Source organism: Battus philenor, unplaced genomic scaffold, assembly GCF_028537555.1.
Source record: "Battus philenor isolate CCGP_79_NKW_IND1 unplaced genomic scaffold, ilBatPhil1.0.hap1 SCAF_24, whole genome shotgun sequence".
Classification (NCBI taxonomy): domain Eukaryota; kingdom Metazoa; phylum Arthropoda; class Insecta; order Lepidoptera; family Papilionidae; genus Battus; species Battus philenor.
The window spans coordinates 8,127,176-8,415,533 of NW_027181687.1; the positions used below are offsets into that span (position 1 = coordinate 8,127,176).

The 288,358-nt window shown below is 33.5% G+C and overlaps 10 protein-coding genes and 1 non-coding gene across 13 annotated transcripts in view; 6 read left to right on the forward strand and 5 right to left on the reverse strand.

Moving 5' to 3' along the window:
- Nucleotides 1–23,587: 23,587 nt before the first annotated feature.
- LOC137924550 (uncharacterized) lies at nt 23,588–35,316 on the reverse strand. Its single transcript, XM_068767940.1, has 15 exons — nt 34,678–35,316; nt 34,182–34,329; nt 32,150–32,279; nt 31,557–31,732; nt 30,693–30,867; nt 29,354–29,491; nt 28,320–28,439; nt 27,728–27,859; nt 27,391–27,458; nt 26,384–26,563; nt 26,072–26,150; nt 25,418–25,513; nt 25,018–25,094; nt 24,547–24,628; nt 23,588–24,228 (listed from the first exon to the last, which is right to left on the reverse strand). Exons 1-15 carry the CDS (start codon nt 34,962–34,964, stop codon nt 23,711–23,713), a joined length of 2,406 nt encoding a protein of 801 aa, XP_068624041.1. The 5' UTR covers nt 34,965–35,316; the 3' UTR covers nt 23,588–23,710.
- Nucleotides 35,317–36,997: 1,681 nt separating this feature from the next.
- Nucleotides 36,998–45,006, forward strand: LOC137924459 (uncharacterized). The gene is made up of 2 exons (XM_068767845.1): nt 36,998–37,144; nt 39,852–45,006. Exon 2 carries the CDS (start codon nt 39,862–39,864, stop codon nt 43,426–43,428), a length of 3,567 nt encoding a protein of 1,188 aa, XP_068623946.1. The 5' UTR covers nt 36,998–37,144; nt 39,852–39,861; the 3' UTR covers nt 43,429–45,006.
- Nucleotides 45,007–54,422: 9,416 nt separating this feature from the next.
- On the reverse strand, nt 54,423–106,914 carry wwk (white walker). 2 transcript variants are annotated; one of them, XM_068767967.1, is made up of 24 exons: nt 106,580–106,914; nt 104,394–104,522; nt 83,411–83,540; nt 82,275–82,380; nt 80,681–80,819; nt 78,185–78,301; nt 76,339–76,445; nt 75,859–75,962; nt 75,704–75,785; nt 74,612–74,764; nt 73,215–73,332; nt 71,140–71,195; nt 69,588–69,662; nt 67,955–68,087; nt 66,797–66,972; nt 66,243–66,440; nt 64,360–64,491; nt 63,088–63,219; nt 62,700–62,839; nt 59,368–59,461; nt 58,630–58,758; nt 57,920–58,043; nt 55,791–55,933; nt 54,423–54,552 (listed from the first exon to the last, which is right to left on the reverse strand). In XM_068767967.1, the coding sequence occupies exons 1-24, from the start codon at nt 106,695–106,697 to the stop codon at nt 54,457–54,459; spliced, it is 2,931 nt and encodes a 976-aa protein (XP_068624068.1). In that variant the 5' UTR covers nt 106,698–106,914; the 3' UTR covers nt 54,423–54,456. The 2 variants fall into 2 exon arrangements, with proteins under 2 accessions (XP_068624068.1, XP_068624067.1); XM_068767966.1 differs by lacking the exons at nt 54,423–54,552; nt 55,791–55,933; nt 57,920–58,043; nt 58,630–58,758; nt 59,368–59,461 and adding an exon at nt 60,748–60,997.
- LOC137924573 (uncharacterized) lies at nt 93,506–94,852 on the reverse strand. The gene is made up of 2 exons (XM_068767968.1): nt 94,445–94,852; nt 93,506–93,594 (listed from the first exon to the last, which is right to left on the reverse strand). Exons 1-2 carry the CDS (start codon nt 94,686–94,688, stop codon nt 93,506–93,508), a joined length of 333 nt encoding a protein of 110 aa, XP_068624069.1. The 5' UTR covers nt 94,689–94,852.
- Nucleotides 106,915–107,509: 595 nt separating the features above from the next.
- Nucleotides 107,510–139,168, forward strand: LOC137924571 (uncharacterized). Of its 2 annotated transcripts, XM_068767965.1 has the most exons (13): nt 107,510–107,654; nt 111,227–111,363; nt 121,049–121,192; nt 125,282–125,374; nt 127,423–127,531; nt 128,214–128,327; nt 128,798–128,977; nt 129,859–129,954; nt 130,510–130,641; nt 131,521–131,596; nt 132,013–132,194; nt 133,082–133,248; nt 133,699–139,168. In XM_068767965.1, exons 2-12 carry the CDS (start codon nt 111,227–111,229, stop codon nt 133,220–133,222), a joined length of 1,404 nt encoding a protein of 467 aa, XP_068624066.1. In that variant the 5' UTR covers nt 107,510–107,654; the 3' UTR covers nt 133,223–133,248; nt 133,699–139,168. The 2 variants fall into 2 exon arrangements, with proteins under 2 accessions (XP_068624066.1, XP_068624065.1); XM_068767964.1 differs by having other exon boundaries at nt 133,082–139,168.
- A 7,794-nt stretch (nt 139,169–146,962) lies between these two features.
- Nucleotides 146,963–147,034, forward strand: TRNAP-CGG (transfer RNA proline (anticodon CGG)). The gene has a single exon. It is a non-coding gene; the product is annotated as a tRNA-Pro (tRNA).
- Nucleotides 147,035–149,923: 2,889 nt separating this feature from the next.
- Rcd6 (Reduction in Cnn dots 6) lies at nt 149,924–191,215 on the forward strand. The gene is made up of 7 exons (XM_068768074.1): nt 149,924–149,985; nt 181,001–181,519; nt 184,509–184,652; nt 186,037–186,132; nt 188,009–188,121; nt 188,696–188,808; nt 189,639–191,215. Exons 2-7 carry the CDS (start codon nt 181,394–181,396, stop codon nt 190,199–190,201), a joined length of 1,155 nt encoding a protein of 384 aa, XP_068624175.1. The 5' UTR covers nt 149,924–149,985; nt 181,001–181,393; the 3' UTR covers nt 190,202–191,215.
- A 1,742-nt stretch (nt 191,216–192,957) lies between these two features.
- cyst (rho guanine nucleotide exchange factor 18 cysts) lies at nt 192,958–253,801 on the forward strand. The gene is made up of 34 exons (XM_068768076.1): nt 192,958–193,192; nt 194,946–195,012; nt 216,597–216,706; nt 218,548–218,664; nt 219,386–219,506; nt 219,797–219,923; nt 220,726–220,831; nt 221,071–221,237; nt 222,550–222,693; nt 223,102–223,168; nt 224,044–224,149; nt 224,270–224,343; nt 225,332–225,417; nt 229,081–229,137; nt 230,213–230,353; nt 231,504–231,600; nt 231,840–232,053; nt 233,564–233,682; nt 234,033–234,167; nt 235,062–235,216; nt 236,433–236,565; nt 237,305–237,462; nt 238,206–238,327; nt 240,958–241,071; nt 241,757–241,866; nt 242,484–242,640; nt 243,436–243,661; nt 244,715–244,875; nt 245,656–245,763; nt 246,943–247,035; nt 247,665–247,795; nt 249,062–249,157; nt 252,073–252,164; nt 252,501–253,801. Exons 2-34 carry the CDS (start codon nt 194,967–194,969, stop codon nt 252,634–252,636), a joined length of 4,026 nt encoding a protein of 1,341 aa, XP_068624177.1. The 5' UTR covers nt 192,958–193,192; nt 194,946–194,966; the 3' UTR covers nt 252,637–253,801.
- A 7,982-nt stretch (nt 253,802–261,783) lies between these two features.
- Nucleotides 261,784–265,364, reverse strand: LOC137924458 (uncharacterized). Its single transcript, XM_068767844.1, has one exon. The coding sequence runs from the start codon at nt 265,203–265,205 to the stop codon at nt 263,709–263,711; it is 1,497 nt and encodes a 498-aa protein (XP_068623945.1). The 5' UTR covers nt 265,206–265,364; the 3' UTR covers nt 261,784–263,708.
- A 373-nt stretch (nt 265,365–265,737) lies between these two features.
- On the forward strand, nt 265,738–276,079 carry p47 (NSFL1 cofactor p47). Its single transcript, XM_068767953.1, has 9 exons — nt 265,738–265,941; nt 266,405–266,627; nt 268,338–268,443; nt 268,883–268,965; nt 270,270–270,322; nt 270,793–270,911; nt 271,952–272,083; nt 273,439–273,565; nt 274,478–276,079. Exons 1-9 carry the CDS (start codon nt 265,837–265,839, stop codon nt 274,691–274,693), a joined length of 1,164 nt encoding a protein of 387 aa, XP_068624054.1. The 5' UTR covers nt 265,738–265,836; the 3' UTR covers nt 274,694–276,079.
- A 26-nt stretch (nt 276,080–276,105) lies between these two features.
- Nucleotides 276,106–288,358, reverse strand: part of LOC137924563 (stabilizer of axonemal microtubules 2) — a 16,337-nt gene continuing 4,084 nt past the window's right edge. The window contains exons 4-13 of the mRNA XM_068767954.1: nt 287,572–287,758; nt 285,847–285,989; nt 284,874–284,965; nt 283,162–283,272; nt 282,268–282,364; nt 281,150–281,336; nt 280,011–280,103; nt 278,751–278,863; nt 277,939–278,032; nt 276,106–276,361 (exon numbers count right to left, since the gene is read on the reverse strand). Of these exons, the coding sequence (XP_068624055.1) occupies nt 276,279–276,361; nt 277,939–278,032; nt 278,751–278,863; nt 280,011–280,103; nt 281,150–281,336; nt 282,268–282,364; nt 283,162–283,272; nt 284,874–284,965; nt 285,847–285,989; nt 287,572–287,758 (1,200 nt within the window). The 3' untranslated portion in view covers nt 276,106–276,278. The remainder of the gene's footprint in view (nt 276,362–277,938; nt 278,033–278,750; nt 278,864–280,010; nt 280,104–281,149; nt 281,337–282,267; nt 282,365–283,161; nt 283,273–284,873; nt 284,966–285,846; nt 285,990–287,571; nt 287,759–288,358) is intronic.

Sequence of the window (288,358 nt, forward strand, 5' to 3'; positions counted from 1 at the left end):
ATAGTACCAAATAAACCACTCTCCCATCTTGGACTGTTAATTGCGTATCTCCTCATTACACTTAACTCCTCTTACAATACTTAAATAGGAGTACACGGTCTAAACAATCATTCATTACAGGTGTAAAAGCTCTGAAGGGGTGAATGTATATCTTATTTACTGTCAATCAATGTATGTCACATCCTAATCAAAATCAATGGTTTCGGAATAATAATGGTATAATATGGAAAAACGCTTTGAAAATTCGGAGTATTACATATTAAAAAAAAATTCCTATCTATGCATGAAAATTTTATACTGCCATAAGGTTATTAGCCCTGACCCATTCCAATAAATACAATAAGTTAATCTAACATGTTTTAGTGATTATATTTTATACAGAGTGATAAGAAATATGTGCCAGATGTTTAAAGATTTTTGCTGACTAATAAGGTATACTTTATTCAACAAAGAGCCTCAAACTTTTATACTTATAACCAATCACCCTGTATATATAAATTACACATATATGTGTGTGTGTGTATGGCGCAATATATTAAAAAGCTATTATCATTCCAAATTCCCGCTTATAGGTCTATATTCTTTTTGCTAATTTTGAAGCTTATTTTAACTATAAATTTTTAATTGACCTCATGGAAGTGGTGGAAGACGATAATAAAATATTCCGTTATAAATTGCAATAATAATCGACGGCGTCTAACAACACGTCTGCTATCAAATTAGTTGTTACTGGATACAACGAACTTTATCAAAGCAAGTCGCTCTTCCAGTTCGCATATTTGCATCACAGATGTCTAATTTAACTTTGTAATTCTGTTTCCCAGGTGGTATAAATTAATTCTGCGAAACTTTATCTTTGGTACACATTACTTTTCCTTAGCGATGACAGCCGGCGGTGGTGTTTTGTAAACCAATTTGTTTTTGTTTTTAGAAATCAGGGACAAAGTAAACATTCCCTGCTTTAAAACCCATCGCTTTTGATTGTAAGTACTCGTATAATATACACCACTTACACGGCGGCACATCGATTGTTTATTACTTTACAACTTCTACACCTATTTTAAATTAACGTGTACTATTTGATCACTGTGAAATATGTTACATTAATTTATTATTTATTTTGGAATGCTTCAGGTCTATAACTTCTGACAGTATAAAAACTGCAGGGTGTAATCAAAATTTTGAAAACACTTTTGTTTACCATATCATTAAGTGTGCATTAAGATTTTTTTATTTCTGAAACTATTACTACATTTTTTGTTATGGTACATTGATTAACTAATCACCATGTATGTATTAATTAAATTAAATTTCATCTTACAGTACATGAAATAAAAGCGCAAAAACTCTGCAACTGTATATAAAACTTATGATTTTGAAATTTTTTTTTTTGGATTTTTGAAGGTTCGAGTCTGCTCCATTTATTTCTTTTTGTCTATTGACAAATAAAATAGTTTAGTAGAAATCCAGATCTATATCTATTTTGTCGTGTTACAACCTACCTCAACTTTACTTAACAATTTCTCCCGTCATTAAAAAAAATCCCCTGTTTTCTTATCTTTTAGTACACGACTTAAGCTTTATAAACGCTTGCGATTTAGAAGATCCGTCGTAGAACTTAATCATAATCATCATCTTTTCAACCAAAAAACCTCCACTGCTGTAAAAAGGCTTCGTCCTTTGTTTTCTTATCCATCTTAAATTATTTTATAGAGTTCGTACAGAAATAGTAAACGTAAGAATTGAGAAGATGCATCCGAACTTGGAATTTATTCATTACTTCAAAGATATTGTAGGCGATCTGGATACACTTTTTAATTTAAATTTTGATATCGCAGTCAAGTTGAACAAAGTAAATACCTTGGTACATTTTAAGTTAAAATCATCATTATTTCAGCCGAAAGACAATCACTTTTGAACATAGGCATTTCCCATAGATCCCCAATAAGACCAGTTGAAAACGACTTGTATCCAATATTTTCCGACGACATTTAAAAGGTCATTTTTCTTTTATGGATGTACTTCCTTCGTTGCGCACATCGGTCCGGGGTCCGCTCTAGAACGATAAGGCCCCAGCGGCAATCTCTTCTGCGGACCTTCGTCTGGTATTGATTTTTAGTCCAGGATATGACATAAAGGTGATGTAACAATAAGCAGTGGTAACCCAGCGGTAGGCGACTGAGACTTGCAATCGTGGATCAGATCGATCCCCGGGGTACAATATTAAATAGTTCACACTTTGTGCATTAATTATATCGGATAACCACTGTTCAAAAACCAAGTTTCCAGAAGATGAGCTGCCGTCAACCCGCTTGCTATGCGTTTTGCTGAAATGACGATTACGTAACAAAGAAAAAGACATATCTGAAGTTTGGATTTTTTTTTTCTTCAAAGATATTTCGGGCTATCTCAATGAAATTTTAAACCATAGTTTTACTATAATATATAAATAGTTGATTTACTTTTAACGGTATACTGGTATCCTATTTCTTGCTCTCAAAGCTAATTTTCTGAATTAGTTCCATACATATGGCAACGCATGCAACAAGACTCCGTTGTTATACAAAGAATATTTTATACCACCGTCTCACCGATATCGACTTGATCTTTTTAAATTTCTTAAATAAGTTAGTATATATGTTTTCCGTTTTAACGAGTTGTAGTTTATTTTGATAACTGTGAACTTTAAAAATATTATTTGAACGTTTAAATAAAATCATCTATTCTGTCACCATGACCTGTTATTCCAAACATATGTAGCGTGTCTCTGAATTAGGTACGACGTCTCCAAATGAGCAACTTCTGAGGCGTCTGTTATGAATAATTCACTGCACTCCGTTGCCTTCAAAGAGAATGTTTCATACACGTGTGTGTGGGTTCCCTGACACATGCAATTTACATAAGATTTATACATATTCACAGATTTTCAATTAACATAAATTAAACGTTGATATGTAAATTCTCTCGCTTTTTATATATCAGTCATTAAACCTAGACCGTTAGTCTGATTAAAACGTAGCCTTTTCACATAGTTATAGCCATTCAATTATTTGCGTAATATTTAATGTCTTATAATTCTGTCAAAACTGTCACTCTCTTAAACGCACTAAACTTAAATATTATAATAACACAAATATGGATCTTGATAAATCAATTGCGAGTACATATATTTATAAATATATGTAAATATATTAAATAAGTACGTATATATATATTTCTTACACAAGTATAACCTAATGCCGTTTGTTTATTTTTTGGTACTTGCGAAAGTCTTTTATTGACGCTTAGCTCAGAGCTAGAAATTCTCTCAAGGCAAAATACCAGGCATATAAATTAATATTATCCATTTATTCATATTATATATACATGTATACGTATATATATAATATACATATATCTTTGAGCCGTAGGACGACCACTACTGGAAATAGGCCACTCCCTTTTCCAATATGATATTTTAATAAGTGTAAATTAAAAATATTTACGTGAACAAAAGAGGTAGTAATTGGACCCATCAAATCAACGATCCGTAGGAGAAATTTCACGGGGGAATTTTCACATCATATTTAATTATACCTCTCCAACCCTCCTCAAAGTCAAACATATTCGGAGCGGCGGGCTTAAAAACAACACCCGGGACCCGGTTATCTCGAACGATAACAACGCTTCCCTGATTGCGTTATCAATATATTATAGAACACCTCACATGTCCGTCATATACTTTGATGTGTAAAAACAACACTGAACAGCGTTTTATGATAATTTAAAAATTAACAGCCAGGGTAAAGAATCTGGTCGTTGAAGATGCGAAAGGTCTAATTCGAGGGAGGAGTGAGTATTAAAGTAGTTCAGAGTTTGTCGATCAGAGAGAGCGTTTTAAATAAATGTTTTTTTTTAAATGATGAGATAATTCTGTAGTGGCTATAAGTGCTATTTAATCTAAATGGTTGTATGACAAAGAAAAGATTTACTAACTACTTTTTTAATTTTACTAAGTGAATGAACAGCCTGCTTTTGCTACATTTAAAAAAATAATCTAATAACGTTTTTATGTAACCCATTACTAAACAGTGAATGATTTCATAGAAGATCGCACACCTTGGGAATAATGTGTTTCCCCTTCAGGCTATTGTAATGTTAATTAAATATACATATTCAGATTTTTTTAAAAATCTATGGTGTAACACATATAATCTCGCTGAAGCTTTCGCTTGTTCTTTTCAAGTCTGAAGCATTTATTATCCGAACATAAGATAAACAACTTGACGTCAATGTCAATAGTACGTAATTCATCGTATGTTGAATAAAGAATTTTAGAATTTTAATTTAAAGTTAACCCAATTCGTTTTTATAACATTGAAAAAATTCCAAAATTCGCGAGGTGAAAAATTAAAAGAGTAACTAAATTAACTGTGTAGTTACAAAAATGTCCAGCCAGGAAATAACGTAGACAACTCTCAACAACTTCTTAATTGGCAATTTTGTCTCTGCCGGATCCTTTAGTGCTATTTGATTCTACTTTTTGTTTTAATAATTAAATAATTACACGACGAAACGCTCGAGATTTTTAACGATGTCTTTTTTATGTCCATCAATGTACCTATCATCTATTAAAATATTTCTTCGTATACAATACGAGGAAATTTATGTCATAGAGGAAATTAGCAAACGTATTCCAGGACTTAATAAGAAACAACTGGCGATCATTTTAAAATACCCAAGTTAGTTAGATTCATGATCTTCATCAAGGTTTCAACCATAGGACGTCAGCTGTGGGACATAGGCGACCAATATAGATTAGTAGTGATAATTTATGGGTCAGATACGTGGCATCTAGCTTCGGACCTCGCTGGCAAGATCACAGTCGCTCAATGGGCTATAGACAGGGATTTCTATACGAGATTGAATCAGGAATAAGAAGATTTATAGACAATTCAAGTAGATTGATAAGCTGAAAGGAGGCACGCCATATAGCGCACCAGACAGATGGCCAGTGAGCCTCAATGTTCTGGCGTGTAGATCACAGACCGGCAGTTCTCTCCTTTAATCTTCATAGTTGTTTAGTATTTTCTCAATACTAATCCCTATTCGACGAGTGTAAAAATGAAACGCTCGACAAAGCTTGATCGGATATTATTTGCATATCATACAATTAGCGGCATATTTATAAACTAAAACGCAGAGAAATGAATCAGCGAATGGCACGTCATTTGTCATTTGTTGTGAATGATGTTGTACTGCTAGCGGGATTAGGCTTTAAACAACTTCATCAAAATTGAGCCCGTGGAAACAGTGGTCCACGGACTAAAATGAATGGCACGTGTCTGGCGTCTACGATTTCTGGTCGCGTCTGCACACGCAACAGTTGGTTATATTGTTAGCCGTTAAAGGCTGTCACAACGTCATTTAACTTAGTCCTTAACCTCCGGACCGGCAAGCTCAGCGTAAGACATCCTATCATAATGACAAGCGACCATGTGACCTTCGTAGAAAGATGCTAGATGTCGGAAATGTCTAGAAAATCTATAGAAGAGGCCCAGGTTCAACAGTGAACATCCTACGGCTGTTGATGCAGATGATTGATATATAATACCTCTATGAATATTGATTCTAAAGATAAAAATATATATTTTTTTTTACTAATAAATATAAAATTCGTTCTTTTTTTGTTTTATTACATATTTAATTTTGTCCTGCGAAAAAAGATACGTTTCAGTAACTATTGTATTATCTATCTATGTGATAATTACATTTCTTTATACTCTGGACTAGTTCTTTCACAACTATACAACAACAATCTTGTCAGTTTTATGTCAAAGGTATAGAGACATAATTTATGTCGACACATATTTTAAAGTGAATTAAAAAATATACAAATATTATAATTAAAATTCAATATGAACGAACAGCTATTGTTCGAATGCTGTATTATATTACTTGTCTTCGCTTCTGGTGTTTGGTTACTGTATAACTTTTATAGAATGAAAGTAAAACGACGTGAACAAACTTAAACGAAGGAAGTCTGTCGCTATTTTAACCTTTTAAAATTATGAAGCTATTGATGTGTGTAATTTAATTATATATAGTCTTTAACTTTACAATGTCTTTAATTAATAGTTTAACACTAGTTATACATAACCCAGCGGATTGGCACCTTAAAGTGACAGTGGGAAAGTCACATAGTGTGGAGAACAAAGGGTCACTGGGACCTTTAGGTTATAACAACGTTCCACGATAATGTATATAATCGACCTTGTTAATATCGTCGAAAAACACGGGATCCAGATCGTTTACAATTGGATGTCTATTAGAGAAGCCTGTGTACAGCAACGGATGGACTGCGGCTGATGTGATGAAAATGATTTTACACTGATAGGTCTGTTTATAATAGAATAACTTATTCGATACCGACGTTATAGTGAAGTTATTAGATTATTTTAATAGCCCAATGTCCCAAAGTGAACGCTAACCATAGATACAATAGTTCAAAAAATTTAAGCTGTAAAATGTAATTGCTGTAGGAAATGATTGATTTCGGCTGAGAAATAGATTAATCTAATTTTGAACAATACTAGATAACAGTACACAGGTCGTTCGTGTAAAAAATCAGTGTGGTTTTAGTGCAATACTCATTTTGTCAATAAAATATAATAAACTTTTTCCATTTAAATGTCTTAAAAAATTTTATCCGTTTTAATGTAATAAAATGAATTGAAAAACAACAAGTGAAAAATAAAAAAGAACAGACAATAACATGAAGAAACTATTTTGTAATAAATCAATTATCATTTTTTTAAACATCTCTATTGACTTTATGTAAAGTACGAGTATATCGCAGAGATTTCCACAAACTCGTAAAATAATCTGAGCATATAATAAAAAATCTCTATTGGTTATTATAGTCCAAGTACTTTTTGTTGTAATTAATGTATCTATAAATTCAACATATAATTTCTTGATCACAAAATCCTCACAACAATCCTCCTTGCACCGTAACTCGTTATTGCTGATAATCATGTGTCTCCACGGATCACATTCTCTTTCATCTATTTACATCAGTTGCTGTTTTTGTCCCATATATTATTAGCTCCTTCATCATCATCATATTAACCGATAGACGCCCACTGCAAGGCCTTGGTCTCCCCCAAAGACCGCCACTATCAGCCGTCTTGCGCTGTCTGCATTCAACAACCTACCCATACTGCATCTACGGACCTATGGTCGCAACTCAAGGACCTTTCGGGCCCAACGGCTATCATTTCCTCAAGTGATGTTCGTCGATCAATGTTTCAGGCGAGCAATTCTTCGAGCTACGTCAATGACCTCAGGATATACGGATCGCTTCATTTCTGATTTGAACTCGCAGCGAAGCTCCGAACATAGACCTCTCCGTTGCTCTTTTGTGACCTTATTAGCGTTCATATTAAGTACCTCTTCAGTATTAAAATAACCCACAAAAGTAATATACTATTTATATATATTATTTTTAGTCGAATTATACACAATTTTAAGGGTACACCTCTTCATGGGAAATCATTATTTTATTTAATAATAAAATCTGGGACCAATATTCAAAGTATTCTTTGGAGGCGACATTAACTGCCTCATACTAAACCGTACATGGCGCAACGTTTGAAGAATATGGTTATCGTCCATACTATACCCTGAAGGAGCAGTGAGCAATTGAAAAATCTCGTTTGTTGTAATATTTTCCATCATAATTGTTAATTACTTGTAATACATATCGTAATAGTTAATACCATCAGGAGACAACCAAATCGATTGATTAATTTTTTTTTGTAAAAAAAAATTGTGTTGAAAACGGTTAAAAATAAATTAAATTTGGAGTTCTGAATTAAAAAGCCAGATGTTTCCGTTCAAAGTTGCCAATATCAAAATCGTCAATTCTGTCGCCCTTCTGTCCTTTATATTGATCTAACAGAGACGACAGGCTTCTTTAAATTACCTACTTATTTTAGAAGCATTTTTACTACTCATTGTAGCCTAACATGTTTTAATTCTCTGGTTTATTCGTTATACTGTCAAATTTAATTGACGGGTCTCTCTCTAAGTTTCATGTAATCATACATCTAAAATATTTATTGAACGTAAATTCTAGAATTTTTTTTACTGCTAAGTGTATGCATTCTTTATAGATCAAGGGAATATGTTAGTGAATAAAAATAGTTAATAAAAAATGCATGAAAGCGCTTGCCGCAGAATTTTCACATTCGATGTCTAAAAGAGACTAAGAAGATGCTCACTCGAACGCTATCAAAATTGTATAAGTGTGCTGCGACCCGTTTATTTATTGAAGAACTTGCAACATTTATATAACTTTCAGGCCTCCGCCACCGCTGCAACTTAAACTTGTCCGAGCTCAACGTTTTCTTCGCTAAATTACTTGAGAAGTCAGTGGAGACCTCATTAAATGCCCTGCTGAGAAAACACTTCTTAAAGTATTTTATAATTTTTATATTTGAAGAATAATGTCTTTCCTTCTTTAGTCATAAAAATATAAAATGCAGCAAAGGATGTAATAAAATATCGTCGTTACTTTATACGTTATTTTATATTGCCTTGTTTGAAGATAAAAACCTCTACTTTTAGCACTTGAAAACAAATTATCTTAAGCAGCGGTAACTTCTTTCGTCATCATTTTAGTTGTAGAACGTCAACTGGTGGACATATACTTTCATCAAGATACAGATTGCGACCACCCAGGTAGTAATGCCCTCCCAGGGTCCTTTCGCCAGGGCACTTCTAGATCTTAGATTACATAGGCGGGCTACATGCCCCCTTATGTAATCTAAGATCTCGGCTACCTCCCGATCCAATAATTTTACAAGCTCTTGTTACTCACCGTAAAGAAGGAACGGAAAAAATTACAGATGTTTATTTTAATAAAAATATCTTATATTTAAACCAATAGGTATGAATTAGTTTACATAAATTGTACTGCAATATACCAACAAAAGGCAATAATTGAAAATACAATAACATAATAATTATTATTGTAGAACTAAAACGGAGCCAGAAAAAAAAACTGCATATCATACACGAATAATAATCATTCTAAACTTGATTACCACTTCACATTTTTCAATACAATTATTTGTTTAACTAATGTCGCGGTGATTTGGTCGTGGACTAGTATGTATTTCATGGTTAAGAATTATTAATAATATTTCTAAACCCTAAAGTAGCATCGTATTGGCAGAACATATTTTTTTACGATTTCTTAAACGCCCAGATTGTATCTTTGTTATATGTAAATTAAATAACAATTAAATTGTACATAAAATATGAAAATGATTTTTTGCTTTCAACTGATATTTAAAATGAAATGATATCTGACCCAAAAGAAATCTTACAAAATAGACCTTTTACAAGTAAAGAATGTGGAGAGAATTAATCAAGGTTAAAGAAACTGCAGAGAAATCGAAAGTAATAATTGGATTCCAGAAAACCGATCCCGTGGAACTCATTGTTAAGTTTTGGAGTTACAGAAACAAACTTTGTTCGGGCTTGTTTTCGCCCTGACTTTGGAATCTTTCTCTAACGCTTCTTGTATTAGTTAGCATTTGCTCTCGGCTTGGGTGATTCTATGGACAAAAACTTTTTTCACTATAAATCTATTTAAAACTAGATATTCAAAACATTTCAAGCAGACGAATATTCTTTTTAAAATCTTTTACGATGTTCTGTATTTAGTTAACCATAAATTTAAAAAAACATTGTTATTTTCAGAAACTAAACATTTTAAATAATGTTCGAACCAATTCGGTTTGTTATTTAAATATAATTAGAAATATTGCTAAATATCGTTTGTGCAACAGACGGCTGTTGGGGGAGTGAGTGTGTGTGTGTGTGTACAGACTAATTAAAACACAAGAAATTAACTAGAATTAAAGATTTTTAATTCGAATTTTGACTGATACATAAATATATGTACACACACACACACACACACATATATATATATATATATATATATATATATATATATATATATATATATATATATATATATATCGGTATCAGTCAACAAATAATGTATAGAAATAAAATATAAATACAACAAGTGTTTTACCAATCGCTAATGTTTGAAATTTGTGGAGGATATATATTTCCAGAATTGGACGTCCTCTGGTTGAAATGATGATAATTGAAAATAAAAGCAATTAAATATAAAAGCATCCAAGTTAAAAGAAGCAAAATAATTATATGATTTGATACCTTCCGTATCATTAAATAAGCAGATATGAAATATCGGTATGATGAATTTAAAGATGGAAAAATATTTATTTAATTTTAATTAATTATTATTTTAATTTTCTTTAAAAAAATAAGATAAGTGAACTATAATTAACAAATATACATGTTTTGATACGTAACACACCGTAATCGGAAAACAACAAAAGTGTCCGTCGTGACAGAAGTTAATCAATAACATCTGAAGGGAATTCGAATTACGGAATCGAGTGTTGAACGCATCATTTCACGTGAGACAAACAAAGAAAACACCGCGCCCCAATTAACGAAAATTCGCACCCATTCCGAAACAATTAAGGACGACAATTGTTTACATAAACCCTATCATTAGGGATGTCACAAGCGCAATAAATGTCCAATTTAACGTCGGTTAGCGTCACTAATCGCTTTATAATTACTTAATGTTTTTAATATTTACGTTTTTACCTTTAGAACGAACGCTTCTGAACGCTCTATAGGGTTTTTAATTAAAATTTCTTACAACAATTGCACAAAACTTTTAACAAAATCTTAACCATACATTTACCACCTGATAGGTCCAACTATAATAAAATTTAATTGTCCGAAGACTCTTCGAATCTCCACATTAACTTAAAGTCATCTCATTTAAAGTAAGGTTAAATAACTAAAGTGCCTTATAATCCGATAGCCACTATAAAACTCACTAACCCGAAACGTCCACTCTATTTGATGGAAAAGATAAAGATAAAATGTATTTATTTTAAACATTGCAACTTTTAACAGAACTCTTATTGTTTGTCAACTTATTATTTTTAATCTACTTTTTTTTACTCTACTCTTCTCCGCAAGGTGTTATAGTTGTGGAGAACAAGCAGGAATGAACTCCAGAACGTCTAATAGTTTAACAACAAAGATTTATACATATACTCTTTATCAGATATAGCGTAAATGAAATTAAAATAATCAAGCGACATCACTGCGAGGGATTATTGTCATTAAAATATTCGTTTATTGAATAATAAGTCTTTTCGGTCAATTTACTTTTAACAAGTGTTTTGAATTTTATAAATGGTAGTCCAATAAAGTTTTTCGGAATTTTATTAAAAATCTGGTCCCGTTTATTACAAATGAATTAGAGACTGCAGTCGAAACTTTGATACAGACAGTTTTTCGGTCGTTTTCGATTATTGTAAACATAACAAATATTATCATAAATATATTGTGAGGCCGTTGTAAACAAATTGTAAAGAATTGTAAACTAGAAAATATACGCATAATGAACAGTAGTGCATAGGAATAAGAATATGTCGATGATCGAAATGTAAAAGAGCAAGAGGTTAGTATTTTATTTAATGTTACACGTCATAATGCTCAAGTCTAAAGCACTTAAATTATCAGGATCGATAAAAATCCTAGATTTTATTCGTGAAAAAAGTATTAAATTGAGATTAAATATTTATATCTAATTATAATCGGAAATTCTTCAATAATACTATACATATATTAGAACAAGTTTTATATTTTAACAAGGTGGAAAAACTACCTTGTTAATGTCTTCAGAAGCCGTTGGATGCAGGCAACTATAAACAGATCCAATTGGAAATCTATGAAGGCCTAAATCCAGTTGTGGAAATCCTACAACTGATATAATAATAATGAAGACGATTTTATTGTACTTAACAATATAAATGATTGATTTTAATCCGGATCATACATTTAAATACAATTTTATGTTTATCTATATATGTATGTCGTATGCTTTCTTGTCGTAAAGCTATACCGATCTGTAATTTTTATCGCTACCTATCGGCACAAACTTGTAACTACTAATGAGTCTCAGTGCAGTAACTTGTAACCGATTTGTAGATCAGTCATCACGAACGAAATATTCACTAATATTCCCAATCATCCTGTATATAAAGCAACTGTTTACGTAATAAGGTCTAATCTTTTTACAAGGTATATTTATTTTCTAACATTTAATATAAAGTTAAAAGCAAAATGAATAAAAGGTACGATAAAAAAATGCGTGTTATATAACAGAAATGTTGTACGTATTTTGTAAACCTTGTTTATGTCTATTACTAAACCATGGTCATTAAGGTCAACAAAAAATACATTAATTCGTCCCTCGCTCACTAATCTTCGCTTATCTCTTTCCGCGCTAATTACTCACGACTTTTTATACTTGATGGTTTAGCTTTTAATAAACTGTTATTATTTTTTTTAAAAAAAATTGTTCAACCCTTTCTCTTGCTGCTGAAAAGCGACTGTTTCTTTTGACTTCGACAACTATCTGTCTCCATTCGTTGCGTTCCAGTATTAAATGTTCATTTTTTATTTATTTCGGCATGAAAAGTGTATAATTAAAGAAACTGGTTTTTGAGACCCTATAATTTCAAAACATTACAATCTTTCAAAAACTTAATTAGAGTTTTGTAATACTGGACCTAGCAGCGAAGTCATAATCAATTTTAAAAAAAATTAAATACGTGTATTTTAAATTAATTCACAAACAAATTTTAAAAGTGGAAAGTTACCTAATACTGCAGCGACTTTTTAATTTTAATTTATCTTATAATTTATAAATCTTAACGACAGGAACATGAATATATAATAGGCCGCGAAATAAATATTTATTAATAAATATTTTATTTCAAGGATACTCATCTGATGATTCGTTAAAATAGACGGGATAATTACCACAATAATGTAATCCTTATTCGTTAACTTATAAACACAGATTAAATATTAAAAAGTATAAAAACGGTAAATATTTAGTAAATCTACATTATGCTTGTGCATAAAACTAACGAAACAACTCTAATGAATTTAAAAGCCCGTATTTCACGATTTACGCAATGTACCCGAAACACTTTACGAGTAATTTCGGTGAATTCATAAAACGAGCGTTTATCTATGGGCGATTTAATAAGATATGCTTACATGTGCTACAATTTTATAAAAATAATTTGAAACACGCAAAATTGTAATGAGTACACATACAATCAAAAAAATTAGATTAAAAACGAACAATACTTGCTGCAATCATATTGCTCAATTTGTCATACTCAGAGTCTTAAAGATAATTCCGTGACAGTCAGATTCATAAAACAGGTTTTCTTTTCTTGATATTTTTTTTTCGTGTCTCTCAAGTGAGTGCCGTTGCTACGACTGTTACAGTCCAGTGATAGAATCTTATAAAAAATTAAGAAATTTAAATTTAATACCTAAGTTTCGAATTGCCCTATGAACTCTTAAGTATTTTGACAAGAGAAAATAGCGCTTTTAAAAAATAAGTTTATTTACGTTTTTTCACAACTTATAAAAGAATTATTATTATAAGCAATTACTTTTATGTACGTATTGACACCACATTAGTTATTAGGATTTAAAATGAAAATTATACAAAATATTAAAAAATCTCATAAATATTTTCAACTACAAGATCCATGTATATATGATCCAGATTTATTAACTTATTTAAACAACGTTTTTTGTTTGTAATAAGGACAGGTCATGAATATTTCGAATTATCAAAACTAATTCTTTGTAATTTGCCATAACTTTTTTTTATAAGTCTTTTACGTATATATTATACAGTATGAAAAAATTTGAAATCTTTTTACGTGTCTTATTAACTTATTTTAATTTGAATTGATAATAGACTATATTTCATAATTTGGCTAATGTATCTATTAACATTTTAAATAAATTAAAGAATTAAAAATATTTATGTGTATATATATATATATTTTACCACTGAACAAAAACATCTTTTTAAATTTCACATTTAATGGCCACACACCCGTATCGTAAGCTCAGTTCAAGTAACACATAACAGTAGACAGTGTTTACTTCAATTTGTTCTACAATTAAGCTGAAACATTGTTAATGTGGAAGTATAAAACTATTTGTTTAATAAAATCCACCACTACTCACATACGTCGTATTAGAATCTATTTTATATGTACATACCGATATTATTTAATATTTTTATATATAAATACTGATATTTACTCTGTATTTATTACGTATAACAATAACACATTAAAGAAATAGGTTTTTCTTATTTTACATGTAAAAAAATTACCATAAATCTCAATTTTGTTATTCCCTAAATAAACGTGGGGTTACCAAGTGTTTTTCGATTTTGTCACTTATATAAAAATATTGCTACTTATAGAGAAAGAAGCTTTCAGTTCTTGCCTTTAAATGTTAAATTTGGATTCGTTCTGGTCGAGAATTACAGATAAAGTTATTCTGAGTTTTCGAAGTAATGAGTTGAGGAAAAAGTTCCCTCGCATTTTATGAAGGTTCTGGGCAATTTTTTTCAAAAAAAAAAGTTTAATGTAGGTTTTTTTATAAAAAAAACAGCTATAGAGACTATTTTATTTATAGTACGTAAGTGCCATTTTGTTCGACTACTTTTTCATTTGGTGTGTAGTAACGTAATGCCGTTCCTACAGAAATCTTGGACTTCGTTTTGGTAATCCTCTATTAAAATTAACCTGGCTCTGCCTGAAGAATTCCGAAAGAATCTAAACAGGTGGCAAACTGCAATAGTTGGGATGACTTTCATCCTTTTTCGTCGTACTTGGTCAACTTTTTATCACCAGTTATCATTCAGTTCGGTTTCCTTACATCTTAATAAAGAACCACAAATTAGTACACGTTTCATTAGGTTTCTCTCAATGAGTTCGTGAGGTAGCCCAATATCGACCTTTTTTAAACCAGCTTTTTCAAATGGATCAAAACTATTTTCACTTCTTTAGGTCAGTAGTCTTTTGTGTGCTAACCTTGATCCATTTTTTTAAAAACTGGCGACCATTTTATCCGTAACAGGTCGGCCAAATCGAGGTGCATTTTTGATGTAAAAATTCCCGGGATTGAAAATATAACCAACTTTCATCATTATTTATTTTAAGACTCGTATTGCATTTCTCCTTTTTGAAAAAAAAAATCAAATACAAGATTGATTTAAACAAAATGTTAATGTGTTCTAAGGGTTATTACACTGCAATTGACTGTCTTGAAGATAGCACTTCTTAGTAGTCAGAATTGTAATGCATCGAATATTGAATGAGAAATTTTGAAATTTGAATTTGAATTATTTGCCTAATCACATTTTGTAAACTAAACCAACTAAAAGTATCAGATCAATGAAAAAAATTTCATGCTTTGAAAAAATATTTGTGAAAAATCTTTTGAATATCAAAGTTTTAGAAGACCAGTGTTCGGTTCTTTACAATTGTGACTTTCAAAAATCACCATTGAAACAGAAACATGCAGTTTGCTAATTCAGCTGAACAGAACACATTCGAATGTCATGTTAGAAAAAAAAGGTATCTCTATACATTATGTCAAGTTAAGACCCAAATAAGACCGTGTGCAGTACGTGATAAAGCATAAAATCGAAAGGCCTCTTCGGGTAAAGCTGATTCGGACTGCCTTTGCTAGAACAATTGACGCTTTAACAAACCTCTTTTAAAACCGTCTAACATTGTCTGACCATGCATTTTATGATTTTGTCTCTATTTTCAAAAAAGAAAAATTTAAGGATTTGTATTTAAATGCCATATCTATCATCAACAAAGAAAGAGATGAAGAATGTGATATTTCTTAACCTGATTTACACTGCTGCCCGAGTAGCATTTGCAAATTTCGCGGGTGAGAGGGGGCGGAACTCTCAGGGCCTAAAACCTCTTTTAAGATAGTAAAGCTCGATAGTCCATAGATCCCTACGTTAATCCAATTGAAAGTTGAGACGTTTCAACATTATTAAAATATAATATAAATAAAAAATCGTAAACTTTTAAATTCAATATTTTTTATACAATTTAAACACAAGTACATTATGTCTAAATATTTACAAAATCACAATATGCGATCTGAATACTTAACCTTTGTACAAATTAAATATTTACATTGTCATATTTCGTAACTACTTAATTATTAATTATTTTATACTTAATTGTAATATACATTCTCATATTTACAAATTCCAATCCACATAATTCACAAACTATACATCGATTGTAATACAAGTGATAGTTAAATCAGGGCATGTTTATTAATCATTACGTACAAGTTATACAAGAGATCCTCAAGCCCCCTAGTTGACCTTTAGGCCCTTGGACTGGGAGATCACTGACCTACACATTACCCATCGTGGTGTTTCAAATGTTCGTTGTTTTCGACATATAAATTTATAATAATTGTTTTATTTAAAAATTGGATGGATTGGCTTACAATACGTATAGTAATATTCTCTTCTCTCTTCAAGATATTTACATTTTGTCGTTACACATAACCCTGTATTCCTTGCGGTTAATAAACATGAGATATTTTAACCCGAGGGTTCTGCCCCACTGGATTAGGGTCCACAGTATCTAATTTTGGAGTATGCCGGAGTTACATCAATTAATTCCACCACCCCCCCTCCCCCTGCTCTTTCTATCACCACACAAGATATATAAATTCACGACATCCGTACACGGTTGAAATCCCTTCGACCCGCACTAAGCGTTTTACTACTAGAGTAGAACAACCTATCGACCTCGTCGTTTCCAGCCATTATAACTTAGGAGTCTTCAAGTTAAGAGTGAATAAGTTTCTTTAAGACCGTGTAGCATCGTAGCCCACGTCATCACTTAACATCAGGCTAGACAGTCAAATTATCTGCCAATAGTCGATAAAAGGTTGTATACTATTTTATAACAAACTACCAAACGACGCGGTAAATTTATCTATAACAAAAATCAGGTAATTTATTAAGCACATGCTCTAACAAAGGCATTTTACTCAATTTCCAAGTATATTCACGATAAAGACAGGGAAATAAATTGCTCTGTTAGAGGAACCGGAAAGTAATGTCGCTTTCTTAAGTTAAATTCACACGACTTCATTTTTAACGAGTTTTTATTTCTATTCAACAATATCTTCATTTTCGTTATCAACAACCTTTTGCAATTTAGTATACGAATTTTCAATACCGGAGCGGTAAAAATAAATGCGTTTTTCTGCAAAATATGCCGACAGAAACGATATTACTTTCCGGTCCCCCTAATATATTTGAGGCATAAAATTGTTAATACAATTATCAACGAAATTACTACACCGAGTAACCTTAATAATTCAATTCAGTAGGTGACGCGTTACGTACTAACGTAAACTTAATATTACGCTGACAATTATAAATGATTATAATGATACTATGTAACAAAGCTATTTCAACTTTTGACTAATTCAGCCGGTTGGAAGCGGTGGGACTTTTAAGGCTTTTCGCCTAAAACTTGTTCTAAGTAAGCTCGAACAAAGCTGGAGGGTTTCATTGGTAGTCCCGGCTCGGGCTGTCACATAGATTTTTAGCCGGTGTCTGGACGAAAAATGTCTCTAAAATAGAACCAAGTGACAAGCCTTTGACGCTTGGAAAAATAAGGAGTATTCATGGTAAGCAAATACTACACCGTAACTTTATTTTGTGTAATATATTGTTAGTTAAAATATGAGATTGCTTGTAAACAATTACTGTATTCACGTACCACTACTACCAGCACTTAATTTTACTCTTTTACACGTTAAACTTATAAATACCTCTTTAGGCAACATCTTTATGTTCTATAGCAAATTTAGTCAGTCACAATTACGTTTATTTAAATTGTAATATGTAAATAAGCGATGGTAGCTCAGCGGTAGAGGACTGAGACTTGAGATCGTCCGCCACGGGTTCAATTTCCGAGATACAGTCTTATGTAATTAACACTTGCATTAATTAGTAGTGCATTAATTAACATGATTGGTTATGGCTGTAAAAAAGTAAAACAAACAAGAGGTGAATTTATAGCTCATTTGTCAGCAAAAAGCTTGGACATATTTCCTCTGGAAGATGACATATTGATACATTTTATCTATTGAAATGCAGAAACAGTATACAATTATTAATTTTAATATTCATCCTACATCCTAATCTTTAAAACTGTTTTTTACTTTAGTCATTACGTTATTTATTATTTCTGAGACCATTGATTATTGGATGGGGTGTATCATACATAAATTGACTGCAAAGAAACTATACATTCACCCCTTTAAAGCTAAAGAGTATATTTATCTTATTTAACTCTTTATTGATCAGTGGTTGCCCAACGGTAGAGGACTAAGACTTGCGAAAGTAGGTCGCGAGTTCGATTCACGAGATACAACCTTATGTAATTCACACTTTGTGCATTTATTACATAGGATTGCCACTGCTCACAAACAAGTTTCCAGAGGATGAGCAGCATAATACCACACTGCAATCGCCAAACCACCCGCCAAGTGGCGATTATGGTGTACATATAGATACCTTTGAAGGCCTATGCCTTTCAGTGGGCGTCTATGGGCTGAAACTACGAGGACAGCGAAATTCTAGCAAATTAATTTGTGAAACTGCGATTTAGATGTAATGTCAAAATAAAAAAAAAACACTGAAAAATTAAAATCATAGTTTCGACTCTTGAACTATCACGTAAATGCATCAACTTGATACAGTAATCTTACTATAGAACCCCTGTATACACTACATTGTATATTTACAAATTTAGAAAAATATGTATTACATATACATAATTAAAGCTAAACTTTAACATTAATACTATCTTATAAAATTCTTGCGTCTTTTTTATCTAATCTCACTAAAACTAAAATTTCTTAAATCGAAATTCAAAATTTTTGTTTTTAATTTTCTATAAGTAGAAATGAACATATATGGCAGACAATAACGCTTTATATTGTTTACGTAAAGAAAATAAAATTTCATCAATCTATTACTTATCCCACAGTAATGTCTATTTTAATATAGAATCAATAATATTTACCTGCGTAATATTTACAATTTTAATTATATTCACTGGGACAAGTGCTAAAAAATCGTAATATTTAGTCACTAAATATTATAGAATTTTCCTTTCGTGACGTTTTATTTTATCAGTCTCTCCGTCATTATATTAAACTATTCATTATGGCCAAAAATTTAAAAAAAAACATAATCAAGACAAATAACTACCTAGAGTTTTATATGTTGGCATATTAAGGAAAGCACTTTCATATAACAAAAGTTCCCGAAGTTCCTAGATTGATGACTTTAATTTTTTTAATAAAATTGTTTATATATTGATCATCAATTCGGTCTTGGATATTACACAATACATTTTGCTATAGAAAAATGAGGTATAGACTTCGAAATCCTTAAACTACGACAATTTATACCCCCCCCCCCCCCCCCCCAAGAAGAGATTTTTCGAATGGGCGAGCAAGATAAATAACTATACCTGCTTGAACGAGTGAGAAGACAATTTATAACTGTTTGAACTGGTAGACTTAAAAAAAAATAACGTATTGAAGCCGCCTCCGTAATTACTTGGCTAAAAACATATATTCGATTATGCAATCTCTCCTCGTACGTGCGGTATATTTACTATAATACAATAAATAAAACTGCTGAATATTATTATATACTACGAACCAAATAATGGTCTTTATGTACTATGTAACTTAATAACTATGGACATTAATAAATGTAATTTTCAATACATTCCTTAATAATTCCTTCATAAGCATTCATATAATCAAAAAGCGCCCAATACGTGAAACACAAACAATATGCATGCTTTTACAACAGAACTCCTCGTGAGTATTAAACAATAAATAACTAGATAATAAAAACATTCAAGGAAATACTTTACGTATCTTTTATTTTTATATACAATCATTAACACTCAAACCTGTTTTTGTGCGGTGGATAGGAACCACATAAAAAATTGCTTTTTTTTGCATGAAAAACAGAAAAAAAACATATCACGAGTCTTAAAAAGAAACACATAATAAGAAATAACCGAAAAACTTACAAAATAACTAGGGTTTACTAAAAAGTATAACCATTATATAGTCTGACAATACGTGAACTTTGTACAAAATGGTTCAAAATCGCTTTCGACAGTTTAACATACTACTTCGGACTCGCTTAGTTGACTTTGTTTCAGATATCATGTAGTATTTGCGACGACAATCGTTTCACTGGACGCTTATTTGTCTCGGTCCCCTGATATACAGCATGCTTATTTTATATAACTTTGTTAATTATGTACCTATTTAATTAAAATTTCATACACTATACAAAACTATTGCATAAACTGTACAAAAACAGATTTGAGTCTCTGATTCGAAATTGAATTCATAAATTCTTGACTAGGTTTTCTAAAGGTAAATATATATATACATCTCTTAGGAAAAATTACAAAATCTTTCTCTGGTACGGTATTCGCCGGACAGAGTTATACCAGAAAATCCACAACTCACCTTATTAGTTAGTAAAGCGGTAAGAATGCGTTTACATGTGCCAATGTCTGGCTACATCCATGGTTTCCAAGACGCGGTTTCGTTCATTTGCTCTTTTGTCGATTGTACGTATTTACCATAGCACATGGTGTTTTTTGATTTATCATCCTTTCAGCGGAGAGAAGACCACTGCCGAACATAGGTCTTCCTAACAAATAATAAAAAAAACGGAAGCTGCCTGCATACAACACATTCTGAGTCTACCTTGTGGCCCACAACCTACGCTGCTCATGCCGTTCCGTGGTTTCCATTACACATCTCTAACGGCCAAGTGGCCAGTTGTTCTGCACGCTATGTTGCCTCATTGTGTTGGATACTTTCGATCTCGTACAGAAATGCTGAGCGTAGCCCTCTCTGTGGCTCGTTGAGCTTCCGTGACTTTGCACATTGGGCCAAAAGTGAGACAGCGTCTCTGTATCATAGTGCAGATTGGTTGTTGGCTTATATTTTGAAATAGATTTTTTTTTTTACCTTTGCCTTAAACTTGGTATGTATATGTATATGTATATATATATATATATATATATATATATATATATATATATCACTTCTATATATATATATATATATATATATTATATATATATATTATATATATTATATATATATATATATCACTTCTAGGACAGCAAGGGCAAATTTATATGAAAACCCAGAAATAAAGACATTGAGGTACCATTTTTCGTCATCCCGGAAAACGATAGGTCGTTTATACATATCTTTACGGGACGCTCCTTCTTCAAATTCTGCATGTCATGAAATTAAATGCACTATCTATCGCCATACGTGGATACAGAAATATGACGAAAAAAAATTAAATACGTTTCATCGACAAAAAAAAATTTAACCACCTGTGACCATATTTAAATCAATCAACAGTTTTACACTCTGGCATATTGTGCGTCAATTCTTTTCGAAAAACAAGTCTGGGAAAATATTATAAGCAGTCAACAAAATTATATTAATATCATAATACCCAGTAAAAAAATTGGCAGCCTATATTAAAATATGAACTGGAATGTCTTAGACAAGTGGTTCATCCACATTCTCTGAGAAATTTCTGGCGATTCAATTTCAGTAAGTTTAGACGGCGCCTTAGAACATTCCATAAATAAGCTCATACAACTAAAACTAAAAAACGAAGTAAGGCTGCAGTAAAATTAAAAACAAATCCCTTGTAAAATTATGTGTTTGAAAGAGAATTGATAAATATAATTAAAAATTATAAACAGGGATACGGGGCGTGCAAAATAGAGGTAAAACAGAAGAAAAAAGCTTTTCTGTGCCGGCAAAATTTTTTAAAACGGAAACTATGATAAAAGTTACCGACATAGCCTAAATTTAAGTGGCAAAGAACAAGCCACATGGCTAGCAGGACAGATGGGCGCTGAGACCTTAAGGGTCTGAAGTGGAAACCGTGGTTCAGCAGGCGTAGCCTAGTGGACACAAGTAAAACGTCAGCCTTGTGAAGGTCGTCGAAAGGGAGTATCCAGCCAGCTTTCAATAAGACATTGAAAATCAATACGTGAGACCTATATCCAATAGTGGGTGTCCTACAGCTGAAATGATAAATGATCATCTGAAAATTTATTATTAAAGTAAAAACCTAGAAACTGACCGAAATAGATAATAATTATTTTTTGGATTATTTAGAATGAAATATGGGATATTAACCTGCTTTTTATTTGAATTATTTAGGTCATTATTTTTTTCCTTAAATTCTTAAAAACAATCTTTAACAGGTATATTATTACATCCACACGTTTTATAGAGTTAGCCATGTAAACGCATCTTTACATTTCTTTACAATTGTTGACGCCCACCAATCTCGCATTCAATCATCTGTCCTTTTCTCTTACTTACAAAAGTACGGTTAAAAAAGCATGATGTCTCAGTCCGGCGAATACAGTATGGTTCATTCATCTTTACCCGCCCTTTCATTGTGGTAGCGTTTCAGATGCATTTTTTACATCTTACCATCGCAGTTATCGTCGCCAACTAGTGTCGTTACATTTTTTATCAATTTTTAAAACAGAAACTGATATTTTCTAATTGAAAATACACTGGAAACACGTAATTTTGGTTGAATTTTGAATAATGAAGTGTCATGTACATAAAAATATAATCTCATAATAAAATATTTTGTTTATTTCTTGAGCTAGCTCTAAATGCTAAAAACGATCCAATGACATTTAAGCCAATTATACTTTCAGTTGAAGGTTGAATTTAATTAAATATGAAAAGTATAAGTCACACAGAAGACAATGTACTAAAAGTTTTGATACATTAATTTATTTAGAAAAGGTTTTGCGTATTATAAAAACAAAACAACTAAATCCTTGTGAATTAAGGATAAAAAATCCACTTAATACTCCGAGTGATTAAAATTTGGTTAGTCGTGCTGACAATGGATGCGGTCTCTTAATGGCTCATTTTCATTGGTAGAGCTTGCATTCGGGGTTCGGGAAATATCATACGATCATAACCGAAATCATTTTAGTGCTACCGAAAGCGCTTTACCGCGCCTTAAGTATGCGCGCAACGAGACGGGAAATTTATCCGCCGTTCCATTTCGTTAGGTCACCGTCAACGCTCGCGGCAGCGCCGCCCACTCTTTTTACCTCGTTCGCCGCTCTATCTCGCAACGCTTTCCCAAGGTGCAGTACAGCCGTTCCGGTAGCACTATAGTTGAAAAAGGTATAACTCTTTTAATCCCGTATAACGTCAATTAGCGTCTAAACATATGTGAACTGAATCCTGGCGCTAATGCAAGCGGTTTAACACTAACTAATAAATTTCATTCATTGTTATGTCATAAATGAAGACTCAAAACAATGCGAGAATGAGCTAACGACCAATAAAAATGAGTCTTAAGTGCTTCTCACAACCCCGGCTCGTATGAATTAGCTATAACACAATCTAATCCTTCATAGGTTCATTCAATAAAATAAGTCCAGCCGTTAACTAATAAAAGATCTTGTTGTATTTATAATCATTGTCTCAATAAATCTTTTAATATATACCTAAAATTACATCACTGCAATACGTGCGGCAAATAATAATAAAAGGTCTTCATCACTGCCACACTATACACCACACGTCACCAAAATCTCTGTGGTCTCGGACCCGCCCACCTCGGAGGTGGTCTGGGGCCATTTCTGGGCCAGAATTGTTGCGGTATGAATGATGACCTGAAATTAGTCCTGGGGCCCCAGTTTCTCGGGAAGCGCGGGTTCATAAACGGCCTAGGATGGTGTTGCCATTCGTTACTTTTGAAGTCATACTCCGGAGGCGATGGGTTCCTCGTGGTTATACTGTTCTCCATACCCCGGGCTCTCAGGTCTTCTTCATACAGGCTCTCCTTTGACTCATCTCTTTCATTGAAGCCTACATTGAATGGTTTTAGGTTGGAAGACATAGTTTCGAATGCATTGTTCATAGGTGTTGATTTAGTCTGTTCCCTTATTTTATCAAGTGAATTATTTATTTGGATAAGATTCGCATTATTTTGTTCTTTGTGATTGGTTTTACCGTTGTCGCCCCCAACTAAAACCTTGTTGTTATTAAAACTTTGTCGTCTGCCATGATCCGTTGTCTGCTGACTGGTGAACAAAGTTTCTGGAATGCATTAAATTGATATATGTAAAAATACTTCAATAACATTGTTTAATGATTTTAAAATTTGGAAAAAAATTGCAAAAGAATTGTATTTCAAAAAGAGTCTTACTAAATTAAAAAAATAATTACAAGTAACATTGTTTGCAAGATTACACAACGATAACACCGCATTTTCCAATTAGAAATTGATCAAAATTCTCTTAACAACAATTGAATGTTGAATGATTCCATTACATTTAAGCAGTTGTCTAAAATCGAAATCTTTATGAGTCCAATTTTATGACACCGATATATAAAATTGAAAAAATGATATCTTACGATGATCTTCATCTTCAGACAGGTCCATATCAACACTTTCCACAATATCAGTAGGTATGTTTACAGGCGGCACTCTATAATCCTGGAACGTTTAAAAAGACATATATGGTTATCTAACTATACTGCATTTTTTGTTATTCAAGCATATATACCAGGGAATAATAACCCTTGTCGAACTTACGACTTGCATGTCATAAATCAAATGTTTGATCCCCCAAATAATGGAGGCCATTAATAATAAGGCAACAAAAATTTGAAATATTTTATTAATAACAAAACAAGTCGGTGGCACCTGATTGGCCTTGAAATGCACTATGTAAAAACACCCGAAATAGAAGATTTAGCAGACAAACATTGGCTCCTAAAAAATCACTCATTTTTCATTCAAATTTTATTTACTATTGAATGTATTCATTTATTAGTGACAAATCTGTATAAATCTATTTTTAAGTACCAAATGTATTGACTTACTTGATCTACTTTACTGGGATGAGATCTTTGCGAAGGCAACTGGTGTGTCAATGATATTAAATTTCTGTGGTCGACATCTGTAAACCAATTATTATAAAGTGTTATCATTGACAAGTAACAAGCTAGCAAGTTCTAGCGGTACAAAGTCTGCAAGACCACATAGTAAATAGTTTTTATATGCAGTAGTCGGAATTTTTAAATCGCTTTTTCTTACTATTTTATCACATTGTGGTATACCACATGATGGCATACCATGGTATGGTATGGTATACCATACATTAATTGACAACAAATGAGCCTTACATTCACCTCTTTAAACATCTAAATTAAATAATAATTTTATTAATTAATGAAATAAATATAAGAACACCTGGTTTTTTTAAATGATTTGTTGAGTTACCTTGATGTGAAGAAGGATGCCGTATAGACGATGTCGTAACCGGTGCAGTGATGTTAGTTAAGTTAGACAACAATCTGTGGTCAATGTCTTCTAAATCTGAAACAAGATTTAAACAGGAATACAATCGTTACGTCTTTATATATACCCAAATATTAAAAAAAAACGTTAATTATTTTAAATCCTTAATACCGACCACATCCAAAGTTCACAAAAAGTTTGAAGAACTAATATGTTGGTTTCACTTCACCTATCAACGATAGATTTTGCAGTTAGATCAAATCGCATTTTTGTCGAATTTTGGTAATATAATATAAATATACGTATCAACCGGAACTATCTAAACTTTGAAAGCGGTGTATGAGAAAAAAGTCTGGAAAACTGTTTTAGATCAAAAAGTGATAAAAATTTCGGCACATCATGACACAACATGGTTATATCAGATATATCTCTAATAGTCCTTCTCGCGGCCGTGGCAGGATTATTAATTGAAATTAAAGACTTTTTATAAATTTAATTAGTATGTTACACTTGCTGATCAGTGGTCTCCTATATAAAACCTTAAGGTCCCAACGACGACCTTAAACGCGCCATTGGTCATTATAGCATGGAATTTATTATACATTGCTAGCTTGTTATAATATATCTTATACTCACGACTTAATATTGGCAGAACTGGAGGCGGTGGTGGCGGCGGTAATACGCCTCTATGATCCACATCAGTAGCGGCCACTTCCTGCAACAAAAGTTAAGCCTGAACATTTCGATACAATCTTTGTTCGAGGGAGTTCAGTAAGTTGTATTTTTTTTCCAAAAACAACCAATTATTTTAGTCACAGTCATTTTAACGGTTGTTTTAAAGGAATCTAGATACAGCAATAAACAAAGTTTATTGAATATAACATTAAAAATTTAATTTCAATATCCACAGAGTTTTTTTTTTATGATACAAGCGTTATAGAAGTATACCTGAGTGTAAGAGTCAGATAGTGAGCTTATCATGGGTATAGTGGGCATGGAGGGCAGTGGGGTCATTGTGGGTGCTGCGAGCGAAGACAAGTTGGGCAAAGGCGGGGGCGGCAATGGCGCGGCCGGTGGGGACTCCGGCGTATCAGCAAACGAGCCGCGTGCCATTAGAGGACTCGTCCGCTGCAAAACATTTAAACTCAAATTAATAATTAATTAATATTGCAATGACAATTTTTTTCAGAATAGCACTTGTCAAACCATTTATTCACATTTAACTTTTAATTAAATTTCTGGTTTTAGCTACAACTTATTCTAATCTCATTTCGGTTTGACATTGATTAATGGGAAAGTCTATACAGTTAAAATAAGACTTTTCATACATAACAATTATGTATTACTATACGAATTGTAGTAGCGCTTGTAGAACAATAAATTATTAACCAGTGACGTGCCATTATGATTAGTGACGCAGATGAAAAATAAAAAAAAATACAAAGAAATTGTATAAATCGCTAAATATCTTTTAACATTTTTTTTTGGATTTGACTCTTACTGTTGCCCAAATAGCATTTGCAGTTTTCACGGGCATGAGGTGGCAGGACACAGAGTGCGCCTAGACTAAGATCTCTTTTAAAGTAGTAAAGCTCGAGGGCTCGAGCTCTAGGAAGCCTCGGCTGGGGCCGCTTCATGTTCAATTTTACCTGATTGGAAGTCCACCGAGCTCTTAGATTGCTTCGGTGAACATTTCATAGTGACTAAGCTCAGGGAACTCCACGAGGGGACCTCGGCGAGGACTGACACTCGTCGATAATACCCGCTTGGTATTCCAACACAATGGGCGTCCAGTGGGCCGAACGTCGGCTTGGCTGGTTGCTATTGCCTGGTTGATATAACTCTACTACCAATTCGAAAAACGTTACCGCTGGGAGAAGAGGCGGAAGATACTCCAGCAACGCTTCTATCTTGTATAATAATTATGCCTTACGTTTACATTCAGTATTACTCACAGGTATACTCCATGAACTATTATTCCACTGAGCACCACCCTCTGATATATATGGTTGATCTGGATCATCTGAAATAATACAGGAAATCATAAACTGTTTGTAAGTTACTTCATCTTTGGTTGTTATAGGCCATACATTTCCAAGTCATTAACTTAAAAAAATTCAAAACTCCTATGAGATGTAATTAATTATACTAATTTAAAATGGCTAATTAAAATGTTTTTTCATAAAAAATTTGGTATTTAAGTATATACTACACTATCTATAAAAATATATACAAAAGATATAAAAAATTGTCTAAGGTTTTCTTAAAATTGTATAAGAAAATAATACTTACCACTCAGAACTTCAATTGTATTGCTACCATAAAACGAAGTTGGTGGAGGTGGATTGCCGGTACTCTCTGGTGTGAGCAGGTCTAGTCCCGGTAAAGCTTCCTGTGGTTTCTGTGATATCGTTGCGCTGGTCACTAGAAATATTATATCATGTTAGTATAAAGTTTTAACACAGGAATGGTAGAAAAAACTACTTGAGTAAATAAAATATACTTTTCATATATGTGAAAACCACAAAGGTTTTTCATTAATCAAAAATACACATATTGCTAATAAACTAAATAAGTCTTTTATTGATTTTTTTGATCGAATCTCTAGTGATTATTCGTTCAAACGCTTGTGAAAAGTGTTCTAGAATTAATACATTAAAAATGTTATTGTAATATTAATGCTAGAATACTAGACATCAATCCTTCTTGTTTAGACATAATCATAAGGTTTATTTAGTATGCGGATTTTATGCGGATTAAAATTAAAAAAAAAACAAATTAGTTTAAATTGTTGCTAGTGAAAATTAAAAAAAAACTAAACTGTGTTCACATTTATGACAAGCCATTTATTGTAATGTAAAATATTTTATTGATCTTTTATTACCTGAATTATTGTCTGAAGCATTTACAGTACTCCCATTCGGAGCGAACGTTTTTAAAAAATCATTGATGTTAAAATCTGGCTTTTCGTCTGACCTGTTGTTTATTACTTCTATCTTATTTGCTGTAAAACAGATATAACATTAAGTACACTAAAACTTACACGCCGTACGTCAAATGTATTCAATATTATGTAGTAAAAAAATAGTGATACTTTAAATCAGTTCATTCATTATTTTTATTTTTCAATTCATTGTTTTTGAAAAAAAGAAGTTAGTTTAAAATAAAAGGAATAATTAACTGCTTTTGTGATGCATGTTTACCCAAAAAAATTTGAATTGATAATTGTATACACAAAATAAATTTACTCAAGTTTTCTTTTCGTTTTCGTGATATTACATTTTTAAAAAATTCAACTCCGATTCAAAACACCGATCAGTAATAACTAAATAGTCTGAAAGAATTACTCAGAAGTGTCTAAAATAAGTCAACAAATTTTAAAAAATTCACTTGTTTCTCTTAATGTAATAATATAATTTTATTTATTTATATTTATATTTATATTTATATATATATATATATATATAGACATTATATATATATATATATATATATATATATATATATATATATATATATATATATATATATATATATATATATATAATGTCTTCTAAAGTTAAATTCACGCCACTACATTTTAATCAAAATTTTAATAGAAATAATTTAACAACAATTTATTCACCTTCATTATCAACAACCTTTTGACATCTAGTATACAAATGTTCAATGCCATAGCAATAAAAATCTATCAGTTTTTCTGTAAAATATTTCGACTGAAACGCCATTACTCTCCGGTCACCCTAATAGCAGGTATAAATGCTTGTTTAAAATTATTGGTACACAGATGTTCCTCAGTAAAATCTCTTTCACTTTCATATAATTGCATTTGAAAAAGTGTTACATGAACTCTGTGCAACAAAACAACCAGTGGAATTTACTAACAAATAATTATAGAAGATATTCTTTGATACTCACTATTATTAAGCTCTGCTTCTGAATCGTTAAAAATCGACAAAGGATTTTCTGATGTGAGAAATGAAGACAAGCCCAGGTTATATAATGATCCATCAGCTGCCAATGATGTGTTAAATGTTTGGTCAATGTTGTATGATACTGAAAATAATGCAATAGTTAAAACTTGTAGGACATATGTCGTTAAGTAAAAGTTCGTTCGTCGTTTCTTATATATATATATATATATATACATATATATATACATATATATATATATACATATATATATATATACATATATATATACATATATATATATATACATATATATATATTGTTATATATATATTTATTTTGTTCCTATATCTGTATATTTTGCATAGTACAACTCTTGGGGGAGTAAGACCTCACAGGTCTGCATGTGGTAGGTACTGTGTGAGCGAAACAGCACTAGGGATTAATTTTGATGTACTATTGTTTGATTGGACAATCCCCATAAACTCAAAAGTTTTCAGGGATCTAAAATAATGCATCACACAGTATGTCCTATGAATCATCTTCAAGCCGAAATTATGATTTACCAAAATATAATGCCTAACTTTCGTCTTTAAAAAGTTAATGAATCCATTAAGGTTTTGTGTATATGTATATATAATATGACTGCTACTTCTCCTCAATTGTAAATCTAACATTTAAAGTATGTTATTAAATAAATCTTATGGCAGCATTTAAGTTTGTATTTGATAGTAGGTTGGAGAGTTGTTGTTAAGTATATATCATAATGCATAAACATTATTGAATTTCATAAAAAGGAAAAACTGTTAAGTTTGTGGCCGGCTTTTCAATTTCTTCTCAACAAATTATCACTCGGCGCCAGTGATAGCTATCTCATGGCCTCACTACTGACGTTTCTTATAATGTTAAAAATAATTGACAATTCAGTAGGGCTAGTAAAACTTAAATAAAAAAATATTTAAATAACAAATCACTTCTGTGGAGAGTCCACATGTTGATGAAATGTTTATGTTTTCAAGATGATATGGTTCTTATTTTATTTTTTAATTGTTATTAAGTTATGGCTGCTAATGTCGCAATTTACAACAATATAAAGCATGCTTACAGCACACTAATTTAGAAAGAGTTGCACCAACAAATTCGAAACATACATAAAATGCAAACAGTACAATCGCAAAATAAGGTAAGTAATGGTTAATTAAAAATTTCTCGCCACTACCTATCATATCACGTGCTTTAGGCTTGACGTTTATTTTTGGGAATTGTATGTCAGTTTAGGTGGTTTTGCAATAAAACAAACACAAGGCCGGTATGAGAAGCTGTTAATTGTAATTTAAGTACTCACTGTCGTCGTCAGTTGTGTCCGCATTATTGGGCAAATCCAAATCTTCGTCGGGACCAGGTGAGGGTACATCTTCATCCCTCTGAGGGGGTGATGGCGCTGGATCCGGTAGTGTTGGTATTAACTCATCCAATTTCCGTTTTAATGCACGAACTCTTGCACCGAAAGTTTTATATGCCTATAAAGTTTATTAGGGATTGATTAAGTATTCATTGATAGAAAATAGTTTAATTGTTGCCACTATAGTAAATAGTTATCTATATATGAAATTAATTAGATAACCCATGTTGAAAATAAACTTACAAAAATTTGTTTGTTGTAAGTTTATTTCATTTGATTTGTTAATGAATAATACTGTTTTATTTTACACAAAAAATCGGAAATAAATAATAGATATTGAACTTTATGTATTGCTAAAATTATGATAATAGTTAAGTATAAAATAAAATGTAATCAAACATGTATACTTTATAAATCACTTTTTCACAATATTGGACATACATAAAGACAGTACAATATCCAAAATTATTGCTCTAAATATATATATTTTAATGTATGTTTATTTTAAGTTGAAGTGGTTGCTTATTGATGAAAGTACTTCTGCATTGGAAAATTCAGAGAATGCCAGTGGGTGAGTGAGACAGATAATTATACCAAATCGAATGTATGAATGATACAACAATCTACATCTCATGGAGAACCACAAAAACTATTTTAGATGTTTATTTTTTATTCATTTTTTTTTCATATTATGTATTATTCATTAAAACAGCCTTTATAATTTCTTATTAAACAAAAGAACTTTTGATAAATAATTATTAATTATTCAGCATTTAGTGGCAGGGCAGTGTAAAAAAAACTACTTACATAAGCAACAACTTTAACTTCTCCTCTTTGTGTTGAGTAGTATTGATTGGCAGAAGCCAGCAAAGCCAAAAGAGCTTCCCGCGCAACAATCTCCCTTTGCAATGCTTGTGTGTATCTTTCTACACAAGCTATTCCTTCATTGAGCTCTTTCTCCACATCATCTTTATTACTCCTATCTGTAAAGTGATCATTTTTAATATTCTTTCGCATTAAACAATAAAGACAGCTGACAAGCTCACAGTCACTGAGGATCCACAGAGTGGGCAAAAATAGCAGTTGAGCACTGATCAAGTAATAAACAATAGTGGGTTTGCACTTCTGGGAAGACAGTTGAATAAGTTTTAAAACTCACAAATTGTTATTCATTTTAATACAAAATGAGGGTAATTTTTTTACCTTTATTGATATACTACCTTCAGACAATTTAATAATGTGTTGCTATTAAATTATTAAATATATAATAAGAAAATTAAAAAAGCCTCAGAGTTACTGTTTTTTTTTAAATCATCCACATATATGTTTAATGTAATTATGTTGTTTTATATGAAGACAATATAGTTAATACTTATGTACAATATATAACAAAAACATACCTTTAAGACTAGCCCGTAATGCATCAGCATCAGATAGCTGCAGGTGGCTCTCATGAATATATTTCAACCTTAAATCAGTATCTGCCTCTAATACTGTACACTGTTTTATTTTGTTTACTAGTTGTTGTGGCTAAAAGTTAGAAAAAGAATTTAGACATAATCCATTGCATGCGGGATGTAATGCATCAGTGATGTGATGATCAGTCTCTACACTCTAATAATAGCCAACTGTCCTGCATTTGAAGGACTTTGGTTTGAATATGAATGCCGGTTGGGAAGAAAAAATGAAGACAAGCATCACCTCTATAATAAAAGAAGAAAAATGCAGAATGACCTTCCTCAAATACTGCAGGAGGGTTATTGAAAAAGTAATTTTGAGAAATAAATGTTAGGATTAATATAGGGTCAGATAAGCAGATTTACATAAAGAATAAATATAAAGTATAATTGCAGGTATCAAAATAGAATAATAAAATAACAAGCAAAATAAAACAATGTATAGTGATAAATATAACATCTGTGGTAGAAATAAAACTTAAATTGTTACAGTAATAAAGACTGTGATAAACTGATAAAAATCCTGTACTGTGATAATTGAGGAGAGGATGAGAGGCAATGCAAAGGAAATTAAGGATAAATCAGAATGAAATATTTTGTAATACATGAATATGAAGATTGATAGAAGAGAAAGACAAGAAACAAGAAATGTAAAATAGTTATTAACACATTCTATGCTGAGAAAAAAAATGCAGTTTCCTGTCCAGGCCATGTCGGTCAATGCTGCTAATGTTATTCCCATAAATAATGCCTCAAATTGACTTTTGTTATAACCAAGTAACAAAACAAAAAAAAGAATCTAGTAAATTTTAAACAGGTTTATGACCTTTAAAAGGCCTAAAGAGAAACTTCGCTGACGGTCAGAACTGACCGCATTGGCAGAGAACGTGTTAAAGACAAAAAATACCTTTGCCCAAAAATAAGACAGGGTGTATGGGAGATCCTCAATAACAGGTGCCATATAAAAAAATTCTTAATAATAAAAGATGCACCATACTCTTAACCTTGCAATTTTTCTAGACATTACAAAGTGTAATGTCTGAAAGATCACAGTATAACACAAAATTGCTTATATGCTACTGCTAGGTGATAAATTCTGACCCAGCAATGGTTCCCTATCAGACTAACTTCTAACATAACAGTGATAAGGGTCATATTATTCAAGCAAATTCACGAAGCAGCAATCAGTGCGAAGTCACATAGACTAAAGGAATAGTGTCAAAAATAGAGAAGTACAATTTGAATAAATTTTGACTTAAATTAATTTTAAGTTGATAACTATTCTTTTAAAAAGAGGTGTTACCTTTAATTTTATAAGTAATTTCACTTCAAACAGAATAAATGACGGACTATATATACATAGATAGATATATGGGTCATAAAAATCTCAGGAGCCTGAAATTATCTTTGGGAAAAGCAGTAAATAAAATATACAATTGAATGTGGTTCATGCAGCAATGGGAGCATGGCTTCAAGGACCAAAGGATTGCATAAAAAATAGAGGTAGATATTTTAAATACATTTTGACTTAAATTAATTTAATAGTGATTGTGCTAGTAAAAAATTACTTTAGTTTTAGTTTTATGAGTAATTACACTTGTAATTGTATTCAGTGATTATGTAAATATAGGTAATTAAAAGCATTATAATAATTTAGGGAAACTAAAGGCATCTTTGAGAAAAGCATTGACTGAAATAGACATGAATATAATGTATACAGGGACATGTAGCCTTAGTCTAATAAAATTTACCTATCTTTACAGTAAATAAATGGGATTGGTTTTTTCAGAAGGCAGTATGTTGTTATGTTATTATTTCATTGGTTTAAGTCACAAAAATTAGGTCAACACTTGGTCTATCACCTAAACCATTTACTATACCACATTCAAGGTGACCAAGAATGAACCTCAGCTCTATCAATTGCTATTATCAATTTAATTATTTACTAGTTAAATTTGTCACTTTTTAGGCTTACTTGAAAATCCAATGGGTCATCATCAGTCTTCTTAGTAGCCCCAGCACTGAGCAAGCCAGTCAAATCTGATAAGAACTCATCATCATAAACTGATCTCTGCTCCCATATTTTGAAAATTCTCAGTATTTTTGGGCGGACTTTTTCATCTCTACAAATAATTATATTATATATTATAAACAATTTAAAATCCACATACCACAAAAATGTAAGTAGTTTTTTTGGTATAGTCAATGAAGAAAGGTGGAGGAATAACAGAAACTCTACTTGAGTCATTAAGTAATAAGAAAAATTACAAATTCAATTACATCCCACTCAAAATAAAACAACATTATTCAGGCTTTTAATACAAAATCCTTGGCAAAAACAAATGTCACCTTAGGACACTTAGCCGGTAGTGCATCTTTCTTTTTTTCTCTCCATTTAAGCATAGCTTTAAACTTACTAACAATGAATTACACTTGTTAACTATAACATCAAAACAATCAACACAACCTACCTGACCAATGGAGTAGCTTTTTGTAAATTTAATCCCCAACTTTCAACGAATTCGTAATTCTTTCTTTTGCTGTACTGAATTACATCATTGGCTAGGTAAAACAGAACCAGTCTTTGCTCTACCTTTACTCTTTTCAAAACATTCAACCAACTCGAAACTATCTTTTTATGATGATCTCGCTGCTTTAAACACCAAGAAGATAACGATTGAATACTCTCCTGAGTATCTTTTAATTGGGTAAGCCTCTTTTCAAACGTTAGCGTATTAAATTCTTCGGTCTCATCCATTTTAGTGGGAAAACTTCTATAAGTGCATTTCAAAGCTATTTAGTCAAATAACACAAACTCACATATACTATCACTTTTTAACAATGAAATATAACGTAACTGATACACTAAAACATAATTAACACCAATTTTATCGAAGAACTATTTCGTAAATAAATGTAGTCCCATACCGCTTTTTGTAATAAAACAAAATATGTTTTTATTTTAAACCTTTCGAATCTATCTAATAGAATATGTGATATTAAATCTAATTTACAATAACTGTAAATGCTATTCTCTGTTTAAATTTTCCTTTTACACTCGCACAAACTGTGTCTTGATAGAATAAGCTCAAAATTTCCTAATACAACAACCGCCATTTTCTCAAGTGAAACGAGGTGCTGTCAAACAGCGTTTAATGATTATTGCCAATACCAATTATAAATGTACATGAAAATAAAAACAAACAACATTTTATTTCTTAATTTTATGTTTAGCGCATTGTAACTAAAATTAATACAATTTCGGTTATTAAATAAGTTAGATTCTCAGTTTCAGATTTATATAAAATCATGTAACAAATTATCTTAAACTAAACTGTACATCAGTTTATGCATTGAACGCTGAATTTTTTATCTTGTTGTATATTTATTTGGATTTTCGAAAAAAAATATACATGTAAACTAATAAAGAAATAACAACATTATAACTTATTAAATTTCGTTCATTCTTAATACCACAATACAAGAACATATTTAATAATATTAAAACAAACTTTTAGATTGACAGCTATCTCTTTGCTATAATCGCTTAGATTCTTATTTTTTGCTTTTTCGCAGTTTTGTACCCCCTATATGAAACTTAGACTTATTTAAATTTAATTTTATTCATTTTGTTATTTAGCTAGTATATATAAATAAATTCTATCCGCCCATTATTTAAATTAAATAGTGTACTATGAAACGTGGTATGAAAATTTTATTTATAAAGATAATATATCCAAAAGAAGTTTTAAAATATCATGTCAATGCTCATATAAACTTTAATATACCTCGACGATTAGTACTACATTGTATTTGATGTATTTGAAAATGTGCTACTAGTCGATTTAGGCTTTGTGCAGCTTCATCGAAAATGAGTCCCTGGAAACAGGAGGTCCGCGGACTAAAAATTTATACTGTGTGATCCTGTCCCTGTTACATCGAAAATCAACGTACGCGCGAAGAGGGATTGTACCCATGTGTATGTATAGTACAGTGAATAAGGTGTAGTATAAGTTATTCGAAGTGAGGCTTACTTGGCGGTCAGGAGCGACACAGTCCTTGCCTGTCCGCCCACGCTTGAACACGGGCTAAGTTTACTTGTAAAAATCAGAGCGAATAATACTGTTTTCCGCAATTACTTTACAGCATTATAAAACATTCATTACTTGTTCGCCCATCTCTTTGTATAACTCTATATAGAAAATTTACTACTAATTTCATTGATTAGTGATAATAAGGTAAAGATGCGTTTTAATGGTGAAAAAATTTTAGTCTGCATGGTCAATTCACGTTTCCTTCATCTATGCTGGTTATTACTTATACATTAATTATTAAATCTATGACTGTTCTTCTTTAGCCTCCGACTTAACGTAATTTTCTTTGCATTGATTTCTATTTAATAACGAAGGCAGGCATGTCAAAAACCCTAATAAGTAATAGAATTTGAAGACAATTTTTAAAAAGGTCACATGAGGATCAATCTTTGAATAGTTTTCCAACTGTACATTACATTACTACAACTATCTGTTTCTTTTACTTGCTTGTAAAAGTGCTGTTGAAAGAGCACTATAGCGGTTAATAATTATGTATAATTTCTATAAATATATACAAAAAGTGATAAAACAATAATCTTCAATAATATTAATGTCAATTTATTTTAAAAATTAAACTCGCGTACTTAACAATAAAATAATTTATTGTTATGTTTACACAGATAATTTATATTTTTATTAATTCACAAAATCTAATTATATATTCTGTGCCAACTAGAATCTAATCCGCAAAGATCATTATTTAGTGTTAATAAATTTGGAATAAGTTATTGGTGTGTGCATTGTGAATATCGTGCTGTTACTCCCTACTGATAACCTTATCTTAAACATTTTAAAAATTTAGCTGGCATGGTCCTTTGGATAATGAACATACATTAAACATACGGTTCGTTACAATTTTTATCATACTGCTGCTTTATGTATATTTGTCTTAAATTTTTTTTAAATAATTTATCGTAGCATATTTTGTTTTTCTCTGTTTTTGGCTTAAATTTAACACAACGTTAAAATCCCTAATCTATCAGGTTTATTATACGGTAACGCCTTACTCATAAAGGTGTAAAAGAGATTCGGCGCATAAGCCTCTTGATGCGTCATGTCCATCATAATTCAAGTAGTTAATTTCGATACTTTAATAGGTAACAAGTTTTACATAATATAAAAATCACTACATATTACACGCTGGCATCCCCTACCGGCGCAGCGTAAAAAGATAGCACACGTTACTAGACGATTATCACCGCCTAGTGTCTGTTACAGGTGCCTCCACACTTTAGAGCCTTTCCCTGACAAGTAAATACAAGCACGTTAAAGAAATATTTAAAATCAATAACAATACTCCGACAGGTTCACGCTAGTAAAACATTGTTCTGGAGGAAAGACCACGATCTTGCTAGTGCAGCGTGAGATGTACACCCACGAGGTAGTTAGACAACCTTGTTTATGTAATTTTTGAGGCAGGTTGCGACGCAAACCGACGCAATGTTACGTGGTTGTGGAAACCAGCCCGTAGACACAAGACAAGATGAGGGTTGTCTGAGTCCGTTAGATGATGTCTAAGTCCAGCAGGATGTCTTACAGCAGGAATGAAAATGACACTGTTTGACTTTACCTAAGTTTTCCGTTAGCAAGCATAATCATTTTAAAGATATTTTATCATTTGAATATAAATGAAAACATCTTGTTTATTTCCTTAATAGATGTCACTAAATTAAATCTGATGTATAAATTTCAAGGTAAAAAATGAAATATTTTACATTAATTAAATTTTTATTGCAACACGCCAATTACTTCTGGCAGTACAGCCTGCAGGACTAGGTAGTAAACAATAAATAATTTCAATAATAGTTTTAATTCTAGTTTTGGGAATGCCTTTTCTTACTACATTTATTATTTCTGAAACTGCATAAATTGAAGTAGACGGCTTGTATTGGTTTTTAACAAATTTCATAAGCTAATCAATGGTTTCACCTTTGTTGTGCTCTTGCTTTTATCTGGGATTCTCTGTAGTGAAAAATAAAATCCTCATTATCATATCATCCAATAAATGCAAGGCATAGGCTTCACACAAAGATTGCCACAACGAGCAGTCTTGAGCTGCCAAATTAAATTCTAAGTATATGAATATTATGTATGGGACCTATTCCACTCTTATCCAACTTAAGCTTATTAACTTAAGTTATTATTTTTATCTAGCCAATTGTGTTATACTGTTACACTGCACTCAAGGTAAGTCTCACTCACCATAGGCTTGATGCCATAACTAGAGAGCTGACTGGTAACTTGATGCATGGTGTCATGGCTTACATTTTGTTCTTTCAACATAGGTTTTTATTCTCTGTTTATATAATACTATGAAGTGTGAAATAATATCCCTTCAAATGCAGACTTTCTTATCTGAAATTACTGGGCATCAGGAACTAGATTGCATTTTTCAGTCTCAGTTTGAACTTGACAGTTGTGTTATAGCTTTTTTTTTTATGATCCCCGCTATTGGGGGCCTCTCGTACCCCTATTTATGGTGGGATAGGGACTTTATTAGCATTTAATTTATTCACTTAATTATTTTATTTACATTCTCTTGTCTTTCAATCTGTTCTTTTATACCACAATTCTGCTTTCTTTCCCTTTTGCTCTGTTTTACCATTCTTCGTCCTCTTTTCATTTTACATTTTCTTAATTTCTAGTTTTGTTGTATCACATTTTTATCTTTATCTTTATCACAGTTTAATATTGTTTATTTTTACATATCTTTTTTGTTTTTGTTTGTTGATGCCTAACTTTTATTTTTTTCTATTGCATTATGTATAATTCTTTTGCAATAACTGTGTTATAGCTTTGGAGTTTAGAAATTTGCTCAATAGACTTATATATACTTCACACACACTTCTGACTTTTAATACTTGTCAAAAAAAAAGAGCCAGGCATACATCTTGGCAATTATTTCATAAAATATCATACAAAGCAAAATTACAAAGACTAAGAAATTATGACCATAAAGATGTCAAGGTGTCAATTACCAAATACATAATTATAAAAGTTTTTTATGTTACTATGTGTCTCTAATTGTTTTCCTTTGGCGGTAGATATTTTTAGATCTTAAGTTACTGGTTGGTTGGTGCACAAACATTGTCCAATGTAAAGGATTAATAGAATATATATGTAAACTATGTTTATACTTAAATTAAATATTTTAGAAATACAGGGTGATTGGAAATAGATGTCAATGGTATTAAGGGTTGAATGTTTAGCTCATTTGCTGTTAATTATTGTATGTTGTGTGGATACGGTGTACATTCATAAATATGTTTTTCAGAAATAATAAATAATGTAATGGATAATATAAAAGTAATTTCTAAATCTGGATTACTACATATTAAAATTAATTATTTTTTACCAAGTTATTTTCCTGTCACATTTAAATGAAAAAAAATAATATAATGTAACAAATTTCCAAGTGATCACTTTATTGAAAATTAATGTCAAAGTTGTTAAACATTTTTGCTGACAAATGTGCAAGGCATTCACCCTTTCATACCTTTTACTACCTCATTTCTGTAAAATCATATATTAACATATTTTTCTTCCTACAGATAAAAGAAAATGTTGGATTTAAAAGGCAACAGCTTGCCCAAAAGGCAAAGGGAGTTAAACAACAAGGTAAAAGAAGCAACTAAGAAGAAAGTTCCACTAGAAGCTGTTAAAGACAAACATGAAGCCACTGATGTTGACAAGCTGTTTAAAATAGATCTGGCTTCAAATTATAAAAATATTGGTTACATTATTGATGTTTTAAAATCGGGTGACAGTTTGCATATTTCCAGGGCACTTAAGTGTGAATGGATGTACAGTGATACATATTCAAATGTTATTGAACCAGATAACCTTCACCAAAAAATTTTCCCATACATGTCAATCAAAATGAAGAAAAAAATGCTGTCCTCTATAGCTATGCATTTAAAAACAGAAAAGCGAATTGTTGCTTTCTATGAATATTGCTGGAAGAAAAATTTATATAATAATGCTTATAAATTTCTTGTTCTCACAACAGAGGAGTTTAAGTTGGAAATCATAAAACAAAAAGTACCATTAAAATTCGTAAATGATGAATCTGATTCCTTTAAACATTTCTTTGGTGAATCTTTTGTCTTATTAGTAGCATATCTGGAAACAATACACAAATGGCTGGCAGAGTCGTTGTTGCTCAAATTTCGTCATTTTTATTCTGTCTCTGATATTACATATTTGAAATTGATAGAAAGATATGTGAATGTAGAACATAAATTGAATCCTGGGAGACTTGGATTTAGAATAACAAAAGACATCATGAAGAAACACAAGGATAGAGTTAGGTTCAACCCTCAATTATACCTGTATGTACTAAATTACAAAGCTATAGTTAAATGTAGCAGCATAGAAGATGCTAAAGTATTTGCAAGAGCCTTATTACCAAAAACTGCTTCACAATTTTGGCAAGAAAACTATCGACGCACTTATAAATATATCCTTGATGTTATACCAAAGCAAGAGTTGTTTGAATTTCTCAAAGAAATATTTCATGAATCCTATCCTTGCGAGCAGTTTGAAACAAGTCCTATTTTTTATCATTATCGCTACTATGACATGTTCACGGTAGAAGAAAGAGAAGCGTGGGCACTGGAAAACATTGAGAGTCAAAAGGAATATCTTGGACCCGGGCAAGATTTTAAGTGGTACCAGTTTGTGAATTTTGAAAGTGCTTTAGAAGGTATTAAGAAATATATAATGATTACCATTGACAAAGAAAAGAGAGGTGAAATGATCAACATTTTAGTTGGATCAGCTAGAACTCAACAAGATTTGAAAAATCTATTCCAATACTACTATGATAGACATGTGAACGAAAGTCCATCTAACAAGGAACAATTTATGAACACAGTCATTTTGAATCACAATGTATTTGAATTTGATGAGGAGTGTTGGAATGGATTTAATAAACTTCTCTATAGTATGCACATCTACAGTAACTCGGGTTTCTTTTTCATGACCGACTTCAGGTTAATTGTAGTAATTTATAACATAATCCATGGTAAAGAAATACCAGAACAATTTAAGGAAATCCTCTTTTCTGGATTCAATCACTTGTATACAGATAAACTAACAAAGGAGAAAAGTAAAATGCTTTATGATTACTTAATTAATTTATATGTCGAAAAAGTCCAAGAATACGAAGGCAAAAGTTATGAAGGCGATGTAGTAAAAAGTATTAGACAGTATATATCCTTGGTTTTAAGAGTAATGGAAATTTTTGAAAAGACAAAAGAAGAATGTCCTGATGTTATAATGAAGTACATTAAATTGGATTGGGATGAATTTAAAAATCATCATATACTGAAGGAAAAGAAAGAGGTCAAAGTTTTGGAGGAGTTTGACTTAATTCGATTGTTAAAAAAGGACTCCTCCCTGCTCAAGGACAAATTTCCAACTTTAAAGGAAACAATGAACAACAGTGTTTCATTTACTTTAAACCACTTGGTGAGAAAGTTGCGAATTTATTTTGCAACAGATGTAGCTAAGGAGTTTCTTACATTTTTCCTAAGTGTTTTGTGTGATCCTAGCAGTTGCCATTTAGCCATTAATACTTCTGTCTATGGTATTTTTCAATTAGCAGATGAAGAGTTTAAAACAGAATTTATGTTTAAATATTCACCCAGTGATTCGAAAATTGACCATGAAAAAGTTGGGCAAACTGTATTACGCATACAAGAAGCCATTTGTCGATTTTCATGCTACTCACGCCCACCGGTTCCACTTGCAAACACTCTTATCTTTTTAAAAGGTGACTATGTACATTACTGTCTCCCAATGTTCAATCATTATTTTGTGAACCTGCCAGACCCACTTGCTATAAAATTTGTCGAAGCTACTCTAAATGCGCCATTATCTGTACAGAAACATGGATTACGATTGGCTTTTAAATCTTATAATGCAGACGATTTGAAAAAACTTGTCTTGGCTATTTGGAAGAAGACGAAAAATATATCATTACGGTCAGTTTTATATAAAAATCTCTTTGAAAAGATAATAACTGAAGATGAAGTATCACAGATGCCACTATTTGAAGCATTGATGGTGTTCACATCGGAAATGCGTGAAGACGACGATAGAGACATTTATGATCTATTTTCATCGAGTAAATTGCCTACTAAATTCACAGGAGAATTGCTTAAGTGTGCTTGGACAACAGTAAGCAAGTATAAACAGAGAACAGCTAACATAGAGTTCCAAGCAAAGATTCTACGTGTGATAATATCAAAAATGAGAATAATGGATCGGAATTTTGTATTAGAAAATATTATTAACCCACACATTAATGAAATGTTAACTAACAGGCAAATTCGGCCAGCTTACGACAGCCGTGAAGTTAGTGAGAGGGTCAAAGCAAAATGGGCCTTGGTGGCAAACTACATAATTGTTGCCGAAAGTGAAGACGCAATTCGAAGGAGCGAAGAACTGGTGATATCTATTATTGAAAGTTGCATAGAAATGTGGGATGAGGTACATGATGAAATATACACAGTAAGGTTGTTCTGCAATAATTTCATAGCCAGCCTGAAGAAATACAGCAACAATTTTTTTAACAATTTTAAATCCATTAACTATATATTTGAAGCAGTATTGCGTATTATTTTAGACAAACTACCATTGCATGAAATGTATATGACAATTTGGGATCTGCGTCTATTGATTATAATGAGAAAAGTTTGTGGAAAATTGGAATGTAATGAGTCTGGTAAATTTGAAAACATCGAATATAAACCACTGTGTGATGAATATGCCAATGAGATTGGAAATCTAATCGTAGATTCAGTTATCAAAAGGCAATTCTATACAAGTTTTCTGAATAAGATAACTCAATTGACCCAAGACAACATTTCATTATTCTCCTCCGCTTTAAATAAGACAGAGGAGTCTGTTTGTGTAAGAATATGTAATACTCTTACACAGTTTAAGCTAACAGAAGTATATTTGTTGGCTTTGTCTATACTACCTTCCGACATTCCACTAAGGTACCAGGATAACTGTAGGGAAATATTAAAAAAGATTAAAAGTTTGGATAATAATGAAATACAAACCTTGATACACCATAAATATATACGTGGAGATTTCAAAAGACGAAAGTACATATAAATATTGAATAAATAACATTAACCGATAATCTTTATAGTAATTTTGGCCTAACAATATCTTCTAGATGTTTCTGCTGCTACTATGAGCCAATATTGGTTAACAACCAATGCTAAAATCCTAATGATGTTAGGTCGAAAATATTTACTATTACTATATTTGCTACTGTGTGCTTTAAATGTTGAATTGACATATATAACTAGAATAAGATATGTAATTGATATTTATTTTATAATGTGTAACATTTAAAGAGGAATATAAATGGAGTTTATTTTGCTAATACACCCAAATCTTTTTTTACATGGTAGATATATTGCTTAGAAAAGCGCACAAAAATAGTATTATAAAATACATGTGACGTTTGGTAAATTAGGCGATATGTTCAACAATTTAAAGAATAAACAAGATGTTAAAACTAGATAATTTTCCAAAAATCTGCGCAAAAGAAATGCTCATGAAACTCGTGTTATGTACGTGTTTATAAAACAAAAAGAAATAGTGCACGGTGAAAATTCTATCCATAAGTACAAAACCTATTAAAATCCAAATTGAAATTAGGACTAAAGATCAATTTTAAGACTATTCCACTACATGATAATCGTGAACGTTTATTAAGGACTGGACCAAAAATGCTACCATCAGAAGATACGTCTGATATGTCTAGCACAACTGTTAGATTAGGTTTTATTTGTTCTTATAAAGTCGCAAAGTTGTTACTAGTCGCTGTTTTTTCAGTTTTTCTAGTAGTTTACACGATTCTTGATATCTAGTTACACAAAACTAAAGATAACGTTTTAACGCATTCTCCTTTCATAATTAAATAATACTAAAGGGAATTGTTCTAGAAAAAAAATCGTATAAGAAGTGTATTTATTCTTTTTGATTAACCCGCATTATTTCAAAATCGTGTAAAGAAAGAGTTGGGTGTAGTTTACTAGTACACAGTACTTTGTGCCATAGGATCATAGTTCTTATATAAATCATCACCGGCCTCAAAAGTAGGAACTGGCTATACTAAATATTTTATATAAAAATACATCTAATAATATGTTATTTATGTCTAGTCAAATTAAAAGATATAATGTAAAAGCTCCTATTACCGCGGTATGAAAATTAATTTTAATTATGGTAACAGATTCAGATATTACAATTTCATTACTAGCTCCTGTTGGATCGTTATGAGATTATTTAACACAACTTATCAAATCTATTAATCATGCAGATTTCTCCTGCCGCGGTATCAAGTTTAAAATTATACTAACTTGTAGTAGAAAGTTAAAATTTAATTCTTGAACATTCTGCTTAGTATGTATTAAAATAACAGTAGATGAAGATATGAATAAATATGCTATTCTTTTAACCACAGTTGTAAATTGTTTACTTCAGTTTTATACATTCGTTTGCTATTATCCTTTACACATAAGTTATTATTTTAAATGTAAACATGTCGTTGGAATTATAAGTTTAATAACTAAAAATTAATGCATCGGTTTTGTTTTAGACTTTTTTACTTTTTATAATCTTAGTTAAGAGAATTATAGATTTTTGTAGCGGTATTTTCCAAATATCTATGTGATGTTGTTACAGATGTGTAGTGATGATATATGTTATAAATGGATGTTCAAAAAGTGTGTATTATTTATAACTTATTTCCATAGGATTTTTTTAATTTCAGATATATGTCTGCGATTTGATAGTACAGTTACAAATAATATCCAAAATCCACAATATTCTCGAAATAGAACAGAACACCCATTATTTTACATAATCCCGCAACTTCCTATGACCGATCGTCGCAACTGTACTTCCGGAAAGAGTCGAGATGGAGGATCGTAACGTACGGCGGATTTTCCGCATTTCCTCAAGCGACCATCAACAAAATCTGACATTTGCGAAATTCAAGATGGCGCCCGCGCCGCGGGTATCGACTTTTGCTCTATGCATTTTTTCTCAATATCGGTGTCGTTTTCGGGTAATCGCACGGTTTTGTCTGTCGTTTGATTATTTTCTTGTCTTAATCGACTCTGGCAGGTGTGTAGGGTTTTGGCATATTACCAGGTGCATGCAGAAAAACCTAGTTTTAGTATAAGACCTATATTTCTTAATGTTACAAGGTAAACGAGGTGATTGGTTATAGGTGAAAAAAATTGACAGGGTGACTTTTGTTTTTACACCGTATCCGAAAACAAGGTTTCAGAAATAATTGACGTAAAGATAACATAGTAAGGAAATCGTTTTCACAATTCGTATTAAATTTATTTGTTCATTGTCCCTGCAGACTGCACTCCCAGAAGGTATTATTCGCATTCCAATAGAAAAAATCATCAAAAATAAATATTTCATAGCCTTCACTTGATACAGGATATTTGGAAAAAGGTGTAAAAAATTAAATGTTTTTGTTCACAAATAAGCTATGCATTTATTCGTTTAATGATTTTATGCGTAACTATTCACCTCCTATTTATAAACTAAGGGTTTTTATATAAAATCTACTAAGGGGATTCATAAAAATAAAGGTCGACAGTCGTCGATAAATGCCAGACGCAGGCTTTTTCCAACTAGTTTTACTGAAAATTTATGATGGTCCCACTGCAAGGACGTTTTTTGAATTAAATAATGACAATGACAATGCGAAATCGCAGCGCAATAAGCTCATAAGAAGCCATAATAATAATATTTAAAAGAAAATATTGAGGGTAGAAATAAAACAATGTGTGTAATATCGCAAACTTAAAATTTTTATTCTACTTAAAAATGCAACATTTATTAATACTTCGTATAAAAAATAATTACGTAACAACAAATACGTGATTTGCTCAAACGTTCAGCTTGAACAGAGCACATGTGTACTATCCTTATAGAATACTTTTGTTCAGCAAATTAATAATGGTGCTATGTACGGCGAACATATACAGCACTCGCCAATCCTTAGCAAATAGAGTGACAATTAATTCACTGCAAATATAATACGTGAAACGGAAATGTTACTGAATAAATTATAAAGTATTATTTTTCTTACTTTAGTTAAAAAATTTCACTCCCAACAAAAACCTTGCGTGTTCTATAATTTATATTAATCACTATTTGCTGAAAATTAACAAAAAAAAAACAATGTCATTGTAGCTGCCACTTGAACCTCCATGTTTTATCGGTCGATTGCTAATCTGTCCCGACTGGTACCAGAATAACACTTGTTGACAGACAACTGCCTTAGAGCATCGGCTAAACTGCAATAGGGCGATAATTTATATATCGCGCGAATGCGAGAACTTTGAACGATATTCGAGGGAACTCGCGGGTAAACAAGCGGGCGATAAAACATGGAGGTACAAGTGGCAGCTACTTGTTCAAGAATAGCTTCATGTCCTCAAAATTGTAATTTTTCCAACACTGAACAAAATAACTTCACCGATTGATTAGATATCATCTATCGTGTATTAATAACAAATTGAGACAGTAAAACCTCTTCAGTGAGTTTTTTCGAACTTACAAATACAATCTGAATTTATATAGATCGATATACAAATCGGACATCAATGTAATAAAGTATCAAAAATAGTTACTAAAATAATAACAATCGTGTAAAGCTCTGCAATTTTAACCAACTATTTATATTCGAGTTACCTGTTGGACGTTTCCAAACATATTTAAAAGCTGTAAAGCGTTCATTGTTAAGCTAAATCATAATGTTTGTTGCTTTTTCGTTTTATGATTAGCTTGTTGAACATAAGCTAATAATTAACTTTAAGTAGCAGGTACATGTATATTTATAACAAATGGATAAAATAAATTTGCAACCTCACTATAGCCATACGTAATAGGGATAATCACGCATATTGCTATAGTGTAGATTTCATTACTGAGAGATTATATCAAAAAGAATAAGAGATAGAACCACACTTAGTTGATATTTCTTTAAAAATTTGGCTTCTTGTTTAAACCTATTTTAAAATTAAAACTATTATTTAAATAAAGGAAATGTTCGACTAAGTATTTACGTGGGTACTTTCATATTATATACCGATTGACTTTTGGCCTTTAAACAAAAAACCGTTGTGTTGTCGACACTTGATAAAAAATATTTACTTTTTAAACATTAATTCATAGTATTAATTTCAATCCTTGATTAATTAAATGATAATTAGATTAATGTAATAAATAAAGATTAGGATAATTGTTTTAACCAATACAAATACTTTTGGTTATATAGCTATTCGACATGCAACAAAACAACAAAGACATGACCGTCGCTAAGATATCAACTAAGGCGATGTCGACACTACCGATTTTGGTTGAAGTGGCCAAAAGTCTCTCGATCACAACTGTATAATCTAATGCTGAAAATATTCTTAAGGATCTATACTGCGCATTAACACAACTAATCTATTTCTCTCAACGATTTACTTTATCTTAATTTGTAACTCACTAATTTGCATAAAGCCTAATATCAAAAATAACCATCGAGTAATATTACTGGGACAACAGCCAAATAACTTATAAATAGCACTAGTTTAAATTGCCCGTTAGGGGTTACAAAAGTTGTAAAAATTTGATTCATAATAAAGTTATAACTAATCTCTATAAAATAAGCGAATACGACAAATTACAACATATTTACTTCTTTTTATTTTCCAACTGATAAAAGCCAACTGTAAGGTATAGGCCTCTTTAGGATCGCCACGATAACGACGATGACGACGACGGCGACTTTAACTATGTCGTTGGTCCACCTGGTAGAAGACCTACCTGCGCAGTGTCTGCCGGCTTATAATTGCCACTCGAGAACCTTTTGGCTCCAGCGGCCATCAGTTCAACGAGCGATGAACTTCGCCCACTGCGACTTCAGACGGGAAATTTTATCGAGCTACGTCGTTAACTTTGGTCCTTCTGCAGATCTTATCTTCTTATTTCTGATTCGATCTCGCAGAGAAACTCCGAGTATACCTTCCTCCATTGCTCTCTCGGTGACCACGCGTCTTTTCATCAAGCGTAAGCGACCACGTCTCAAATACAAATGTACTTATAAAATTTAAATTTAATCTCGATTAACCTTAATAATAATTAGTATTAAGAAAAGCAATCGGAAGGCATTTAACAATGTATTTAAAATTTTACCAATCGATCATAGTATAATACAGGAGTCGACAAACCTGTTATTCTAAAATCAAAATAAATATAAAATTGCCATACTTGAAACGAAGAATAAGCAATCGTATTGTTGAAGATCGATGTACTTTGTGTAACTCCTAAAGTATATTTGTAGTTGCCACATTTGAACCCACAAAACGTCGCCACAACGCCACACTCATACGATACTTCATATACCCTCCAAGATATTCCCGTAGGTGTATAAATAGCAACGTAATTTTATTTATATATTTTATTCAATAATAGTGGTCACGGATTTCTGTTTTTGTGAGCTTAATTCAGTTAAAGCTGCTTCGAAATGAAATGGCCAACAGCCTTGCGGTTTACTTCACAGCGGAGTTTCATTTAAGTTAGGATAGAGAACTCTCTCTATACCTAAACTCATTTATTCCGGAATACAAAAAAATTGTTTTAAAAAACCAGTTTTCTGATGTAAACTTGCTTTCGTAAAACTTATATAAAGATATTTATTCTAATGTAACTTTTTTTCGAAAAGTGAGGGTAGTTTAAGAATTGTTGAAGGTATATTTTTAGCCTGTTCTATTTCATAAGAACGACAAAGCCAAAAAGGTTAGAATATCAAGTTTGCCGACCGCCTGATATAATAACAATAAATCAGACACTATACTAAGTTAATTGAAGGATTACCTCATGACTAGTGTTTGGAAGATTCCTTGTATATAAGAAACTAACAGCATTTCGACTTGATGATTACGTATTACATAACAGTGTTATTCTATTTTTACTTCTATTTCTATTATAAACCTATAATTACTTTATGAATTAATTTCATTCATCTTTATTATAAATAGCTTATCAGAATTTTAGCAAATTCAAAGACCCGCATGTAAAATGACTAAACAACACACTTGTTAGTCGAGAAAACTTAAACATCTCTTATTAAGTATTTATTCGGTCCGTTTAAAAGTGCATTTGACAATCGCATCTTAGTCGCGATACTCTAGTGTACGTCCCAATTTGTAACTAAATGCTGTTTGAACCAAGGCGTTTACAGTTTAATCGAGGCTCAGATGTGAGTAATGAAGACGCTTAGGTTAGCTTCTTTGAAGGCCCCTAAGATGTTAGGGATCATTCATAAAATACGACTAATCTGATGTAGGGGGGTGGGGGTGGGGGAATACAGATCATAGATTGAGATTTTTTTTAAAAATTTAATTTCATAAAGTGTGTTAACGTGATGTTGTAACGAAGGGGAAAGTGGTTAAGGAAAGTAAAATATCAGGTAACGTATTTTACTTCGTTTTAGCGAACGTTTCATAAAGTCACTAGACGTAAGGGCCCTTCTGAGGGGTCCTCAACTTGGACTTTCAAACGCGTTAAGCATTCAGACCCCATGTGGCGGAAAAAGTTCCAATGTACGTACCTTAATTTCTACGTACGTTTGTATCATACCTATACGAGGAAATATGGAAAGACACTAGCCGTGATAGAAAGATTTAGACAGTGAAAGAAATGCAATAAACAATCAAATTACGTCAGAAGAACAAATATCGCATCTTTTTTTTAGTGAATGAAAGTCTTTGTTTATTGTATTGGCTTTACACAACAGTTTGCTATGTTGGCGCGCTGATGGGGTTGCGTTCAAAGTGTAAACTATGCTTAATGGCTAGGAAACCTCTGCTTTCAATGATTTCAGAAACAATTACTTGATGGTAATGTAGTAAGAAAAACTCTTTTAAGAAATCAGATTACCACATATTAAATTCAATTATTTTTTATTATCTGTCTCTGCACTTTGTGCTGCCTGTCGCATTACTATAGAAGAAATAAAATAAAAATTCATTGATTGAACATTCGATGTGTCTGACATGAAAAAGCCACCATAGAAATATCTCTATATTAAATGAACTGAAAAAGTTTTTATGTAGCTTCTTGTAATGAATGGTGAAATGTTTTAGTCCCATTATCCCTAGGGATAACACGAACTTGTAACACCTAATTATGACCGGCAGAGTGGAAGATAAGAAGGTCAAAGACCCAGGCGGTCAAACCAGGTATTCCAGAAACTAAAGTTCCAGATTGTTGCTGAAATACGTTGTAAACGGAACGCAAACACATTTAATACTGAGACAGAGACATAGAATATACTACAATTATCTTTACTAATTGTCTGCATTCATGAATATTTTGATATTGAACCTAAGGATTTACAAAGTATAGATCTGCAGCACGAATGTGAATAAAAAACCCAAATCTTCTTTTATAAGACAAAGACCGAATAAAGCTTAAATAAAGTTGTGTGACTCTTAGATTTATTTACCAAAGTCACACATAATGCTTTATTTTTCTTTATGTCAAATCACCGTTTGTAGCGATCTTTATAATTAGGAGGTTTAGTAAAGGTTCTTTTGAAAATGTTTGTTGAAAAGATATTATATGGAACATCGCTTATAAAAGAGGGCGTTATTATCGCAGAGACACTGACCAATGAATGCTGTGAGGTACGCGCATATGTATTGAGTTTGATCTAATAAATAAGAGTGTAAGATTTTCTCTAGTGATATTTGTAATATTTGTTGTTCTGATTACGTACCGCGAAGATTAGAAATAAGCGCACAAGAAAATTACAACAAAGCAATATTAAATTATTGTCACACAATTGCTTTTCACTTGACGACGAAGCAGAAATAATTAGTAATAGCTTACACATGACGAACTTTTAAAATACTTTCGTAACATTAAAACTTTTCAAAAAGCCAACGTCAAATGCTTGAATACTCTTCATACTCTTCAATATCACATAACACATTCACTTGACAAAACAAAGTTAAGATGGGAAAAGACATTGATATAACATTATTTAATTAAATGAATTGGTTTTACATTTAACATTTTAGTCAGAAGTTAACTCTTATAAGATAGCATGTACCATCGTAGACCTCGTCGTCGCTTAACATTAGGCAAACAGATCAAAAGAATTGTCTATCAACAAAAAAAAACTAAGAAAAACGAGCGAAACAAAAAGATCAGAATGTAAAAGAAATCAATATTAAGACACGTTTACATGTGAATGCGTTTTATCAGCGTGCAGACAAATTATATTTTTTTAAGCAAAAACATTATAAAAACATCATCTGTACCTTTTGCCTCGACAGACATAAAATAAATTTGGCGCCCATGCGAACGTATCCTTACTTGGTTAAAACTAAACAATGAGATATATTTCCAGTTTTCAGTAAACAGATGAAATATGATTAGTTAGTTTTTTTTAATTAATTAATAGTGCGTGTTTAGAATCTTCGCAGCCATGTATTTTAGGCTAAAGGATGCCATTATTACTAAGCGATTTTAGTTTAACACAATTTTATAAAGTCTTAAAAAAATCCTATTACAATGTAAAGGATTTTAAGCAATTATAAAGCCATGGAATAAAATGCTCTGCTATTCTAGTAAGAAAATAGCAAAAGCGATCACAAAAATCATTCTTGTGGCCTTTTTCATCAGGTTTTAGTTGAAAGATGCCATAATAGGAGTGCAACTTGATCATAATTTAAATCAAATTGGGTTTATTCTAGATTATTATTCTCATGACAAACAAGTGATTGTTATAAATTATCCAAGGTGGATAATGCAGTATTTGTTTTGGCACGCGATATTATATAAGAAAATAAAAACAATCAGTTACATAGCTAAAATTAAAAAATTAAGATGGGTATGTTTGATGTTGTTTGGTTTGAACACTGAAATACGTTTCTATGGTGTTCAAAATTAAAGGGCATATGAGCTAATGCAAAGACTAGGATTTTGTGTTTCAAAATCCCTGAAAACATACATTTTTTAACAGGTAAAACCTATTAATATTTTGTGATAAACTTCATATTTACTTTTTAAAAAGAAAATTTAAGTGCACGAACATTTCGTCGTACACAATTTTTTTATATTTAATTTCATGGTTACCTCTTTGTAAAATCGCATAATTGTTGAATAATGATTATGGTAGGGTAGACAAATATTTTTGAAACATCGGAGTAATAAGTCACTGACCTCACGCTTCTTTTTAAAATACTACATCGACTATTTTTAGTCTGTCATGTAATTAAAAATTTTGTTAGCAATGTCTAAATATCCATCTTTAAATACTAAATTATATTATTAAATGTTATAAATAGCCAGTAATTGCATGAATTTAATTTTAAAATTTGTATTAATTAAATCTTTCAGTATTCGCACAGTGACACAAATAAAATTTAAAGACACAAAATACTTGCACAATTAAATCAATAATTGCAATTAATAAATAATTGTTAATAAAACAAAGAAGAGTAAGGCTATTAAATAACATTTAATATCTAACAATGTTACTCAAATTATTACAAATACGACAGATTACATACTATTTTCAATCTAACCTAAATTTCCTAAGTCTATCGTTCCGTGTTGCTTATTAGAACATATTGTACTTTGGTAACAATGGATGTATATTTGCCTTGATTGTATATAACACCTTTAATTTTTTATTTATTATTAACGAAACATAAACTTATGGTGTAGTGCCATCAAAACCGGTGTACCGCTGTACATTAGATAAGCACCGGGAATCGGAGCAGGGGTCTAACCGCCAGATACTGTTATCAGGCAGGTTCTCTTATAGCTCGGTACAGCGTTTCCAGTAGCACTATAGTCAAAAAAATAGCAATACATTGCAATCTATATTTTATCTATAAAAAATATCAGGTCCCAAACTAATTTGTGCGCAATTAGTTTCTAGATTACTAATTTACTACACAGAATTATTATAGTCACGAATCGTGATATTCAGGTCCGTGTATACATTTAAAGCGTTGGCTTAGTATGGAGAGCACTTTTGTACCAAAAATCTAGATACAGGTGAGACTCTTAAAGACCTGTTTCATAGATAGTAACTCCGGTAATAGTTCTTATGTTAATTTGTCCATCAGTAAATTATTGAAGTCGCCACTCATAAATTTTCAAATATTTGAATCCATATTCAAATGAAGCAAAAAGGATGTCTTACTATGGAAAGTACTTCGGTATCAAAAATTTTGATTCAAGTGAGATGACCAAACACTGTTTCACAAGTACTTTCACAAAAAATAACTACTAATTTTAATTTGTCTTTACTCATATACTCGTAATAGTAAAACTTTGTAGTTGCCTTCTTGATTTTTCGGATAATCGAATCCATATTTCAATAAAGTTAAAATGGTGGCTTATAATAAAAAGAATGTTGGTATCGAAGATCCAGGCTTGTATGTTAATTTTTATGTATATCACTAACTGTTTCAAGCCACCTCCATAGTTTCTCAAAATAAAATAACTTTTTAAAATATGACTCTAATTAACTGATCTCTGGTAACGGAATTATAAAACTTTTAAACTAAATAAAATGACAATAACTGTATAATATACAATCAAAGCTTTTCTAATCCAGCATGGAACATATTTTATAAAAAATGTGAAATGGTTAAACAAGTGGATATCAGCATTTAATAATCCAATAAAATGGCTGAATAAATGTCTACATGCTTTCCCAGCTATAAACACAAAACAAAAAGATATAATTAAAAGCAAATGTTAAATTTAACAAACATGGTAATATTTTGGAACATTAAAAATTCTACTAAATTGGTAAGTTTTTTTTTCGGTAGCAATATTGTTTAACTCGAAAGAAAATACTTCATATAAAATATACGGGTCGAGCTGTATTAACCCTTTGCACTCCAATGTCGAGTGTCACTCGACACTGATTTTGTTCCACAAGCTCCACTGTCGAGCGATACTCGACATGGTGTAATACTATATAATAGTATAATCTTTTTGAAGAATGTTTTTGCATTTATAGCTGAGAGATGTTTACTGGCTAGATTTCATTAATTATTTAAATGGATTTATATAAAAATTTTACGTAATCTGTCGTGGTTTGACGTCCTCGACTTGTATGAGTTGTTCAATCGGTATTAATGATAGCTCGCCTCCTAACATTGGCGCTGGAGGAACCTGAAAAGGAATAACATTATTTATTACTTTTTTTAAAGGTAAATTATATATTTATAAATCACTATACAGGTGATTAGTGTAACAGCTAGAAAAGATAAAAATCTAAATAAAGTATTAAGATAAAGAAAAATCAAAGAACTATAAACTGTAATAAGAATAGTAGTAAAAATAAAAATAGTCTGATGCATTGTTACCGACAGACCTAGACTGTTATAATTGAGGAGATTTTAAAAGGAATCGTCAAAAAAGAAAAATTTAGAATGAACGAGAATGTTCGACAATGTGATTTCTGTTAGACGAGTGAATGAACGATTATGTGAAGACTGGAAGAAGAGACTGAAAATAAAAAGACACGTAAAAAAATTATTAAAATATGTAATAGTCCCTTTCCCTTATTAAACTAGAGGTGTACTAGTAGTCTCCAATAACGGGGACCATAAAAAACAGCTTTAAAAGAGTGAACGTATATTGATGTCAATTAATATATTCGGATAAAATATATTAAAATTTATAAATATAAAAATTTATTATTGTAATTAATTATCTGTACCTGGAGACTGAATTGCCAGCAGTAATCGGCCTTTCGCATTTCAATCCAAATTTTGTAACAATGATCACTGTACAGTGTGATTAAAAATAGGTGTAAAAGTTTTAAAGTGTTTTGCTGACAATGAGCTTTTTAGATTTATAACCAGTCACCTTGTTTGTTACAGGGATATATTTAGTAGTCGTACTAGACGGTATAATTGGAAATTAATGGGTAAGGCATATGTGGAAGTACAGCAGAAATGATACACAAGCCGACCTTGATTTCTGATGTGTCGGCTGTGAAATGTTATGTATGATGCTTGTCTTATTGTCGTCTTGGCTTTCAGACACTCAAGTACGTGTCTCGGTGTTATACTGCGACGTTTAAATGTACCAGGTGTGATTGTATTGTAGATGGCAGCACGTACAATAAGTGAGTTTGTGTGTTGGGCGGCATAGAAAGTACTAGATCGAACAAGTCGATGTACACGTATTGTGTACGTACCATGGCTCACCTGAGGCCTTCGCATGGACCTATTTTGTACGACTACGTGAGGACGGACCCGATTACAGCCTTATAGTGTCACTTTATATGACAGTTATTTATCTCCCGCTGTTTAGTAATAAGAGGCAGTCGCGCTTGAAAACCGTCTTGTTAAGATTGAGTTTGATCAATGAGTATGTTCATTATGAGTTTATAATATACGCACGTAGGTCTTATCGGGCGTGCGTGGTGAGTGTGACGGGGCACGGTCGCTAGCTGCTGCAGCTTCACGAGCTCTTCGCAGCCCCAGCGAGAACACAGCCACAGACCGCACTCGCTTCACAAGCGCTGCTCTCGCTCGCGAACGACCTGAAATCAACTTTATTGGTATAGCTCGCGGCAAACTAATACTTTGTAAAAGGTTGTCAAATATCTCCCTTCCGCCTTTTTGTCTTTTGAATTTCGCGGCTATGTACAAAGCGCTACAGAGCTCGTATCTGGCAATACTATACATAATATGAAAGGTCTTGACATAACCTACAAAACGACGATTTGCATGATTAGTTTGGATATTGCGTTCAATAGTTATAGACGTGTAAACATGGAGTTCACTAACGCCGAAATTCGCGCTATTTTTAAGTTTTCCTTCGTTAAAGGCAAATCCGCTAGAGAAACGTTCCGTGAGATTAATGGTGTTTTGGGGGATGGTACTCTATCACTTCGAACCGCGGAGGAAATGTTTCGACGATTCAGAGCCGGCGAAAACGACACCATGGATAAGCCAGCCGGCGGAAGACCTGTGACGACAAATACCGATCAAATCATGGACTACATCGAGTTAGACCGGCATGTGGCATCTCGTGACATCGCCCAGGAGATAGGAGTTAGTCACCAAACCATTTTAAACCATCTGCAGAAGGCTGGATACAAAAAAAAGCTTGATGTTTGGGTGCCGCATGATTTGACGCAAAAAAAACCTTCTGGACCGAATCAACGCCTGCGATATGCTGCTGAAACGGAACGAACTCGACCCATTCTTGAAGCGGATGGTGACTGGCGACGAAAAATGGATCATATACGACAATATCAAGCGAAAACGGTCGTGGTCGAAGGCCGGTGAATCGTCCCAAACAGTGGCCAAGCCGGGATTGACGGCCAGGAAGGTTTTGCTGTGTGTTTGGTGGGATCGGAAGGGAATCATCCACTATGAGCTGCTCCCATATGGCCAGACGCTTAATTCTACCATATACTGCAAACAACTGGACCGCTTGAAGCAGGCGATCGACCAGAAGCGTCCAGAATTGGCCAACAGGAAGGGTGTAGTGTTCCACCAGGACAACGCCAGACCACACACTTCGTTGATGACTCGTCAGAAGCTACGGGAGCTCGGATGGGAGGTTTAATCACATCCACCATATAGCCCGGACATAGCGCCAAGTGATTACCACCTGTTCCTGTCCATGGCGAACGCCCTTGGTGGTGTAAAGTTGAACTCAAAAGAGGTTTGTGAAAAGTGGCTGTCCGAGTTCTTCGCAAATAAGGAGGGGGGCTTCTACGAGGGAGGTATTATGAAGTTGCCCTCTAGATGGAAACAGATTATCGAACAAAACGGCGCATATTTGAACTAAATCCGATCACTGTAACACTTTTTATAAAGCATTGAATAAAGAGCAAAAAAGCGGAAGGGAGATATTTGACAACCTGTATATAATGAAATACTCGTAGATGACAGAGTAGAGAAATTCTTTATACTCGCTGAAAAAAAAACACTGTTGTGTGAAGTAAACATGGCTACTCCATAGGGAATCCATTGTATTAACAAAATTTCAAAGCTATTTGCGGAATAATATAAAGGAATCCGACAATAGTGCAGCGTATCGATTTAGTTTATTATTTTATTTACAATATCTTTAGAAGTGCTATAAACTTAATAGTATACTATAGGTATTATAATAATTGTTTTAGAAAACATCTTTATATTAAATTAAGGAATAGTACAATGAAATGGCGCGCTGTCTGTTGTGTTTTCCAAGGGGATGATGCAAAGACTTTCCAAAAAAACCTCTTCTCACTTCCAAAAAATCTTATAAGCGGGTCGCATGTCAAACAAAAATGGAGCGAACTGCGCTCAAAGTGTGTTGATCATGGCCCACGGCATAGTTATATTACAAATCTTTAAATGTGTTGTTAAGCGGTTAAACATTATAACATTTTCAGTCAAATATAACACAAATGAAAACAAGGTTATCAGGGATTTATATCATTTAAATATGAATCCACTTATTAATATGCCTTTATTGTCACTTGACAACAATAATCAAAGGAGTATTAGTATAAAATTGAATAATAACTCACTGCTTTTATCCTTCGGCTTGTCGTCTTCGCTGGAGGTGGCGCTAGCGTCGATAGAGGGCGTGACAGAGGGCACCGCGTTGAGGTCCGGCTCGGACCCACCGGCACTGACACTGCCCGACAGCTCCTGCGAGAAGAACACCTACATACGATGTTTTTCTTATATACTTTCAGTGTTTGTTAAGGTATATAAATAATCCATAAAAATAGAAGTCATTACTACACACTATATACACGCAGCGGATTTTTGAGCTTTTTGGTTTAAAAAGCCAGAAAAATTGAAAAGACTTATGCTAATTTATTACACATTATCACAGTTTCCTGTTTTTATTTTATTTACCTTTTTTTATTCTAGGTTCTTATTATTTCTCCCTAGTTCTTTTATTTTTGTTATGGTACATATATGTCCTGTTTATATAATTACTTACCCGACCTGTATCATTTTATTTCTCTACTCATATGATATACAAGATGATAGGTCAAAATATGGATTACTACATATAAAAAATAATTATTCTTTACTATCTATCCCTGCAGACTTAGTATTGTCAGAAGTTATTGATCTGTTGCATTCTAATATAGTTTCAGATTAAACACTTCATGCAAGGTAATTGGACAAATGAGTTGTACATAAATCAATTTACAGCTTTTACACCTATAACCAATCTTGTACATTAAATCAAGGCTACGCTTCTGCAATGTTTAAAAATTACCTGTAACGTAGGGTTCACAAGGGGCCTGTGTTGAGTAGGGTGCGGTATGCAATGCGCAGACCGGTGTAGTGGTTCATCCCTTAACCCGCGCACTCCCAGTAATGATAGCGGAGCTCCCGCCGTTCCATCCTACGCGAAGAAATATTTCAATTACAAATGATCTTTAGATGCTATATCTTGATAACTTTGAAAATTGATCATCATTTCAGCTAAAGCAATCACAGCTGGACAGGCGCCTCCTCAATTTCGGTGACTGGAAAGTAATGTCGCTGTCTTGTGTTGAATTCACACGACTATATTTTTAACAAGTTTTTATTTCTAATTAACTATGTATTAACCTATGTTATCAACAACCTTTTGCCATCTAGTACACAAATTTCAATGCCGGAGCGGTAAATATCAATCGGTTTTTCTGTAAAATATGTCGATAGAAACAACAATACTTTCCGGGCGCTCTAATATTTCTAAAAGAACCGGTTGAAAGTATCTCCCGTCTTCCGATGACTTTTACAATATCGTCTGTTTAATATTACCTTTAATATAATTAATTATAATTTTGAAATCAATGTAAAATATTACTGCAATGTGTGTTATATGCGTACTGTTACGTCACAGGGTGGAGCTAGAATTAAAATGCCACATGTAGATTGTAAAATTTAGGAGCCATTGGTGTTTGTATACACCAATAAACGATATATGTATATTTTTCTATCCTTAAGAAAATTTAAATTAACATACTTTACGTCTGATAGGCTTCGTTGGGCTTACATCTTGTAGCAGTTGCAACGAACCCGTCGTAACCGCCGGTTCCGTTATAGACGCTGCTTTCGGCCTGAAATTTTTTTCACACATAAGATTCTTATTCTAAATTCAAACACGCAGAATAAGGAGAGATGCATGACTAATGATTTATTTTAATACCACAGATTATAAATGAAATATTAAAGTGATTTCAATGTAATATTTATAATCTGTGAAATTATTATAAATGCATCACACACAAAGCTGATAGCCACATGAAGCGAAATGTAAACGAGTGCATTGTGATGTAACACATAGAATATATATTAATAATGGTGGATGAGGTGATTTTCAATATACAAATGATTAATAAAAAACTTATAAACGAAAAACAAAAATAAAGAGATTTCACAAAAACTATTTGAAAAATTCATTGTTTTGTCACATATAAAATATTCTTAAAACATAAAGATTGGATAATCGGATACATGATAGATTATACGTGTAAAAGCCTTAAAGGGGTTACTTTACAAAGACCTACGTAAAGTGATCACTGTGAAATATGTTACATTATTTATTTTTTTCTATTGGAATGTAACAGGTCAGTAACTTCTGGCATTAATTTTAATATGTAGTAACCCATATTTTAAAATCGCTTTTTCTTAATATATCATCATACCGTTACGTATTATCTCTAGAACAATTGATTTTTGTATGGAGTATACCGTACAATAATTTCTAGCAAATGTGCTATTATGTTCATTTACTTCAAAACTTTTATACCTATAACCAATCCTTGTAAATCTTAACTACATTTATTATGAAATTATGGAGAAAAAATTGACTATTTTTGAAGTTTAGTGCTCAAGCTCAAGTATATTAGTGATCAAGGTAACCCATTCGCATTTGTAAATTTTTGTTAGAAAAGTTCTTACCATGACAAGCAAACAGAACATTCATCATCATCATTTCAGTCGAAGGGCGTCCACTGCTGGACAAAGGCCTTCTCATACAATATCAATAGGAACGAGAGCAAGCGTTTTCGAACGACATTAAAACAAGGTTGTCTCTCCAACTTGTGGGTGGATGCCCTTCGCTGCGATTTAACAGAATATTTAACTCTACGTAAATATGCATCCAAATATCCAATCTCTAGTAATATAGAGATTACTAATAGCCAATATTAATCCATGAATTTGTGAAGTCTCAATTAGGATTAAATAAATAAAAAAAAATTACCTTAATACACAGTTGGTTTACATAGGCGGATCAATTTGACGCTACAATGAGGTTACAAAGTAAAAATAATAAATTTAAGTTATATATTTATTAATTAACAGCTTACTAATAGACAATTGACATAGAATGTGAAGACAGAAGTTTTATGTGGTTGTAAAACAACCATAATTATAGAATTTACATTAATGTTCTTTAGAAGTTATACACATTTAGAAGCAACGCTACAAATCGTATTAAAATTTGTGTAATTTATTAATAGCCATAAAAAATAAAAAAGGTGTCCATGGAAAAAGCATAAATGTTAATACTGACATATTGGAATATTGTATTAAATATATACTTCGTAACTACACACCCATCCAGGCATATTTAACTTGTGTCAAATTAACTGAAAACAGAAGAATGAAACAAATTTAAATTCTATTTTGTCAAAATGCGGCACACGATGACTATGAACATAACAATGATAAATAATTGAATCTGTCAAACATGATCGATTAAATGAAATATTTAAAAAAAATGTTATCTGTGCATCTAACAAGTGCAATGTGTGCATAGCAATGACACGAGACATTGCCAATTAGTTTACACATAAAATTTTTTTGCAATAATTAAGATTAAAAATAATGTATTGTCGGGAAATAATTTTTTTCGTGAAAAGTAAATATAGATTTGTAATAAAATTGACGCCATTTTGAAAAAGTGTACAAAGTAATTGCTATTATTCAAAATTAACAAACTTTTTATTACAAAAAACTTCGCCTTAAATACTAATGAATTTTTTGGAAATAATATAGCAAATATCGAAAACTAAAGTATATTAGTGTTAATTGAATTAAAAACGAACAATAAAGTGAATTATATCTTCTTAAATTAATGTGTAATATATATATATATATATATGTATATAAATATGTGTATATATATATATATATGTATATAAATATGTATATATATATATATATATATATATATATTTGTAAATATGTGGTGTCCTGTAGTATAAAAAATATCGCACCTATCATTTGCTAACGTTAGTAAACTAACGGACATTAACAATTTTGACAGATTCAATCATTCAGACTCAAGCACTGCACTTATCTAATATGTTGCACACTGAATTATTAACCTATCACAATTAATTGACAATAATACTATCGCGGCAGCATTTATCTGTGTGGATAAAGGCAGTGCTTTGTTTTTGTATGGTATTGTGTGTGTATTGCATGGTACTATGTATGAATCATCACTTGGAGTATATAGTATATATCAATTACAAAAAGCTTTCATGATATAAACGTGTCACTCATTTATTTGCCTAAAATTCTATATAGGGAAGTTACATTTAGAAAATTTTAAAGTTTATTCTTTACCATGTATAAATAAATACACATATCTTTAAAAACGACGACCAAGAGTTTTTTTTAGGACATTACAAATTTTTAGAAAATATTTCAATATACAAAGTGATTTTTATAGGTGTAAAACTTTAAAGGAATATAAAAAATATCTGACAGTAAATAGCTGCGAAACTTCTACACTTATTTCCAATCGCCCTGTATAAATCGATCATTATGAAATAAGTTACATTAATTTTTTTTTAAAGAGCGACTGGCAAATAACTTCTGTCAGTACCATGTCTACAGGGACAGCAATTATTTAATAGCAATCTCCATCCAAAGGTTGTCAGGTAGAGATTGGCTCGAGCGATAAGACAGCCTCTTGTACCTGTATATGATGTTTCTTTTTTTTAGTTCTTACCTATGGGGTACAAAAATACTTCCTCTACCTATGGTGTAAATAAATAATATTTAATTTTAATTTGTGATCTGAATTTTGAAAACGGCTTTTCTTACTATAATATCATTATGTAATTTATTATTTCTGAAACCATTGTTCTTTGAATAAGGGTATCATATATTAATTGTCAGCAAATAAGCTCAACACCAGTATTTTAAATATTTTACACATATAACCAATCATCTTGTATATGACGCATAAATGTATATTTAAAAATTGGCACACAAAAATGACAGCATGTGATAAGCAAAAATAAACCACAACGGTCTGAGTATAAGGTTTCATCTTACCTAAAGGGTGGTATTTCAGGTATTTTTCCAATGAACACTCGTTTCGGGGGCTTGTCGTTCTGTTTTGGGGTGGTGGGTGTTACAGTACGCGGCGTTGTGCGAGACGAGGGTCTGACGTCATCTTGACTTGTGCACTCCGACTGCAATTCAAAATATCTTTATTCAAATAGGCATTTCATCACGCATTGTTAAATCGTAATTTTTTAACATTATAAGTACGTTACTACCGGCTGATTAATACTGATTTGCTGAGAAGTAGATAAATGTTGCCAAAATCAGATTCCAAAAAAAAGCATACCGGATCGTATAATTCACTCGGCAAGGCCAGGACTCACAAACGGTTGTATCGCCACAGAAAGAACATAAGTAATATATATCATTTACGCACCAATAGAGGCGCATGAGCATTCTTAATTGCTTCTCTTCTCTGGAATTCCACCTTAGCCATCTCCGTCGCGAGCCAGCCTGGGATTTCGGGTATCGCGATTCGAAGTGCGAACACGATTACCAGAACCACATGCTATAAAATAAATATTAGGTTTGTAACAATTACAACGTACAAATCTAAATAAATTGAACATAAAAACAACAATAAATTATAGTGTTGTTCTTTACTTTAATATTTGGAAGATTTAGGGTAGCTCTCCCTTCTTGTCTACTACCTTCCTGTGTAGAAACGAACCCCGGAATAAATTATAGTACAATATAATAGTAAAATATTTATTTTAATCATTCCAATATTTTCTCTTTTTAATGTCTAATAACCGTGTCTAATAAACGTAAAGATCTACTTTAAAAAGGACCATGATGTTTTCCCGTGATCATAACAATGTCGCCGATCCATCTGTTGGTAGGCGCTACCCACGTTGCATCTATTGATTCGCGTTTGTCACTGTACAACTTTAAGGCACCAATGGCCGTCTATTGAGGTATATGCCCCGCCTAACTGCAATACAAATTCTCTTAGTATTAAAACCAAAGTTCTTCTGCGAATCTCATTTCTAATTTGATCTCGCAGCAAAGCTCCGAACTTTTCTCTATAATATCTAATAGATTCAGGCGTTATCTCGCGGAAGTCCATCTTAATTAAGAAAGGGACTAATATATAGCTACTTCCGGTATGCAGCAGTAGTGACCACCAGTGACTTGGTATTAGGCACTGGTCGGTGTAACATGTCCTGAGGATGCCCCGTGGGGGAGTAAACCACGTGTAGAGTAAATTAACGGCGCTAGTAGTGTTTTGCATTGTTTACCGCACGCGCATTTATCAGCGAGCTGGCGGGCGGTGCACTTCATTGCACAACTACTGCTGCATAGCGGAAGTAGCTATGTATTAGTCCCTTTCTTAGTTCTCTCTGTGATATCTATATGTCTAGAAATAATTGTTTGTGTCTAGTTTTTTTGTCTATATGGTCATCGTTATTGGGGACTTCTCGTTCTCGTATTTTTTTTTGGTCAGGGAATTATTTTACAATAATTTTTCCTATCACTTTTTTTTAAAATTGAATTCATTGGGTATTTCATCCGGCGGATATAACTCACTGTATCTATATTTAATTATTACTTATAGTATATATTAGGATTACATTATGTTGTACACTTAACATTTACAGATTGTTTTTTTTAGATCAGATTATAGATAAATCAAAATAGAGATTACCTCCAATGCAACAATCACCAATATGGTCTGCGCAGGCGTGGCGTCGGGTAACAGTCTGTGGACAGGCCCTGAAAGCCCTATGAGTGCGCAGTTCACCAACACTGCCACAGCTACCATTGCTTCCATTGCATGCTGAAAAATTAAAAAAAAATTCATACCTAGCCCTTTGAAAAAAAAAATCTTGCACGTTTTTATTTATCGCTCTTTTTCTAGAAAGCCTTAGTTAAGGATCGACGAGTTGCCTCCACTTTTCTTATGATAACCAGCTTATCAATACACTGTGGTTGCCTCTGAGCTATGTGGCCGAAGTAACCTAGAATTTGCTTATAGCAAATAGTGAAGAACTTTATATTTATACAAAGTTGATGAAAAATCGATCTGTTGATTCTGGCATCCTTCAGTATGAGTAGCATTCTTCGCTAACATTACATTTCAAAAGCAACGATTTTTCTTCGGTTTGTCGTAATAACATAATTTTGTGATAATTGTTGGTCTGTCGGTTGTACGTATATTACAACACGATTAAAGGAATTAATATGTACCTCTGTGTGAAAGCAAATGATGGTAAGTACTTTTTTAAATAAAGACTCAAAATATCTTGTTACATTACTCGACATTAGTCTTTAAGTCTTTAATTTTATTTATGATTTACATTTATTGGTATTATGTTATAATGTATGGAATTAATTATCGGGAGTGCAATGACTACAATATTTTAATTTTTTCTAAGTTTCTTTAACGCACCAAGTAAAGCAAAGAAGAACAAACAACATAAGAGCCGGAGATAGAGCACTGATAGATGTAGGTAGATTGATAATTTTTCTTCATGTAAATACACCCTCAGCCATTATTACTAATTAATGACAAAGTTGCGCATTAGCTCAAATTACTTCTGGCCAATACTGTGTAGTGCAGGGGTTTCCAAACTCTTTGATAGAGCGAGTCATTTTTTAAAATTTGAATTTTTTGCAAGTTGCAATTGAATACTCATTTAAAAAACGAAAAGAATGTTCTTTTTTTTACAAAAATCATATTCATTGAAATTATTTAAGCAAAAGGACCAAATATGTGTATTTAAATTAGATATAATGGCACACGTATATGACAGCACGTAACAATACTTAAGATGCCGGTTAATTAATTATGATCGATGTTTGTATTTCGCTAATATTGTGGTGGAATAATAATAATTATTATTCACACCAGTAATTTGTTTCGATTTCCTAGGCCGCTGCATTTGCTTACATAAGTAATATAAATTGAAATATTGGAATAAATTCGGCAATCAGTTGGAGCCAAAAATAATCGTTCAAAGAGCCCCATGTCGCTCGCGAGCCGCGGTTTGGCCACCCCTGGTGCAAAGCTAATGTAAAGTCTAAAGCCTTTTAAACGAACTTGTGATAAAATTTTGTCTCTTTTGTTGTTTAAATCCTTGAATTCTACGCACCGAAAAGCTCAGCGTACAACCTCCATTCACAGGATTGTTAGACGATCTTAACGTCGTCAGAAGCCGGAAAGGCCGCTTCCAATAGAACTGCCTATTCAGTAGGCTTATTGTCTATGAGTGAAATTCATCATCGTTCAACATCGAAGATGATTATAATGTCATTGTTTGCGTTTCGATTGGAAAGAAGTCAAGGTACTTCTTTTTGTTACTAAGCTCGACCTCTCAGATTGGTTGAGCAGATGTTCCGTGGTGTAACTGCCAAGATATCTTGGTTTGAATTATCACTTAATAGGCGAACCTTGACTTGAAGAGTTATTGTGGGTTAATATTTCTACCGCTTCAGAAAGCTGAGCTTCGTGTGTGCTCGGTAGTTCTGGCCGAAGACATCTTACATGAAGGCGTTGATGATGGTATTTAAATAATAATCTTTAGTTACCTGCCAACTGCCAACACTGCTAACCCGTTCACCAAAAGGTCTCTGAGCCACATGGCAGAGTTTGAAAGCATCCGCGCGGACTTCGGCCGCGTTGTTCAGCAGCGCACACAGCGCCGCGAGCGGGAACGCGGCAGAAAACAAAACCACATGCCCCAGCTGAGTCAACATCTCCAGGTACTCAGCAAAGGTGCCATCGTACTGCAAAGAGATAGTGCGCTATTATAATGTCTATCTTCAGTTTGTAGGAGCTATATAACATCATCGTGGGCGGCGTATCAAAAAGGGGAAATCCACAGAAATATAATTCCTTATATGTATGTTTCAAGTCATATACATATATACTGCATATATATATGACTTGAAATAAACACCTTTACTTCTGATTTCGAGTTGTTATTACTTCAAGATCTACCGGCCCTTGGAAGTATTAAACGTCGGAAATATGAGCGAAGCTCAAATGAAATACAGGGTGATTAGTTGTAGGCGTAAGACATAAGAACAGACTCTGATTAAACAAGTTGCAAAATATAAATATTAATAAAAATAAAAATTACTTTAAACAGCTGCGACTCCAATTCGGCCTGATGTATTACTTTCTGCCCTACCACCGGTTCAGAATCGCGCCTCTCCACGTCCTTCTCAGTTCCGCCATTCACCAGCGACTCGGGTGGATCACCACTTGAACTGGTTCTCTTTTCGAACATCTCAGTGATCTGCGTAGATGTGGGTACTGCAACATATAAAATTCTTTTGTATTCAGCGAACAAGATAAAACAAAGAATACTTATGTAATGTCTCAATCATTGTATTTTTGGGGTAAAGCAATTTACTCATAAATATTAACAGCTCCATGATGACAAAACACTGTCTGAAAAACTATACAATACCTAGGTTCGTTCCAAAACAACATTGCAGCTCTGGTTCTGTCTTGTTTCAGCGGGCTAATTTCCACAACCAAGTGATACTGTACTTTGCCTAGCAATCTTTTGATGATTTCTGGGAGGCACCTTAGTAAAACGAGGTAGGTGGCCCTCTAGGAAGCGACCCCTGAATATTGGAGTAGTATGTGAACAGCAGTTTCGGCTCACGTCGTTACATTATTCATTCTACCGGATTGAGAGGCTCCAAGCTTTTACTTGCTTAGGTGGACGCACCAAGGACTATCAAGTGCCAATCGAAGGGATTGATATGGACTCTAATTTGAATCGCGTTTATCGAGAGGGTGGAGGTGAAGCGTCAAGAGGGTGCTAAAACTAAACCTTGTCTTGATGTTACATTGTTCTTGGAATATTTACATCATACCATCAATAAGAATCATAAATTCTGAATACAACATTAGCTACAATATTGATTTTATTTGATTAGCTACAATTATAATTCAAAATACCTATCAAAATTTCAAACAATATTTCTGTGGTAGAAAAATTTTATGTATAAATTATAACAGCTGCTTCAAATGTTTACAAATACATTAAAAGGAGAAAAACTAATTCCGGAGTGCATAGGTAGAAGAGATCTGCAAAAGCATGTGTGGTAAGTTGTCTCTCTCGCACAAGCAGTACCTAATCGTTATCCGTCCCACTCGCCCATCTTAATTATTAAAGCGATTTCTATAAATACATTACTTTAGGGGTGCTTCACTTTTAGGTAAATGTTCAACGTTCGCTTATATTTAAACCATCTCTCCATAGCGTCAACTTTTTTATACTTACTTTTACTTGGACTTATCGCTCCAAACACGTCGACACATATCTTAGCCAGTCGTAAATTCTCAATAAGATATGGTAAGGCTGATTCTTTCAGATTACCGATTATTTGTCTCGTTATCAGCAACACAGCTAATTGCTAAAATTAATAATGAATAAATTTAAGCCAAAAATAAGTCCACTATTTTTTTTCTAAAACACTATGCTATATTTAATAGACACTTAAAAACGCTAATCCAACTGGGCTTTAAGGAACGGATGACAATAGACGGCGAAAAAATATTAAATTTTAAAGGTGTGTTTACATGACTCTTTTTTTTAAAGATTTGCATGCACAATTTAAGTATTACATTTATTTAATTCTTATTCTTTGTTGATTTCTTGGTAACCCTGTTCGGGGAATACAGTTCAAAATTAGGTTTTGTTTTGTGGTTTTATTTTAAGTAAAATTAAAAATCACCACTGCTGCATGCGATATTAGGTATGAGATGTCAGAACGCTGAAGAACCTTAGTATAAGTAAGAAAATGACTAATATATAGCTACTTCCCCCATGCAGCAGTAGTCAAACACCGAGTCACGAGTTGGCACTAATCGCTGTAACATTACTCCGGAGGATTCCCCGTGGAGGGGTGAAACACGTGTTGAGTGATTTACCCGTTGTAGTTGTATAATTCGCATTGTTTGCTGCATGCGCATTTATCAGCGGGCTGGTGGGCGGTAAACTTTATTGCACGACTACTGCTGCATGGCGGAAGTAGCTATATATTAGTCATTTTCTTACTTAGGAAGGACTTCCGTAAAGTAACGCCTGAAGCCATTAAATATTTGACATAAACCTCTTTACAGTATCAAGCTCAAGCAGAGTCGTTAAGTATTTTATACAGATACTCTATGGTGTGCCTATGCGCAATGGTGCCCGTGGCTTGGGTTTCGTGTTTACCTGATAGAAACTTTTACACAAACTGTACGCTATTAGCGGGTGGAAGAACACCTGGGCACATTCTGTTCCTCTTTCTATTGAACATTTTGGCTTAATGGATGGACTTAAGTGACCGGTTAAGCATCTATTTGTTCTTCAAATACATCGCTAATACAATAGCATCCCACATTCCGAGGACACCGATGTGATTCGAGGAAAAAAGATTAGTGAAGACAGTATCGTCTCATTAATCAATGACGATAAAGATAGGCCTGAATTTCTCAAATACTACAAGACTAAAAAAACTTGTTGATAACGAAGGTGAATATATTGTTGAATAGAAATAAAAACTTGTTAAAAATGTAATTGTGTCATTTTAAATTAAGAAAGCGGCATTACTTTTCGGTTCCCCTAATAATAAATTTAAAATCTTGCCGCGAATAAATGTGATAACGATTATAGAATAAGAAAATAAACGGCATATTAAAAATGTAAAGCCCTGTCCAAAACCAGAAAGGGATGTACGAGAGAAAAAAAAATAACAGCGACTGCATCACTGACGCCGTCAGAATTATAAACATATTAAATCACACTTGCGCATTTGAATTTAAAAAAAAAACTCAAATTATTTAACATTAGAAACTATTGTGGTCGTAGTGGCCAACAGTATGAAACGTTCTTACGTGAACGCTATAGATATAATACATATGATACGTACCTCTTTCAATTTATCCATATCCTGAAGATAAAACGCAATGTAGAACAAACTCATAAAGGAGTTGACAAATTGAAACTGAAACAGAAATTCAATTTACTCCACTTTACTGCCAATGTAAGCGTTTTACATCGAAAGCTAGTTCAGTCGTTTGTGTGAACGACAGTGTGATAATAATTACTATTTAAACATTAATTTTTTTTTCAAATTTAACGACACCCAAAAGAAGGTGCCAGTTATAAGCTAACATACTACTCATTTACTTTTTGAAATTATTCAATTACTTATTCTTCCTGATCTTAGTTAAACTATATAATACATAATATAGTTTAACGGTAGAGAGAGAGAGAGGGTTGTAGCCAAAGACATCTATGCAAACATTTTACGCTTTCATAACAAAGTGTTGCACGCGCTCAGATTTAGGTTTACATGACTTCAAACCATATATAAACTTTTTCGTTATCGATCTTCTTTTTATTTCTTGGTCTAGCCAAAAATCTACATCCAATTATCACCAAATAAGACAACTTCTCCAAAACACTCGTTTGAATACTGCGAACTTTCTACGTGACCTTGCTATCTCAGTCACAGAGTGCATTTCGGTCGATTTTTATAAATGATGATTTGCCTATAAAACCAAACATGGCTTCACTAAGAGGTACTGTAGAGGTTCCTTAACTTTTTACTCTCAAATATATGGAGTTTTGGTGCTTATTTTGGACTAATATGTAAAAGCTTATGGTAAAATTTTTGGGTCACAAACCTAATTTTACATATTATAAAATATTAACTACGTAAACACATTTACGTTCACACAAATTTCTGAACATTACTACATTTTTATTGTACACCATTAAAATGTCGTGTGATTGATGTTAGAATGTGATGAAAGTGTATGAGCTGTTTGTACGAAGATAACTAAAATACTTGATTTAAAATAGCGTTTTAAACTTAGATTCGAATTATATCACTTTCGGCTGACCGTTAAAATGAAGCTAATTTAAAAAAAGAATGTATAAAAGAATATATTAACTTACGGATTGTAGAAATGTTAGGAACTCAATAAACAAAGATCATATGTTATACCATATTTACCTAGTTATTTTATGGTTAAGAAATTGTAGAGACAAACTATTTTTGAACTTTCTCAAGCACATGCAGATCTACTTTCTCCACGACGCGTCTAACTCCGCAACCGTAGATTTAAAAAATATACAGTCTACATATTTTTTAAAATCCTATAAATGCAAACTTTTCAATCATGTTAACTTTTTTATATCATTGGTATATGAATTATTGAACCGTTTATATGAACAAAGAAGAACAGATAATAATAAATATACTTGAACAGCTCTTTTATTTAATACGTATGTGTGTTAATGACAAACCAAATTGAAAATTATCAATTAAATAAAGGCATGCTTTATAAAAATGTAAGAAACCATGCAAGTGCTGGATAATGCGGTGGGCGAACTGTATCTGTCAGTAAAGGTGTTAGGCTAGGCTATGGTAACGGTAAGCTAAGCGTGGTTCGGCGTCATCTGAAGATACAAACCAATGCTATTTTGACAATCAGATGATTCTCATACTTTGTCTCGAGCCGATAGTTCTCTGTAGGGTTTTATAAAGGTTATATTCATCGAAGGTTCATCGTTGTACGAATTGTTGTGGTTTTTGTCCGTATCCGTTTGGTAAGCAGTAAAGAGAAAATACATAGCGTCTATAGTACACTTGTCTACAGTTTAGTTTAAATGTACTACTCCTAATTCTAGGGAAATGAACTAGGTTTCTGTGCTAAAGGTCTTGTAGAGGAAGTATTAGACAAAAAAAATATCAAACCATGCATGCTGGTCTAATCGTAAAAATTTAGTTGTGTTATAAATCAATAGTAACCGTATAATTATCACATGTTATTTTAATTACAAAGACAGCTTTCTATTAATAAATACAACATTGATTTTCAGTTTAATAATACTTAATATTTCAGTCGTAGGACGCAGACTCTTAGGCCTCCCCCATAGTTTCCCAATGGAACCGATTGTAAACTATCTAACTATCTACTAATTGTTTAAAGACGTGTATTAAAGACTGCTTATTGTGAATTTAAAAAAAATAGTTAAAGGAAATATTTGAGATGATACCGACTATTTTTGTTGCCTTTAAAAGTATTACTTATATGTAAAGTGCAAGACTTTACATAGGACGGCCATCCACCAGTTTGACAGATGGATCTTCCAACAGATCCTATTTGGATACCTATAGGAGAGAGAGGTTTGTGCCTAGAGGTAGTCCTATGGCTGAAATAATGTTCATGAAAATATTTAAATGAATAACAAAAAAGCTGCCTTGTTTATAATTTGCTATTATTATATTACAAACCTTGACAAATGAAAACATCTTACAATGTTTGTACAAGTTAAGTTAGTCTTATTAATTAAGATAATTTATATTTTTTCTTAAAAGGCTACAATTGTGATTATAAATATAGGCCTAGCAACCACTACATAGTAAATTAAATATCTCAACTGGTAACATTAATACTGTAGTGCCAGTGTTTCATAGGTAGTGATTCTAAAAGAATTTATCGACTAACACTAATAATTTTAATAAATATTAAATATCAGAGATCGAATTCAATAATAAATACATATTAACCCCAAGTTTTCATCAAGAAGTTATGAATGCACAAAAAACAAAAAAAATTGACACTTGACATATGTCACTATATGTTCTTTCCGTTTCATAAGGAGAACATACAATTATTATATTAACAATGCCAGCATAATTAACGGTTTACATATATATAAATTAAGTAACTAGGTGCAATCTTTGCGGATAACTATACATGCTTTTGTGCAACACGGTAGTTTTGTGCAAGCAGGTATAGTTATCCATCTCACTCTCCCATTCTTATGCAAAACATGTTGCTTTTTAAAATTGCTTCCATAATAAGCCAGCATTTAAATTTTGGGTTAATAATTCATCATCTTTACAGCCGTAGCATGTCCACTGCCTGACACATGCTTCGCCCAAAGATTTCCCAAAAGACCGCTTGAAAGCGGCCTATATCCAAACAAAGTCGTCTATCTACTATTCGGCTGAAAGTCCCACGTTTCGCTTGCCAGTTCATGGTCTCTACTCCAGAACGTAATCTGCGCGCTATCGTCACTGTAATATACCTATCAGCTGGACAATGTCGATCAATTTTTTTCGTCTACGAATCTCCTCTTTTGTGATATGACCTCTTAGAAAAATCTTGAGTATACCCCTCAACATGACTCGTTGAGCGACTAGATGCGGGAGACATTGAATGTCCGATGCAAATGTATCTAATTCTTAAGGTTAGGAAATTATAGAGGCGGCTTTTGCAACTTATTATTATAAATTCTTACAAAAACAATTGTTTTTGTAATATTTGCATGTATAGATATCGATTTCACTCGCCCAGTTACAAAACGCTTCACAAAAGTGCCTTCCATATTTGCCAACACATCAACTTTGGGTTACTTAGCATCCAAATATCCGATCTCTGATTATGACCATACTAAATAAATTAAATTACGATAGATAATATCTAAATATGTATTCCTACGACATTATAATTATTAAAAATTACTTAATTATACGAACCTTTATCATTCAACCACCTGGCGATTCTTGCATAAACCTCTTCCTCCACCGCTATTATAATAGCTAACAGCGCGCGTGGAATCCAGCTGAAGTAGACTAAAGTATTTTCCCACCAGTCCTGTAAATAACAGACCTTATCATCATGTCTCGAATCATACTGACGTTTGTATCATTATAAGACAAACTCTGGCCTTTCGTTCCTCCTGGCACAGCCACATCTCTTCATTTCACTTGACCAAAGTTACCTAATATTAAAGCCCAATGACCGCATATTACCCCTTACCGTCTCAATGGTTCTCTGTCAAGCGACATGTTGACATGATTCAATCATGTTCAAACATATTTTATCATTTTCATTGTTTTACTCTCTTTACCGTTACAGTTAGTGTGTTTCTATGGGCTTAGTGTTGGCTTCTTGCATCTACGAATCAGTATCATCTTCTTTTTGACCTTTGGGGAAGTTCAAAGATAGCATCGATGACTGATCTTGTGCTGCCGGCATCCAGCGACTTCAATAGAGCTTAATTATGTCGTTATGTCACTTAATGAGAGCTCTACCCACGCTGTGGCTGCCGGCTTGTGGTCGCGATTAGAAAATCTTTTGGTCCCAACACCCATCGTTTGCACGAGCGATGAGTCCGCCCACTACAACTTCTGACGAGCAATTCTTCGAGCTAAGTCGGTGACCATGGCTCTTCTGCGGAACTCGTCATTTCTGATACGATCACGAGCGAAACTCCGTGTATAGCCCTCTGTATTGATCTAAGGTTGCTTTCATTCTATTTGTTTACTTTCTCAAAAACACCGATCGCGGCCTATGTTAGTCCACGGCGATATGATTTAGCAACATAACTTATGCAGAGTTGCTATAACATCTGTTTTACTTTTTTATTAGTACATTTTAGGGCATTTGCAAAGGATATTGGGTTGGATACCTATTGGAATTATTTTATTATTATGTGTGTACTTAGATCCGCCAATAATATTTTAGCCGCGAATATATGAATTGCGTCGCATTTTTCTCAATCTGCGAATAGTGAAAACGCGAATAAGGAGCTAATTAAATCCAAAATGCATATTAAAAAAAATTGACTAAAGAGGCATATTGCTATTGATGTAGCTTGATTATTTTGTTTTAATTTAAAGTATATCTAACCGAAAACAATATTTTTAAACTTTTGTATGAGTTTCTATGTAATTTCTCCACAGCTACAACACCTCGCGAAGCGGAATAGAGTCAAAAATAAAATAGAGTTATTGACTATATGTATATATGTTTGTGTAAATTGTACATTTCTATTAAAACAATAGAAAATATTTTAGTAATTGAACTTTTAAAAACTTGTACATAAAAACTTTTTAAATGTTTAGAGTCATCAGCTATAGTTTGTACGTACCTGTGCACGTAGTGATGCGAACGTAGCCACGGCGCCGAAGCTGAGGCACAGGAGCATTACGGGCAGCGACACGCAATGCCGCCACACACGCCGCCTCCAAGCAGCGTACTGCGGCTCCGGTCGTCCTGTCACCGTACTTATACCCATCTCACCCTGAAAGTTCCGAATTTGAAATCATTATTTTTATATATACATAATTTTTACAACAGCTCGTAGTTGCTTTATTCAAAATTTAATTGAAGTTCACCATTGCACCTAATTCTATCACCAATATGTATGTGTCACACAAGGGATCTCTACATAAAGTACCAATGCTTTGTAAGGGTCAGGGCGTATCACGTATATTCAGGTAAACACTTTTATTTTTATTTCGGTTTCGGGGGAGGATATCGGGATGATCGTGATTCCGGGGGGAGGATAGACTTGTACGGATTTATTAAGTTTTTACCCACTAAAACCAGCTTGGTGGTAAACGATTACTTCATATTGTCAATTTATAATTTTAAGTTTATAACAATGTATTTTAATATATAATAATAAATCTAATAAGCGTATGAAGCACAACATTCGCATTCTATCATGTTAAGACATAATGATGGAACTTTTAACAATTGACTGGACAAAATCGCCGTTTGCTATAATACCGCCATATTTATCTTTTTGCCTATTTAAATCGATTTCATTTCTTTTTTTATATAGATTTACATTGGAGGGTGAAACAATAAATATATAATAATAACGTTGCGGAATCATCGAAGCAGTAGAAAGATCAAATGTCATCTCTATACTCGTCCATGGCATATATCTTTTCTTAAAGTCGAAAAATATTTAATTTAACTATGTCGTTGGAATCTGTCCTAATTATATACTGTACTAAAGCAGTCCACGTCCTTTTTAAATAATAAACAAATAATTATTATGTTATAAAATTATTATATTATATTATAAAATCAAGAAAGATTTTTATAGGTAGTTAATAAAATCATAATGACTATTGTTTTTATTATTTATATAATTATGTATGTAACAAGATATACTTAAACAGATTTAAATACTGTAAATGTACCATATAAAACTAAAACATAACACTACCTGAAACAATGGCCGTGGTTCAATCAATAATTCGTCTCTTTGATCCAAAGTCCCCCATCTATACGCTAAGACGTTTGAATATCTGAAACATAAACAAACTTAAAACACGTTCCAAATATGTCTATTTGAAATTTTAGTACAAGCGCTCCTTTAACCTTTTCCATGTTTCCAAATATACGCACGCCCATAATACGTTAAACAGAGAAAACAGAACATATGCAATATCCTTCCAATTGTCGTTAGCTGTTCCCAACCAAATCTGTAAAAGAAAAGGCATATTAACACGTTTATGCAATTTTTAAGATTTTCTATACAGGCCGCGTGGGGCGTATACGACCCACACTTTAAAAATTAAAAAAGTCCTTTAAGACGTACACTTCACAATTTTTGCAATACTGAAAAGCTATTATTAGCGGTAAAACGTTATAAACTTTAATATGCATTACGTACATGAAGTTTTCTATATTGGACCCTACAATTCATTTGTTTAAGAATCCTTTGTTTTTCAATAAGAATTGCAAATGGCCTGAACGGAACCAGCAACGACGGTCGTATACGCCCGTCATGGCATGGGATATGTTAAGAATATCCGGCACTAGTGACATAAATGTTTAATATAAAAGTAATTAATTTACCCAAAACACGAAGCCAACAACCGCCGGCACTGTTAACGATCGCGTGTAATGTCCGAGCCAAGCGAAATACATCGCTATTTTCACACCAAAATATTCACTTATTTCATCTGAAATTTAAATGTGTTTTTAACATCAAAACTTTTATATAATCATTATATCAACCCACTCATTCTGGGGTTAATAGTCCTTAAATAAGAAATATTTGACAATTAGTGCGTTAATTTATATTGCAGTAAACAAAATCTTTTTACATTTCGGCTTTATCAAGTTAGCTAATTTCTTTGGACAATTTATACGAGTAGTATTACAACATGCAGTCTGATAATATTCAAAAAGCTTATATAGCTGACTAAAAAACAAACAATAGTACATCTTTGAAATGTGTTCCTTTTATATCTTGGATAAATTGCAAAATTACAGTATATCAACAAATTGTTTTATTCTTTATAGGCGGGTATTTGACCTCTCGTCTGATGTTAAGCTATGACGAGGTCTAGAATGGTATATGCTTGCCTAGAAGAAACCTATTCACTTTGGTCAAAAACAATGGCGACGTAAGGTTTTTGCAACCCTTGGCTGTTCACACTATAAAAGTATTAGGAAAACGCTTGCTGCGATTGCGATTTCGCGCTTGATGCGAAGAGATTTCTGAATTCACAGATCACACAGTCCCACTAAGATTACTTCGCCTGTTCTCAGGTTTCAGGTGTTTATTTCCTAAAGAGGTGATTCGCTCATACTGACCTTATACCTTATAATATAAAATGTAATGCGTCATATGTTAAATAAAGAATTTTTGAATTTGATGTGGCGCTGAAGGCGTTTTGACCAGGCATCTTTACAATTTTAAGAAAACTCCGCTCGGGTCGTTACATTATTAATGTCACCGTTTTGAATCTTTACTTTAGCTTAACAAAGGAGATTCTATAAAAGAAATCACTAAAGGCTTTCAAATAAATATCAGGGGCAATGTAGGTAGTTTCATTCATTTATGTCTACTGTAAAGCAAAGGCCTCTTCCAAAAGATATCTATGTGGAGATATACCATAATCGCCACGCTTGGTAAGAGGGTTGGCGATCACAGTGTGGTATTATGATACGCAGAGGATCCTGCTGTAAATTAATGCATAAAGTGTGTATTACATAAGATTGTATTCTGGAAATCGAACTCGTGATCTGCGATGGCAACTCTCCTTAACCGCTGGACCACCGATTGCTCGACGCAATATCCATTGTATAAATTTCGTCAATGTCAACTAACAATTTTGTGTTCATTTAACATGACAATGTATTACATATTTTATTTATGTAGCATTTGAATTATTATTTAAATTAAATTCAGTGGTAAATGCCAGAATTATATAATTTAAAATAATGGTAATATAGCTATAAAGCTATTTCGGTTTTGCACTGTAGTTGTCGCCAAATAAAACACTAGTTACGTTCTCCGGGACGTGATAATTAAGACGTTAGAATTTCAATAAACATAGCTCTTTGTTGGCGGAGTTAGCTTTCAGTGAACTCTTCAGTGAACGACCCTTGTCAAGTTAACAATCTCAACGAACTATGGAGAGGGCAAAGGTCGGGAATTATCTAGGAAACCGAATCAGGAATAAGGAAGACACAAGGACACAAGGTAGACTGACTACCTTTGTTAAGGTTATCAAGACTTTTCAGTCTTTTGGGAAAACTATGGAAGAAGCCTATGTCCAACAGTGGACATCTTTCAGATGAAATAATGAAAAAGGCAAGTACATCGAAGCACCTACGGCCCCTGCACATGAATCTTTTATTTTAAATACAGCTTGATTTTTACGTGAATTGGGACAGTGTGTCAAATGCTTACCTAGCGGCTGCGGTGTGAAAAGTGTTTTAACCCATTTCTTCCGTAAGCTCTCGAGTGCCACTCGGTCGTGTAGAGGAAACATGCTGGCAATCACGCCTCTGCTAACGCACGCCGGAACTGTACGTAAAGTTTGTATACCATTACATAACATTCAACATAATTTTACATAGCGACACTAGTGCAAAAGATATAATAGGCATAGTATTACTCAACTAACATTGTAATACTTTCGATAATGTATTTGTTAAATAACAATATTTTCTTTTCTTATATATTTAGATATTTATTTTATTCTTTTTATATTATTGGCGACTACGGCCAAAATACTCTACTGTTAAATTATTATTGCGCATTAGAATTCAAACGCCGATTTAGTTAATTCATTGAAAAAAGAAGAAGTAATACATTGAAATTGAAAGATTAATTACAGTATCCGAGAGATTTTCCTAAGCTTTGTTACAGTCTTATTAATACGACTAATAAATATCTTTACAAATCGCTCATATTTGGCAAGAATCCATCTTGTTCTTCACTCACAATTGAAAGAAACATTTAGCTTGGACGTTTACTTTACTAAAAGCTACAAACTTATACAATTTGTACATATAAAACAATGTATACCACGTATGATATGTCATTAATTATTTATATGATCAAGACGTCTCATGCAATAAGGATTTATGCTCATTGAAATAAAGATTAAGGCATATACACATGTCTCTAAAGTATGAATTCCAGTACAGCCGGCCTCCGTAAGACATATTACGAGTATGAAGATTGGTGAAGGAAGGTTTTTCTTATTCTTGTTGTTTCACTATCTTTGAAGCCCTTCGAACTAAAGCTCAGTTCTACGGCTGAAGTGTAAATATATCTTTCACTAAACGTGATATTTGAATGTGTAATGCTAAAAGAAAGGTTGAAACGAGAAGTAGAAGAACTAAAGTAAACGAAATAGCCCAGGTAATTAATAAGTTTAAGTGTTAGTGGCTAAGCCAAACGCACAAAAAAGGTCTCGGAGGCCTAAGGGACCTTAAGGTTCTGAAATGAAAACCATGGACTCTGCAGCGCAGAAATTTCATCCACGGAGTGGACAGATGACGTTGTTAGAGTCGTTGGAAGACGCTATATGCAGGCTGATTTCATGCGGACCTATTAGAAATTTAAGGGTAAAAAAGAATGTCTACCACTGGATGTCCTACAGCTAAAATTAAATAAAAAAGATACAAGCACACAAAAATACATAAAGTATATACAAAAGCGAGTGGTATTAGTCCCAAGCGTATATAAAAATAAAGAAGTTTTAATAAAGTTTTACTGTCAAGTGTTTTACGTGAAACTTTCTTAAGCAAATTTTTTAGAAAGCTTTTGCGATCTTGAGCTATTTACAATTTTATTATGTACTCCGAGAGGTTTATTCCGTGCGTGTCTCCCGAGTGTAATTTTCTTTAGAAGTTTTTTGTACAGGTATAATTTTTTACGTAGTGAAGAAAGAATTATTGATGAGATGAATAAAAATATTTGTAACGGAAAATTATTATAGAAAAATCGAACATTGAAACACCTGGAGACATGAAGTGGTAAATAAATAAGCTGTGCTATTTCGTTTTTCTTGCAGTCTCCGGGTTTTTTGACGTATAACCGTTGTACTGCGACTTGTCTAGGCGCATGGCGAGAATGGGTGGAACATCTGCCGCTTTGTTGCACCAGACTGCCGACAACTCATGCTCTTTTTTACTCGGCTCCAACCTATACACCTTTTCCTGAGGCGCGGCACAGCGGTCACGGTAGAATTTTAGTAGAAGTAATCTTAACAAAAATTCCCAGATCATATATTTCCTTCTTCTTTTTCTTTTCAGCCGATGGCTGCCCACTGTAAGGTATAGGCTTCCCCCCAAAAATTGCCACGTTGTCAGTTCCTGCGCTGCCCACATCTAGCGACTTCCCGCGACCTTAACTATGTCATTGGTCCCCCTAGTGGGGGGCCTACCCACGCCATCGGGCATCGGTTGCACGAGCGATGTGCCCCACCCACTTTTTTTCGAACTACGTCCAAGATCTTGATTCTTCTGCCGATTTCCTCATTTGTGATTCGGTCTCGCGGCGAAACCTCGTGACCACGTCTAGGATTTGTATATTATCACCGGCAACGTGCACATTGGTTAAACACCTTTGGCTTCAAACATATATTACCTTACTCGTGATAAATAGAGGAATCTAATTTGAAGGTATTTCTTTAATCTAAATAAAATTATTTTGCAGTCTTTACCTGTGCAAGTTAAGAAAGGAATGCCAGAAGAGGCTAATTTAACAGATATTAGAATGAGATAGAGCTCAATGCCATCCTCTAACAAGCTACGAGGCTTCCAGGCATGTTTTGATCTGATTACAGCCTGCTACAAATAACGCATCTTATTCTATAAACAACGGTTTTATTTTTGGATGGAAATCATTGCCTTAGAGAGATGTCAAAACTAGCTGTTTTGGTAATTTACTTACCTATACTCTGGCCAGGTCTTAAAGTGAGCGCTGGTTCCAGGGCATGTTCGTCTCCGGGTTCCGCTCTCGCAGACTCCAGCACATGTTTTACTAAAGCACCACGCTCTTGTGAATTTAGTAACTCCGAAGCCGAGGTTCCCTGTTGTAAAACCATAAATATATTTAATCCATAAATTCCATATGTATGTACCTACGCCACCATCATGATTATGTAAGTAAATTAAATTAATAATAACAGTAAAAATCCTAATAATTACATAATCAGTGCCACTAATAATTATCTTATTTTTTAAAGAAAGAAAGCTTTACATTGACAAAAAAACTGAGCAGTTACAAAATTACAAGAAGTACAAATAAAATCTCTAAATATTTAAAGGTGGACAAAAGTTTTGCAAGCAATAATAACTATAGGGAACCACTTTTTTTTTTATTTGACGACACAACAATTAGGTCTATATAGATAGGTCATCATTATATGTTGTTTATAATATAGAAATAAACTATTTTTATAATTGTTTCATTATCTACTTGAATATTTTTTTAGATCTTAAGTTTCAAAAAACTCTGAAAATAATATTGCGCACCTCACGTGTTCATAAATATATTTTTATCTTTGACTTTAATATACAACGAACTGTACGTTCTTGCTAATTGGTTATTTATACACAGTAAGCTTGGAGAAAGAAAACAATGGGATGTTTAAATAGAAATATATAAAACATAAAGGTATTGTGAGAACGGAGACGGCCATTGTCATTTGAAATAGATTTTAATAACAACTTTTTTTCGTACGAATATTTTGTCCATGCCGATTTTCATATCTCATAACTAAAAATTTTGCCGTCATTAAAAAGTCTTTTTCCGTTTTTTTTTAATATAAAATATTAACATCTTTTATTTGCAGTTTTTTGATCCGATGTTCGCTTAAAGCTCTGCGCTGTACCATGTACATTTTAATCAAAAACTTACAAAATAAAATATGTAGAGAATTTAAATGTATTCTATTTTGTTACAGATTTTATACAACTAACTTTTGTCAGAATTGTCCTATTAATCAAATTGAAATTAAGTCTAGCGACTTATATCTTTGCAGGCATTCAAAGTTACTTTAAAAATAAAGTTATAAAATTACTCAAAGGAGCATTAATTAAATTCACGTTAAAGATTTTATTAGAAAACACTTCTTTTAATAATTTTAAATCAACTGCATTATGTTTGTCCCTTTGCAAGCCTTTGTTGTCTAGAATTATAGCAACACATTCAGATTGCCATTATTTGTAGTCTGTTCGCCTTTCTAAAGTTAAATGTAAATCTATATTAAAATTTATTTATTTCACTATTACAAGAGTTATTCGCCAGTGTTTGGAGAACCCTTGTTTTAAATTTATAAAAAATAACTGTGTTAAAAGAAGCCATTCTGCCCTGTGCTTATACGTAGTAATCAATTTATGAGTAGTTTTTTAAAAATTTATGGTCAAGTGCAGTGAATAAAATCGTGAATACATGTGTTGTGTTTATGCATTAATGTAATTTAATTTATTTAGTAAAGTTTAAATAAATGAAACTTTAAACATATCAAGAAATAAATCTTTACCTTCTGAAAGCAATGCATATCTCGCACGGTAAACTCTTTGTAACCGCCTCCGAATTCAGGCTTCAATAATTTTGGAAGATGGACCTCTTCAGCTGTTTGCAGTAACCTATTGATTTAGTGAAAACAATTATAACATCGAGTTATAATATACTCTGATTTTAATAAAAATTGTGTATACATTTATTAGTACATAAGTGGTGAAAATTAATGAAAAAATCATATATTATCTTCTATGTAATCGCTTTAATAAACATGTGCCTGCAAAAGTTTAAAATATTTGACTAAAATGTGGTACAAGGAGAGAGTTTTAGATGGCATTCTAACGGTTGCTTCTCAAAATATTTTAATAACATATTCTTCACGTGCCACATTTTATATTCTGTATGAAAAATAGTAAAAAAAAAGAAACACAAAAAATGAAAATAAACTCGTAAAGCCTAAATTTCGTCTTAAAAAAGTTAACAAACTTCCACGGGTCTGAGTGTATGGATATATAATAAAATTCCACGAGATATCTTAGACCTCAATTTTCTTAGTTTTTAATCTAAAATTAAAAGTATATTGTTACTTAACTTATTTTAGCATTCAAGAGTTTTTAGTTGATCGTTATGTGTGGAACTTTGTTTATTAACTCATTTATGTTTAATATTATAATGTGCAAATGAAAATTGTTAAATTTAATTTAAAAAAACGACTTTTGAATTTTCCGGCCGATCTCTGTAGGTTAGCAGTCCGAGTTAAAATAATTGATGATTCAAAAGTACGTGTAAATGCCTACTTGAACATATCTTTATTTTTTCAAATAAATATTATTGATTTATTCGTATATCTGTCGGATTATTTACAGAAGAGGCCAGTTTTATTAAAAAAAAAAAAGAATAAAGTTGAACTCCTTTGTAATGGCGTCCTTTAACTTAGAACTCAAAGGATTTCAAACAATATTCAATTAAGGTAAGTCTACATATATATTACTTAACTGGTAAGCAAAAAGCAATACTTCGATTACATTCAGTATTACCCAGTATTTAGTACCCTTAGTAAAGTTTCAAGGGTTTCAAGATATTGTAATGTCAAAAGTATGTACTACAGCTGACATGTAATTAAAATAAAATGCCTACAGCCTTTGATATACTCACACATCATCGTCTGCGGTGATATAAAAAGCCGAGCACTGGGAAGAGGCATGCTGACGGACACATACTCGCAGCCTCGGGCGACTGCCGCGTAGCTTCTGGAGAAGCCACAGCAGCATGCTGTCTGGTAGCCCTGATAACAAGTAAACACAAAGGTCGAAATAAACCTTTAATTACCTATGATTGTACACATACACACAGTGTGATTGATTATAGGAGTAAAAGTTTTAAAGGGGTGAAATATATACTTCATTTTTCAGCAAAAAGCTTTGACGGTTATATACCTATTTCTAATTACCATTATAAACCATTGAATTTTTGAGTACATTAATTGAAAGTGAATGAATTAGACACCCACCCCTTTAAATATATCTATCTCTAAGCATCCCGTATAAGGCATCTATGTGTAATGATAATTCTGTAATAGCAACCGAAGAAGTAGTGTTCTAAGTTTCTTGGCAACCTGGACTGCTACCAAGTTTCAAAAAGGCCACGCCACCTTCGCGCGGATCCTTGAGAGAGTTAAGAGAAGAGTTAGGCAACTTACAAACCCCGTGAAATTAGTAATTTAACAACTCTAGCTGAGGTTCCTGAGGGAGCTCTCGAGCTTAGTCAGCGTAAAGAGGCCTAGGCTAGGTGGCTCGCTTCACTATGTCGCTACTATTTACCAGACACAAAGTCAAAGCCATTGAAAGTATAATTCTCTTCGAAAGCATTCCCGTAGTTTCGACAAGCGTCAAAAAATAGATGTGAGTCTGACATAACCATTTTTTTGGCACGGTACATATACTATATCCTATTTATGATTTCTCTAATGTAAAAAGAAAGCGTTTATTATATATAACACTTAACATAAAGATTACAACATGACATTGGAGTAATTTTAACAAATCCCATATTCATTCCGTCAATAGAGCTGTGTACAAAATGAATGCGATTTCGTTTTTGGGTCGCGGTTCCCAGCTGCGCCAGTTAGTTCATATTTATGAGGTTTACGTGCATTATAAAACTATAATCTTAATGAGAATAGATATTTCCCAAATAATATATCAAACGCGTGTTAAAAAGGTATATTAATTGTATAATATTACAATATAGAGAAACGGAAAAAAAGAAAACTAGGTTTTTGATCACGTTAGCATGAAGTCACAAATAACAAAATGGCCGTTGTCGGCCGTAAATTTATATATCCATTTTATTTATAATTACGCTACGTAATTCAAATATGATGTTGCCTCCTGTATCGATATAAACTATGTGAAAGTCTTTAGTGTTCTTTTTAAGTCGAAATAAATAGGTGAAAAATTTAAAATTAATTTAAACTAGGGGTAAGCATCCTTTTACTCAACAGGCCTATTAAAGTTTACAAATTGTTTGGTGGGCCGCACATAAAGTAACACTTATTAATAAGCTAAAAAACTATGTTTATAATAATTATAATAAACAAATGTAAAACTATGAAAAAGGTAAAGTTTTCATTTAGAACTTCAATGAGAAAAAAAATAGTAGAGTAGAATGAAAGAAACAGTACGACAGATAAGATAATACATGAAAGAGAAGAATGATAATAATCAAAAATATGAATAAATTACTAGAAATAAAAAGTCCCTGTCCCACACGAGATAAGGGAACGAGAGGTCTCCAACAGCGGGGACCATTAAAGAAAAAAAAAAATTGCGCAAACTCGCGTATGGTATGTTAGAACAAGTCGCTGTGTTAGTAACTCGTCACAAACTGTTTCGGTTTAGTATGTACTACCATTATAATTTAATTCCTTTTACAAAAACATAATAATGGGAGAAGAAATAAATAAATTTGAAATTCTTGGATAGCCGCACAAACATAGTAAAAGGACTGCAAGACCTAAACAACAGAAAATTTCAACTAAAATAAAAGTTAATAATTAAATTGTAAATGGTAATCATTCAGCATAAAGTTGTGAACATCTATGCGTTTAAAAAAATACGAAAAACACAAAAAAGTTTTACTTTATATATTTTACCTATACACAGTATACTATGTGTAACGCTATCATGCCGTCATAAAAATTAAAAACACAGGAAACCACGCCCCGTAGCACGTCAAATCACATGGAAACAATGATTGTTCGGTGCCAGGAGCATGAAGATTAGAATTTGCCTATTCAAGCATAACTCTTAAAACACGCGTGAGTATAAAATTACTCGTACAATTTCTATTTTTTTTAAATGTATCTCTTGTTATGGAAATTGTATAGATAACATGTATCCAAGATTCTGAAATATCTAATTAAAATACAGGAAAATCGAATTTGTGAAGAAATATTGGATAAAATTGTAAAATTTTTAAAAATGTTAATATTCCCGCATTCTGACTGTCGTTTTTTATATAATGAAAATGAATTATTATATCTTTATAAATATATTCACACAATTCACTTTGCTTTCTTACACGGATTATTTTTATAAGCATATATCGTATAATCAGTATTTTCAACTAGTAGGTACAACAGTTCAATTTATTAGAGGCTATTTTCACACAAGTAGGTATATATTCATCTCACTTGCCCATTCGCATCTCGAGATTTTATCGATACAAAAGCGTTTATTATACTAACATTTCAACTTTATTTAAATATTGTTTCGAATATCTTTTCTCTGCTTATTAATCTAATTGCAGTAGAAATGGGATAAATTTTAATTAGGAAATATTACTCTGTTAAATAGTTTCTTACTCGCTAAGTGCAAGTGGTGTATAAAAATATAAAAAACTTCTAGATACGAAACTAAAATCTTTACGAAGGAACAACCTGTCTATTTAGTAAAAAGTTATGTAGGGTTCATTTAAAAATATTTCGGTGAATTATTGCTGACCACTATTTTCACAATACTTTTTGTTTTAAATCATAATGCGCGTTAAAATTCAAAGTTGGAACGCCGATTTGAATTTGGAAGCAATCAGTCATGTGGTGGCCTGCCATTGTATTTAGGCTGATTTTGAGGAATAAATACACGCACGGGTGATAGCTTACCTCTGCCCGAAATACAGATGATCTCGCTACTATATTTATATATAAAAGGATTTGTTCGATTGTTAGAATAAAATAAGAGTAAAATGTTGAAACAGTTTCATTTCTGGTCACATTTACGTGCTTCGAGATTAGGGTTATGAAATATAACTACGCCGTAACTAAAAACAAACATGGCGAAATTTCCTCGATCACAGCTACTTCACGTGAAAAGTTTTCAAGTTGGCTAAGAACGGAAACCTTTGAAAGTGAAGTTACTAATTTGTTGAGAAATTACCACGAAATTAAATCGGTTAATTTACAAAGATTTTCTAATCATTTATAAATTAGAGAAGCCATAGATGTACCCGAAAGACATGATTCAACGTGAAATTTAATATGATTTAAGGCCGCATACTAATTTCGTTCATAAATATCAATAATATCGCATATATGTATATCTTTCAATTATAAATCCAAGTCATATCTGTCTTTTCATTTAAGATCAGCCTGACAGTTTTAAACGTGATTTTAGATAGACTTTGTATTTTTAAGGGGTTTAATGTTATTTATTCATAGCCCATAGAAACATTGTGCCGTTAAAGGGCTGTTCTTGGTAGGTGAAAAAAAAACATCTACTCGGCAACAGAAGAAAATACATATATATATTTAATTAAAATGGACAATAGGCAGAAGGGCGGGTCTGATTTTACAACGCAGCTCGGTACTCCCCTGATGGTGGTTGTAGCCAGCCGCACGATTTCCCGGGACCGGTCAGGCGGCAGCAAGTCGAGAGCAGGGAGCGCCGGTAGTTCACAGAATGTGTTGGTTCCGGTGCAAGGTAATATAAGTTCAACCTCAATGATAGTAGGTTATTTTTTTTATTAAACTCGCACTCCTTTGGTTTGCGAGGCGATATAAAGGTTGTTGCGTGAATTAAAAGTTGCTGCGAGAATGAAAAGAACCAAGACGTGAATTTATAGCGTAAATTCTAATTGGCCCCGGCGCGTGAGACGTCACGTAGCTGGTGAACGCAACCGACACAAAGAGTGTGCGTCGGTGCGTGAGACGTCACCTAGTTAGTGGACGCGAACAAAGCCAGGATCCTTCTCCCGGGCAATCGCACATTGGAATGTTATAAAAACAAAGATCTGTTGAACCAATAGCTCGCTTCTACGACCCTACGCTACTTGAGATGTACCGTTCCCCCCGCCAAGGGTTGAACAATTTTTTGCTGTATTGCGATTTATGAGACGCTTCTCGTGTTTATATTTTTTTGGTTAAAATTTTAACTAAGATTCATGGAACGTTAATTTGCAACGTTACAATATATGTCGCCACATCATATACAGGTTATAGCTGTAAAAGCTTTTAAGGGAGTGATTATACACCTCACTTGTCAGCAAAATTTCTTTACCACCAATTTATTTTCAATTACCTTTATAAAGTGATCTCTCTGAAATGTGATACATTAATTTATTTTTTCTCTTGGAATTTGAAAAGCCAATAACATATCAATATATATAAATACTGATGTGTGATATATAATATGATCATACATCTGAATTTTGAAAATGCTTTTTCTCAGTATATTATCATTACGGTATTTTTTCTGAAATCATTAATTTTCGGAGCTATGCATTCACCTTTTCAAAACCTTATAACCATACACCCTGTATTAAATGCAATTCATTACAATTTAAACATATTAATTACGTAGTTTTTTATGTCAACGGAGTATTTATAAATTAACTGCCCCGTCAGACTTTGTATTGCCGAAAGTTATTGACTTATCATAGGCTCTTCTAGTTTTACAGTGATCACTTGTGTACATCATAAGAAGAATAGAGTCCAATTTGATAGAAGGAAGAATCAAATAGATTTCCCCCATATTGGCGCCCTAAAACTATAAATTTCAAAGGTTTTGAGCGCGACTTGAACTGAAAAGAGTCCAGAACACGGACGAATCCTTTTTTATGAAAACATTCCCAAATATCCTTAACGCAGTACTTCAGTTATAGAAATTAATATCAATTAAAGAATCCTAAACACTGTGATAAGGTCGTCTTAATGAGTTTTCATTGAACAAATTTTAATTATTTTTTTTTGATACAGTTAAATACTAAATGAATATTTGAATTGTTATGCCTTATAGTACACGATATTGTTGGTTTGATTAGGATTATTTTAGATTTTATAAATAAAATGTGATGTTTAATTTAGCCTATGGTTAGAGCGTGAAAAGAAAAGCAGTATTTTGACTATTTTCATGTCATAACAAAAATATCCAAAATAAATTATCCGAACTGGTGGAGCCATTTTTGATCTTTGCGCATTGCGATTTATTTTTATTCATTTAGAATTTAATAAACAAAGATCTCAGAATTTTGATATTTATATAAATCTAAGACAGTTTGAATGATAATAAATTCGGGGAAGCAGATGCACGGTCCGTCCGCGCCCTACCCGCGGCCAGCGCTGCCGACTGGACCTCCCCGCTGACTTTTCGCCAGCCACCCGACCGTTCTTTCGCGCACCGTACCATACCGCAACTCCGCTCGCGCGAGTGGTGCGCACACAGCGGTTCGCCCGCAACATACCGACCGTCACGCAGTCGAATTGTCGCTCGGAGCGGAACACGCGTCTCGCGCAGCTTGACTCACCCTTCCGACCCCCGCGTGGGATCCCCGCATCGGACAGAGAGACGCCTTACTGTGGTGTAGCTAGTTCAACATCAACAGGGGCTAGCTCCGTTCTGAACACCGCTGTTCGGCACAGGGGTGCCTAGTTCGGTTTAGAAACCGATTTAGACTAATAAGTACCGTTCGCGCTCCACCCATCGGCTCCCGTGAGCAAGTTCGTTTACTTCCTGCCACCTGGTAGAAAGGTCGCGTGTGTTAGCTAGTGTGTTAGCTCCCGAACACCTGACACAGAGGCCCACCAGCATGCATCCTCTGCCAAACGGCAGGCCACCCCGCTAACTATCGGGGTTGCGCTAAGGCGCTCAAGCGGCAGCCGGTAGACCCACCCCGCTGCGCACGCTTCGCACAGGGACGTCCGGCCGCCCCCGTCAGAGACCCGAAGCCAACACCCCGCCCTCTTCCCCCTCTTCCGTCCGCCGCCGCGTGGGCCGAACCCCTCTACCTCGCATAGGTAGTGGCTTCCCCTCAGCCCGCGGTAGCGCCTCCAGCGCTCCCATTTAAGGCTGTCCCAAAACCACAGCCCAAACCAGCTGAATCCTCAGCAGGGCTCGCAGACTTCACGGAGGACTTAGCCTCCCTGACCGCGTTTCTGCGCGTTGACACGCGCGATATCCTAGCTCTACACCGGGTTTAGCCCGCGCTCCTTGGTAGTCACCCTACCATCGCCGGCGGCGAGCTAAGGGGACGGATTAAGCCCTTCGTTCTAACTGTCGTCTATTTCAACATTGACGGCTTCTCCGATAAAAAGGATAACAGGCTCATTTCCTGAGTGAGCATAACGTCGACGTTCTGCTCATCCAGAAATCCCACCTCAAGCCCTCCAATCGCGATCCCTAAATAGCTAATTACCACCTCGTCTGGAATGACAGACTTTTCAGGAAGGGAGGAGGCACTTTGGTTTATTTCAAAAGATCTTTGCACTGTTCCCTTCTTGATCCACCATCACTCACCAAGTTTGAAGTCTCAACCTGTAGAATGTCCCTCACCGGACACCCCCCACTAATACTCATATCTGCATACCTCCTTGGTAACAAAGAGATACTCCGTTCGGACATTAAGACGCTTACCTCCTTAGGTCCGGCAATCTTGATTGTTCATGACTTTAACAGCCAGCACGACAGCTGGAATCTCAGCTCTAACAAAGCAAACGGGTCTAAACTTTACAAAATAGCCGATAAACTAGATTTAGCCATAAGGGTTCCTGCATCACCCACTCGCTACCCCAACAACCTGCTCCCTCACAGGGCGTCAACTATTGACTTAGCCTTATTTAGCAACGTCACGTTGCAAATGAATAGCATCGAGTCGCTTCACGAATTCGACTTTGACCACCGTCCCGTCCTAATGCAACTGGGTCAAAGCGCTACAGAGGTTCTTATAACCAAAACTAGCGTTAACTGGCATGCCCTCGAGTCTAGATTCAAGGACATTAACTCCCCGCATCTCTCTAGCATTCCCGACAACTTCTACTCGCCTGAGGAAACCCACAGGCAATGAACTCACTTGCTAAACACGTTCACTCAGCCACTGAAGAATTTACCCGGAAGACAGTGAGTCAAGCGCAAGTTTGTCGACTTTCTCCCGGACTATATTCGGCGCCTGATTAAACAAAAAACGCTGCCATGAGGCTCTACGATAGGTATCGCACCAAGGAGACTAGACTGCGCCTTCGCAAACTTCAAAACTGGTCAAAGAACGGCTCAACTACCAGCATTCCGCTCCGTGAACTCAGTACCGACGAAGCTATAAAAGCCTTAGGGCTAACAGCACTAACATCATGAAAGAAAAAGCAATAAATTCGGCATTCTCAAGCACTCCCAAATTGAAACGTTATACTCGTCTCTAGTGACAACCCAAGCCGTCACTTCGTGAAGTGTCCTTAGGGGGCTGCTAGACATTAGAGTAAGTACGCGTACTTAAGGCTCGGTGACCTTTTTTGCCCGTCTGTAACCTTCAGTAATTACTTTAAAATCGCCGCGCAAATTCGTCGCCGATACAACTAGTTCGAAAATTTCTTAACTCGTAAGCTGTCTCGATTCGCTCGTTTGGCAATACAGCGAGCCACGAGCCGCCATATTGTCTAAAGATCCGAAGCGGCTGCATGTATAACTACATTAAGAACTTGTTTTATTTAGTGTACTTGATAAAATATTATTAGCGATTTAAGTTAATTCCTACCTTCTTATCTTTTATATTTCTGCGATGAGCTATGCTATATATGTTACAAAATGATTAGCATTTATATTTTTTCAGAGATCCTATATACAAGAAAGAAACGTTTATGGCTTATAATCAATAATTGCCAAAATTTTAAACTTTAATCGTGTGTATTTTTAAATTAAGAAAGGAAAGGAAAACCCAAAAATAACATGCGATACAAAAATAACATGTTTAATAATGGACACACTATTAAAGTTGAACAGATGAAGAAAAATTATAATTGTGATGTGGAAACACGTTTATTTAATTATTAAAACAATTTGTGCGCGGAAAATGAACAATTCGCTTACGCGCGGTTGCGCATCGAACCATGGCTAAAATCCGACTCTCTGGAACTCCAACGGCAGCGGACGCACGTGCTGCGCGTCTTGGCTACCTGCCAAGAGCAAGCAAGAGCGCGTATCGTGCACGCCGTGCGAGTGAGCGAGACGAGTGGGCGAGACAAACAAAAGGTTGAGCGTTGTGACGACGTCCGCGGGAACTTTCACATCTGGCGGCTTTTTTATATAACAATATTATTACATACTCCCCCTTTTGACCAGGACCAGTGACCTCACAACTGGTCAAACCGACACAAGCTTTCGCGGTCGGCCGCGAGGACGTTTTGGAGCCACAGGCTCAGGAATCTCAGTGCATTCACCCTCTCGCGAATGATAGCGTCTTAAGTCAGAGACATGATACTTCCCAATGGTAATGTCGGACTTATCAGGAAACGCTAACAGGTACGTAGTTGGGCTAACTTTCTTCTGAACGACGTAAGGCCCGTCTCGTTTAGGTACGAACTTCGCGCTGACTCCTTTTGCAGAGTTGCTGAGAACGTGCGTTTTCATCAATACGAGGTCGCCGACGTCGAGACTGTCACTTTTACGAATTTTATCTTTAACAGCTTTGCGGAGGTCTTGTTGGTGTTCAATACTTTCTTTGCTGGACTGGAGAGTATCTGCGAGTCTAAGCAGATAAGGTGTGATTTGCGGCACGTAGTTCTCCGCTTCGACAACTGCACGCAAGTCCGTCTGAGCTGCAATTGGTGAGCGAAGTTCGCGAGCAAAAGTCAGGTATGCAGGAGTCTGTTGGGTTGCTTTTGTCAACGATGTGTTTAAAGCGAAACGAATAAATGGCAGAGCTTCCGGCCATTTTTGATGGTGATTTTCCACGAGGATAGCCATTTGCACCTTAAGGTCCCTGTTCTTCCTCTCCACAGGATTCGCTTCTGGATGATACAGGGGCACCAGATTCTGCTTAACACCCAAAACAAACATAGCTTTCTGCATAACATCGGCGACGAATTGGACACCATTGTCAGAAATTAATCGCCTAGGAACACCAAAACGAAGGAAAACCTCCTCTATCAAGATCTTAGCACAAGCTTCAGCAGTAGCTTCAGTAAGCGCAAACAGCTCTACCCACTTACTGGCGGTGTCTTCGACAATAAAGACCCAACGTTCACCCTTGGGACCCTTAGGAAGTGGACCGAACAAATCTACTGCTACAACTTCGAAGCGCTGTGCGGGTACTGGAGTCTGCAACAAGCCTGAAGGCTTCTCATTCGAAGGCTTGTAACGCTGACATTCAGTACAAGACTTGAGATACTCCGCTACAAAACGACGCATTCCAGGAAAATAGAACCGCTGGGAAATACGATGCAAAGTCCTATCAACACCACCGTGACCAGCTGTTGCAGCGTCGTGACATTCAACCATAACTTGCTTCCGACGGTTGACTGGTACAACAAGCTGCGGTTCTTCCGTTTCTGCTTCTGTATATCGGTAAAGTATCCCCTTTGACATATGATAACCTCTATCTGTCCACCTACAAATCTCCACTTCTTCCTTTCCCTCCAGGCCCAGGATAATCTTCGCGATTTCAGGATCTGCGAGCTGATCTTCACGAAGAGCGGTTGCCTCCCATCGTGGCGTTTCAACCACCACCGTACAGACGCCACAAGCATCTCGAGCCTCCTCAACGCATGGCGGTCGACTGAGCGAATCTGCGATGACGTTTGCCTTTCCTGGGGTGTAGTCCACTTGGAGATCGAAAGACTGCAACTTCATAGCCCAACGGACCAATCTACCTGCAGGAGACTTCAAGGTTAGTAACCACTTCAGGGGCTGGTGGTCGCTGGCGACGCGCACGGGATGACCATCGATGTAGCCGCGAAACTTCTCGACTGCCCACACAACTGCAAGAGCTTCACGCTCGGTGGTTGAGTAGTTTCGTTCCGCCGAAGTCAGAAGGCGGCTGGCGTACGCGATCGGACGCTCCTCGCGCGGCGACTCCCCCTGCAAGAGAGCTGCACCTAAAGCATAGCTGCTCGAGTCAGTCCTAAGCACAAAGGAAGACTATAATCTGGCTGGATGAGGATTGGAGGAGAGGTAAGTGATTTCTTAAGTTCCAAGAACGCAGCGACTTGAGCTTCGCCCCACAACCAAGACTGATCTTTCTTCGTCAGCATAGTCAACGGTTGCGCAACCTTTGCGAAGTTCGGCACGAACTTTCGGAACCACGAGCACGTCTGTAAGAAGGATTTCAAGTGCTTCACATTCGTTGGCTCGTTCATATCGACGATGGCGCTGATTTTGTCAGGGTCCGGCGATAGCCCTTGAGACGAAATCACGTGACCTAGATACTTAACACTTTCTCTAGCAAACACGCATTTAGCTCGATTGGCGCACAGGCTGAAGACACGAAGGCGATCGAAAACAGCTCGAAGATCCTGTAGATGCTGAGCAAAGTTTTCAGAGATCACGATGAGGTCGTCTATGTAACCTAAAATAGTCACGCCTTTTAAAGCAGACCCTGAACGAAACCTGTCAATCAGACGCTGGAACGTCGCTGGAGCGTTGCGCAAGCCAAAAGGCATACGCCTGAATCTGAAAACGCCAAATGGTGACACGAAGGCGGTCTTGTCGCGATCCTCTTCCTTGACAGCAACCTGCCAGTAACCTGCCTTGAGGTCGATGGTGCTCATGAAACAACTTTTGCCAGTATACTGTAGTAGATCGTCGATCACCGGAAGCGGATAGGAGTCAACCTTCGTGACGGAATTCAATTTGCGATAATCCACACAAAATCTGTAGGACCCATCCTTTTTAGGTACCAACAGCGCTGGTGCTGCCCACGGAGACTCACACTCTTCGATGACACCCTCCGACAGCATCTTATTAATTTCAGCCTCCATAACTTCTTTTTTCGCAGGCGTCAGGCGGTACGGCGGGACGGCGATCGGCGGGTGGGTGCCGGTGTCAATGCGGTGTTCAGCGAACGACGTCGGTCCTCCCCCTTCTCGGAAAATGTCCTCGTATTCCTGCAATGTCTGCGCAAGGCTTGCTCTTTCAGGTGGTGACAGCATCATACCCTCGTCCGAACGCAACATGTCGGCAGAGGCGCACCCGATGAAGTTACGTGATTTCTCACAACGCAAGGGGTGAATGACCTGAGGTTGATTAGCTGTGAACCACGTTTCATTAAAAATATCAATAACCAAACCAGCTTTACGTATAAAATCAATGCCTAGCAATGTTTCATTGTTAACTGCATCTGGAAAAATAATAAATGTGATAGGTATTAATGCGCCCGCGAGCATCACCACAACGTCCACCAGTCTGACTGTCACGTCACGCACTACACCGTCAGCAAGTTTTACAGTCATGATGCTACTACGCATCGGCTGCCCTAACTTAAGCAACAAGGAGTACAGCGTGGATCCGGCAACGCTACGTTTAGCCGCCGTGTCTAATAGACCGGTACCGCGATAGCCAAAAATCTCTATGTCCAAAATTGGACGGCCTTTGGTACAAACATCGCGCGAGTTATCCACTGACCGCGCATCAGGTACATCATATACATTACAAACAGAATTTAAAAAAACAGTATTACAATCAAAAGAAACATGGGCTTGACATTGCGATGCCTCGGTTTTGGAATATAAATGCCTATTTGTTGACATAAAATCGCATGCAAAGAACGAATCCTTAGTGTCCGTATTTTTTGTATTACAGTTAACACAATTAGCACGAATAACACCTTTCATACCACAACCGTAACACGAAACTGTATGCGGATCACTTTTAGAATTAAGCCTTGAGCACTCATCGCGATTATGTCCACTCTTCTTGCAATAAACACAAAACCGATTCGGCGCATTCGCTGCGCTTACCACAGCAGGTACAGCGACGACGGCGGCGGCGGCGGCGGCGCGTGCCTTGCACGTTGCACGCGCGCGCGAGCCCGCACTCCCTGCTCGCTGATCGCTTTGTACACTTTCTCGTGTTAATTTGAAACGAGCCGTGCAACCGGCGAAGTTTCCCGACGGAGACGGATGAGCCGATGACGACGATGGCGATGGTGATGGCGAGGGCGCTCCTGTGGTGAAGGCCGGCGATCGCAGCAAAAGACTCTCGATTAGCTGGCGGTTTGACTCCGCTTGAGCCTTGGCGAACGCCGCCATGAACGACGATAGCTGCCCCTCGGTCATGAACCTGTCCGAGTCTTCATTCTCGACGTTGTTACGGACGCCTGTAGCCTTGCAACGCGGCATCGCAAACAACAGATGCAAACCACTGACGAAATTCACTCCGATAACGCACAATTGTTAAATTTTCGATAGGATTCTTCTACGACGCTAAGATGGCGAACGGTTGAGTACGCGATTTCGTCGATAATTAGCGCGTAGGCCACGGGTTGGGAGCCAGTGTGATGTGGAAACACGTTTATTTAATTATTAAAACAATTTGTGCGCGGAAAATGAACAATTCGCTTACGCGCGGTTGCGCATCGAACCATGGCTAAAATCCGACTCTCTGGAACTCCAACGGCAGCGGACGCACGTGCTGCGCGTCTTGGCTACCTGCCAAGAGCAAGCAAGAGCGCGTATCGTGCACGCCGTGCGAGTGAGCGAGACGAGTGGGCGAGACAAACAAAAGGTTGAGCGTTGTGACGACGTCCGCGGGAACTTTCACATCTGGCGGCTTTTTTATATAACAATATTATTACATAATGTATTTATATGATCAGTTTTAAATATTGTAACAGTAATAAATTATATGTTCTAAACAATAACATCCTCGGTTATCGACATTACGGAACAGTGTAAGCTAATCTGCCGTGAGCTTCCGACAGCGAGCTAAGTTCGCGAACTTTAACATCACGATTTTTAAGCGCGAACGTGTGTCTGCGTTTGAAGAGATTTACGTCCTTCTAATCCACTTAAATAAAAAATGTAACGGCACGAGCAGCGGATTACGAGAGAGCCGTGAAGCTTAGTAAACAGACTAAGCGCCTTCAACACGCTGCGACCTCTAATAAAATAAAATTGTAAATGTCAATGAATAATTATTTTTATTACATAGTAATAAATAAATAGATATACTTTTACTGTTGTTTTGCTCGCCAAATGAAATACGACAAGGGTTGTTTTGCTAAATTCTCACATTAGCCGTTTATTGGCAAGTTTCCCGCATGCCAAAGTAGGAAGCTGCTTAGATCTGTGAATACGGGAGCAATGACCTTCCATATAAAATTGGGCGGTTTGCCAAGTTGTAACTTAAATACAGTGGTTCAGCGTTTGTTGTACTCCGTCTCTTGTGGTGAAGAAACCATTGTATAATTTTCATATAGTGAGTAATGAGCGTAATATATAAACAGATACAAGAAATAATGCCATTATCATTTCAGGTGGACATCCACGGTCTCGCGTATTTCGCGATTTCCAACAGGACCGATGTGTAGCCGACTAAATTAAGCGTCTTTAGTAGACCATAACAAGGTCGTCTTACGCTGCATTTGGCGGTATGTGCTTTCTACTTTAGGACCTTATTATTATTTATGACCCAAGTAGCCATTTGTTCTGAGCGCTATAAGCAACTATGTGCTCAAGCAAATGTGGTCTAAAATGGCTGCCCACTTTTCACTGTCGTAAATTGTTAAGTAGTATTCCAAACGCTGCCCATCCGTGTAGGATTCAACGGTTTACCCCTTTTTTAGGATTTTTTAGACACCCACCGCAAAACTTCCCCTAAAAAAATCTATGGATGGATATGCCAAAGCGCACGTTCAGCAGGTTGGCTATCGTAATGTGGTATTATGGTACGCAGAGGAAGCGGCAGCCTACTCTGGAAACTTGTTTGTGAGCTAATGCAATCCTATATAATTAATGCACAAATTGTGATTTATATAAATAAGATTACTAGTTGATCCCGCAAACGTTATTTTGCAAAAAAACTTAAAGTTTTTAATTAACAAATAAAAAAGTAAGGGTTGATCGTAGAGTGGTGAAAATTTAGGGTTGTATGTATTTTTGCATGCTGTATCATAATAAAATAAAGACCAAAAAATTTGTCAAAAAAAAATTAGGAGTGGACCGCCCTTATCATGGTACGGAAAATACATAGTAACCGATTCTCAGACCTGATACTGAATACGCATATAAAATTTGGTAAAAATCGGTCTAGCCGTTTTGGAGGAGTACGGTAATTAACATTGTGACATAGAAATTTTATATTTTAGATATGTAAGTTACAGTTTTTATCGTAAAGCTACCACTATTCAAGTTGAACTTGCCTATTTTGACTATTCACCCGAGTACACATAAGAGTAGTCAACAACTACAAGAATTTAACCTGCTACTGTCGATGAGCTGGGCACGACATGGGCGTATGACATGATATATATATATATATATATATATATATATATATATATATTCGCCTGTTCTGTGTTAATTTTAGGGCCTATACGTTATTTGAGTGTGATATATAGCGTAATTACCACAATTTAATCACTGTTATATCAGCCTTAGGGCGTGCACAGCTGGACATACCCCTCTAATAAGATCGGTTGGAAGCCACCTGCATCTTCTCCTTATCGACGACCTGGCTATTTGAATTAGTTTCGTGTATAGCAGTAAATATTTAATTTTGTTTTGAGATAATGCAGGAAAAACTTCTGAATGAATATACATATTGGGGGAAGACCAATTTATCTCTTAAAATTTGTTTAATTGACATTTTTACGTATTTATTCGTTATTAAAGTAAAATCATTTAACGTAAGTTATTTTGTATATTTAAATAAAATCAGTGCTATTTCACAATAGTTTTTTGTTTTTGGTAGCATGATATTCCATTAGTCGTCTATACACATATCTAGTTATAAAATACGCTTTCAAAAAGTGCATGTTAACAATTGACCAACCGCCTCGCATGACAGCCAAATGGAGTTCTCATTTTCTTTTGTTCATTGTTTCCTTCAGTACATTTTGTTACAAATTACACATTTCGTATTTCAAATTATTTACATTTTCATACAATATTGAACAATGAATTTAAATAAGAAATAATTGATTTTAATACATTAGGACAATACGATTAAATTTTAATAGAGAAATGTAAATGCAGTGATTTTCTATCCTTTGTTTTTTTTTTTTGTATTGTGCTATATATACAGATATAAATGTACATGTAGCAACGCCCGGCACTTGATTTGGCACATAGAGAGTAAAAGTGTGAGATTTACGGTAAAAATCGACCGGATTCGATTTTGTTCGACATTGTCTCTACCGCACAACATGCTTAGTACTCGTATATAACCCATTGTATTAATAGAAGTTTAAAAACACATTATTTTTTTTTTTCAAAAAATTAATATTTACTTCGATATTTATTTTTGTGTCAAATCAAATGCTGTGTACAATAATGAAAAATCTTCATTCGTCATTATTCACTATTAAATATAGATATACAAATAAAGGTGCATATATATGGTCTGTACGGCCAATTTAAAACCCGCAGTTATTGTATCTAGCTTTTTTATTCAACTATAGACTGTATTTCTAAATAGTTAGAAAAAAAGGCAGCCAAGAGCATTACAGCCTGTAAAAAACTTTTTTCTAGACAACAAAAAGCTGTGGACGACTGTTTTGTGTTTTTGTTAGCAGCATTGGTTCGGGAAACGTCGTTTCGATTTATTTACTACCCGAAAAGCAAACAACGTAACGACCTTTACCTTTTAATTAAATAGGGTATTCTATGAGTAATAAACCGCGCTATAAATTCGTAATTTTTATCAATAAATGGATTTTATTTAGCGTAGCTTGTTGCTGATGGTCTCTCTTAGATGATTCTAAAGTCAATTTATCGATGTTCTGTGGTCGAAGTTACATGAATTTACTCTCCCATCTCCTTTCGGCTATGGGATAAGGTGCATGGATTCACGACATCCATACGGTAGGAATCCCTTCATCAAACATAAGTGTTTTGAAACTACTTTTATAGTGCGAATAGCTAAGGTATGAAACAACATTCCGTTGTCATTGTTTCCAGCTGACTAAAAATTGAATCTTCAAGTTAAGAGTAAATACGTTTTATGTTTGTAGCATCATAGACTTCATCACTTAGAAGAGGCAGGGCTCAAAAGCTTTGCCTATTGTCGATAATAAAAAAAAACCTCAAAGATTATCTAGATTGACATAAGATGTAAACAAGTGATTATGGTGATTTAAATAAATTTGTACCATATTATAGGAATTTAAAATTATTATTATCGTTGTTTTAAATTTTACATACGCCGTTAACCACCTTTTCCCCACAAAATGAGATAACAACTTATTGTAACAAAATTGCATAAAATAAGAATTCAAATTAAATAAATTAATAACGTGTTTACAAATAACATGTAAAAGAAAGACACGCGTAATAGTAACTGATGCTGTGATATAATGTATAGTGATTTTCAACAATTAAATAACTGTGATACTTTAGGAATGGTGTTGAAGGAACGGAAGTGTCATGAGAATTTGTGAGGTAACAAAGATAAAGAATAGAAGATGGAAGAAGAATATAGAATTAAAAAAAATTAAACCTGGAGAAATTAATACACGTCTGTGAACCAAGTACTTATACACACACACTTAGAGGTGACGGAAGATAAAAAACACCTTTTACATCATGAGTCTTTTTTTTGCCTTTGTACCAATGCCGCATAAATAGTTAAATATCTATTTATAATATTTTGTGTTTTAGTGTTAACGAACGAATAAATAAATAGTCATAACAAATCATAGAGATAGACAGTAACAAACTTTGCTGAACATTTTGACTTTTTCTGTCTGTTACTACAGAGAGAACTTTAGATAGCGACTCTCTCTAGATAATATTACAAACACACACACACACACACACACACACACACATATATATATATATATATATATATATATATATACATATATTATCAAATAAGATTTGAGATAACATTAGTCTTAAATTATTGTCAGATTGAAGCATGCTGCAATGATTGATTATATTTGTAAAATGTGTAAGGGGTGAATGTATATACAGCTCATTTGGCAGCCAAAAGATTTTCAATCAACCAAAATAATGTGATCACTCTGAAATATATTAAATTAATTTATTATTTTTATTAGAATTCAACGAGCCAATATTATCTGGCAGCACAAATCTGCAGGGATTGATAGTAACTAACAATTAATTTTAATTAGCAATATGAATTTTCATAACGCCTTTTATTATTTCTAAAAGCATTGATTTTTTGGATAGGGTGTACCACAAATTAATTGAGAGCAAACGAGATATACATTAACCTCTTTAAAGTTTTCACGCCTATATCTAATCGACCTGTATATTAATAAAAATAATTAAAAAATCAAAACTCCAAACTGTAAAATGATCAGTTTTAGAATCCGAAAGTATACTACTGACCATGTTCGTAAAGATGATCTTCAGAAAAATGATTTGAGAGTTAAATAGGGACGATATATTTATCGACCCTTTAATTGAGCATATGAAACTAAAGAGAAAAAGAAAACTGTTTAATTGTTTTATATTCTTCCGATATAGTTCGATTCGTATTGAAGAATTGGCAATCAAATTCAAGGTCGCGGGCGCGGTCTTTCTTAGGGATCTTTACGCACAGTCATATCATGGAACGTTCGTCAATCGATTTTGGCTTCTCAATCCACTGAATATATACGATAAATATTCTAATGGTGGCCGCAGTTAACTAAGGATTCGTATTTTAAAGATATACTTGTGTAAAAACTTATAGATAATTTCACGAAGAGTGAAAAGCAAAATTCCACAAGATATATTATAAACATAAAAGCTTCGTTTCAGCCCATAGACACTGACTACAAGGCATATCCCTCTTTCTAAAATGTCTATGGAGGAATATACCACAATCGCCACGCTTGGCAGGCGCATACGCAGAGAACGCTGCTGTTATCCTCTAGCTACTTGTTTAAGAGCAGTGGCAATCCTGTGTGAATTATAACAGACCGTGCCTGGGACTCAAATCAGCGACCTACGATCGAAAGTCTCATTTCTTTACCGCTGGGCTACCACTGCACATAAGATCGTAAAATATTACATAGGAAAGGGGCAGTGGTCACGCTCCTAATCTTGTATTAATACAACGTTTTCAACAATATTTTTTTTTGGTTAAAATGGTACATCGCTGAAGATACTTAGAACTCATTACGCTTGACAAAGCATGTCTGAATATAGGTACAAATAATAAAGTTTGACACTAAATTGTAATATTTTCATTTTCTTAGTATTAAATTTAAAATTTTAATATTATTACAGCATTAACGAGTTTTTAGTTGATCGTAATGCGTGGGTCTTGGTTATATTATGATGTATACATCAAATATTGTTAGATATTATTTAAAAAGAGCAGCTGTTTAGTTTCTGGTAGTAAATTATCAACAGACCAGCATTCCGAATGAAACTAACGGACTGACTACACCCACCTTTTTAGAATGTTAAAATTAATCGACGATTCAAAAGTGCATGTAACATACTTTAATATAGTAACATGCTTTCGAATTTCAAATTAAAATCTGGTATGGGCTCTTACTGTGACGTCATAGATAAAGATGAAAACGAAAATAATCATACGGAACGATCTAGCACGCTAACCCAATTGGTTAGTACCTAGTACCGACGTGAACCAACCTATGTTTGCTTTTAGGTTTGATTTAAAATATTTGAAAACTATTTATTAGAAAGAATATTTTTATTATGTAGTTTAATAGTTCTTTATAAACATATCCACACTTGTACGAAAACACCATTTCCAATAAATACAAAAATGGAAGGACAAATAGATACAATGAACTATATGTCGAATTGTACTTAATACTGTGTCAAAGGTATTATAGTCCCGGATAAGAACGTAACTTTTCAGCATTCCATGGATTAACTCTACGGGTGCAGACTTTATTTCTTTGCATAAGAAGGGCCAGGTATGGTGCTCAACACTGACGATCCGCATGGCAAATTTAAGATGTCCTTCCAATATATTGGTAATGAATTTCATCGCTCAAACTCTTATTCCTACTTACCCTAATGTTAAATGATCCTACCAATGCTGCTTTTTGTAGCCCGTTCCAGAAATATGTTACTGTTCATGAATTTCATTATTATATCACTGCGGCATACATATTCCCAATTAAAATATTTTTTCGTAACGGAAGTTCTAACTTTATATAAAGTTTTTTTAAGGCTCCCATTTTTGATAGTCGTCTCGTTACCCCCTGTCATATTTTGGACAGGGACTTTTAGTACAAATTTTTTTTCGTTTTAAATTTATTATTATATTTCTCCTCTCTCTCGTCCTTCACAATCTCTCTTACTTCCCTTTTCATTCATCACATTATCTTTTATCCTGTTCCTTTCATCAACAATCCTTTCACACGTCACCTCTATTCCTACGACATGTTTTATTTCAGTTTGATTTACAATTTTCTAATTCCTACACATATTGCTAATTTGTATTATTAACTCCATTTTACATTTTCTTCTACTTTATTGGACTTTATATTATTATCTTAATCTTCATTTTATTTAGTAATTTGCATACACAGCGGATTGGTGGTGACATAACACTAAGTTAAATTAGAGTAAATCTTTTTAGTGAGTTTGAGCCTATGTGGCCTCTGCTCTGGAGGACATTGCTGTTATGTATTATTGAGAATATTATATCATAAATATCACCATGTCCTTAAGATCATGATGATGCTCAGTATTGCTGCCGAGACATCGATTAAGTCCTCAGTCCAATTAGTGGGGGGCCTACTTACTTCTACCAGTTCGTGTCTATATGGACATTAAGATAATTTATTCAAATTTGGAATTTACTAGAGTACACCAGAGAACCATTCGGCAACAACCCTGTGCGGATTGTGTAATGTACAAAAGGAAATGTGAAGGAATGAAGTTATGGAATAAAAGTAATAAACATGAAAAACTAATTTACACAAATCTGAAAAGTCCCTGTCCCAAACATGGCAGAGTGTAACGAGAGGTCTCCAAAAAGGGGGACATTAAACGACCCCAACCGCCGACGGTCTGTATAATAATCATTTGTTTGCAGAAATAAATGATCAGTTTTATCTTTCACTGACTTGTCGGGACCGCAACTCTCTAAAGCCGTTTTGTCGAACGCCCGAGAAACCACAGCTTGGAAAATCGCTCGAAACGTATTTAGCATTCCAATTGTAGAATGTTTGAGAGCCAAACCTCGGCTCGATTGTTTACTATAGTCTGACTAAATAAATAGAGTGTTGATAGTTTTCATTAAAATAAAATTAGTTTTATGATAAAAACATTTACGCCAAACAAACTTTATTTTAAATTGTGTTGTGATTTTTGGATACTGTTACATACATTATTTGACTGTACCATACATTATTTGACATGCATATGAGCTATACATTCATTTCTTTAAAGATATGTATACCCAATATAAGAATGTCATATCCAAACTATAATATAAACTAATGATCTATTGACTTAAATATTTTCCGATATGCTTCATATATTATAAGAGATTTCCAATTATGTACTGTCACCATGATATCTCTGAAACCATGAAGTATAGAGACGTGAAATTTGGTAGGAATATTCCTTTCACATGGGGTTGAAATGACGTTAATAAATTCGCAAAACGGCTGATGTCTCCTAGTTATATGTTACATTAAATAACCACCCTGTGTATTCTAAAAACAAATGTTATGTTAATGTCTTAATGTGAAAACTATTCTAGAAAGTATTACTTACCTTTTGGAAATATAAGCACGACATCAGTTTGTTGTGTGGGGGTGGAATGTAGGAGCAATCGCCGGGGGTGTATTAAATGGGCGCCAATCTGTCCCGCCATGGGCAATCTACGACGCAGCTCCCTCCCAGCTGACAGAAGTAAATTTATTATAAATAAAAATGTTTAGACCGATGACATAGTCGTTATCGCTATTACATACAAAATTCTCGACAAGTGCTATACTTTAAATAGTAGTAAACATCATTAAAATGAGAAGATTTGTAGGAGAACCAAGTTTACCGAAGTAACTTGAAGAATTACACGTCTAAAGTAGGGCCGAAAGGTTCTCGAGTGGAGACCGGAGTAGGTAGAAGCGGTGTGAGTAGGCCTCCCACTAGGTGGAGCGAAGATATAGGTAAGTTCGCGGGAAGTAAAGCGCGAGACTGTTCATCTTCATGATCTTTGGAAAAGCCTAAGACCTGGAGTGGGCGTCTATTGCTGACATGACGATGTCAAAAACATTTTTAAATACAGTGGGGATAGTTGTTTTAAAGCAAGTCAATATACAACCCCAATAGCATTGATTTAAGTGTCACACATCATAAAGCTCTTTAAGACATGATTAACATCATCATCATTCAAGCCATAGGATGCCCAATAGCACATAAGTCTGCACCATAGATGGCCTTTAGAATCAATTGAAAGCTGCCTGCATCTAGCATCTGGCAACCTTAAAAATGTTTGTCCACATCCTCAGCTGGGCTTTCCAGTCCAGGGTCTCCACTCGTAAACCTTAAGGTCCCAGTGGCCATCTGTTCTGCGTTCTATATGGTCTGCTCACTGCTGTTTCTACTTGATAATCCGCTGGATAATTTTCCTGTACTTTCATTTATTTACTAATAATTTCATTTTTGATTCCATACCATGCAGGGATCCCTAGCAAAGTACCCTTTTTGACATGACAGCACATTTAAAATAACACCATCACATAGACAAGAATAGGAGAATCTTTCACAAAACTTTTGCTAGAAATTATGTTTTAACAATTAATTTTTTTATAAATCTGAACAGTAAGTTAACATAATAATAACATTGGTATGGACCCTATACTGAGTAAAAATTGTCTTATGTCATTATAAAACATGTTTATAGTATAACAAGCTCAAATTTTAGATGTTATTTATAACAAGTCTTGTTCTCTTTTATAATTAATTAATGCTTTAATTTACTTTACACAAATTAGTCTCTGAATTTCACATTTGCCCTCTTTAAAGTTAATTTTTTAGATGTTAAAAATGATTAAGCCAAACTTTTAAAATTTATTAGGGTGCAGATTTCAGCGTGAAACTGAAGTGCCAGTTACTGTATATATGTGGGTACATGTGAAATAATATTAGCTACTATTCTACATATATTGTAACATTATCTATATACATATAAGAGATTTCCACCTATGTGCTCACTCATCACCAAATATATGGAACCATAAGGCTTAGAGACTTGAAATTTGGTAGGAACATTCATTTTGCGAAGCAGTAGTCAGCTAAGAACAGATTATATGAAGGTCTTCCTGCAAGGAGTTGAGGGGACATTCATTCAATAAATGCATATTTACAAATTGTCACCCATTTTATTCTAAAACTTGACTGTAATATTTTTTGGCATTTATTAAGATTTGATTTTAGGCTATATAAAGAAGGGTGCGACAGCTAATTATTTAAATAGCAACTGCATCACACAAGTGTTAAATAAAGTACACAATTAAAAATTGTACCTTATTCAATAAAAAAAGTTGCAGTGAATAAAAATTACAGTGAGCTATGAAGATTTAGGCAGACTTCAAATTTAATACTTTTGAAAGGCTATATAATAATTTAAATAAAATGTTACCCAATGAGTTTAAAACTCATGTTTCCTCAGATAATAAAGAATAAACAAAAAATCAGCAACTAAACTAAATAAATCAGTTTCTAAAATAACTACAACAACATTAGATTCATTAACTGAAGGCCGTATTACTCACCGGTATTCGAAAATATTGAAAATTTGAAAACACGTCAAGAGAGTATATTTGAATACTATTCAATATCAATATTTCGTAAATAAATAATAAATACTTAGTTTACGACAAATATAACATCAAATAAACACGTTCTGACTATTAGGGCAATTATTTGATTAAAAACAACAAGTATTTAATACGCACCGCTATCCAATTTGTCTTTCGCAAATTCTGCAAAAGATTTATGTTCTTGTGGAGTGGAGTGGGAACTATTTTGTTGATCTTCCTTTTCATGATTTCCAGTTCCTTCTTCAGTTTCCATTGTGACTGCAAATACGTTCCGCGGCAAACAATTTCACTGTGAAGGCTAAGTTGAAGTTCTCTAGTTACTTAATCTTACATCATCGATCACAATAGTTTTCTTGCCATAGACGATAACAAGAGGTACCTATTCAATTTAATTTTAAACATTAACTAATGGATAACGTAATGTCATTATTCAATTTAAGGATATATATTTTTATTAGAGAAACACATAATTAAACTTATTGTGCCTTTCTACGACAACAATCGTCGTCTGTCATATTTCAAAATTGATTTTTGGCCGCCATTACGACTACGGTGTTGTCCATAGCAAATAACTATTCATGTGCATATATTATTGTAATTTTAAATAAATAAAATACGAATAATGTTAAGTGTCATTGTAATATTATTTCCCCTTGTATCGTATTTGTGCAATATTTAATATATAAATTACTTTTTTATTACATTAAAAAAAAGTTGCTGTGTGTAAACGCATCATTAACTTTTTTACAATTAATGCTTACAGTTTTACAATCACTAGATTTTAACTGAGATTGAAATAGTAGTATTATAACTTTATCTGTCAAAATAATGCTAAGCCGCTTCCTTTTTAAGAGAAAATATGAAATGAAAAAATTAATAAAATGAATTATATTAAATTAAAACTTGACTTTTTTAGACGCCTACTAAAAATGTGTAATTTTTTTTTAAAAAAAATCTTTATTATAAATTATAGATAATGTTGCTGTCATTGAATGTAAAACAGTATTTTTAATCTGTGTTAATTATTTAATTCGTATTTCGTGTCCGTGTTCAAGTTGTTTCCCTTCGTTAAATTGCGCGATAATGTGAGTTAAAATGGACGTGCGTAACAACGTCCCGACTTTCTCTTAATTTAATATATGCAGTGTCTTTATATGTGACTAAGAGAAACACGAAACGTTAATACTACAAAAGCATCTATTTTTTTAAGGTAATTATTTCAAACTTTTTAAATGATCTTTCTTTTTTCGTAAAAATAATATTGTTATGTTATTTACAAAAAGTACGTCCTGTTCTTTTGTATCGATAAATATATGCAACAAAATTGTTAGTCAATGTCTTTCAAATAACGATTATGACATTGCTGTGTAAATGACGCAGTTCTGAATGTTTTTATTTTAGCCCACTTTCTTTCGAACAGCTGTTACGTCGTCACGCCTTTTGCTAAACAGCTGAGCAAAATCAGGTTTTTTTTTTCTACTGTACGTGTACATGTTTAATTGTAAAGATTTATAAGATTTGAAATTATAGAATTACGTAAGGGAATTTGCCTTTTAAAAAGGAAACAAATAGGATCATATTATATATATAAATTAATAAAATTCTTACAACTTAATTTACCTAAAAGCTATTTTACATAAAAACGCAGTTATTATACTTTATCAAGCTCTTGAAGTTTGTAGTTAAATGATTTAAATTGTAAAATAAGCACGAATATCTCACGACATTAAGAAGTAGTCTACTTATTCTATAACAGACATTAGAAACGAATATTGGAATGTATTCGCCTGTATTCCCAAAATAATGTGTAATAATGCGGGTTTTTTTTTAATATATTGCGTAAACAATAAATACTACTAATAGACAAATGTAGTGGCATAAATCATTTAATGATAATTACACTAAACCTCACTTAATGAGTGGAAGTAAAACTACAGGATATATTTATTTCAAAAAATAGGCAAAAAAGGGCTACTGTGCTACTATTACTGTTTGCTTAGGTTTTCTTAAAATATCTTTGAAAGAAAATGATGTAAATTATTTAAAAGTTTTCTTAATGTATTTATATTTTAACTATGAATTACAATTTATGATAAAAAATAGCACAAGCACCCATTTTTGTATTCATGCTAACAAGCTGACATTAAATAAAAAAAAAAGATTTATCAAATCCAAAAGGTTGGGAATGGATCAAGCTAATATCTTTTTGTACTCTCAAAGATTTTTCCTAAGTATCAAAATACATTTTCAATCAAAAAACTAAAGAGCTGTGAAAGTTCTAATACAATCATAATCATAATCATAATAGGTGATTTAATAGCTTTACAGGTAATTTGATTGTATTGGACCAAAATTTTTAAAATAGCTAATTCTTTTACTTAGTATGCTATTCTGTAAAATTTATTTATTTTCTATTTTGCTGCCATTGTCAAAAATCTTTAGTTTATTTTTTTTACCTGGTTTTGTTAAAAATTTTATATCTTTAAATTCATTTATTTATTTATTTTATTATTTACATAGGATCATTTATTCACTTGAGTATATCATTAGAAAAATGTCAGAAGAGCTTAATTTATTACAAACTACAGTGAAATTGAATCCCTTTGCAATGGCGCTTTTAAAACTAAAACTATGAGTGTTCCAAACACTCTTTGATATTAGAAGAACCCCTATTAAATTCAGATGGATTTTAATTGTCATCATTCAATATTCTTAACACAGTGATAGAAGAGCAATTTGTTTCCAAGCTTTATTATCAATAATAAATCTTTGAACTTACAAGGGTACATAATAAAATAACATTTTATAATCTTAGCCATTTAGTATTAGTTTTAAATAATGTCATTTTCTCAAGTGTACTCTAAAAATTTTATGTAAGTAAATTTATTTTCATCAATTTTTATTGCTTTTTTTCTTTTACTGTTCCCACAACTGAAATAAATCTCAGAAATAAAGGTGACACATAGTCAGCTATAATGGCCATTATTGGTAATATATTATGCTGATCAAAATTGCAATATATTCAGTTTTTTATCAGGATCATAAAAGGTACTATTATAATTTCTTATAAATAGTCATAAATTAAAAAGTTGTTTGTTTAAGAATGGTGGTGATGTAATATTACTTTTTAAATTTTGAAGGTCTGTAAAGAAAAGGTTATCAATATTTTTATGAATTAAAAGAGTTGCATTCCTTGTTAAGCTGTTTTAGCATTATTTCCTCATTCTTGATATCATTTTATTTTCATGATTTTAATATATATTAATTGACATGCTAAATAGAGCAATGAATTCGATCAGGTGTATCAATGGTATAAAATTACATCTTTCAAAGGTAATATTATCAGTCCAGATAAAATCATAGATTTAGGTAATATGACAGGGTTTTCTTTTAATCTTTTGAATTTATGAAAATAGAGAGTAAATTAGCCCAAAGCCAATTGTTCTTGTTTGTGGTTTCATTCAGATTACATGGCAAGGAACTTTCACTTGTCTTAATCTTCATGTGAAAATTCTGATAATCTCTTTTAAGAACAACAGTGACAAGTCTGTATATATAATAATACAGTTTTATGTAGTCATATATATTAATACATTTATATTTGTAAAGTAAAATGTAAGGAAAAAATAACTACAAAATAACCAGTTTTTAATTAAGAAGGAAGTAATTGTACAGGGCGTGTTTGACTTGTGGATTACTACTTGAATGTTTACACATTTAATATTATAATTTACAAGGAAAAAACATATTAAAGAAAGAGGATTAATAAGATATGTAGATAAATTAATTAGAGACATAGGGAAGAAAATTGTTCTTAATGCTTCTGGAATATTTATTAAACATTATAGTATTTTCAAGAAGAGAGCATCTAAGGTTATTTATGTTAGATTCATGTATAATATCATATCATAGAAATTTTATTACCAAAAATGTGGATCATCCATTAATTGGTTATATATAAATTCAATTCGTGGAGTCTGTAGTATACTGTACAAAACTTTTTAGATATTTTTGATTAGTGCCATTTTTAATCAAATTTTGTAGAAGATAGGAAACAAAACCTTAAATATTAACTAGATATCATCATAGTCATATCAATATCTGCTATGTGCAATATACCTTTAAAAATTTCATAAGTATATATGTGATGTTGTTCCACATTAATAAAACACAGACTTACAGTATAAGACAAATAATCACACAGACAAACACTATATCAAGTGTATTATTGTAAAGATTTTATTGTGTAAGATTTGAATTTATGAAATTAGAATTTGTCTTCAAAGTTGGTGTACTTTTGATGAAAATAAATTAGGCCATTTGTTAATAATAATAATTAATAATTTTTCTTGTTGTGAAGATGAATCAAAATTGTGATATAAATGGTGATTGGTTATAGATGTAAAATATTGAAAGGGGTGAACGAACAGCTAATTCTCAGCAAAAAGCTTTTGAACCAATTTCTAATCACTCTGTATAAAGTGATCAATTTGAAATATACTATTTTAATTAATTTTTTTCTATTGAAATGCGACGGACTAATACATCTGGCAGTGCGGTCTACAGAGACAGATTGTTAACAAAAGTTATTTTTAATATGAAGTAGATCAAACTATGAAAATGCTTTTTCTTATTATATTATCATTTTGTTATTGATTATTTCTGAAACCAATATTTTTTTATTATACATTAATTGACAGCAAATGAGCCATATATATACCACCCCTTATTATGTATTAACTCATCATTTATTTAAATAAAGTGTATGTGTGTTTGGTCCAGATGTCTATAGGTTGGGGAAGCCTGCCACTACTTCCGCTGAGGTGTGTGCTGGAGCACCTGAGCACGGAGGATGCCTTGGTCGCGACGTCTGTTTGCCGGCATTGGCGTACAGCTCTTCATATGTACGAGGGACGCAAGTAAGTTGCATTTGATACGCGATTGCATATAGAACTTGTATCGTTTTCCGTTATATATATAGCCTTTATACCTCATAGTATATAACCAGAGGTGGCCAACATGCGGCTGTTTGAAGGAATACTTGTGGCTTTTCATAGATGTACACGAGTTCGATTTTCATTTTTTGTATTACTTTATAAATTACTGACAACATATGTTGTAATATAATTTTTAGTAGGCATGTTTAGAAATTAAATACTTTTTTTGCATTTTAATTGTGGCTCGTGAAAATATTTATATTTTGGAAAATGGCACGTACTTTCAAACAGCTTGGCCACCCCTGATATATACAGTTTAAGATCTTCAAAAAAGATTTGACACTGATGCTTGATTGTTTTTAAAAAAATACTTCTGACTATTGTGTTGGCTCTTTTCAGACCAGAGCGCGTTTGAAACCTTCTTGGCTTTAAGTTGAAGAATACCATTTTAGTACATCTCACTCTGATACTAGTTACTATCAAATTAGGCACTTTTAGCATTCTTCTCATATGTACGAAAATTCTCTTGTTGTAATGCTGTGTGGTGAAGGAGTGCTGAAGGTTCATAGCCTAGGCCTCTGTGTAGAAACTAAACCGTGAGTTCCCCGAGAAGCTCGGCTCGATATATTATTCATAGATTACTTCGGAAGATCCTCAGAGTAACTGAGCGTAAGGGCCTCCGGGAGAGGATCATGGCTCGGGCTGTCACTTTCGACGCGTTAAGTATTTCGATTCAAGGTCACCCTTAAAAATCGGGTCTAGGTTGATGAGCTACTGTTAACAGAAGGACACCGGCCAAAACTATTTTATATGCTACATCGTTATTTACATCAATTTCATTGGTATTGTTACAAATAAAAAAAAATAGATTGCCTGGCCATGAGGATGAAAGTCAAAGCCAATGTGACAATGTTGCGTAAATGCTTTCACTTGTTCTAATTGCATTATAGTACCATTAGCCTTTTATTTAAACTGCGCACGTTGCGAGGAAATAAATATTTAACGCACAATACAGAGCGTGCGCATTTTAAATTTGGTAGGATTTTCGTAGCGCATAATTTAGCAGATTTTATATACATTCTCCAAAGTAAAGAGAAGAAAACATAATTCACATGGAGATTAAAAATTACTTCTGTCATATTGTGAGATGTATTTTATTTAATTAAAAATATTGCCTAACACAAATTTTTGACGGTCATCGTAATAAATATATGAGTTTACTAACTACGTACTAACTACGTACTAACTCATGATATCTCTGGTACCATAAGGCTAAGAAACTTAAAATTAGAAAAAATAATCCTTGCCCCGAATGGAGATCAATTATGAATGGAGTTTTAAGGAATCCACAAGGGATTCAGAGGGCGTTCATTAAAAAAAATCATGTAGCTCTTTAAAAGTATAAAATTGGCTAACTAGTACATAATATAGTACGTCACATTAACTCTCACACTAACTCTTATCAACTACGGAACGTCAAATGAGACTATAAACTACCAAACTACAAATGAACTACCTTTAATCGTAAGAAATATACGGAGTCATGTTACGAGTCCCTTACATAAGTTTTAGTATTGGAATTGATTCAAGGAGTTGGATTTTGTAGGGACATTTGTTCTTATGTTAAAATAAAAGTCAATGTAAGTATATAATTAGTAAAGTTGTAGTTTTTTTTTAAATAAAATACGCAGGTTGATTGGTTCTAGGTGTAAAAGTAGTGAAGTGGTGAATGTATAGCTTATTGGTCAGCAAAAAGCTTTAAAGTCTCGACACCTACTTCCTTTACCCTGTATATAAAATGATCAATCTAGAACATGTTACATTATCTTTTTTTCACTGGAATGCGACAAGCCAAAATCTTCTGTCAGTACAAAATTTTCAGGTCAGTTAACAATAATTAATTTTATATGTAGTAATCCGAATTTAGAAAACGCTATTTCTTTCTATATTGTCGTTATGTTATTTATTACCTTTAAAAATATTTTTGTGTTAGGTAATATAAATTAATTAAATGCGAATTAGCTGTACATTCACCCTTTTACATCTATAACCGAACAGCCAGTATAAGAGTGTCATAATATATAAACTGAAGAAATTAATGATTCGTTGACGTAAATATAATCCGATATGTTTCATATGCGTGAGAATCGAGCAAGGCTTATTGTAAGTAAAGTTGTTTACGTAACTAAGTACATTAAACAATATTTATATCTTCTCAATGACGGCAAAATCAGTGCTGTGATGAATTTTAAATATAAAACTTCTTGATCGCTCCAGTAGGAATGACGGCGTATCATGTAATAATAAATGTATAAAAAGGGATCGGCAAAGGTACGGAAATTGAAATCGTGATATAAAAGGCACTGCCTTCCGTGTGGTCGGTCCGTATAGTTACACATTGTTGATCGACTCATGTTACAATTTATACACGCAGGATACAATTGAGCAATTTTGTAAGCGTTCGCAATTTTTATCATGTTCTCAGAACCTTGTGTAATCGTTATCGAAGTACCTAGAAAATTGTATAACTTATAACAACATTGAATGTAACGTTAGCCAACATGATTTGTCCACACTTATTACAAACTAGCTGTCTTTCCACACTGAGTTTTATTTCATAAATTCCATTCTTAGTAATTTTTTTGGTACAGTTAGAAAATATGTATTTTAATAAACTAACACTACTGCTTCTTATCTTCAAGTCTCTAAGCCTTATGGTTTCAGTTAAATCGTGATGCGTCAGTACTTAAGAGGAAATAAGTAAGAAAAGGACCAATATATGGCTACTTCCGCGCATGCATGTGCGGAAGTAGCTATATATTGATCCTTTTCTCACTCAGGATGGACTTCCGCAAAATAACGACTGATTCCATTAAATATATAAGAGGAAATCTTTAATGTATATAGATATGCCTTTCCTGACAAATCATGGGAACAATCTTGAAAAATGTCTTCTTATAAAAAGCGTGTTTCACCATTTAAGCGAGTTTTTACTTCTATTTTTGACAGTAATTATAATCGACCTCAATATAGAATTAAAGAAAACAATATAAAATTGGCAGGCAAGCTACTAAAGTAAACGCCACTCGCGTGGGCTACTTCAGCTTGATCATTCCATGGACCGTCTATCTAAGCAATCAAAAAGCTCGGTGGCATCCAACCAGTAAAATTCTAGCAGCCGAAACTCCTCAGGGGAGACTTTAAGCTTCGCTATCTTAAAAGTGTTCTAGGTTAAGCTCCCTCTGTGCCCTGCTTTTGACACTTAGGTAGCAATGTAAGCCAAGTCAACAAAAATAAATTAAACACTAAAGACGTTGTCATCTTCGAAACAATTGACAATCTCTTTTTTGTACCTCTTAAGTTAACGAAGCCTGGCGTTCAATGTCAACTCGAACTCCAGAGCGTTCCCTACAAGTTGGGGCTAACTGTAATTAGTTAATTTACACTCACGTCAATCAATTTAGAAACGGCAAAGTAAATGAATTAAAGCAAGACTAAGTCGTCTAAATTCATTTGTGTTTCATAACATGCTTTATGAAAAGACAGAATAAATTAAAATTTTGAAAATCTCTTTTTGCTTTATCGTTTTATTAATATTTCGTTTGACTCATAACTTGTAATTGTAAGGTAGCGAGTCCTTTCGAACACTGGCATGTTGTGGCAGCTCGATTAATGAAATTGTTTACTGAGAATATTTTTATTAATAGATAATTGGAAGTCATTGGAAAATATTAACAACTATCATCGTCATAATCATCATTCCAACCATTCGAGGTCCACTGCTGGGCATGGGCCTTTCCTATAGAATTCCAAATGGATCGGTAACAAGAGCGACTATCCACCTTGCTTATGACGCTGCGCTTGTCGGTCATCAGTTGAATAATTATTAAAGATATCCTTCAAATTTGATTTGTCAGAAAAGATCCATACACGCACGTAGAACTTGCAAAACTTTCATTTGAATAGTTCAAATATCGCAAGAATTTTATGGATGCAATATTTTTATACCTACTACTCAACGGTTACTTCGTACTTCCGAACCTCTTATTAAAGTTAATTATGTCTATAATTAAACAACCAGCTAGATGTAATAATTATTAGATCTTTAACATTTAAGATCAAATGCAAGTATGTATTCTTCGTTTGAAACATGTAATGAAATGGACAAATTGCTTACAACTCACAGTAACATACAAAAGGACAATGACAATAACTTGGATTGTTCTCGTAAACCTTATTGTTGATGCGCAGTGAAGGTACGGTTCATATCAATAAGGAAGTTTGAATAGAATAGATATCTCCTTAATCATGTGAAATATCATCATCGTGGCAGTTATGTAATGTATATAATAAACTCGTCCGCTTTGAGAAATTTGTCATCGTTTCTCTTTGTAAATAATACGACTATTATATGAAGTATAATGAATATCGTAATAAGTCAATCTAAATGAAAGAATTAACAATAAGCATGGAATTATTTCAATCAATTTTGTAATTGTTATAATTGCACTGTAACAGCGTAGCGTATGTCGTGGGCTAATTATATCGGATTGTCACTGCTTATAAATATATTTCCAGAGAATAGCTAGGAGTACCCTATGCTTACCATAATACTTCACTGCGATCGCCAACCCTGCCAAGCGTAGTGGTTATGGTATATTCTCCCATAGATTTATTTGGGGTGAGGCCCTGTGCCTTCCTGTGGGCGTCTATAGGTTGAAACGAACACCACAGTAACAAATATTATGCTGATAAGCGTGTAATATTGCGCTGGGTCTTCAGGATCCGGAGTGGAGACCACGGACTGGAAAACGCTAGGGTAGGTCGTTCTCCCTTTTAATGGATAGACGACATGATAAAGGTCAATGAAAGACCCTGGATGTATGTAGGCCGTTTCCAACTAGTTCTATTTTCCAAGGGCGAAGTCTATGTTCAATAGTGGACATTCTTTGCTAGGAAAACCTTCTGTTATTTACAAGAGGACCCTGAGCGAAAAAAAAAGACCACAAGAACATAGAGACATGCGATAGACAAGTTCTTGCTAGACATGTTTTTACTTCAGAAGTTCCAGAGAATATGAAGATGTGCAGAAGATATTCTTATATACTTATTTTTCTTTATTAGTAAGTAATAGTGATGATGATGATAATTGCCCATAATTAGAGATTTAAACCGATAAACGATTTATGTGTGTGTGTGTGAAAGCTAATCAAAACCATACTACCTACAGTATTGTGTGTTTTATTTTACCTCATTTAGTTAATGCTAATTAAAAATTAGTTTGTAAATATTTATTAAATACTAAATAGTTTGCTTACGATAAAAGAAAACGGATTTCTTTGTATTAAATTAGCATTGTAAATATTTAGTTTACATCGCGACGCGCGTGCCCTTTGGAACTTTGACCTTCTTGCGTTTTATTTTTTTTAAAGGTTATATTATTTTGACGCCAGAAAAACAACATACGGATATATGATTTTTCCTTTTGTAATTTATTTGGTTAGAATTTATTCTCACAAAACTTGATACTTAACACGGTTACTTAAAATAAGACATTATATTTTATTACTATATACTCACTATTTTTAAAACTTGGCAGTTGTATAATAAATTAGGGCTACCGGAAAGTAATGTCGTTTCTGTCGACATGTTTTACAGAAAAACAGATTGATTTTTACCGCTCCGGCTTTGAATATTTGTATACTGGATGGCAAAAGGTTTTTGATAACGAAGGTGAATATATTGTTGTTATTAGTCGTGTAAGTTTAAATTAAGAAAGCTACATTACTCTCCGGGCCCCTTAATATAAACTGAAGAATCCACACGTGTTTTTTTGTTTTTATATATTACAATGTCCTTATATTTCTTCAAATCATTGGGTAGGTTATTATACAACAGTACTCTTACAAACAATATAGTTTTCTTTCCGTCATTTGTTCTGATATTATTTAATTGTAGTTGGTGCCATATGTAAACACATCTAGATTTCACAAGATCACCCAATATCAGTGCTTTTCACTTGAAGCACATAAGCATAGTAAAAAAAGTATAAATTTTGTACAAAAACTCTAAATCTTTTGTAGATACCACATTAATTTCTACAAGGTTTAATTAAGCGAAATAAGTCATTCATAAGTCGTTTTGTATAAACTGCGTTATTGTCTAAAACCTTAACAAATACGTAAATACCTTTATTAATCGAAACGTTTGGATTGGTAAGATGCTAAATGGTATTTTAAAGTTTTTAGTGATACAATGTTTAAGACTTATACATAGTGTTCTCAAGAAATAATTCCGTGAACTATTTAACTTAACATCTTAACCTTATCTCCTTGCCTAAATGCGTAATATCACATTGATATGAATTGTATTTTTCCCACGCTTTGTATTGCTATTTGTAAATAGGATATGTGGACAAACTTCTAGAAGGTATATTTTGATTAACAGACTTTATTATAGTACTTAAAATGACGTCGTTTCAGCCTTTAGACGTCCACTGCGAGGTATAGGCTTCCCCCTAAGATATCTGTGGGAAGGATAAACCATAATCGCGGTATGGTGGAAATCCTATAACTAATGCGCAAAGTGTGAAATATATATGATTGTATTCCAGGAATCGCACCTGCGACCTATGTTCGCAAGTCTCAGTGCTTTACCGCTAAGCTACCACAGCCTATATAAAACAAAATAAAAAGCTAGAAGAACAAAAATGTAAAATAATAGTATAAGATCAATGTTAAACAATGTAAAATAAAATTAAAATTATAAATGTAAAAAGGAGAAAAAAAGGGAAGAATGTCAGACGAATAGAGCGAATGAGAAAGAAAGACGAAATGTAACATGAAAGATAGACAAGACTGAAAGATTATGTGAAGAACGATAGAAGAGAAAGACAATAAAAAATTCTGTGAAAAAAATATTTGTAAAAAAAAGGTCCCTGTCCCAAAAATCAGATAGGGGTACGAGAGGCCCCCAATAGCGGGGGTCATTTAAATAAAAAAAAAAAAAGCTACCACAGCCGACAGCATGTACAATATAACTCTCCTGTGCCGTATAACACCTGGTTTAATAACACCGGTTTGAGATGAGAGGAAGTTGTCAACCTACTGATTTAGATTCGATTATGTTCCATTGAACAATTATAAACCTAATGAGAAGGAATAACCCATTTGCTCAGACGTATAGAAAATGTTTACCATATGTTGCTAGACTAAATCAAAAAAGACTTTAGATAGTTTTATTGCAATTTAAATTTACAACTATATAAAGACACAATTGTGGGCATAATAGCTAATTCATTTTCGAATTTAATTGTGAGTCTAAATACAGGCTGATACGTTATTAATGTAAAAATTTTAATGGTGTTCTACCCTTTCCAAAAAAACAATTGTTTCAGAAATAATAAATAATATCATTATTTCATAGTAATAAAAAGCATTTTCAAAATTGGGATTACTACATATTAAAATTAATTATTTGTCTCTCCAGAATTTGTACTGCCAAAAAATACAGGCCTTTCTCATTGCACTAGAAAGAAGAGGTAAATTATTGTAATATTTGAGAGAGATCACTTAATATAGATTTAAATATTTATTAACAACTTTAAATCAATCGTCCTATAAGTATTTCGTAAATATAAGTAATACGTATAGTAACTAAAAAAAATACTAAACGTCTCCGTCGTTTGCCGAAGGGACGATAAATGTCAAGGTGGTCGTAAAATGCTACGTTCGTGATGTTCCGTTATATTTTACTTTCCATAATCATTTATATACACGATAGGATATTCAGATAGGTAGACTAAATTGTATTTTATTATATGTTATGTCGTAAATATAGCTGTACTTTGTTATTACGTTATGTTGCGTAAAATTGTAACGTTATTATATAACCGTTGGTAATAACATTTTATATATTTTTATGGCTTATATGTATATATAAAATAAAGGTAGGGATATGTGTGTGTAGTCAAGGTCGCGGGAAGTCTCTGGATGTAGGCAGCGTAACACCGATCATCGTGGTGATGATCGGAGGAGGCCCTATGCCTTGTAGTGGCCGTCTATCGGCTGACATGATGATCTTGATGATGTGTGATATTAAGTGTAAATACTGTACTGTACTTTATGGGTCCGAGTACGCTCAGCCTAAACCTCTTTATAGGTAAGTAAGGTCGAAGGGCTCTCTCTCTCAAGCATCAGGTTAGGTTATTTACGTTCCAGAGTAGTCGCTGTGACGGACCCTCGGCTTGGACTGTCACTCGACACACGTTCGGCATCCCTCATGAGTTCAACCAGATAGTGAGTTCCCGAACGGACTGAATCACGGTTCGATCGGTTATTTTTTTTATAAACCAGAAATAGTCAGTTTTGGGATAAGTGAAGTAAGAAACAACGATAATGTTTCTATCATTGATAGGTGGATATTTGCCTCGTACGTGGCGACATCGTAAATACATATGGTTGTCCTTGCCTAGAGAAAGTACGCTTTACACTACGTAGAAGTGATTGTCACATATATAGCCTTTACGATAACCTATTTCAAGGCTTGTTCCTTTAAATAAGAGCCATACTTCTGTGAACACAGTTTCCCTTTAACTATCATAAAGTTAGAGTCAACTTTTCATAATATTCATAATAAGCCTAGATGTTATTTGCTTTGTTATGGAGACTTTTCCGTGAAGTTGCATGTTAATGCCAAACTTGCGATTTAAATTAATTTTTGTTTAAAATTACAAGGAGGAACTTTCAAAGCTATCTATTAAAGGTTGAAATATACCATTAAAAGGAAGCTTCATTTAATACTTTTTATACTAAAATTTAGTTTTATTAATGTTCTTCGCATATAGTACATAGTTATGATTAGAAATGAGCCAAAGTAGCTAATTGAATAATAAAAGAACGTGGGGAATAACGAAGAACGTGGTCGAACGCTAAATTACCATGACTTGCAAGGAAAATAAGGATAAAAGTATTTATTACCTCACGAGTTAGTGAGCAGTGGTAGCCAGTGGCAAAGAGACTTGCGATCGTAGGTCGCCGGTTCGATTCGCGGGATATAATCTTATGTAATTTACACTTTGCATTAATTATATAGGATTTTCACTGCTCACGAGTTTTCAGAGGATGGGCAGCGGCGTCTTCGTACCATAACACTAAACAGCGATCGCCGACTCGCCTACCAAGCTTGGAGGTTATGGTATATATTCCAATAGATATTTTTGGAAGAGGCCTATACTTTGTTGTGGTCGTCTATCGTCAAAAAAGAAGGATATCATGACTTCCAATGTTCAGACTGTCAGTATCCTGTTCTTTTAATTTGCAAAAAGTACATCGCTTGTGTCTGCGTCCCCATGGTTATCCATTTTTTTCTGTCTTTTCTAAACCTTGGAAGATTTTCGTATGATATTTGTATATCGGCATTTCCTTTTACTTGTGTAAATTTCCCAAAGTAGAGTGACATAACTCACGCAGTGAATCATATAATCCACAATGTTCCACCATGTATTCCGGTACTCTGAGACGTGTAAGGCCATAGCTACCATTCATGTTAGGTGGTGCGGATTTGGTTATACCAGAGCATAGCATTATGCCGATCATCATAGGATTATCCCTATCAATTGCCATGGACTGAATATGAAAAATTAAGAAAAAATGTCTATTTGTTTCAGGGACACATTAAAGTTAAGAGTTTCGCAGTTGGACCAAAGCCTGTTCCTGACGCGTCTTTTCAGGAAGTTCACGAAACATCTGCACATATACATCGACTCCAGTGAGCTGGAGTTAGACGAGTTCATCAACTACGTTTTGCCGCAGTTAGTAATTTTTATTAATGTAGCCTTAAGTCACCATGCTTTTAGATTTGTACACGTGTAGCGGGTAGCGGTGACTCCGTGTACTTGTTTCTTCTTTATAGAGAGGAAAAAGAGAGTCATCAGAGATTGAGGTGGTGTGTACTACACGTAAAGAGCCTATTTATAATCGTGTACTTTTAATAATTTTGACACGAACGCAATGGCAAAGACTAACTTACTTGCAGCGTTCGAGTGCAAATTGACGTTCGAACTCAAATTCGAATACATACTTATTTTTACACTATTGACACTCCTCTGGGTAACTAAGCACTATGGCACTTATCGTCAACAATTTCACAAAATATAAGGTACAGAACCTCAAGTTCTTACATATTACAACGAGTTGAGAGACCATTGAGCTCTTGAGTTGTTCAGGTTGCGACTTTATGGTTGGACTACTACTACACATGATTGGCCTTCAGCAACACTGAGGCAGAAGATGATCAAATTGGACGTAGTCTAGAACCACCTTGATGGTAGCACGGAGGTTTCAGGGGTAGCTTGAACAATGGAAACCCTGGAACGGGCTGTCAAGAAAAGCACTCCGCGAGGGACTGTGGCTGATCCATGAATTGGAGATGACGTGGTCCCTCACACAGCGCAGAGGGCGACTACCGAGAGGGTTTTATTGGGTAATTATTCTATATAACCCAGTCCTTCCCCAGAGGCTATCTAGAATGTTAGAAGAAATGCTAGAAGACGGTATCAAGAAAATCCAGAAGATTTCGCTCCGAAACCGAAATATAAGGCACGTAGTTGGACAGACCTTGAGACAAACTCTGCTTGGGCTGTCACTTGATATTCGTTTTGCGTTCTAATTCCAGGGTGTCCGATACTATTCGTACAAAACGTAATCGTATTTACTAAAATTAAATTTTTAATCATTGATTACTTGTTTTTTTATAATAAATCGTTTTTATAATAAAAAAAATACATTTTTACTCTGATATTACACGAATTTAGTACTTAATTAGAGGGTCCCAGGTACCGAACCTTGGCTTCTTCAGTGGTTATGTAATATTTCTTCCACTTGGACACTAAACGAAATTACGTAATCACATTTGTTTGGCAAGAGGAAAAAGAAAAAATGTTTGATACGTAGTCAGTACCCAGCATAACATACTTTACTTTTTTTCATGTTTTGTTTCTAATACGATTTATATTATTTTATAGTAAGATATACAGGTGGGCTAGTGAGTGTGTATAGTACGTTAGCATTGAAACACGTTTGACGCGGTTCGTGGCGCCACGCAACAAAGGCTACGTAACATAAGCAACCTGTAATGCGATTACTTACGTATTAAATGACGATAAGTTTAGAACGTTACAACGTGTACGGAACGGCTGGCCGATCTGCACTTTGTTTATGCAATGAGATTTTATATATTTAGACATGTAATGTGTAAATAAAAATATTTATAAATTCAACTGTCGCACCATCCTCACGAGAATTGATCATGAGAGGAATGGGCAGCATAATTAAAGCGTGTATTGTCCATTTATTAAAAAAATATTCATCATAAATTTCTCGTACGTCGGCAGGTCGTATGTTTGATATATAAATAAATATATGGTAAAAATAAAAAAAGGTTAATTGTATTTACACATGCCTACGTTTTTTTATTCAATTTTACATTTAAATTTCGTATATAATTTTATTTCCTTAATATTCGATTCAAACCACAGTTATTATTTGTACATATTGCGTTATACGGGGTCTTAATAGAGCGTTATACAACTATCCTCGTGTGACATTCGTAGTTTACTTTTTGTTTTCCCATAAAACGTGTCTAATCTACCCGTGCTGTAGTGGAGATTGCTACTTTATTATTTTTCTATTAGTACATCTTTTAAGGTTCTCGAATGATAACCAAACCGGTAGACGCTGGTTACTGGAAGTATCTGGATGCGTGCAGTGCAAAGACTGGTCCTGGTGACAATCTTTGACATAAAGATGATGATGGATTCCTTTCAACCACCTCCACAATTTGCGATCACTTAGATTCAGTCTTTCGCGTAAGATTTTCAATGTAAATAACACTTTGACGTCTTTTTTCGCTATCATACATTTACAATACTTCGTTACTGTGCGACGGCTTATATGGCGCTGTAACTAATGAAGTTACGAGTATTGAAGCGTGCATTTTGTTTCAATACGATATGGAATCGATAATTTCTAATCAAGCATAGTGTTATTCGTTGGTACATAATGTATGATGATGTAATTTTATAATAATTTCGACGTAACAAAAAATATTCGAAATATTTATTAAAATAGGATTGATCTAAGGATGGTATTTTCGATGATTTTTAATTTTAATTAGAAAAACAATCATGTATACAGAGCCGTCATCAATTCTGGGCTATTAATTAGTCGGCGATCCAACAGAGTGGTGCTCCTAACTACCGGCAAAAATTGACTACTAATGCCATCTGTCGATAATTTTCGAAGTTATAGGGTTTCGATATATGATGACAATATTTTTTATAATTTTACTGACTGTAAATAATATAAAAATATTAAAAACATAATTCAATAACCTTTCAAACGTTATTCTTTCCTAATGCAAACTTTTTTTCATTTTGATTATACCAAGGTTGTATTTCTTGTGTAAAACGCAATTGTCACAGAGCATACATTTCAATAATGTCGCAGTGACCACAATCACAAGGGAAAGTCGCTTAGAATATGTTTGCGAACAAGAAACGTATCGCCCTACATACATAATGAGATGTTTTTGTATGTCGTGGTAATATTGGTATTGGGTAACTAATTAATACACATGTTGATGACGAGGAAGAATATGTTAGATTATGTCACTGTAATACAAAAACAGTATAATGTTTGTATCATGTTTTTGTATTTGCACATTTTATACAAATTTATGTCTTGACTATAGATCGGATATTCGTATGCATATAATAATCTATTGATTAATTTAAAGAAAATATTTTTTATGAACTTTCAACAACAACGAAATTATAATGTAATCCTAACCTAAATATAATGACTAAATTTTTAGGACTCCATCTTGATTTCAGTATGACTTGAAAGACACACGCATAACATATCTGTAACATATTGAGCTAATTCTCATAAGTGTTATGAAAATCTGCAAACATCTCAACACTTAACGGCCTATCATGGGCTCGTATCATCCAGATTGCGATATTGCAAAATGTTTTGTGGCATATTAACGTATAAAACTGACATATTTAAAGCTCAAAACAAGAATATCAGAGCAATTTGTAATTTGAAACAAATGGACAGTTGTAAGCCATGTTTAGGATATTTAAGGTTACTCACCTTCCCATCGTTGTACATCTACGGGACTGCTGTGCACACGAGGACTAATATACACTTGCACCAATGTCTTTCTGGCGAGCGGAACGGAATAAGACTTTGTTGCACAAAATTTAAAATCACGTTTCATCCAAAAAAATTAACGCAATGTCTGTGCGGGGGTATTTTTAATAATTTTCCGCGCGAACCTAGAGACTGATTGGACTGCTCCATTGCAAGCGTAACTTGAAAACACTTTTGATGAAATTTTAAATGATATATTATTGTTTTTAATTATATTGAATTAGTTCTATTTTAAATTTTATTTTAAATAATTTTAATTTGAACAAAAAACCTACCTTCTTTTTTTTCTTTTTTTACATACCTTCGTTAAATTAGTGCGCCAACACTAGGCAGAACATTGGACTATTTACTACTTACTCCTTTGTTATTATCATGTGTTTCACGAAATAAATGATTTGGTTTCTTATTTACTTTAAGGGTAATAAAAAAGGGTTGCCATAATAACAACGCTTATTATGGAAACCACTTTTATATTTACATAAGTTACTTATAAAATGGCAACAAGTTATCGAATAATATGTATAAATTTGTTGATGATAAATATGATAAAACTTTTTCGAATTTTGATTTCTTTACTTCTTAATTTTAATAATAGATATTATACATTGCACTATAGATATTGTTTTATATTTTAATATACTAACTATCCCAATGAGAATTTTGTATCATTATTTTTATTACAGATTTTTCGACACGAAAAAGTTAATCGAAGTTATATTCATCGGGCCGAGCTACCTGCAACAGAACTATCATGCGCCTGTCACCAAAATAAAACGGTAACTTGTAGTTTATATTGTGGAATAACTACCATTGTGACGTCACGTGCGAACAATACATACGCCTTAATCTTGTACAGCGACTAACTAACAGACTACCCTCATAATTACGTGATAGTATAAATCTAAATAACATCAAACACAACTTAAAATAGGCTTTCGATGTAACTTAATTTGAAGGCATATACAGAAATCCTCCTAAAACTCGGTAGATTAGTTTTGTCTTATTAGAAATTGCGTTAAACTGGTTTTCTCCTACATAGCGATCATGTCATCTCATATAACGCGTTACACGTTGACACGGATGATACACGTTTAACTTTTCTCACCAAAAATAATTTTAATCTTTTTTTCCAATTTTATTAGAATATAATTGGCACACTGTCTAGACGTGCACGAAATTGATTATGAATAATACAGATCATTATAAACGACATAGTCAAAAACATAACCTGAAAAATCACTGCGTTATTTGAAACGCTTACAAATCATCTTACATTACTTAGAAAGTTCACAGCTGGACATCATCCTCATATATATTCCCCTAAGAACAATTATAATCTTACAGTATACAAACATTACATGGGAAAGCCCGCGTTGTAAGGGGGTAAACATGTGTAATATGAAAGTACAGGGGATTACTTAACCTATAACTCCTAATACCACTACAAACAGTAAATCCTCTTACACTTGCACTGTTATTGTTAACATTCTCTACTTCCTTCCATGTTAACTCTGATAGCTTAAATATATAAACGTATGTTGTGTTCTAGTGTTATCTATAGTAGATAATAAATCAAAACAAATACAGCGATACATCTCTTATGCATGGTAAAGAAATACATATTAGCAATTGATTAAATTAATATATATGTTATTGCTTTTCTTTAATTATACTTGCGAAAGTATGTATCTTCAGTTCGACCATTGAGTAAGTCCACTCAGTCTACGTTATCATAACAGAAATTTTTTTATAGATAGCAATTTAATAAAACATCATTATTTTGCTTGTCTCTTGCTTATCTGCAATCAGTCTCAGACTATAAGCAGAGTTGTCCTATATCCTTATTATATATATATTATATTAACTTTTTGTATGTCATGGCAATCATTTTTGTGTAGATGATAGTTTACTACTGATTAAACAGATTTTCTAACCTTTTTCATGCCGTACTCCACTTTAGCGTTTCTAAAGTTCTTAAGTCAACCTATGTAATATACATAAATTTTATATGAAAGCGAAAGAGTTGAACTCGTGTCGGGTCCAGTTTAAATCCCCTTACAATCAAATTGGTCCCCTGTCGGGCGTGGGACCCGCATTGGGAAACAATGGATTAAAACAAAAAAACATTATTACATGTAATAGACAAAGAAAGATGTAGTGTTGGTGAAATAAGTCAGACGTGGTCTAGGATACAGTTGAAACCCACATCATATTATAGATACTTGTTAGTAATGCAGTGTAGTGTTTCATGTTCATTTTTCTGCTTGCGAGCAACATAGAAATACTAACTGTTCTAATGAGGCACATTAGCAGTTATTATTATCGACTAGTTATTCGATATGTCTCAAGGTGATGAACGCAGATATAATGAAATTTGATACAACATCATAATGTTGTCAGGGACTTGTTTTATTTATCATAAAGTCTATAACAAAAACATCTTGTACTTTGTTAAACAAATATGTATAAAATGATTTATACATTTACCCATTTAAAGCTTTTACACCTATATATTTATTCTATATATATTTTACAGTTCTAACATTTGCTGTTTTCCCATTGACTTCCTTGTTTAACCTAAATCTAAGTATCTATATAGTAATCTAGTAATTATAGTTTATAGGCTCCCTTGATATACAAATTTTTTTACTGGTTTGTGGTAGACACCACTAAGTGGAAGCCGCAACACCGTAATTTGAATTTGCGGTTAGCTGAAAATGTGAAAACCCTTTCATTGGTTACCTGATTATAAATACAAAATAATTGAAAAATGCACCACTAATTGATTTATAATATCTAAAGAGAATATTCTTTGTATTTTCAGAAAAATAACCGAGAGCCTGCTGTACAAACACCTCTACTGCATACAGAGGCTTGCATTCATGGGCTGCGAACTGAGCACCATGATATCAGTTGAGAACGAAAAATATACGGTGAGATTTTAACAGTTATATAACTTGTCTAACATTCAAATCAACAATTCTTAAACTTATGGGCAAATTTATCACTAATCTTCGATTTTGGTGGACCTATTTATAGTACCTGTGCCGTAAATCAGGAAAATATGTCAGATGACAAAAAAAACTTTATATATGTCTGCTTATATTTTATACTGTACTATCTTATTATATTACTTAACTATCTTACTTAACACAATACTCAAAAATACATAACCCAACGGATTAGTAACTTGAAATAGCGGTGAGCAGGCCACCAAGCGCGCAGAACAGATAGGTGCTAAACCAGGTTATGAAGTTTGACTAAGGTCTGGTGCAGTAAGGATGTTCTCTCACAAGGTAGACAGACAACTTTAATAACGTCATCAGAAGTCGACAGACGTCTTACGGATGAAATTATGATAATGATGGTGATGAAACATAGTTCTTGATATATATTATAATATCGATAATATAATTGATAAATAATATAAGATAAATAATTTACTGTTCTAGGTTCTTAGTTTCTAATTTCTAGGAGGGACAAAATTTAAAACATTTTATACTAATACAAATTATTTTAATCAACTAATTATTTGTTTATTTGAACTTTTTTGTACATCATATACTATTACTAGAAAAAAACTCTCATAGATAACATATACATTTAATTTTGCAGCATAAACACTTCGAGTACTACTCCAGGTCGCTGTCGTTCAGTAGCGCCATGTCCCCGGCCGACTCCGTGATGTCGCGGTGCAATGTTGGCCTGATGGTATTCTCCACGCTGCAGGTTAGTCACTACTAAAACTATGGCACACGGGCATCATAATTCAAAATATCCTTTACTCATGCAGGCGTTGATACAAAATTTGGAATCGTCAATTATTTTGACATTATAAGTAGTAAGCTACTACTAGGGAAATTTTATTATTAAGGAGAGCAATTCGCAAATGAGCTCGACAGAGTTAAACCTTTCGTTTTGGAGTTAAATCTTTTTTTCTTAAGCAAATTCTTAAATAATAAATTAATACAGAGAAATCTTCACAAAAATCATTTGGAATTTGAGTTTCAATTTTTCATTATATGTTTAGAAAATTTACTTATTGTGGTTTGTGGTGGTGTGGTGGGAAAGGCTAAGGTTTGGCATGACACCATAAAGGTTGGGAAAAACTGGCCTAAAACATAGTAACATATGTTTACAACTGTTGCAATGTAAGTTATTAAAGTGTCTGTCAAATTATCTACAAACTCTGTTTCCAGCATATAACAGTGGACTACATACATATCAGCACAGAAGCGTTGGAAACACTCTCCCACCTAACACTATTTAAATACCTCACTCTAAATATTACACGAAGGAGGAAAATGGCCTTGCAATGCATAGACTGGGTTCGAGTGAATGATTTCTACCCAAATGGACTGGAAGTCTCCATAAACATTGTAAGTCTCATTGCTTTATATTTATGGTCTAATTTCTATTTTCATTTTTACTATTGCAGGTTATGGTTTGAATCCAAAAACTTTTTTATTGAAATCAAACCAAAGAACTTTTGTGAAGACAGGGTTTGACAATTATTTAAATAAGTCATTAAATTTGAATTGGAAAAAAAAATATTTCTGTAGCTATGAGATACGTGACTCCATCCTGATATCCTTAGGGACATTAATTTATTGGAAAATACAATTTTTGATAATTTTCTTTATTTGGACTACACTACAAAAAGTTACAAATAGGATCTTAAGATAAAGTATGATACACTCCACAATGTTTTTATGGATCGTATATTTTTTCGTCATTTCAGTTGTAAAACGTCTATTACTAGATATAAGTTTTCGCTATAGATTTTCGATATGACCGATCAGAAACAGCGTCCATAGTAACTCGTTGACCCGTTGCCAGGTCTTCTGTTCACCTTGTTAGATGTTCTACACTAAAAAAATGTTACTTATTCATAGAACATCCTAATCCACTCACTGGTTTTAAATATTATTTTAACTAAATTATATTAGTTAAGACAATTTTTAAAAAATCTTGCACAAACAGAATGGGATAAACTAAGACTTTTGTTCACCTGTAGAATTCTCGATAAAGATGAAAGTGATTAAAATATATTAGTTTATGTAAACTTAAGCTAGATTCAGACTGAGGCTGCTTCTTAAGTAAATATTTAGAGTAAGATCTTTTGATATGTGCCAAAATCTTCTAACTACTTACTTTAGTAGTGATATCTCAAATTTGAAATCATGTTTTTGCTGATAAGTTATAGTTTGTACTGTAATAATAATATGTTAAGTTTAATTTTAACTTGTTTGTTTTACAGATTGCTTTACCGGTGAGAAAGTTAAACGATGTGATGGATAAAGTACTGGTGGCAGGAATGACTTTGACTTCGTTCAAGGTCATGTTTTGTAAAATTGTAAGTAATATTGGTTCAAATCATATATAGCTCTCTCTCAGATATTGCTTTCAGCATAATGTAGCAAATTCATGATCAAAAATGAGATTTAGATGCATATTTATAATCACACCTAGGATGTTATGGAGGTGGCTTTGATAAATTACTAATTTTTAAATGAACATAATTGACTGTTTCATTCTACTTGTGCACTTGTAAGATAGTGTATGTTGTATAGTATTTCGCCTGAATATCCCATTCACAATCTATTATTGCAACATAAGTGTTTTTCTAGAAGTTCTTTTTTCATCTTCAGGTAAATATACTAATAATGTGTATAACAGAAATAATATTTCAGGTTTTTATTCCACAAGTATTAAATTGAAATCTTTTAACAAGTCGGCTATTATATTTCTTACTCGTAGTGCCAATGCCAACAGAGAAATGTTTGTCTACTTTTTGTCATATTTTAATTATTTTTTTTAATTTATTATCTGTAAACTTGGTTGTCACAAGTATAACTCTTATTTATAATAATAAATAAATGTGAATAATATTTAAAAATGTTGTTTCCAGTTCCACGGGCTGTTGTTGACGCATCTGGTCGATCGGTACAAATCCACGCTGCGCGAACTGGTGTGGGTTGACTGTCCTTACGTCTCGACTGACTCCTATAATAAATTTATCAGAGTCAGTCGCATTGATGAGGTATTTATTACATTTATACTATTTCTACCTTGTACTCACACAAACTTACTGTACAAGACAAAACTTTTCGGATTCGAAATAAATGCATATATGCAGGGTGTCTGTTTGGGCCTGGTATGTAAGGACCGCCTTAAAAACCCTGAAAAGTAAATGGACAATTATACGTACTATATTTTTATTGCAATTTTATCATATGCACAAAAAAGCGAAAAAAAAATCTATTTATGTTTTACAAAATATGTTTTTTTTAGCAATGTGTCTTAATTTCAGACATAAGAAGTTCACTGCTGGACATATGCCTCACAGATTTCCAACAGCACCAGTTCACCAAGCAGCCTTACATCTAGTGTCTCCCGACCTTCTCTTTAGGGTAGAGACCTCTCACGTGTTGGGTAGACATCCTACGGAATCTTCAATTCCCAGCTCTATGTGGCCTGATCGCTGCCGGTTTAACTTGCTAAACCAATTTATCTTTTTTCCTAAAATGTTTTCATAGATAAATCCCAAGCATGGCCGTGTTCATGGCTCGTTGAACAACTATGAACTTGCCGATGAGCCTCGAAGTATAAGACCCGGTTTCAATGCTTTTAGTTACCAGTTTTAGTTGATATGAAAACATGTTTATAAATAAAATTACTTTTCTTATTATCACCATGTCAGCCGATAGATGGTCACCGCATGGCATAGACCTCCTCCACAGTTCACCACGGTGACTGGCCTTGTGCTTATTCGGCTCATGGTTGTCAATCTAGAACTTCTCGAATCATTACTTTGAGATTATTACATTTGTTTGTGTATCTCATTTTAGACTTCTTATTATTTTAATTTGTGAAATGCTCTAAAGCCTTAAAATAAATTAATTTTTTAAAAATATTTCAGATAGATAGGAGCAATATGAACCCATTGATCTTGTTGTGCTGGCAGTGTGAACATCTGCAGAGGCTCGTCATACATGGTAAGTGTTGGCATAGATTGTATTTTTTATACTTGTTATCAGGAAATGTTAAAAAAAAATTATATGAAGAGAGTAATGGCCCATGATATACTATTGATTTAAATAAATATCAAGACTTATACCATAACATGTAAAGCAATTTCTTTTTCTTATTGTACAGTTTCACTGTAAAACGTGGTGGAGTGTACATGTTTTACAGTGTATACTTGTTTGTTTGTCAAATAAAATAGGATATAAAAAAAAATAAGAATAGGCCCGGATCAGCTGAACTATTTTTTTGTGTAAAGAAGTAAGCAAAGTTGACTTGAATCTTCAGTACTATAGGCGCTATAAAATATAAAATTAAAAATATATCTTTACTATAAACCTTGTAGTCATTACTTAATAAAAACGTGTAACAAAATGTAATATTGCAGGCTACTGGGTGTGGCAGTACGATGTGTTGGGGTTCGTGAGACTGCGGAAAACGTTACGACAGCTGGAAGTGTCCTCGGTGCAGGGAGGGGGAGGTCGACGCGCTGGTCGCCTGCAGTCCGGTGCAGCGGAGCCCGTGCTGGCAACCGACCTGCACCGTCCCGTCGACCTCACCTTTGTGGAGGTGACCATCTTGTACATTTAAGTGCTTCATTTAAGCAAGCGAGTGGTTGGGGTCTTAAAGTTCTGAACTCGAGACTGAAACCTTGTTAAAGTCAGAAATTGATGCAGCTCTCTTCCCTCTGGAAGTAAGAAATGATGATGATGATGATGATATTTTTAAATTTTGTCTGTCTCGAATGCTTTGCTGCACCTATGGTCACAGGTAGGACAGAAGTGGTATGTTTGGTCGTCACGTCAAGTCATTCCATGAAGCGTCTGCCGTAGCTACACATATTTACGAGGTTACTAATTCTGTTAAATTAATATTGTAATTGATTGTGCCCCACAAAAAGAACAAAATTATGTTATAAACATCAATACTAAAATCAAATATACATTTTATATATCGAAGACTCGATTTCATCGAGTTTATGAATCAATTTACATTAGGATTCCAAATAATGATTACAAAGCTCGTATTGCTAGTTAAAAAAATATCAAAGATCTTTCTTACTAAGGATTACTACACTATAAAAAAAAAATTGGATAGCATACCTTGGGTCACAATGTGTTCGCCTCCAGGTTATTTGAAATATAATTAAATGAATAACTACTCATTGCATCAATATAAACTTATATTCATTGAAATATGTATGAATAGTACTGCTGAGTTCCTTTCGTTTGTCTTCGAATATGAGGCATTTGTCATCAAAACACGGGAATTCTTCCATTTTTGAATTTGAAAATTTAAATACTAATGTAAAAACAGTTACATAAATAACAATTATCTATGTTATTTATTTATTTTAAATTAATTATTTAACGTGTAATTCTGTTTTTAAGTGTGTGTATAATTTTTTTTAGGAAACAGTTTTGAACTTTTCTTACACTTATTAATTACATTGGCAGGAGGTGAATGATTATACGAATTTTAAATGGAAACCGTGCCAGTGGAGCAAGCTGCACCCGGGACTTCGAGCCGGATCAGCACCCGAGCAACGCGCCGAGTATGTGCTATACGAAGCCAGGCAGACGCTGGGGGTCACGTAAGTTTCGGTGATGAACAAGAAGTTACAGTAAGTCTCCAACTCTTCATTGTGATTGTACCGATTATTACATATATAACTGTTAAAAAGGTATTTTCAAAACGAACACTCAAAATACAATAATATAATTGACAACAGTAAAATACGCAGTTTTCAAAATATAATACTCAACTGTGCGTTACATAGAACGCGCATGTGTTTAAATTTAATATGATCCACGTAGAAGCAAATGCAATATTCAGAGTAACCTAAAAACATTTCTTATGGGTTAATTTAACTAAATTACATATCAGAAAGATATTAATAAACATATATTATGGGATAATAATTTTACAAATATACAGAAACTATACTGTGATACGTGGCCGTTAAGATAAGTAATGTTCGCGGTGAGCGGGGCCTGGTACAGGGCATGTTTTAACGCCCCTAGCGACGCCGATCTGTTTCTTGAACAATAGAATCCCTTCTCCTTCATTTCAGCCCATAGACACTCATTGACTATCCACGCCGCGTGTTCCAGCTCGTGGTCAACAGTAGAGAACCTTTCGGCGTCTAATCAGCTCTCGCAGCAAAACTCCGAGCATAGCTCTCTGGTTGACGTTGGGCTTACTTATAAGGCCCACCGTAAAAGGACCACGTATAACAGACTGGTCAAAGACAACTGTCCTCAAACATTGGAGTAGTTTGGGCGAGATGTTTCCGAGCTTCCCGAACATTCTCTACCTGATATAGAAGGATTCGAGTACAGTTAAAAGAAAGACCCTATGTAACCCAAAATCTAGTATCGTAAATAAAACCAAGCTAGAGCGCCGGTTTGTTGTAAAATAGATTTGATAATAAAAATACAAAATGGACAAATATGGTATGAACAAAAACTGCTAACTGCCTTTCATGTTAGAGTATAACTGTATTTGCTTCTATGTGATTCATATAGAGTAACATGTAATAATTGTACACTTAAAATGGAGAACTAACGACAAAAAACAATATTAAAGAATGCAGACTGTATTGGAAGTTACCATAACTTGTCACTGAACATACAGACGTAAAAATACAGTTTGTTATATGGTGGTTTAAAATATATATCTATTATTATTTTAACGCCATTGATTGAAGAGAGATAGAAATATTGTTTATTTTATGCAAAATTGATTCGTGAAAAATTATTTTTATTATTTACGAAAAAGCCTGATGGCTTTTGAATAGTTAGCTAATAGGTATGATTAATTAATGATTGCCCAATTTTCGTCTTCAAAATGAAATTGAAATTTATTTTTAGTGAATTATTTCTCCTTTTTACTCTTCTTATTGTATCTCTTTCAAATTTGTTGTCTCATTTACAGATTTTTATAATTATTTTCCTTTTAAAGAAATCTGTTAACGTGTCTGTTAAAAAATTCTTTTCTGACAAGGAAAAAAAGTAGCTTGTATTTTCCATTTTACTTTATTTTACATTATCTGTGGCATATACAGGTTGTATTGTAGCGCATAGACAATAGCGAGGAAGGAAGTTGAAAGTAGATGAAAAACTATCACAAATGTACCTGAGAAAGATTATTATTTGTAACACTGTTGTAGGAATTGAATTCGTTTTAAAATTGCTACATGCTAAACGCTCCTAAGAAATGTAAACGATATACTTTCGGTGTATAGTGATACAACCTGTATAAGCAATGATACTATAGTTTATATGCAGGTATTTGTAAAACTATTTAAAGCCATGCTTCCAAAACGACTTATGACTTTGTTATAAAGGAGGCCCATTTAGCGGAGTTTTTGTATTTATATCACAACAATTTAAGTTAGTGTTCTCCATATTTAGATATAAGAATATGTTTAAAGATTTAATTTGAAGACAATTATTTCAGCTAAATGCAAATATCTGTAAATTATACGTTTTGCCTTGTAAAACAAATTTATAGAATGGCCTAAGAGTTATTTACTTGCCACAAAACGTAACGGCTTTTAAGTAAATTTTTATAAACTAAGAGAATATTGAATAAAAGCCATCTCGAAGTATGCGCTCTTCCAAAGTTCCTGAAACACGTTGTTGCGGCTTCATATCGTGCCGCGTGTGTAATGTTATTCAAACCACAGGTTCATTAGCGAGTAAGTATAATCAAATTCTATTTTGACACATACACAGAATATACTTCTGTACGTGTTAATCATCTTGCATGCGTGTATATAGCTTTAAGGAAAAAATAGTTTTTTTTTTTCAACTGTTAAATCGATAAGCGATTCTATACTATTCTGAATATTTAATAGTGTACGTAAGAAAGAGTCAATTTTCTACCAAATTACCTTGAAATGTTTAAAAAGTATTAACTGTGTTCATACACTTGTCTATAGTAAATATTTATTGCATCCCCACCTTTGTTGACAAGTCTATCAATACAGAGTAGTGTTAAAATTGATAAACTTTCTTAGCGATTGTATTATATCACGTAGAGACATTGAGAATGGCCGATTGATATGTTTACTGGCGACAACTCTCAAATTATCGAATTTATCGCGTAGTTAAAAGTAAATGAGGACGTGTGATTTGTACATCTAAAGTTAAACATTAGTGCGGAATATGTGAACGCGCCAATAATTATAAAATAAATAAAAGTTGCGTTCGTAGCCTTCGATAGACATGGGACCGAAGACGGTGCACAAAAAACGATTAATATAGAGCGATTTAAATATCGAATAGTTATTCATATTACCTGTATCCGTAAAGAATTTATATCAAATGTTAAACTACTGTGAATCGATTCTGATAAGTGTTGTACAGGTACTGTGCAGTATGCGGTGTGCAGTGTGTAACCGTTTACAATTAATAAAGACGAAAATTAATTATTGGCGACGTTCATCGCGGCGTAACAACGAGTTAGTGTAGTTTCGGTGCGAGGAAATGCAGAGACTAAATAAAACATCTAGTCATAGAGACACGTGGGAAACTGTAAATATCTCAACCACCGCGTCTGCCTACTATCCTTATAAAATCAATGCACAAATTCGTAACGAAGTATTAAAGATACATATTATAATTTATATCAACTATATAGCTTTAAGAGAAAAAAAATCTCATGTTACTGTATCAAATACAGTTTTATATTATACGAAGTGCCACTCAGCTATTGTTAGAAAACGTGCATAAACGAATAAAAGTAGGTGATAAGAGCGAATTACGCGAAATCCGCGTGGGAAAGCGATATAGATACACGTGGCAACAGAACGTACACGTTGCACTACACGGAATTAAAAGACTTGTCGAACACACAGATAAAAAATAAACAATTGTCAACTTTGAGAAAGCGCGCGAAAATAAACGTCACTTTTGACGAACGTTGTGGTATAGGGACAGACAAATAAATATGGAGATACTGTTAGCAATATTAGTTTTAATGCAGCCAAAATTATTTTTACTGTAGCGAAAAATAGTCCGTCCCCACAGTACTCAAATGCATGTGAAACACATAGACTGAATGTGATGAATCTTTGCTTATGGTTTACAGCATCAAAAAAACATTATAAGTAATCGCTTGAAATTCTAGAATTTTTGGCGCTCTATTACATTCATATACTTTTTCATTAGTTAAATTTCCTTTCGCGAACAAAATATCAGTGAATTAATATCAAAATACTTTACGTATATAATTTATCTATGTTTTTAGCACTTTTTCTTAATTCAAATTAGTAATGTTTTTATATATTTGGACTCTAATTTCAAAATCATAGTAACGCACAAACAATGTGATCTTAATACGAATAAGAAAGAAAACTTATTCGGATACGCCTTCATGTATATTGTACAAATATGATAAATGTAAAACAAAAAAAATAAATAAATATCTTCTTACTTAAAATTATCGAGTTGTGTTATCAAAGTATAAACTAATAATCGACTTACTCGTAGTAAATAAGTATCAAAATATGCTTATAATAGTTTCTAGTGCTAAGTACACTTTAAAAAAAAACTAATGAGATATATTCACGGTGTAAAAATTAAAAATGATTTCCTTCAAATATTTTTATGACATTTATAATCGTTCCACGCGAAGAATATATTTTGTAAGGCAACGAAGAGACTTACCAACATACATTCCCTGAGACTGAGAAAAAATATAGAAGAGGCTAAGATCAAATACCAGAATTAATGTTACTAAATAATCATGGCACCAGAGACAATGGATGCATGACATCGCGTACATTTTAAATGTGATTAATTAATAAAAGATGACATACTATAAGGAGTTTATCTATTAACACGCCGGGCACGATCGCCTCTTTTTATTTGTATCACATCTCTGTCCTTCCTCAACAACGCGGCAGTTCCGATGTAAAGGAGTATAGATTAAAAAGTGATATCCAATCTATATATACGTTATCGTCTTAACCATAGACAATTTGACAATAACATTTAATATATATAAAAAAAACTAATTTACGTAATGGTTCCGTGGACTGGGTTATGTAGCCATACTATTTTCAAGTTTACCAATTGCGTGTCTATAGATCTTATAACATTATGGTTGATTGAATGTGATTTTTAATGTTGTATCGTACCTAAAGTGATTATGAAGACTAATTCTACAAAAATAAAACTATTTTTAAATAACTGCACGACAATTACGTAGGTTAGGTTTTCGTTTGTAAAATAAGTCTATGTGCCGACTTATAATGGGACAGAGATCATTTATATATACCACCAAGACTTTAAAAAGGCTGTGAAACAACTGATTTCGGTTTAGCAAATTTAAAATAATAATGTATCCTGGCGAAGAATATGACAATCGATCTTTATTTTTCCTAACATTTAACAATGAATTTACTTTGTTATACTTTTGGACAATATCTCCGAGATTGTTATGTTCTCATATATTATTCCTTTACGTAACAGCGATGTAGTAAATTTCCTTTCATTTATATTGGGTCTCGCAGTCGCAGTTATGTTCAGGAAAATGTGCTAAACCGAATCGCCTAGTGTTAGACCAAAATTGTTGTACTTATCCATCTTATAGTGATAATAAAGGGAATGCTGGAGTGTTAAACATTGATGTGATGTAACAGCTGTTATTAAGTATGCGGGGCCCACGTTGATCTTTTTTGTATCGCGTGATATCCAGTGGGCTCCGACATGACTTGAGATATTTTTCGATAGTTTATTTGTGTTTGATTTCTAAAGCGTAGTTAACAAATACGAATCCGTTTTCCCGCTATATCAGTTTCTATGGGAATCGATCTAAAGTTGATTATAATTAAATTTTTATTAATAGCTTATAATATACTAGTGTTATTTGAAATATCATTCTTATATTGATTATAATAATCGCACGATATATATCGAAATGTTACAATATTGGTGAGATGGAAAATCGACGTACAATGCCATGCCTTCGAGTGCTTCGACGTTAATGAATAGCTTTTGATTATAATTGTCTGTTATATAATTATAAATGTTACCAGTTTAATAGAGAACCACTTAATTCGCAATTCACAACCTTGCCAGTGTTAAAAATTGTCAATAAAATTTTATATTTATCAAGAATACTATTAAAAAACTGGAATTAATCAAATTTTAAATTCCATAGCCGTCCTGTCTATATTTCATATGTTGTTACAGACAACACAAGCCACAAATCATAAAATCTTTATACAACGAAATTAAAATATTATCTATGTATAATTTTTTTTAACACTGAGTTATTAAGGTGATATATTTATGTATTCTTCAATGTGATATTAAGCGTTTGGCTTCGAATACTATCCAGTATAGATTGCTCTTTATTAATGTGAATATATTTGCATGGAGAGGTGTCAATTGCGAATCAAAGTGTTCAATGGTTTAAAGAGAGGTATGTACTTACGGCGTTGAAATGAATAGTGAACCAATATTATAACGTGTGTTTTCATAAAATATAATCGAATATATATTTCAATAATAAATATGGTCGTATGTGTAGTATTAATTGTTTCATTTATAAAACCTTACCACTCCGTCACCCGATAGATATCCTACTGTTTATTTTATAGTTCAACCTGAGTTATTAGCGCGTTACCCTGGTTATGGTAACACTGCGTAATTTATATAGTATTGCCACTGCAGTAATGGATGTTCACAAAAATATTGATAATTAAATCATTTAAAAATAGGTACCCTTAACCAAAAAAAAAACTATTATCTTAGTTTATATAAGAAAATAACTTTATCTTTAGAAAAAGTTATATAAATAAGTTATAATAATAAATAATGAAAAATATAATGTTCGGTTCTATTGAAAATCTAACGGGGGAAGACCATGATTAACAGTGGCAGTCCTGTAGATGGAACGACGATGATGAATGAAGAAGCAACGGTAAGCTAGCGGTCAAGAAATGCGACTTTTGTTAGACGAAGCTTTGTGAGGTATCGTCGCTACTGGTCACAAAACTTGGATGAAAGCATCATGGAACTGACAAGTCCTAGAATCAGACATCCATATGGTATAAGGTAATAGTATTACCCACAACTATAACCTGGCCATAAATACCGTTACAGTTAAAAAAGCATATTACATTTCAATTTAGAATTTGTCATTCTTTTATGAATATTTATTAGATTTTCTCATTTTAGCGCTGCAGGCTGTTAAATGTTTACGTATTATTTAATTAAAGTGGTGTGAAAGTGAGTACGAAGTAATGCAATTTTTGAAACTGGCTTGATATGAGGTGTACGGTTGATGTTTATTTACCGGGCTACAATAAAACCGCTATCAGAATAACTTTAAGTGGTAAAGGGAGGTTGCAAAAAAAAATTAACTTCTGTTTTAGAAGTTGGCCAATTAGACTGTTGAGTACGTGGATATTATCTGACTTCACAGTTTAATGCTATCAAGGAATGACAGACATATTTTTGTGAAAAATGTCATAAGACATGTTTTTAAAAAGGTGGTTTAGTTTCTTAACATTTTCTTCACTATGAAACATTGCACTCGACTCTTCTCGCGGCTCTTAAAGCAGAATTTAAATAATATCCGCTCCCCCGTCTCACATCGAGCCCCGGCGATCTCGATGCCCATGTCATACACCACTCACGCATGACACGGCGGCCGCGTCCGCCTAACCTGCGTTCAAGCAAGGGCGGTCCGGAGAGGCCTGTGTCTCTCCCGACCGCCGAGTAGTCCTCGCTTCGTGCTACTATACACCCCATTCACTACACTATACACCTACACGGATAAAGTTCTCCGCGTGTGGACGTCTTCGTTGTAACTGGGGTACGATCGCCAGCGTAAAAATTTTTAGTCCGTGGACCTTTGTTTCTACGGGCTTAATTTCGATGAAACTGCGCAAAGCCTGGATCGGCTAGCAGCATAACTTCAAATACAATGAAACATTGTTTTACCTAAGCTCGGCACCGGGCCATAAAGCTCGATCCAACCAAACGTTCATCAAAGGTAAAAACTGGCCACCGTGTAGGCTCATCCATCAACTTAAAACCAATGGATACTTTTTAAAAGTACAGTAAACTTAAAATGCCACAACTATTTGGAATCCATGAAATATTGACAGCGAAGATTTTAATGAAAACTGAAAGTAACTCTATTGATATCTAGCCTTTAAATTTAAAGAACTGCCTTAAATCCTTTATAGATCATTTCGAGTGCGCGTCGTATATTTTTAAGTTAGTAATGTATTATTATTAACGTGTAAATAATACAAGATAGCACAAGGTCGTCACGTGGACAGTGAAGAGAGCCATACGTAGAGTTCCGCTAGGAGATCGAATCGGTAGTAAGATCCGCTGAAGAACCAGCATCACCGACATAACTCGAACAATTCCTCGTCTGAAGTGACCGGATGGAGCCGAAAGGGTTCGAGTGACGACCACAGACCAGTCGAAGCGGCGTGGGTTTACCTCCCACTAGGTGGTCGGACGACATTCTTAAGGCGTAGGAAACGGCTGGTCGCGGGCAGCGCTAGACCGGTCATCGTGCGATCTTTAGTGGAGGGCTATATCTTGCAGTAGGCATCTGTCGGCCGAAAAAAAAGTAACAAATACTTTATGTGATAAAAAAAAGATTTTGCTTGTAACGATATTTATTGCAAGGACTAGTGACGTCCTTGCCTAGAGCCTCATTGCCTGCACCGTGTGACCCCGTTTAGATGCGGTTACAGAAAATCGCAACACAAACACTTTTTCCCTTCGCGATTAAGCCTCTCCTGCGAAAGCTAATGTTCCGAAACCTGATGGTGTGCCTTTCAGAGTGGTCGCCTCCAGCCAGCCATGTTTTCTTTAACTTGGAAAAACTACCAAGCCCCCATCACAATATATACGAAACACATCGAGACACTTAAGCACATTATAGTAATAAATTAACTGGTTGCACAGTTCAAAATATATTATGTGTATTTAAATGCTCATGCTTCTCTGTTATAGCAATCGGTGATTTAATTGCTTTAAGAAACCTTCGTTAAACATTAATCGTTAAGAAATAACATGTACACGTTTATTTCTTTGAAATTATGCTTGTTATATTGAAACTGACAATTTGATTAGTATGCGGCTATATTCCTAACAAAACTATATAAATTGGAAATATTGAAATCTGCAAAAGAATGTAGAAATAAATGCAACCGATAACATTTAATGTGTGAAAAGCTTAATAATTCAGAACATTTAGAAATGCACGTAATGTGTGCGAACAATTGTAACATGTCTAGTTATTTTATATTCTCTTAATCACGTGTACTGTATAAATACTATAAAAAGATTACAAAAATGTTTACCATAGTTATTTCTCGTAACTATAAGTTTATAAATTATAATTTAAGTTTAGAACCAAGTAAATATTCAATCCTTAATGCACATAGGTATTTAGTTTTTCTTGTAAGTAACTTCCTTTATTTATCTAAAATAATAAACAAGAGAAGCGATTAGCAATTTAGCGATTTATGTAATATTTTATTACAGTTTTATTTTACGAGAAAATAGGAGACTTTTTACTCTAATGTTAGTAATTGCGTTTGGTCGATTATTTATTTTAATAGTGTATATTTAAATTTTTTGTGGTATTTGTTACATCCTGGACAAGAATTATTCTATTTATTTCTTAAGTTTACAAAATATGTTAATTTTTGTGTAATGAAATGTTAGCTAAGGCAACATATATCAGCAACGCCTACAATCGCTCATCCGTACAATATTAATTATACCAAAGCTAACAATCAATTGCGGGTAATCGCTACTTAACCTTAACCCACTTGTGGGATGTGGGCTGATTTTCTCACGTAACAGAACCGTTCAATAATTTACATCTGTTCACTGTAAGTATTGCCTAACAAATAAAGAAGTTTCCTGAAGATCTGTCTAGCCGGGTCTGGTCTTATAATTATTATAATTAGAAGAATCCTTAATCAGTGCGGATATATTGTCTGAGACCAGCACTTATTTATTTAGTACATTATCCACAAAATATTATTTACAACGACCACTTGTGAACGTCATAAGATGAATGCCAGAAAAGCCTTAATTCAGTCAATCTTCACCGGCCTCTCTAAAAAAGGACATTTTTACTGTGTAAAATTATATTCGGGTACTTACTGTAAAGGATGACGTGTTAGGATTTAAAGATAATTTTGGTTTGAGTTATGGTAGTCGCAAGTCGTTTTCGAAAAGTGAATAAGTAAAATGTCTTGGTGTTTAAAATACGTGTCGTCTAAATTTTCTTAGAGATATGGCCGGCTAATATAAGCCAAATATTTGAAATCATTAATGGATTTTTAAGAATGTAAAATTTTATTAACCAGTCTTCTCTATGCTAAATATGTTTGATCTTGCACAACGCTGCATTGAAAAAAATCACGAGGATGTAATATAAAGATTATGCTTAATTTAAAATATTTAAAGTGCGAAATGGACCCCATGCGTGCGAGCGTCGGTATGCGGATCTGTTTTTATTTGATTATAAAGAATAATTTAATTTGGTCTTACTTAGGAAAACGTATTAAAAATTGATTCTGTAGATTTGAAGGAGCCGTATGAATCGTATGATAAAATTTGTATTTTTTCTTTAGAAAGGATAATAAACAATTGGTTAATTTTCTCTTGAGGCGTTTCTTATTTCATCGTAACTGTTGCATTAAAACTATTCCGAAGTAGAAGTCCTATCCGTACATTTCACATACATACATACTGGCTTGCGCTAAAGTCCCCGAGACAGCACACGAGAAAAGATACGTAAACAAGGTTTAGGCTAAGTGCTTTCCGAGGTCTGGTACGTCGTGTCAGCGGAATTAGGATATGCCGATAAGACAACAATATAAATTCAGAAAGAAATAAAGGCGGAAAAACAGTAAATATGTATCTGTATATTCTTGCAACGTCAAATCAATTAGTTTCACCTAGAATATGTTGAGAGTAGTAGTCGCTTTTTATGTCTGCGTGTAAAAAAACAAGTGTTTCGCTATCAAGGTTCGACGCACGATCGTGTGAGGTAACAATTGAGAGTCCTACACTCGCCCGTCCTTTGCAACTTCCGTTCAAAGTAAAAGACAGATGGTCCATTGTTCGCCGTGGGAGAAACTTGTGACTACGCATTAGTGTTTCTATTGTGTAAAATGGAGAGCTAGCTTCTGTTTATTTACTTTTCAATTTATTTATTGAAATTGCGAATAAGTAACTCCTATGTTTGTATAAATGATAAATGTATATACCATTGCAATAATTTACAAATGTGTATTAGACTTACCTATTATTATCATCGTGTGGAACTTTGGGGGAGGTCTATTCCTTGCAGTGTTCTTATATTAACATGATGATGTACTAGTATTACGAATAGGTACGTTGTAAATTTGTACGAATGAAACCTTTATTTACCATTGCAAGAACAAAATAGTAGTAAACATAGCTTAGGTTTATTGTTAGGTGTAGTGGGATATGGTCCTCATAAAACATCAACAATAAAGTAAGATTTTCGGTTTCAAGATACCAAAGCACCGAAAGCAGGGTTCAAAAATTCCAGGAAAAAGACCACTAAAGAGGAGGAGGCTCAGTGTTTCTCACTGTGGTTTTACAGAGTCAATGCCGTCAATGACAAAAAGCGAGGCTGACTGTTCCAGCGAGGAAATTTTAAGCGCCGTACTTACAAAGTATGTCCTAGATTTCCTGAATGATGCAACAATAATACCATAGAAACTATTCAAACAACTTCGCGGTTTGATCGCATATCCTCTTGCAATATGCCACTTACCAGGTAGGTTTTCCCTATTAATTATTTCTCCAAGTGGTAGTAATTAATGGTTCGTACGGAAAATTTACTGCCTAACCTATAATACCTTTTTGTACTTTTTCCAATAGAAAAAATAAATTTATAAAACATATTTCGGAGTGATCACGTTATATAGGCTAATTAGAAATAGATTTAAAAGCCTTAAACCTTAATAAATAAACTATATATTCACAATTTTAAAGCTTTTATACTTAAGACCAATCAAACTATATATAGATCTTGTAATAGTTGCACTTTTTATGACAAATGTTATCTTTAACAGCAGTCGGGATCTAAACGTAAACTGTGCGTGTAAGATACCATATAAATAAAAGTCTACATTGATGTATACCAGGTCTTCATGGAGTCCTATTTTAATTTCCCCCTTTCTTAAACGAATATAAACTTTATATAAAAGTATAAACATTCTTTTAAAAATAAATATCCAGTTCATTTACTAATGATTTGTCTTAATTGTTTTACTGGGTGCTTACGTTTGTCCAATTGCTTTATTATTTATGAGGTGAGTCAGAACTTCATGAGTATTGTTTACTGCCGTACCGTTATTCGCACCTGGCACCTAGATTTGTAACATATTTTTATAATATAAACTGATTATTAATATCTATCATGTTCTCGTCACCTACAACGTTCACGAACGTTAGTATTATTCTTTTAACATTGTGAATGGTGAAATGTCCCGGAGAATGTTGTTAACCTAATAGAACAATACCCTCGGAGTCGCGGCTGTTTCTAAATCGACCTGGTCCCGAACCATCGTGATAGCACCACGAGGGTTTTTGTGTTATTGAAAGCAAAGCATACCCAGGGATGCGCTATAGAGAGACACAGCGCGAGAGATTGTGGCAATAAACAAGAAAGTTGTGTTCAGCTATTGGAGTCCCTTACATGACACAGAGATACCATATTACCCTGTCCTCCTCGCAGAGGTAGGGTATCTTGATTATTCAGAAGTATTTCCCCCTGAAACTAAAGCAAGTTATTCTTTTAGTTTACAGGCTTTTAGTTACAATAATATAATAAAAGACTAGCGCTTTTTTTCAACCTTTTATTTGTCTTGCTCCTCCTTACCCTTTCTAATATTCTTAGGCCCCTTATGTAACACATATATTTTTATATTAAAACGAAAGTATTAAAGTCGCGTTGAATCCACTTTCGAATGCTCTCTTTTACAATCAAATTGCTTTCCTGTGGGGCGTGGACCCCACTTTGGGAAACACTGCACTTGTGAGTATATATAATAATATTTACAGACAATTGTAGCTTTTCGAGATAGCACGAACATGTGTTATATTTTTTGTTATGTTTTAAAGTCGTCAAAAGAACCTGGATGCTAGCCGCTGTTTACGTATCCTATTGGAAATCTAAGAGAGAAGTCCATATCCAACTGCAGACGTCTTACAGCTGAAATGATGGCGATGAAAAACATAAACCTTAAAAAATATAGTAACTAGTCACATATTTGGAATTATAAATTCTTTGTTACACTAATATACATAAATATCTGTTGCTTTGTTCTCAATATAAAGCAACTTTTGAAAAGATTATACTTTGCTCACAAATTTGTCGTTCGCCTGAAGGCAACTTTCTTTTTACGATTTATATTGTGAAATGATCTATGCCTGTAATGTACACTTCGTTCGGCTGATAATAAATTTAATTTTGCTTTTAGCTTCTCTGAGTGACGGTACGACATAATCCATTATACGGACCCCGTAAAAAATAAAAAAAAATTTCGTTATCGAGATATAGATATAGTCTTCTTTTTAACAAAATATTTTGCTTGTACTAGGAGACCTCATTGCCTCGTTGTTTCAGAGAAACTGTCGCTTACACTTAAATATATAGTTGTATATGTGATAGTTGTTGTATGTGTGTGTACTACAGTACATTGTGGTTTGTTATATTTCATCGTAGGTTATGGTATTCAATCAAAGCCAACTTGAATTTGGTACACTTCGATTATAGATTACGTATCTATATATACGTACGTATATTATCTGTTTATTACATTATATGTATATACGGAAGGCGGTTTTCATGAAGTAGATTAATCGTAGACTTGGGGTATACATTGCATTCCACTTTTCGTTTTGGTTATTTTAAAAGGAATCGAAATATTTCCTTTTTACAAGTTAGATGAATATTAGATATGGGGTGAAGCGTTTCCATAGGACATCTTAAAGGTTTGAAGAAAATGTCCTGCGCCCGCTTAACTCGAATGTTCATGGATTTACATTAATAGATCTAATTTATCAATGTAAATCAATGAAGTTCACCAACACAATAATACTTGCCGCCAGTAATTGTTGGGTAGATAATGATAATGAAGTAATGTTATAAAATGGATTGCTAGTACGCTAGCTAGTTTGGCTCTTATCCTGTTCATGTCTTCAATTGCTTGTTAAAAAATTATTGTCCTTATAAACATTTGTACTAACACATGTGTGTTCCCGAGCAGATTTGAGTCCTGAAAAATTCCAAAAGGCGGCTCGTTGGTCTAGAGGTATGATTCTCGCTTCGGGTGCGAGAGGTCCCGGGTTCAAATCCCGGACGAGCCCAAAACGTTAAATAGTACATCTTAGATATTTTACCATTCTAATTTTTATCAATGTAACATCTAACCGTAAATAATTAGGAGAACCAAATATTTATGTGTAATGTGTAACATGCGTGTAGTATTTTTTATTGATATTAGTAAAATAAAACGTTATATAAAATTTAAAACTATAAAATATAAAGAGAAATCAAAGAATCGATCATTGTTACTTTTGTTAACAAAAAAACTAATTAATTTTATATTAAAGTCTAAGACTAATTAAAGTCCTTGTCAAAGTAATGTCGACCGTCCGTTTGAAATATAATTTAATTCTTGTCAAATTCCTTAGATGTATTGTTAAATTGTTGGTAAATTTAACAAGAGCATTGACCGCGAATTGTGTTTATCTTTAAGCGGCTGGGTGAAAACGATTCAACCAAGCTATTAGGAAATAGAACGTTGGTGCTAACGAATAATTTTAATAAGTTTCAAACTTTGTATTAATTATTGTTCAGAGTATGTCGATAAGAACACATATATGCTGCAAGGCTGTTCTACGGATTTTCATAAATTATGTCAAAAGTAATATCGTTTACTTTTTAAATTTTTATGCATAACTGTTGTTCTTTCTAAGTCTATCAATAACTATTACTTTTGATAATTTATTATTTTTTTGATGCCAATAAAACATCAATGCATGATATTTCTTTATACTTTCATACCTCTATATATCTTTACATAAGAAAATAACTAGGATTTTTATAATTATTTTATTGATTACAGAAAACTTACAGCTAGTACATGTTTACACATTGATAATAGTCGGAGAAGGTCAATTAAATGCTTATAGAAAACAACACGTTCTGGAGTTATATAAATAATATTACGTGTGAAATTTGTCGTTCAATACATTTTTAATTTATTAGCACACTAGATATAGATGATCTTTAAAAGCACTTACAAGTTTTCTGTTTAAATTTAATGAGGATAATAGTGAAAAATTACATCAAAGAACACACGACTTCCGTACACCGTTGAAATTCCTTCCACACGCACTGAGTATTTTGCTAATACTTTTATATATAGTCAAGGAGGGGAACAACCTATCGGCGTCATTGTTTTCAAAAAGTTATAACTTCAAGACAAGAGTTAATAGGTTTTTTTAGGTATGTACCATTGTGTAGACCTCGTCAATGCTTAACATCAGGCGGGACAGAGGTTAGATTCTTCGCCTATAAATGATAAAAAAACATGTAATGGATGACAATTTTATCAAGTTTTGTTTAAAATTCGTAAACTCCAAAGTGGTTCCATTTGTTATCCTGTGTATGCTATCCCTATCCACGTTAAGACGTTGTTCCTGTTTATACCACCATTAATCATTAATCATTCCAGCCATAGAACATCCACTGTTAAACATGAACCTCCGCCATAGATTTCCAATAGGACCTGTGGGAAACTGGCCTGCTATCTCGTCACTGCGCTTGTCGGTCCCTGGTTTCCACTCCAGAATCTTAAGGTTTCAGCGGCTACCAGTTCTGCGCGCTATATGGCCTGTAAGTACCTTTTCTTCTTAGTTGCTTTCTGATGACTGAAAGTCGTTGCCAGGCACTTTAATTTCTGCTATTTTTTTACAGGGTGTTCCATTTTGTGACAGTTTTAAGGAGCAGAGGACAGTGGTGTAGCACGCATTTTGGTACGGTAAGGTTAGGCAAAGCCTCTCCTGTAAAATTGTTTATTAGAATTTTGGGCCATACGGACGTACACGGGTCCCATCCATTAGTAAATGTGATTTAAAAATAAAAGTTTTTGTTTACCTGACTCGCATTGCTGTCTACGTGGTATTTGCAGATTCCACGGGTGCTAGGGGGAGGAGCACTACGCGCTCTTAGCCTAGAACCTCTTTTAAGGTAGCGAAGTTCGAGGTCTCCCTAGGAAGACTTGCTTGGGCCGCTACATACTTCATTATCATTGGATTGGAAGATCACCGAGCTATTATGTCACTTTGACAGACGCTCCATGGAGTCTCTATGCTTCAGAGACCTTGTGCTCGAGAGGGCCGAACCTCGACTTGATTGGTTGCTATTACCTGGCTAACGTTTTTAACACTTCGGAAAGCGTTAGTACCAGGATAAGAAATAGTGGAAGAAGCTCCAGCATTGCTTCTGTATGACCCCTGTGTCCTCAAAAAAAAACCCTGTCTGACTTTAATATCCTCATAGCTTATTTTAATTCGCCATCATATGACGACTCAATTGGCTTAAGTTTTTATCATTTTAGATTTTTCTATCTCTCTAATTCTGAAATTAATAAGTAATATATATTAATTTTATTGAATCCTCATTATTACATACATAGCACCAGAAAAAAAAACATGACAATAATGACACGTCAAGTAGTACAATGGGTGATTTCATCACTCGAGGCAATGTCTTAGAGATAACCATAGTATGGAAACAAGAAAGACAAGTTGTTAATAGTCGAAGTGTACATTGTACGAGATAATTTACTATGTGACAAATATATAAAAATTCAGACAACCTTATTAAAATCATCGGAAGACGCAGTATGCAAGCCACTTTCAACCGGTACTATTGAAAAACTATGCTACTGCTGAAATGGTGATGACGATGATAATTCTATATAGTCTATTAAAACAAACGGTTAGTACATGTTATGCGCAATGTACAAATATTGTGTACGATTTATTTGGAATATGAAGTTGGCACAGTTGGGGCCAAGTGTAGACATTGGCAAGGCATGTGCATTCCCGCGCTTGGCCAGCTAACCAATCGCACGCCAGTATCGCGCCGAGGTTCTGCGCAGGCGCGCGCGTTCTTAATTCAAATTTCAAATGTACACAGCTGTTTAAATCAGGTTACGCTTTTTTAGTGACACGGATAGGTTTGTGTTTTTTTATTTCGAAACTGGTGTGTAAAGTTTTCTGTGGCAAACCGATGTCTATGACCGAAGGTTTGTATTAAATAAATTCGTTTAAAATTGTAATTATTTATATTCTGCGCGGCAACTTGTTGTGTAAATAATTTCAATATTCTTGCTTGTTATAAGCGCAGATTGAAGCAAACAATGATCACCTTCTAAATATGCATTTAGATTGTGCACCCGTAAACAAGTAATATTATTATGATCTTGAAAATTAATAATTGAAAATAGCATAATCCCTGTTTTATAAAAAAATAAATGGTGTCTTTGTATAAATTAATATTTAGTTTATCTATTTTATTTGTTTTATACACCGATTTTAAAATTTTGTTGCACGAAAACTTCAGTATTGAAAGACTCCTATAAAAGAATTAAACGCATTCATAAAAAAAATCGCGAACAATTGTTTTCTATAATTTCGAACCATCTCATAATTTTGTCAAAATAAATTTATACTACTATATATTATCACGTTAGAATATAAAACAAATTTTTACCTAAAAATAATACGTATTACAGTCTTAATATACTATTTATTTTAAAAAAACAATATTTGAAAATAAAGGTTTTTATTGTACCCTTTACATAATTCTTATACATATCATAATCTTATAGATTATATTATATAATACAAGTAGGTAAAAAACATTGTGTAATATAAATTTGTGAGTGTATATAATTAGGCGACCTATTTTGTTTAAATGATATTTTATTAAATTATCAATTCACACAAGAGGTGAAAAAAGACATCGTAAAAAACGAACGAAAAAAAGCAAATGCTAGGCTTGAAAATTCTACGGACTCGCGATGTAAACAGCCAGTTGCCTCAATATAAATTCCAACAATATTGAACAACTTTAATGCCATATAAAGAATACGATAATCACCTGTACAATCATGCACTGTTATTTAATCGATGTATCAATCTTGTAGATATTATTCGACAAAAACTTCTGACATTTTTATATCACTTTTATACGGAAGCTCACTTTCTGCCTTACAAGCAATTACATGATTGCGTGTAATCTATACCTTGTTTTAGAAGCTAAGCTCAAGGGCTCCCTCAAGAGCCTTGCTACATACTACTAACTATTACCGAATTCAAGTTACTGGTGTTATAGAAATTGAATTTTTTAGAATTTACTTCACTATACATGCGTTTTCATACATTATTGCAATACATGTATTTTAAAATCTATTCATCATACAAATGAACTACAGTCTGGTGTTTAAACAATCTTTGTTATTTTTTTCGTTAAGTTTCCAATTTAAATTTTATCCATAACATAATAAATTCTCATTTTACACCTTTATAAATATTGAATTATTATTCTTATTAATATTTAATCTCATCAATTTCCAACGAACTATAAGTTTCCATATACCGAGAAAATATATATCTATTAATTTAACTGTAATGTGTAACTTTGAACGCAAAATATTATCAATAATTCATTCATTTTTCTCAAATTATTTGTTGTATCCTTAACATCAATTACAGTGTTTATCTCCCAATATGAACCTTTGCTACTATTCTTTTGAGATAAAAGTATTAAGTAATAATTAAAACGTTGCCAGTCGCTTTTTAGTACGTATATGAAAATTTATCGTCCACAAAAACATTATGAATTTTCCTTTAAAGTGTTGATATACAGAAAATAAATACTAGAAGCAAGAACTAATCATTTATACCTAAGAGTCGTCTTCGTCCAAAATAATATAAATCTTTTAATGTTCAATGTGTACGCAATAGAATATTGTTCAGAAAGATCCAATAAAATAAAAATAAAATTCGTTAATAATATTTGTGTGCTAAAGATAAATATACTGTAAATGAATTCTTAGAAATACACCTTGGGCCTTCCCATGCCTTCGGATTATGGTTATTTCAATGTTAATATGTTGTTAAATATTCTTTTGGAAAAAAAAATTAGTCCCTATAAATTTGTCTCGCCTGCTCTTTTCTAGTCCTAAGGCATTCATTATCCTCGTCTACCGCTTGAAATTCATTTTGACATCAAAATAGAATGTATTCCATGGTATATTGAAAAAAAATTTAGAACTTGAACAGCGCTTAGTCTAAGCCTCTTTATTGTATCTATACCCGAGAGATGTCTCAGGAATCTCGGCGGAGGCCAACTTATTATTTATAGCACTTGATTAAGAAACCCGAATCGTAGACAAAAAAAAACAATATACATGTGCAGTTAAGTAAAATGAATAAACAAAGTTACTCTCTTGTGGGTAACTGTGTACGGTAGTGCTTCCCAACAACGTTGGCTCACGGCGGGGCAATTTGATTGTTAAGACGGGAAATTCCATTAGTAAAATATATGTGCTGCATATATATATATATATATATATATATATATATATATCACATTGCGGGGGCGTAAAAATTTTAGAAAGGTTAAGTTGGGGCGTATAAAATGAAAGAAAAAATTGAATAAAACTGGTATGCGGTGTTATATTATTCACCCGTGTAATGTTTTTATATCATAGTGTAATAAATTTTCTAATAATGGATTTAATTAATCTTTTACCAAAATGCGTTTATATCACTCATAGCTTTCAAGGATGCCATTTTACGAGAGCTTAATCTGATTATAGTTTCTATCGAATTCATTCCTTTGACATTCTTATCATGACTTACATATAGTATATGTGTAAATAAGCATTGTTTTTCACATTATATAATATAGTGAGTACCTTAAATTTCTAATCATAGTTAAAAAAATTTACAATTGTAAAGATCACAGTTCATAAACTCACGCGCTACAGGGCTACGCTACCGAGTGAAGGTTGTTTGTTTTTTATGTTCCAAGTAAAAGATAACTTGTTCCGACGATGACATAATGCCACTAATACCAGTTTTAATGCGCGTTCATTATACAATGCTTCTAACATTTCCATTACATTACACCAAAATTAATGAGTTTAGAGTTCTTTGATATCGTAATAATATTGAGAGATTAATTAGTTAGATGTTAATATAAGAAAGTATATTTTAATTGTATTATTTTATATTTAATTCGTTAATAATATGTGTTAATGGAATTACTACATAGTTTTTATTAAATTTACTGGTCGTATGACTTAAACTATCGATTTGGTGAAAGCTTTCCCTGGATTATTCTATCATAAAACTAAGGAGCACCGGCATAAAGAAGTTTCTGTTGTACCTCCAAAGTGAGTATACATCTACGTGTATAAATTTTCGTTTTGGCGTTGGACACACATAATGTGAATATATAAACACAAAATAGAACCAACACAGAAATACAAATGGCGTTCTTATTGCATTGCACCTTTTGTATCAGGCAAGCTGTGATTAAATTGGTATTTAAAAGAGAGTTGTCAACTGTTACAAAAAGAAAACATACATTATATAATGTATAATATGATAGGCAGACGTCCTATGTCACTACATAGGACGTCTGACCAGGTGTATAGCCGTCCTAGATGATTCATCAGCTTGACTGCCGCTCAATACGTGTTCAGAATTTCCGTCTAACGATGCGCTATAGGGTTGAACCCTGACACGAATAGCTCCTATTGACAGAATAACATTTCTACCATTCTACCGTAAAGTTTATGCCCTAGATGTGACCGAAAAACACCTGCAACGCTTTTATAATTGCTTGCAAATATATTATAAGATATTTGTATTACAAAATCTTTTGTAGCATCACTGATCATTAAATTTGACAAAAATTACTTTAATATATTTTTAAATATATAGATATATATAGATTCACGTGCCTTAAAGCCTATAATTTAAAGCCCAAATACTAAATGGTATTTTAAATTGTTGATGAGTAATTGCGTACACTAAGAGATAAATGCCAAAAAAGATCCCAACCTGCTGGAAACTGAGGAGATCTAATTGAACTTCTTGAAATAACATTCAATCATGAAGGTTTCAAATGCGTTTAAACCTGAGAAGATCCCACAACAAACTCAGCCGGAGTCACAAAGCCGGAACTTTTTGGTGATTATATTTTCAGATGTTCTTAATCCAGTAACTATCATGTATAAAACTTCTTATATTGTAGATGTTTTTAGTAGTTTTCTACATATGCTTATGTAGCTATAGTACGTAACATGATAAACCATTTTGTGTTACGTATATAACGATTCATAATCATAGATTCCATTTAATAATACATTCGAATAGCAAAGAAGATGATAAAACAATAAGTAATTAGTAAGTTTAATTAAATTCAAAGAGACTCTCGTTCAATAACACAAGTTAGAAACAATGCCGGTGCAGTATCGAACTAACAATCAGCCGGTACGACATTGAATACATAAATGATGATTCATTGATATCAAGTGCCGTGATTCACGATGATGTTCCTATTTTGCCTTAATTAAACATTATATTCGCAAATTAAACTTGTTAACCAATGTTACATTAAAAATGATGATAATAATTTGGCCTATTGAATCCTATTGCACACGCCTACTGAGGTGAATCAGATCACCGAAAAGGGGGCGTTGGACAGCACGGTCGGTCGGTATGTGGAAACCGTGAGGGACGCTTGCGAGTTGGTCCTGCCGAAGGTCTCCAAGCGGAAGAGGACGGAATTGCCCTGGTGGTCCGAACAGCTCTCTCTCCTCAAGGCGGATGTCTTGAGGAAGAAGAGAAGGATCAGGGCCGCGAGGCCGGCTCGTAAGGAGCTGGTCTGGCGCGAGTACTGCGACGCGAAGGAGGCATACCGCCTCGAGGCGGGGCGCGCTCAGACCCATAGCTGGAAGCGTTTCTGCGAGAGGCAGGATCGCGAGACCATGTGGGACGGGATCCACCGTGTGATGCGTCGCACGGAGGTGAGGCGAGAGGACGTCCCCCTCGTCCAGTCAGGTAAAGTGCTGGACGCAGCGGGATCAGCCAGGCTGCTGGCGGAGGTTTTCTTCCCGGAGGACGACCCCGGGAAGGACAATGCGGACCACAGAACTGTAAGAGCTAAGGCCGATGAAGTCAATTCGGGGGACCATGATGGAACATGCGACCCCCCGTTTACGATGGAGGAGCTCCGATGGTCCGTATCGACCTTCAACGCCAAGAAGGCACCTGGCTCTGACGGACTCACCGCGGACATCTGCCGTGCGGCCGTCGCCGTGGACCCCGTTCTGTACCTCGCGCTCTCCAACCGGTGTCTCGCGCTTTCCCACTTCCCCACGAGATGGAAGGAGGCAGTGGTCGTAGCGTTGCGGAAGCCGGACAAGGAGGACTACACGCACCCGAAATCCTACAGGCCCATCGGACTCTTGCCGATTCTCGGCAAGGTCCTTGAGAAAATGATGGTCCGTAGGATCCGGTGGTACACTGCACCGTATATCAGTAGCCACCAATACGGCTTCATGCCGCAGAGGTGTACCGAAGACTCCCTGTATGACCTGATCCAGCATCTGCGAACCCGGCTGAAGGAGAAGGAGATCGCAGTGCTGGTATCATTGGACATAGAGGGAGCCTTCGATAACGCCTGGTGGCCTGCTATACGGTGCAGATTGGCAGAGACTCGCTGCCCCGCGAATCTGCGGCGTCTTGTTGACAGCTATTTTAGCGATCGCAAGGTGTCCGTACGGTACGCGGGGGCAGAGTGGGCCAGAGAGACCACCAAGGGGTGCGTGCAGGGATCCGTAGGCGGCCCAACCTTCTGGACCCTCCTCATCAACCCTCTCCTGGAGGAGGTGGCAAAGTCCGGGACACACTGCCAGGCGTTCGCAGATGACGTCGTGCTGGTCTTCTCGGGGCAGAAGGCCCAGGACATCTCGAGTCGGGCCAACGCCGTTCTCGCCCATGTTCATGAGTGGGGGGTCAGGAACAAGCTGAGGTTCGCACCACACAAAACCAAGGTGATGGTGCTAACCAACAAGCTAAAGTTCGACTACCCATTACTGAGCATGGGAGGTGAGCCGCTTGGCCGGACTGGGGAGGTCCGGATACTAGGCCTCACAGTTGACGATAGGCTCACGTTCAACAGTCACGTGAAGAACGTGAGCAAGAAGGCACAGGGCCTCTATCGTCAGCTGTGCAGGGCTGCGAAGGTATCTTGGGGTCTGAACTCGGAGGTGATCAGAACGATGTATCTGGCGGTGCTGGAGCCGACGATTTTGTATGCAGCGAGTGCATGGGCGCCGGCGGCTAGGAAGCTGCTGGTCCGCAGGCAGTTGGGCGCGGTCCAGCGGGGCTTCGCGCAGAAGATCGCGAGGACCCACAGGACCGCGTCCCTGCACTCGGCCCTTATACTTGCCGGGTTGCTTCCCCTGGACCTTCGGGTCCAAGAAGCAGCCCGCTTATTTGAAATAAGAAAGGGTCATTCCCGGCAGGTGGTAAAGGACCGAGACCTGGAGGTACCGGTCAGCTACCTGAGACTACCACACCCGTCTGGTCAAGTTGGTGTGGAGTTCTCCTGTCTGGGGGAAAGTGCGGAGGAAGTCCGACTTGCCACCGCGGCTGCCGATCTGGTAATTTATACCGACGGCAGCCGCATAGAGGATAAGGTGGGTGCGGCGTTCTGCGTCAAGCGGGGCGCCGTAGAGTCATACACAAAGAAACTCAAGTTGGGCAACTTCTGCACCGTATACCAGGCAGAGCTGCTGGCTCTAGCTGAGGCAACAGGGTACGCGGCCGGCGAGTCGGCGCAAGTCTGCGTCGTACTGAGTGACTCGCGGTCCGCTCTCGAAACTGTCGCAAGATCGGACACCCTCCATCCCTTAGCGTTAAGAGTGACGGAGAATGTAATGAAAGCGAGAGAAAAAGGGAAGGATGTAAGGTTGTTCTGGGTGAAAGCGCACGCGGGGATGGAGGGGAACGAGAGGGCGGACCAGCTGGCCAAGGAAGCGGCCCTGAAGAGTAAAAGACGACCAGAGTACGAGAGATGCCCTGTTTCATTCGTCAAGCGGCAACTGAGACTGGAGTCGCTTGACGAATGGAACAGGAGGTATGTGGAAGGAACGACGGCTTCGGTAACGAGGATGTTTTTCCCGGACGCCGTCTCAGCCTACCGCGTGCTCCGCAGCATCGAGGTGGACGCGGTCTCGGCCCAGCTCTTCACGGGGCACGGGGGGTTCTCTGAGTACCTTCATAGGTTTAAGCTCAAGGAGGACCCCTCGTGCTTCTGTGAACCGGGCGTGGACCAGACCGTGATCCACCTTGTGGCCCGGTGTCCCGCATTCGGGGGACTCCGGTTCGGCTTCGAGTGCCGGTCTGGGGTTCAAATCAGGGAGGAGACAATACCCTCCCTGATTGGTGGCGAAAACAAAACGACATTTATATCCCTATGCAGAGAAATCGCCAAAAAAGCGATTGAAAGAAACAAAACAAACAATTTATAAAAAAGATAAAACAAAATAAAAGGCTAAGAGAACAAATATGTGATATTTATAGTATAAGTTACAATGATAAGAAAATGTTAATCAAAATTACAAATTAAATGTCAAAAGAAAAAAAGGGAAGAATGTCAGACGAATAGAGCGAACGAGAAAGAAAGTAGAAATGTAGCACGAAAGACAGACAAGACCGAAAGAGTATGTGATGAACGACAGAAGAGTATGAAAATAAAAATAACTGTGAAAAAATAAATTGAAAAAATAAGTCCCTATCCCACCTAAGATAGGGGAACGAGAGGCCCCCAATAGCGGGGGTCATAAAAAAAAAAAAAAAATCCTATTGCACAATACTCGTCAATTACACATCAATCAAAAAAATGCACGCGAATTATACCTGCAGAAATATGTTAATTAATTATTATTGTATATTTCTTCATGCTCTGTTAATGTAGTTTTTGTATTCAGTTTAATTTTATTTCGTAATTGTTTTGAATGCTTAATTGTGCGTGTATTGTTGTGTTGTTATATGACATTGACCTTGTTGTTTATTTGAGAAAAAAATTAAGCCAAAATTTTTTTACACAAGAGGTACAATTGATAAATACTCTGGTCATAGAGGAAGTACGCACAGAATTATTCACATCATAAATTTGTAGAGACGTTCTCTTCTTCGAACTTAAAAACTTAAATTATAACTTCTCAAAATTCTATGGTTTTACTGTCCGAGTATTGGGTTCATCGCGTGGTAGGGAGAGTGGCCTGGTAAAAATATTTACTACTGCTCCTTAGGAAGCTCGTTCCAGAAATGGACTGATTTTTACTCGTAACTATAAATTAAAAAAACCTTCCGTAGGCTAAAGAGAGAATTTGCTGTTATACCTCAAGCTACTATCTCCTCCGCATAAAATTGCATCATGAGTTTATTCGTTGTTACTTCCAGTAGGCAGTACTTGTTAACATTAGTCGTAAGGGTTCAGGTATATTTATTTCCCAGGGAATAATAAACTCTATTTGTACTACACGATATACACATTATTATTATAACCTTTTACATGACCGTTTTTCATTTTTAACTACGCTTGAAAGCTCTATCGGGAACCTTAACTCGGGTGGTTACGTAAAGCATTCCACCGAATCAGAATACATACATACATATATATATATATATATGTATATATATATGTATATATGTATATATGTATATGTATATATATATATATATATATACACACACGCACACATATTCATTTAATATTCTTTCCCCTATATTATTTCTGGGACAGGGATATAAAACTTCCAATTTTCTATCATTCTCACAGTATTCATTTACATTAAATTCATGCATCGCCTCCCATCCATCGCCACATTTCTTGTTACACGGTTTTGTTACGCTAAATTACATTGCTTATTACTTTGTATCCAAATTGCAATAAAATGTGGCGGCTCTCTTCCTCCTCCTAAGGTTCCCAAGTAAAACTGCGCTCCTAGTTTCTAAAAAGAGGTTTAGTTGAAACTTCTTCAGTGTCCGACCACCTCAAACTTGGGTCTGAAGGCTCAAGGTCTGAATTCCAAAGGTAAAAAGGTTTGACTGGTGACAAAAAATAGACTTTATTCGTTGCCTTGAAACATTAGATGGTACAAATTATCAGCCTGTCTGATTTCGCAACCACCGGCACACTTAAAACTGGATTATGGTTCGCTTTAAACATTGCTTGCGGGTACAAAAACCGCATCTTATTAAAGAGACCTGTCTGTAATTTCTGAAGTTCTTTATAAATAAAACGGATAATTAAAGTGTTACCATGCAGTGATCTCCTTGAAAAGATATATATATATATATATATATATATATATATATATATATATATATAATATATATAAATATATATATATAATATATAAATATATATATATATAATATATAAATATATATATATATATATATATGTGTGTGTGTGTGTGTGTGTGTGTGTATTAACTTGTGGTAGACTCTAAAGCAGCAGGGCTTTGATATTAATTCGTACATTTTACTTCGAATACTTTGATTTAAGGCGCTAATAGAGACAGCACTGAAGGCTGGCCGCTGTCTGCTTACTGGCCCAATTACGCACCTGTTTAACAAGGTTATGAACCAACTACCGATATAATGGAGAAGATCTAATAAAATACTTCTATATACGAAAGGAGATTCTAAAAATATTTCAAAGTACAGTCCGATTAGCCTTTTCTCAAGTGTGTATAAACTGATCATGGATGCCAAACGACGATTTACTACAGAAAAATATAATCGGAAATGATAGCATGCCAAAAGCAATGGAGAGAAGCGTATTAAACATATAAAGAATACAAAAAATTAAAAGCCAGAAAATTTGATGAAATACTGAAATTGTAGAAGCCTTACAACATGCACTAAACCAGAAATGGTAGCAGGCAGGACATATAGCAAGATAACCAGACATAAGACGGACATTGGAGACCATTACACGAAAAGGACCAAAAGGAAAAAGGCGTCCAAGAAAAAGGTGGATAGAGGTGTATTAGGGAATGGTGAAAAAAAAGCTACGAATACAGACGTCTGGAAAAGGCAGAGGGAGCCCTTTACGAACGAAATAAAGATAGCGATTAAGATAAATATAAATAAATACGAAATAATAAATAAATTCATAAAGAAACTCGTATTTAAATGATATTTTATTTATATTACGTATCTAATTGTAAAATACACTATAAGGCAGCCTGAAATTGTAGATCGGAAATAAACAGGCTTTATTATTATTATTAATCTAGAACAACAATCAAATCAATCAAACTTCCTTTGGTAATTATTTAAATTATTGGTATTTATCTATATATTACTATATTTATTATAAGTATAGTACAGAATCAAGCAACTGCAACACTAATTATTTATTAGAAGTTTTAAAATAAATACGATATTGCCTGAGTTCACTATATCGGCAACATTCTTCTCCAGCTCCATACTTCTATCGTATGAGTAGGCTTTAGTTATTCCTTTTTTACTCGACTCTGTCTCTTTCCTACTGATACGGCTGTACCGAGTTTTGAGTATTTGTGCGTCGAGACGGGAGGTGTATCGGTCCTTTAATTCCGTCAGTCCGCCGACAACGCTCGCAGCTCTTGTTTTCTTGACCCCCTCCATGACGCGTTTTCCTAAGGCGGGGTCTCTGCTGTAAAGAAACATAGGAATAATTAAGTTCTATAGACAATCAATTGATGTAGTGCCTCAAATACAGCTTTCCTAAAGGAAGGCGTCAAGTTAAGTCTTGAATAGTGTATATTTAAAATAATATTAAATAATCAAATATAATCTGTAAAACATTAGAAACTTCACAATTGTCCTGAATTGCAGTGATGGCATAATACTCGCAACACTACACATCTGACCTCGGTTGGCCCCACGACGTGATTTGGCTTTCACGACAACATAATAACAATAGAGATGCCGTTAATGATAATTTTTTTTATATAATTGCAGGATAGTTTAAACGTATAACTTTTGTAATAATTCTTATTAGTGTTGTTGTTAACAGTAATCTAAGATTTGGTGGTAAATTTACACATTGTAATTATTTTTCTCGGAAATTATATACGCGGCTCTACAGATTTATTAACAGATATATTAATAAAATTAATAAATTTAGCAAGTGTAGGTTCACTTTAATTGCCATTCGAATCTTGGTTTTTTATATACAAAATTGCTTACGATTATAAATAAGACTTATAATTAAACACTACGATTTTCCTAGTCATCTCTTGTTACAAATTCATAAACACAGGATATCTCGAAAGAGTTTAATTTTTTAGTTTTCTCGCTCCAATCTTGACTTAATTCACTCTACATAAGTCCTTTTTACTATTTTCTACTGCTTAGGTTACTCATCATCATCAGGAATTCCATCTTCTAAAGAATACAAATGAGTGCGATCTAGAATACACCAATATCTTCAAAGATTCTACATTGTTTCTCATACTTGTTCAATCAGGAATTGCTTTGGGATATAACAAAACTTGAGATTTATTAAAAGTTTAATGTCTTTTTCCACAAATAAAGAAAGGCCCGAACATAAAAATATAACTAGAGCCTTATTCTAAATAACTAAGGATTTAGAAGAAATATTTTCATAACAAATTTATAAATACAAATAAATATACATCAGATAACAGCGTAAGCTCTAAATACAAAACCGTGCAGAGCTATTTAATTTATGTATTTAATTTTGTAAACATTTTAACATTTTGAACGTAAATATGTCAAACTTTTCCATATTAATCTAATTTATATTTCCGGTGAACATCTGCTATAATCAAAAAAAAAAAACCGGTGGAAACGTTCATTGACAAAATATTTTTACGCAAATATGCAAATGGCGGTGAGTCAATGGATAAATATGTAGTGGGTGTAGCGATAACTAGGTAAAACCTTTCTTATAGCGGTGCCTTGCCCGCCCGCCAAGGTTGCTTGAACACTACTGAGACTTGTGAATTATTACGCGCTATATACATTTTACGGCAACGATAATGTAAAATTCACTTACTAGCTGATTACGAAATTCTTACTTTTGATTTCTAGTATTACGAAATGTTTTATAATTTCATCAACATCTGGCGATGGACATCCCTCATAGATTTCCAAGAGGTCTGATTTAAAGCGGCCTATATCTGGCGTCTTCCGAAAACCTTTACAAGTTCCTCTGTTCATCCGGTGGATAGTCGTTTTACGCTGCCGGTTAGTGGTCACTCAAAAACTCAAGGCCTCAGCAGCGAACTGTTCTATGCGCTTTGTAGCCTGCCCACTGCCTACTACTTTCCAATTCCAGGGCTATGTCAGCTTTTTTTATTCTTCTATGGATCTACTCATTTCATGATAGGATTTTGTAAAAATTCCGAGAGTAAACTTCTCCATGGCTCATAGAGTGACTGCTAGCTTCCCAATAAGGTTCATGAAAAGACCATATCTCAATACCAAACCGTAAGTCATCACTAGTGACATATATTAGCAGTTGTCCTTCGTCTTAAAGCATTGTGGGAAATTATAGAATCTATTAAAAATAGTGATATCTTATACCCTTTGTTTATCCATTATCATCATGTCAGCCATAGGCCAGTAGAAATGGGTGAAAGAGGTGTGAAGCCTTTTGAACAGACGTCTTACGCGGCGCTTTCCGCTTCATGGTCTCCACTCCAGAATCTCAAGGCTCTAGCGGTCATATGTTCCGCGAGCTTCGTTAAATGGCAAGTAATTACCTCAAGATAGAGAAGTCTTAACTTTAGACACAATTTCCTCCTCAGTGAATTTTTTTTATTGATTTTCCCTATTAGTGAACGTGTTATATGTTCGTATAAATTATTCAGTTTGTTGTAATAGTGTCTACTTTCAATAACTGGTCTTACAGACGTCTGTATGTTCAATATAATTGCTCTACTTATATATCTTGGTACGCCAGTGATTTGTGTCTCCTTATTATAACGCTGTTTAAAATTTAATTGTAAACTATTATTTTTTTTTAAAAGTAATAATAGTTGTATATTATGTCCAGTTATAATATGAACAGATATTCTAATAGATCGCCGAAGTGATATGATATTTGATTATAAAATATTTTTATAGGTTAGTCTCGGTTTGTTTTTACTGTATTAATTAAACTTTATTTAGTAACATATTATAATTCATCAGCCATATTAATGTTAGAACACATATCGTTAAAGGGTGGTTAGTTATAATTTTAATTTTTTTAAAAAACATAAGTAAAAAAAAAACAATATATTTTACAAATTTGTAAAGAAAACTTGCAACACCTAATGCTAATTAATATAATTTAGTCTGCCGGTACCGATTGCGTTGGCGAGCAATGTTATTACAACTCTTAAAGGGTAAACGTCGTTTTTACTGTACTTAGACTAGATTCACGCAATGTCGTCAAACATATGAGGCCTGTAATTCCGTACGGATTATCCAGACAGCTTAAATGTTACAATGATAACAAATTTAAACGGAATATTTATTATTAATGAATTTAATGCTAGTAATATGTAAATAATAAAAAAAATATTGTTATGAAATATAATAGAACTTTATGTAAATTAAAATAATCCACTCAAAACTTTTTTTTTGATATAGTAGAAAACGATAAGATAGACACGAGGTTCAAAATATATTAGTTGACATATAAACTAATTTTCAGCTTTAAACGGCAATTCTTCCGTCAAGTGTGATTAAGTCATTACAATTAAAATATGTTATCTGTTTTTTTCTTTTGCATTATTCAAGTAGATTTAGGTTTCATTTTCATAACGGATTTAGAGTAAATACTACGTTGAACAAATCTCGCTCTGGGCAGTCGTAAAACGACTTGCTTCGCATACTTACTATATTATTGCACAACTCAAGTGGTGTGTTCCGCAGATCTGGAGACCCCTCCAGTTTTCTAAAAATGAGAGCACCGTGGTCAGAAAAAACTTTGCCATGTTTACCTCCAAGAAAACGGAGGATTTTCAATCCGCCGGGCTGACCTTTAGTATTAGGTAGAATCTAATAAGAGATTACAAACTGTCAGATTTCTTTTTTGTACCTAACACTAATTTTATTAATTTCCTGTACGAATTTGAAATCACTCTACAAGAAGTTAAATAAATAGAAAATCTCAAATTATGTATTAATTCAAGATTAATAGACGTTCCACAGCTGCAGTGGTGATGATGAAGAATAACCATAATATTTTTCATATTTTTTATTATATATATAATCTATAATATTTTAAGATTCAGGAAAGAGTGAGAGAGCCGCGAACTTTCAATATTTAAATTACGCGAATTGCTTACTTTATAAATGTTTCGTTCAGCTTATTACCTGAGTATTTGCGATTATTATCAGTAAACAATATTTATTTTATGTTCAAAGGGGGGCAACAAGTAAGATATTGTCAAGAAATTAATAATTTCATAAGTTTTAGCCGAATTGAAAATTACTTAATATACATTGGAGTAAAACGTTTAATCTTTCGGTCGTGTTACACCCTGTATATATGACGTATGACGAACGACGAACAAGTTGCTGAATCATAACTAGTTGTACCGTACAATTGACCGCGTATCGGTAATTGTAAATGCGGTATGTCGTAATCATACGCCGACTTTAATGTCTGTACCGTATATCTTGATGACAAAACGTTATATTTCCTCTGGATCACGTGTGATGATAATAATAAAGAACGCAATCACGTTGTCTCCACTGCAGTTGAAGCATTGACTGCATCGAGACGTACTAAACGGTTATAAGTGATCAAATTTTGACTTTGATTGAAAATCTATGTTTGTATCATTTTGAGATTAACATTAATTATTATTTATGATAACTTCAGGACAATTTTTCAGGTTAATTTTTAAAAATATTATTGTTGTTTTTTTATATTTTTCGTTATTTTTTTACTTTATTTATATTTGTTTAAAACACCAAATCAGCATTAAAAATATTTTTTTATGAGAAAAAATATTAAAAAGCAGTCTGCCGTGTCCATAGTAGAATTAACATCTGTAATAGGCACCGGAGGCACTTCAAATAATACAATACAATTCACAAGTAGTAAAAAAAATAGTAAAAAAGGAAAAGAAAATTTATATGAGTACGTGGGTAATGTAAGAGCATTTATAGTTGTTTTGTACACTAATAGTGCATATAAGGTATATAATTACAGTTCTAAGGATTTTTGATTATTGTTTCTGTATTTCTGTACTCCAGATCAAGTCAGACCAATTTTTTTCTATACATTAGGCGAAAAGATAAACGTGTCCAAAGATTCTTTCCAATGGTTTTGCAGCTACTTAATTTTATTGATTTATTTAAATAAGTTGTCTCCTTGCTCTAACAATTTACCGATACGTATACATATTATTTATCATCAAATCAAATCAATTCATTGTAACTATGTGAGTAAAATTTACTCTTAATTTACCCTCTTAAATATTAGGACGTCAAGAAGTCACATAGATACATTTTGAACATTGCGATATTGTAATTCAGAAGTCATTGTACAAAAGTAATATTATAAAAGTTAATAATGAATGGAAGATTTTTTTAAAGACAGTTGTACTTTTAAGTATATATATTAGCAATATTACCAAATAAGCGTAACATAATACTAGAAATAAACAGTAACACTATATTCATAGAATATATGAGGGAAATAAGTATATGCGCGATAGAAGATATATGATGAATGAAAAAAAATTGTGAAGAATGAAAAGAGAAAGACAAACAAAAAAATAAGTATACAAAAAAATATTTAACTCGACATCGTAACGTCTCTGCCCCATACAAAACTAAGGGAACTAGAGACCCTCACAGACGGGAACTATTATAAAGAGTGCATAGGATAAAAATAAAAAAAAGCCTTGAATACAACTTTTTAATACCTGACGTATTATTTAAGTTTATTATTACGTGTTAGTTAATCCTGCGGATACTCAAACCTGTGTATTTTAAATTATTATCAAATGTAAAATCCACTTAACATTTTTAAATACGATTTACGATTTCCAAGAACGACTCAACAAATTTACTTAATAACTTTAGGTGTTTAATTTTTTCCTCATTTGTAATATAATTGTTTTTACATCCCGAACACCGAATCCTTTTTTTCTTTGTGCGTTGTAATTTATAGGAAGGACACAGCCAGCTTCTATCCTTTTGCATTATAACAAGTATACACTAACTTATCATTATTAATGAGAGTTACAATTTTATTACAAGAAAAGTCAAGAAACCTCTCAGGTATATATTAGTACCAACAATGTTGAATAAAAAAAGAAAATAAAATGATTGAAAATGATATTACATTATGGTATACGACTAAACGAAAATAGGACACTGTTTGCAGTGACATTCCCTGTCTAATGAGGATTGGGACCCTTATTAGAAAGTTTGTGGCGTACCGTATGGTACTAGGCACTAATAAAAATATGTCCATTACAAAACACTTCATGTTTTTTTTAAAAGTACAGACAGCTAAAATTAAATTTATTGTGACATTGCATTGATTCCAAATTATGACAAATTTAACCTTATATAAGAGATTGAATAAAGTTCCTTTACCAGTGTATAATATTATTTTTCTATTTATGTTTATTGAGCTGACTTCTATCCATATAATATAAATTTCATTCTTCTATCTATATAAGTTTCACCATCACCATATCAGCTGAGATACGCCCACTACAAAGTATAGAGCTTTCACATGGACCACCACAATAACCGGTCCTGCACCTGCATCCAGCGAATTCCTCCAACCTTGACTATACATATTCGAAGAATTGCTTATATGTCAAGTGGCAATGGCACATTGCTCGTGCAACTAATGGTTATTGGAGCCGAAAGGTTCTGGAGTGGCGACCTCAAGCCGGTAGACGTATTTAACTTCATCTTGGTCTTTAACTTTAACTCTAGTGGGGGCTTACCCACTAGTAAGCCCCCACTAGAGTCAAAGTCGCCGGTTGCGGGCAGCGCAAGACCGGTGTTCGTGGCGATCTTTGGGGGAAGCCTGTCTTGTAATGGGCGTCTATCAGTTAGTATGATGATGATGATATATATAGTACATTATATTTTTACCTATATATGTATATGTTGACAAGGACACGTTTTAAAGATATTACAAGAGTGGATGCATTTTCCGTGTACATGTTATTTTAAATAACTTAATGGTCAAGCGTATAGGTGTTGTTCGGAATGCGAATTTCAATCGCAACAACCAGTTTATCCACTCTCGTTCACTTTGTTTTTTGTTACGTGTGCATCAAATTTGCATATTTGATATTTGTACTGTGTTTAGTATTAAACTTCTTTTCTCGGCACTAAAACTAAATATTTAATGTGAATCATAATGTTTGAGCATTGCGGAAGTATTTTCATTTATTTATAAAATTAACATTTGATTCATATAAATTCTTTCATATGACTACCACGTCTAGTTCATAACAATGATTTTATACCTAAGATTCATACTAAAAAACACCACCAGACCACACTGAAAACAGAAAAATTAGAACGCAATATCCGGTTCGGTAAAACTTAGTACCAAGAGACTGATACGATTGATAACTGCATGCATTCAGCGTCATCCGACAACCTTAACAAGGTTGTTTGTCCACCTTGTGGGCAAATGTTTTACGCTTTCTTGCATCTACTTCGAAACCTTTTTTTATATTAAAACTCGTGCCGAAAGAGGCTATCTAGTTTTGAACAGGGCTTAACATTTTTAATATGCTGTTTATTTCCTTATTTTATAATAGTTTTTACATTTTTTCACAGTTCTAAATATAATACACAAACAATATAAAATGTTTTGAATATATATATGAATATATATATATATATATTATTATTAGAAACCTTAAGGCCCTTTGGCTATCGGTTCTGTACCCTCATATCTAATCCTATCTCATAGAGAAAAAAACCAATCTACACATCTTATTGAACGATTATAAGATTGCCAAAGCGATGAGGCGATAGTACTGTGCAATTAGGCTAGTTTGTAGAAGTTTCGGTGCCTAACATTAATACTAACAACACATTAAATTTCCAAAATTATTAAAAAAAAATTGTGGCACCATTCACGCCATATTGTCATGGAACAATATTTAAAAACACTGCTACGGTGCACTACGTCGCAACGATATCATAACAACTTTTAAAAACATACGATCTTACTGGAATACTATAGAATGCTTTACTTACGTATCTAATTCAGAGAATTGGGTTTACGTATCTTTGTACAGTAAGTAAAAATTTTAGGAAATAGACACTAATAATAATACCTTTTTTGGGGATAATAACATTAGACTATGAAATCCAGTGATTGTTATTTTTTTTATTTTTTTGTCATCACCTAAGCTCTTTGCACGATGGTTTAAAAGCGAACATGGCAGTAAGCATTTTTATTGTGTTTGAGGTGGCAAAGCGTTGAATACGGTTGATAAAACGAAACCGTACCGCGCTTTAGGAAAGCTCAGAAAGGTGACGTCGGACTAACGAAACGGAACCGCCGATATTCTCCTCGTCGCGCGCATATGTAATGTACAGAGAATTTGGTACCACGGGTGTGATATCTAAAGGTTACTTACTTTAAGATTGACTTAGATTTACGTTGTAATTCTACACGCGTTTAGCATTTCTGTTTCTGGGTAACCGAGAGACCTGAATCACGGTTCGATCGGTTGCTCCTATCAGATCATAATGAAGTTTTGTGTTGATATAAATGATATCAGAATTTCAAATATTTAATCGTTTATTATAAGCAAAAATTATTGTAACTTGGATGTTATTTGAAACAAAACGAAGTGACTAAATCTGTATTTTTTACTTTTGATATTTAAAAAAGAGGCTTGTATCTCGTCCCATAGTAGTTTTAGTGTAGGGTTGGCAATGATAAAGAGAAGGTGTGTCATTCAAATTAATAAAATATGTTGTATAACATATACAATTAAATATATTTAACGGTTTATGCAAACTAATACAGAATTTAAATAAAAATTTGAACGAAACTCGTATCGAGTAAGTCGAAAAAAAAAAACTTCTAGCTTTTTAACTGTTATCGCTCTCATGCTCTAGTAAGTTTGAAACTGTAAAGCGGAAATTTCTGTAATTTGACGGTTACGAAATTCAATAATTATTTATTATAAAACCTTAACAAACGCGCAGTAAAAACAATTCATCTAGCAATACTTATATTCCGTACTTCAACTTTGGAACAAGATTAAAATCTAAAGGATTTTCTGATTTAAAATAAAAAAAATCAACGACGATCTGCGAGGAAATACCGAATTACCTCAATCTTGTCTTCTTTTGTCTAGTTATTGTCAGTTCTTCTTTGATGATGTAGATGAAGTTAAATCTAGAAACTTATGCAAACTTAACCTAAACCAGATTTATATCTATCTAGAATTATTTGGAATATGTATTGGGAAGATATTACATAGAAAATGACACTATTAAAATCTATAGTTATTTTTTTTATTTATCATTATAAATAGAATTTACAATTATTGATAAAAGATAGCAGTAGAATCCATCCGAGTTTCTGTTTGTGCTAAAAGTTGATATAGAATAAATAAACAAAACGAAATAATAAAAATGAAGTTGAACTGGCAATGAGTAAAAGAGGACAAGTTTCTGACGTGGCACTAGAAGTATGTGTATTTAAGTTAGTCATTCTTAAATAACTTAAGTAGAAACACTTAAGTTTGTGACATTTACAAAGCAAAAAAATCTTTATGAACAATTACATCACATGAACATTGCTTATTATTCCTTTATTTTACATCTGGAACATTTTTCCCAGTTAGTCTATATTTTAAGTGACGAAATAATTTTACAGTTATTCTCATTATGCGTAAATATAACATATTTTAATAATAATACATTTCTAATAAATTAAGTCTCAATTTGCAACAGGAATTCAAGTCATCATTTCAGCCGATAAACGCCCACTGGAATGCATTAGCCTACCACAATGATCAGCACGATGACCTTGGCATGTTGTCTGTCTATCTGGAGGGGAGCATCTAGACCATGGATGCACAGACCGCGGCCCGCGGGTCGAAAACTGGTGGCCCGCCGACAGAACAAAAATAATACGCTCGGATATTCGAAAAATATTGAATTTTATTCCAGAATAAAACCAAAAAAAAATTAATTACCTGTACTTCTGGCGGCCGGCCCGCCATCAGTTCATGATTTGCCCGAGTGGCCCCTAGTCTTAATAAGTCTGTGCAACCATGCTCTAGAACATTTCGGCCCCAACGACCGTTGGTTGCATGAGTGACGAGCCTATCACTTCAACTGACCAATTCTTTAAGCTATGTCGGTAACCTAGGTTCTTCTGCGGATCTCTTAATTTTAATTCGTTCTCTCTCCTTTCCTCTCTGGGTGACCTTGATCCTATACACATTTATAGCCTTTCAATATTATTCATATTACATGTTCATTTTTGTGATCATTTTTGTAATAATAAAGATAAATGGAAACGTCCAAACGGTACTAATAGTGGTTTTATTTACTGTTCGGCCTTAAAAGCGTAACGTGTAGTGTTGTTTTTAGAAACCACGCAAAGGCATGCGGGCGTTGAGCCTATGAACATTGTAACACTTTTTTTATTCTTTGCTAAACTACAAAACGTGACACAAATAACATTGAATACTTTGTTTATGCGTTTACCGTACTATTTTATTTTTCTCTGTATTTAAGTTTCTAGTTTAATACAATACTTAGCACTTAACAAGAAGCAGTACTTCTTGTTAACTCACTTTAACAAAATTCGTTATGAGGCGCCCACAGCATGGCACATGCCTCCCCCCTAAAGATCGCAATGATGACTACAATATTGCGCTGCTCATATTCAACGACCTTGACTATCTCGTCAATCTAACTATTGGAGTACCTACCCACACCGCGTCTACCGGCTTTTAGCTATCACTCTAGAACCTGCTGAAGATAGTACTAGCAAGATACTGGTTCTCTCACTTTCAGACAGTCACATGATATACTTTAATAAATAATATTATGCGTGTTCATTAAAAACATTAAAAAGAATATCTTGCTATCTTTTAATTACTGTTATTAAATTAAGGCACTCCTATTCTTTTTTGATACCAATGAGTGCATGTAAAAAGTGTATAGTTATTTATTTTCATATTTATATTTTATAAATTTAAGTTTCCCTAAGACCAACGAAGAAATCTCGTATTTTGAAAAAAAAATTCACAATTCACCAAAGTAATCGTCATACACTAGTACAATAAAAAGACGACAAATTAATGCCATCTGTCATAGTAATTTATTAGCTTGAAATACGCCTAAGATTAAATTAATTAATTACTCAAATAATTAATTGATTAAAAATATTAGATGAACGTGTTATGATTTGTCTAAACTATAATAGTCCTAACTAAACCAATATACCTGTGGAGCATCGTGTTTACGTTTGTTATTATAAATAAATAAGGCGTCTATTCATGTTATAAAATTTATCAGTAAATACTTTCTACAAATAGTACTACCAAAACGAGTGCAAAAATAAATTTAAATTCCGAATATCTTTATTCAAGTAATAGTACACCGACTTGTAAATAGCTTCTCAGAAAACAGTACCTCTTTTAAAATAAAATTTGACAATGTTAGATGTATGTATTAATATATCAACCATGTAAATAGGTCAATAAAAATTAACTAGTAAATAAAAAAGTGATCAGTTAGCAGCGATGGATAACGTAAGCTATACCTATATATAGCTAGTACTATTACGACGCTGTTATGATTCGATACAATCAGTTCAATGTATTGTAATCGGATCTATGTAACTGCATGTTTCGTTTTCCTATGAAAGTCCCAACATTCCGGCGCGTACAGCAAACCGACGCTAAAATCAATTTGCTTCGCTTCGGTTTCCTCAGCGAAAGTCCTTTCCTTTTACAGTTTTAACTATTATGTGGTTTTTCTTTTATCTTTTGCAGTACCTGAAATCTTTATTGTTTCTTGAAGTATGTTTAATTCGACGCAACTTCGTATACAAAATAATTTTGGTATAGAAGTAAAAGCTGGAAGAGATGAATAGTATAGCAGTATACTATTCACAAAAAGCTTCAAAGTTTTTAAACCTATTTCCAATCATTCTGTATAAAGTGTTCACTTTGAAATATGCAACATTGATATTTTTTTCCAGAAAGATACTAAACAATAATTAATCTCAATGTGGAGTAATACAAATTTTGAATATTCTTTTTCTTACTATATAATAATTACGTTATTTATTGTTTCTGATGCCATTGAAATTTGTTGAAGGTATACATCAATTAGCAAAAAAAGCAAATAAACTATAAATGCACTCCTTTAAGGTTTATACGCTTATAACCAATCACTCTGTATATACTTGATAGTTTTGTATCTAGACGTGCGTCGGTAACTTGACTACAGAAAATGATTAGCATTTAAGTTAAAAAAATTTTTTTTTGAAAATATTGAAAAAAAATGTTTTTTTTTTGTTTAATTTTAGCCCCATACGTATATATTCATGTATACATATACATATATATAAATGTATGTATTAAAAAAATTATTCGATAATCATTACATTACGTTTTGTAATAATAATAACAATATTTTATTATCTGGTTATTAACTCTTTAATTTGTAGATAAAGCCTTTATTTACAAGTTATTATCATGTTTATTATAAACTATAGTTAAGTAAGTCTGTGATTTTTAATAAAAATAATTACCTAGTTAATAGACTGCAAAATGTTTGAATATTTAATTCAAGGCAGTTAAACTTAAAACTTACATTATTGCGTGTGGTGTAAAATCATAAACAGGCGTTCTTTTTAAACAACAAAGAACGAGTACATTTTTGCAACGCATAAATATATTCGATGTATGTAATATTGGTAATTTTTCATAAGTCATCGTAATGTACGCGGTAATATTTTTAATTAGAATCGGCGCAACACACGGAAGGATGTTACTATAACTCGCTACTGTTACAATCGATTAAGTCGGCCACTTGTTTTATATTCGAGAATGTTAACCGTTAATATTTTTTCTAAACAAATGATTATTAATTTCGCCTAGATTTGTTCGAAGTACGAAAACGTTTAATTTCCTTTTTACTGTTTATTTTGACACTTGAGCAGAAAGAAAAATAAATATGATAACGTTTAATAAAAAATAGCCAACATGGCTAAAAAACAATATCGCTGCTGTAGAAAAACTGGTCATTTCCTTGTTCTTCTCAGTATTATGTTAAGGAAACGTGGACCCTTAAGAAGGTCTATAGAGATGCGAATAAATACTTTCGAGACGTGATGCTGGAGGAAGATGGAAAAGGGTTTTGAAGTTTTTCAGTCACATAGCAAGGAAAAGGAAATGGAAGAGGCTGTAATCATATCAGGAGGCAATTCGCTCAAAGCTTCACAACCGCAAACTTGAAGCTACACTCTGCAATAGTAAATGGAGAAAAATGTGGCTCAGTATAATGACGACGATGCTCCGTGTCTACGGTATCATAACCCTGAGCAATGAGAATACTGTTTGAGGAGAAAGAGATTTTGACAGTTGCATAGGATGTTGAGGGATCTTAACCTAAACTACTTTACTAATTAAGTCGTTTGAATTAATGTTATTTGACTATCATCAACATCATCATTTCAGCCGTATCACGTCTACAGCTGGATATAAATCTCCCACACAGATATTCAATAGGACCGGTTGAAAGCAAGCATCCAGTGTCTATCGGCAACCTAAAAAGCTGACCTACGACTACGGCAATTCATCTTACCAATCTGTTGGACTCGTATCGTAACGTTGTATCGTTCGTAAACGGATCTTCTTATTCTTGATTCGATCTCGTAGAGAAATCCCGAGCTAAGCCCTCTCTTTGTCTATTTATACAAGGTATTCATACGTGCATCTTATTTGAAATAAACTATTGAACATGAACTGTCGTTACGGTTTGCGCAATAATCAGTCCTTGTAATCAATAAACAATCAAGCTTTGATAATTCAAAGCTTGATTGTTTATTAACGATATACATTTTTCGTTACGGATTATTCTAGAAAATTTTGATAATAATCCATATTTAAAAACGATATAATGATTAATATTTAAATCGATAATGTATAGTAGACATCGATATTAGCCTTCTCACTTTCGTCCGTTTAGAACACAAGCCCCCTTTTTAAACTACTAAGATCACTTCTGTAACATATAAATATTGTAGGCTGTGATAGGATATTAATAAACCTGAATGTGTATACAATATATAAAATTCGAAATGTTAAGTGCTAGCTTATTATAGACAGAAATTTAGTATTGAACTAATCTCGGAATGCAAATAGGTGAGTTAAACGGTTGCCTAAGTGATAAGACGGATTATACTTGCTTGGGTGCAGAAAAAGACTTAGAAATATTTTAGTAATTTAAGTTTTCAATTTATCTATTAGTAAATTGTCGTAATTGAAAGCTAACAGCCCAAGACCAGTTACTGTGGCGTTTTTTGCGGGTGGCCTATGATTTGCAGTTGGTGTCTATCGCCATAAATGATGATAATAAAGAAATTGTTGTAGCCGGCTCTACATTTTTCAGCAAAATTTACTTTTGGTAAATATGCATACGTTTAAAAGATCTATGGTTATATGTAATAATTATTAAATTGTTATTACTAAGGATATACACGTTTTTATCCTACAAGGATATGTTCTGTGAATGCAAAAACGGTTTTGCGAGCAAAGTTCTTCCCCAAAAAGCTGACGCCTTCTTTAAAGATAAAGCAGAGATGTGACAGAAATAGGTAAATAACTAAATTAGTAAACGCAAAACACACGCTCCGTATCCATTAAGACTGGAAAACATTAAAGAAGCCGTGAATTATTTTCCTGTCTACAGCTTCGTCGGCGACCACTTTCCATTAACCTCAATTACCGACCTAAATACTAACAACAATAGATTCCAATTTACAAAAACGTCACATTTACAGTTACAACCACTTCCGCAGCGACTGGCAATATGGCAGGTAGGACGTGGTAGGAATGTGATAAGGTTCAACAGAACTGTGCCTTGTGTGTACGTGATTCGAATACAAAAGGGAGACAAGTGTCAAACGAAAATGACCTTTATGTGTTAAGAGCATATATTGTAATTTTAAAAGTTGAACGACTTTAAAATATAAACATTATGGTACGGTTATTAAAATTTTGTATGTAAAAATCGTATTAATATTTACCTTCAAATTTCGTTCCTTTAAAAAAATAATAGAATAATTGATTTCATTTATTTTCTTCAATATTTAAGGTTGTCCAAGGATTATATCTACAATATATAATATGTGTTAATGATATTACACAAATTTTAAACTATAATGAAAAATCTTTTTTTATAAAAATTTCCTCTATATCGTAATTTGTTTATTTATTTTTAGATGCCATTTCACTTCAATACTCACTAATACAAACATTGCCCATCAACATACATTGCACTGTTTGTGAATTTATATTTACAAGTCTTTTACAAAAAACTTGATAGTCTTTTTAATTATTTGTAATTAAAATAAACATTACGGTACAAAATGAAATAGAAACTTTCTTAACATTATGTAATAAAAAAAATATTATATTAACTTCTAATGAAAAATTAGATTTTTCGAACAAATTAAAACTATGTAATACCACAATCATGTTAAGTATTTTAAACATATATAAACTAGTTTTATTGCGACAAAGGTTTTTAGCAGTGCAAGGCAATATCTACATACCAACAAAGTATGTTTATTTTCTTGACTTTACTGAGGAGCACATATGACATTTTACCGTGGTAAAGAATTCAATAAATGTTTCCTCGAACAAGCTTGGAAGCTTGATGCACTTTCGCGGTGATTCAGTCCGCAATGCTAAAACTTTTACTCTCGATCCGAGAGCGCAGTTCTCGGAATCTCAACAGTATGTAAATTATGTGATAATATTAGCTATAAGTGTGATAAGAGATAAGAATTTGATTTGTTTTAACCTGATACATGATGGTCGTAGAGGGAAAACTTCCCTAGTTATCACGATAGGAGAGATTACCAGAAGACTGTTTTATTATCATGATCATTTTCTGGACGTATGCCACCTCCAAAAATTACTAAATAAGGTCGTCCTATCGACCTTATGAATGGACCTTATACGCTACTCTTGCCGATTCGTGGTATCCATTGAGTAGCAGAAAAATTCAATATGGAATAGTCTGTTACATATACTTTCATATACTCCTATATTCTCTACATATACTTTCGAAGATTAATTAACAAAAAAAACCAAAACTGTTCAATGCTCCTCCAAGAGGAACCAAAAGTTGAAACTCTTGTTCTTTACGTTTAGCTTTGTAATGGACTTTGCATCGAAATAATACCGAATAGTTATTGCAGCTTATTTCCGTCCTTCAAAAGGAAAGTAAACCGGTCGACTTACAGTTATTATCTAATCGATATGGGTAATACGATACTAGATGCAAATCGTTGCATTCTATGGTTTTCGATATGTTATTGATATATTTTAACATCGCAAAAATACAAAAACAGTATTAAGTAAGAAAAGGACTAATATATAGCTACAAGTTGTCAATATGTTGACTCGGTGTTTGGCCCTAATCAGTAACAATACTCCTGAGGATGCCCCGTGGAGGGGTGAAACACGTCTTGAGTGATTTAACGGTGGTAGTTGTGTAATTCGTAATATTTTCCGCATGCGCATTTATAAGCGGGCTGGCGGGCGGGGCACTTTATTGCACGACTACTGCTACATAGCGGAAGTATATATTAGTCCTTTTCTTACTTAGGATGGACTTCCGCAAAGTAACGCCTGAATCCATTAGATATCAAAAACAATATTACGTAAAGTAAACCTAGGTAAGTTAACTTTTCAGGGGTACCATTAACAAAGGATACCCCGTGACGGGCTATCCAGAATATTGTAGTGAGAGGGACACTTGTTCCTTATGGAGATACCGGAGTCTGTAACGCAGCTCAGAGGGAGAACATTGACGAAGTTTGATGGATCATAATTCCACCTAATTCTGTGCCTCTGGATGCAGGGTATCTTATACATACATCAAAATTCATCTTTTAATTTAAAAAAAAAACTTGCTTACCTTAAAAACTAATTGACATCTTGTTTGAAGTTCTGTTATGTCTTATTAGCCATAAGTAGTTTACTCACGGTTACGTAAAGAGGAATCTTCATGGCCTATGTAGGACTGGCTCGATGACTGCTCTGTCTGGACTCAGTCTATTACAAAGAAGATTAGGTAGGTTGAAAAGCAGACGTGGGCGTATGTCTCTGCGTCCGCAGTAGAGACTAAGTAACGAGAGATCTACCCTTCATGACTAGCCGGAATCGCATCCCGGATGTAACGTCGGTGACGCTGTGGAAGATAAACAATAGTTTACATTTGTAATTACTCGCTTTGTTGGTTCCCTTGGTCACTGGGTGACGGAATGAGGGAGTCAGATGGAAAGGCTGATGTAGAAAGTGTGATAGGTTCTTATGAGCGTTTACTTAGGAGGAACAGGAATGATTCTCTCTTGAAGGGTTTGCGTGGGTGGCTACTGTTGGCAAGACTACAGATATCTGGAGACAATCCCGGGTGAAGGAACTTCGTTGGAATTTTATCCGGTGCAAGCCTGATATAACCTTCGCCCTGCAAGAGTGGGTATGCGAATGAATATCCACTTAAACTTTTGTTTGAAATATATGAAAAAGATTTTTTTTATTGAGTTGCCACTATTGAGTCGACAAATTTATACAAGCACAAGTGTAGTTGATAACTTCAACACGCAAATCTTACGTGAACTGAGCGTTTTCACTTTAATTTTATGGAATATTGAGAGGTAACATTTAAATAAGATGTAAACGTGGTTACGAATATTTTAAAGCGCTATTGTGAAATAAGTGCAAAAAGGTTTTTTTTTAGAATAATCGTTTAGTTTAAGATTTATAACATAACCTTTAACAAAATTAATATAAACAAAACTGAAAACTGTAATCTATACGTGATAAAATTATTTTAATAGTATTGTAAAAAAAAACCAGAAAAGTCAAGTCGTATACTTTGAAGAAATATAGGACATAAATTCCTACATATAATTACAGTAATTTCACTGAACTCCTATAGTCCTGAGAAAAGCGGATGATGGAATGGTATGAAAGGAACCTGCTCCTTTTCTATTTTCATATAAAAGCTTTGCAGGTACACGTATAGCGCATTTGTGGCGAAAAACCTTCGAAACTTTTACACATATTTCCAAACAACCTGTTCAAAGACATCACTTCTTCACACAGAATCTTTCAACATAACTTATTTGTTTTTATTTGAATATGATAGGCCATTAACTTCTGGCAGTACTAATTCTGCGGAGACAGCAGATAATAATTCATTTAAATATGTAGTCATACGGATTTAAAAACGATTTTTTTACTGCTATAAATATTATAACAAAGAAGAAACATCTTTTTTTATTCTACGTTACATACATTACTATTACACTGTGTTTATTATAAAAATTGCATTTGTCACCATACTTACTTTATATAATGCAATTACAGCAACTCGATTCTATTTATCATCTCACTCCGTTTTAACATCACTATTTATTTTACTATATATTGGCGCGAATATAGAAAAAAGATAATGAACAAACATGAGACATTCCAAATTCAAAAGTAATATTTAGTTTATTTTTAATCATAATAGTATTTAAGGCCTGATTAGATATATATCTAAATGTCGCAGAGCTATTTAGGTACTGCAGTATGCCCCGTGAACACGTTTACAGCTGTGGCAATTTTAGAAAACTTTCAGCTCGCGCGTGAGGTCAAACCGACCAAAGCCCCAATTTTTTTTCGTCCCAACGAAATGCACGTGGCACCAATTAGGGCGAATGTAAATGTAATATACGAGACTGTTAATTACTTTCTCAGTATGACCCGCAATGGGAAAATAAGTGTTAGATAAGGATTACTTGCGCGCGAAATACGGAAGGAAATGTTACGCCCATAACGGAAAGCCCAGGTAGAGTTATAGCTCACATTAAATAGCGTAATGAATGATGTACTAAAAGCTTTTCCTTGAACGAGCGTCCGCTGACTCGTGATATATATATATATATATGAACAGGATGGTATATGGTTATAGGTGTTACCTTAGAAGGGTTAAAAGTATCGTTCATTTGGTTTAAAATAATACACAATTTAATTTAATACTCATTACTGCACAATATTTAAATGTATGCGACATTTAAATATTTATATAATGGGCGGTCTTATTACAATTACAAACAACCATAGTACAGAAAAGGAAAAACATACATACATATGTATATAACGTAAACACCGCAATGATAACTTAAAAAACCTGTTTCAAAGTTGGGTGTCTACGTATTAAAATAATTTATTATTTATTTATCTCTCTAATTTTTTACTGTCAGAAGTTATTGGCCTATCGTATCTTTTATTATGCGTATGCATTTAGACTCAAAGCGCCTAGAAGGGCCGGAACTATACCAAAATGAAATGTAAGATGCTTAACTAACGGTTAGTTATATCAAGGTTTACTCAGAGCTATAAAAATAAACTTATGTGCAGTAAAAAATTGGCTTTTATAATATATAACATACGCTGAGATAAAAAAGTATGGTGGAATTTTCATTTAAAACTCCTAGGCGTTAGAGAGGCAGGCAATTCTATTTTCCTAGATTAATAGGACTGTCTATACCATTTGCCAAGCATCTATTTGTCAAAAGTTCCAAAGTCATTACGCACAGCCCAAACCATATTGAAGGATGGTTTGTGTTCCAAATGCGTCAAGTCGCTATTGGTGCCAAAAAACTCAATTTTTCGGAAAAAAAAAGCATCAAAAACTCGACTTGTATCGTTAAGCAACCACCGTATTCAGATTTGGCTCCATGCGACTTCTCAAACTCAAAAACTCAATGCGGGGATGCCGTTTTGACATGATTGAGGAAATAAAAACCGAAGTCTTGAAAGCTTTATGGAATTTATTTATTTTTTAACTACCTGACTATTAAAGAGTACTAAAATTTATTAGTTTAGTAACGAGTCAAGTTAAGCGCGTTCGAGAGAAAGACATTTCCCAAAATAATTAACTTTGGTTGAACTAAACCCTCGAGTGTAAGAACCTGTAATTTCTTTAAGCAATAAGTAACTCGTTATGTAACATTGTTGGTACACAGAACAGGTTAATTACACATTGTGTTCCCAGCATTCATGAACAAAGTCAATGACTACGCGTGTTCTCATGGAATCAATGCTAGCTACGAATGCGTTGAACTAAAAACACGTGTCTCTACTCAGTTTTTATTAACCGTTATTGTATAAATATACATTGTTGTTATATTATGGTAATAGGAGCAAAAAGAGTTCATTTACAAAATTTATAAATAGAAAAAGAAATAAAAACGATTGTTTGCGTGGTTGTGGACTATATAAACGGATAAAACAAATGAAAATTGTGGTAAAAGTTAACTAATACGTAATAATAGACTGACAACGAACAAACATGCAAAATTGCAAAGCGGACACAAACTATATTGACAATATAAAAAGTAAAAAAAAAAACAAATAAAAATATAAAGAGGTTCTAAATGCTCCAGTCAGTCGCCAAAAGTAAAAGTAAACAGTCTAGGTTTTGTGCATTTGTTTTATGTCATTTTTATTTCGTGTTTATCTTTTATGCACGGTCTCCCATAAATCAACATAAATCCACTGTCTAGTTTAGAGTGTATGACAAAGCCCATAAAATTAATTAAAAAATTTCAAACACATATTTACAAAACATGTCGCATATTTTTTAATGTACTGATTTTGACGTACTTTCCGTACATCGTAATTTTTTTTTGCTTCTATGTTTCTGTAAACGACAGATAAAAAATTATCGTCTAATCAAATTTACATTACTAGTACATGAAAATTAAATGTGTTTGAAATATGTAGTAAAAGTTTTTTAAATAGCTGTTGAATGTTTACGTTATAAACGATGTCATAAACTTCTTAATCGATCAATCTTTTGCATAAAAGAGTATATTATTCACTATTTATAACTATATATTAAATATTTTATTTAACAACATCATTTGACGGGTTTTGTTTTTATTTTCAGAATACAAATGACAAACCTTGGCGAGACAAGAAAGAAAACAGTCTTCTCAGTGAATATTGAGATGATGCGATTTTTCGGTGCTAGGGAATATTGCCGACTACTATAGATTATATTCCTTTAAATATCAGTCAATAAGAAATATAGTGGTGATAAAGAGAATAGACATTTTTAGAAAAACAAAAGAAAATTAATACCAGATATTATTGTAACGTAGTTCCTACAATATGTATTAGACCACCATTAAAAGTAAAAACATGAAACAACTGTGATGACTTAAACAGAGAGTGTATTTAAAACGTGATATATGAATATATCAGAAACGACAGAAAAATGTTAAAGATATGAGAAGCTTTCAAGGAGGACAGTAAAAAAAGGAAGATAGAAAACAGGAAAATGTCATCGTGCAACGACCTTAGTGACATGGACTCTTCCCCAAAACTTCGGATGAAGCCAGCCGTCAGCAAGATATTCTGTTGCAGCGTCACCGCGGCATCGGGATTTATTGCTGCTTATGCTTTGGTGAGTTGCTTGTCTTATTCTATGTATTATAAAGATTTTGGAGCGGAGACCGTAGGACGTCCATCCACCAGGTTGATAGACAACCATGTTAAGGTCCTCAGAAGACGCTAGATCCAGGTCCGCAAAATGTTTCCAACCAGTCATGTTGACAATCTACGAAGAAAGTATATTATCAGTAGTGTATATCGTATGCTTTAAATGATGAATTATAACCATGTCTTTGTATTCTCGTAATGTGATAATTATTCATTGCTTCGTATAAGTTCTTATATATCGGACTTTTCGAAGTTTCCACAAAGTCTTAGTCCAATGTGTCCAACATACTCTAAGCAGTGAAGATAAAATTGTTCACTGCCACCATGAGGAAAATGATTTTTAGCTTCTGTATTGGCAAAGAGTCGGCATCAGCGTCAACGGCGAATACATCACTCGTCTTCAGTTTTCAGACGACTTCGTAGTAAGGTAGTTCTTCCATTGTTTTTTCATCGTAGTTGCCTCTTCCGTCGAATTTACCATAACTCAGCACGATGCTCAAAGATCTCAATTGAGTTTCGTGCTGAGTTCTTAAATAAACATGGATAAAACAAAAACTATGTGAAACGTCCATGTCGTGCTTACCCTAGAAGTTGTTTACTCTTATGCGTACCTGTGGGTAAACAGTCAAATTAAGAATTGTTTGAACAACTCCAGCTTTGAGAAAGAAGTCAAGTGTCGAACACAACTCGACTGGGCTGCGTTCGAAAAACTATGTAGTACAATATGTTCCACTCCAATATCTCTTGTTGCCTAGATGAGAATCTATGTATGTTACCATGTATGATGATGTTCGCCACTATAACGTAGACATACACTAAACAAGTTTCAAGTCAAATGTCTAATTAATTAAAAATGTCTAATATTAAATGATTATAATTAATATCCATTATATATGTTTCGTCTGTTATTTATCATAGTGTCTTAAAGTGACAGATAAAGAACATATCCGATCCGGTGTCAAACTAAACTAGTTATGTAGCGACGCCGTATGGTTATCTCACGGTATGATGAAACTAGGTCCAAGCGAGAGTGACTACAGCACCCATTACGAATACGTAACACGGATTGGCTGGTAATTTCTGAGAGTTTATTTTCGGCCAGTCTTTGATTGCAGTCGCGATTAACATTATAATAAGGAAATGATGCAATTTTATAAAGAAACACTTGTTAACTAATGTTTAGACTTATAAAAAGCTTAAGAGCCTGTATTAAAATATATTTTTTTTTTTTCCTATAGAAGTTTTCCCTTACGAATATGACATAGGTTTCTTTAGATAAAATGCGTAAATGAAGCGTTAATGTAACATAATAAAACATTACCTGATAATTATTTGAGTAATTTATCCCATTTTTTAAAAAAAATATCTAACGACTCGTGAAGACATTCTAGGAAAGTTGACCAGAGCGAGATTCGATTTCAAAATTTGAAATTCTCTTAATAAAAATGCTTGACCAAATTAATGCTACACCTATTTACACTGCGTTCATTGACGTTTAATCCGTTTTAATTTTATAACAAAACTTCTAAAGGTCTCTGTACATTTCTTTATTAATCATATTGGAGGAAAGAAAGTTTTCATGGCTCTTCCGTTTTCAAAATGTTATATATTTGATATAATAAAGACAAACCAGAAACAAACACTCCAACTTTTGATGTCTGTATCTTTTTACTTGTAATACATAAAAAATAATAATTTCCTTGACATATACCATATTAAAAAAAAAAACATAATTTTGATTTCAATACTCGAGACTTACATATATTTAACCAAATGTCAGTGGCAATTTAGTTTATATAATATGTCCTATTTCACTATCTTTTTATTTAATTTTAAAATTTATAATTAATAAAAAAATTAATTACATACAAAATTTTCATTACACACAGGTTGTGTGCGCAAATAGGCATTCTTATAACTCAGCATGCAACTGTCCCATTATTCTTAAATTAACTAATGACTATGGGCGATGTAGTAACTTAAAAAATACCAGTAAGGATTTCTCACAGCAATAATTTGTAAATGATTAGTGTTTCTTAATAATTCTACTGTTTAAGTGTTTGCAAACTTTCTTAAGAAGCATAATTTGTTAAATATCAATTAATTGTGGTGGTTAATAGTTTCAAATTATTAAACCATAATAGTTTCTTACGACGGTTTTACATATTCGCCCCGCTTGATCTGCTAGGTTCTGTCTAACGACTTCTGTATAATTGCTTATATAGTATTCCTCTATACTCTTTTAAACATATTCAACATTTGATTCGTTCAGTATAAATTTGAATTTTACTTTTTAACTCACAAGGCAATTATATCTTTTATTTATTTTATACGATAAAGCTGCACGTAATAAATATTATGAAAGTTATGCATATGTTATATACGCAGGTGCATCAGAATTTTTAATTATTACAACGTTTATTTCTTATTTATTGCTTTTTAATTTTCCTCTTACGAAATACATAAATTGTGTTTTTAATATCTCTTCACAACAACTTATCCCATAGTTAATCAATGAATCAATGAGTGCTTAGTCTAGAGCATAAGTGGTATTTTTATTCACTGTATTACTAAGGTGAAATAAATTACCTAGTACTGACAGCAACTTTATTAATATCCAGTCTTCCGATAACTTGAACAATATCGTCTATCCACCATGGGGGTAACTGACCTTATTCTTCTAGGTCTTTTATCTTAATTGCAGAAGGTTACACCGTTCCTGGAAAGCCTTGGTCGAGGTCTCCGTGACCTAAGACATCTAAATTATTTACTAGATCTATGTTTGCACTGACAACAACTTTTTTTATAAAAGCAATCGTAAGTATGCTCAGTTAAGTACAATCACATTGTATCAGAAAAAAGTGAAAGAAGGGAAGTATTCTAGACTATTCTTCAATTCTTCATAGAGTAATAAGCGAGTATATGTAATAATTAAATATTTATTCACGTTGCAGGTTGCCTATGCGATAGCGCTGATATACGAGATAGTGTGGGTGGTTGAGTCGCAGAGCGGGCTGCCGGTAGCGTCCGCCTTGCTCATGGTGTGTTACTCCATCGTGATCGCGGCCACAGTCACGCTGGTGCATGGACTTATCTCTGTAAGTAGATGTACAGTTGACATCACAGCAAACCGCTATATAGCCATACTGCAACTTCAACAAGAACTTTTTTACCAACAAACCTAGATATCACTAAGGTGTGGTTTATTTTTTATTTTCGGTCTTTCATCTATTTCTTCAGGTTGATTGATCATAGATGTAAAAGTTTTAAAGGGTCGAATATATAGCTCATTTCTTGTCATTCAAATTGATGTTTTCTGAAAATAAATGGTTTCTAAAATAATAATGTAATGATAATATAAGAACAAAAACAGTTTTCGTTACTAGATATTAAAATTAATTATTATTTACTAAATATCCCTGCAGATATTTAATTGCTGAAAGTTATTAGCATATCACTTTCAAGTTTTATAGCTTTTGACTGACTAATGAGTTACATATTACCCCTTTACCGCTTTACATCTAAAACAAACACCTATGTAGAATCTTTCAATAAGAACTTAATTCTCCAACAGACAGATAACACACCTTTCTCTAATTTTTACTTTATTTTTCGTTCTGCATTTACGCTAATGCCTTATTGGCAGTCACAGAATTTGCAGGCTTGAGGACGCAGGCATTAATCTCATTTCCATAACGTAGCTCCCTCAAGAACCCTAGATTGTAACAGAGAACGTAAGAACGCCGCCGAAATGTTAAATCGCTTTGACACTGGAGTGACCAGATGCAATGGCCGAAAAGGTGGGCTTGGACATAGGAGTTTATTTTATTAAACTTTTTATAAAATTTGCTAAAGAACCATAACAACCACAAAGAGGGCAGATAAACTTGTTAACGTCGTCGCAAAACGCTCTATGCCAATGTTCTACGACTAAAATGATGAAGATAAGACCAAAGAAGAAGTACATACGGCGTCATATCACAAACGGCGATCCCTTTCAAACAGCAAATGGACTCTTTAACAACAACCAAATATTACCAAGTGGCAGAGAATACCCCGCCCACTGTATAGGCTCGTGCAACCGAAGGTCGTTGGGACCGAAAGGTTATCGAGTTGCGACCTCGAGTCGATAGAAACTGCGTGGGTTGACTCCCACTAGGTGGACCGATGAAGTCGCTGGATGCGGGTAACGCAAGACCGGTCTTCTTGGCGATCTTTGGGGGGGGGGGGGGTCTTTCACAGTAGTCGTCTATCGGTCAGATATGATTTTGGTTTAAACAGTATTTATAAAATATTAAGGTTATTTTAAGGGGCTATTTCAAATAGATGATGATTGATAGAGATATTGAGGTTATTTCATATTTCTTTTATTTTTACATAATTTTAGCCACGTGTAAATTTTAGAAGCACCATATAATATTGTTTAAGATGGCAGAATGAGGATATAAGTTTAACTGTATTTAATATCATATTTATTTTCAGAAAAATAACACGTACTTGCTGGCGTGGCTGATCGCGGTCATCCTGGTTCTGATACCGGAGTGCGCGCTCGTGTTCTACATGTCAATTAGCCATTGGGTAAGAAATATGCGGGATGGTCACAATTTGCCTTAGAGGCCTTTACAATTTCCATGGATTGGACGAGGGATAGCACTAACTATGATCAAACCTCTCAGAAGCCACATTTCAGATAGTTACATAAGTAAAGCTTTGAGGTCGCTTGAAGAAACATTCCATGAGGTGATTGAATGCGGGTCAATTTGGGCTGTTATTTATATAAAGTATTACGATTTGAAGGTTCCCAACAGCTCGAAACCTCGACTCGATCGATTGTTATTATCGAGCTAGCATCACTTTGAATCATTGATAATTAACTACTTCAGAAATCGTTCGCGCTGGAAGCAAAAGCCTTCTCTATCCCGCCTCTTCTCTATATCATAAACAAATATCTGTTCGTACGTTTCTTATTAATGTAATATTTAAAATTAATAGAAAAAAAATGATAATTATTACTCTGAAGACAGTATGATGGACTTACAACAGTAAGTTCATGGGTGATTTTTTTTAAATGTTGCCTGTAATTCAAAATACTAAAAAGACTAAGTGTCGTTCATTTTTCAAAAAATTCTTTATTTGTTTATTAATTAGGGGTTTTGTACGTCAATATGTAACAATTGATGTCCAATTACGTACATAATTTACAAAAAAAATATCTGCCCCTTCTTCATTTCAGCCGATAGACATTCACAGAGAGACATAGGCCTACCCCCAAAGATCGCTACGATGATCGGTCTAGCACTACCCGCATCCAGCGACTTCCCTATATCGATCCACTGGGTAGACCGACTACTTTAACTATGTCGTCAGCCTACACAGTAGAGAGCCCCGTCTACCGATTAGTAGGTGACACTCAAGAACCTTTCCGCTCCATCGGCCATCGCTTGCACGAGCGATGTGCCACGCCTACTGTCACTTTAGATTTTCTTGCAACGACCTCGATTCTTCTGCGAGTATCCTCATTTCTGTTTCAATCTCGCATTGAAACTCCAGAGCTATTTCCATTGTCCTCTGGATAACCTAAACCCTTCTCATAAGGCCCACCGTAAACCACCACGTCTCGGATCCATAGATCATCACTGGCAACAAATAGGTTATAAACCTTAGTCTTTAGGTTGCGGTGTTTTGGACGGGAAGATGTGTCGGACTTTCCCGTACACTGCCCACCTGAGTTGGATTCGGTTAATATCTATCTCTATCAAACAAAATAATCACTAAATTTTAATTTATATAAGACCTTAGCCTCTTCCATATATTAGTGCGTCATAATAAAATTTCAAGCAGAAATGTCACATTTGTTTGAAGATAGTTTCTTTCGTAAATCCGCATTCCGGGAATCTTCCATTATATTATGATAGGTATTTTTCACTAAATAGCAAAAAACAGATTTTTTATCATAAAACCAAAGCTATTGAATGGAATGTGATTTGAGTCTTATGGCAGTTATTAAATAATTTTTATCGAGTGAATTCCTTCTTGAATCAATGCAAAGAAGGCGTACGGTTGTACCTTTTTTACCATACGCCTTTTACTAAGGACTTTTAGCAAAGTACTCCCTCTATCGCCTTGAAACAGTTTTTATTTTAAATTTGGTGTAAAATATACATATGTTTACAAAGATAAACAGTCGTACGTATCCCATCAGTGACGGCGTTACTCGGTCGTTTTAAGCGGTCCTCTCATACACGCCATATCTTAAGCTAACTTTAGAAAATCGCATTTTTTAATTTTACATTATTATTGTGTTATAAAACCATTCATTGTACTTTTTTTGTATATTATTGTAAAACTTATTAAATGTATCTTAACGTGTACAATAAAGAATATTAAATAAAAATAAATCAATTATTAAAGCGTAATAAGACTTTCGCTTATTCAATTACGTAAATTATTTCAGGGTCTTCAAGGTGTGTATGGAGGTGCAGAACTCGCGTGTTACGTTGCCCGACTACCGGCTATTGTGTGTGGTGTCGTGCTTGTGCAGTCGGCATATGCTCTGAGAGAAGCCAGGTATTTATTTATTTATCATTTATTTCGGACGTTTGTCCATATTGGTTTTATAATAAAATATATGTAATTAATTAATTTAAATATTTGTCCGTACTCGTGCCGGCTACGTGAACATGAACACGCAGCCAGTGTCGCAGAATAGGGCAGTCAGGCTTATCACTAATTAGTCGTAGAATGTCGTTGGTGCTTCCACGTTCTCTGTGCAGAAGTGATGCGGTCCGTTTGCGCAATACGGTGTGAAACCCGTCGGTACGCGTAAGCGCAAACATCTCGGACGAGCTGCAGTGACGTGGAAGCCCCAACAACATCCTAAGACCATTATAATATTGTACACGGAGGGCACCATCGTTTCAGCAGTAGGACACCCTCTGCTAGACATAGGTCCCTCCCATAGATTTACAATAAGACCTGTTAAAAGCGACCTGAACCCATTTTTTCGAAAATCGTCATGATAACATGCATTGTGCTGCCCGTATCCGGCGATTTCACGCGACCTTAACCGTCGTCGGTACACATAGTGAAGGGTCTACCTTTACCAATATTTTTATTAATGTTTTCTTAAATAATCATTTAGGAAAGGCGGATGCGCAAACGGCGTGCCAGCAAGCGGCAGCGAATTCGACGCCAGTCATTACGTGCCCGACGCGCCCTCTGCCTTTACCAACGATGCTTTTCTAGCCGATAATGGTAATGAAGGTTATTTTTCACACTTTTATACGTTACACAGCCGGAGGTGAGAAGACACTACGTCCTTCTTGATGGTGAAGAAAATGAAAGCTAGGTGTGATGTTTTTTTGGGATTTGACTTTTACTGTTACCGCGGGCGTAAAGGGTGCCTACCCTAAGACCTCTTTAAAATAGCAAAATTCGAAGGCTCTCGGGGATACTTCGGCTCTGGCTGCTACATAGTACTATTTCACCGAATTGTGAGGCAGCCGAGCTTTTACATAGCTTCGGTGGACACTCCATGGAATTACTAGAATTAAGAGTGCCCACAATTGGACATCGTTTAACTTACATATACAATTATAACGTAGGAGTCTTCAAGACAAGAGTTGATAGATTCCTTTTAGGCAAGCATGTAACATCGTAGACCTCGTCATCGCTTAACATCAGACTAGACAGAGGTCAAATGCTTCGCTTACAAATGATTAAAAAATTACATAATCATTGACGTTCGTAAGATCTCAGATTACCTCTACGTAATCATCATCGTCAACGCGAGTCATAGGCCTTCAAAGGTAGCTACAGTGATCGGTCAGCAACTGACCGCGACCTTGGCTATTTCATGTGTCCAACTAATGGGAGCCTACCCACGGCGCTTCTACCAGCTCGTGGTCGTTATTTATGAACTTTTCGGCCACAACTGCTTGCACTAACAATTTGCTGGACATAATAAGTAAAACAAATAGATTTTAAACCAAAACACATCAGAGACTAAATATAGTTATGGACATCAATAATTGATTTTTTATTTTTTGTTAAGACACATTTATAATATATAACCTCTTTTACAGGAAAATCGGGTTCTATGCCCGACCTACGTCGTCATTTAGCATCTCGGCAGTCAATAAGTCACGGATACCCAATCGTACTGCCACAACCGCCGCCAGCGTACTGGCAACACTTGGCCGACCGTCAGTACGCGGCGAGCCTTCGCGGATTCCCAAAACAATATTCCTCACCTCAAACGTACGGTACCTGGGTGGGACCAAGGTCCGGACCGTACGACAATCCGTACAAACGTCGTCACTCAGTTGTCGGCGCTTTTAGCGATGAATATCCGCCAAAAGATTACGACGCTTATCCGGACGACCGGATGGATTGTAAGAGCGAAATAGCTTACCCGTATTACAGGCAGTATCACTACGATCCGCGGATGTATCCGCCGGATTACGATCCGCGGTTTTATCCGGACTACAAGAGAGAGGACGCGGCTTATGGAGTTAATTTATTACGTCACGACCCATACCATTTCAGCGGGTCCAGGGAAAGGGTTCTTTATAACCTTCGCAACAGTCACACATCCGTCGGCAATGAATCCGATGATTTGACTAAGTACAAAGACGTTGCCTTGTAGTACATTGAAGTCAAAGCTTCTTCTACCGGCCTAAAGAACGATACGTTTTATACACGAAGAACTATTGTACAATAAATAAATTTAAAGATGAAATTGTCATAACAAATTATATTTTGTTATCTTTTTAAATTAAAGTTCACTTGAATATATAAAATTTATGTGTCAAATATGGAAGCAATGGTAATCTGGTGATTAAGAATTGTGGTTTACAGTATTAAACAATTTAAACACTTGTAGTTAACATGATGACCAGCCGTTAGGACCGGCAAATATAACTAGCGACGTTCACTCTCAAAATGGGCAGAAGACCCGGTTAAAGTCGTCGGATGATACTGGACGTAGGTCCGCAGGAGCGCTTCCAGCCGTTTCTATTGGAATTATCTAGGGGAAGACCAATGTTCAACAATGGAACTTTTATGGCTGAAATAATGATGACGGTTCATTCAAAAACGGTGATGAAAAACATCGCTAATACAAATAGTGAAAGGTATTGTTATGATTTGAGGAATATAGTCAGCATTTTCTTTACGAGAGAATACTTGTGTCCCAATTGAAGAATTTTGATTTGAATTTATTGGAACACATATGAAACGCAATACTGTCTATAGTTTGACATTGTTTTGTTATTTTAAAAACATTTAAATTGTATAACAATTGTTATAGTGTAATATATGCTAGTTAAACAATAAAGATTTATTTACTTCGCGAGCCCAAACGATTTAATTTAAAGGATTAGTTAAAGATTATGTTATATATTATTTGGTGCTATTTTACTTTATTGTTTCCAGAACGGTTGTAATAAAATATTAGCATTTGAGAATTATTCTTCTTATATAATGAATGAGCTTCTTATATAATGTCAATATTTGTACATCAAATTTTGTAAAATAAAATTGACATGTTCATATGTGATGGATATCTGTGACAAAGAATTTATGTATTGCGTGACAAACATATTAATCTAATTAAAAAATCAGAATCTTAAATTTTTTTAAGTTATTGTATCGAGTTTTGATTATTAATTGTAATTTTTATTTTTATACGTCTAGTTCGTTACCTAATAACCAAAGTTGTGTATAATTTGCTCTTATGAAATGAATGTACGAAAATTTTCCAGTCACTATATTTTTAAGAAATTGGATAATAAAATATTTTTTAAAATAGTGTATTTTAATACAAATAATTACCCAAACACCGTGTTAACGCACGGTATAGTAAAAATAAAGCGATTATGAAGGAGAGTTACCACACTAACATATTTGTTCCTTTATCACGTCGCGGTCATGAATATACGCCATTAGCACCAGTAGGTGGGTTACCATCCGAGCACGTATTCGTTCCTACTAAAAAGCGAGGATTACATGGTGTCAGAAATAGAATAGAAATAGTAGATTCACATATACAGAGATTATATACAATTTCTACCTGAACTCAATGACGGCGACCACATCACTGAAGGCATCAGTATCAAATCGGCGTTTGAATTTGAGTTTCGAACATATATACATATTATAGTTTATAAAAGTATTAGCCTTCATGAAATATTATTCCTACCAAAGGAGCACTAATTTTATCAAACTTAATTTAATTCGTAAGTTAGAAATGAAAACTATGTACGACTTAACGAAAAACAGCTTCCGAGATCATGAATAGCTTTGAAAAGCATTACATTCGATATAGTAGAAAAGAAAATGACTAACAACTATTGAAATATTAGTGTCTACTTGAGTTTTTAAGTAATCGGTTCTTAATGTAAAACAGCTCTTTGATAAACGTAAATAAAATAAGATAATATATATCAAAATACGAGCTGCTTGTCAAATACTTCAAATTAGCAAAAATGTCAAACATTATTTTAAAAATTATGATTGTATATTCTATTATAATAACAGGTAACACCAATGATATAAAATAAAATATTGAAAAAAACAGCTGTAGTTTAAGTTTTTTAAGTTTTTATGTGATAGAAACATGTCAAGCACAGAAATACATTATTCCTACGGACCTGACATTGGCACATTGGCTAAAAATCTTCTTATTAAAATTATTAATGTAAAAAACCCAGAAACTACGTGAAACACATGATAACGACATGTTGGATTGTAAAATTTTAAAAAGGTATTTGTGCTTCCTTTTTAAAAATAATCACGTGTAAAAGCAACTTTAATATTCTTTGATAACATTGTCACCAAATACAATTTTTTGTCTCTTTCTTTTGCAAGTGCGGTAAATGAGCTCTTTGTTAACCCTGTCAAGCGTATATAATATTCTATAGGCATTTAATAACATTTTTAAATTTAATGAGGTAAGTTCTGCTAAAATTGAACAAATATACTTATGGTATTTATTTCATTAGTCATAAGTTTTAAAAACTGATTTTAATATCATTTAAATTGAGTATCATTAAAGTAGTTTCATAAAATAATTTTTGTTACTGGTATTCTTTTAATTTTGTTTTCCAACTATAAGCACAGTGTTAACCTTTGTAAGGGTTTCAATCATTGTGTACATTTTTTATATGAAAGTTCATGAGGATTGTGACACGGTGTTACATTAAGACTTTTGTGTCCTCAATCCGGCTTCGGCGTTCTCATGTCAGTCAGAAATTTGGAATTGAAGTCGTCGACATTTCACAAGTTTTTAACTTTTTGAATTTCCAAAGAAACTTTTTAAACTTATTACTGTAACATAAAAGTAATATTAATAAACAAGGTTAAAATTTACAAATAGTTTTGAAAGTAAAAAGACTTTTTTTTATGATGTGTTGTGAATAACTGTATTATTGTTTTGTGTAGGTGGCTACGTACTCGATGGATTGTCCTAATGTGAAAGTGTTTTTCGCATAAAGTTTAACTTCCATTGTTTGAAATATTCCTGGTACTGTTAAGAAAATGTCTAATGTTACACTTACCTAAGATAAAGTTATTAAAGTAAGTTTGTGGAAATGTTTTGAAGTGAAACTTGATCTGTTATTTTACGGAAAACTTTTTGGTAAGTTAATTTCATTATTATAAATGAAGAAAGTTTAAAAAACGCCTTCATTACACAGTAGTAATTACTTCTATGAAAATTAGTTAGCTTTTAATAACAAATAAACAAATTTTATAATTTAACACCCAAAAATAGATATTTTTTAGAGTTTTAACAATTTAAGTACAATTATATAAACAAGTTGCAAAGCGTGTATAAAAGATATTGTAGAAGGTTAAAAAACTTAAAAAAACGTTTTATTAAAAATTATATTTGCTAGATAGTTTTATGTAGCATAAATATCAGGCTGAAACAACATCTGACACTTACTGCACTTGGTTCCAAGATATCTATTATAATTACAAGATTAAGTTGCCAATCTGTTATAGTAGCTATTGTGTATTAAAATAGCATTTAAAATAATTTGACATGATATAAATTAGTTTTCTTTTTTTTTGGTGATACTTGTTCATTGTTCACATTTGTGTCAGACTTTGAATCAAGATAAATGACTTCTTCTTTGCAGTTCGGATACATACTTTGTCATATAGTTTCCTAGGCTTGTATTTGTCTTTCCCTAAGGCTTTTATATTTTAGGGAGATCTTGGTCTTTCTAAGCTACAATTATTATGCAAGTTGTATCATATTTTTAGTTTTCTTCTATTTATTTGATACCTAATTGCTATCATTATTTCAGCTATATGACATCCACTGATGGATATAGACTTCACACATATATTATTATATATTCCAATATTGATAATATTGTATTCTATCAAACTAGACATTCTTGCACTATGGTGATAATGCTGGATATCTTATCAGTATTAATTTTGTTATATCATTTTAAAAAAGAAGGTAAAACCGGTTTTTGAATGAGGAGAAATTGTTAGTTTTTGGATAAAACTACTCTCTGAAAATAATTCCTTAAAAATATTTATTATCAACTACTGTAACAAACTATATATGAAAATTTTTGAGTAACTTAAGGAAAAGAGAATCATCTGTCTTTTATATTAATGATAAAGCCATTTATATCTAAATTATCTGATCCCGCAAAAAAAAATTGGTATTTTAATTTACAAATAAAAAATATGGGTTGATCGTAGAGGGGTGAAAATTTATGGTTGTATGTATTCTTGTATGCTGTATCATAAAAAAATAAAAACAAAAAATTTCGTTAAAAAAATAAAAAAATTTTTTTAAGTGTGAACAACCTTTATCACTTAGGGGTATAGAAAATAGATAGTAGCCGATTCTTAGACCTACTGAATACGCATATTAAATTTGGTAAAAATCAGTCAAGCCATTTCAGAGGCGTTCAAGTTAGAACACCGTGACACGAGAATTTTATATATTAGATTAATTAATACAATTTCAAATGCTTAAGTAGCTTTAGTTTTCCCTTAAAAATAATTGTTAGTGTTATTACTAATTTTCCTTTTTTATTTGCACCTCTCTTGTGTGAAGCATTTAGCTTATCCTATTGATCTATGTCTTGTCTTGTTTCACCAGTCCTTCTCTGCAATTTTATAAATGCTGTCACTCCACCTTTTGTAAGGCTGACCAAGTTTTTTACCATTGTTTTATGTTAATTTCATTGACAGAGGTAAACACTACTACCTTTATAGTGTCATTACGGCATCAAAATGTTTCCAGCCTATCAACAGTTTTATGTAAGATACCCCTTACCTTCCAAAAGTAAAAAAAGTTGAAAAATTGTGAGTAAAAATATAATTTTCATTTATTATATTGCCAAAATAATTGTTTACAGCTACAGAATACTGCAGCAAGGATGAATGTACCACCTCAGGTGATTGAAGGAGACGTCTTATCATCAGGTAAATTATTCCTTAGTGGATTGTAAAACATGTTTATAGCGACTCTGCTACACAAAGATTTTAAGTAAATCTTAAAAAAAGATGTCCTTATTGTTCTTCAACACATCTATAAAAAATAATTTAATCTCATCTGCCATTTCCCAAATGAAAGAGAATTTGAATTTAATTAAGAGCTAACTATGGATATTTCCAGCGAAGTAAATTCGTGTGAGAGGTGTTGAAAATATTAGTTTAATTTAATGTACTCATGGAAAAATACTTGTATATTTAAGACAAGGTAGGAAATGTTAAAATTATAGCCATAAATAGTTTCTTAAAAATGTAAGCCTGTATTTATTTAGAAAAAAGTAGTTCTTTGAATCAATTTCAAATTTGTAGTTTATATTTTGCCTTTTTTATTACAATCATTTAGTTATTTGTGAATTGGATATATATATATATATATATGTGTGTGTGTGTGTATATATATATGTGTGTATATATAAATATTATATAGCATTAAGACCTATTAAATAAAAGAACTAGTATTAAATTCACAGTAAATTTGTATGTTGTTAAGATAGGAATAGGAGGTGAAGCAGTGAGATCTTTCTAAAAGCAGCTGAAGGATTTCTGTCAAGAATCTGGAAACATTAAATTGAATTGAAATGTGCTTTTAAAGCAACATTAGTGGGATAAGTTTATATTTAATTAGGTAAGGTCAGAAGTTTGGTCAGTGAAGGTGAACAGCAATGCAATGCAATTAAGCCTCCTCAGAACTTATGTGAATCTACAGTCCTGAACATTGTCATTGGCTCCTCCTTAGAATTTTATTATTGGACCCTGCACCTGCAAAGTAAATCCATGGAATATTATGTGATTGTATAAATATATATAGTATATACACATATCCAAACTTACACACACCATATTGTATGATTTGCATATAGCAACAAAAAATGAGGTTTCCTTCAAAAATAATAACAGATGTTGAACCATATTTCACACATATTACAAATTATAAAAGAATAATGTTGAGAATGCTATTGTTAGTTTTGAATGGAAGTGTAAAATATTGTTATATTTAAATTCCGAAACTGTATATGTATGGTTGGAGCATGAGAAAATACATTTTTATGTGTAGGCACTAATTGTCCTTGCATGTGTTTTGGTGTGCATTAATATTGTGGTAATAGTGTTGTGTGTTGTTCTTAGTGATGTTTTGTGTTTATTACGTTTATAAAATATCTGGTAAGTTTTTTTTTAACTTACGTTTGAGTGCTGCATCTTTTAAAAATAATTGTAACATGAGCAAAAGACTACTTTACAAGATTTTTCTGAAGGAAAACTCTATAACTGATAGATCAAAGTCTGTAATGGAAACTTAACTTGACATAAAACTTGATGGCATGTCTAGTTATACGGCTGATTAGTTACAGGCAGAAAACTTTAAAAGGAGTATGTCTTATTTGTCTGGGTAAAATATAAAGTTTTATACCTATTTCCAATCAACCTGTATAGGTATGTCAAGTAATGTGTGGAAACATGTGGTATGTGTCATATATTTATTCTTAAGATAATATATTTTTTAGTATATTTGTACACTTGTTTGTTTTGTTTTTAATTAATTCTTCATATTGAAATGCGACAGGCCATTAACTTCGGGCAGTAAAAAGTTAAGTTAATAATTAGTTTTAATATGTAGTAATTCGAATTTAGCAATGGTAGATCAGCATTAGAGAACTGAGACTTGCGATCGTAGGTCGCGTGTTTGATCCCCGCTATATAATGTTACATGTTTCACACTTTGTGCATTAATTATCTGGGATTATACTGACAAACAAGTTTCCAGAAGATATGTAGCAGCGTCTTCTGTGTGCAACAATACCACATTGCGATCGCCCCTGCCAAACGTGGCGACTATGACATGTCCCCCATAGATATCCTCTGGAGGAGGCCTGTGGCCTTACATTGGGGGTCTATTTGCAGAAACGAATCCAAATTTTGAAAATGTTTATTCTATATTATCGTTAAGTTATTTATGCGCCTTAAGAACTCTTTTCTGTTTTCCTGTTCATATTTTTTTTTTGCTAAACACTGTCGAATGGTATATAAATTGATTTATTAATAAAGCAACAAGTGCAATTTGCATTTTTACGGATTAGTTCGGAATTGTCGATAACAACAGGTTAACGGTCGAGATAAGAACGCTAGATAAGGTCAAATCGCTATGGGATTACACGTACAAAGATAAAATGTAAACGCTGTTTGATTTTGTTATGTTTCTACGCGCTATGCGGGTCGAAGCGATTTACCATCCGAGAATGTATTTGTTCGTTCTTGATGGCGAGAAAAATGACAGCCAGGAATGATCGAGATTTAAAAATCAGACTCAGGAATAGAATAAAGGTAAGAATTGCAAAAGTCAAGAAAATATATAAGACATAGTGGAAAAATAATGAGAGTGAGTTTTGGAGAAAAAAAAGAGTAATATAGTCCCAAATAGTAAAATACAAAAATAAATGTATTAAATAAAATAAATGTAGAGTCTGTAATAAAAAAAAAAAAAACTATGACATGGGAATGTAGATGTAGGAAGGAGATGCAAGAAAGAAGATCTGCAAGCGAAGAATGACAGATCATAAGTGTAAAAGTAACCAAGGAGAACGTAGAATAAAAATAAATTAAAATCTGTAAAACTCATTTTACCCGAAATCGTAACGTCCTCACAAGGCAGGGGTAACGAGAGGTCCCAAAAAACAGGGGTTTTCAATTAATAAAAGAAAAAATATTTAAGTGTATTAAATATATACAGAAACTACGATCATGGACTATTTACAATTGCGACACTAACCCAATAGTAGCGACTATCTCTCTGATGGCGTTCGTATTTGAATTTAGAACCCACAAGAATAACTTAACACTAAAAAATATTGTCGTGCCAGTAACATGGACCGCTCTCACGTAAACGGTACATATTTATGTAGAAATATTTGGTTTGTTATTTTTTAATGTAAGATAATATTTTCCAGAAATTTTATGAATTAGTAGCACTTTAATCTGTTGCTAGCATTGATATAGATTTTTTATTTTAAATTTCTGTTCAGTTAACACGTAATATGAGATGTCTTAACAAAGAGAATTTACTTTAAAACTATGATATATCTTACTGCGTTATACATTGAATTGTTAGAACTTGTAAAGTGTAACTGTGTTCCGTCAACGTAGGGGAGATAGTGTGATAGTACGTCAGTGGACGTGGGAAAATAATTTTCTTAGATAACGATTTCAATGATGACACGCAGTTATTAAGAATGCAAGAATTAAGCATAGTTTTATTTAAACTTCTAATAATACGGGAAACTAGAAAAGAAGTTGAAAATTTGTGATTTTTAAGAAGTTTCAAATAGCACACTGTATATTCAAAAACACTATGTAAAAATAATTCTGTAAGATATTATTATAGGGATCGGAGAGTAGCGTTTTTTTTTCTCAACCTTTTTTCTGGAATTCTAAGATTTTTATGATTTGTAAAAATATTTTGGATAATTATGGGTTAATTAATTTAGTCAAATACGCAGAGAGATACATATCTGACGTCGTAGCTTCTCAAATTTTGCTAAAAGTTTCGCAAAGGATACGTTTCTTGGTGAAAAAATAAAGAAAACATATATATATAAAAAAACAATTTAATTGTAGTTTGTGAACATTAAAACAATGGTTGGATACATTTTGGAATCCTTTTAATATTATGTATGTACTTATTAGATCCGCGAATATAGAAATTTTTAGCCACGAATATGGGAATTGAGTCGTCTTTTTTAATTTAAAGCGAAAACGTGAATGAAAGAAGCGTGAATAGGGAGTTTGAACTGTATCTATTAGTTATTTTTAAATAGTCTTATCTACCTTTGATCGTTAATTTGTAGCAGATTAAAAAAGCAAATGAAATTGTTGGAGCTACGAATAATTTCATAGATAAAAATAAAGTTATCGGATCAATACAGACGCAGTAAATTAAAGAAGCGTCAGATGAATATGAAGGTAATACCGTAACTCTGTAAGGTAAAAGGACCACATAAGGGAGATGTAGGTTGCCTTGTTCAATTTCAAATGCGGAACCCTTGACATACTGCGAAAGCAGACACTTTGTTTTTATATTAGTAGTACTAGATTTTCCCGTTATATCGGAAATATCGAAATGTTTAAATCTTAAAACTTTCTCTGATACATGTTTAGATTTATTAATCAAAGGTATATAAGCTTTAAAAGGATAATGCTCATTTATTGTCAATATATGGTACACTCTATTCAAAATTCAATGATTTCCAAAATAATAAATCACGTAACGATATTATATTAAGAAAGAGAGTTATCAAAATATCTGTTCCTGCAGAGTTTGTACTGAAAAAAATATATTAATGTAACAGGTATCAAAGTGATCATTTTATGAATGGAAATTAATGTAAAAGCTGTCAAAATTTTTGCTTACAAATAAGCTATACATGCATTCGCTTAAAACTTTTACACTTATAAGCAAACATCCTGTGTGCAAGCATAATGGGAAATAAAATATTATTTATTTAAATTACATTGTACCAATGATTCAACCAATAACAAAAGCTAATAGTTTGCAAGCATATGTGTTTTCATAATTTTTGTACGTGTAGATAGCATTCGAAATCTGATTTTCGTGTGAAAACTACAGTATGTGTAAAATTTATGCGAATCTAATAACATGTTTGGGATTGATAGAAAATCAAACATACATGTTGGACAGTTTTATGTATGCAACATAGTAGAAGCAAGTCATCGTCCTTGTCGTAATTAAGAAATCGATTCCACGTTATAATTGTTTATATAAAGTACACGAAGCTTTATTTTACACCCCAACGTTAACGTCTCAAATGTGAACCTGTTATGCGGGCTAACCATGCGTTCATTCAATACACGGACTACGCGTTTTATTTATAATGAAAAATGTTTTAAAAGCTATAATACCCTTTCTATCTTTACTAATATCCCCTATAGAAGACTATTTTAAATAAAATTACATGTCAAATCACTAAGACATTATTACCACCTTTATTTTTATATATGTTATATGCTAGGGTTAAAGTAATGTCTTTCTTTAGTTAAATTCACACGAATACAGTTTTAAAAGTTTTTATTACTAATCAATAATATATTCACCTTCGTTATCAACAACCTTTTGCCATCTAGTATACAACGTCTTTCAAGTATATAATGAGCTACCAAATGACAATCAAATCGACATGCGCAGAAACGACTTTATTTTCCGATCCCCCAAATTTAAAACAACAGACTGTAATGAATTTTAGTCGGATTTTAACAAATGATTCGTTAAACTAAACAAATATTGGATGACAGCCCCAGCTTAAGTTCTAGGTTGCTTGTATGTCTTGACACTCCACGGAGCCTTATCAAACCCGAGCTGAGGTCCCTAAACCATATGCACAATGTACAGACATAGTTTAGCGGATTGGCATGTACATTGTAGGTAAGCCACATAGCGCGCAGAGCATATTGATGTTGGGGCCTTAAGGATTCTGAAGTGGGGACCACAGATGCGCAAGCGCAGCGCAGAACGCCCACTCACAAAGTGGACAGACAACCCTGTAACTTAAACTAATACCCTGAAATAAGTACGAATCAGGGAAATACATTCCATTATAAAAACCTGTAATCGTGAGATACAAATATATTTTCTACATTTTAACATACAGCGTTATATATAATCTTGATGTATACGTAAATTTATCTATTAAAAATAAGATTACATTGTTACCGAAATAGACGATAGATCGATATTTGTGATTATTATTTCTTTTCTTAACTTTTTCGCATCAAGTCTGTGTCTGTGTGGATCTTGAAGTTCTCTCACTAGCTCTCATCCTGTCTAGCCATCGATTGTTAGGTACCCGTGTAAAGTGGTTCTATGAAACGTCTGCCGAACGTAAGAACCGAGCTTGGCTATCTTAGTATAGGTTTCAGGCTAAACGCCATTTGCGCGCAGCCTCTTTACACCCGTTAAGTCAAAAAAAAAAGTAAAAAAAACGATCTTATTATCTTGAACTATAATACTAGGCCGCGCGCACAAGTTCTTTTGTCTGCTCCTTTCTTGCGATTGTTATAAAAATCTAAATACACTTCGGAGTAATAAGGAAGAATGTTATGTAAGTAAGAATCAATCGTTTAGATAGTGTTTATATACTGCTAAAAAAATTATGTCAGTGTTTATAAATACAGATAATGAAAATGTAATCTATTGCTATTGTGTAACAGTTTTATCGCATTGTAATGCGCCATAAACAAAGTTAGTCATACATATATATTTCAATTAGACTATTCAATTTCGCCCTGCGCTCTTGTCGTTTATGACAGCAAATTTAGTGTAATTATCAGATTTACAATTTAAATATGTTGTTGGTAAAGTAACCAGCAAACGTATAGTGCAAGAATTAGCTGTAGATATTCTAAATAATAGGTACGAGTGGCAACTATGAGCTGGTAGACGTGGTACATCGGACGTAGTTAGGCCTCCTACTATGTGACTCGTTGACATTGTCAAGGCACGTGGCTGGAAGCGGAAGTCCGATCAAAGTGGCGATCTTAGCCCTTAATAACCTAGAGTTTCAGTTTTGATACCAATCTTTTAAACCGAATGTTCACATTACTATTTGTTTTTTTTATAGGTTGGCTGTACGTATTTTACTGTTGTATAATATTCTTTCCAACGAGATTAAAAAAAATCTATTTTTCCCTTCATCTAGACCCTCAAGCAAACACAGTAATATTAAAAAAAATTACTTTCGAAAATCAGGCTACTAAGGGTTAGGACGAGGCCGATGCCATGAAAAAGGCATTTATCGGCTGATACGATGATGATGATGATGCTTTTGTAATATTTTACAAAAACAATAGCAACCAATTGAAACCAGGTTCGGCTTTCTTGGACATCTTGGATTCGAATTGCTAAACGCATCTCAAATGATAACCTGGCTGAGACATCTTAATAATAAAGATGTTTCGGACAAGCGCCACCAGCACTCTCCCATCTCCCAATAACAATGTAAATTTCAACTGACAAATATTTCTTTAGGATTATTATTACGTAAAAAAATTACATAAGAAATTTTAAGAAAATTCAATTTTAAATTTATATAAAATAAAAATTTACGTTAAAAACATAATACGGTACATTTCATATTTCCGTTAAGATTAGTCTACCAAGAAAGAAGAGTATATTTACCAAGAAGAATATTTTTCAACATTTAAAAACATATTGATTTTTGTCATTTTAATTTTCTTATGAAAATGGAGGAACAGTTTATTATTTGAACTAGCGCAGGGATTAGTTATCGTCTGATGTTAACTGGTGATACTACAGTATCTAAATTCAAATCGTTTCTAAGACGGTAAATTAAACTATAATATTTGGCGTGAAGAACTTTTCGTTGTTCTATTACATTTATTTATCTATTTTCACAGAATTTGCTAAAATGTTGAAATGATAGTACAAATAAGTTATAATGCGTACTGTTATTCCATCCCTGGGCTGTGAATAGAAATATTCAGTCGCCAAAAATATTATTGGTTTGTACTTCTAAAGTGAAGATACAGCGAAACATATTAATGATTAATTTTAATAGTTGAAGTATAGACAGAAGTTAAAGGTTTACAAGTAAATTCACAATTGTTTATTATAACTATTAAATATGCAATATGATGGTTTACAAATTAATAACTTGAAGTACATTGAAACTGTTAAATAAAAATATAATTATAAGGAGAATACCTAAATTAAAGTCTGATTTTTTAAAAGGCCGGATTGGTAGCCAGCGCATGTATGGTGTATCTGTCAATGGTATCAGATCAATCGTAATTTCGATCTTGTTAAAAGCTTGTTGCGGGAGAAAAAGTTGGCATGAAGATGTTTCGCCTGTTGCGCTCCTATTTGGGGTTTATGTTCATTAAAGAATCGGTTCAATTCGACTCTTTCTTCGCTACCAGTCGGGCGACTGAGTCTCGAACAGTTCCATCTTCTGGTGGATCGATTCCGCGCCTGCGCTCTGCCCTCGACCTGCACAAAGGCTAGCCAGCGGCCCCGCGGGCTGGCCCTATCAAAATATCTCTCCGATTTTATTTAATTTTACCCATAAATTTCACATATTGTACTTAATATTTTGATTCAATTTAAATTCGAAATAGCAATTCATTCGCACGTGGAAGAAACTACTTTTTTTTTCAACGTTTACTTTTTTTCTGGATATGTGAACACAAATTCTAAACGGCCAGTGTCTTTATTTATAAAATAAAAAAAAATTGTCATCGAAAATGTAGCACCGATGTAAATAGGTAAGTGTTTTGTGATTTCTGTTGTTACTTGTTGCGCCCAACGTCAGTGCTCTGATTACGTAATGAGATGTCACTGGAATGACTCTAATGGGTACTCGAATACGTATTCCGTGGTAATTCCAATTTTAAATTTTCTTAAATTACTTTTGTCATTGTTTTATGCAAAAAGCAATATTTAAAAACTTGTTATATCAGTTATTAATTATTATCCTCCACAAAATGTGAAATTACTTCATTAAAATGCCAAGAAACATAATCGATTTTATCGTCAAATGTTTTATTGGACAATACTACATACATTTATAATGCATTTAGTGATTTATTTAAATAATGATTATTGTCATAGTAAAAACAAGCATTCGATTATGTATCATGTTGTAGAAAATTTCTTAGTTATATATATTATCTTGTAAGTTCATAATAATAACGTCTACCGGATCTTTGGACATTGCGGGTAACAGTACATGTTAGAACCTTTATAATTCATAATGGTGTAAGGAAGCATCCTGTGATCGTAACGGGCAAGGAATTTTATATCTATTTTTATTACTACATTATTTTATATGTGTTACTATATTATAAATGGGAATGCGGTAAGGATAAGACTTTTTATTGTCACTCCTACCATTTGGCAATCGAAAATGGAACGTTCGAAAATTAAAAATTAACTTTTTTATTTCCAATAGCAAAACATTCTTAAACGTTAACTTTATGTGCCGGAAGTTAAAAGGTAAGGAGGTATTTGTAAAATGTGCGGTAAAATATCGGTAAGTTTTGTACAACTCCGATAACACTGTGACTACTTCTCTAGGGTTACCATGTTTCATATTTATTTATGAGACAATTGTGAATATGTCTATTCTTTATACATATTTTAAGACACACGTTATTTATGTAAATTTAGTAAATGTGCAGTGTAGTTGCAGTGACATGTTTTATCGTTTCTTTTTAAACACCGCGTATTTTATGCTTTGATCACGTTACTATACTCACGAACTTCGAAGCGTTCTTTGATTTATTACTCAATTAAAATCATCTAATGTGTTTGTATGACTAATAAGCGAATTCAATTATTAAAATCGATTTTACTATTATTTATGGTAATAATCGAGTTTATTTATACTATAGGAAATTACCGTTGAGGTGGTATTTGGAAATTTCTTATTTTAAATGTAACTATAGTTTTGACGAGTTATGAAAATATGATATAGTTGTAAAGTTCGTAGAAAGGATAGTTGGAAATAGGTGTAAAAATTTTAATGCATGGGTGAATGCATATACCTCATTTGTCAGCAAAAAGTTTTAAGGCATTTATATCTATTTCCAAAGTAGTCACTTTGGAAATAGGTGTAAAAGCCTTAGAGACATACAGTTTCAGCTATTAGAATGCGACAGACCAATCATTTCTGTCAGTACAAATTCTAAAAGGACATATAGTAAACTATTGTTAATTTTCAGAAGTAGTAACCGCATTTTAAATACGCCTTTGGATATGATATACTATTAATTGACAGCAAATGACCTATACATTTACCTTTCTATAGCGTTTACATCTTTAATTAATTCTTCTGTATAAAAAAGAGGTCAAATACCGTAGCTATTTAAAAAAAAACACTTTTGGCGACTGGCCAAAAGTTTTTCGAACTTAATCACTTACATTACAAATCGTTCAGGGTCATTCGGTAAACCTTAAATTTAGAATTAAAATAATGTTATTACTTCATTAAAATGCCAAGAAACATAATCGATTTTATCGTCAAATGTTTTATTGGACAATACTACATACATTTATAATGCATTTAGTGATTTCTTTAAATAATGATTATTGTCATAGTAAAAACAAGCATTCGATTATGTATCATGTTGTAGAAAATTTCTTAGTTATATATATTATCTTGTAAGTTCATAATAATAACGTCTACCGGATCTTTGGACATTGCGGGTAACAGTACATGTTAGAACCTTTATAATTCATAATGGTGTAAGGGAGCATCCTGTGATCGTAACGGGCAAGGAATTTTATATCTATTTTTATTACTACATTATTTTATATGTGTTACTATATTATAAATGGGAATGCGGTAAGGATAAGACTTTTTATTGTCACTCCTACCATTTGGCAATCGAAAATGGAACGTTCGAAAATTAAAAATTAACTTTTTTATTTCCAATAGCAAAACATTCTTAAACGTTAACTTTATGTGCCGGAAGTTAAAAGGTAAGGAGGTATTTGTAAAATGTGCGGTAAAATATCGGTAAGTTTTGTACAACTCCGATAACACTGTGACTACTTCTCTAGGGTTACCATGTTTCATATTTATTTATGAGACAATTGTGAATATGTCTATTCTTTATACATATTTTAATACACACGTTATTTATGTAAATTTAGTAAATGTGCAGTGTAGTTGCAGTGACATGTTTTATCGTTTCTTTTTAAACACCGCGTATTTTATGCTTTGATCACGTTACTATACTCACGAACTTCGAAGCGTTCTTTGATTTATTACTCAAATAAAATCATCTAATGTGTTTGTATGACTAATAAGCGAATTCAATTATTAAAATCGATTTTACTATTGTTTATGGTAATAATCGAGTTTATTTATACTATAGGAAATTACCGTTGAGGTGGTATTTGGAAATTTCTTATTTTAAATGTAACTATAGTTTTGACGAGTTATGAAAATATGATATAGTTGTAAAGTTCGTAGAAAGGATAGTTGGAAATAGGTGTAAAAATTTTAATGCATGGGTGAATGCATATACCTCATTTGTCAGCAAAAAGTTTTAAGGCATTTATATCTATTTCCAAAGTAGTCACTTTGGAAATAGGTGTAAAAGCCTTAGAGACATACAGTTTCAGCTATTAGAATGCGACAGACCAATCATTTCTGTCAGTACAAATTCTAAAAGGACATATAGTAAACTATTGTTAATTTTCAGAAGTAGTAACCGCATTTTAAATACGCCTTTGGATATGATATACTATTAATTGACAGCAAATGACCTATACATTTACCTTTCTATAGCGTTTACATCTTTAATTAATTCTTCTGTATAAAAAAGAGGTCAAATACCGTAGCTATTTAAAAAAAAACACTTTTGGCGACTGGCCAAAAGTTTTTCGAACTTAATCACTTACATTACAAATCGTTCAGGGTCATTCGGTAAACCTTAAATTTAGAATTAAAATAATGTTATTCCTACTTAAAAACTTCATTTATTTGGTAACACTAAACATGATATGCCCATAAACGTGTAAATGCCTTTTGTGAGATAAAATTGTCCCCATTTACGGCGATCCCACAATGTTGCCTTTTTTCTTTTATTCGTATACATTTACGCCATTTTTATGTCATAACCTTATTTTAGTAGTAGCCACAGCTATTTTTTTTTTTTGAAACATACGTTAATACTTGTTCTCTATGACTAAGTCTGTGTAATAATAATAATCAGATCATATAAGGTTAACGTTTAAATTAGTAAGATAATATTAGAATTTGCGGTCTCTAATGATGCGGTTTCAATAATGAGCGCTAATATGATACGATATCTTGTCATGAAGTAACTGGTATTCTTAAGTATGAAGCTGTTCCGGTGTTTGAAAATCAATATTTCAAAGGCGGTGCAAGCCTTTTGAATTTTAAATTCAGACAATTTAACTGAAATAATTTAATATTGCAACCGAAGGGGACGTAAGCCTTAATAGGCGGGTTTCGACAATAGATTTTTAATAGGACCAATAGGAAACGGCCATCATGCCCTAGTGGTCATCTGTTCTACGCGCAATGTTGTCTGCCCGCCGTCAACCTACTGACTATTTCGCTTACTTCCTTACGTCTACGGATCTCTTCATACCCGTTTCCATATCGTAGCGAAATCTCAATAAAGCTTCCTGATGATACAATTTGCATCACAAATGACATCGCTTTATAATATCCTCAACGATAAGTAGTAGTTAATTACATTTTCTAGTATATAATATTAAAAATAATTTTATTCTTCGGCCGCGACTCAACTGAAAAATGAAACAGAATTTATATTGGTTCTAATGTAAGTCGACATGGAATTATTAATTACACAACAATATACACACACGCACATAACAACTTGCATTCACAACACTCGTGCCAGCACACACAACATAGGTGCACGCACGCACCCAACGTGCACGCACAAACACACGCAGTTGAAAACACACAAATTCAAACACAACTTGCGGGCTGGCGGTTGATCTAATGTCGATATAGTGGATAAAAAATACAGAATATATACCCATTCTTTGTTTACGGTATATATATATATATATGTATGTATATATATATATATATATGTATAAAATTATCAAAAATATTTTTTTGATAATTTATGTCGACCAATTTAGTGTAATATATACACCAAAATTGTAACCAAAATTCTAATACATTATTGGTAAAGTGATCATCAAAAGTGCAGTGCTAGAATCGGCTGTAGTGCTCTATATAAAAGGTTGTGGAGTGCAACCACCAGCCGGTAGACACGGTGTAGTGAAGCCATTATGTGGACCGATGACATAGTCAAGGGAAGTAGCTGGAAGCGGGCAGCGCCAAGTCCGATCTTTCATCATCAGTGGCGATCTTTGGAAGCGGTCTATATGATAACGATCCTATGATGATGATGATGATTTTTAATAATTTACAACAACAGTAGCAATTAAACTTAGGTTCGGCCTTTTTGGACTCTCTGGAGTCGAATTGTTAAACGCATCGCGAGCGACAGCCCAGAAGAAGAACTGGGTAGACTGACGAGATAGTCAAGGTCACGGGAAGTCGTTGGATACTGGCAGCGCAAGATCGGTGATCGTGATGATCTTGTTATTGTTTTTTTTTTTTATAAAAAATTGCTGTTGAAGTTACTGCCATCAATGAGTTTTCGGTCCTCGTGTAAGGCGCAGCCATTTTGTTTTGTTATAATAAAAGCAGGCTTAGAAATGTGGCATTCGATACGCCAATTCGACGTGCATCGGATATTGTTACAGTACGCTAAACGATTTTATGAAGCGCGAAGTATTTGGCGGTCGGCATTCGATTATTGTCTAAACGATATGAAGGACTCTGAAAGAAAACACATTTAAAATATTGTACTGGAAAAATCTAGAAATTGGACGAGTTAGTGTTACAATAAAAATATAAATACTAATAACAGCATTAGCTTGTATTTTTTGGAATTAAAACTAAATATATGTGGCATCATTGATTGTATTTTGTGAACGTAATTACTTCGATGACTTCATCAAAACTAGGAATTTAATATCACGTAAATTCTTTTTTATTAATGATTCAATGCGCTAAATAACAGAACCTTAATATCTAAACAAAAAGAGCGAAGCATATTTTCAATTGCCTTTAACACTAACAAATTCAAATAGATTTATTAATAATACGTAACAAAATTGGACATGATTCACTGTATTCTTTATTTAAACTCATAAATAGTTACAAGATGCAAGCAAAGATTTTCGATTAAAAATTCTTTACCTTTCGAGCTATTCAAAAGACTTGCGGCAAGATATTAACCTGATCTCGTTCTAGGATTAACAACTTTACTTCATAATTATTAACCACAGATTTATATAAAAATAGAAATTTCAATATTTTTTCCGCCGGTTCGTTATTCAAAGTATTCAGATGATCCTCCAATGTTTTTTTTCATACGCATGTCGTGATTTTATTCGGTTTTACTTTACTAAGGCGATTACAGTGGAGCTGAAAAGTATGAAAAATATTTATTTATGTTATTACGCACATGTAGTTAAATGACTTGAAGAGCCCAACTTTAAAGAAACTAGAAGGAGGCGAAACTTCCCTATTTCATCTTAAAGTTTCGAAGGTTTCAGACGTGCCCTGATCTAAAAAGCGCCCACAATAAACTCAGGTGGGTTTCCTCTGTGGTCACTTGTACAATTCTGTTAAAGCAATTCTTAAAAGATCTGTTGTTACATATAAAGCGTTCGTACTATATAGCATGTCTATACAAGTTTTTATTTAATGAACTTTTTAAATTTATTTCGCTATTTCTCTCATTTATTTTTATGCACATAAATCAGATAGTCACACATATATATCTTCCTTTCAGCCCATAGACGGCCACTGTATGGTATACGCTCCCCCTAAAGATATCGATGCTGTATATACCATGATCGCCGCGCTTGGCTAACAGTATTATGGCACGTAGACAACGCTGCGGTCCATTACCTGGAAACTTGTTATTGAGCAGTGGCAATCCTATATGATGAATGCACTAAGTGTGAGTTACATAAGATTGTATCTCGAGAATCGAATCCGCGGCCTACGATCGCAAGTCTCAGTCATCTATCGCTGAGTTATCCCAATGATATATTCTTCTTTAAACTCTTCTCTAAGATAGTCTTAAGATATCATATTATAGATAGCACGGAACTCTTTGTAAGACAAATAGTATCAATATCGGCAGCATTATGCCATACAAGTAACCTGACCGAAACGAACGACATAATGCAATAATAATAACTAAAAAAGACTAATCGAACTCCGCTGACATTACTCAACTAACAATTTTTGTTAATTGCGTATATTATGGAACTGAGCTTGTTGGATAAATTGCAAATATGGAGGGCTTATTGTAATTTAGCGTCTAAGTCAATGGTGATATAATTTTTGAATCTATATAGTTTGGTAATTTCAAAATGTAATAAGCCTTAAAAGTAAATCAAATTAAGGTCAAACGGGAAACCATACAGTTATCAAGTTACACACCAAGTTACTATTCGATATAACGACGGGCTTGCTTCGTATACGCTTACCTTATTCTTTTTGGAATTTAAAATTGTCTGGTTAATAGATTTATTTAGAATAACTTAATTATTCAGGATAGATGGTTATAGGTGTAAAGATTATCCAATCATCCCTATATAAATTACCGCTTGTTGGAACATGACAGGCTAATTGCTTCTGGCAATACAAAGTCTACAGGAACAGATTATCATGTAGTAATCAAAATTTTGATAAGATAAAATTGTGTAAGAAAAATTTTCAAAAATTATAAAACGCTGTCGTGCCTCGCAGCTGGGAGAAGAAAGATCCGTATAAAATAGCTCCCAACTGTCTGCGTTTAGTTAAAGCGAAAAATAAATATTGTAAAAAAATAACGCGATACAAATTAGAATTAATAAAAAAAAATCAAAATTTTGAAAGCACTTTTTCTTACGATAATCTCGTCACGTTGTTTACTCTTTCTGAAACCATTATATTTTAATAGGGTACATACAAAGGAGGGATATATTCGTTGTTTTAAAGCTTTTATATCTTTAAACAATCAACCTGTATAGTATATTAAGAAACGAAAGAAATATTTATTTATGTCTTTATTTTTAACTTCATCGAGCAAATTTATAAACCCTTTCTTTTTGGAACCCGCTTAGGAATATACAAAAGGTATCGAGACATGGCGTTATCGTTAACTCAAAAATTTTAAAATAATTTAGCCATATTAAGCGAAAGAAATACAATGCTTTGGAAATACTTGTAGTTCAGGATAGATTCAATCAAAATTCAAAGGTTGACCAGCTTTGCGGTGGAAAGGTGATGTACTGGAATCGATCCTGGCTCTATGCGTGTCACACAGAGAGAGAGAGAGAGATGGCGAAAGACTGAAAATTATGAAATCTTTTGTATCACGATTACTAGTCAGTCAGTAGAACCATATATGTCGTGTCCAAAATTTAAGTGGCCCTGTTTTTTTTGTTAATCTTAAGTGGCCCTGTTGCAATCTCGGGGGTCCTCGGTAGACTCAACGGGGGTGTACCATGGTGTGACAAAAAAATGGAAATTACTAACTAAAATGTTAGCTTGAATTTGACTTAAACTTGCATATTCATTATTCAGTAACTAGAGATGGCCCATCGGAATAAATTTTGAAAGTGGTCTTTAAGAGAAAAATCGGGTAATCTGTAGTTAGTCCTATTCGGTTAGTTCTTTGTCCCACCACTAGTTGGATTAAAAAACATAATTATTATATTTTTGTAAGTTATATATCTTGTGTATAAATAGCGATGGTTAAATATAGAGGTAGTCAGCAGTAAACCACTTCACCGGCATAAAACGATTTAATGCATGATTGTGCATATAAACTATTATTTATGGCATTTACACGCACCATTTTGTTACTATTTATAATAATATTGTCAAGCCGATTGGCAAGTTCAAGAGGTAGTGGGCAATAACGCGCAGATGGCTGCTGTCTTTAAAGTTCTGGACTTTATTATTCACATGGTAGATAAAGGACCTAGGGTCGTCTACGAGGAAGGCTTTTTGTCCATCAGTGATCGTCTTTCGGTTGATAATGATGATAATAATAATGACATCTTATGTGTTATGTTATAAAATCGTGATTTGTAAATCGAATTATACAATGGCGTGAGGTGGGCGTTTAACTAGTATCAACATAAGAAAAACACCCGGTGTTCACAATGCGGTGCTACCTGGCCTTTTAGAACACGAAATTCAACAGGTCCTAAACAAACCTTTGTTACAAATGAAAGGTATGTAAGCGGAATATCAGAACACGCGATATTCACTTCGACGTCAAAATGTCACAAATGTTTTAAACAAACAATCATTACGAAACCCACAACAAAGTTAACGTCAAACAATACTGAACCGTATCTATGTACGTTTAACTTTCAAAGTCAACTCGACGGCGGCTCACATAGGCCGATTGCAGGGGTGTCGCGCGCCTTGACCCGACGATAACTGGGTCACAGCCCCGATGGTAAATAAGCGGAAGTATTTACATTAGTCCGTTTGGCAAGCCTCACGAAATTGCCACAATGTTATCTCCAAACAAATGGTCCATTGGGGGCTTATTTTACTACCCTCTGAGATGTCTTCTGAAAACAAATATGGTAATAAAAACCTACAACTGCTATTAAATTAACCGCTTGTGCAAACACAAATGTATAAAGCATGTTTTAATTTATCACACCAAACTATAACACTTTGTAATGTAAATAAATGCAGTTTAGTATCCGGTACGAAACATCTTCCGTCAATTACCCTTAGTGGCTTAGACAAAGACGACCAATTTGTGTTACCAGTAATGAATTATGGCACCGACACGTGTTCTCGCACTTCGGGCCTGGTTAACAAGCTCTCACAGTGGCTTTATTGGCGATGTAGGGCTAATCTCGGGGCTTTGCTACGAGATTAAATCAGGATTGAAGCGGATAGTAAGTTAAAAAGGCCACGTAATGCGGTGAACTATTGTCTGCTGGAGCGATGATGTTATGGAGTGGACACCACGGACCAGGCAACGCAGCTTAGGGCGTCCACATACAAGGTGGACTAACGTCCTTTAGGGTCGCCGGAAAACGTTCGACGAAAGCCGCTTTCAAACAGTCCTATTGAAAATTTATGGGGGAGTCCCATGTCTAGCGGGGCATGTACTACGACTTAAATGAAAATGACTATGATGATGTAGAAAAATCGATTATTTACATCTTTATAACAATTTTTTATATTTGTTAATGATAGACAAAATTACGTAAAATGTTTTACTTTACAGTAAATGACGCAAAGGATGTAAAATTATATTTATACATACATATGAAGATCAAAAGGAAATACTAAGTTTTTTTCTATTTTATCCTTAACATTATTCTTGAATTTGTGGGGACATTCGTTTCGGTGAATTTAAATTCATTTTTATTTTAGTTATGAACACCTAGTCGTGACACCTTATTGAAAATCAATAACCGTTTTCCTATTCAAGATTGCGTCTGATAACTTCCTGTAAGAGCGGCAATGGAAAAGAATTTGTTGGTAGTAAGTCGAGAAATATATTTTCCTTAAGTTCCCACAATAATACATTGTAATGTTAATGTATTTTTCTCGTTTAGTATCGTTTAATAGATTCTAACTATGAAGAAAGGCGTCAACAAATCTTTTCCGTCATTGTTACAATTTTATTGATGCTTTAATAATATTATTTTCATAAAATTTGAATGTCAGATGGTCAGCTAGTATCAATATATTATTAAATAGGGCAGTGCTATCCCAGCTGTATAGTATTGAGACTTGCGAATGTAGGCCGTGGTTTTGATTCCCAAAATACAATCTTGTATAATTCATACTTTGTGCAGTAAGTTTCTAGAAGATGGACAGTAGTGTCTTCTGCGTATATTATAATATAATTGCCTACCCGTCTACCAAGCGTGGTAGTTATGGTATATAGATGTGTACGGTATGTGGAATGAGGGGATTATTATGATGTGCTGAAACGATGTTATTATATTTCTTTACAATCTTTCTTCTAAGATTATTGCATGGATTTGTTGATATAAAACGCCATTGTATTTCTTCCAAGAATTGAATTTCAAATATAATGATGTCGATCATTTAGGAGCACTTTGCTTAATTGCTTTATTTTTGGTTCATTTACTAATAGCAAATAATGTAACACCATGAATATTCTTATATGTGGGATTCTTGTTATATCGCCTTTTTTATCGTTATTGCATATTAGGTATTTTTCTATATATGACTCGCAGCAAAATTTATATTTGTAACGATTCGCATAATCATTTAACTAAAATTTAGCTGACTTGTTAAAGTTGATTGCGATTATCGGTAGCCTGAATGAAATTTGCATATCCGCGTACAATGCGGCGTATAAAACGTATTGAAGGAAAAACAAATAACTGCTGTTTACCGTCTTTCTTTACTTGTAGAATATATTCGTAAATAAATTGTGATGTATAAATTTATATATATACATTAAAAAATGTTTTTTACAAAATGCACTACCTTTTGACGGCTATTATTAAATAACCGTTAACTAATAAAAAGATTTTAGACTCTGGAAATTGCATATAATACATTTTTGAATGGTACAAACACACTGATTTTAATTTACTCTATGGTTTTTATGGAAAAAGAAAGATTTTTTTTATTCTTACTATTTTCTCCGATTTATGGGAAGGGCTCAAAGTTCCTCAGTTCTGGGTTTACTAACAAATTTGGCGAAGGATTTTATATGTATCGGAAATACTATAATCGCAACACTAGGCAGGCGAGTTGACGATCGCAGTGTGGTATTATGTTACGCAGAGGACGCTTCTGCACAGCCTTCGGAATTTTTTTTTGCTTTTGTGTTTGAAGTTATGCTGTTAGCCAATTTCTTAAAATTTACGCTGGGTGATCATACCCCAGTTATAACAAAGACGCACGCACGAAGAGGGACTATACCCATGTAGGTGTATGGTGTAGTGAATGAGGTGTAGTGAAAGTTATGCAAAGCGAAGACTACTCGGCGGTCGGGAGCTACACGGGCCTCTGGACCGCCCACGCTTGAACGCGGGTTATCTTTGTTTTGTAAACATTGGCAATGCTTTGTAATTAATGTACAAAGTAAGAAAGGACCAATATTTAGCCACTTCCGCACATGCAGTGGTTGTCGTGCATGAAAGTGCACCGCCCGCCAGCCCGCTCGTAAATGCGCATGCGACAGACAATGCCAACTACACAACCGCCACTGTAAATTCACTCAACACGTGTTTCACCCCTCCACGGGGCATCTTCAGGAGTTGTTACACCGATTAGTGCTAAACACCGAGTCGAATGTACAAAGTACGAATTACATGCATGTATTCGGGAAATTGAACCCGTGACCTACTATCGTATGGCTCGGTCCTCTACCGCTGTACTTAATTCGTATAGAATGTTTTAAAAATTCATAAAATTTCTATTTTTTTTGTTCCCTTGGAGAAATACGTCAATTTCGATCTAGTCAGAAGTATAATGGATATGACTTCAGGTTACCTTATAACAAACAAGTATAAACACACGAGAAACAGACTTACAAGTAATATTTACAGGTACGCTTTAAAATATGCGCAACTTTTCCAATTCATTAAGCAAAACGTATGCGTCAAACCGTTCGTTAGATTTTAAAACAATGAAAATACAAAGCGAGCATTCCTCGAATTCTTGAGTTTAATTGTGAATTCTTCGACAAGCTGTTACAGGCTGCTGATCGTTATTAAAAATATTTCTTCTTTTAATTACGATGATAATTTGATACCAAGTAGTCTGATTCTTAGTAATCTCAACAAAGTAAAGTATTTAATGGCCTTTATGTCAAGGTGCGGACATAGATATAATTCTAGGTATTTTTTTGTAATGAAATAAAGTGACAATTGTAGTAGTGGTCGTCTAGTAAGTGAATTGTTTTATTTATTTTCATGGTCCCCGTTAATGGTGATCTTTCGTTCTCTTATTTTATTTTTGGGACAGGGATATATTTTACAATGATTGTTTCACAATCCTCCTTTCACCCTCTCTCTCTCCCTCATTCTTCCCAATTTCTCTCTTTGTTCTCTCTTTCATCCTTCATGTTTTCTATCATTCTCACAGCATTCATTTGCATTACATTCACGCATCGCCTTCCATCTTTCGTCATATGTTTTGAATTTTGAATTGAAGTTTTCAATTAACTATTTTTATTTCGTTCAATTCTTCCATTTAGTGTTATTTCGTACAATACTATTATAACATTCTCATTTTCTATATAACATTTTTTTCTATATATTTTAAATAACTCAATAGATTACAATGTCTGCTCCTTATACGGTATTATAATAAATACATCTTATTACTGAAGGCTACAAAGTGTAAAATTCTATGAATACTTCGTACTTCCTTTCGTAATTTAAGACGTAGGAAGTTAAGATTTCTATGGTTATACCATTATGAAAACAAAATGTGTATAGTGCTACTAAATTGCTGTACTGTTCCGAGAACAAAAAATTGGCGCCGCCGTCATGAGTATTGCCGATGGACTGATGGAACAAAGTGGCTGATAACTCGACCTGTCTTGCCAGGCGCTTACCTATGACTAGGTACAGCGTTTTCGGTTGCAAACTATAACATTAACTACAATAATAGGTACTACGGATTGGGGTGCACGAACGTAATCTACCGCATTGGCGCCTACAATGAAAAAAAATGTATCATATTTAAGAGTGGTTAGTTTATTCAGCCAAATGAGCTATACATTCTTTCTTTTAATGCTTTTACACCCATAATCAATAACTTTGTATATCGACTATGTACCATCGTAATATTTTGTACACAAAACTTATCTCTAAGAGAGTCTGGTTATTATAGCAAGGGATGTAGTATACAAAGAGAAACCCTGTTTTTTGTCAGACGAGGGCGGCGGGAGTTCGGAGTCACGTTCGGACAGCAGCGAGGACGAGGTGACGGAACACGTGCCACGAGCCACGCCCACCGATAACATGGCCGCCGCCAGGGCACAGGTACTTAACTTTAAACATTTCTAACTTAGATAAATCATATGGAACACTCATATATTGCATGTGTACACCCAACTCTAGTCATACAGGATCTCTTTTACACGACTTTTTTTTTCTAAAACGCATCCCAAATTTTTTTAACATTTCTAAATAGTACACTAAAATTAATTTAAATTTTCACAACATTCAAATATAATTCTAAATATAACTAAAAATTTAAATTTCAACGTAATCTTAACGGTAATAAACAACTTAAAAACAAAAGGATCAGCAGCCAATTATTGACTTTATAAAAACAAAAAAACCAATAGAGGCTATAAAAAACGTTGCTTAAACCAAAATTAATTATTTTTGCCGAATATTTTTGTAATATTGATTTAATAATTATTTTCTTTAATTCAAGAAAATGTCAAGTTTTTAAATTTTTTGAACATATCCTCAAATTTATCGTATCTGAGATGTATATGTTTACATGATTGTTTTGAGGGACGCGTCTATAGTGTAAAAAAAGTTGTGTCTGTGTATATTTATATAAATGTATATACGTAAAATCGACGGGTAATTCACAGTACGTTCGTTCGGTTATCAGTGTTGCATGAGTGGAGAGTTTTTTTGACATAAATGACGACGAAAGTTCTTGGCGCATTTGCCGCATATGCCGTGTCTGCCCTTCTACGAGATTAGTTCTTTTCTCTTTTTTTTTTTGGGTTATCCAAATACATAGTATAAAAGTATATACTTTTCATGGAAGGATTAATAGTGAACACGTCTTTAGATTAGTACGGTAAATCTCGACCGGTAGCTATGCCGTGTCATGTACAAGCTTGCATGTTTTGGCATGTTAGCTGTACAGTTAAGAAAACGTGACATATATAAAAGACCTTGAGCCCCCTGGGATGACGTTCCATGGAGTAACCATAATAAGTAAGATTCGCCTTGCATATTAGGACTTCAATGTGAAAAACCAGGTTTGACACGGACAAAATTTCCGTTGTTTCTCAAAGGTGTAACGAGAACAGCTAGTTGTAATAAAAATTTCTCATTACTTACGGAATGCCCACAGAGAGACATCGTAAAAGGTGTTTTATTGTGTCCTTGCCTTTATACATTCAGATCCAAGTACGAACTGAATTGTATATAATTTACTTGAGTGTACGTAACTATACGCCTATGTATTGTAACACTAATAAGGCAAATAGAAAAATAACTTCCTATTGAAGTTGATAACATATTTCATCTTTTAAATAAACCTATCATTCTTGTTAAAGAAGCTTATATTGAGCTTTTTATATATAAAAGTACAAAGTCTGGTATCTGTATTGTCTAGACGTCTATTTCGCTACTTACTATTTTGCGATCAAATATTGTTATGATCAGGTTCGAAGGCCTTGTGGGCAGTTACAGGATTAATGTGACGTATTATGTTTTAAGGCCACAGGGCACAAACGCGGTGCTGATTATACATACACAAGTCGCGGATAGGCCTCGATAATCCGATAATAGTAACCAATCAAGTCGAAGCCATACGCCAAATCATAGCCAGTCACTCGATAGAGCGTTTTCTGATATAACTTAGACAAATTCAAGTGACAAAATAACCGCTTCGACCTGAGGTTCCCGAAACTCTCTAAGGCATAATTGTTGTAAAGTGATTAAGGCTATGCTTTTTTAAAGCTTAAACCCAGTGAAGCGGTAAAGCCTACTTGAGATTTCAACAGATTAGCGTCCCGACCCGATGGTAGCTTACTAAATATATTGTTAAAAGAATTAACTATTCAAATGCCTATTGATTAAAGATACTTTGAATTTGATTGATTTTATTATGTTACTGGTTATATCCGCAGGTTCCTACCATCAGCGTCACGCCACACAGTCCCGGCGTGCTGGACGACAGTCTACAGCAGTTGAGGAGGCTTAATGCAGCTGTCCAGCGTATGAGAGCTGCACCATTGCCGTTATTGGTAAGCTTGAATAAAAATTAAAAATAGATTTTAATATTATGTTACGAAGAATTTGTTGCCTTCATTATAATCCTGTCAGTCGATGGACGCCCAGAATGACCAGTCTTACCTATTGAAACCTCAATGTCGTCGGTTCACCTAATGGTCCAGCCATGTCGTTTACCAGCTCGTGGTAGCCACTCAAGAACCTTTCGTCTCCAATGGCTGACAATTTTCAGAGCGATGTTCTTCGCTCACTGCCACTTTAAACGAGCACTTATTTAATTAAAGGTATTCATTTGACAGTTTATTTATTGTTAAAATTATCAAAATTTTGAACAAGTGAAAGCTCGGGCAGAATAAAATCTTCGTCACGTGACTATTTGAAAAGTTTTGCGAAATTTGATAAAAGCTTATTTGGTGGCTAGAACTGAACTAGAAATATCTTGAACGGTAGTAAATATCCATAAAATAATCCAGGAGAAAATTTACTGTATGTCGCTATCATTTTAGTCGTGAGACATACACAAAGTTTTCCCGATTTCCAATAAGGCTCGGCGTCCTATGAATTTTAATTTTCTTCTACCGTTCTCATGTCTGTAGCATATAGCTTACTAACAGGTGGTAGAGTCACCTTGACGTTAATAAGAGATGTAATTCATCGTATCTTGAATAAAGGATTTTGAAGTTGTATTTTGAATACAGATTACACGTGTCTAACATACGCATTACTTGTCTGCAGGCCACAGGCAATAGTCGCCTCAGCACATCCTGCCCGTCGCTTTGTAAAGATGGCGTCGTGGAGCCGGAGTGTTCGTCCCCAACACATCTTGACTTCTATCCACAGAGTCGAAAGGGCAGCGGTAATGATTACATTAAATGTTTATTTCGTATATTCTTTATTTGATACAAAATAATATATATATTTTTTAATGAATATTTAGAATACGAGTACTTCGACGGTCTGATTATTAAATCTCGTTTACGCTTATTGAACCAATTTAGTATTGCAGCCAACTATAAAATTAGTAAGGCAAAACATTAAGAACTACAAATAAATTTTAAAATTCTGAAAATATTAAGTTACGGTCTAAACAATTCAAAATAATGATATGGTCATATTTGAGTTCCAAATTTGAATATTTGAGTACAGGGGACGCCCGTCAATGGGGAGGCTGGGGGGTGTGGAACGCGTGGGAGAGGAGAGATGAGGGTCGGCGCAGTTCCTGGGCTGCACTCGAACCTGGTGCCAGACCGCCCGAAGCAAGGCGACAAAGGAGGTACGTCTTTATTAAGAAGATAAGATTATAAAAGGGAATCGGACATAGGTGTAGAAGATTTAAAAGTATGAGTGTATTTTTGCTTTTGCTGTTAATTAATGAATGGTACGCCTTTTTCATTAAAAGACTGTCGGATCACAATTGCAAAAAAATGATATTCGTGTTTTAGAGTGGATTAGAATAGACATAGTAAAAAAGGCCTTGTCTTTTGGGCATGTCACTCGAATCGCGTTTAGTAATATTTAACACCATAATACACAATTATAAAATAAAAAGATTTAATACTAGAAAGTTCAGAACTTATTTCAATGGTTATTTATAACGACATAAAGATGAATTTACTGGTATTGTTACGCAAAAAGAAAAAGAAAAATAATTTTAGTAAAATTTTATTATTATAGTAAAAAACTAAAAAGCTGATATTGTAAGAGATAATGACGTTTGAATTGTATTAGGAAAGATAAATAAATTGTTATTTGCTTACTATATAAAAAGTAGTCACGTGTAAACGCATCTTTTTGAAAATTGTTAATGTCTACTACAATCATCTGTTCTTTTCTCTTTTTACATAAGTTCAATTGATAGATAGCTACATAAACTCTGCTTGGCTTATAAACTATAATAATAAATACAAGTAAATTAAAAATTAATAAAGAAGCTATTATTTTTAATTTGTTTTTTTCGTTCAGCCTTCTTGAACTATAAATTTAGTATACATTCCCCCTGTTTAGGCCTGTCAGGGAACAGTTATTAACTTGTCAGCGGATAATAGAGCTTATGTGTTGGTATATAAATTCCACAGTACATTAAATGGACACAGCGCCTCATTGTCTTCCATGGAGTCGGAAAGCGAAGTCCCGCGGCCAGTTCGTCATTCCACGCACTCTTTGAACGACAATGATTTAGCAGTAAGTGTATAAATTATAATCATCTTTTTGTTAAACATAGGGCAGATCAGTTAAACATAGGGCAGTTCTTAATAATGTTACAGTAATCGCATGATATGTTTTACCACTGTGAAAAATATTATATAAAATATTATCATTATCACCAAAGACTTAACAAGGTCACCTGTCCACCTTCTGGGTGGACGTTCTATAAATAATATTCGCGTAAATTTCATTATTGCAATCTTTGCTCGTTACAGAAGGACTTTGAGAAAGTGACAGCAGCACTGCGTGCGGCAGCTGGTGGAAGCGGGACAGCTGTCAGCGGCGGTCGCCTTGCGGCTCGCCTTCCGTTGCAGAAGTCTGTGTCCACTCCTAGTATCGTTGCGGCCGTGCAGCCTGCGCAGCCTGTGCCGCAGACTAACGCGTGAGTGACATATACACACACACGCACACTTGCTTATACACACACACTGGCAAGTCAAATCCGGTCAAGCTAATTTAATCTGGCCTTAATAAATATTTACTCAAGGAGAGACCAGTCCGAAATTTTAGATTAATTTAATATCAAGTGTCTATATTAAATTTAATTAATGTTCATCGAGAACTGGACTAATATATAGAGAAAAAAGACTGACAAAAAACCAATTTAATAATTCAACTTGCATGCATACGTACAAACACAAATATACTGATAAAGAAAATGTGTACACCCATTAATAACACCATATACAGTTCCATAGTGATTAATCTATATGATTGACATGACCTGTTCTTAACGTACTTGCATATCAAGATACTGTAGTTTAAAATATATATTAAACTAAAAATTTCCTAACACAGATGTATAACAATACACAAATATATAGGGTGATTGGTTATAGGCGCAAAAGCTTTAGAATGGTGATTGTGTATTTTCTTTGCTTCATCCTAACTCAACAGTTTCAGAAATATTAAATAACCTAATGACAATTAAGTTAAAAGAAAGTGTTTTCAAATTTCGGATTTAACTATATCCTAAAATTTTTTATTGTTCATTGTCTGGCCTTATAGACCAGAGGTTATTAGCCTGTCGAATTCGCGTAGAAAAATGAAATTAATGAAACATATTTCACAGTGATAATTTCACAAATGATAGTGTCACTTACTTTTTTATTGAAAATAGTTGAAGCTTAAAGCTTTTTGCTGACAAATAAGCCGTACATTCACCCCGTTAAAGCTTATACATTTATAACCAGACACCCTGTATAATATAATAATAACAGAGGAAGAAAAACAAATCAGAATGAATAAAATTGTGTATTGTAACTGATATTGCATGCTGATTTTGTACTACGGTCTTCTTTATGTTGGCGAAAATGTGTAAATGAAATAAATCATAGTAAAATTCAAAAATTAACTTCCTATTTAGAAAATCTATGTCAGTGTAAAGGAGGCAATTGTTTCAACTTTTTAAATGTGCATGTGTTAGTTTTCGTTGCAATGTTTGCTTTTAATTTTTTTTTTAATTTCTGCACTTACCAGTTGCATACCGGAACTGGTTGTCTATGGTACACCTAATTTGTGATAGGCCACGCTTTCACTGAAAAATAACACGAGACCGTCAACTAATTAATAGCGTTTGTGCCTCTCATGCGATATAAACATTTTGGCAAAAAAAGTCATATAACCAGGCAAACGCTATGTAACCATTGTGGTAAACGCATGAGAACGACATTGTACGTCCCGCTCGGTATTAGCTTGTCGACCGGAGGTGCGAGCGAGACGGAGAGCGATGAAGATCTATCTATTCCCACCGAAGGCACTATCAACCAACTGCCCGGGAGAAGGATCAACACGCGCCAGGAACACCTTGGATTGGATCGTCTGGCGTTTTTAGAGCAGTGAGTGAACTCTAATACGTTGACATACAGGTCATTATCTTTTAACAATAAACGTTATTGTCCAATCTGATACTATATCATGTCTTTACTATAAAATGTCTATCTTAGTAAAAAGAATACTCCACATGATTATCCTTCAATCTTATAATAGTGGTAAGTATAAATAAATAAATGTATATTTGACACTGTTATTTTTCTGCTTAATAACTCGAACAGTATAAACATTATACAATTACAAATAATTTTTATTTAACATGTCATATACGGGCATGCTTTTTAGCACAGCTTCGCTTAGTGGTTTTGTTTTTGATCACGAGTTTTTTTTTTCGTCGTTTACTAAGCATGATGTCAATTTAATTTGAAATTTGCGTTATCTGTGTACGTTAAGTTCGTGATGTCTTGACACAGGGCCGCATTTGATCATCATGCGGAGAAGAGACGAAAGCGGGGCAGCTTGTTCTTTAGAAAGAAAAAGGTGGGAGCTTTTTTATTTTATTTACGGATTATACAGGTTAAATAAATCAATGATAAACTTAAAACAGTTGAGTAAGTAACCCAACCTAAGAAAATTTTTATGTTAAAAATTATTGACATCCAAAAAATAAAATATTTTCTTTGAGTATCTTGTTACAAATATTTACATTTCTTAACTATATTTTTCACTTTCGCGTTACCGTCAGTAACCACTTTGTTAACTTTAGACAAAAATAAATATGGCAAAGATCAAATTTTAATCGAGAATAGTAATTTTGGTCAAACGGAGTATAAAATGTACAGCATTAGAACATTCTTTTAGCTTGTTAGGATAGGCACGGCTTTGTTAATGTCATCAGAAGACGCCGGATGTCGGCCGTTGCGTACCATTATTATCGCAAAAGTAAGGGGAGAGGCCTGTATCTAGCCCTGGACGTTTTCGCCTGAAAAAATGATAATGATTCATATTCTGTGCCTGTTATATCATTTCTTTCGGGGATGGCCGATCTAATTTTAGATTTCAACTTTTAGCGTAAATCTTTTTTTTTAAACTGATAAACACCCACGGCAAGGCTTTCCCTAAAGATCGTCACAATGACCGGTCTTGCGCTACTTTCACCTAGCGACTTACTGCGACTTGACAAAATGCACTTCCGACGATCAATTCTTCGAGCAACGACGGTAACCCTGGTTCTTTTGCGGATATCCTCATTTCTGATTTCATCCTTATTCCCAATCGGGTCATCAACGGGCGCTGTGGACTAGGTTTTAGTTCAGTTAATTCTGAATTTTCCAGGTGAAACGATTATCTTCTTTTACCATAACTTATTGTTATTCTGTGTATTGAAATTTTAAAGTGTGTTGTGTGTTAATTAGGATAAATCGCGTAAAGCAGCTCACGTGTGGCAGGCGGCGGGAACGGGCGGGCACTGCGATTGGTGCGCACGCGCAGTTGGCGATAAGCCTGCCCTCTATTGCGAAAGTAAGTAAAATTTTGAAAAAGAAAATAGAGATATCTAATCTTAATTTGACGAAAAAAGTATGTAATTATAAATAATTAAATGTTTTTTGTTATAACAAGAAAATAATTTCCGCATTTCAGATTGCACCATGACAGTCCATCAAAACGTCTGCAAAGACTACATAGTGGAATGTAACAAACCTAAGTCGTCAAAGGTTAGTTTTTTCGTGTATATAGAGTGTGTGTATGTGTTTAAGAGTGATCATTATATTATTTATTTAGTACACTGCGAATTAGTATTTATTTGGTTTTGACTGTCGTCAAATATTTGACGATAGTGGTTTGTCTGGAATAGACAAGTGTTGTTTTTACATTTTTTTCCTTTTCATTTTTTCATGAATAAAAAGGGGTTATTATTGTCTCTATGAAAGTACGAAAACAAAAAGGCGAACTAAACAACTTTTTCGCTTTACAACTCAATAAGTAATTCTTTTTTATATATCTAGATTGACATTTATTACACTATATATGTTTTCTGAATACATGTTTAAATAAGATAGATAAATAAATATATGTAACATTAACCACTTCGATATGAGTGTCGACTATAGTTGATTGCCACAGGTGAAAACGCACAGCCGGCTTTTACTTGCCGCGACACTGAGCCCATCGTGCTTTTCATTACATTTCTAATTTTTTTGAATGAAAAAATGATTAAACGGCGGCAGTGTCTTTTCGTGCATCTAGCATGAACGAGGTATGGTGGCAATAATCCCTTTCAAGGTCTTAGTCAGTCGCGCTCTTCAGAAATATATACTTGTAATTGTATCTGCCCGTTACACATGAGTATATCTATAAATGCAAGTAATTGGGCATATTTTGATAATTTAATTATAAAAACTGCCGAACAAATATGGAGCTTTCCTTTAAATATGATCAACAGGGTTTTTTTTGTGTACTGTCATTACTTTCACCTAATGTAATTATAACCAATTGTAATTGCGGAGGTAGAATTAAATTTCATGGTTGAAGGCTAAAGTCGACGCTTAACTGTGGCGGTTTTGTGGCTTCCAAGCACCGTACCGAGGTGGTTAAAAAAATTTTTTTTTGTATTTGAGACTTCGTAAAATTAATTATTGTGTATTTAAAATAAATAGATTTTAGATAATTATTATTTTTAATAAAATATTTTCCGTTTCAAAGACATCAGTCGGCAAGTCACTTAGCACGAATAGCGGCAAAAGCAGTAAACGCAGCTCCGTCTCTGGCCAATCGCAGAATGCTAACAGGTGAGCGACATTACATTATTATGTAAAATTATAAAATAACCTTAAAATCATACGTCGCGACTCATGCTTGAGAATTATAAATACATTTTGTATGGCATATATTTTGCTGCTTTTTTGTCGACAAAGGCGCGTTGGTATAGTGCCTTGAAGGAGTTTTCCGTTAATGCATTGTTTTAATTTGCGCGATAATGTGCAATATTTCTTTAACGATAAAGTCGGTTTTAGCTTGCGGTGGACGTCTTTTTATATGCGGTATCGAATAAGTACCAGGTTTTATAATAAGAAGATACACAAGTATGTGACACTATACGCGAAGGAGGTTTTATATTTTCTACACTTGATGTTTTTATATATTTTTACTGTTTTGCTTTGTATCATTGCCGATTCTCTCTCGTTTCTTGCCTATTTATTGTTTGTATCTTCGCTGTGTTTTCCGGTAAGCTATTCTATTTTCAGTTTTGGGTTATTTTTTTTTCCGACGACGCATTCGTCAACATTATTAAGAATTCATCGGTACGTGAATCGAGGTGATATCTGCTTTACAAATATTTGGACGCCAAAGTGGTTATTACGGACATGCAAAAGTGACTACTGGCCATTTAGAAATGTTTTGCTCATGCATTTAATTTACTTATATTTATTTATATTTACGTTCTGGTATTAAATATAAATAATAATGATTGATTTTTTTATTTAAATCACGTCAATATTTTTGTTAGAATAGTACTAGCCAATCATGATATATAAGGAGTTGAAAACTTGTAGTCACATTTGCTAGCGATGTATCCACCGCGCACCCACACTGGCCCGTATAGATGTGTATAAACGCACACATATGTACACGTGTGTTCGTGTTCGCGCACACACAGCAAGAAGCAGACGACGGGGTGCTACTCGCCGTGGCGACGAGTCGCGACCAAGCTCGGCGTGCAGTAAGTTTGCGGGAATGCCTCTATCTCTCTCATCCGCACACTCACCGTCATAGTCTGTCTCTCTCTCTGTTCTAAATTCACCTACGTCGCGGCTCTGTACTCCTGGTCATTCGCGGCGGATGTTTTTGTTGATCGTTAAGTTAATTTTCCTAGGTTCATTTTGTGTGTTTCTTTTCGCTTGGCCGTTTGTTTTCAAAGAATATCGTGTTTTATGGTTTGGAGGTACTTTCCCAAATAAATTCTATACCAACACTACAAAATTTTGAAACTATAGAAGAACACATAATAATAACACGAAATAATGTTTAAACTATTAATATTTATAGGTTAGAAAGTTAATATTTTTAAAAAAAATAATCAATTTACGTCTAAAATGTCACCATTAGAACTTTGGTTTTAATAATAATAGCATAGAAATTTAATAACTGAACTGAACTATTTATTATACAAACTAGGCCATGCAGAGCTTCCTGAAGGATTTTATTTGCCAGGCAGTGTTTTAATATGAAATTAGTGACTGCCAACGATTGCAGTAAACATTAAATATTGAATTGTATATTAAATTAAAAGGTGCAAGTTATAATTTGATACCAAAAATGTTGTCAATTGCATATTCCGAAGTTGTTTAAGAATCTAGAAGACAGACTAAAAAGGATGAATACGTTAAATCTAAAAATATAAAAAAATACCTCGAATCGTATGATAAATAGGATTATTAACATAATAAAAGTAACGTACCCTCTCGCATGTAAACGCATTCTTACGTCATTATGGCCCACTAATATAATCTGTTGTGATATTTTTGGTATTAACTATGTCCATCATACAGTTTGGATCGTTGGTTTTGACAACTGTCCTCAAATGTAGAGTATTAAATTACGTTTACTATTTTAATTTTTGTATAGGAGGCCGAGCATAGCCAAGTTTAAATTAGCAAATAATAAATAATAATAATTAACAATGAATAAATATAAATTAATAGAAAGTATCTGCAAAGTACCTTTGAATATACAAAGTGTATTACGTGTCAGGCGTCTGTCCATCATACATTTGATACAGAAATTCTTCTAGATCGTTCTCGAATCATTCACCAACGCCTTACTTGTGTATCTTTCTATCTATTATGAAGGTAGTTTGAAATTTCTTGAGATAATGTTGTCGTAGATCTTGGTTGGCGGTAAGATTTTTGTTATTTTGCTGAAGACTTTTGTTTATGTTTGGTGATTGACGGATAAGCTAAATAGGAGACTAAAATTTTGAACATATTATTTTAATTTCAATTTACCTAATCTCCGTATAAATCAAAAAAGGAAACAAATATTTTTTCTTATAGAGGTATATACGGGGCGATTGGTTATAGCAATAAATGTGTTAAATGGGTGAATGTATAGCTCATTTGTTGTCAATTAATGTGGGTTACACGGGGTCCAAAAATCGATAACATCAGAAATAGTAACGTAACGATATTACTGTAAAAATCGTTTTTAAGATTCGGATAACTACATATTGAAAATAATTATTGTATACTACCTATCCTTGCAGATTGTACTGCTAGAAGTTATTGGCCTTTCACATTTTGATAGGAAAAAAAATGTTACTTATTTCTGAGTGATCACTTTATAAAGGGTTATTGGAAATAGGTGTTAAACCTTTAAGGTTTTTTTTGATGTTTAGAACTGTGAAAATATATAGATTGCTTTATCGCATCTATTTGCATTCATAACTAATTAATCTGTGCATTATATATCTCTGAAATTCTATCAATTTATGAAATAAATCTGTGTTATTAAAATGTAGCTAAATGTATAAATATTTTTGTAAAAAAATGTCAAGTGTAAACATAATATTTAGGTCGAATATTGTTCAAAAAATCTTTATTTAAACGTGTTTTTCGAGTATGCAATATGAGCTAACATCGGATAGTCTTATCCTTATTTACCTATCGATTTTTTTTATTCTAGAAAAAACTTTTTGTGTAAAAAATCGCAGGATGAGCGAGTGAGATGGATATTTAGCTATCCCCTTTTCCACAGAAATAAATTTCAAAAATAGTTCATTATATTAATTTATCATCAGTTGGTAAATCATTATAGCCGTCGCGATGATTTCTTAAGAAATATCTAAACTTTTATCACAAGTGACAGTTGGATCAGATTTACCCTAATTTGGTTGAGTTAAATAAAACCATATTTTTTTGTCTAAATCATAATCGTGCTGAAAATATTTTAAATTTAATTAACCACTCCCGTTTAGCTTTTCAGTCAAGTTCAAAATTGTTTCGAAAACTTCTAGTTGAGTTTTATGAATCAGCTGGTTAAGTCAATATGTGCATGAGGTTATTTTTGCGTTTCTAAATTGCGAGCGTCACGTTTAGCTTATTTTTATTATTTAGGCTTCGCTGAGGTAAATTATTATATTGTTTTAATATATTGTTCAAAGGAGGTTCATTTTTTTTTCTTTTTTTTCGACAGCAAGTTGATTGGAGAAATGTATTGTGTAAGGAAACCTAATGTGTCAGTGCTATCTGTTACGTCGGATGATTTTTGACCCCGTCTGTACCTTCCATATTTTATTTAATGTACATTGACACAGAATAATATATAAAATCAAAATTTTGATAGTGAAAAAATACATTAATTAAATCGACATATATATTGTGTTCTTTTATATATTATTCAGTGTGGACTAAATAAATATTGTGGCATGTAAAAGAGTCGTTTTGATATTTCAGCAGCAGCGTCTATGCCGACGACAAGGACGGGTCAGATCATAAACACGATCAAAGCAAGTGAGTGTCTTTGAAAATTTAATTGCTTATTGTCGTCATTATGACGGCCTATAGACGCTCACTGTAAGGCATAGGCCTCCACCAAAAAGAGACAAGATGCCTGGTTTTAAGCTATCAGCGACTTTGACTGTGTCATCGGCCTGTCTAATAGATGGCGTACCTACGCCGTCTCTCGGGGCTTTTATTTAAAAAAAAAGTGTACTAAGTGTGGCTAGATGAATTAGTAGTATATGCTTAATTTAATTTATTTAATATTCTTTATTGTACACACTAGGATTACTTTAAATAATTTCATATTATTATCAAAAAAGTACAATGATCTTAGCACACAAGGCAATCTCTTACAGATAACCATAGTATAGAAACAGTAGAAGTAGTTAACGTGTACAACACATACATATATACAAATATATGTATATAGCATATATAGATTAAAAAGAAATAACTTACGGCATAGAAATATAGTCTCTTATTGCATACGTCATTGGTAAGCTCACAAAAGTGAACTACATAAATCAGAGAAGTGGCTATGAGCAGCTCACATAGCGCAAAGAACAGATGGCCGCTGCGGTCTTAAAGTTCTGGAGCGGAGACTAGAAAATCATGTCAAATTCATCGGAAACTGCTGAATGCGGCCCAGTTTTAGTCGGTTATTGGAAATCTATATGGAGGCCTATATCCGGCAGTGGGCGTATTATGTCTCGACAATAAAGTTCGAAGTGAGAGTCCACCATTACGTACACTTTTGACGTTTTTTTTATGCAATATTAATAATTAATTGTTTATTACATTTTTCTAAAAATTATAACAATTTATTACTATTTTTAACGTAGATTAAAGCAATAAATAATAAAATGATTATATATATATATATATATATATATATATATATATATATATATATATATATATATATATATATATATATATATATATATTAGAGCAATGATAGCCTAATAGTTCATAAATGTGACTAACGATTGTAGGCCAAGTCGTATAAACTTTCAAAGTCTATTTATCAAGTAAAATTAGAAGCATTACCAAGCTAATTCAGTTTATATTTTTTTTATTACAGCGCGTCGGATGACGCTGGCGTGACAGAGTGGCCTGAGGTGTACATCACTCCGGATCAACTGGGTGAAGAAGCGATTCTCCTGGGGTTGGGAGCTTCAGAACCGGACACCTGGGCTGCTGGTGCTCCCAAAGGACTCGCTAAGTAAGTGATAGTCACTTCCGTAGATTTTTGTATTTCTGTTGAACTATTCAAAAATTGTTACGACCTTAAGTTTCGGTATCGGAGGGGAACCATGTTTTTTTTTTTTTAAATAAGTATATTTTAAATAGTAAAAGGGCTGCTGAACTAGACTGTTCTGATTAAAGAGTAATCTCAATCCGGATCATTTTAGTTTTCCCTCTTGCCGTGCTGTAACTTAACACTTTCACTACTTAGCTATGTTTAAAACTTCACTTCCTGTCTCTTCTTCCTTATTTTTATTTTTTTAATTTGGTCAGCTCTGGCCTGATGTTTGGAATATATTCACTAGGAAGCTGTTTGAGAATTGAACATATATTATTTTGCGTGTAATTTTTATCTTTAATACTTCTGAAACCTTCTAATCATGTGTAATGCCTTTTTTCGAACCAGAACTTTCTAGAAATTTCTATTTTGTGTATTTAATATTTGACGTTTGTCACATTACGTGATGCTTCAAAATTTAAAGGTAACGCGTTCCGTCTAGTATATGAGACTTTAAGTGGGAAAGATATAATTCTAAGCTGTTATCAAAAAGGTGTAAATATAAATTTCCATCATGATATACTATTTTTATTAACTTGTACCTAAACATTACATTCCTTCGTTGATTAATATACTTAGGAGTATATTAAGAAAGTAGAAACTAAAGGAAAATAATAAAAAAATTAAATAATGTGTATAGAGATACAGGAGATAAGATGGATAAAAAGGAAGAAAAATACTATTGATAAAACTGTACTGTGATGTATAGAAGCGATTTACTGTATTATTTTATGAACAGAAAAGAGGGATAGAAAGTGGTGTGAGTAAGGAGACAAGTAAGTTAGGAAAGTATAAGATATTTTGACGCAAAGTAGAAGACGAATAAATGAATATGTGAAGAATGTAAGGAGACTAGCAAGATACGAGAGAAAATTATTAAACATTATAAAAAGACCTTGTCTGTCTAAGGGTGAACGATGGGTCCCCAATGACGGGGGCCATTAAAACATATATATATATATATATATATACATACAAATATAAATAAAATATACACACATAGGAATGTTACATAAGTAAAAGTTATGCTTACTGAACACTCGAAAGTCTTTTTTTTTATATATTTCAGATCGCTGGGTGAGAGAGAGACAAAACGACAAGAGCACATTTACGAACTGATCCTGACGGAAAAACATCATTGTCTCACTATACGTTTAATGCAAAAGGTAAGATGGTCGCGAAAGCATACGATTTAAGAAACCATGCTGGAATCTGCCTGAATCCAGCGTATGATGACTTTAACAAGGAAGATCCGTGGTCTTCACTCGACACCCTTAAAGCCATCTATAGGCTTGTTCCCTACTAAACGCTAGACAGAAATAAATCTATTGTTTTTTGAATTTGTCTATTGTTGAATAATAACAAAATTAAGAACCTACTCATTTAAATTAATGTTCTTGTGCAGATGTTCGCGGAAGGCATGACGAGGTTGGGCGGAATCTCCAGCGCGCAGGTGTCTCGTATGTTCCCACGGCTGGACGAGTTGTGGGCGCTGCATGCGGCGCTGTTAGCACGGCTGCGTGCCCGACAGCGCTCCGCCCCGCGTGTCACTTCCGTAGCCGACATACTGGCGGAAGCCTTTGCACCACCAGCTCACCAACGCCTCAAAGCTGCCTATGGTAACTATGTTTTTATGTCAGCCAAAGATTAACACTGTCAGTCATTTTAAATTTACTGCTTCACCGGGTTTCTCTTTCCAGTAATATAGGAGTGAAGTCTCCCTATTATTCTTCTTCACACTGTTAGGTAGATGCTCCTAGTAAATTCCGAAAAAAGACTTACTAGAGCGGTATCTTGACACGTGTTTAGCATTATAGAGGAGGCTCGAAAATTAAATTCGAAATTACTATATTCCCATTCAGGTATACGTACGCTTACGAATCGTCAGTTATTTTAAAATACAGTAAGCTACTACCGACCTGGAATAATTACCTGTGAAAATAGCCGCCCAGAAACTCAACAGTTGTTCTTTTTTAATCAAATATGAGAATGTTAATGTATACATTATAATATCAAACATGCAAGTGAATGAAGGAACCAACTTTACAAATTTTTATCAAAAATTAATAATATACTCTTATTCAAAAATAGATAAAACTAAGACCATAAAGCCTTGTAGAACTTTGTTATGTATACGTACACATACACGAAAAATTTTTAAATTTTAAAACGAAATATTTACTTTTATTTCTTGTACTAAAATGGATGAACAACACTAAAACTACATTCATTAATAACGGTGGGGTCATGAAGATTAAATGAAAAAAAAAAACAATATTACATCGCAATGCAATAACCGCTGTAGAAATACAAGCCTTCAAGTGATAGAGGCAAAAATACTCCACGTCCGTTCAGCGTTGATGTTACGTATTGTTCTATATAAAGATAACCTAGTTTCCTCTCAACCTTTTTTTTTTCACATTTAAAAAATGTTATTAATAAAAGTTTATTATATTCATGTTTTAATATTTTTTTATGACCCCTGATATTGGGAGTCTCTCGTTCTCCCTTTTCTTGTTAGTTAATCAGTGAACTTGCAATTATTAATTAATTCAAATTCTTCTATTTATTTCTTTACACCTCTATCAATCTTCTTAAGATCATTCATTAGGCCTTCTAACGTAGTTCACACGATCTTACATACTCATCCATTTTTAATTTCCTCCTTTTCACCATCTTTCATCCTTTAACTCACTTCTCAAATTTCACAGGTATTGGGCTTCTTATCTTTTTTTTTGTCAAAGATTATTTAGTGTTAATACCATTTTTACTAATTAAATTTGTAGATATTATGACAGTTGGTATCACATTTAATTTGATTAATTCTTATGTTTTGTTGACAATTTTACTTTCTTTCTATCTTTTTTTTTATTTTCTTAAGTTTTAATATTAAACGTGAGAGTATGAGGCATCTATTATTTAGCAATGGTGAATTTTGTGTAGCAGTGACGGTTTCGTGAATTTGTGGAAATGTGTCAACAGTCAATTTAATATAAATTCGGCATATAAAAATTATCTCAAGATACGGGATTGGACAGATAGTTGAGGCATTCACTGGACATGAAGTGATTAATTTGTTGAGTTTTTTAAAGTATTCCTTCCGTGTTGACAATAAAGTTTTTTTATCAGGTGAATTCTGTTCACGGCATCGAGAGGCAGTGGAGGTGTTCAAAGACTGCTGCACCAGGGAGCCACGGTTGTCACGCTTCATACGCAAGTGCCAACAGAACCCATTGCTTAGGAAGAAGGTATGAACTATTATGAAATATTACATATTAGAGCTGAAAGGTTCTCGAGTGGTGACCACAAGCCTATGAGGGTAGGGAGACCACAGCTATGAGGGATTCCATCTTGGTATGAGAAAAGCTCACAACACGCCGAATTTTTCGTTATTACTTTCACAAATGCCTGTAAGTTTTTGTGTGTGTAAAAGAGACGTTTTTGTACAAGTTTATGTTTTATAAATATGCTATATTCTGTACATTTACGCAGCTACAATGAAGCCTTCAGTCGCCAGCATGCTTTCTCCCTTAACCGTCGACGAACAGCGAACTTCGACTTGAAATTTTAAATGCAATAATATTTTTTCTGTTATTAGGGTGTTCCAGAGTGCGTGTTATTCGTAGCACAGAGGCTGACAAAGTACCCTCTGCTTTTGGAGCCGCTTTTAAAAACCGCCGGTGATGACGTGGGCGAGAGGGAACTGTTGCAGAAAGCGTTGTGCGGCGTAAAGGTAAAGTAAACCAAGGAGTTTAGTATGTTTTGCACAAAGGGAGAACAACATGAGATATATATTTGTTAATTATTATAAACCAAAGAAGACATGAGTACTGTTCAGACAAATTTCATTTTTTTACCAATTTTTAGAATTTGATAATTTAAATAAGTATATACTATAAATTTACATTACATTAGGATTGATTTACCAGTTTTAGAATAAATGTTTCACATGTACAAGTGCTTAAAAATTACGATTTCGTTTTTATTGTTAATATTACTGAAATACTAATATTTTTATAGAGGAATATAAGAAAATTAATTTTTACTTTGTGTTACGATTATCAACATCAACATTTATACAGATGACTTATGGGAGTGAAACGTGGTCTCTAGACATGGAAACTTGCTTTTTCTCTGATGATGTTAGTGCTGTTAGCCCTAAGGCTTTTACAGCTTCGTCGGTACTGTGTTCACAGAGCGGAAGGGTCCGTGAACTAGATTACATGGAAAGGGCTAGGCTCAGGATTTCTCTACGAGATCAAATCAGGAATGAGGAGATCTGTAGACGAACGAAATTAATTGACATTGCCTAGCAGATTGCAAATTGAAAAGGTAGCGGATAAGCTACACAGCGCGAATAAATAGCCACTGGAGCCTTTAAGTTTTGTAGTGGATCCCAAGACAGAGACATCAACCCACAGACGCGATAGACGACTTTGTTAAGGCTGTTCGAAGACGTTGAGTGCAGTTTGCTTCTAATTGGTCCTATTGAAAATGTATAGAAACCTAATAATATTACTTGTTCTAAAATATTTTTTTTATATACTTTCTCGTGAAAATTAAATAGAATTGTCAATCCTACAAACTACAATGAAGCATGTGATGATATGCATTATAACATTGTTAGGAGATCTTGGTGGACGTGGACAATCAGGTGGCGGCCAAGGAGCGGGAGGACAGAAAACTGGAGATATACCATCGCATCGACGCGAAGTCGTTCGCCAACTTCCGCGGACGAAAGTTCAAGAAGAGCGACATATTGCAAGGCAATAGAAGTTTGAAGTAAGCCTTTTACATGGTTCATTATTATTTTAAAATCTTAGCAGCAAACATTGAAAATTTTGATAAAGGATTTTAAATATCAAGGAGAACAATTACATATCGCCGTGCCCACCCAATAACATAATAAGTTTGTAAATGCAACTTTTTAAAAGAGGGAAACTAAATATTGGTTAGATCGCAAAAATTTATACAATTAAAATTATGTATTTTTATAGTTTGGATAGTATTTGTATCTATTGTTAGCATTTATTAGGAATAAACTTTTGACTTATGTCGTATAATCTTTTTATCTTGTTTTATTTTGAGAGAAAAAAAAAGGTGAATTTGACTATCTCCGTCATTTTTAGCCAGAATATTATAATAAAAGGTGTATTAAATTGATAAAAATGATAACGGCGATTGTCATTTAATTGGTAGGGGGTGTATATAATCACCAGCTCAAAACGAAAACAATTGAATATTTTTTAAAAACTTTTCTTATCAAATTAATTAAAACACTTTTCCTTAAAAGTATACAAATAAGAGTATTTTAGGTTACGAGATACGCTACTTCTTTTAATCTTATCGTCGTTTCGCCTAGTGCAAGGCATAGGCATCCCCGAAAGATAATATAAGGGGATATACCGTAATCGCTACCCTTGACAGGCGATAACAGTGCTGTATTATGGTAGAAGATTCTGCTGCCCATCCTCTAGAGACATGTTTGTGAGTAGAGGCAAAATTATTTGATTAATACACTATGTGAATAACATATCTGTATTCCTGGAAACGAACCCGTGACCTACGATCGTAAGTCTCAGTCTTCTACCGCTCTGTTGACACTGCACAGCTTTTAACGCTATAAAGTTTATACGTAACATTTTATGTTCTTTGACTGATTACAATGTGATAAATTCTTGATATTAAAACACTTGATAATATTTATTAAAGCTAAAAAAAGTAATATTTTCAAGTTAATATTTTACTCCTACTTGCATGACCTAATACTTCTCCCTTTTGCAAGATATGTAAGGTCAGTTTCTTAATAGTAGTGTCAGCCATATATATTAAATGAATATTAGGAGGAAATATTTTTACCGTCGATAGTTCTATATGTAGTCTTGTAAAACACTAAATTTTGTATGGAAAGTAATATACTATTTTGAAGTTATTTTTTTTAATATGTCTTTAGCGCAGTTGTTGATAAAAAAATGACAAGTCTCAATTGTTCCGACAGATTCGAAGGTGTAGCAACACTGATGCAGGGGCGCAGTAAAATGCAAACGCTACTGGTGATCGTGTTGACCGACGTGCTTTTCTTTCTGCACGACAATAACAACAAGTACACATTTTTCACACCCGAGAATAAGGTATGATGTGCATTGATAATATTTTGTTAAAGTATAATGTTACGTCTAAATACATAATTTTTAAGAAAATAAAAATGAATTTAAAATGTTTCAAAGCATACATGATTATCAACTATACTCTCAAAGAGTATTATGTGTTTGCTATTTTTTTAATCATGCGGGAGTTTTAAATTAAAGTGTCATAAAACTTTTAATTTGGTTACTAAAAACTATTACGCAATAACTTTTTATATACTATATATATATTCAACTCAAAGTAGGTTTTGAGTAAGATATTATTTCTAATATCGTGTACTCTTTTTTGGGAAAGTAATGTTCATTAAATAATGTCTGCTGGGTCCTTGATGTTCTGGAGTAGAGTCCACGGATAACCCACGCTTACCGATACGTGTCCACCTGCAATATGAACAGCAACTGCCCATGTTTTTCTTCTGGTTCCTCTTGCAGCGTTGATTAGTTTTAGGACTATACTAAACAGTTATAGTACTTCGAAAGAGAGAGTTAGAAAGGAAGCGCGGGAACAGCCCTATAGCATAGAAATTTTTTTCTGCAATAAATACTTTTGCGAAGTGGTGACCATGGACTAGCAAGAGCAGTGTAAGTAAGTCCAACCATAAGATGAACAAATGACCGTGTTAAGGTCGTTAAAAGACGCTAGATGAGGCCGATTCCTATTTATATAGGAAGTCTATGGGAGAGGCTTACGTCCAACAGTGGACATCTTATTATAATTTTACAGACAGGCGTAGTATCCCTGTGGAAACTGCTGGTGCGGGAGAAGGCGGGCGCGGAGGGGAGGGGATTGTATCTGATCTGCAGTGGGCCAGCCGAGCCCGAGATGTTCGAACTGCGCGTACACCGACCCAAGGACATCGCCGCTTGGATACACGCCATCAGGTAATATTAACTGTAGCATTCCCTTCGTCCTAAATCATGATGATTCTGGGGCGAAATTAATCAATGTGTTTTTATATAAAATAATTTAAATGTTATCCTAAACACAGTGAACCGCTATAGCATCAATAGAGTAAAAGATAGTAATAAATAAAATTAGAAAATGCAAAATCTTATCCTATTAGTCAGCTAAGGATGTGTATTCATGTATCGATTGCTTGCACGATTCGCACGTGTTGTCTTACTCTTACGTTTGTTTATTATATGTGTTATTATAATTCTGTTAAAAATTCTTTTGGAAATAATTAATTATACAGCAATTAAAATTAAATTTTTTGAGACACAGGAAAAGGCTTTGAATGAAAGTAAAAATAGAAAAATATTATAGAAAGGCGCCCATCGTTTGTGCATTTAATGTTGATTATTTCTGTTTAACCTACCAAACTTCTTGATGTCTTTGGAGTGATGTATATTTAAGTTATTGGCATATTGTAGTAATTATTCCTTTTGATCTAATCAGAAAACCAAACAACAACGAGACGATAATAAAAAACTATAAATAAATTGTTGCTGCTATCAAAAAAAAAATAAAAAAAAATAACTGCTTGTAAGCGCATCCTTTAATTTCTTTACATTTATTGACGGCCACTACATCTATACTTTTATTTGCTTAATCTATTGAGATCACCTGTAAAATAAAATTTAGTTAGACGTTAGAATAATGAATTCAAATATGCAATAAACAGAGCCGCGGTACAAAGTTGTCCGGAGGAAGTGGAAGAGTCAGAGGCCGGCGCCCTCGCGTCGTCGGCAGAGGAGAGGCAGCGACAGTTGGAGGCGAGGCTTGAGAATATAAGACTGATTACAGGTGCACTATTTAGAATCTTATCCCAACCCGCTAAGTGCTATTTTACTTTGCGTCATATTACATTATATTTCGATGTATATTTATTTATTTCAAATGCTTATTTCATACGGGTTCAAATATTTGTTGCATAGTCTATAACCATAAGTATAGTGACCCATAAATCAACGACAAATCGCGATCATGTGTTACCTACCCCTGTAGTGTATGGTAAAAGTTAATAATAATAGCTGCTTTGAGAGCTAAAATAACTTTAAGTTCAAGAGTTGACAAATAAGTAATATTTTTTTAAATTATGTTTTTTTAATCTGTCATTTATATGTAGTTACGCTCGATAAAATAAACGTAATGTTTGGAAGACTTAATTATGTCGGACCTATATTATCAGACTTTTGTTTGGCGTTGATTTATGGGACACGTGTATAAAATAACAGCATAATAGTATTCGAAATCGGTTTTTTCGGGTCCTTTTTTCTGACTAAGAAATTTCACCTTGATTTAGGGATATCGATTATTTTCTAATGGAAAAGACTTATTTGGAGTTATTTTTAAAGATAAATATTCCGCGCTGGTGGTAGCTTACTTTATAAAATGTAAAATTAATTGACGATTCAAAAGTGCGTATATACTTAGATTTACTATTGTACCACAGTGGAAATGTCGGTATAATTTTGTTTGTAGAAGAGTAATAATATGAAATATGCGTTTTTTTGTCAGATGAAACACCATGGTGGCATATCGAAGGTGATTGAACTGATTAAAACTTCATTTTCTGTCCTTTTGCATGTATGCATGTTTACACGATAGATAAATGGTTTTTCAATTTTTAATTAACTTAATGTTTAATATTCCGTCTTTTTATTACAATGTATAGAATGTTTTATCCAAACAATAATTATTTTCATTGTATTGCTCATGTCCACAAATTTATCGATTAATTACCGAAATTATAATACTTGAACAAAAAATGTTTTTGTTTATTTAGGTATTTATTCATAGCGTTACCGAAACCGCTATACCGCGCCTTAGGTAAAAGCGCTCACTCTTTTTTCTTCGCCCCCACCTCGTCGCGCTTTCCTAAAGCGCGGTACAGCGGCTTCGGTAGCACTATAGTTAATTATTTATTAGCAACCGAAAGTCACATGTGACATAGGATATATAGTTTTATTATAATTCCAACGTTTTTGCAATTTTTATACACATTAACTTCCGCGGCAAATTAAAATAGGTAGGTTTTAGTAATAAAACAATTATGTAATGTATTTATTATATTATATATTATTTATTTATATTAATACCTGAGATCGGATGTACAAATGCATATTTACTGAAAGATAAAATTAATATATTTTTTAAATTGAAGGCTTAATATGGAAAGCGCCGTAATAAAAATTCCGGGATGCGAATTTGTGATCACTACAACAAATTCTTCTTGTCAACAGAGACAATTTTGTAGATATTTTTTTTTATTTATATTTCTGTTAGTTAAATCTAATAGTCCTCCGGATTGGCAAGTTGATGTAACAGTGGGCAAGCCACATACGTAGCCACGTGTAGAACAAATTACCGCTGGGGCATGAAAGTTTGTGAATGAAGACCAGGATCCACTCACAAGATGTACAGACAGTCGGATAAGATCGTCATAAAACGCGATCTAAGCTAACCACTGGTTAGTTAAATCTAATAGTCCTCCGGATTGGCAAGTTGATGTAACAGTGGGCAAGCCACATACGTAGCCACGTGTAGAACAAATTACCGCTGGGGCATGAAAGTTTGTGAATGAAGACCAGGATCCACTCACAAGATGTACAGACAGTCGGATAAGATCATCATAAAACGCGATCTAAGCTAACCACTGGTTAGTTAAATCTAATAGTCCTCCGGATTGGCAAGTTGATGTAACAGTGGGCAAGCCACGTGTAGAACAAATTACCGCTGGGGCATGAAAGTTTGTGAATGAAGACCAGGATCCACTCACAAGATGTACAGACAGTCGGATAAGATCGTCATAAAACGCGATCTAAGCTAACCACTGGTTAGTTAAATCTAATAGTCCTCCGGATTGGCAAGTTGATGTAACAGTGGGCAAGCCACATACGTAGCCACGTGTAGAACAAATTACCGCTGGGGCATGAAAGTTTGTGAATGAAGACCAGGATCCACTCACAAGATGTACAGACAGTCGGATAAGATCGTCATAAAACGCGATCTAAGCTAACCACTGGTCTTATTGGAAATCTATGGGGAGGTCTATGTCCAGCAGTGGACCTCCTACGACTAAAATGATTGATTATGAAGTTAAAGTCGCTTTATTTTTAGAAATAATAATTTTACGTAAATATGCATCAATACAGCTGATTTCTGGTTATTATAACGTATTAATTGGCTAATTAAATTCCTATTACCTTACTTTTTGACAGAACGCAATTCAACGTAAGGAACATTACAAGATTGATAATTAGCAAATAAAGTCGAATGAAAATCATTGTATACAATATATATTTTTTCCTAATAAAATTTCCTTGTTTTATACTGGATGCTTATTACTATTTATTATATATTTTTATTATTAATAATGTATAAATTTGTTTACGTAATAAATGCCAATATTAACAGATAAATTTAATATCCAGAGGCATTACGACTTAAGGACCGTGAACACGCGGTACTGTTAGAAGAAAAGATGGCGTTGCACATGAAGATGGTTGGACACACTGGTTCCTCGACTTTAGATGTACCGCATACAGGTAATACTATAATAATAATAATTATTATTATTTATGTTGGTGCAACTAAAGTATACCGACAGTCAATTGACTCAGAGCAGCGAAGCATAATAGTCACTTGATAAATACTTCATGAGTCTGAGTTTATGCATATTATTAAGTTCCACGATATATCTTGATCATTCCTTTTCATAATTCTAAATATAAATCCTATTATAGCATTCTAGAGATTTTGTTTTTACATGTGTATTATTTTTTTTAAACAGAAACATAACTAATCAATTTTAGATTATATGATTAATATTTCTGTTATTTATTTGATTTGTTTGTCTTATTTAATCTTAATAATCTACAGGCTCGTTTCTCGATTCTTAATATATTTTGAATGCATTCAATATTTAGGGCTTTAAATAAGTTATTAGTTCCAGTTTTTTAATTTAAAAATATTTTATTATTAGTCATATAGTAATTTTTATTGGGTAATTTCTTTATAAATGTTCATGAATAAAAAAATTATCTTAATTATTGGCATTTATATGTGGTGTTATAAGTACAACACAGACTCGAAATTGAAATGTTGTGGCTATGATTCGTTCTATAAGAAAATGTGTGAAGTCAGGTTGGCACAGATATATTAACGATACTATCGCTTCACGTGTAATATATCCAAAGTTATGAAACAACAGTGTCGTAACTTTATTTCCAGGTGTAACTTCGGTGTTCCCCGGAGGCTTAGTTTTTCCGGACTACGTGCGTTTAGCTGCGCCCACGCCAGACACGCATGCGCTTTGGCAAGAAGTCTGCAGGGTTGTTAAGGTATACGGCATCTGTGCTTTTTTTAAAAGTTCAACTTATTTACAGTAATTTATATTTATCGAATATTAAGATCACATACCCACATATATTGGACGAGTGTTATGGTACTATGTTGTTTGAAAAGAAAAAGAATCTTCATCATCATCTTTAATTTTTTTGTAGAGGCCACAGACCCACACGCACAGCGTGGAAAGTTCAGTGGAGTGGACCTCGTATGGTCGTCAATAGATCAGTTTTAACCGGTCTTATTGAAAATTTTAATGGAGTCTAGCGATGAACGTCCTACGGCTGTAATAATTATGATTTTGAAAAAGACTAATACGAGAAAATTTAGCTAGTAAGCCAAGCTTAGTAACTTCAATCCCTTTTAATTAAACGTTGCGTATAAAAATATATTTTCAATCGGTCACCGTACATTTAACAAGGATGATAATAAATAACAAGTACGAATGACAATGATTTTATTATACTATATCATTTTCATCTCTAGTAATAGCCTGAATAATAATTCCATTAATTACAATAGTTCCACTAACTACATTACTTGTTTTAGGGGCGGATGAAGTAGGAGTTATAAACAAAGACGGTCTCTGTTAAACCCTTACTTTGCCTTACAGGAGGCTTTAGAAGCATCTAGTGGTACATGGTGCGGTAGCATCTCACTGGGGCGAAGCACTAGCTCTGCGGGGGAACGGCACTCCGTTGCGTACCAGAGCCCCGCGTTGCCGCGCAGAGCCGACACGTTTGCGGGCTTCGATGCTGCAAAGCACAGAGGTGAGTGTAAATTGTTTAAATAAAAAAAAAACAAAATTTTTTATACAAGATTTTTATTGACATGGACTGTGAAAGAGGTCCCTGTTACAATTTTTGGGATATAAGTGTCCTATATCAGGAGACTGCTACCGACAACTTAAATAGATTTGACCTTACAAATGTCACGTAACATAAGTATGTCTCGTGTGTAACAAGAGATATATCTTTAGTTTTTGTTATGATATTCAATAACCAGACGTACTCCAAAATCAAAAACGTAGTTACCGACTAGAATATTTTACACGAGAATCGAAATCTTTCTTAATTTCAAAAATGTATAATTTGGTCCACTGCTTTCATATGTGTTCGTTAAATATTTTAGTTAGCTTTACACGTGTAGATTATCTAAATAGGATCACAAGTAAATTGCTAATTTATTTCTAAACATAATTATAATCAGTTAAAATCTGAATCATTGTCAGTTTCGAGGTATTTTATAATCATAGTTTCAAGCACTGTTTTATATTATTGTATGTGTCATAAATTTTTGATTAAAATTTAATGATATGTTCCCTTTCACTATTTTTTTTGAAGATTATAGTCCTTAACATCAAGTAGTTGTTTAACATATTTTTTGCCATGTACTTTTTTACTGGATCCTTTATTAGTTCTATGGGCTTCCAATATTTTGTCCAAGGGAGGAAACTTGTGTATTTTCTGGTAATAAATCTGTTCAGCGAATACAGTGTGGCAATGAAACAGATAGATAGCTTCTCTGAGAAATGTAAATAAATAAAAATAAATCATTTTTTGTAGGCGTGGCTGTTCGTTTATCTACGGACACTCCCACCGAACCGAACTCGGGGCTGCCCCCCACTGGGGCTGAGGCAACCACGGAGAACGAGCCCGAGAGTCAAAATCCCAACGAAGCGTTAGAGCCTCGGCTATTGGAACAGATCGGCGGCAATGCAGCGCTCAAGTTACAGCACGCCATATATACGCTCACTTGCATCGTTTGGCAACAGCTCACAACAATACATAGGTATGTTGAATAGCTATGGATAGTGTTTACAAAAAGCGATAGTAAATGCGATATTTACTAATTATATTTAAAATATCTAATAGATTCAGGCCTTACTTTGCGAAAGTCCATCTCAAGTAAGAAAAGGACTAATTATATATTAGTTCTGCAACTTCCGCTATGCAGCATTAGCCGTGCAATGAAGTGCACCGCTTGCCAGCCCGCTGATAAATGCGCGTGCGTCAAACAATGCGAATTACACAACTACCACCGTTAATTCACTCAACACGTGTTTCACCCCTCCACGGGGCATCCTCAGGAGTAATGTGCGACGACTCCTCAGGAATTACACCGATTAGTGCCAAACACCGAGTGCCGAGTTATTTAAAATAAACAGTACATATTTGAAGTATTTAACTGTGCTGTAGTGTAGAATGTCTAGCAGTGAATGTCTTACAACTGAATTGAACATTGAACCTTAAAAGAATACATTTAAATTTTGTCTGAGCTGTAATTGATAAAATTAATAAGCTAAAAATATGTTACAGTACCCGGCGATAAATATTGCACATCGAATTTGGAAAGAGAGAATCGGCTAATTTCGGTTTCGTAGAGTGCTATCTCTGTCGCACGAAATACATACAGTCCGGTATCTGTTAGGAGCTGTTAAAACAAGTATCATTTGCTTCTTTTTATAATTATTTTTATTCTTTGTATAAAATCACCAATTTTTTATAAGTGGTGGCTTTAGCTTTTTGTAATTTAACTACAGTAAAAACATAGACTGTAAACGGTTCTAGAAAAGTGGCATGTTTTTATATTATTAATAACAAGAATCTTTGGCAACGATGTCGCTTGATTATTTCGTTTTATTTAGGCTGTATCAACTAAAAGTGTACATATATAATGATGATACATATATAAATTGATTGTTGTGAAGATTCTTCCCGATTCTTCTTCACAACTATAACAAGTTGTGAAGAGATTTGACGATGAATAACAGTACTGTTAAAAGTTCCAATGTTGAATAGATGAATTTTATCTTTATTTATTATTATATTGTTCTTTCCGCAGTCTGGAAGCGCAGGTGTGTGCATGGCGGTCTAGTGGCGGCAGCGCGTCCAGGACACATGACGCGCAGCTGGAGGAGCTGCGACATGCGCAGGCTCGGCTAACAGCAGAACGCGCTTCCTGGGAAGCACAGAGATCAGCTGATAGAGCCGCTGTCGCAGACGGTCTGTATTCTCTCCCATACAAACTCTAATACTTAAAATATAATCTTCCAATTTCAAATACATAATTCCAAATTCAAATGTTTTCATTTCATCAAAATTTGTGAAACTTGAAATTATTCATTTACACGATTATTATATATACATGTGGTAGCTTACTACTAATAAATAATGGATGATTCAAAAGTGTACATGATGCCCACAACAAAGATATTTTAATTAAATTATTGTTTTATCTACCTGTAAGCAATGAAATCAGATATTACGATTTTTTTTATGTGACTAAATCATAGTGTCATGAAAAATCAAAACCAGAAAGAATCGCATAGTGTATAATATTAATCGCTAAAAGTACCATTCACCCAACAAAATCATAAGCCTGTACCTAAGTATATTATAAATTATTAGATTCCCCTTCTAAATTGCTGCATTATTTTACAGTTTCAGACTTGTGTTTTCCTTTTTTATCTTTTTACGTATTGTAATATGTGTATATTATTGTTTTTCTAATTAAATATTTTCCCATTGTGCATGTATTTTATTATAAAAGAAGCTATAAATTATCAGGTAATTTTACATATGTAGCGGTACATTTATACAATAAGTAATTTCTCTTTTCTTGTATCAGACTTATACCCTGTTATTAAATTTCGAATCTTTCCAAATGCACGCCAAGTGTACTTCTAATACTGGAAGTATTGCATTTGCGTTGTTTTCTTTATGTAGAAAATATTAATGTTTATTTACTTATATAATTTTGTGTTATATATATGTATATTATAGAGCGCCGGCAGCTGCAAGCAGCACGGCAAGAGCTGGAAGAACAACAGAAGGATGTGGAACAGCAACGTGATAGGCTTTATCGGCGGCTCGAGCGGTTGCAGCAACACGGTTGGTGCTTTCGTAACGTACCTTAACATCGTGCACTTATACACGGTGCCTTCAATGGAAATATATATAAATGTTGAATCTACCTTATAATATGTAATAACTTTATCAGTCGCATTCTTAATGTAATATTTTTTACTAGCATATGAAATCCAGAGTAATTCTACCTTTTCTGAAGTTCTGTTTCTATAAGTTTATTTTGGACATCTATTTTTTATTTAGTAATGTGATATAAATAAATTAGACATTAAGTTTGCACTTACATAATTGTAAAAAGGGTAAATAAATAAATTAAATCTTTATTTATCACTCTTTTAATGTAATTTTCCACTAGTCAATGGCTTCTAAAGATAATGATTCTTTACATAAAAAAAAACAATTGCTGCTGTCATGTCTATCCGAAAATTCATGGCTTTTGTTTTAATAATTACATAGCGTTTTATGTTCGTTTTTAAGCTTATCTATGCTGTAATTACGTTAATTTTATATGTATGTTTGTCTGTCTAACACTAGTTTATATGAATGCTGTTTCTTATCAAATTTAATCAAGCATGTTTTTTCTTAAATGCTGTGTCATGTAATAAATAATTTATTTATTTAATTACTATTTATTTTATATAGAGCTCCTTGTAATTCTTTCGTATATCATCTTTCAAAATCTGTCAAATGTTCTTTAGTGTTGTCACTATTAAAATCCATTTTGCTTTTGAGCGAGAATTACTTTTCGCCTTGTCGGGTATGCTAATTACAAATTGTTTTAAAAATTCAACAATTGTTTTTAACTTCCTATACTACAAAGAGAAAAGACGAATAGATCATATTATAGTCCAATATTATTTAAAGGCTTAAATAAAAAAATGTCTGGCAAATCTATGTTTGCATTTGACATACGTGAAGGAAATGCGTTGCCTATAGAAATAAAGTCGTTATCACTTAAGAATTTTTTTTTATTCGTTAACGTTTTACAACACTCACACAGTTCATTTTATACTCTATATATCCACTTACAGCTTTTATTATTTTATTAGCATAGTTATATATTCACATACATCTTTCTTTAATCTCAATTTTATCAAGCAAGCATTAGTTTATCTATATAAGTAATGCATGTTTTTTACTACTTGACAGAAATAGATCTTCCTATACGACCTCTTCGCTTGATATTAAACAAATCATTTTCAGGCGGTTCTCAAGAGGAGATTGCGAGTGTGGGAACTTTATCTCCGGATTCTAGCGTCAGCGATACCACGCGTCGTAAGGAACCAAAATGGCGAAGTAAGTTTAATATCTCAATGGGTCATATACATAAACAAAACATGATATATTAATGCATAGAGATGCGATCTCTATATCTACAACGTGTATTTTTATTATAAAAACCAGAGAACATTCATTTATTAGATTCGGTTGTAGGACGTCCTTTGCAAGAACAAGACTTACTCATATTTCCAATAAGCTGTATATACCGTCATTTACCTTACCGCCTGGTCATCTTATCACCTTGTGGGTCACCATCTTGTGGATAAACGTCCTCCGCTGTGCTTGCTTGTCAGTGTTCTCCACTCCAGAACCTTAAGGCTCCAGCGGCCATCTATTCTGAGCTCTATGTGGCAATCTGCTAGGCTAAGACAATTACTTCAGTTATTCTGCTGATCTATTCATTTCTGATTTCAGCAAGATAGTATTTCCACCCACATCTACTTCAAACCTTTAAGGCTTTAGCGGCTATCTGTCCTGCTCACTGCCACTGCAATCCCTTGAGGTTGAATTACTTTCGCTTGTCTAAATATTTCCTCGTTCCTGATTAGATCCCGTCTAGTCCGAATGAATAAAACATTGTTATTAGTGGCCTAACATAAGATGTACGTGTCTATGATTAAATAAAAATATTGTCTTTTGTATAGATAACCGTGGATCAACGGGTTCGGAGTCTTCAGCGTCGGCGTGCAGTGTGCGCAGCGGTGCCCTGCCGCCTCCACAGTTACTCTCCGCGCAGAACGAGAGCAAGGCTACCGTAAGAGCACCTGCCATCAGTGTGAGTATTGTAGTGCTACCGATACCGCTGTACCTCGCCTTGAGAAAACGAGGCGAGGTGGAGTTAAAGAAAAAATGGTACAAGTGCCGGAGTGACTAAATGGCCGATACTCCCCTATCTTGCTGAGTTATATAACACCAGCATAGACTTCTACTCTTAATATTCTATAACAAGCAATAACGGTATGGATGATTTACTATTGCCAAAAAATACATTAATCGTTGAATCCAATTCCATCCATTATCCCTTAGTGCTCAAAAGAGGAAGGTCTACTATCAATGTGTTTCCAGCGTTGACGACACTGAAACGTAATCTCTCATTGTGAGCGTCATTGGCAAGTATACAGTCTCTCATCGAGACATGGATAGGTCTATACTCTTCGTTTCTTTATAAGATCGAAAATACGGAAATGTTAGATGCATGAAATTAACTGACATAGCCCAGTTGAATGGTAGGTTGAAGTGGCAGTAGGAAGGCCGGATGTAGGCAAGGCAGAACTGACTGTCATGGTGGCTGGTGCAGCGTAAGACGCTGGAGGCAAACCACTTCCAATCGATATTGTTGGAAATCTATAGAGGTGGGTTATGTCCAAGAGATAATGTCCTTCGGCTGAAATGATGATGGAAGGAAACAGAATTAACACCATCTAGAATAAATTGTTATATAGAAGAAATAAAAGGTGGAGAGATTTACTTTATCTTGAAGACACGCAACTTTGGATCAAAAAAGTCTAAGGTTTTTTTTTAAGTCGTAAAGTTTAATATACTTAGTTTAGCTTAAGTTATTTCAAACAAGAATAGTGTAAATCTTCCGTATTATTCATGCAATGTCGACGTTGTTAATGAAACAAATATTTATTCATCTCCTATTGCATTGCAATTAATAAGCACTTTTATAAAAGACAATATATTGATTTAACGTACATTTAAATATGTTTTTATATAAACATATATATACATTATTGCCAGGTTTGGAATATTGATTATATCGAAAAGAAACAGGCTAGTTGTTACTGTTTGAACCCTAATTTTAAGATATTTTCTTTTTATGAATCGGCATGATACTAATATCCCTGTTTGCATCCTTTATCATTTTTAATATGCATTATTTTTATATTTTAATATATGCTTGCTTTAATATTCTTCATTATACGCTTTGTATTAATTCACGGATAAATTTAAAATTGCTTCAAAGATTTTATTGTGACAGTGAATACCTTATCACAAATATTGTCATATATAATTAATTAAATTATGTATGTTTTAGCAAATGGTGAAACAACAGCTGCCGTTGAAGCTAGCCAGCGGTAAGAATCAGCAGCCGCCACCAGGCTACCACCGTCTGCACGAGTCTCCCAGCGAGGTAAACAAACGATCAATTTATATTGCCATCACACACATATTATTATAGTTGTCAATATGGAAGCCTAATAATAGTAAAGAGAAATTTAGAGACAAGCACTATATAGGTTGTTCCATAAATCAACGTCAAGCCAAAATCCGATGAAAAAGAGAGTAAAAACTAACCCCAAAAAATTAATTAAAATATCTTTGTGACTTTGTTTTCAAATTAATTGTCATTAAAAAGCAAATGATCGTTTACTCTTTGAAGGATAATATTTTTAATAAATACTGTGATGTTCTTTCTATTACCATTACTACAAATATTTACTTTGTCTAGTTTAGAAAAAAATAGTAATTGTTGTCAAAATTTGCTAAATAATTTAAAAAACTTTTTTTTATATATTTCTTTAACAGTTTTGATAATATTATTTTTTAATTTTTTAATATTAGCTACTATGTATTGGACCTGCCACGTGATCACAGGATTACATCTTGACGTTGAATTATGGGTCTCACTGTATAATTAATTTTTAGATTTAGGCTAATGTTGCTCATTTAAATAAAACTAATTTTTAGAGGTCTTATCTTATGATCATGCGTTTCAGGTGCTTTGTAAGCGTATGCTAAGCGTAATATTTAAAGCCCTCAAGATACCGCAATCTCGTTACTGACTAGACTTACAACAATCGTTGTCAAGTTTGGGGTTACTTTGAAACTTTGAAACTGTAACATGATAACCTCAGTCCTACCTATGACCATGGATGCAAAGCGCTCGAAACTTTGAGAATATCAAAAAATAAAAAATGTTTTTTTTAGTTTTATTTCATTATGCACTACATTTTCGTAATAAAATTTTTTGCAACAATTTGAAATTTCTGTTGGAGCAGTCTAGATAGACTAGACCTTTATTACCTATTAAGAGGAGAAAAGTAATGAATTAAGATAATACAAAACTTGCTTTTAAAGACGCTAATTATAAACAAAATAATGTAACAAAATTACATGCAACAGATAAAATGGTTGATTTTTCAGGAGGCCGAGTATCCGAATGTATTTTAATGGCCATTTTTATTTATTTTCTGTAAGTAATTTAGTTAAATTAGTGTTATGTAGATTATTTAATTAACTGTTCATTGTGTGTGTAGGTTATTTAGGCACAAGTTTCGCGTTGAGACCCAAATAAATTGTCATTTAACTCTGTCTGTATAGGTAATGACTTGTATAACAACTTCAAGATAAAAAATATTATTTTACTTATTTGGATAATTTTTTGTATTTATACGAAGATAAAAAAATAAATTTTATATGAATTAAATTATTTTTTATGAAAAGTATTGTAGAATATTAGGAATAGGGAATTATAATTTGCACCACTTACCACATCAGTAAACATTTATGACAAAAAATATATAAATATTGGTCCTTTTCTTACATTTGATGTACTACTGATACTTAGGATGGACTTCCGCGAGGTAACGCCTGATTCCATTAAATATTTATGACAAATTCTTCGTTCAGCTTTGGTAGGGTTCTATAATTTACTACTACTCTACTACTGCTGTTAGCAGTGTTTGAGCAGTGGCAATCCTATAAAGTAGTTTCCAGAAGATGTGCAGAAGCATCCTTTGCGTACCATAATACCACGTTGCGATCTCTAAACCGCCTACAAAGCGTGGCGATTGTGGTATATACCCCGTAGATATCTTTGGGGGAGGCCTATGCTGACGACCACAAAAATAAACCTGTCCTGATTTCGTTGCGGGTTCTTCTCAGATCATGTCATGCTTAAGTCTTCGTAGCTTTAACTTGGTTAAGGAAGAATCAATGGACGTTACAGTATATATGGACCTCCTCAGTCTACTGTAAGGTCCATCATCGACAATCTTCTTGTTCTTGTTATGATCTTGTATTCTTCTCACTATGTATACCAGTGGTCAATGTAAATGAAGAACGTATGTCGAGAGTAATGTGAATAAATAATTAAATATTGACACCTTAATATGTGTCTCTAATTATTCCATTACGATAACAAATTTTATTTGTGTTTTTATTAATACAATTTATTGGGGTTATTAAATAAGCTTTATTGAATCTGTACTGGCTTACGACGCTATTTCTTCAGCAGGTGAATTAATGTTTATCTACTTCAACCATTTCGTCTGTTGTTTCGCTTTGTTGTTTGCGCTTGTTATTGTCATAGTTGTGTATAAGGGCATATAATTTGCAATTGTTATACGTTTGTATTTAGAATATTTGTATGTATAACGCTTTAAGTAAACCAATAATAAATTAAGATATTTTTATCTGATAGTTAACATATTGTATATTTCTTGCGACATCTTTTATTCTGTTGGATGAGAAGCGTTTATTTTTAGTGACATTCAGTACAAAAGAGACTTCATGCAAAGATTTTAATCATTGTATACGTAAGTATACAATGATTAAATATATAGTAGTAATATATAGTATACATTATAATTGGTTACAAGAGTATATTTAAAAAGATATTTGCTGTCAATTAATGGTACACCCTATCCAAAAATCCATGGTTCCAAAAATAATAAAGAAAGTAATGATTATCATCAAGAAAATGTGTTTTTAAAATTCTATTTTCTACATGTGAAAATTAATTATTGTCTCCTATCTGTCTCAACTTTGTACTGCCAGAGGCTATCAGTCTCTCGAATTCCAATTGAAGAAATAAATTAATGTAATGTTTTTCAGATTTATCCCTTTATACAGGTTGATTGGAAACGGGTGCTATGTAAAGGCTTTCAGTGACACATCAGTTATATATTCATTCTGGTTTTACACGTATAACCAATCATCCTGTATACAATTGTTTTTCTTTATAGTTTTTTAATCTCAATGTTTTTACATATTATAACAGTGTATAAAGTATATGTGTGTTAAAATTTGCCTCTTTCTTTCCAGCACACACATGGCTTAGTAATACATCACACTCGAACAGGGAGTTCCCCTGCACCCTTACCGTCGCAACAACAGTTAAATAATAAAGCTACTAGGTGAATATAATTTAGTATTTAACAGTATTGGTTACAAATGAACAGGAGAAAAAATTGTGATGCCATTGAATAAATTTTGAGCAACTCTTTATATATTTAAAACACATATAAAAGGCTGCACATTAACACATAAAAGAACAAATTAATAGAAGTTGCGTTTGTGATGACATAATCATTTATTTTGGTGAAATTTTAATTTTTCATGTATTATATTTAAATTCATGTAATCATGACGCGGATGCCGGGACAGCTGATATTGATATATTACAATTAAATACACTAATTTTAAAAGAAATTAAAATTAATTTATTATCCGAACCTACTTTTATATTACAGAACTAATACATACCCAAAGCTCCCGGATAAGTTCCGTGTGCGGACCCCGGAGGCTTGCGGGGCTCCGTCGCCGACCCCACCCCCTGCGGCCCTTCCCGGAGTACCACCTCCCGAGGAGGAGGTCATCTATTTCTGACACGAGCGCTCGCCACCAGCCCACACGCGCTCCTGAGACTGTCGACTCTCCTAGACTGCTACGCTGATGGAACTATGCACGGGAATGTCTTTCTTAACACATCTCTATTATTTATCTATCTATTTCTTTTAGCCAAACCAATAGCATTAAAGCATACGTTATATACATCCAATTCTCTTTTTACACGGTAGATAGCGTTCCCTATAAGTACGTGCAAAAGAAGTAATAATGAAATCTATATCATATAAGTATTTACGAAACAAAAACTTAAATCCATAAGTACAAAACATAAAATTACATATTAAAACGTCTATTTTTTATTTAATTAATTAATTATACATTTATTACATACTGGCCCCAAAAATGATGTCACTGTATAAGTCAGATACATCTGGTACAACTGTTGGGCTTGAAGAAGTTCTTATTTTCCCAATTGTATTTTGTTGCTATATAGATAAATTTCTACAAGCACTGTCAAAATAAGAATTGAAAAATATGTATTTATTATAATTGTTGAACCGTATTATTTCAAAATCGTGTGAAATAAGAGTTGGGTGTATATGTTTGGTGCAGAATCATTTACAGTGACCACTTATTTGCATTTTATTTTAGTCAATAATATTAACTATCAGCTGCTTTAAATAGCTTTCATAGCTTAATACTCAAGTGGCAGTTATATACGACATAGAATGATAGATGAGAAGATTGCCAGAAGTACACAATTTGATAGAAATTAGAATCAAATTGAACTCCCCTGTAATGGCATCCCTAACTTGAAACTGATCTGAGAAGAGCCCACAACAAACTAGGACGATTTTTTTTTATTGTCACTTTTACATCACCTTTATATCATTTCTAAGCTCTATTATTACTTAACAAAGTCGTACAGACTATAGAAGTCTACACCTATTTACAATCACCCTTTTTAAATGATCACTCTAAAATAAGTAAGATTTTTTTTAAATGTGTCGGGCCAATAACTTCTAGCAGTACAGTCTGCAGGGACAGATAGTAAAAATTCTATTTTATTATTTCATGAACTATTGACTTTTGGATAAGTTGTACCCTACGGTAATTTAGTTAATATATTAATACCTGTAACAAACATTTATAAACACATGTTTGGCATCTATTATTTCTGCCTTTTCCTATGGCTATAGTTCCGACTAAGAGAATAAGTTGTCATGAAAAAGCATTCCATTCAAATGATCTCTTGCTTATTTAAAAAAGGGCGTATGTATAATTCAAAATAATTCCTATTGTGCATGCTATAAATACGGTCTAATATTAAATATATTTTAATAGTTAATGTTTCCTTTTATGAATTATTAAAATTAATATTTAATTTATCCTTATTATAATTTTATCAGTATTTAAATGCAGCTAATGAAGTAGGTATGTAATTGAAATTTTAGGAGCACCCGTTTGGTTTAAGACGGCGAAAAAAGCGGTCTAGTAGAGTCTTAGTCGAGTTGCAGTTAGTTATAAAGTTACTGAATATTAGTGTTACGTCGTAGTTAGGTCTCGGATATGAAATAATAAAATTTCAAGATGAAAAAACAAGTAAAGAATGTCTCTTTAGAAATCTATGAATATAAACGTTGTTAAATTAGATGGTTTGTACATATTCTATTGTTGGAACGTTGAAATGTTGATGAATTGTAGCGTTGAATATATATATTGATAAAATTAATTACACATTAAAATAATTCTATTCCGTACTATTTTAAAAGTCTAAGCGAGCTTCGAATCTATTTGTCTTACTCAATGAAATCAAGGTTTAAAATATTATTGTCTTATTACGAAATATCAAATTTTAACAAAATAAAATCGATTTTATGATATATTAAGTACTACTACAACAAATTGATTGCAATACTATAGAATACTTGGATTCACATTTGCCCTAGTTATAGCTAAGAAATTATGGAAGCAGCTAATTTATTTATTGAAATATCTTTTAAACATTGGTGGTATTACTAATTCTTAAAACAATACGATAACAAATGGGATCATACATAATCCATATGTATACTATTTTTCTAAAGTAAATTCTAACCTTAAAGCAAATAGGGTGACAATAAAGTTCACTTTTAAAAATAATAATATAAAATACATATTGTGGTTTGTTGCACATTCGTATTTTTTATTAATATACATAATTGATATTTAATTGAATATAATTATATTTTCAATTTATTATCAGGCGTCAGACTTCAAAAAAAATTAAATATCAAATGACATTAAAGGTTTAAAAAATGCCTGCATGTTTAAGCTAATGGAATCACTGACATTTGTTGTCGAAATAATTCAGCAAGTGTTTTAAAAAAAATACAGAAGACTGTTCTTGAGACATTCGTGGTTGCAACTCAATTTTAATCCTCTTCTCTCGTCTTGATATGACTTTCCTTGAGAACATACAACCTACATGCTGTAGGTGTGTAAAAAAGTAGGCCCTGACCTATTGGAATCAGCTCTTAAAACTGGTTGCAAGAAGTTATCTAATAAAACAAAAGTGAACTTTATTATAGCCCACCCTTTATATAGGGCGTTCGAGAAAAGTTGCTTATGTTAAACAAAACAGAATAAAAATGAATTAAATATCCTAAAATTCCGGGCTTTGTACTATTGGGAGTGTTTTCCATAATTAGCCAACTCATAAATTTTAGGTAAATATGCATCTAAATATTCATTAATTTATTGTATAATATTTTAATCGTGTGTACAAATAATTTGTTAATTATCCAAGATATATTTATGTATATATTTGTATTATGGTAACACAGATTCCACAATATAAAATATAATTAACGAACACTGTATTTTTGGATTACTCATACAAACGCTTACAGGTAAATAGACCAAGAAACGTAAATATGAAATTAAAAATATCCACAACAAAGTAACATTTTTAAGTAAAATACTATGGCAAAACTGTTCTAAAAATCCTACAATTTTCATATCACTATAATAATCATGTGCTGCATTGAATTCAATCTTAAGTCTGTGCTTTTAGTGTTTAGTTTTCAATAGTCGGATAATTCAAATTTTCACTTCTGACGTCACTAAACAGATATGATTTTTTATAAAAATGTTTAACAAACATATATGAAATGGATATTTTCAATAATATTAAAATACAGATATATTTTAATTATTGCATGCTTAATAAGAAATTCCGTACATATTTATAAAATTTAAATGCATTGTCAAGTTTTACGTAATGTTTTTTTGATTCCTTAAAATCACAGATCTGCATTTAAATATTGCTGTTATTGATGTATATACGTTAAAAAATTTAAAGGGTTGTAACACTAAAATGGTTTATGACTTAAGTTCAACAAAAACAAGATATGTATTTGATTTATTACACATCTTTTTATTCAAAAGGTTATTATCCGAAAAAGTGTAAATTTTATGTATGATGGCTGCAATGTATCGGTCCAATTCCCATAAATCAACGTCAAACGCAAATGGGACTGGGAATGAGGAAAGTTTTTTTTTTGGTAGATTTTTGTTAATTTTCATGTTACTTTGTGGCGACTAAACTTAAAAATATTTATTGAAATAAAATTGCAATCTTATTAAACTGTCAAATCCAACTTTAACTGATTGTATTGATAAAAATGTATAATTTATTTTCTAAGGTTTATATATCATTACCTGATTTAAGGTTGATTCATGGGACATCTTGTACATATTTTAATCAGTTATTTGTTGTAATGAATTTTAATGGTTGGTAATATAACATGGTACTGGAACGTAAAATAATTGTCAGATTCCAAGAGTGTTACAACCCTTATTTATACTATTAAATGATGTTACAATCTAAATCACAATGTTGTAACCCAGGTGTGATGAAGAATGGCAATTGCATGTTAATACGACTAAGTAGAAGCATGAGAGACAAAAACAGAGGGAGATAGACGGAGAAAGAGCTAATGCAGTTCGTTATTCCCGGCCCAGAAGAATTTAAAATGAGAATATAAGAACAGTCTCACGTTTAAAGTGATAACGATTGTTGTGAATTTAGATAGAGATCTATAAATTGGCGTGTTTTATTGTTGTTGGTTGCTTTTGAAATAGCGAACTGCATAGTTTTTTTATATTAAATCGAATGAGGCGAAATAAACACATACAATTGCTAGTCTTTTGGCATTTACTATAGTTTTGTGTGCGGATATTTAGGTAGCATTTTTATGGAACAGTTCAATTTTTATTTTCTCGGAGAAATCTTTAATTAAAATTGCTAATTCAAGGGATAAATTACATCTCTTGCTGACCTCAAGATGTGTCTATCGCCTGTTCAGATAATTGCTTAGATCTGAACAGGTGAAAGAAACTCAGGACTATGTATAAGTTATTTATAACTTAGTAACTTTTAACACACAAATATTGTTATTTTTTAAAATATTACCTGTGATCCTGTTGTAAAAGCGTAATTTGTCCATGGTAAAATGTATGCTAATAAAAGAGCTATCTTTGAAGTCGAGTCTTAGGTAAACCAATTCCTTTTTTTTTGCTTGTGATATTTTACATTGTGTATATTAAACTACCTGGAAAAATCAGAGGACATACATAAATATAAAAGTATTTTTCAAAAAGAGGTTGTAAAGCAATAATCAGTTTAATTTCTATAAATGGAACAGCCTTGGAAGATTTATGTTGAGCTCCTACTGGCTAGAACCTCAAACTTTGACTCTTATTTTCAGAACTACGGGAACGCATTCATGTAGTATCAGACTTGAGCGTCGATTTAGAATAAAATTAAAATTGTTTTTTTTTTATTTTTTTATTGTTGCATTTAAGTATTCTTTCTAAGTCGTTTCTTCATTGCTATGGGTTAAGACTAATCAAATCAGTCTCCAATACCATTTTTCTCCAGGCTTTTCTGATTTCGTAAAGTTTCAAAGAGTCTTACGTGGTGGTATTGGAGTATGTGGCTTTCCTCAAGCATTTCCATTTATACCTTCTACATGTTTCATTTAAGTTTTTGACGTTAAATTAAAATATAAAAGCTTCGCTACTTTTCCGAATACCCGCACACAACAGTTGTTAAGCTCACTTAGAATACTGTTGTTATATGAACTCATAAGACTATGTGACTATTTTTTGTGCATTTACTGTAATCCTTTTTAACGTTTTAGTCTTTAGAAACGGTGATATTTTAAAACTATTGTCTCGTTAAAGACACATATTTCGTACTGTGTATATATATAATGAACGTTGGCGTTTGAGATAAGATATTTTAAGACTTATTGTGTGTACGCGTTACTTATTTGTATTCGCATCTATGTGTGTATGCGACTTGGATGCACAAATAAGTGAAGTGTACTCTATGGGAATTTTATGTCTACATAGATGTTATAGCAATTTTAACTCGCAATAAATTTCAATATGGCAATCTTTAAATTAGATAGTGTCTATCTGTTAATGTGTACGGCATAGAGATATCATATTTAGAGTGCTTTTATGAATATTTTACGATATTTATACATGCGTATATGATGTTTGATTGAATGGTTGATTATGTTTCAATAATTAAAATATATTTATAGCACTGTCGAAGAGGTCAGATTATTATTAGCAGTGTGTTATTTTAAAAAGAGGCTATGACTCTTATGCATCTCTATATATATGTATACAATCGTGAATTATAGTATAAATTATATTTTACAAGTAATATGCTTATTTACTTGGACATTGGAGTTGATTGCATAATAAAAATTATATAATGTAGGTTAAAAACTCTCTATATTATATCTCTATAGACCTCTATCGGAGTGTTTCCAAAACATCATGACAATAAATTGTATATTCTATTTTTCTGATTGATCGCAAAATGTTTCTTATATTCAAATGATTTATTTTGCACCGTCGAATACATATATATCTATATATATGTGTGTCCCATGAGTCGACGTCAAGACTGTCACGATTATATGGCAGGTAGGGTAATAACTCACTTCAGAATATTAATTAAAAAATCTACGTGGTGTATGTTTTTCAATCATGGTCGATTATAATGAAGGGTTCTACAGTGTTATTTTACATCAAAACTAATTCGTAGTATGATTTTTTATCCATCGTCAACTTTATGTCCAGTTGTGGACATCCTACAGCTAAAATGATTGACATGAAAATAAAAAAAATGAATAGCAAGGGTCTGTTGTCATACTAATAGAAACAACATCCCAGAGTGTATAAATATGTGTCCGAATTTTTTATTTCATTTTCTGGTGTTAGCCACTACTTGCCTAATTATTCAACGTTCGTGCGACTTGACGTTCATTTATGGGACAACCTGTATATACATCACAGCACCAAAAAGTAAACATATTCGTTTTGTCTACTGCACAGCCAAACTGATGCGTTTAAAATGTTAAATGTTTCATATATTATACCAAATACATTTTTCTCTCGTTCAATTAGTGTTTGGTATTAGAAATAAGAACAATGCTGCATTTAACCAACATATGTTTTAATAATAATTATTTCCAATTGATTTTAATGATGCAATATGATATAATTTTGTAGAGATACAAATAAGCAAACTTCAATACATAATTTTTTGTGATATAAATTAAGGCTCTAAATTTTCGAGAACTCGCAACCACTTATCGATAAACATTGGGCATAATAATTTATAAACTGGAAAAAATACAAAATATTGTATTCAGTGTCATATAGTAAATAATTAAAACCAGGAGTAGTTGAATTTTCAAAGTTATCAAGTATTTTTTGTCTTCTGAAAATGTAAGGTTAAGGCATCTACGCATCCCATAGTCATATTTTGTTTAGTATTTACATATAAATGATAATGGTATATTTTTAAATCAATTTGAAGTTAAAAAATAATTATTACTTAATTATATGGCAATATTTAAAATTTGTATAGCTTTAATTGATGTTTATTTTTTATTATTGTAATTATCTCCCGTGGCAACGACAATACTGCTATGTATTGCTCAACAGTGCTCATTGATCCATGTCTTTTCCCATTGATATTAAATGATTTATAATAATGATAGAGACATTTCATTTGTGTGGTACGTTTTAGCTGTATTTACTTTTATGAATTATAAATCGATCTGTGAAAGTAGCGGGCAATGTCCGCATTGTATTTAGAATAGATGAATAAAAATAAACATTTACTTAGAATCATTTAAAACGTATTTTATTTGACGTTTAAAATCTTTTTTTCATTATAGATATTTTTTAGATATTACTACAGCGGGACATGCGGTGTTACCAAGTTTAAAGAATACTGAATCTCGCACACCAAATGAAGGAGTGAAGAGGGAGTGCCAATTTTACTTACGCTTGGTATGCGAATTGCTAAGCACAACATTTTTATTTCAAATATATTCTGCATTATTGTATTTGAACATAATCAGAAACTGAATGGGCCAAGTTTTTTTCCTGTATGATCTGGACTCAATGTGTTTCTTGGACAACGATGTCCAGTGTATTGTAAAAACGAGGGTCGATATAAAAAAAGCCGCTGTTGCGGATATTATTAAGCTCTTGGTAAATAAAACGATATATCGATACATGTGTATGTATAGTATGACTTTTATACTGGGAAGCACCAAACCATAGCCAAAAATATATATTACATTTAGGACTCACACATACTCCCCAGTATGTGTGCTTGGCTCCAGATTAACAACTACAAGAGGCAGGCAGCTCAAAAGGTGCTTAGATAGACATAACTTAATCCCGATCTCGTCTGGCGAACCTACATTCTGGCCTACAGACCTAAAGAAAAAGCCTTATCTGCTAGATTTTTTCATCGCAGGAGGACTTCTGAGACACTACCTCAAACCCAAGTCTTGCTACGACGGTAACTTTGACCGATAAGTTTATTACCTGTCCTGTCTAAAGTGTTTGAGAGAATTCTACTGAACAGAATACTGCCACTGCTAGAGGAAAATGAAGCAATCCTTGAACATCAATTTCGATTTAGGAATCAACACTCGACTATAGAGCAGTTTCATCGGGTCTATGATAAGATACGACATTCCCTTGAAGCTAAAGAGTACTGCTCTGCTGTGTTTCTCGACATCCAACAGCCGTTCGACAAAGTATGGCATAAGGGCCTACTCTCCAAAACAAAAAACCTACTACCACACACCTACTATACCTTAATCAATTCATATTTGTCGAATCGCATGTTCCAGGTACGGGAAAGTGGAGACGTATCAAATATCTTTGAGATCTTGGCTAAAGTACCCCAGGGCTCCGTTCTTGGCCCAGTCCTATACACCCTGTATACAGCAGACCTCCCACAGACATCACAAGTGATGAATGCTACATTCGCTGACGATACTGCACTGTTGGCAAGTGGGAAAAATCCCCAGACTTAGACCCTGCTTCAAACATTCTACAAGAAAGCCTCAACTAAGTAGATGACTGGCTGCAGAATTGGCGCCATAAGGCAAGTGCCTCTAAATCGATCCACATTACTTTCACGCTTATAAAAGGAAATGGCCCACCCGTACAATTGCGTAACAACACCTTGGAATACACCTGGACAGAAGACTTACATGAAAACAGCACATTAAAAAGAAGCGTGATGAGGTAAACATACGGTTTCGGTCTATGTACTGGCTGTTGGCTCGTAACTCTAAACTATCGGTGGTCAACAAGCTCCTTATCTACAAAATGATACTCAAACCTGTGTAGATGTACGGGATCCAACTCTGGGGAAGCGCTTGTAACTCCAACATAACCACTATACAAAGGCTACAAAATGGCATACTGTGTACCATAAGAAACGCTCTATGGTTCTTCACGAACTCTGAAATCCACGAAGCTCTGCAGATCAAAACAGTAAAGGAGGAGATCCAGCAGTCATCTACTAATTATAAAAATCGGCTAGACAAACACCCAAATGACTTAGTTTCCGAATTGACTTGCATCCAGTACAGGAAACGTCTTAAACGCCATGACATCCAGAGACTAGACGTTCGATGGTGAACTAGTAGTGTCTCCGCCGGGGAGACCCCGTCCAAAGCTATAACCACTCAACAAATCCGCTTATAGTCCAGGGACTGATCGCAGATGAAATAAGGAACACAAAAAAAAAAAAAAGAAATAAAGGCTTGAGTTGGCAAAGTACTAAAGCTGTTTAGTCTTAACTTCTTTACAGTATACGCTTGAAGGCTCCCTTGGTAATCGAAAACAAACGATAATAGGAGTTATTTACATAACAAAATAATTAATTTCATACAAGCTCATCACAGGCAGCATCAACCAGGTTAAGCTGGTACATAGTATTAACAACAAGGGGATCCGTAACCGACCTAGCCCAGCGGCTTTGGAAGTTGAAGTGAATAAACAACATATCGTTCGGAACAGATGGCAATTCAAGCCTTAAGGGGACAGTGTTAAAGTCGTCCAAAGACAGTGAATGCAGGACACTTTCTACCTGTTCTATTGAAAATCTACGGTTGAGGCCTATATCCGTATTATGGCTGAAATGATGATGAATATCCATCTCAACATTACTTGAAGGAAGTATTAGGTATTTAATAAAACAATTTTTATCATATCTTTAAGTATTAGTTTCGAGTGATCAAAATTATATCCTAAAGACTATAATATATTTAGATAAGCAGTCTTATTACATGAAGCATAAAATTCATATCATGAATTAACTCTAATCATAAATAACCCTCATAATTACAAGGCACATCCTTCTAATACTCTTACACTGAGTACATATTTAATTGGCAGTGTAAGAATAAATGGTATCATTACATCTCCTAATGTACAAATATTATATTAAAATTAAATCGCAAATGATGTGATAATCGCCGAAAAAGATTAACGTAGCGCTTTTTTCAAAATTTTGTCGACAAGTTAAAGAAACAAATGCTTTTATTTTTGAACATTCTTTACCTCTTTATATTATGAACAAATAAGCCAATCACAGAGGTATAACTGAACATGATACAATTAATAGACCCACAACTTCAAATTATGCATATAAGTATCTAAGATACTGAAAAATAAATATTCTTCTCACTGTAATAAACATGTCCAATGAAATTAAATTTCAAAGATGACTACTTAACCAGGAATTATAAAGATAATACAAAATGTATCATCAGGGCATTGGATGCAATTGCTCCTAACGAAATACTTTTAATGTTATGTACTCTTTATGTAGGGTGTCCACGAATACAAGAGAAGGGTATGTCCTCATATTCTATTCTATTTCTTTTACTCCTATTTTACACTTTTCTGCCTTCATATACTAAATGTAATTTAATACAAAACTGTATTTATATATAATGAAGCATACTACAGAACTGTAAGACAGGAATCTATATATTCATAAAAATCTATTATATTATAACATATTTAATACAATAACATTATATGGCAGTACTTTGCAGAGATGTTACACACAAAGTCATCCTTTATTGCACATCTCCACTCTAAGCTCAGATTGCATTTATAAAATGTATAACACTTTCATCGCGGCACTTTGTAATCCAACAGCAATCAATTAGTATAATTTGACAGTTAAAAGCCTTAAAACTTTTACAGCAATTTTTATCTACCTTTAATCAGTATTATGTGATAACTTTAAAATATGATACATGAAATTATTTTTCTAATGGAATATGACCAACCAACAACTTTTGGCAGTACAGACTGCTAGGACAGAAAGTTAATTTTGAAATTTAGTAATCCAAATTTTTATAATGCTTTACTCTGATTGTATTATTAATATACAGTATGTAACCAATGATGTTGTATAACCATAAAAGATAATAAAAGAAAATTCTTTTGAATTTATTAGCAAGAGGGAAGGTTTTGTAAAATAAAATTGTATATCTGTCCCAAATAATTTGGATATAACAATATACTATAACAGTACATATATTTATGCCTTTTGCAATGAAAGAAATATACATTATGTAGCACCATAGCCAATATTCTTATACTAGTTGGAGTTTACCATATGTGAGATATTTAGCCACTGTCAAATTGGAGTTACATTACATTCTTGTTAAGGCAAAAAGCATGCACTCGTTTATAATACTATCTTATAATTTTTATAACATTTCCCTTACATTTTCATTTGCAGTTCTCTCCCAAATTTGACCAGACTTGTACAATCTATAGATTTTATTACTTATTAGACTCTGTGCAAACTGTGTGATAGCACCTTCGAGTTTGTGTTGAAAAACTTGCAATTGAGTTTCATTGTACCCCTTAGGACTATACTTCTTGCTGTCTCTACATTCAGTGTACTTGTGTACTCCTATCATATCCAATGAAATTTCTTTACGCGTAGATGATAGGTTAAACAGTTCATCAAATTTAGACATTGTATCCAGATTAATAATGTTGATAATTGTCTGTTTTTCTGGTAAATTATAGTAGTGTCTTTTGTTTAATATATCGGGATATCCAATTTCTGCATAATCATCATCAGCCTGATTAAGACAGAATAACAGCGGCTGGACTATTATAGAACGTAATTGCCGAGTTGGATCAAAATCACTTAAGACCCCTTTAATATTTGTATGGAAACGTGGTACAAGAAATTCATCCCAAGCAAGAACTGCTACATGACTTGCTTTGTCAGATTCTTCTTTATCATATCTAAAATGCCTAAAAAGGCAATCCAGTTCAACTGTATTTCTTACAATCTCATAAGATTTGGAAAATACAAATGGGTAGTTCAATGGAAAAAATTGTATATTCCATTGTGTTATATCAGTTGGTAATAAATTTAATCTTCTTATCACATCTTCAGATATTGTACTATCATATATTGTAAAGTAATTTACACCCATCATGTGATGAAACACAAGGAATTCTATAAATGCATCACGAGACACTATAGGCACTTTGTTTGGTATAACACAAATTGCTGGTACAATATTATTTACAAATTTAATACTACTAGTTTCCCTTGGTTTTCTTTTTGTATTGACTTGTATAAGTCTATTTATTGGAGCATGTATTGGATTAATGTTGTAATCATTTACATAAAAACTAACACCTTTTGGTTTTCCAAAGTTTTTATTCATTGTGCATTGGAACACATATAAATTAAAATCATTTATTGGTTGAGAAATTGTTTTGAAAGTAAATTTTCCTGCTTTAGGCTTAGGATCACTTTCCCACCAAATGTTGCAACGGAATGTAGGATGAACGCCGGCTTTGCCAACAACAATTGTATCAATAGTATAAGCATATGCTGGTGTTAAAGTCTCGTACTTTTGATAAGATCGTAAGAAGGATGAGTATGAATAAAAATTATCGTCGATTTGTTGAAAAAGTGGTGGTGTTTCTCTAACTTCCATCGAAGAATTACGTAGTATTTCAGACAACATTGTAGCGTTAAAACCCGGTCCACAAAACTCTATCTCAGATAAGCCAGGCTTTCCAAAAAAGTTGAGAACCTCCAGTACATATCGTAGGCGGTAATACTCATGGCGGTATATAAGAAGCGTAACGATGCTAATAAAACTGATCAAAACAAGGATTAACTGGTAGTATTTTCGCATGATGTTCGCTGATGGTTTCCGATGAGTCTTCATCTAATTACTAATACTTGAAATAAACCTTGCCTCGGGGAATACATTTAGCCGATGATACCATCGGTCACAAATTATTAGAAATGATCACATACAATTATCCACGATATAATCAAACATTCACTTCAATGAAAATTTGATTTTCCGATTTTCCAGGTTATCAAAAATATAAACTGACTCTGACAAGAAGCAAAGGAATGTTGCTATATTATTTTTATATAGATTCTGCGTAAAGAATAAACTCGCAAAACATTTTGATAACAATTCAAATTTTTATACTAATTATGAAATCTTTTAAGTATTATATTGGATTTTATACAGTGCGTTTATGAAAACAAATAATATATTCTTGCACTAAATCGTAACCAAATAAGAAATTTGACTAATTAAATAATCTAAACTCTTCATATTTTTAAAACTAAAATATGGTGAATTTTCAATTATTTTATAGTTCCGTATAACAAATTGATTTTTATTAGCACTACAAAACAAACATAACACTGCGTATTCTTGTAAGACAACTGTAATTGTATTGTCAATGTCAGAGCACCAAATTTACGGATGAAAAGCAAGTCATCGGCATTTTAGAGATTTCTTAACTTACTTACTTTTAGAGTTCTAATAAATCCTGATAATGTCTGTTAACAAAGAAGATACACTGCAACAGTTTTGTGATGTTACTGGCGCTGACGATGCGCGAAGTAGATTCTTTTTAGAATCAGCTAATTGGCAACTAGAGGTGAATTTGCCGAGATACATTTTACATGTTTTTATAATAATTTATACATTATTATTGTTAAAGTTTGTACTAGCTGATTAGAAATCAATACTTTATGGCCAATTTACTTTTTTTTCATAAATTCGTTTTATTATTCATTCAAAACAATTTTTCTCAAACGATGTTATGACTAGACGCTTTTGAAATAACGTTGGTTTTATACAATTTGAATGTATTGTTTTAATAATTTCATATTGTTGTTAAATTTACTTGTGGGTCTAGTGAAAATTTTGTTGTTAAATTATGCATTGATAATGTATGATGAAATTATGCTCTATAGGTTATATAAATAAGTTTTTAACGTTTAAATCATATTTGCTAAAAAAAAAGCATTATTTGTAAGTTTATTTATGAAAATCTATGTCCTTTAGATAATAATGTCTTTAGTGTTTATTAAATCGTGCACATTTTTATCTGATTACAGGTTGCCCTGTCCAGTTTTTATGAACATGGCGGCAATGTGGATGATGTTCCTGCTAATCCCACACCGGCAGCTGCCTCAGTGTCTGTTCTGTCTGACAGTGATATGGAGTCACCACCAACATCTCCAGCACGTCCACAGAAAAAAGATAAGAAAAAACAGGGAAGTTCTAAGTTTGCCACTTTAGAATCATTGCAACAAGACAGTTCCAGTGATGAAGATGAAGGTAAAAAATAAAGACTCGATATTTAAATGTATATTGACTTTAAGTTAGTTTCTAGTTAATAAACTATAGATGTAGTTTTTAGTCCACTTGCCCATTCTGATCTCTGGTTTTATTCAATACAAAAGTGCTTTTAATAAAAAGCTATGTACTATAAAGACCATATTACTTAAACTGTGCATTGGATGAAATATATAGTAACCATTTGTACCCATATTAAAAATTATGTTACAGTGTGGGTTATGTATATTAATATTAAGGTAGTTATTTCCCAGGAAATAAATTGAATTGATTGAACATTCTTTCATATAAATTATCATCATCATCATTATTTAAGCTGCAGGGTATACATTACTGGACATAGGCCAATTTCAATTAGACAAATAGGAAACATCTTGCATATAAGTAATAGTAGTTGCTAAACTGATATAGTAGTAAATGCCTTATTTCATATTATTTTTTATGAATTGTTACAATATGCTATATTTATTATATACTGCTTTTAAGTAATATTATTTATATTATAGCAATTGAAGATATTGAGAGCGTAAAAGTCATTTGAAAAAATAAGTAAATTTTGATGATTTGTGTGTTTAGTTCATCAAAATTAAATAGTTGTATTTACATTTTAGCCTCATATTATGTATGTTTCAAAAATTAAAAACTTGAGATTAAATTGATTCTTATATGTATTAATATAATAACTGTTTATTAAAAACAGATGTAATTGATCCCCAAATAAAAACAACTTACGACTGCATCAAGGCAAGAATGTCCAATTTTATCTCAGGAATTTACTATCAATTTCCACCAAGTTCCGTGCACACAGATATAAATTGCCAGCAAACTCAATGTACACAAATGAAAGAAAATAACTTAGAGCAACAAATTGAGATTGAAGATTTAAAGAAAATAATAGAGACTTTGACGCTCGAGAATAATGAATTAAAAAAAGAAATAGAGGAACTTAAAAACATTACCAATACAAACGAAGCAGGTCTGTCATTGCTGGATGTAAACATAATATATGTAGCATATAGCATATAAAAGTAATTGCATCCAATATTGATATTTCAGTAGTCCAAAATTTAAACAAATTAAAAAAATAAATTATGAATAAACATAATTGTAACCACCCTGATTGCTGTGATACAGGCCTACTAAGCTCTAGTGCAAATTTCAACAGAAATCATACATTTTTAACAATCTATATTATTAACATTGATAAAGATGACTGCTAGATAATAACATATAATTATATTTAACCATATGTTATTATCTATATTCTGTTGTATATAATTGATTCTATAAATCCATCAAAATCCATTGTGGTTAAGTGATGCACTTCTGCTATTATATCCATTTTTTTAATTTTTTACTAAAAAAAAGCTTCTATATTTTTCCCTATGCAAAATTTGGAGAAAGTGCTATATCCAATGGGAACAGACAAGTATGGTTGAGAATAAAATAAATTTTTCCATAATTGCATATTTGATTTTATTGAATTTCACAATGTCATAATGACTTAACTCTTTGGCAGAGGCCTGTGTTCAATTGTCCAATTGTCACTTAAAAAGTGAAATGACAGTAATAAACCTAAAAAAGTTCCCTTTAATATAATAAATTAAGTTGCCAGTATTGTGAGACCGCAATATAAATTGACCAGACATATATATTTTCTTGTAAACTGTAAAAAACTCTTTTTTGCTTTAGGTCAAGCATTTTATGCTGGAGGATCAGAAAGATCAGGTCAGCAGATTTTGGGACCTGGTAAAGGAAGAAAGAATATTGTTACAGAGATGTTCAAGAGTGTCAGAGAGTGAGTACTTTTTTTTTTACAAATTTCGATAATTATCCATGTGCAATGCGTATTAAAAGTGAATTTTATTAGCTATATCTCCATTAGATATAGAAAGAACAAGATGTCATCACTTTCGGTACATTTTTAATAAAAAGTTCTCTTTAAATATTTATTTGACTTACATATTGACTCTCCAAATTTTTATGAATTAATTGAGTGCTCTAAATAATAAGTGAGACAAATAAACTGGTTGTATTATTGTTATTTATGTCCTGTATTTGATTTTCTCTCCATATCATGTCCTCTTGTAGTGTCTTAAAAGGCGACAAATGGGACAGTATCCTTCACTGGGCATTCATCTATGGAGGAGTTCACAGCCCTCAGCAATAAGATTATGAGGTAAAGGGATCTGGTTTTACTGTTGAATATTTAGTTTATTTATCTAATTTTGTTGTAGACAAGGTGCTGTGGTTTTTGAAAATGAACCAGGCAGTACTAGCAGAGGGCAAGGAGTGTTCAGCGGTGTAGGATACAGGCTTGGTAAGTCTATGATTCCAAGCCATTAGTGATATTTAACAATAATGATTTATTTATTGCATACTATTACACTACTATACAAGAATAGATAAAAGTTTTTTTTTTTTTTTTACAAAAAGTAGCAATTTAGTTAAATGTTTCTTTGTTGTCGCCAATGGAATGTTGTCCATGTATGTGGTTGTGGATTCGTGTGTTTTTGTGTATATGTGTGCAATCTGACCTGTTTAACATGGGATCGCGGGCGAGCCGTGTATAGATATTTCATATGCCTGCCTTTTGTGTTTAGTGCGCATTTTCGTGTCACATTCATTGATTAGTACTATAGTAAGAATCCAACAAAAAAACAAATATTTAACATTTTAGGCTTAAATAAAGAGAAAATAAATAAAACATACAGTCATGTAAATAATTATATCATAAGTATACATATTAATTAAGGATATTATTTATAATAAATAAGATTAAGAAGATGCCCTGTTTCATAAATACGATAGGGGAGAGCGAGAGGCCACCAATAGTGGGAATCCAAAAAAAAAAAACATTGTTGACTATAAGTCCACTAGCTTTGTTACAGAATTAATCAGGAATCCTGAAATTTTGTTTTTGAATTCTGATTCACAAACTAATTTTGATGAATCTGTAAAAGCTGATGATTCAGAACATCATATAAATGAAATTAAAAAATATGTGGTTTAATTTTTTTAGTTTCCATATATATATATTATAAATTAAGTTTATCTTAGATATTGGTTTTATGTCAACATTTTAAGTTGTTTGAAATAATATTTTTTTGTGTGTACATATATCAATTATCAGTGAAAAATGATAATAACATATTCCTTCATGAAGAAAAAGAAAACAGAATAATTTAAGGGTTTCTTCTATGTTTCTCCTTAAAAAATTTTTTTTAGATTGTAAATTATGATATTTTTTAAGTAGTTATGAATACAGTAGTAGGATATTGCAGATTAATGCCCAAGCCGGAGGAGAGATAATATCTATTTCATAGACTTATCTTTGATGTGTAAACTGTCTGGAAGACTGTGTATAATGTGTAAGATCTTATGTCCTCTCCAAGGAAAACCACTAAACAAAGCGAAGGACTTTGGATGATAATAGAGGCAGTTCTGAGTTAGGCTCTGGGAGAATCGCTGCTCACCTACTCCAGTACTCAGTTAGACTCACAGAGTCCACAAATCGAGTCTTAATAAGTTAAACAATAGAAACATAGTCTTGTATAACTTTTTTTAAAGAGAAGTCTCGAAACAATGGAACTTGACTAAGTATGATAACATTTCATGTTCTAGGGCAAACAGCAGATGATCATGAACAAGTCACGCCTTCAAATGCGCAACAACGGGTAAGATTTTAATTTTCATAGTAGTTATTCAGAAGTCATTATGTTGTATGCCAACATACATGTGTTATACAGAGTGTTTTAAAGAATTGTAATATATATACATATAAATATATATGTTAATATATAGTGCTCTTTGAAACACTTTGGTTTCATTTCACTTTGTTAACTTCTATAATAACATATGTATAACTTGTATTCCAGTTTGTATTATTTTTTAAAATAGTGAAAATATGTCTTATACTATAAAACATTAAAATTAATATTTGTTATTATCATATTAATATAAGTCCTAAAATATTGTCAGATTGAAGCTTATTCAAAAAATTGCCATAAAGACTTCAAATGGTAACCTTATTAAGTGGACTTTTCCAGATTTTATAATGTCAGTATGTTACAATGAAAAAGAATTGATTTAAATGTGGATAGACTACATAAAGCAATTGAAATATTATTTTAATTTATTTTTCTAGGAACAATCTCGGTCAGTGAGGCTGCAACTTTATCGTGAAGGTTTCACTGTCGACTCTGGACCCATCAGGGCTTACACTGATCCAGAAAACGTAGAGTTCCTGAACTGTATACGGCGAGGGTAATTTTTTCAATATATTTTATAATATTTTTATGCCTACAATTCCTGGACTTATATTTTAAGAGAAACTGACAGTCATCAGATACTACTTTACTATTTTGTCCATCTCACAAATCTGACTTCTTCATTCTGCTTTTCTTATCCAGTGTTTTTTAGAATAAACGACTATTCGGAAGTCAGTAAACTTTAAAAAGGAGGTTCGAGCCTTTATCAATATAATAGTTGACCTATGCCTACATTATGTGTAATTTTTATGTATGAGGGGATTGGTTATCGTTATAAAAGTATTAAAGAATGTATTGCTCATTTGTCAGCAAAAGCTTTAAGCCTTTTGATCCTATTTCTAATCACCTGTATGAAGTAATTACTATTGGAATGCAATAGGCTAATTACTTTTAATAGTACAAAGTCGAGAGGTGGTAAACAGTGATTAATTTTATTATGGAGTAATCCAAATGTTGAAAATATTTCCTGCTATACGGGCTAAACTGAAATTAACGTATCACCTTGCAGACAGCATTGCTATATCAATACCAATATTTGTTCTATGATTACAAATTATATTATGTTTTTACAAATTTTGATTATACTTTTTTGATTATACTTTTTGTATTATACAGAAAATTTTTTTGTCCCTTTTGGTTATTTATTACTCTGTATTTTGTAAGAAGTAACTAAAATAAAAACGCCCAGGCGCCATTTGAGACCAAAATTAACTACACCTTTTTTTCACCACTTTAAAGCTGGTAAAATAGCTTATGACCAATTTCTTTTATAGATATCTTATCCAATTATAATATGTGTTTATGTATATTCAATTCTTCTATATAAGTATTTTTCAATTGGTAATTATATACTAGATATAGTTTTTACACTGACGCTTCTTATATACATAATATGTATATAAGAAGTGTCAGTGTTGGAAATTAAATAATAAAACAAATTATGCATTACCATAATTGTTTTAACTATAATATATTCAATTCAATTTCTAGATTTGGTCAGAAAACGGATGTTATAGAGTGAATTTATTTTTAAAGGGAAATACCGAGTGAGCTGTCAAGAGCAGGTGGTGAAGTGAGGGTCAGTTTAGAGGATCGAAGACATGAAGAATGCCCACGATCCACTTCTAAACCACAAGCCTTCTCTGGAAAAGGTCATCTACTTGGAAGGCAAGTTATTAAAAATTTTCTACTTTCATGATTAAGTGTTGAATTTAACAGCCCTCTCCTCTAACATACACAAAATCCGACAATATTCATTAATTTATTAATTATTACACACAATAATATTAACTCAGAGGTTTTGCTCATGTATGTTTGTCATCTTAGTGCAGTGAAGTCAAAACAATATAATACCGTAAAACCGTGTAACAAGAAATATGGCGAGGGATTGGAGGCGATGCGTGAATGTTATGTGGGTGAAAGCTGTGAGAGTGATAGCAAATGAATGAGGGAAGAAAGAGAGATGTTGCAAAGAATGAGAGAGAAAGAGGGTGAAAATAGGAAGGTTTATGTCCCTGTCCTAAAAATAAGATGGAGGAAGGAGTAAAAAAAATTAATAATATAAAAATAAGGAAATACGTTTTACCGTCACTCATTTTTAATATTTGAATAAAAATTAAGTCAAACTACTATTCGAGTTTTTCGATTTTAGTATCAACCAATAAAACTTCGATCATTGACGATGAGCTTTATAAGAAGTTTCAAGGTTACCCAGAGAGCAATGGAGATGGCTATGTTCGGAGTATCGTTGCGGGATCGAATCAGAAATTAGTAGGTCCGCACAAGAACCAAAGTTGCCGAAGTATGTCAAAGGATTACCCGTTTGAAGTGGCACTGGGAGATAGCTTGTGCAACCGAAGACCAATCGCGAAGCCGTAGACATGGTGTAGGTAGGTCCTCAGCTAAGAGGACCGTCGACTTAGTTAAGGTCGCGGGAAGGCGCTGGATGCGGGCAGTGCAAGATCGGTTATCATGACGTCTATCGGCTGACATTAAGATGATGATGAATGTGACGAGCATTTCTCGTCTATTACCTGTCCATGAAAATAAAAATTTAAGGTAACATGTTAATGACACATAGCGCTATGACAGATATAAATAAATAGAAAAAAATATATCACAAAAAGTTAATTGAAGAATGAAAAGTTACCTAACTTTTTAAATTAGATTTTGGCATGATTTTTGTTGATCTAATTTTCATTTCTAAATTCTTTTTTTAAATTAGCATGTTGTGGTGTTGAAATCAGTCTGCATGCAGGTTGATACACACCTTATATTATTTTTATTAAGAATTGTCAACAAAATTAATATAACATACAATAACAAAATAATAAAAAGATACTGGCCTAATTTAAATTTGAATGACAGGCAATTTTAAATTGGCAATTCTTAATAAAAATAATATAAGGTGTGTATCAACCTGCATGCAGACTGATTTCAATCCTATTGGAAATAGATGAGACTTATATTTATTAGCGAAAGTCCTACGGCTGAAATGATGATTATGGAATACCTGTTTGCAGCCCAACGCCGGCGACGGTCGGAGCGACGGCCCCGGTCGCGGCGTCATCTGGCGACCGCGCCGCAAATCAGCGCGCCGCTCAAGAAGCCGTTGCTCTTGACGAATCCAACCCGGTCACCACTTTGCAGGTATCGTTGCCACTACCTAGACTCTTTCTCACACACCGTCATGTAAAGCTTCACGAGCCATTAGGCTTACCACACGGACAACCTTCAAAATGAAATATTAATACTAGCTTTCTGTATGGAACAACCACGGTGTTTACTTCTCAAAACATTATTTCAGTTCAATTAGGCTTAAAAACCTGTAAATTACTTTAATTCCGTGGTCCTAAAAGTTCAGCAAGCGATCATATTCGTTGACTAACGAAAGTAACTGATTTGTAATTTCAAGTGGCAGGTTGCAGGCCACAAGCTCGCAGAACAGATAGCCGCTGGGTCCTTAAGGTTCTGGATCGGATACCACTGACCTGCTAGTGCAGCGTGTGATGGTTGCTTAAATGGTGGACAGACGACTTTGATATGGACGTGAAAGATGCAAGTCGCCCACAACCTCCCATTGGATACCGATAAGGGAGGCTTATGTATGATATTCCGATTTTCTAAGTCACTTGCAGTTTTCCTGCTGTTTGTGAGTTATGACCTCTGATCAAATTTTGTCAGTATTTATGAATATTTTTTTAATCAAATTTGTTATATACCTCCACAGCAACGCGTGTAATATCTTGCGTTATATTTACTTAAATAACTATTTATACAAGTAGAATAAAATAAAAAAATCGCGTTTGACAGTTTGTTTTGTATTTAGAACATTTAAGAAGGGTTCACGCGTTGCAAATAAATTTTATCACGTAGCAGCCGCTAGTTTGTATTTAGATCGGATAATTTTATTCATACTATACTTATTCCAGTGCTGCTTGCATTTGCAATGTCGGTAAATGAATCACCCTTTAATGGTTGTTGCATCTATCCTAATTATCGATGTTCTTCACATGAAAAATTCTTTGTCACTGTTGTTATAATGACTAAAACTTGTTCCAGTTCCGTCTGGCAGACGGCAGCCGGCTAACAGGGCGGTTCAACCACACGCACACGGTCGGCGACCTGCACCAGTACATCGCGCGCGCCGAGCCCTCCTACCAGCTGCAATCGTTTATGTTGCTCACCACGTTCCCCAGCGTGGAACTGTCCGACCACACCGTCACGCTGGCGCAAGCCAACTTACTTAACACCACCCTCCTACAGCGGCTGAAATAGACCTACGCCCCCATCTCTTCTCACTTTGGTGTTTCACCATTTCAAAATAAACTCGGCGATTATTGCGTCGGATTTAGTCGTGCGTAGTGATACCATTTTTATTAATACAGTTTAAAGGCCAATGCTTAATTTATTCCAAAGTAATTTCTCAAAAACTCATCATTGTATAAACTACTTTAGTATTTTGCTACTGAAACCGCTGTACCTTGCCTGCAAAGCACGGCGGAGGGGAGGACGAGCAAGAGCACCGTCGCCGCGACAATTGAATAGTAGTAATGAAGCGGCCGATAACCTCTCCCACTGAATCGGCTCCTGCATACTTAAGGCGCTGTACAGCGGTTTTGGTAGTACCTATTACGATTGAACTTGTCTACAACTGGTTTTTATAAACTTGCCTTTATTTAGAATTCATTTGATTGATTAAAAGTGACGGACATTAATAATTCCTTAATTCACTAAGAAGTTTTATCTTCCGATCGACGCATCCGTAATAAATAATGTGATACTTTTTAAATGAAACATATTATTAATGTTAATAGCATTTTGATTCTCGAAACTTTCGATTCAGATTTGTTTGTAAAAAAGTCTTCAATACGTCGAAGTGATTGAAAGACGCACGACAATCCGTGAACAAATGGTTGCACCGCCCTTTAGTTACAATTTACAATAGAGTACGTTTTCTGCAATTTTTCTAATATTAATTAGAATTAATGATTTCTATTATAATTGATTTTCTGCTAAATATTGCTAACATATCAGTTGAAATTTTGCACCAATGCATTTTAGTTACATTACATTTACTCGGAGCTTTTGGAATTATCAAGACATACATCCCTTGTAATGTATTAAATTGTCTGGGACCAATTTCATTAATAAAGGAAGTATGAAACTTCAATTTCAAGGAAGTACACATTAACATCAGTTATGGAACCACATTATATTATTTTTGCTTTGTCTTACGTATGTATAAATGGTAGTTATTTTTAGCGTGAAAGGCGTATATGTTATACTTGATTTACAACCATTTCCTAACAAGCCTTTTCGTCTAACTTAAAGTAATTTTTTTCACTAGCTTTGCAATTTTTTTAAGTCGCCTTGTATGAGTTTCACATATATATTTTTGTGACGTATCAATATTTTTGTCTTTTATTATGTATGATTTATATTAAAACATATATCTTTCACTGAAAATAAATCTGTACAAGCTGAAAAGTTGAACAGTGGTGAAAGTAAAATTTAAGTAACTTTGTTTAGTGTAATAAAAATTAAAAATGTCTTGTACAATCGTAAATTGTGGCTAAAGGACTGTGTTCCATTCTGTTCGAAAATAGTTCAAATGATTCGTTGCAAAAATATTTGGATACGTTGTTTTAGTATTGGGCTTTAATAAAATAATGATTATATAACGGCTTTTATTTAACAACCTCTCAAATATTGTTTATATAATAAATAATGTATAATTAGGGTATAAATTTAAAAAATACACGTAAATAAGCAAGGCCAATTGCTGCACTTTCGGACAGTGGTGGACGCCATTTTGGGTCGGCCTCATTTGAATTTCGAACGTGCGTTCGTAATGGCGCATTCAAGTACAACACTCCGCCTTCGGGAAGGTACAGGCGCAAGGATCATTCGCAATGCATTGCGATGGACAGACGCAATCACAAGCTGTGAAAAAAAGAAAAATTAATAATAATACGTGTAAGCACGGTCATTTTGTCGATCTTTGGGAGGAGTTTCTTTGTGGATTTTGCCTTGCAGTGAGCGTCTATTGGCAGCCATTTGAATGATAATAAAGTAATATTTTTTAAATTAATATCTTTTTTTAAATAAAATATATTAAATAGGCACGACGAGTGATTGAATCCATGTTTATCTAAAGTTGAAGTGTTTGTTTATTATGGCTACAACATCGCTACTACAAGTAAAACTATTATTAGTATGTATCTCTTGCCACGAATAGAACCTGTGGTTGTTGTTCCTAGCGATAAGAGACAGCGGTACCCGATCAAAGGTGACTTGTCCGTTTTCGAAAGATAATATAATTTGTAAAAAACGGCCCCTGCTTACAAAACAAATTAAACAATATATGACCTACGTGGTACGTTGCGACTAAAAAAAAAGTTACAAAAATGTTGTGCGAAAAATAAAATTGAGTGAAGTAATATTCGAGAAAGAATACGGGGCCGTTCTTATCTATATTAGGCTTACTTTTAAATTAATATATTAAGCCTTGTTTGAACTTAATTTCGAACGCTGGTTGTATTTCTGGCGCGGATAGTTGTTCATATTTGTTATATTAATTATCATTGTAAATCATTTATAATAAACACCACATTTATTACAACTTGCTTTAATTTCCAAAAAAAGGAAGACACGTACAAAGGTGATTTACCACTGCCACCCCCGCAATTATAGGCAGGCGACATAGCGCACAAAACAGATGGCCGCTGAGACCTTATGGTTCTGAAGTGTCGATTATAGAATGACCAGCTCAGCGTTAAACCTCACAAGGTGGACAGGCAACCTTCTGAAGGATGTCGGGAGGTCGCTGGACTCGGTTTTTCAACCGATCCTATTGAAACTATATGGGAGTGGCATACGACCAGTTGTGGACATCCTAAAACTCATTCATATCAGTTCATAATGATAGTCATTATACTATTAATATAAGTCAAAATTCGTAGAGTCAAGCATATGCACCTGTATAAAACAGATAATATAAATTATAAAGAACGAATCGACATGTAAATGACATTCCAAATTGAAACACACTAAAATTCGTAGAGTCTGGCATATGCACCTGTATAAAACAGATAATATAAATTATAAAGAACGAATCGACATGTAAATGACTTCCAAATTGAACAAACACTTTCTCTACAATTTCGTCCTGTAGAAGGAATGCTATTGTTGATATTAATTCGTTCGTATAACGATAGCCTTATCAATCGAGCAAAAGAGAAGTACCGTTTTTCAAACGTATTCCCTGTGAAGAACTGATGTTTGAGTAAGAGTTTCTCCACTGGAGAGCGTGGAAAGGAAGTGCCACACTTGACTTGGCCGACCATCCGCTAACGTCACGTATTGAATCACTATATATACTATTCATCACATACGAAATATGGAAATTTTCTCGTTCTAATCAACCAAAAGTAAGTGGCAGTTTTAATTATACTTAGATGACGTCACATCACAGAAATTAAATCATATACTTTAAAGGTCGCTACAGTTACAGTACTTACGGTTACAGTCGCCATAAGAGCATGGGTCCATATACTGAGAGCAGTCTTCGCCAGGTGGGAGGAACGAAGATTTATATATCGTGGTACTCTCCAGCTGAAAGTTTAATCAATTTTAATATAATCATCAATGCTTTATTTATATTAAAATTAAGTTTTAAAACATTATTTCTCATATAACAACTATACTATACATGTATATATGTATGTACAGCCTCAACTGCCCTATCCTTCATGTCTCTCATCTCTATCCAAACGCTGTCTGGCAGAGATCGCCTCGAACAGTAAGACCGTCTCTTATACCTCTATATCAATTGTTCTTTTTATATAGTAAATGAATAAATCCACCTATTTGGGGTCCTAAACCGTCGGCTCTAATGCACATATTTCCGAGTGTTAATATTTATAACTGTTAATTAACCATTAATATTAATTAATAGTATTATTATTTCTCCATACTTTACACGTATCGAACTTGATTTAGGTCGTTAATAGCGTAATCCACGTCTATATAAAGATTGGTATCTTGTCCAGGACATGGTTAAAAATTAACAATTATTTACTTTTACGTAAACTGCTTTAACTTTTGCACGCTACGTGGGGGAATAACAGGGAAACATGTAGACTGAGACCAAAACATAATGCTAAGCTTTTTTCTGAGATAAGCATGTGTACTTTTCGTAGCTACTATAGCTGCGTAGCAGTTTGATATTTGACAGTGCCCGGGTAATGTTTCAATAGCGAATTCAAAATATACTTTTTGTGGGAGGGTGGTGGGATCCGTATTGGCTAACAATCTTTAGATGCAAGCTTACCCTTTGACACGGCTTCTGGTATTGACCCTTACACGCCCACGGAGGACGCTGCGGCGCGGGCGCACACACCGGTTGATACGACATCTTTTGCGTCGTCGATGACTCCATTTTGGCTAAAATTGTAGAAATTAATTAACAGCTAAGTTTAGCGCTAATTCATCGTTTCTAAAAGTTAATGATTGTTATAATAAATATAGATTCACAACGAGTGAAAACCAATCTGTCCTGTCACTTGAGTTTGTCGGTGAACGCAGAGGACACATAAAGTATGGAAGATATTAAGGAAATGTCCAGCAGTCGATGATGTTCAAAGTGCTGATGATAATGAATTACTTTTAGACCTGTAACGCTATTAAATGTGCGAGAAACTTAACATACTAAAGAAAAGTCATCCAAAGCAAGTATCAAAGTGATCGACACTCAAGAAAATTAAGTACCTATGTTGTAAATTTTAATAAAACATGTATTTTTGAGTCATAATAGTCATTATCCAAGAATTAGAATGTCGTTTTAAGTGTCATTCATAAAAGCGCAAATTCATTAACGAGTTTTTTGACTCTCGAAATTATAATTAAAGAATTTTTGATTGTACATGTATTATATTTATATAAGTCTATGTATATTTTGTAAGACTTCGGTACACATCCTATATATGCTGAAAAGCTTGTTGAGTAACTTTCTTCCAAGTAGGATTTTGATCCTGTTGTTCGTCTACGCAATCTAAATCAAACTATAATAAACTAAATAAACGCTAAAATTTGTGATGACTCCTTGTTGTTTATGATGCTGCCTATTATCGTTAACTAGTTTTTGAGTTTCCACAATGAATAAAAAACTTTCATCATCATTTCAGCCGTAGGATGTTCACGGCTAGCCTTTATGATTTCCTATAAAGCCGGCTCGAAGCGGCTTGCATCCAGTGTTACCCAGCGACCGGCGTCTTACATTGCACTGGCCCGTGGCTACCACTCCAAAGCTTCAGGCCTCAACGGCCATCTGTTCTGCGCTCTATGAGGCCTACCCATGGCTCGGTGACCCACTGAGTTTGCCTATGATGGCCGAAGTGAGAGACTACGTTTCAACGTCGTAAGTCATCACTGATGAGACAATCGGTCTTAGACCTTTGTCTTTAGGCATTGAAAGGTATGGTACGAAAATATGTTTTATAGTACCGTTGAATGTTTGGCTAATATTGCACATGATCATGGAATTGATATTACAACGTTATATAAATTTTATGAGTAAAGTGTTTTAGCTGACCTGATGGTTTCTCATAACACCTCGCAGGTGCGAAAGACTCCAGCTTTTCGGCGCGTCCTGGGTCCAAGTATGACATTCGATTCACCGTTCGATCTAGATGAAGACATTATATTTTAAAATTTTGATCGATTTCTAAGTTAATTTAGATTCCTAAACATAAATGTATGATCATTGTGAACTGTCTGCAGGAATATCATTCTTTGTTTACTTTTCGAATATTGCAGATGTACTAAAACTATTAACTAGTATATTTAGTCACTTTTTACGCTTGTGAAGGACATAACGATTATGGGTCACTACAGGGTAACTTATCCATCCCGACCGACTGGAAGACAATGACACTAACAGTGTTTACCTAAAAATATACAAACACTGAAGAGAACTATCTCTTGGACAGTTTCATTAGTATGAATCGCAGCCTTTCTCCACTGTCAAAAGAATGAATATGTTACAATTAAGGACTGCTTTATAATTTTTTATGTCAAAATTGCCGAGACAAATATTGATGATCTTTAGATGAACGGATTCGATATGAACAGTATAGTAAATTCTGTACACAAGTCACGGATCATAATTTGCTTTTGAATTTGTAGAAGGTTTAGATGCAAAATATTACTTGGTCTCTGTGACGGGATATTTTGACACACTTACAACCTCGAAAACTAAGTGAATTTTGCGAGATTTGTAATGGCGCCATTTTTTGCCGTTATTTATAATTACTTTGTCCCTAATTACATATGTAAATCTGAATTATTATATTCCTACTGTGTTGAAAACTGTGTAATATAAGCTGTTATATGGTTCAGTGTCGAAAAATTTAATCTAACACCAGAAATTCAAAAAAATTGTTATGTATGCATCCAAAAACAGTCAAAATTACTGCGTTAGAAAAGAAAAATTTGTAGAGAGATTTACTTAAAATAATGCATATATGTACATATACAATACATACATATTCATTCATATTGATTGTAAGAATAAAAATAATAATTAAGGTAAAACTGTCATAAGTTGTTAGTAAATAGTATAGTACAAAATCTGAATTAGTGTCAATACACTTTTTTGTGATCGGAATTAAAAAAAGTTTAAACGGCTTCCTTGAGCAATCTAGTGTAACCAGACCACTATCTATTACGTACTTTCGAAGGGTTGCTCGACGCTGTGGAACTTGGCTGGAGGCTTGCACGACTCCCTCACAGCGCAAGGCTTAGCCACGAAGTCGTGCCGCTGCGTCGTGAGGTTCTGCATGGGTCCTTGCCCCCACATGTCGTGGTGGCACGGCCGAATCGCTTGCGTAACGCACACCGGGTTCGGTAGGAAAGATAGCTGGAAGATTACTAAACCTAAGTACATTGATTATATGATAATACTCTCTCTTTTTTGACGTTTTTGCCATTTTATTTATAATGACACAGACAAGCCTACTGTTAGGACTCGTACCTTCATTAAGAACAACTGTTAAATATTACAATGTCATGTGGTAATTGACATATATACTAGTAATTTTTCTTTTGAATGAACATATTCACACATACATTCTATTTACATTATACATTCACATATATATTCGTTAAGTGTTTTTTTTCAAACTGGCTTCCACCACTGCTCACGTGGTATTTGCAGATTCCGCGGGTGCAAGGGGACAGGGCGCTGAAGGCATGTAGCCTAAAACCCTTACTAATGTAGCGAATCTTGAGGGTTCCCGAGGGAGCCTCGGTTCGGACCGCAACGTACCTCAATTTCACCGAATTGTATTGCCCTACATCCAGCTACTTTTCGCGACATTAATTATGTCGTCGGTCCATCTGGGAGGTCGTGTCTACGGCGTGGATAAGCCTCGCTCGTTAAAGCTCGCTATTTAAGAACCTATCGGCATCAAACTTTCATTGGTTGCACAAGCGATGTGCCCCCCCACCCACTGTCAATTCAAATGATCAATTCCTCGAGCTACGTCGGTGACCTTTGTTTTCTGCGGAACGATTTCGTTGCGAAGCTCTGGGCATAGCTCTTTCCATTGTTCTCTGGGCGATCTTTAGTTTTCTTATAAGACCAACCGTAAGCAACCACGTTTCGGATGCATAGATCATCGCCGACAACAATGGTGATCAAAGACGTTCGTCTTTAGACATTGTAGTATTTTGGAAGATGTTACTACAAACGTAAAGATCAATGTCCAACGAGATCCGTAAATGATTAGCATACCTGAACATACTGGATATAGATTACGTTTCTATATGATTAATTGTAAACATTTTACCTTTTGTACTGTGTCTCCGTCCATTAATGCTGTCGACGGCACGAGGTTGGGAAGCGGTTTTATTGGCTGCGGCCTCGGTGCCTCAACCGGCAAATAGCTGCAGTACATTTAACTGGTTATTTGATTGTTACGTGATTAAACCGTTAGAAAACTGTATTATTGATATGTATCTGAATAAAATATTCTGCATAATTTTATGCTTAAAAGATAAAACCGAAAAGTTAAAATCGAGAACAAAGCATAAATAAATGAAATAAGTTTGTAATAGCACTATAATACGTAAGGCCAGTTGTTTCTAAAAAATATGTTATTGAAGATATTGTGTATGGTTTTTATGCATTTTTTTTACATTGTACTAAATTATTACTACAATTTTTTTATAAATTTATATATAAGGAATGAGACCATTACTTACATTTTCTAATTTTAAGTACCAAAGACGTAGGCCACTTTCAACCAGTGTTATTAAAAATCTGTGGAGGTCCCTTATGTATATTGAAATGGATATTCTATGGTGGAAATAAAGACAGTGAAATAAGCTATCAATTGAACTGATTTCTAGATTTCATTCCGTATTTTAGTATTACCTACTCCTTTTTTAAACTATATTACATAAGTTAATAATTGGCAATATAATGAGTAGCGGTAGCCCAGCTGTAGAGTACCGGCACCTGGGTTCCATTCCCGGGACACTATCTTATATAATTCACACTGTGTACTAAATTTATAGAATTGCCACTACTCACAAACAAATTTCTATAGGATGAGCAGCAGCGTCAACCTGTCTGCGTTTATCGTATATCTCCCCATAAATATCTTCAAGGCCTAAGCCTTACAGCAGGGGGTCTGAGTTGAAACGATGACGAAATAGTTAATATTCATATACTTGCATACCTGTTCTTGTAAATGGTTTGTGTCTCGAACCTCTTCGAAGGGGTGACTGGGTTCATGCAGCTACCTGGTACAATGGCTCGGCGACGGCAGTCACTCTTGGCATCCAAAAAGCTGTGAATGTTGTAGTTAATTTTAAAGTAGTAGCTAGCTACATCTTTACTGTCTTGTCTTCAACTATTAACCATAAAGCCTCAATCACGGCACGCTTTCAGCGGAGACGAAACCCTTTCAACCACCGTTTTGTTTGACATGCGATTTGTCTTCAACAATGTTACCATAACGGAGCCAGCTTTAAGAAAGACCTCAACAGGATTTTGTTGACTTAAAACGCTACAATGCAAATGTCTGAACCATTTATATTATTCTCGAAGGTGTACAAATAGCAAGCAATTTTGTTAATACAATTATTTCGTACAGGGCAGTATGAGTTTGATAATTTTTCTTTTTAGGATACAAAATATCTTTATTAATAGGTGAAAATGCTTTAAAGCTTTTTGCTGACAAATAAGGTATACATTCACCCCCTTAAAACTTTTATACCTATACCTAATAAGCTTGTTTATTACAAATTTACCCATATTTTTATCACTTGGACATAGGTTTCAACGTTTTGTAGTACATGAAGAATTAGGTTGAGACGATTTGTAATGTTATAGTGTGTGTAAATTGCATGAGGCGAGCAATAAGCCAGATGATGTACTTCTAGGTAATCGCATATCTGTTTCGGTGTGGTATTATCCACAATAATGCAATTAAAGATGCATTTACTGACATAAGACGCTTTCGTCGTCTGATCTAGATCTTACTACATTGCTCTTGCTTTATGCACTAAGTGCGCTATTGACTTAACGTCACAAATTAAAATTTAACGAATTTGCAATTCAAATGAACACGACTAAACTTTTATGTTATGATGCCTGTCCAATTTAATTTCATGGGATTGGATATAGATGTAAAAGCATAGGTATGTGAAGGCAGACAGCTTTTACAAGTATTTCCGCTTTTAAATATGCTACATTAATTTATTTTTCTATAGTAACGCGACAGGCCCAAGAACTTCTAGCAGTATAAAGGTATAATTAATTTTAACATGTAGTAATCAGTGTTCAAAAAATCCTTTTTCATTCTATATTATCATTATGTTTTTTATTATTCCTATAACTATCAATTTTCGGAGAGTACCATGAATTGTTTGGCAAATTGGTTTATACATTCATCACTTTGGAGCTTTAACAGCAATAACCATGTATATTCAGTACAAGGTTGACAATTGCGATCAAAATAAACTGATATGTCAAAGAATAAATGTAGTTGAAAATTGTCATTGTTTTATAAAACTACAAATATTGTTTAATAGTATTTACAAATAAGCATTTAGCTAATAAGTATGCGTAATCAGTAAGAATTTATTATACACTTAATAATTTTACTTACACTTTTTATCCAATATTTACCTCAAGTATAAGAAAAGTTATATGCGTATAAAATTATAAAAAAAATAGTATTAAATTTAATGTCCGTACATTTCTAGTTTATTCTAAGACTAATTTAATTTGAGTCAAATATTAATTTTCGGTATTATACAAGAGAATATCTTTAATGAAGTGTTGAAGAAAAGTCAAATTCTTGAACTTTCTTTTGATCTACAGTCTTTTTAGACCGCAAAGCGGAATTAATAGCTAGTACAACTAAACATTGCAGTGAGTTGTTACCTAAGGCTATAAGTCGTGTTATCTTCTATTCGCTGACAAGGTTTCTGGTACTGTCCCTTACATGCCCATGGCACAGGCTCCTTCGGCATGATCTGAGGACAGATTGTTATTATGACAGAATCTACAGAAACTATTTTTATGCCCTGCGCTAGCAAAGTAGACAATTTTTTTTTTGACCAGGCCTAGCAGCATTTGCAAATTCGGATTCGGAGGGCACTTAGCTTGTGTGTGTAGGTTAGATAGCGAAGCTTTCTGGGGAACCTCGGCTCGGGCCCAATACATACTTTAGTAACATCGGATAGGAAATTAGTACTGACTGTTGTTGTATTAAAAAGTCAAAAAAAGCTTGTTGTTGGTTAATTTCAGATGATCGTGGTTTTATTTTAAGTGAAAGGATGTCACCATCATCATTAAGACGCAGCATGTCCACTGCTTGGCATAGGATTCCTCCATAGTTTCATAATAGGACAGGTCAAAAGCGGTCCGCATCCATAGCCTTCCGACTAACAAAAGCCAGGTAAGCTTTCGTTTGCTCATTTTTTGGGTAGATGTCTTACTGCGCTTGCCGGTTTATGGATTTCACTCAGTAACCTTAAGCCCCAATTGACCATTCATTCCATTTAAATATGCTAAGCTGTTGACCTTAGGTTCGTGAGCGCATTTCCTCATTTCTGCTTTAAAGAAGCTCATTTTGGTATCAGTATTAATCAAATTGGAATTTTTTGACATTCCTTTTACATACACAAATAATAGGCCACCCCTCAAATATTTCCAATAGGACCGGTTGAAAGCGGCCTGTACTCAACGTCGACCATAAAGTCGTCTTAAAACCTTGAGTTGACGTCCTGCGATACATTTGAAGCCTTCGTCCAGCTGTGGACGTCATAAGGCTGAAATAATTGTGATGAAGACACCAGTGATCACTTTAAATGATTCAAGGTGGAAAACAATGTCAATAAATGAATAATCTTACTTTGTTAGGTAGATAGCTCATCTTATGTGTTGTGGAGCCCTCCATTTTGGCAGCTGGTTTTTCGTAGCATCGCTCAGGCGCGAAAGACTTCACGAGTTCGATCTTCTCCGGCGGCAAGTATGATAGCTTATTGATTGTTCGGTCTGAAAAATTTATAGGTTATAGCTGTATTATTTACACTATAATGTTACTGTAGTATTGTTTTCTGTCGACAAGAACTATGCTTTATATTAATCATTTATAGTTATGAAAATTGTTTATATCATACTTTGTCGTTATTATTGACAAATTATCATGCGCGTTGACACAGAAATAGATACCTTTTCTGCTCCTTTTGTACATTCATGACTTGATTCATCTTATGAGGGACATTTGTGAGATGGTATTATTTGCGGACCTATCTTTAATTTTTAAGGCTAATACACGTCAATCTGTAATTGACAATGTAAACAAACAGTGCTCTCTCTAGGATATCACCCCAGTTAATTATATTTAACTTGCTTTTAAATAATAGTAAAACTAAACATATTAGCTTTTTTAGTAAGACCGTGAAACGAGTAGAAATAATTATTTTGATGATCAACGAGGAACTTGTAGCCAGTATAGCGTCTTTTTAAGCGGAGCTTTTTAACCTTTGTTCTTTAAAAGACTTGTCTACTGACTGAGTTTACACCGCGCGCTTATTTTGTTTTAGCTATTTTCCATTAGACGAAGATTACATTTTTGTGCTCCAGAAACGAGCTATTTGAGCCAAACATGATGGTTGTCCAGAGGAGCCAAAAATTAAATTTAAGACACTTATATACACTACATTCACAATAACCAAATAATATAAATACATATAAATCTTGGTAAAAATAAGACTAACAGTGACCTCTGTCAATGTAATCTATGGAATAATAATATACTTGCTATACCCGCTATTAGGCTCCATAAAGTGTCTCAATCCTTCATAGGTCAATGTATTCGATTCCATATCAAACTACCGAGCGACGCGGAAAATTTATTTCTTGGTAAATTTAAGATATTTATTAAGCACAGTCTCTGCCAAAAGGCATATTACTCTATTTCAGAGTATGTGAATATGGTGTGAGAAAAATATTTTTCTAATTAAAAAAAAAACATTTTCTTTGTTAACATTACCATCAAAAATAAAACTCACCGAGTTTCTTGTTAGTTATTCTGAGTAGTTATTAACGTGTAACGAACTAACTCCAACTTAATTTTAGGCTAACTATTATAGATGATTATAATGATCTTATAATACATTTAACACTGACTTTGAGAGAAGTTTCGGTGATGACATGTGATGTAAAGGTGCAGTGAACTACTTCTATTGTAGTGCAGCAGCCCGTATTGTATCCACCGATACAGGATATCTATTCTAATAGCAAAGCGCATATCTACAGGGACTACGTTCGTTCTGAACGCTACCAAACCGTGACAAGAGCCACTTGCCATTTCATTTATTATTTATATGAATCTTTATACGATATCCGGTCGAACGCAAGGAACGAGGAACAAAATTGAATTTGTTGTTTGCAGGTATGGTGGTGGTCTTCATTCAAATAAAGCGAATCGCATAAACACAACAACACAGAGTAATTTATTTAGAAGCGCCACTGCGTTTCGTAAGAGATCTCAGAGTTTCTTCAATGCACTGAGTACATAACTTTTTTTCCAGAAACTAAAATTGAATAGGAAAGAAATAGATCAAATAGTTACTTTCAAAAGGTTGCTCCACGCTGTGAAACTTCGCCGGCGGCTTAAAACTCTCTCGTAGTACACAGGGCTTGGCCACGAAGTCGTGCCGCTGCGTCGTGATGTTCTGCATGGGTCCTTGTCCCCACATGTCGTGATGGCACGGCCGTATGGATTGAGTCACACACACGGGATTCGGTAGAAAGGACATCTGATGGAAGATATTTAATTTGTCTATAAGAAATAGTATTTCAGACACCAAGGTTATTAAACAAACCCGAACTTCACACTTAAACGGATGGCATGACATTTGAACTACAAATACAGTTTACTGAATCTGGTTTCCACAAATCTATACTAGAAAATGTTTTCATAAAGCGTCTTATGAGTCATTTGTTTCTGATCTTTCACGTGAATTACTATAGCGGTAAATTGTTATATAGTACTAGTTTAGTACTACCTGTAACGACTGCCTGGCGCCTAAAGCACGCGTACGGCGAGTCAATTACTCTTTTTTCCTGTGGTAAATGCGGTTCTGATAGCAGAACACAGAAGAGAAACATACTGTCTCATCATGATATCTCTGGAGCCATAAGATTTAGACTTTTGTAATTTGGTTGAAACATTTCTTTTGCCGAATAATCAACAACTAAGCACGGATCATACGAAATTCGGCACGGAAAAGTAGTATTAAAAAAATACAAAAAATACACAAATGTATCTGACATAGATATTAGTAAATGTAATTTCAGTTTAATATTATATTGAGGTACAACATTGAGGATAACAAATAACGAGTATTCAGTTTACA

What these genes read in the sequence shown, in the direction of transcription:
- LOC137924550 (XM_068767940.1), bottom strand. Translation starts at nt 34,964, where the DNA reads ATGGATGAGACCGAAGAATTTAATACGCTAACGTTTGAAAAGAGGCTT. An exon ending in ATGACCCATTGGATTTTCAA is followed by an intron (nt 32,280 to 34,181) that starts GTAAGCCTAAAA and finishes TCTAACTTTTAG; the next exon opens with CCACAACAACTAGTAAACAA. An exon ending in GCATCCTTCTTCACATCAAG is followed by an intron (nt 25,095 to 25,417) that starts GTAACTCAACAA and finishes ATTGGTTTACAG; the next exon opens with ATGTCGACCACAGAAATTTA.
- LOC137924459 (XM_068767845.1), top strand. Translation starts at nt 39,862, where the DNA reads ATGTTGGATTTAAAAGGCAACAGCTTGCCCAAAAGGCAAAGGGAGTTA.
- LOC137924573 (XM_068767968.1), bottom strand. Translation starts at nt 94,688, where the DNA reads ATGTTGCGTTCGGACGAGGGTATGATGCTGTCACCACCTGAAAGAGCA. An exon ending in GGAGGGTGTCATCGAAGAGT is followed by an intron (nt 93,595 to 94,444) that starts GTGAGTCTCCGT and finishes GCTCTCTTGCAG; the next exon opens with GGGGAGTCGCCGCGCGAGGA.
- wwk (XM_068767967.1), bottom strand. Translation starts at nt 106,697, where the DNA reads ATGGAAACTGAAGAAGGAACTGGAAATCATGAAAAGGAAGATCAACAA. An exon ending in CAGGTGGTTGAATGATAAAG is followed by an intron (nt 71,196 to 73,214) that starts GTTCGTATAATT and finishes AAAACCCTACAG; the next exon opens with AGAACTATCGGCTCGAGACA. An exon ending in ATGCTCATGCGCCTCTATTG is followed by an intron (nt 62,840 to 63,087) that starts GTGCGTAAATGA and finishes TTTGAATTGCAG; the next exon opens with TCGGAGTGCACAAGTCAAGA.
- LOC137924571 (XM_068767964.1), top strand. Translation starts at nt 111,227, where the DNA reads ATGTCTATAGGTTGGGGAAGCCTGCCACTACTTCCGCTGAGGTGTGTG. An exon ending in ATCAACTACGTTTTGCCGCA is followed by an intron (nt 121,193 to 125,281) that starts GTTAGTAATTTT and finishes TTTTTATTACAG; the next exon opens with ATTTTTCGACACGAAAAAGT. An exon ending in TGGTATTCTCCACGCTGCAG is followed by an intron (nt 128,328 to 128,797) that starts GTTAGTCACTAC and finishes CTCTGTTTCCAG; the next exon opens with CATATAACAGTGGACTACAT.
- Rcd6 (XM_068768074.1), top strand. Translation starts at nt 181,394, where the DNA reads ATGTCATCGTGCAACGACCTTAGTGACATGGACTCTTCCCCAAAACTT. An exon ending in ACATGTCAATTAGCCATTGG is followed by an intron (nt 186,133 to 188,008) that starts GTAAGAAATATG and finishes AAATTATTTCAG; the next exon opens with GGTCTTCAAGGTGTGTATGG. An exon ending in TGCTTTTCTAGCCGATAATG is followed by an intron (nt 188,809 to 189,638) that starts GTAATGAAGGTT and finishes CCTCTTTTACAG; the next exon opens with GAAAATCGGGTTCTATGCCC.
- cyst (XM_068768076.1), top strand. Translation starts at nt 194,967, where the DNA reads ATGAATGTACCACCTCAGGTGATTGAAGGAGACGTCTTATCATCAG. An exon ending in CCTGTGCCGCAGACTAACGC is followed by an intron (nt 221,238 to 222,549) that starts GTGAGTGACATA and finishes GCTCGGTATTAG; the next exon opens with CTTGTCGACCGGAGGTGCGA. An exon ending in TGTTCTTTAGAAAGAAAAAG is followed by an intron (nt 223,169 to 224,043) that starts GTGGGAGCTTTT and finishes TGTGTTAATTAG; the next exon opens with GATAAATCGCGTAAAGCAGC.
- LOC137924458 (XM_068767844.1), bottom strand. Translation starts at nt 265,205, where the DNA reads ATGAAGACTCATCGGAAACCATCAGCGAACATCATGCGAAAATACTAC.
- p47 (XM_068767953.1), top strand. Translation starts at nt 265,837, where the DNA reads ATGTCTGTTAACAAAGAAGATACACTGCAACAGTTTTGTGATGTTACT. An exon ending in TTCCAGTGATGAAGATGAAG is followed by an intron (nt 266,628 to 268,337) that starts GTAAAAAATAAA and finishes TTTTTGCTTTAG; the next exon opens with GTCAAGCATTTTATGCTGGA. An exon ending in ACCCGGTCACCACTTTGCAG is followed by an intron (nt 273,566 to 274,477) that starts GTATCGTTGCCA and finishes AACTTGTTCCAG; the next exon opens with TTCCGTCTGGCAGACGGCAG.